General features: G+C 42.3%; 2 protein-coding genes and 1 long non-coding RNA gene across 5 annotated transcripts; 1 reads left to right on the forward strand and 2 right to left on the reverse strand.

Annotated features, from left to right (window-relative positions):
• Nucleotides 1–45328: 45328 nt before the first annotated feature.
• On the reverse strand, nucleotides 45329–55349 carry LOC124722978. Its single transcript, XR_007006471.1, has 3 exons — nucleotides 55157–55349; nucleotides 53061–53170; nucleotides 45329–47299 (listed from the first exon to the last, which is right to left on the reverse strand). It is a non-coding gene; the product is annotated as an uncharacterized LOC124722978 (long non-coding RNA).
• Nucleotides 55350–55609: 260 nt separating this feature from the next.
• Nucleotides 55610–127325, forward strand: LOC124722078 (H/ACA ribonucleoprotein complex subunit 1). 2 transcript variants are annotated; one of them, XM_047247274.1, is made up of 5 exons: nucleotides 55610–55816; nucleotides 55900–56014; nucleotides 80708–80787; nucleotides 113946–114161; nucleotides 126757–127325. In XM_047247274.1, exons 2-5 carry the CDS (start codon nucleotides 55939–55941, stop codon nucleotides 127084–127086), a joined length of 702 nt encoding a protein of 233 aa, XP_047103230.1. In that variant the 5' UTR covers nucleotides 55610–55816; nucleotides 55900–55938; the 3' UTR covers nucleotides 127087–127325. The 2 variants fall into 2 exon arrangements, with proteins under 2 accessions (XP_047103230.1, XP_047103229.1); XM_047247273.1 differs by having other exon boundaries at nucleotides 55612–55787.
• A 13872-nt stretch (nucleotides 127326–141197) lies between these two features.
• On the reverse strand, nucleotides 141198–148944 carry LOC124721916 (proteoglycan 4-like). Of its 2 annotated transcripts, none has more exons than XM_047247069.1 (3): nucleotides 148827–148944; nucleotides 145456–146856; nucleotides 141198–144343 (listed from the first exon to the last, which is right to left on the reverse strand). In XM_047247069.1, the coding sequence occupies exon 2, from the start codon at nucleotides 146816–146818 to the stop codon at nucleotides 145598–145600; it is 1221 nt and encodes a 406-aa protein (XP_047103025.1). In that variant the 5' UTR covers nucleotides 146819–146856; nucleotides 148827–148944; the 3' UTR covers nucleotides 141198–144343; nucleotides 145456–145597. The 2 variants fall into 2 exon arrangements, with proteins under 2 accessions (XP_047103025.1, XP_047103026.1); XM_047247070.1 differs by lacking the exon at nucleotides 148827–148944 and adding an exon at nucleotides 148331–148462.
• Between the last annotated feature and the right edge of the window lie 139414 nt (nucleotides 148945–288358).

Consider the following 288358-nt stretch of genomic DNA (forward strand, 5'->3'; position numbering starts at 1 on the left):
TGATTTCAACGTCAGCTCCAATGCACTCCAGGTAAAAGAATCTTAAAACTAACTAAATTTAGTGGAAGGGGTTCAAGGCTTTCCTATTTTTAGTCAGCTGGTAAAATAACGTCGGAAAAGCAGTTAAGTTTACCATTGGAAATTTTGTTCTACTCACAAAACATTGTTTATAAATTGCACTATTGATAAAAGGAAATGTTTTAATACAGGATGGTAAAAACCAACTGCGTTCAACAAGAATGTTGACGAATATTCCCTGAATGGGTTTCCAAGTTCTACAATGGATCGAAGGATGACCTATGCCATATCACGTCTATAATCTAGGTTTAAATTAAGTTTCAAAAAAGAGAAAACTATCAAAATGGTCTACAGTGACCCTCAATTACCTTTAATTACTTATCTAACATGTCGTAAATTACAGTGGCTGATGTGGCTTCTCAATAATTATATAACAGAAAAATCATCGCGTTTCAGATTTTTACTTCAAGTGGCAAATGTGAACACCATGAGCTTTAATTGACGATCGACACTAGTATTAAGCAAAAAGGGGGTGTAACAGATGAGGCTTCTGCAGTTCTGAGTGAAGCTTTATGCGCTGTTATGCGGCATCGCGTGTGTTCATTACCTTGTCGGTGTTCGTCAGGGGGCGGCAGGCAGCACAGCTCCGCTCACCTCGCCGTCTCGGAAGCAACTCTCTCCTAACTTCTCCTTACTACAATTTACCGAAGTTGGTTTAAAAAAACTATCTGGCTGTGTTTTCATCTGACCAATCAGGGTCTCAATGTTAACCTTAAGCTCCGCCTACTAACATTCTGTCTATCCAATGAGAAACGTTATACTTTTCGTGGTGGGGCAATGTTTTTAAAGTTTGCAACGTAACGGAAATGCGGAAAAGTCTCACGCTAAAACTTTGCAGCTGGTGTGGTCCTTTTAGTGTTATCGTAAGATCTATACTGTTCTTCTGGAGGGCTCTATGTTTTAACATGGGCTGGTGGGTGGTCCTACCGGTTAGCTGGCGACGTGGGTGTCCGTCCCTTATCGTAGGGCCTTCCAGCTTAACATGGTTCTGCTCTCGGCTTCTGTTCTCTTTTCTCCCCTCGGAACTGCGTCTGTCTCACGGTAGGAAGGTATGATATGCATTTAGGCATTCTTGTGTTAGTCTGTGGTATTCCATTTGGTCACTCGTTAGTCATATTACTTTGGTTAATTTAATGTCACGATTTATTCGGAGCTATGTGACATACTACTGGATTTGCTTATCATGTCAGGGTTTTCAGAGAAGGTGTTGGATTTGTCTGACACCTCACATATCACCACCCTTCGAACTTAATTTTTGTACTGAAGTTAGGCAATGATTGAATTGTTGTCGAAACCAGGCAAAAATTATTCCATTATCTAAATTTTGTTGCCTACTGTTCAGCCACGTTATTCTGTTCTGTGCTAGTTTGTATTACTAATTTATATTTTTATATTCTTCCGCATTATTTTCAAAAATATGTTTATATTGACAAGGGAACAATATTTTTATTCTATTATAATTATTATTTTTTAATTATTTGCTTTCTTTATTTAATTGTGAAGTTTCTTTTTTAAGGAGTTTGTTATCGAAAGTGAGGAGTCTCTCACATCGATTTTCTTAGAAATATTGTTTTTATAAATGCAGTAATTAAGTAAAATCTATTCCTAACACATTTTCTAAATATCATGTACAAGTAAAATGTTTTTGTTTCTAGACACTCATTTCAACATTGTTAGACTAACAAATAAGAATTATTTCCAAGAATTGCTTTCACAAAGAAATATACATACACAAGTATTGAGATATTATCATAACAAATGGCACAAATGTTAAAAAAAAGGAAAACATCCAACAAGATAATATTTTATTCTTTGTTTCTATAAGGAGAAAATAAGTAAAATATAGTTATTCTTTTATTTTTATGAGGAGAAAATAAGTGGCATATAGTTTAGTGTTTATTATGCCTTAATTTTGTTCTTTATATACTGTCGATTTCAGAACTAATGACTTATTTTTATCGATAGTCTATTTTTTACTTAAGTCCGTAGTCAATGACTGTTATTTTGTAGTTTATTAGCTGTCTGGTGTGCTTAACTTATTTAGTTTTTCACACATTTCTTTTGCACAATTCCTACATCACATAATTTGATTTCACACATTCACACAGTCCTATGAATGTTTAAGCATGAGGTTGGCGAATGTTTTTTGCACGAAGGTGATGGACTTGAGCGAGATGGATGTGGGCAAGTATTTGATGTACAGCTTCGTTCGTCGTTCCTTGTTGGCTTTGCAAGTGTGTTGCTGTTGTGGAGGTCCCATAATGGAATGGAGCTGTGAGTGCAGAATCTCGTGATTTACTGGCTTTGTATGCGTGAAAGTCATTGTTATGTGTCGCTGAAAGCGGTCGTTTTTCGTTGTAATACTTCGCAGACGACTAGTTTACAATAGGATGGGGAATTGGGAAGGTATGTTGTCTATTCTTCACCCATCTTCTTTCTTGGTCTCAATCTTGCGAATCTTCAACTCCTGTTCTTCCTGCTTTTTCTCTGCTTCTTACTTGCTTCTTGGTTCTTCTCTGGGCAGGATATGGAAATATTTATTGATAACTAGTCGCTTTGAAGTTCTCCTCTTAGTAACAGTTTGATAAATTCTTTGGGCATGTCATTTTTACTTTGCGGAAGTTTTCTTCAGTTTTGTGCAACAGTGTGTTGTTTAATAGCAGTAGTGTGACTTTTACACATATTTTTTGCCAGTGGTGCCTTGCCCAAGCCGTCTTCTCGTCGGGGCGTTTTTTGCTCGGTCTGCTGAGTCGGGGGTGGTTCCATGTTCTGTCCCAGCAGGGTTCCGCCACCCTGTGGTTCAGCAGATTTACTGCCCACTTCAGTTACAAGGGCCTTCTGTTGGTCTCACTGTCCTTTCCCTTCTCTCGATGCTTCTGCCTTGTAGGAATCGTGTCTTGCTAATTACGTTATTTTCTTTCTTGATACATCTCTCGTTGCAACTTGTGGGTCGTTGCATCTCGTCCTTGCTGGAGTTTTTACAATGGTTCTTACAAAAAGTTTTACTTACAATCATCTAACATATGTCTAGTACCTACATTGTTTTACGCCTTTTTAAAAAGCTTTACAAATTTCGGCGTCCTTTCCATGTTACACTCCTAAGATATTTTGAGTCTTAACTTCAAGAATCCTCAAATACGTTTCTATTTTTGTGTAATGTCATGGTGTATAGCATTTTAGTATTTCATGCTGTTAGACTATCTATGCTTTATCCCGTCACCTTAATCTATGGTACTATTGGTGTTATTTTTGTTTTTGTTTTTATTGAAACTACTTTCTTTTTCCCACCTTCCTCTCTCTTCATTCTTCTTTCTCCTGCCGATCTTATCTGCAACATAATCTCGAAATATTGTGCTGATTATTTACCAGTAATAAAATTAATCTTCAAACTTGTACTGAAAGTGTTTAACACTGCCAGTCTTAGGTAAAAATACCTCTGCTTTATCTCGTAAAATACCCTCTATTTCTCTTTTACTGTGTTCTGAAATACCTTGAACTTCTTGCAATTTTTCGTCGATTTCTTTATGGACTTCTAACATGAGTTGAAGCGATTCCCCCTTTTGTGCATACCATTCTAATTCTTCATCCTCTTTATCTCGCATCATTCTTAATTGTTTGTTTATAACTGGTATTTCTTCTAATTTTAGCTTTTGCTCAAAGAGAAGTGTGACATTCCTGAATGTTATGCTACCTTTCCCCATATCTATTATCGCTCATCTCTCATTTAAAAAATCTGCACCTACAATCAAATCTACAGTTAGTTTAGGTATAATCATGAAGTTGGCTTCGATCTTTTGACCTTGACACGAAAGAGTTCACCTTGTCTGTCTCGTAACTTCCGCAGCATTGTTTCTAATAGGACCTCTTACTTTAATCTTACGTGTTTTCAGAACTGGCAATTCCTCATTGGCATTACACTGCATGAATAAATTTTCTGATATCGCAGTCAGTTCACTTCCGCTATCAATTACAATATTGACTGGGATATGCTTTACCATGGCCTTCACAATTGGTTGAATTTGAAAGGGTTGGTTCTGTTCTTCTTCTTCTTCTTCTTGCATCAACGAATCATCCACTGAATCATACATGAGTCTTTTTAGGAATTTCCCTTGTGAACTCGAACTTTCTGTAGGATAAGCTTCGACTGCTACTTCTCTCTCTTTTATTTCCTCTTCTCTATTTCTTCCTTCATTTACACTTTCTTCAACATCCTCTACTTTTTCCTCATCCTCGTCTATCTTCTCCTTCTTCGTTGCTACTTCCACATAATCGAATCTAAATGCTCTAATTATCGCTTCATAACTTCCTTCATTATATACGTTGGGTTGTGTGCCCACTCGTAACTTATTTTCAACTTCTGTTGACTGCGCATTATCCTCATTGAATTAGCTTTCCCTGGTTTCCATCTCAAATAGCTCTGCAATACTCATTACTTCGTCCTTTCCTCCTACATTCCTTGTGCATGCCTCTGGTAATTCATCTTCCTCGTCAATATTCTCCCAATTAATTTCGTCCCAACATGATATTGTTATTTTCTTGTCTTCGTTTTCATCTGGTCCCTGCGGATTTGTTTCTTCCTTCTTCCCTTCTCGTGATAAAATTTTTACTTCTCTGTTCAAGGTGCTGCAATTGTCCTGGGTCGGTGTGTCATTCTCTTTGGCATGGGCGCTTAGCTGTCAATTCGAACGTTTATTGGGGTTTGGTGGTCTTACCTCCACCTCTTCTATCTGTATTCTCTTTTCTTGTTCAGCTTGTCGATAGTGGTTCCTTTGTTGATAATTTGTCGGTCTATTGGTTCTCCAGTACCTGTTCCGGTTGTCGTTATTCCCTCTGTAATAGTTGTTGCCGTTCCTGGGTGAATTATAGTTATTGCCATATTCTCTTCTAAATCCATAACCGGTTCTTTGTTGAAATCTATTGTCGTTTCTTGGTGCGAAGTTATCACATGGTTCGTAATTATTGTTTCTTCGTACTGTGTCTTGTGGATTCCATTGCTTTTTGCTTTCGTTTTCACGTGCGCTTCGTCTTTTTCTTGCGTCATCTTCCGAAAATATGAACTCTAGTTCCCTTAGAATACCTTTAAATGCTTCGACGTCATTGCCTCCGCGACCTACTAATGATTGCTAGTATTTCAATGGTAGCTTCATCGCGCATAATTTAATCAACTCTCAGTCACTGTATGGTACATCTAAGCATTGATTTTTCTTTGCCATTAATTCGAAAAATTTCACGGGACTTTTCTCTCCTGGATTTTCAAAATATGGGTTCTGTAATAATTCGTACTTCACTCTGTTCTGTGCTTCGCTGGACCAATATCGTGAGAGAAACTTCTCTCTGAAATCTTCGTATATGATCGGCATGTCGCTGCAACATTCTGCATGGTTTCTGCGACTGTTCCTGACATGTGTGCACATATAAAGTCTAATTTGTGTGCTAGTTTCCAGTGTTCTGGTAATCCTACTCGGAATTGATCAGTAAAAGTTCGTGGATGTAATGAGTTTCCTTCTCGAAAGTGTTGAAATTTTCTGACTGTTAGGAAATGATCGTTGTCGTACTTCGTCATAGTTCCATATGAAATTCGCGATTCTTCGCCACTTTTGTTTCTGATCATTTCTCCCGTCGTTCTTTCCGATTGTGGTAGATCCATTGGATATTGTCCACTGTAACTTTCGCCTACCCTTGCGTAGTATCGTTGGAGTGGTACGCAATAATTTTCTTCCATCGGTTGTGAACGTGTAGCTGAATGCATTCCACTGTACTCTTCGCGACCTGGCTTTCCATTGTCTGGTATTGGTTCGGTATCTTGTCTGGCTAACCTTGCTGCGTGATTGCACGATCCAAACAGTCTTGAAACATACATTTGTGGTTCCACATGTGTTTGTGATGACGTTTGTTCATCAATAATTTCGAAACGTGTTTGTTGCTATGCAGGCTGTCTGATTTCACGTATGTTACTTTCCGCCTGTGATTGGAATCACAAATGCGTAATATCTTCGTTAATTGCTTGTTTTTCCGGTGCTGTTACAGATACGGATGTGGTTGCAGACTCTGTGCTTGTTCGATCCTGTTCACTACGCTCTTCAGTGGTTTGCAACAACTCTGTTCGCAATTTCTGAAATTGTCGCTTCCTTTGCGCTTCTATTTTGACTATGCGGTTATCATATCTTTTCAGCGCTGCTTTTGTGATACGTTTGTGTAACACACTGTTTTCAACAACTTCACGCGCTGTACCTGCTGCTTGTCTAGTAATTTCGTTTATCTGTTTCTCTAGTTTCTTGGCTTCTCCCTGGGTGTTGTTACGTAATCTTTTGATCTCGTCCTGAATGTCACTACGCAATGTTTGTACGTCCGCTTGTACCTTGTCATTGTCTGTTCTCAATTGATTGTGACCTGTTATTAAGTTTCCTATCACTTCTCGAGATTCTTTTGCCTCGTCTTCAATATGACTTAGGTGTAACTGAATTTTTTTGTTTTGTTCTTTAATCTCACGCATTTGTCTCGTGATTTCTGCATTCTGAATTTGAATTTGGTTCGCTATGTCTTAATTTTGCCTTGTCATGGTTTCCGTCATTCGTTGTAATAATTCTGCCCGATTGGTGGGTCCTATTGCGTTTTCTTCCGACGTCCTACGCTCTGTGTTTTCCCCCAAGCGTTGGTTCGCAACCGATTGCATTGAACTGTGCTGTGACACGTTTCTGCTGGCGTTCCTTGTACTCTGTGGTGAGGGAGCTCTGATTACTTGTACTATGGGTTCTACGTATTCAAGACGCAAGTTAGAATCCTCATCGACTGTCTCTCTACTTTCCTGCTCCTCTGTCGTATGCTGACTTATGTTTTCTATGCCTTGACGTACATTATCCTCGTTATGGTGCGTTATATGTCCTATTTCTCGCGATACTGCATCGTCTGTTGTACTGTCCTCTATTCTCTGTCCATTTTCTTGCTGGGTCTCTACCTCAATTCGGTCAAGGTCTCGATTTACCAGTGCTAATCTTTCCGATTCCCTTATTTTCTGTTTTAAAAGCAATTCACGCGCCCTACTTCGAGTCAACATGCGCTCATACGATCTCACGCGTTTCATAAACTTTTTGCACACACGACTTGACAATCAATTCACTTACTTGTTGGGTCAGAACCAACTTGTCAACGATGTATCCGCCACCTGTGCGCTTGCATTGAGGAGAAAACTTAATACTAACAATTTTTAAAATTCATAACTTAATTATGCTATTGTCCCTGCTAGAATGTTTCACTTTTTATTGAATACTTTCTTACTATCTATCGCTGCAGCTACTGTTTTCAACTATTTATACCTTTCAAAAAAAAATTTTTTATTTCGAAAATTTTTAACAGGATATTTTGCTGACCTAGTTAAGCATGTGGTCGACCTTCAATCATGGTATTTTACCATCCTGGCAGGGTCGCCATTTTCTAACATTCTGCATGGTGTCTGTTTGTTCTATATCATGTCTCCCTACCACTTTCACGCAACGACACTCTGAGCGTGTTTTTTAGGGAATTGACTAGTTTGAACCTGGGATCTGTTGCTGGTAAGGAGACGCCAGACCACACATGACATGTAGAGTTCAGAAGAGTTCAGTGAGACTAGCGATGATATAGTCAAATACTTAATGATTTCAGTGTCAGCTCCACTGCACTCCCTGTAAAAGAATCTTAAAACTAACTAAATTTAGTGGAAGGGGTTCAAGGCTTTCCTATTTTTAGTTAGCTGGTAAAATAACGTCGAAAAAGCAGTTAAGTTTACCATTGGAAATTTTGTTCTACTCACAAAACATTGTTTATAAATTGCACTATTGATAAAAGGAAATGTTTTAATACAGGATGGTAAAAACCAACTGCGTTCAACAAGAATGTTGACGAATATTCCCTGAATGGGTTTCCAAGTTCTACAATGGATCAAAGGATGACCTATGCCATATCACGTCTATAATCTAGGTTTAAATTAAGTTTCAAAAAAGAGAAAACTATCAAAATGGTCTACAGTGACCCTCAATTATCTTTAATTACTTATCTAACTTGTCGTAAATTACAGTGGCTGATGTGGCTTCTCAATAATTATATAACAGAAAAATCATCGCGTTTCAGATTTTTACTTCAAGTGGCAAATGTGAACACCATGAGCTTTAATTGACGATCGACACTAATATTACGCAAAAAGGGGGTGTAACAGATGAGACTTCTGCAGTTCTGAGTGAAGCTTTATGCGCTGTTATGCGGCATCGCGTGCGTTCATTACCTTGTCGGTGTTTGTCAGGGGGCGGCGGGCAGCACAGCTCCGCTCCCCTCGCCGTCTCGGAAGCAACTCTCTCCTAACTTCTCCTTACTACAATTTACCGAAGTTGGTTTAAAAAAACTATCTGGCTGTGTTTTCATCTGACCAATCAGGGTCTCAATGTTAACCTTAAGCTCCGCCTACAAAATTCTGTCTATCCAATGAGAAACGTTATACTTTTCGTGGTGGGGAAATGTTTTTAAAGTTTGCAACGTAACAGAGACGCGAAAAAGTCTCACGCTAAAAGTTTGCAGCTGGTGTGGTCCTTTTAGTGTTATCGTAAGATCTATACTGTTCTTCTGAAGGGCTCTATCTTTTAACATGGGCTGGTGGGTGGTCCTACCGGTTAGCTGGCGACGTGGGTGTCTGTCCCTTATCGTAGGGCCTTCCAGCTTAACACGGTTCTGCTCTCGGCTTCTGTTGTCGTTTCTCCCCTCGGAACTGCGTCTGTCTCACGGTGAGAAGGTATGACATGCATTTAGGCATTCTTGTGTTAGTCTGTGGTATTCCATTTGGTCACTCGTTACTCGTATTACTTTGGTTAATTTAATGTCACGATTTATTCGGAGCTATGTGACATACTACTGGATTTGCTTATCATGTCAGGGTTTTCATGGAAGGTGTTGGATTTGCCTGACACCTTACAACACTTCCGGATGGAGTCGACTTTGAGCATGTGTGTGTATTTTGAAAAACACTGTTTCAGTGCAAATACCCAAATATTACAGGAGATATTGCAGGGTATAGATGGTGTGACATAAATGGTTCAAGTGTCTCTAAGCACTATGGGACTTATCATTTGAGGTCATCAGTCCCCTAGACTTAGAACTACTTAAACCTAACTAAGCTAAGGACATCACACACATCCATGCCCGAGGTAGGGTTCGAACCTGCGACCGTAGCAGCAGAGCAGTTCCGGACTGAAGTGCCTAGAACCGCTCGGCTTCAGAGGCCGGCGCCGATGATGTGACAAACACGACATTCAGAGTGAGCAGTGCTATCTCTTCAATGGAAAAAGTAAAGCCCAACAAGGTGTTCATATTTGACGAGGTTGGTATGGAAAACCAGGATCAAATTCGGCGATATTTCTGTTTCGGTCGCCATATGGTTGTTTATGTGTTTTATCTGAGTCAGGCATATTCCAGAATCTCAAAACAGCTGATGAGGAATAATGCAAACCTAATTATAGCTTTCAAATAGGAAAATGTGTAATTAAAACACATTTACCAGGCTCATGTAGGAACCAATATGTCGTTCAATGATTTTGAAATGGTATGTACAGATTGCTGGAATCACTCACAGTATGGGTTTCTCGTTATTGATAAAACAAAAAATCTTAATGATGGCATGTGTAAACGGAACTTCCAGGAGCTCCTATACACTTAGTTATGAAAAGAGGTGAGCACATCAGTATATGCATCACCATGCATAAATTCGCATGCTTGCCGGGAGCTCAGTTTGATAGGATGGGTGTGTACAGTCAGAACGTTCGCGTGTACATGGACGCGAAAATTCAAATTCTCTAATGTAAAGTTGGAGACATACGCAAGGAACTGGAGACATAGTGTCATACCCTTCAGAGACTGAACAATACACTGAATGATCGGATTGATGAAATCGAGAAGAGTGTAAACGACTTTACTGAAGGGGAAATGCCTGTTTTTGAGAAGGAGACATTGTATGAATGTGTTAACGCAATTGAAAAGAAACTAGGTGACTTAACTGAAGATAAAATAGCTGTTGCTGAGAAGGGGGAGCAGCGTAAGAAGAAGAAGAGCAGATATATAAAACGTCACGCCGCGCGGAAACCCGATTAGTATACAACGATATGTCGACTAACTATAAAGTCATCGAGGCAAGGAAAGCAGTTCACGAAAGGCTATGGTTGCTGAGATTACGGCATTTGAAGCGGGAGCAGACACTGTGAGAATCCTTTAAAACAGTATCTGAATCTCTCGATGAACTCTCAGCGAAATTCCACAACGACGAGGATGACGCTGTTGCAGATTTCATTAACCGTCACAGCGACGCTAGGATAGAAAAAACATTTGGTGTCAGTGGTGATAAACCATACATGTTAGGGACGCAGCCTACATCTTCAAAACGGAACACAATACAGATCGGCGATAAACAGTTTCAAAGAACACCCAGTCTACTGAACATTGTCTTTCTAAGACCCACAAAAAATGAAAACTATTCGCCCAAAGATCTGGAAAGGTATCGTGTAACATTGCTTTTGACTTATCTGAATAAGAACGCAAAAATTCGAAGCAATGTGAAATAGAAAGCCATTACAAAACCTATATTAGATGGGGAAAATAATAGCAGTGGTGATGATATTGACATTCAGCATAAAAGAGAGAGTAATCCACTTCCGCAATATATATGCACACATAAAAAAAAAATTTCCATCACCTCGGTTGCGAGAGCTAAGGAACCTGTACAGAAAATTGGGTTAGAGATCAACATAAACAACATTTCCGCCCTTTTTATTGCTCTTGAAAACCACACATTGCATGTTGTACCACCATACAGCGAGACCTTCAGAGGTGGTTGGCCACGATGCTGCACACGCCGGTACCCAGTAGCACGTCCTCTTCCATTGATGCGAGCATGTATTCGTCGAGGCATACTAACCACAAGTTCATTAATGCACTGTTGGCCCACATTGTCCCACTCCTCAACGGCGATTCGGCATAGATACCTCAGAGTGATTGGTGCGTCACGTAGTCCATGAATAGCCCTTTTCAATCCATCCTAGTGATGTACGACAGGGTTCATGTCTGGAGAACATGTTGGCCACTCAAGTCGAGCGATGTCGTTATCATGAAGGAAGTCATTCACAAGATGTGCGCGATGGGGCGCGAATTGTCATCCTTGAAGGCGAATGCCTCGCCAACATGCTGCCGATGTGGTTGTGTAACAAAATGTTCAAATGTGTGTGAAATCTTAAGGGACTTAACTGCTAAGGTCATCAGTCCCTAAGCTTACACACTACTTAACCTAAATTATCCTAAGGACAAGCACACACACACATGCCCGAGGGAGGACTCGAACCTCCACAGGAACCAGCCGGACAGTCCATGACTGCAGCTCCCCTGACCGCTCGGCTAATCCCGCGCGGCTGGTTGTGTAACACTCATATCGATTAGGAGTAGGCTTATTTTATGTAATTGTGTATCTGCAATTTATAAAGTGTGTATTCCGTGATGTTGAAACTCCTTCATCTATGGCAGGAAATTTAGAGTTTTGTAATGTATATATCAAAAAAGCAAAAGAATATGTTGAAATGGTAAATTATAATACAATGAAATGAATACCCTTAGATGCATACAGGTGTTGATATAAGTCAACGGTGATAGTTGAAAATGTTTGTTCCCTGACCGGGACTCGAACCCGGGATCTCCTGCTTACATGGCAGACGCTCTATCCATCTTTTTTTCCCTTCATTTTTGTTCGGTATTTTTCGTTGCGCTTGGTCTGGGCGGACGTCACAAGACATTCGTTCAAGGTTCGGACATGTCCGAAAGAACAGATACCATCGGTCACCATGCAGCTCGTTAGAATGAAATTACAATCAAATGAATACAAGTCTGAAGGCACAGATACCATCTTCATACATGAAAATTATATAATATGAATATTTTTATAAAAAGAAAAGGTTTGTTAAAACCTGGTTCATGTTTAGGGCGCTTGTATTTGTAACATGTAAACGCTGTAGGGACGTTCCTCAGCAACGGCAGTGGCATGGCGCAAGGTAAAAAGTGGGTTTGGCGGTCGAACTGAGCCGTTCCTTCGTGTGAACTGCACACAGTGTGTGACTAGCCTTAGCACGGTACACTTCGACGGTGCTAAGAGAGACAATTGGATGCTGAATTATAAGGGATTTGTCTCGGATGTGGATCTGGCTATTATCTGGTATTCACAGCATAACGGAATGGCTCTAATATGTTGAAAATCTGACGCCAACAAGAGATTTTATAGAGCATTCGTACATCAAGAGCCGTGAGTACAGTTAGCGCCATGTAGCCTGCCGCATATCTTCGTCACTGCTTCACAAACTTTCTACATTCATTTAAGTAACGTATATGGGCCTGGCCCAATTAATTTGTGTGTTGCATCAATAATAATAATAATATAAGACCTAAATTCGTGTCCGGAACCATATTTTCAATCCTGATCACGAGCCTATGCAGGGTCCTCACCTAAGTGCCACTAAAACCGAGTATCCTGATTTAAAAGAAAAATTCTTGCATTCATGTGTTCAAAAGTGATTTTTTGCCTAAAGTAAAAGGAGTAGTAAAAGTGAAAGCTAAAACCACAGAAGTGAGGTTTGATAGACTTTTGCTAAACTATCCTTAGTTTATTATAAACTATAGTTTTGTAGGATTACGGTGCAAGATTGTGTAAATATTATTGCAAAGAATACCTGCTTCCCCGGTAATTAAAGCTCAAGTACATATAAATCTTTAATGAACAGATTTACGCTGTTATTGTTAGAAGGAAAATTATGCTCTACTTTAAAGGAGTTGTATTGTTGGTACCCATCACGAAATGTTCATTTTTTGAAGTTAAATAAACCCGGTGTTCTATTTTCTTGTCTTGCAAAGTAATTTATGAACTACTCCAAGTAAAGTGAATGATTAGCTTTTACAGTTAGCCTTTGCTATTGTAATAATCAAAGACCGTTGACTAGTGAAACTATACTAGCTTATGGGTCCCCATCATATTTTCCACTTATTAGGAAAAAATTGAAATATTGCTATTGCTAAGGAAAACTGATATATGTAGAGGAGCTTAAACAGTGTATTTACGATATTATTCATCTTTATTTGTGATTTTCATGTCAGTCAAGATAGAAGCCCCTCACGTCCAAATTTAGTCCTGCACTTCAAGCAGTGACATTTCAGTATTTGATTAAGTAATGCTCTTGAGTGTGGCTGTCATTAGTATGAGCTTGGTGCAAATTTGTTCCCCATAACTTATTGGTGTGTGTGTGTTATTGGTAACTGCTGCTACACACAGTACAGAGTGCACTGTATCAGTTTGAATCCTGTTTGCCATTCAAAGGGAAATCGCAAAAAAAGTATCTTGAATAATCAATTCTTAATTTTCTCAAATATATATTTCCAAATTCATGTGTCTAATTGGGCTGGCGACCGTTCAGTTTTTTTTCATTCATTCATGGTTTTACCACTTCCGTTAACCCCCTAGGTTAAAACCCATTTGGTTTTTCTGTTAATTTCATCAACTTCGAAATTATAGTCCGATGCCCTTGTCTATTAGACACACGCGGGGTCAAACTTCGAAATTCTCTCGGAGAGTAACAACTGCGTCTTTCACGGCACGTTAGTGTTATAGTTGCACTATCGGTCGGAGGATGGCATTAACGTATCGTACAGCCGTCTTCCATGACCATGTCCCACATAATGCCACCCCAAAACATCAGGGAACCTCTACCTTGCTGCACTAGCTGGACAGTGTGTCTAAGGCGTTCAGCCCAACCGGGTTGCCTCTAAACACGTCTCTGACGATTGTCTGGCAGAAAGCATATGCGACACTCATCGGTGAAGAGAACGTGTTGCCAATCCTGAGCGGTCCATTCGGCATGTTGTTGGGCTCATCGGCACAGCGCTCATGGTGTCATAGTTGCAAGGATGGTCCTCACCGTGGACGTCGGGAGCCAAGTTGCGCATCATGCAGCCTATTGCACACAGTTTGCGTCGTAACACGACGTCATGTGACTGCACGAAAAGCATTATCCAATATGGTGGCGTTACTCTCAGCGTTTCTCCGAGCCATAGTCCGTAGGTACGGTCATCCACTGCAGTAGTAGCCCTTGGGCAGCCTGAGCGAGGCATGTCATCGACAGTTCCTGTCTCTCTGTATCTCCATGTCCGAACAACATCGCATTAGTACACTCAGAGACGCCTGGACTCTTCCCTTTTTGAGATCCCTTCCTGGCACAAAGTAACAATGCGGACGCGATCGAACGCAGTATTGACTGTCTAGGCATGGCTGAACTACAGACAACACGAGCCGCGTACATCCTTCCTAGTGGAATGACTGATCGGCTGTCGGAACCCCTCTGTCTAATAGGTGCTGCCCATGCATGGTTGTTTACATCTTTGGGCGGGTCTAGTGACATCTCTTAACAGTCAAAGGGACTTTGTCTGTGATACTGTATCCACAGTCAACGTCTATCTACAGGAGTTCTGGGAAACGGGGTGATGGAAAACTTTTTTTGATGTGTGTGTATTACGACAGCCCCAATGAGCTAATACACCGGCTACGACTGCTCATGGCATCACCTGCCGCCGGTAATATAGCTCATTCGAGTTTGAATAATTTCTGAGCTTAGACAGAGATGTATCGTCGAGTAACTATAGAGACTGTCGTTCGGGAACTGCACAAGCCAGCACACAAAACATACCCTAGAAGATATGTTATGATTAAAGGTTTGGGCGACCTATGATAGGCGGATCTAGTTAACATGAGGGAATATTGATGTGTGAATAACGGATTCAAGTACATTTTAATAGTTATTGATACTTATTCCAAATATGGCTGAGCATTACCCGTGAAAGGGAAAACGGGGAAGGATCCCACGCATGTGTCTGACGGACTGCTACAGACAGGAATGAATCGAAACCCAGACAACCTTACAACAGATCACGGAGGTGAGTTTTACAATAGAAATGTCAAGACTGTGATGGAGTGGTATGGAATACATGAATACATCGCTACTCGACGTTTACCTGTCTGAAAGCGAGTATCGTGGAATGTCAGAACAGAACAGTGAAAACCCAAATATGGATGAGATTCAATCTTCGTGGCTCACTCAAATGGACCCATATCCTCCCACAAATAATTGCACAGTATAATCGAACCGAACATTGCACAATAAAAATGACACCAATCGATGTTCGTAATAATTGACTACTAGATACAGTATACAATCGTATTAAAATGTTAGATCCATGCAAACAGTAATTTGATGTAGGTGATTTAGTACGTATTTCAAAACACAAAACAGCATTTGAGAAGTCATACATGCCAAACTGCTCAACCGAGATATTCAGTTTCTGAACTACAAAGAACGAATCCTAAAACCTAACTCTTAAAGGATAGTAGTGGTACTGAAATTACAGGATTCTTTTACACAGAAGAGTTACACAAGAGCTCGGAACCAGATGTGTATCTTGTAGAGACGGTCATACGGCGTCGAGGGAATAGAACGTTAGCTGAATGGCTTGATTTCCGTGCATCACGAAACGAATGGATTGACACTGACGATTTGCTATATAACAGGGTGTACAGACCACAACCACCTCAGTAGCATAACATGCGTGGTAGAAGACGCATTAGAGGAGGAGGCGGTATTCTCGACCAACTACCAGTCGAATTACACATTCCTGGATATAACTGCTGTGGACCTGGACCAAAACTTCAAAAACGATTGGTACGCAGTCACAAGGGGATAAATCTGCTTAACAAAGCGTGTGTGGAACACAACATCGCATACACAGCAAATAAAGATCGTCACACCGCAGATCGAATTTTAGCTGTTAAAGCTAAGGCAATACGACGTGCGAGAAGGGATACTGGTATAGGTCAACGCATTGTAGCATTTGCAGTTAAAAAAACCACAAATGGTTAAGTTAATTTGGGCTTTGGTGTGAAGAAGTTCAGCCAAGTTATGGGCGCTGCACGCAGGGCGCTAAAGAAGAAGATGACAACCAAAGGATGCATGAAAAACTGTATTCTGGCAGCGCTGTATGCTGCTAAAAGAGCCCTGAAGCAGAAAGGAGCGAGAAAAAAAGATCTGTTAAACTACCTGGTGTTCTACCAGTACCCAGGACTTCCGGTGGAATTATTCCTTTCCTTATTCCTCCTACCCTAGCCGGTCTCTAAGCGTTGGGTTCACCGGCTAGGGGTGCTGCACCTATTGTCAGGACAGTCAAGAATTCACAAAACTCTCAGAAACAACTGCAGAAGATATGAAGACATAACAGCATGATGGAGGCAGCAGCTATCGGAAAAGGGCTATACCTGAAATCATACAAGAAAGGACTTGGTCTCTTAATAAACAAAAAGAGAGCCCCGTAGCAGTCCTACCAGACAGGGCCCTTACAAATACAGATCTGCAGAAGTTTCTTAAGAAGATATTCAACTTCCGAGATTTCGAGGTGTGTTTATGCGGAATGCATTACCGAAGATTATGTGGAAATCAAAATGCGGAACTGTGAATCTGGATGTAGCAGGAGGACCTGCAACTCACTAGGTAGCATAAGTTAAAAAAAGAAACACAAATAACGCCTACTATTTAGACTCATTCGGCGGCCTGCAACCCCAGAAGAAATACAACGATACTTCACAGGCAGAAGACATGAGTTATACGATTTTCGACGCTACCAAGACTTAAATACATTCTTGCGTGGTCATTTATGGCTCATGTTCCTCCTGACATTCACGAATGGTATCTAAGAACGGGTATTAAGCACCCATTCACCAGTTGATGTTTAGGTGCAATATCATACACTCTGACTTTAAAAGAACGATCGTCTGTATTACGTGCGAATTACTTCCCACCAATTGATTTAAGCATTGGAGATTGGAATATCGCACTGATTGGTCTGGAGACACTCAACACCATCCCAAATAACACAAAGGCTAACATCAAACTGTATCTGAAAATTAAAGGCAAAAACGAAATTGTGGAAATCTAACGTGGTGCATACGATATAGACGGTTTAAACGAAGTTTTAAAACAGCATGGAAACATGAACTCCGTGAAAACATCAGTACACTTAAATCTGAAATACGTACGGTGAATGAATCGACTGACTTTAAGTAGGAAGATCCTATAGGCCCACGACTGTGTTTCATAAAAGGACAGGTTTTGAAGACGGATCCCAGTACATTTTACAAATCTGATCAGACAGTGGATATTCTTCTTGTCAGAACAATCCGTGCAGAGTGTAACATTGTAACGAACTCATATCTCGACGATAGATTGGTTCAATCAATTTACAGTTTCTTCCCTGTCAGTTGGAACAGTGTATATGATTATTGAGACTCTTGCCAACGCTATATACCTTCCAGTGACAGTTCAGTCATTGGACTATCTGGAGCTGCGTATTGTAGATCAGAATAACCAACTTGTTGACTTTTGTGGTGAGGAAATCATTGTACGATTACATCTAAGACAAGATGGCCGTAAGGCGTAGAACCAGCGCACACATCGCGCAGCACAGCACTTCGCAGCAGAACCGCAAGGTAATAGAAAACACGTGCGAACTACGAGTTTCTTAAGTGAGTAGGCTTGAAACCTCGTAATGATGTCGTCGCTCTATATGCAACGTACGAGGATATAATGAATATGAAACTTCTTGTTTCATTACTGCTACCTGACCTCGGCTCTGTTTCAGTGCACGAATATACCCGCAGTATCGTTTGCATCGAATTAATATGATAATATATTTTATTAATAAAACTCTTATTCTATCAGTAGTTTGCAACCTACAGAAATGATACTGCTTTGATTATGGTCTGTTATTAAATCTTACATTTATTCATTAAGAACAGGATGAGCAATATTCCTAACCTAAAACATTACAATCAAATGAATTGCCTAAACTAATTATCCTACCATTGGCACAATGGAGACTCTATCCCTAACCGTCCCTTCTTCTCTAACTTACGTAGGTTAATACTGGTCACGCAAGTGGTTTTACTGAAGTTCCACCTAGATGGACACAGAATCGGAGAGCTCAAGCAAAGAGCTAATGGAACGCGTACGCAGTTTCACTTACAGTGCCCTACTTTGCCAGCTTTTTGCTCTAATATCACCAAAATTCAGCACGTAGATTGCGACAATCGTCCCAGGTACCAGCGTGATTTCGCCTTTCCCCTGTGAGAGCTCTTGCGGAGCAGCCCCTCAGCGTCCGCCTAGCACCACCGCCAAACTGTGCCGTTCCTCGCACATGTGTCCATACGCGTTTTTTGACCAATCAGGACTCTAAAATTTCGAGCGGATCTCCCACTTTCCATGGGCGCGCCGTATTTGCGTCCCGTTAGCCACAACGGCGGGAAATAGTCTCTCTCTGTCTCGCACGTACGCCATCTCTCTCTTCTTCCACCTGTGAGTTCTCAGGCTCCTCCAGTACCTCGTGCGGTCACAAGTGCCACAAAGCAGCCTCCGTGTGAAGCACCGGCCAGCTGCCGGCCACCTCGCTTGTTCGACCCTTGATATGTTGATACTACTATCGTTCTGTCAAATCTCTATCCACGTGATATTTGTCATATATTATTTTCTGAATAAGTATCATGTAAGGTGCTAAAATCTGCCACATTACCTAGTGGAATATGATGAGCGAATCATACGCCACGAACACTTCTCGCATAAACCTTGTGCTTCAACGACAGGTAATAAGAACAATGAAATTAGGATTGTCATCCAGCGCCAAGACGCATTAACTCTTCCAGGCAAGAATTTCATAAATCTGGATGGATCATTTAAGAAAAAGGATGGTAGTCATACAGTGGGATCAAAGCTTACATGTAATGCTTTGGCTTTCCTGTTCCAGGAAATACGATATGAACTTAATGGGGCAGAGATTGATCGTAAATGTAATGCTCACACAGCATCAACACTCAAAACATATGTCTCATCACCACCCTCGGGATGGTTCATAAACGGGCCTGTGGGCAGAACAGCAGAAGAGTACCGCCGATTTACTGCATGCATACCTATAAAAATGATTATGGGGTACTTTGAGGACATGCAGTGAATTATTATGAATGCTAAACAGGAGCATATTCTGGTACGGAGAGCAATGGATAGCAGCTCATACATTCAAGGAGCTCAAGAGCAGAATCAGATCATCACCAATAAAATTAGATGGAAAATACCACACATTATTGTGGCAGACTAGAAGCCTTTGAAGCTTTTAAAAGTTCTGAATATCGTTACATATCCGCCATTAGCTTTCCGCACATGGGAGATTTTTGCGTACCCAGTGCTACTGACCGAGAGCAGACAAATGTGGGCTATTAAAACCTCACTGTAGCTGGAAACACTGAGATTCATCATACTTGCATTTCAGACCAATAGAAGGGAGAACGTAGCAAACGATTCTACCGTATTTGACAACTATTACTTAACTAATGCCAGAGTCTGCTTGAATTCCGAATTCTATCCGTATGACAATTTACTGCTACAGTGGGATCAGAATGTATACAGTCCAGCATTTGACACGTATGCAAGGTTCCGTGCCTCTTACTATGAAGATGTTGAAGAGGAAGGATTCCTACTCAGTCCATGGAAATTCGAGGAGCTGGCACCAATAACAAGAATGAGATAATTAAATCAGGACCAACAGATGTACGAATTGAATTTGAATCTTCATCATACCTCCCTGAACACACTGCAGCCTATGCTCTTGTTATACATGACCATGTGATTAACTATTGCCCACTTACTAGTGTTGTGCAGTATTCTGTATAAATGTCCAAGTGCTGTGGCATACCCAGAGCATTTCACAATGACAACTTGCAGTGTGAATGTCGTTGACGACGTTCAAGGTTTCTATGATAATGAGTACAGACTATTCATATTTAAGGATGTTGCACTCATAGCATACACAGAAGACTCTATTATAATAGAGACATTCTCAGAAAGAATTTCACTATCAAGGCCTTTCAAGGATGTGAGCTGTGCTAAAACATGGAGACGTGCAAAGTGGCTAACACATTTCTTTCATAGACTTCACAGTGATGATCCTGATATACCTTTAAAGAAATGATGAAGTCACTTCGAATATTCGATCACCCTGAGACCACCAGTAGTAGGACAAAGTTTGTTTCAGTGCATTTTGTTAGTGCAGGTTGCCTGCATCAAGGGCAGGTATGCACTCAGAGGCAAATCAAGTGCTCTCCTTTGAGTGACAGGTCATTGACCTGTTGTTCTTCTAAGTGGATTAAGACCCCCTTTAATGGACAGGTCCTCAACCTATTGTACCCCACCCCTCCCACTCATTTCCCCCATCCCTAAGGAAACCACTAACCCTCCCATCCTCCCTCGCAGCGGTACAACCATACCTTTGACATAAATTAGATTGGCTACTTAATTAAATTGATTAATTCATTAACCCCTTTCCCTCTGCTAACCAACTTCCCCTCCCCCCCCCCCCACTCGGAAATTGGGGGGGAAAAGACTCAGTTGATTGGTCATTTGGAGGGAATTTGTTTGCATTGTATGTAATGTTGTTTAGACACTTTAGAGACTGAATGGAACATTATTTAATTATTTATGGCAATGTATAGAATATACTTTATTTATTTATTTAAAGAATTTATCGGGAAAGCGACTGCTGTGTGCGGAATATTGTATAAACAATTTAGATAATGTGTGGATTTAAGCAATTTACGGGATTCAAGGCAGTGTATGGAATATAGTTTATTTATTTAAAGAAATTTTGAGGAAATCGATCCCGAGCCCCCAACCGCTCCTTCTACTCTATGGTACAGGTGCAGGTACATGACCAGGTCTGAGTTATTTGAGCAGCCTCTCTCACTCTTATCAGTTTGACTGAATTCTTAATTAAATTGCTTGAACAGTCCATGGGTGTACTGCAGGTCCATAGTGTCCAACAGTCACAATATTTTGGCGGTCAAACATGTCGCCATCGTTAGGTGCGCTGACAAACTAAGCTCTTGAGGGCAGGCGGCCATATTAAATCCCCTTCCCTCACGGGGCATTCTCCCGCGGTCCGCAGCCATGTGTCAGTGGTCGGACCTCTGTGGTGGCGTCGGTGTAATTGCCTCGTCCGCCCTAGTCGCCCGTTCATTTCCTATGCTGAGCATCCTTTTAATTAGACTCAATGCCAGTTTCCATGCCCTGCTGATATTGTAGCCGAAATCTCGGTTGATGAGTCTGTCCCTGCTATGAATTTCGATAGCCTCTCTAATGACGCTGTCCCAGTATTTAGTAGTCTGTGCCAAGACCCTGGTATGTTGCTAGTACATTTCATGATTTTCGGACAAACAGTGCTCTGCGACCACCAACTTGTTGGGGTACCCAAATCGAGTGTGCCTCTGATGTTCTCGGGAAAGATCTTCGATGGTGCGCACTGTCTGTCCAATATAAGTCTTCTCACATTGACATGGAATCTGGTATATGCCGGCCTTCAGAAAACCGAGATAGTCTTTTACACTTCCCAATAATGCTCGTGTTTTATTTTGTGGGCAAAAGACAGTTCCTACTAGGTGTTTCATCAATATTCGTCCTATTTTCCCCAATAGTGCGCCAGTATACGGTACATAGCAGTGACTATCTCGTTCTCTGTGACTTATGCCGTCTCCACACACTCTGCTGTAGAGGTGGGATGGAGAGCGCGTCTGATCTGCCATTCCGAGTACACGTTTTTATGGAATACAGTTTTGAGGTGTTTCAGCTCTTGGGGCAGACTCTCTGCGTCATAGATGGTGCGCGCCCTGTGCACCAGTGTTTTTAGCACCCCATTCCTCTGCGCAGGGTGGTGGCAGCTATCCACATGCACATACAGGTCGGTGTGCGTTTTCTTCCTGTATATCCCGTGGCCCAGGGTGCCATCCGCTCTTCTTTTGACTATGACGTCCAGGAATAGTAATCTTCATTCTGCTTCGGTCTCCATAGTGAATTTGATGTTTGTATGTATTGAGTTCAGGTGTGTAAAGAAGTCTAGGATCTTGTCCCTTCCATGGGGCCAGATCACGAACGTGTCATCCACATAATGTAGAAAAGAAGTAGGTTTCCATTTGAATGACACTAAAGCTGCCTCCTCGAAGTACTCCATATAGAAATTCGCGATCACAGGTGAGAGTGGGCTCCCCATTGCGACTACTGTTTGTTCATAGTATTCTCCATTAAACAGAAAATACATGGAGGTCAGAACGTGCTTGAAAAGGTCGGTCGTCTTCTCGTAAAATTTTTGTGCAATAAGTTCAACTGACTCTCGAATAAGCACCCTGGAGAAAAATGAAACAACGTCAAAACTCACCAGGATATCTGAGTCTTCCAGCTTGAAGTTGTCGAGATGTTTTACGCAATCCACGGAATTAATAACGTGATCAGAGCACTTACCCACTTAAGGACTTAGTTATTCTATCAGGTATTTGGCCGTCAAATATATAGGTGCCCTAATGTTGCTGACAATTGGGCATAACGGCACCCCTTCTTTGTGGACTTTAGGGAGTCCCTAAAGTCTTAGCGGTACAGGTCGTCGATGTGTCAATTTGTTGGCGACACCCTCTGCTAAATCTGCGTCCATGAGAAGAGCTCTAGTCTTGTTCTAAACCTTCTTTGTGGGGTCAACTATGACCTTCCTGCAAGATTCGTCATTAGAAGGCTCTGCGTCTTCTAAATGTAGCCTTTATGGGAAAGAACAACCGTGGCATTGCCTTTGTCAGCCGGTAAGACAACAGTCTCATGGTTCTGTCTCAGGTCTCGAATGGCTGCCCTCTCCCTGCTGGTAATATTCGACTTGATCGGTTTAGTTCTCATCAGAGTATGGCAGGTTTCCTAGCATACTTCTTCAGCTGTTTCAGGTGGTTGTCGCGCAGCAATCTATTAATTGCAGTGAAAATGTCCGCTACCGGCGTGAACCTAGGTGTGGCAGCAAAATTAAGTCCCTTCTCCAGAACAGAAACTGCATCCCCAGTCTGCTCAATGTTCGTCAAATTGATGAACGTCTTGCGTGTGGCCTCCAGCGATGGTTTGTCAGAGTGGCGAGAGAATTTAGATATCTGACGTCCCAAGGTCTTCTTAGGTACAGAATCGGCGGTCACCCAGGTAACACCATCAATCCAGTCCCAGGACCCGGAGTTAAAATAATTGGCTAATTGTAGATGTAGCTTAAGTAGTTCCTGGGAGTTGTACTCAAGGTTGCATCTGGTCTACCCTCTCACGAACCAAGGAGAGGCTAGCACGCTTCATTATTCTCTTAGCTGCTGCAGAATCAATGTGATGTGTGACCTTAGCAAAGTTTGGCACAACCTGATTCGCACATCTCTTCAGAATAGCAAGAGCACTCAGCAAACGGCTCCTTCGGTGGCGCAGCTTGTCGAATTTCTTCATGCTGTGATACATCTCCTCCCCACAGAGGTATATGATGTGATTCTTCAATTTCTCCCTGCGTATTTCTTGCTCAAACAGTCCACGGGTGTACTGCCGGTCCATAGTGTCCAACAGTCACAATATTTCGGCGATCAGACATGTCGCCATCGTCAGGTGTGCTGACTAACTGAGCTCTTGAGGGCGGGCGGCCGTATTAAATCCCCTTCCCTCTACAGTACAGATGTCGTGCCGATCAGGTTGTGCCAAACTTTGCTAAGGTTATGCATCACATCAATTCTGCAGCAGCTAAGAGAATAATGAAGCGTGATAGCCTCGCCTTGGTTCGTGAGAAGGTACACTTTACCAGATGCAGCCTTGAGTACAACTTCCAGGAACTACTTAAACTACATCTACAACCAGCCAATCATATCAACTCCGGGACCTGGGACTGGATTGATTCTGCACATAAGAAGACCTCGGGACGTCATCTATCTAAATTCTCTAGTCTCTCTGACAAACCATTGCTGGAGGCCACACGCAAGATGGTCATCAATCTCACGGACAATGAGCAGACTGGGAATGCAGTTTCTGTTCTGGAGAAGGTGTAACCTCCCCCTCACTTATCGACCTTAATGACAGTGAAAAATTAAACCGCGTGTACCTAATGGAAATTTGGGAAAAGCAATTGTCACCGAAGTTAATCTGTCGGTAAAGAGGGAGGAAAGGGTTACATCTAAATGAAAGGAAAAATGCAAATGAAATTGGTGGAAATTAATTTTGAGAAGAGGGTAAAATTAATAAAGAAAGTAAATGTGCAGTCGTCACGTTAACAACTAATTGGCGTTAATTAGATATTTGAGGTTTGGGGAAAATTATGGTCGCCAGTCCTATGGACAACTACTATAATAACCGAAAAAGAAAGGTTATAGCACATATAATTAGCACTAAAAGCGTGGCAACTGAAGGTTGACACGTGTTGTGTGAAAACTGAAAGTTTGTCAGAAGTAATAAATTTCGCTACACTCTGACTTAATTTAGCAAAAGAATTAATAAAACCGGAAAATTGAAAGTTAATTTAGTAACTGAAATTAATAGTGAGATTTGTTTCTGAAGCACTACGAAATTCAGTAAAATAAGGTTAGCCTTGGGCTACCTCAACAATCATTTCAAAAGCTACTTGAATCTATGCAATTTAGAAACAAGAGATTTAACTTTGAACTTGAATTAAATGATTCTGAACAATTAACAATAGTAACATTTAGTATGTACCAAGCTGAGCTGCAGTCACAGGTAAGCTAAAATATGCTAACAAAACTCGCACTCTTAATTTGTGCTTGTGTAATCTAAATATTGTAGCCAGCTATCAATACCTTAACTGAACTTTGAAATTAAAGCAGTGAAATGGAATGATATTACTTTAATGCTGGCGTCTGAATTTCAACGACACTCGGGTTCATTTCGGAAAAGGAAGGGACGCTGCTTGGTAATGCAATTGGGACAATGAGCAACAAAGGTTCATGCTAAGTTGCTGTAATTTTGTGATGCAACAATTTTAAAAGCTGAGGTCTGCCATACAGTTCTAAAACTTAACGTGCTTCCAGTCTTCCTTGTTGGTTGATTGAAGGTTTGAAGTCGTCGGTCGAGGGAGTGGCGACAGTCACTCATTGTCGGCCGTCGCTGTTGCAGAAGCTGGATGTTGGCGCGCCTTCTTCTCGACACTGTCACCAGGCGAAACGGGCTCTTGATGTGCGCCGCTAATGCTTCCCGTCCACGACACCGTGTCAGAATCTATCATAGCAAGTCGAGCGCAATTACATGCTGCCAAACCCCGAAAGAGCGGCAACTCGCGGGAGCGTCACACAACACACCTGCTCCACCGCACTACTCCAGCCAGACTCTGCTCTGCCCGCGCTCCACGCGGCCGAGTTCACACTACCAAAGATCCTAAACTCTTTGGTTCTCCACATAACCTATCGATGTAATCGTTCGATAGCATACTTTTCCCTAGGCCAGACTCAGGGTAAAATTATAATTAATATTTACAAAACAAACCAATTATACATCGACATAAATGCGTAAATAAATATATATATACAAATAGTAAAACAATTACAATATATAAAGACACACAAATGTCATATATTCAGGTAACAAAATAAGGAAAAAAATTTATAGTACAATAGATGGAAATAGGAGGATATGCATTTCCGGCGTTACAAAGGGACTTAATTTTGCTCCCTCACCTAGATTCACCCCGGTAGTGGACATTTTCACTGCAGTTGAACAGATTACTGTGCGACAACCACCTGAAGCAGCTGAAGAAGTATGCTTGGAAACCTGCCGTACTCTGATGAGAACTAAACCGATCAAGTCGAATATTACCAGCAGGGAGAGGGCAGCCATTCGAGACCTGAGACAGAGCCCTGAGATTGTTGTCTTACTGGCTGACAAAGACAATGCCACGGTTGTTCTTTTCCATAAGGACTACATTGAGAAGACGCAGAGCCTTCTAATGACGAATCTTGCAGGAAGATCATCGTTGACCCCACAAAGAAGGTTTAGAACAAGACTAGAGCTCTTCTCATGGACGCAGATTTAGCAGAGGGTGTCGCCAACAAATTCACACCTCGAGGACCTGTACCGCTAAGACTTTATGGACTTCCTAAAGTCCACAAAGAAGGGGTGCCGTTATGCCCAATTGTCAGAAACATCAGGGCACCTACATATTTGCTGGCCAAATACCACGAAGAATTACTAAGCCCTTATGTCTGTAAATGCCCTCATCACGTTCGTAATTCTGTGGATTTCGTAAGACGTCTCGACAACATCAATCTGAAAAACTCAGATATCCTGCTGAGTTTTGACATTGTTTCATTATTCTCCAGGGTGCTTCTTCGAGAGACAGTTGAGCTTATTGCACAGAAATTTGGCGAGAAGACGACCGACCTTTTCAAGTACGTTCGGACCTCCATGTATTTTCTCTTTAATGGACAATACTATGAACAAATAGGGTTCATCCAAATGGAAACGTACTTGTTTTCTACATTATGTAGATGACATGTTCGTTATCTGGCCCCATGGAAGGGACAAGCTCGTAGACTTCCTTACACACCTAAACTCCATACATAAGAACATCAAATTCACTATGGAGACTGAAGCAGAAGGAAGATTACTATTCCTGGACGTCATAGTTAAAAGAAGAGCGGATGGCACCCTGGGCCATGGGATATACAGGAAGAAAACGCACACCGACCTGTATGTGCATGTGGATAGCTGCCACCACCCTGCGCATAGAATGGGGTGCTAAAAACACTGGTGCACAGGGTTCGCACCATCTATGACGCAGAGAGTCTGCCCCAAAAGCTGAAACACCTCAAAACTGTATCCCAGAAAAACGAGTACTCGGAATGGCAGACCAGACGCGCTCTCCATCCCACCTCTACAATAGAGCGTGTGGAGACGGCATAAGTCACGGAGAAAGAGATAGCCACTGCCTATATACCGTATACTGGTGAACTATTGGGGAAAATAGGACGAATAGTAAGGAAAAACCGAGTAGGAACTGTCTTTTGCCCACAAAATAAAGCATGAGCATTACTGGGAAGTGTCAAAGACGATCTCAGTTTGCGGAAGGCTAGCATATAACAGATTCCGTGTCAATGTGAGAAGACTTATATTGGAAAGACAGTGCGCACCACTGAAGATGGTTGTCGAGGACATCAGAGGCATAATCGATTTGGGTACCCCAACAAGTCGGCGGTCGCAGAGCACTTTTTGTCCGAAAATCACGAAATGGACTACCAACATACCAGGGTCTTGGCACAGACATCTAAATACTGGAACAGCCAACCGAGTTTGTGGTTACAGCCACATCAGCACATTGGAAGCAGCATTGAGCTTCATTAAAAAGACGCTTAGCAAAGGCAGGGAATGGGCGACTAGGGCGGACGAGGCAATTACACCGACGCCACCACAGACGCCGACGCCAGCGTCTCAGCGACCGCTAATGCGCGGGCGCGGACCATGGAGAAAACGCCTTGCAAGGGGAGGGGATTTAATATGGCTGCCTGCCCTCAGGAGCTCAGTTCTTCAGCGCACCTGACGATGCGGACATGTCTGATCTCCAAAATACTGTGCCCATTGGACGCTATGGACCATCAGTACACCCGTGGACTGTTCGAGCAAGAAATATGCCAGGAGAAACTGAAGATTTTTATTAATTAAATTGATTAATTAAATAAATTGATTAGTTAAATTGATCAATTAATTAACCCCTGCCCTCTAGTAACCCCCTCTCACCTGCCCCCTCCCCCTCTCCTACTCTACTTGGAAAGTGGCGACTCTGTGGTGCAGGGGAAGGATCTTATGACAGGGACACAACGCCATAATGTTCATTTATAAAAAAATTCAGTTTTGGGGTTTTAATTTCTCTTGCTCATCATTCTCTACTTTTTGGGAAGATGCAGGTTTTGTAAGAAGCAATTAAATCGATCGCTTTTATTTTCAGTCCAGTCGTGCAAGGAATACCATCATGAAACACCTATCACACATAATTACACAGTAAAAAATCTTTCAGTCACGAAGCCTGCACCATCCACTGCACTACACAGAATACTACCGCACATGCTGCCAGGAGTGAGGGTGTGCCGCTGGCACCCGCAAAGTGACGACATGACTCTCAGCTGCCCAGCCATGCACAGGTGTCTGTTCTGGTCCCGCAAGCATGATGTGGCAGCATCCCTTTCATGCTTGACACTTGTGAAATTCCTGTCGAAACATGTGTTTATCTAGGCATCATTGCTGATGTATATGTTTGTACCTGTGGTCCATCGAGATGTCTGCATGGTGACTCACCCCCGCAGGCACTTCTAAAGGCTTGTCAGTGTTATACTGGCGTCACATGTCTATTTAAATAACAACCAAGTCTCCCTCTGGATGCGCTATAGAAATCTATTGCAATACTTTTAGAAACTGTTTACGATAATATCTCAGAATAACACAGGATGCGTTCTTCCTAGTGATCCTAATGGGATAGACTGTCCATTAGGTATCAACCCTTCCTGGAAATCGTAAAGAGCCACAGAAATAGTTAACAGTCGTTTTTGATGTTGTAGGACCTTTTGTGATGTCTCAGCTTGTCAGTATGCAAATTCTTGTCCTAACAGGAACTGTTTACGGAAAATCGCCCAGAATAACACCGAATGCATTCTTTCTGATGGTCCTAAGGAGGCACCCCGTCCATTGTGTGCTATCCTTCCCAGAAATTGTAACGTCCTGCTTTCAACATACGTCTCAGAAGTGGCAAATGTTATCACCGCTAAAAGCCTTCATCATGTCTGTGCATACTTGTAAAAACACCATTAATCACAAAAGCGTTCTTGTAGTTTGGAGAGAGAACATTGTCTAAGCGCAGACGGGAAAATCAGAACAATTACACAAACTGAATTGGAAGCATTGTCCCGCAGAAGAGTAAAATGGCTGAAATTTTCAGTATCCTACAGCTGCTGGACTGTAGATGTCCTAATGCAACAATGTCAGATGAGTATGAAGGCTTTCACGACCGGATGACATATCTTCTGGTAAACCTTGCGGGATGTAAGGTTTACCAGAAGAAATGTCAGATGAGGCCATGAGGTACAGCATCCTGCCAGAGATGGATGGTCTGCTTCAACTTTGAACACTTGAACAAACAAGGCATCATGTCACTATCAAAACTTTCCATAGATACATTGTCCCATCTTGTTCGAACCAGTCTGTAGAGTCTCCTATGTCCCAGCACAAAGGATATCTTGTGAATAAAAGGAGGTTTCTGATTGCCTCTTACATAAATTAACCGCCAAATTACTGACGCTGCTGGTGTGGGAGCACAGTCCGTCATTTTTTCTACAGGCGAGACATTCAGCAATAAAACTATCTTGCACAGATCGCCATAGTGCACTGGCAGTTAAACCCTGCAAAAGTGGTCTACAGATCGTCAAACACAGAAAGACACTTCCTCAATTACACTGCTCTGCCACTGACGACGGAAGATAGAATATTTCAGCGTAAAACCGATCTCCAACCTGCCTATATATCACCACATACTCTATCGATGTAGTAAACACAATTCGCATCCTGCATATAGCTATCGACCATCAGACGCTCGTACATATAGCGTGAAGGAAGACAGCAGATGGACTGTACAGGGTTATTGATGCGATTTCACAGCTGTACAATAACTTTATTATTTGAGATACTTTCACAATGCTTTGCACACACATACAAAAACTCAAAAAGTTTTTTTAGGCATTCACAAATGTTCGATATGTGCCCCTTTAGTGATTCGGTAGACATCAAGCCGATAATCAAGTTCCTCCCACAGTCAGCGCAGCATGTCCCCATCAATGAGTTCGAAAGCATCGTTGATGCGAGCTCGCAGTTCTGGCACGTTTCTTGGTAGAGGAGGTTTAAACACTGAATCTTTCACATAACCCCATAGAAAGAAATCGCATGGGGTTAAGTCGGGAGAGCATGGAGGCCATGACATGAATTGCTGATCATGATCTCCACCACGACCGATCCATCGGTTTTCCAATCTCCTGTTTAAGAAATGCCGAACATCATGATGGAAGTGCGATGGAGCACCATCCTGTTGAAAGATGAAGTCGGTGCTGTTGGTCTCCAGTTGTGGCATGAGCCAATTTTCCAGCATGTCCAGATACACGTGTCCTGTAACGTTTTTTTCGCAGAAGAAAAAGGGACCGTAAACTTTAAACCGTGAGATTGCACAAAACACGTTAACTTTTGGTGAACTGCGAATTTCCTGCACGAATGCGTGAGGATTCTCTACCGCTCAGATTCGCACATTGTGTCTGTTCACTTCACCATTAAGAAAAAATGTTGCTTCATCACTGAAAACAAGTTTCCCACTGAACGCATCCTCTTCCATGAGCTGTTGCAACCGGGCCGGAATTCAAAGCATTTGACTTTGTCATCGGGCGTCAGGGCTTGTAGCAATTGTAAACGGTAAGGCTTCTGCTTTAGCCTTTTCCGTAAGATTTTCCAAACCGTCGGATGTGGTATGTTTAGCTCCCTGCTTACTTTATTCGTCGACTTCCGCGGGCTATGCGTGAAACTTGCCCGCACGCGTTCAACCGTTTCTTCGCTCACTGCAGACCGACCCTTTGATTTCCCCTTACAGAGGCATCCAGAAGCTTTAAACTGCGCATACCATCGCCGAATGGAGTTAGCAGTTGGTGGATCTTTGTTGAACTTCGTCCTGAAGTGTCGTTGCACTGTTATGACTGACTGATGTGAGTGCATTTCAAGCACGACATACGGTTTCTCGGCTCCTGTCGCCATTTTCTCACTGCGCTCTCGAGCGCTCTGGCTTCAGCCGAACAAAACTTTATGAGTTTTTCTACGCATCTGTAGTGTGTCGTGACCATATGTCAATGAATGGAGCTACAGTGAATTTATGAAATCGCTTCAATCATTTATAATAGCCCTGTATATAGTTCTTGCTGCACTAGATATTCCTCGTGAGCTTTGTAGATCATCGACCGCACCTGACAGACACAAGTCATCTGCTGCTGCACACACACTGGCCTGATGCATGACCAGAGCGCCCTCAGCGGACCGACGTCACCCTCTGTACTGTTGTACAAAGGCTGGGTCTGCTGCTACGGTCGCAGGTTCGAATCTTGCCTGGGGCATGGATGTGTGTGATGTCCTTGGGTTAGTTAGGTTTAAGTAGTTCTAAGTCTAGGGGACTGATGACATTAGATGTTAAGTCCCATAGTGCTTAGAGCCATTTGAACCATTTTTTTGAAAGGCTGGGTTGGTTCCCTTCGGCACCAAGACGTCACTGTTTCTGGCGCCGACCTGCTTGCTTGTTTGTTTTCAGTACCCATCTCCAAACTCTGGGATTACAAGAACATATGTATTTTCACATGGTTTGCCAGAATATCTTACTGTTTATGCGATATTTCTCGATCTCAAACACATACCAGTATGCTACCTATAGCTCGAGCAACATAGTACCAAAGATATAGGATGGAAATTATTTCTCTAGAAATATGAAACCTATGGAAGGTGGAGCGTACTATAAACCATGGAGTAACTAGAAACTTATCCCATCTGCGAAGACCTTTACGTGATAACTCGAAAAAAATAGGGGAAACTGATATTTCCACTCGCGAATACCGATGTCGGTAATGTAACAGATTCCAAATCATGCCCATAATTTACAAAGTCAACTAAGATGTTTCTCATGTCCAGAGAACCAGCAATCGTGTCTTCCGCCCGTCTTTCACCTGCTAGATGCACACACTACAATCGATGTTCTCTCAATCAAATAATGATGGGAAATGTGTAGAAGCAGTCAACTGGAAAATTTACACGGGAGGGTTGGGCTGGGTTGTTTGTTTGAAGAGACCAAACTGCGAGGTCATCGGTCTCATCGGATGAGGGAAGGACGGGGAAGAAAGTCGGCCGTGCCCTTTCAGAGGAACCATCCCAGCATTTGCCTGGAGCGATTTAGGGAAATCACGGAAAACCTAAATCAGGATGGCCGGACGCGGGATTGAACCGTCGTCCTCCCGAATGCTAGTCCAGTGTGCTAATACACGGGAGGGAATAATGGTCCAGCGCAAACACACGTCCATATTGTATCTTCTCAAATTTTCACAGAGAACACATGCGATCATGAACACTGTCCAACACTTTCTGAGTATTAGTTCGCTATTCAGCCGTCTAGAGGGCGAAACAGTTAGGTCAGCTACATTCCTGTACCCCAACCGGCCTTCCGATTTGGCTGGTCCTGCCGCAAGCTGGAAGCGTAAATCGTTCCCGCCACAGTCACTATGTACTCTTCGCACACAGGACGGAATCGTCCTAGGAAACTGGCCACATATATATTTGATTGCTGTACTTACAATTAAATATTACGATTGCGGTCTCAGTTGGACGACATTCAACAATGAGAAAAGTATCGGAAATACCCCCTGCTGATGGCTGTGGCCCAGGAAATAGAAATATCTGTACCGTTCTCATTACTTGACATAATTTTCCAAGTAAAAAAAAGTCTTTCATTCTCTTTGTGGCGTTTGCAGTATTCCAACTCAAATCCACACCTTACTTACGACTGGACAAAGTCATTTTCTTTGGACATCTTGGAACACACACACATACTTTATAAGCCTGATGCTCAGGGCGAACCTATCATGCATCCCCTACTAGTAAGTATAATACTTCGCCAATATCTGAATGTTGGCGACACGAAACAATACTGAGCAAAAATTGGCGATGGGTGGACATGTCTCATAAGTTTTTCTTGCGAGTGCTCCCACAGTATCTTAGAAATAGAGGCGTAATCGTCTTACAAGCCGCCAGATATTAAAATCACTATCGCAATTATCATGCTATTGCTACCAGCGGTCTTGGTTCTACAGGTGCTCGTAAATATCGTTAACTATATCCATGTTAAAAACCATACAAACCTTATAAATCGAGGTATGGCATTACCTCCGAATGAAGTGGTTTTTCCACACAAATACTGTAATACTAAATATAGCTTCTTAAGTCCTGAGAAAATTTGTATTTAAATTGTTTATATTTTCTTCAATGATTTGATTAATTCGCAATACTAGACACACAAGAGAAATATTTAAAAGATCATTTATGATCCTAGTCCTACAAAGGGATGTCCTCATCAGAGGACGTTAGATCTCGAAGTGTAACGGAGTTCTACAAATCATATTTCATTAAGAACATTATTTGTAGTTTTATCGATGCATTATTTATTTAAAGTACTACAAAAATACATTTTATTGTTACAAAATTGTACGTGGGTGTATATACTGAACAAAAGAAAGGTAGATTAGAAAAATTTCAGAATACAGATGGTCCATCATAACCATTTACTTCTGATGACAAATTTAATTCATTTAGTCTTCACAGCTAATGATAAAGCTGGAAGCAATTGTGTGTATCTTGCAGGTAGAGGGGAACTTTGCAGGTGGAACATTTTATGCATTCCTTATTAGCTGAACACCCTGGAAATCGACAGCGATTTTGGTAGCCAGTTGAGGAAATTCTGGTTGATTTAAAACATTTTTGGTTGGAAGGGCTTCAGGAGGGTGCTCAACTCTATATTTTGAATGCTTCGGTGCTGGATTTTCGAAGTCAGAATCATCATCAGATATCACTTCAGGTTCTTGTGTGTGCCACAGATATTCTTCATACTTTTCTCTAAACTGGAGACAGTCTAGAATGTCATTCTTCAATGTACCCAACACAGCTCGCTCACGTCTGTATTCTAGCCATGAAAGAGAAATAGCGAAATCATAATTACTCTTACAGTTCACTTCTTAGTTCTGGCACTTATTCTATAATGGCTGATCAACCTATTGGGAAAGTCAACACCTCCCATATTTGAATTGTAGGTGCTTACAATTGTGGAACGGTCCACTTGAATGTACTTTTTTTCTTTCCTGCACCAGCAGGGACCTTTATCAACTAGATTTACTCCTTCTCTACTGGATATGAAGAGAACAGGGCAATTTTCGAACCACTTCACTACACAAACTTGGCCGTCGCTTCTCACTGGCTGATCAGTGGATCCCAGATCCCATATCCTTGTCCAATGATAATTTGGGAGCTTTTGGAATTCTGGACTACTGTAATGTTCCAGTAGCTTGACACTCAACTTCACTGTGCAATTTGTCTAAAAGCGACTCCGATGTGAAGTAACAGTCCATGTATATGGTCACTCCAGCAGAAAGAGTGGCTGTCAGTTTTATAACAGCTTTTCGACCTACATCCAAATATTCATACTGAGTGTCAGTCACTAAAGTATCACCTTTCCCTTGGTAAAAGAAGAAATCTAAATGAAGGCCATCAGTTGCAGCCATCACAAAATTCTGTAGTCCACAAGGGTTAAGTTTCGATTTTATGACTTGTCTTGCTGGACTGTTATCCCAAAATGGAATCTTTTTTCATCAACAGAAACGTTAGTGGGCCTGGTTTTCAATCTGCAACCATTCGATACACTTTCAAGAATAGCTTGTATTTTTCTAAATTTATTATTTTGTTTTACTTCGAGGGACACTTCATCATCATCAACAAGTTGCAGATGTTTCCTAATTGTAAAATATCTGTCATACCAAATTTTTTTAGCAATATGTTACACTCTAGTCTTTTTGGCCCAATACATCGTAATCCTAGGATAGCACAAGTATGACATCATCACTGTTCCAGAGATAAACCTTTTCATTTCATCTACAATACATTTTAGCTCTCTCCCAGTTTTTTAAAGATACCTTCTGTTTGTATATTCGGTAAGGCTGTTAAAAATATTTCCTGGCAGATATTTACTCACATAGTCATGAGGTGGTAAGTTCTATCTGACTGCCACTTGTTCTTCGTGTTCAGGTGGAGGTGGTAAGGGGGAAAATTCCAAAGATTCTTCCAAAATGTCCTGTCTGTGGTAGATTGACTAGAGCAGATTCTTTCAGATCTGCTACTGTTCCTGTCTTCAGCTTCGCCTTCATCTTCATTAGCTATATCTATTTCCTGTTCATTACTATCATAATAATCTGGATCTGTACAGATATCATCATGATCACTATCATCACCATCGCCATCATCAGAGAGTTTCAATTCACTAACACCCCCAGCAAATAATTCAGTTACAAAATCTTCAAATGCCTTTCAGTCTGAAAATAAATTCGAAATTAGGCCTAAAAATTGAAAAATTGTTCACTTGTAGATTATAGTTTCCTGAAACATAATTAATATTAATCTAACATTCACCACAGACTATAAAATGAACAATTAAAATATTATTTTTCTAAAAAAAATTAATTTTGTTGACAAATCGTTTTATACATAACACTAAGTCCTGACGTCCTCTAGAGGGTACACTCGAATTTCAGTACATTTTTCAAAGACAATTGTTAAGTTATTAAAATTAAAATTTGAAATAATTATTCTCTGACTATGCACTTGCATTATCCCATATAATTTAAATTGATTAAAAGAAAATAAAATAATATTAAAACACACACATCCAAAAAATGGTGCGCTGACTGACGTTTTAAGAAATGTACACTAGCTTTTCAGATCTCTAGTGTTACATTTTCGGGTAGAAATCCTGTCAGTGATATGGACTCAAGTCTTTCCATTCAACCACATACATGCATACATGCATGGGATCCTGTGGACAAGACCTTTAATGATTACAGCCACAAGTGTATAATATTCGTGGGACTCTCATATCTCGAAATGAATCACCTTTTTCGAATCTACCTGTAACAGTAAAACTTCAGCGTGGTTTTAGATAGTCCTCATGCATCTTGTAACTGCTCCTCAGACCCTGCCCTGAAATCCCTACAGCTTTGCACATGTGATCGTTCCAATTTAAGTATGAACTGAGCAGAAGTTAGAGAGAGCTATATCTACCACATTCCGCAACCTGCGTAGAAACAGGCTAAGCTGAGTTAATATGACAGAACCATGATTTGACCATTCGGTAAAAATTGGATCATGTTTTTGTAGCTCTGCCATCCATGTACGACGTGTAAGGTCAGCGCCAAAGGTGGTAGTAAAGACAGTATGAACAGTTATGGTGGTGTTTTTTAACGGTAAATTTAGGAAGACTCAACACCATGCAGGTAGCACAGTCCAAAGAAAATACAAGTCCCTCAGGGTCCATTTATGTGTATCATACCAACATTCTCTCATCATTATTCTGTACCATCCAACAGAGAAAGATGATGAACTATAAAAGCTCCGCTAACTTCACTGGATAGAGAACTCAATAAGATTTTTACCGCATCCCTTTCTTCTTATACATCGAAAACATATACCATTTGCATGAGCACATGAGACCATCCTATTACCCGGGTACTGATCCACTGAAGCAGGCAGCCAGTGATCGAAGTCGCTTGCACAGACCAGTGTAAACTTTCATTGCCCGTACTGTAGGAGAATGACCATATCCCACAGACCATACTATCAGTCGCAAGAGAGGCTCTCTCTGACCCAGTGTCGTTGTTTGAAACATTGTTCATTTTTTCTGCTGTAACTTGTCCAAGCAAAGTATGACATAGCTTTGTACACGGCCATACATTTCATACATTTTGTTGTTTATCGCCACGTCTTCGAGGTCTGTCAGGTTCTAAACTGATGTTAACACATTCTGACTCATTGCCTCTCACAGAAAACTAGACGTAAATCATGTTGTTGCTGCTCCTACCACTACACACACAAACGCACAGGATGGTTTTAAATTAAAGACAGTCACAACATATTTAAACTGGCCTCTACGTTTAAACACATCCGTCACAGTGACGGGAAAGCTGGTGGCTCTGTGTTCTGTTTCGATTAATTCTTCATATTGCAGTCATGTACGTGATCACTGTTTCAGTGATAGCCATCCCTAGAAGGTGTTGTCCCTCCATCTCAAACAAGCGATCTCAGTCAATCATTATATGCTAATCAACAGTGTACCAGTGGACGGATTGGATGGAAAATACTCAGTCAACATACTGTAATAACAAGTATCAGTTCATAGTCCGAACAGATGTAGCAATTTTACAGTAATTTCAGCACCGACCAATGATGCAACAGCATGCTTCCCAATTTCAGTATCCTCTGCTTTGCGAGTACCATTGTCAATGTACATAGATGACAGTGCAGTATGTCCATTCAGTGTTAATTCTCGAACATACACATTATCAAAATATACCAAATAGCGATCTACGTATTCCTAGCACTTGTAGCATATTGCGTAATTAACGTTCTCTCTCTATGCGGATGGGTGTCACAGGGCATTCTCGCATTCTTAGGATAAAATTAGAGACTGAAAGATCCCCTCGCACGGTCTTTGACCAACAGACCCTGGAGCACTGTCAACAATTTAATCTGCAGCTGACCAGAAGTAGACAGCTACATTCCGCGTCTCTTGATTGAATGGAGCGTGCCGAGCCGTTAACTGCTGTTCTGCATCCATCCAAGTGCACAAGATTTCTCCAGATGCACGCATCTCAAGGAGGTTAGCACCCCTTATCGGTGTATAGTAGAAGATGTGACAGTGTGTGATGTAATAGCAGACGGTTAAGAAGAACATGAAACAGGTGGTTTTTATGCATGATGGAGCTCCAGACCGACGGAGTTCGAAGCATTTTCCATAAATCAACTACGCTGTAAATTCTAAAGTATTGTTCTAGTGTCTGGGGTCAGTATCAGGAAGGTATAGGTAAGAGAGAACGTAAACGCACCCACTCCTAAGGCTAGACAGATCTGTACTTAAAACAGGCTATAATGTTAGCAGTTTCCGACCTATTAGCCATGTGGAATGCAACGCTTTTAGTATTCCAATGTAAGAAATATATTTCCAGTACATGACATACATCCTTCTTGCTGATTTCTCTACAATACGCTATGGTGGCAAGTTGTAAAATGGAAAAACCCATTTCCTTAAAATATCGATTGTGTGTGATGCAAGCACAATATAGCTTTCCAGAGATGTATAACGTCCACTGTTCACATCCGATCACGGTTCAGAAACTATATTATGCATCATTCCTACAGAAAATGATCGTTAGTAACGGAGAATACCTTTACAAAAAACTGACTAACACACAGCAGCAGTGTTTGACATGTGAAATTACACGTCATGCCACCTCTAACTCTGTAAACAGGACATCTATCAAGCAGATGTATCCATGGGGATTGCAGTGCCTCACAAAAACCTGTCGCTAATTTAGAAGAATCTTAGCTATGAAACTTAAGGCTCGATTTTATACCCCAGATGCGCCAGAGGAATGGAGCATGTCGCATAAATCTTCGTTTCTTTAAAGGAATGTGTCGAAACAGGATGGTCACGTTTCACCACATATGAGACTGAAGTCCTCTGATGACTGAGAGGTTTGCTGTTAACAGAATGGTTCAAATGGCTCTGAGGACTGCGGACTGAGGTCATCAGTCCCCTAGAACTTAGAACTACTTAAATCTAACTAACCTAAGGACATCACACACATCCATGCCCGAGGCGGGATTCGAACCTGCGACCGTAGCGGTCGCGCGGTTCCAGACTGAACCGCCTAGAACCACTCGGCCACACCGGCCGGCTTGCTGTTAACGATCGCAAGTAGACAGTGCTCTAAGTCACAGACAGAGCACGCGGTTGTATACGAGTCGAACGCAGGCTGTGTCACACAACTGATGCATCCTGACAGAACAATGGAAAAGAATGGTCAAACGACCCCATAGCAACATCCCACTCTATCTCTAAAATGCATCGTCAGTCTATCATTAAATCGTGCTTCGTTACAACTCCATCTCAACCGTCACTGCATCCACTCTGTCTCATCCTTTGATGCAGCTGCAAGTACATTTAGAGGTAGATGGTTCCAGGAAAGCATCAAAGTCAGAAGAAAACTCGTGTGTATCTCTGTTACCTCAATAGACATACACACAGTAGAATGCTGACTCAACGGAAAAAATGACTGTTCCCCTGGTTCAAGTGCTTCCATGTCAATGATTTTTCGTTTTCCTCTTGCTGTCACAGACTATTTCCCATGTACAAGAATTGTTGTGCGCCAACCAGAAGACACGCAAGTACTTCCTCTATTTCCCCGCATTTTGGTGTATTTACCCTCAGTTTATACGTATTTTCGGTCATTTACAGGTCAGACCGCATAGTACAGCACTGTACTCGAATCCATCCAGTCACCTCACCCACATATTCTACTGTTGCAGTGCGTTTGCTCTGTTTTCTGTGTGTCTGTGTCTATGCATGTGTTGCGGATGGCCAGAGCCAATATTTCTCCATTTAATTCCTCTACTTTGTTTTCGGTCACCCATTGATGCCCTCCAACAGCCAGTGGCTGCATCATAGCGTGCCTGTATAAGACATTCACATTCAAATATAGAATATAACATAAATCGAGGGATACGATCAACCCCGCACCCATACATGGATTATTTGCTTTGATGTTTCTATGGACACACTGGCAAAGTCCCCCACAGATCCCTCGCTCAAAGAAAACAGGCATATCAGCATCAGTCAAAAGTTCGATGCTGCGCCTCGTTTTCTTGAACATTGTGTCCCAGGACATTCCAGGTGCCATATAATAAAAGGCGGGGCTCAAAGAATTCGTGGCCATGCATACACTCTGCAACTTTTAGAAAACGCTCGCAAGCAAGCGCATGTCGGTACAGTCTTGCGTATTCATCCAAATTTGGGACGTGAATTCCCGCCAGACATTCATGGCATGCTTATAATCTGCATTAGTTATGGCATCGCATGTGAGAGTAATGGTAAGTGCAAATATGACGGATAACCTGGTGTCGTCGAGTTTGCCTTACTATCCAGATGCTCAAAAGGGAAAACTCATTTTCTAGTCACAAACTGAAACTTTTTCTCATCGGGGTATGCAGATCGGGTGATACGCACATCCTCCCAAGGTAGAGTTTCAACGAGTTTCTGGAGTGGCACCTGCATTATCCATAGTGCGTCAAGGAAGGGAAGTTTAATTTTAGGCGTCATTCCTTTGGAGAATGAAATATACTTCTCAACAATCTCAGTGAGGATACTGACCTGATTTTTCTCAAAGTCGAAATTAACAAATTGCTGAACTAGAATGTGAGCGTCATACCCACTTAAATTATGGAAGAAAACTGGTATGTGTCGTGGTAGCTGATACTTGAAATTGCAAGCATTGTGAGCAGCACCGTGGTACTTCCCTGTAAGATGACAGTGGTCCCTACGGGGAGTTCCAGTTTTTCTGTCTAATGGCGGCCCACAAATATGACAGTTAACAGCATCACTGCATAATTTTTTATCCTCCTCTGACTCAGTCATGGCCTATCAACATCCTACGAAAGTTTTTCAAGCTCAGTGGGCAACCAAACCGCAGGATTATCCCCGACATAAGATTCATAGCAGTTAAGACTTGAATCACATGAATATGCAATTTGATACGCTGCCACATATTGTACGTGCTTTTGCCAGAAGGTGGTATGTGAGGCTAAGGGTTTCCCTTCACAGTGGGTGACAGGGGGCAGGGAAAAATTCGAAGTCTGCGTATACAGCAAATGGACATTTCTCCTGGTGGTGAGCATTCTTGAATTTAATGAACTTGTTTTGTTCTGTGGGCATAACAACGGTTCCTTGGATTCACTGTCCTCCAGATGCCTTTTTTAATACTTTTCTTCTGGTTACTTATTTAGACACCTGAAGCAAATGTGTGTTTTATGTTCATGGACTGTAAAGGAGGTGGGACATGTCTTTGATCAATACATAATGCTGACTGTCGCCGTCAGAGAAGAGCAGCATATTTACATGAAGATCACGTTCACCTGCGTATTTTGAAAAATGGAGTGGTCAGTATGGCTTGCTTTTCTGCTTCTTCTTCATGCTAAAAACGTGAACCGATATTCCGGGATTATGCCCCTCAAATTTTGGTATGTCCTGAATCTTTATGGGGAACTCGATACCGTCAAACTTATAACGTCCACGAATGTTAAGACCTATTCCGTATCAAGATGTGCACTTCAGATTTTTTGTGTAATGTCTTTTGCAAGCCACAATTGACCATGTAAAACAAGCGTTATCCTTTTCATTTTGAACGTTAACAAAATCCTGCTTGTTCTTAGTATCCTGAGGGAGTTTGATATAACTGGACCCTCCATTTAGCGGATCATAGACGTGAATATTTATGTCGAAGTGTGGTATTTGGCTGAGTGCCTTAGCTGACCCTTTTGCTCCCGTCTCGGAAAACTGAGCCAATATAACACCCAAAGTGGATTCACAATACCACTCGGTGATTTATGTACCCCGAGATACAATGCCATTATCACCCCAGATGTAGTGCAGGCTTTTCTCCTCAGCAGCACCCTGCTGTTTGGGGGGGGGGGGGGGGGGAGGGGTCTCAGCAGAGTACTTCGCTACACTTAATGGCATTATATCTCACATCATCTAGGGCTTTCAGGAACTCTGCCTCCAACACTGGGACATATGCTTCTGGAAACCTGACTGGCTTGCGAATTGTTGTCATTGTGGAGCCACCGATCCATCTCGCGGACGTCGCCTACAACAGGATGTTTATTGTAAGAAACAAAAACAACAACAACAACTAATTTGTACTGAATTTGCCTACATATTTATCATACATAACTACAAAAAAATATGAAGTTCATACCAGATGGATGTGATGACTACTGGTCATCATTCTTCATCCTCCTCTTGATCTATAGCAACATCTACAACAATGAATAATAGATGCCTCGTACAATTGTATACTATGAAAAAAAGGTCTAATGGCAATATATTACAAATGTAATTACGTTTTTGCTGCATCTTGGCCTCCAGCAGCAGTTCAATGCCCATCAGCTGTTGCTCTAATGCTGTAAATTTTGTAAGCACATGTTACGATCTGAATACGTCAAGATCTGTTTTCTGAACATGTAAACTATCACACAGAATTTGGAGATGTACTTACATGATGATAGCACAAGATCTTAGACTTGCTGACGACTTTCAGCTTCCAGCTGCTGCTGCTGCTCTAACAACAGCAGAAATGTTACAAACACTTGTTACGTTTTGAATACTTTAAGAGACTTTCTCTGAACATGTAAACTTTCACAAACAGAATTTTAAGATGTACTTACGTGATAGTAGCAAAACCTCTTTGGCTTGCTGGCGACTTTCAGTTTCCAGCTAGCGTTCTAACTCAGCCAACACTTCCAGAATGAATGCTGCAGTACCAAGAAAATGGAGCTTTTACCACCACTTGTAACGAAAATGTATCACAATCTCGAAAAATTTGAATACTTTGCTATGAAATTTTATAAATGTCGCAGTATGAACTCATATATTTTTTTTAGAAAGACTTACATGGAAATTACCCCAAGTTTTGCCATTTCCCACCACCAATACCGCTGGCATTACTGCTGGGTGACCATTTCATATTGCAGGAATCATACAGACAGAACTAGGCACTGTCATAAATTGATGATGATTGTGGTGGGTGTTAGGGGTTATATGCCTTCAGACTTCCCCCTCTATTTTGCAGAGGACCAACAGCAAATCAGAATGACTTACAAGCAAGTTATAACTTGCCGTCTTTTTCTCTTCAAGCAGGCTTGGTGCAGGTGTCTGAGAAACAGCATATGGCTATGAAGGAGAAAAAATTCCAAGAAAAACATCCTTTGTTTGCTGGCAAGTGGCTGGAAAACCAAATGTGGCTGCTACCTTCAGAAAAACACTGTCTGTTCATTCTGAGGCAAATAGATAGCTTGATACTTCTGACATCAGCTGCATCCCTCGAAATACATGTTGTTGTTAGTAAGGGCACAGCTGTGGAATGAGGACGCTAACTTCGCGACCAAAAAAATTCTGTGAAACATATAGAGGCCCCTTCTGAAACCATTCTTTACTTGCCAGCAAGTGGATAGAAAATTGGACACACGTGCTATCTTTAGAAAAACACCATTTGTTCATTCTGGGACAGATAGATAGTTTGGCATGCCCAGTGGCAGCTGCCTCCCTCGAAATATATGTTGTTCTTTTCGTTAGGACACAGATGTGGGAAGAAAATGATAACCTTTGAAAATAAATCTATTGTTAGTGGTAGATGCCCAACAAAGAGCTCCTTGAGAATGGCTTTGTACATTACAATGATCTGCTGATTTCCAACTGCTGGTTGCCGCACCCCTGTGGCATGCAAGCCAAGGGGCCCCGCACATGTGGGTGGTCACTGTGGAGATCGCTGGACACTGAGCCAGGCAGCGCATGTGGCGCAGGTTGTGTCATCTCAGGCCACCTGTGAGTTGCGAACGCACATTGCGTGCCATCCTTTTGTCTCAAGCAGGAGGCAGAACAGGAAGCATCAGATGGGTCCTGTCAGGACCTGTGAGGTGAGGCGGCTGTGGCAGCCATCATGAATGTGGTCCGGTGGGGAATGGGCGGAACCTCCCCCCCCCCCCAACCACCAAGGTCACGTGAGGTGGCGTGATGCAGAAGGTGGGGAAGGGATGAAACCTGGTACACCACTATTGCACTCACACCCAGCATCACACTGTGGAGCGTCTTAACAACTGCAATATACGAAGTGATTGGAAGTTAAACAAGAGTATCCCTGTCCTACGAAATGCAAATTATGTCCTTCTCAGAGCATAATTCAATGACTTGCCATCCTCTGAATTTTTTCCTATTTCTACCACTTATTCCCATTTCATAAACAATTTCCATCAATTGTTGCCGTTAATATTACATCCTCTGAATTCACAATTGAATTGTACATCGAAAATTCGGAATTGCGGCCAAAATTCGAAGTTCCCGCCAATAGGGTAGTTGGGGGGGGGGGGGGGGGAGGAAGGGCGAGGGGGGGGAGGAAGGGCGAGGGATGGGGAGGGGAAAGGGTACGGGGGCCCATGTGCAGGCTGAGGACAACACATCACGTCATCTAGTGATGGGGCTGGGCGTGGGGGTTATTAATTCATTAATTTTCATATCAATTTGATATCAAAATTGCGCTTGTGCCGCCATCTACCTACTGCTGTAGTAACTGTGGAAAAATATATTCTGTCTTTACGTTTCTTTTAACGATTGTGATGTAGTTAAGATTACTTAGCATAACGAAACAGAGCTCATCTCACGTCGCCTGCAGTATAGGGACGAGGGCAGCTGACGTTCTCACGGACGTCGCGAAAACTGGCAAAGAAATAATATAACTTCATTATGTTTTGGATTCGCTCGCCTCTGATGTCCTATGTGTATTATCAAAAACTATTGACATCGTAATTAAGAACATTGTATTATCATCTAATGATGTTTTGTTATTTGTAACACCCTTCTGCTTATGTGAATAATCTGTTAGCTCTTTCCTCCACACAGCAGTGATACTGTGTGCAATCAGTCGCCTTCCTTGATCCTATAATACACGAGCGATTTAGCACTTAATTTCAACCATTAGTTCGAATGTCACTGTTTCTGTAAGTACTGCCATGGAAAATAAACTACCATGTTTAGGAGCGGTGACATTGATCCATGCATGTTTACAAACACTTGTAAATCATAATGATAAACGGAATGAAAATTATTGAATTTGTTATGTAACGCTTTTACAGGGAACTGTAGGCTATCTTACAGAATACATTACATTTTTCATTTTGTACATCTTTCCAATCTGTATTTCGCAAACCCATTTTGATGTCTGAAAGCCCCCAACGCCTTTTTGAACTCAACTGTGTTCATAACTGATATGACCTCAGTGAAAATATTCAGACAATATTTCTTTCATTACCCTAGCTTTTGACCCAAGAATGATTATTACGTCATTTGACTTCGATTTGACGGATATACACTGATAAGCCAAAACATTATGACCACCTGCTTAATAGTTTGTCTGTCCATCTTTGGAATGAAATACATTACTGATTCTGTGTATCGGGCATCTGACAGTTTGTTGTGAGGTATGTGGCACTAGATGTCTACTTTGATGTCTATTTTGATTTCTCTGTGAGCATTATAGTATGTTAAAAATATGTACACACTACTATAATTGTCTAATTTCCTTTCTACAGCAGTTTAATGTTAGCACTGATTTTCTTATTTGGAGGACGCTAGAGCTTTGGGGTTGCAATATTGAAGTATTTCACATGGCAGTGGAGCAGTAAGTAACATTACATATAACATTAAATTAAAGTCTGTGCATTAAAACACATTTCATTTTATCCATTTCTGTGATTTTATCGGTTTCTGTTAGTGTTTATTCCGTGACTGTATTACTTTTGTTAAAATAAAAAACAACCGCTTTCAGTGACAATCGTGATTTTATTTCGATGCACGATGTATTTTGAGTCCTGGGGGCTCATCTTCATGTGTTTTGACAATCTATATCGATTATTTTTATAGATTTAGGTTAATTTGGGTCCTGGTGAGATTGTAATGGTATATATAAAGTGGGTACACAGCAAATGCAAGTTTATAAAACCAATAGAAATCAAAAAATAACTTAAATGTTTTCAGTGGTGAATACATGGTTTTTGTAAGCACAGAATGGGTAAACCTGTTTTGTATACATATTTTTCATGTTACAGTACATTTTGTAAACATGCTGCATTTCCACAAATACACAGATAGTGTATTTCAAAGGAGATACAAAGCTATTATATTATTAGTTATACAGTATATCATTTACAAAACAATTACTTGTGTATACATCAAATACGGATTTTATTATCACATGGTTGCACTATTAAATATTTGTTTCTTTAGAAAAAATCAACTTTCAAAATTACTGAAATAACTGTAGCTACTAAACACTGTTCAACATGTTTTCAGAAGATTTTACTTAGTGTAACATTATTTCTAATTGTTACAGCAGATCAATTTTTTTACCATTGTTTCCTGTGTGGAATACAGTTAGGCTGTTGGTCTATAGCCTGTTACTGCTAAGGTACATGTGGTAGGCTATTAAGGATTTGTTGAAGTGGTTAAGTCTGGGAGGACTGCAACCTACATCCCTCCCTCCCCCTTACATCGAAAATCTATTTATGCTCTTGTAAAGCTATAACAACTGAAGCCCGCAATGCCACACAAATCTTTAAATATGCATGTATTCATGAACTATCAAATGAAAAACATGCAATGTCAGAATTCAGTGTTTTGTTGTGATGCACTTTATTTTACTTCAAAACAATGTACAACAACCAGTTTTACCAAATTCTCCACTGACTTGGGGTATTTCTGTGTGATGAGGTAGCAAAACCTGGATTTGGGAGACGAGGTGCTTTGAATCCACCTTCTGGCAACCTCAAAAATAATTTTCTATGGTTTCCCATTCTCAATTTAAGCAAACATCACAGTTGGTCTCTTACCACAGGCCGCAGTCAATTCCTTCCTGACAGATTCCAGTTCCCTTGCAGATTCAACCCATCTGCTTAAATGAAAAAGAGCTGCATCGAGGGTATATGATAAATAAATAACAATCTAAATTCTCCTATTTTAGGCTCATGCATTCATCTGCCAGGACATTCCTTAATGCATAACATGATCTTTCTTATGTTGCACAAAGTAACAGATGCATACTTAAATGATGAAATCAGGGAAAGTGTTAAGGCTGAATAATTCTAGATCCTTTGCAATTTCGCCACCAAAAATTGTTCTAGCTCCTGTCAATCACAGATCTCTCTATTCCAAGAGTCCTGTCGATAATGTTCATGGTAACTCCGAAATCACTGTTGAATAAAATGGTTTATCGTTCTTTACAGACATTTTAATAATAAATGAAAAACATGAGTTTTTTAAGTTATAATCAGAATCACCTTTGACAAAATCCTGGCTATATCCTTGCCTTCAGGACTACAGAACAATTCAAGGTACACACCAATAGAAGACAGGCAAACATAACTTAAGCTGTACACTATATTAACAATAAACTATCACAATACTACTTAGGCCAGTATTATACCATCACATTTCTTTGTCAAAGTAGATTTGTCAAATATTTATGTCTAAGAAATTTGATGGTGTAATAGGGAACTTTGTCAAATCTCGCCTGTTGTCAAATAAATATGATCAAATCTAGCGCCTCGCCATAGATTTGACCATAAAAGTCGTTCGTCTTCTGTTCACTGCAATGTGTAATGTAAAAGCTTGAACCACTGGCATCGCTACAGCTATCTGACGTCTCTGTAGTGCGTTGGTAAACATGGCTTCGAAGCTGATGTGTTCCACTGAGGTACAGTGCATGCTTTTAATTGTGTGTTGATGGGCAGATGGAACATGCTGCAGGCAACTTCATGTCCATATTCAATGCTACAGCCATCTATCTCTACATCTGGAAACATCCAAGCAGCTTTTCAGCAAGTAGAGGATATGGTCACATACTAAAATAAATTCTTTCTTAGCTTTCCATTCTTCTTTGTCTATTTTTGAACTATAGATGCCACACATTGAAGAGCGTTTCATCTGTTTCGTATTTTTTTATGAATTTTTTAATTGTTGGAACACTAATTCCATTAATTAAATTATTAAAAAATAAAAACAGTTCTTATTGCCTATACAGTATGCTAAACATTTATTTACCTTCACATATTCCCCCTTCAGTACTTTATAAATCGCATCACAAGTTTCTGGAATTATTTTGGTTAATGTGCACCCCCACGAACAATGGATCTTGCCATTGGTGGGGAGGCTTGCGTGCCTCAGCGATACAGATGGCCGTACCGTAGGTGCAACCACAACGGAGGGGTATCTGTTGAGAGGCCAGACAAACATGTGGTTCCTGAAGAGGGGCAGCAGCCTTTTCAGTAGTTGCAGGGGCAACAGTCTGGATGATTGACTGATCTGGCCTTGTAACATTAACCAAAACGGCCTTGCTGTGCTGGTATTGCGAACGGCTGAAAGCAAGGGGAAACTAGGAAACTACAGCCGTAATTTTTACCGAGGACATGCAGCTTTACTGTATGATTTAATGATGATGGCGTCCTCTTGGGTAAAATATTCCGGAGGTAAAATAGTCCCCCATTCGGATCTCCGGGCAGGGACTACTCAAGAGGACGTCGTTATCAGGAGAAAGAAAACTGGCATTCTACGGATCGGAGCGTGGAATGTCAGAACCCTTAATCGGGCAGGTAGGTTAGAAAATTTAAAAAGGGAAATGGATAGGTTAAAGTTAGATATAGTGGGAATTAGTGAAGTTCGGTGGCAGGAGGAACAAGACTTTTGGTCAGGTGATTACAGGGTTATAAATACAAAATCAAATAGGGGTAATGCAGGAGTAGGTTTAATAATGAATAAAAAAATAGGAGTGTGGGTTAGCTACTACAAACAGCATAGTGAATGCATTATTGTGGCCAAGATAGACGCAAAGCCCATGCCTACTACAGTAGTACAAGTTTATATGCCAACTAGCTCTGCAGATGATGAAGAAATTGATGAAATGTATGACGAGATAAAAGAAATTATTCAGGTAGTGAAGGGAGACGAAAATTTAATAGTCATGGGTGACTGGAATTCGTCAGTAGGAAAAGGGAGAGAAGGAAACATAGTAGGTGAATATGGATTGGGGGGAAGAAATGAAAGAGGAAGCCACCTTGTAGAATTTTGCACAGAGCATAACTTAATCATAGCTAACACTTGGTTCAAGAATCATAAAAGAAGGTTGTACACCTGGAAGAATCCTGGAGATACTAAAAGGTATCAGATAGATTATATAATGGTAAGACAGAGATTTAGGAACCAGATTTTAAATTGTAAGACATTTCCAGGGGCAGCTGTGGATTCTGACCACCATCTATTGGTTATGAACTGCAGACTGGGAGAGCCAGTCATGACAAAACTCTACCATTTGGTGAGCAAGATGTATGAGACAGGCGAAATACCCACAGACTTCAAGAAGAATATAATAATTCCAATCCTAAAGAAAGCAGGTGTTGACAGATGTGAAAATTAGCGAACTATCAGTTTAATAAGTCACAGCTGCAAAATACTAACGCGAATTCTTTACAGATGAATGGAAAAACTGGTAGAAGCGGACCTCGGGGAAGATCAGTTTGGATTCCGTAGAATTGTGGAACACGTGAGGCAACACTAACCTTACGACTTATCTTAGAAGAAAGATTAAGAAAAGGCAAACCTACGTTTCTAGCATTTGTAGACTTAGAGAAAGCTTTTGACAACGTTAACTGGTATACTCTCTTTCAAATTCTGAAGGTGGCAGGGGTAAAATACAAGGAGCGAAAGGCTATTTACAATTTGTACAGAAACCAGATGGCAGTTATAACAGTCGAGGGGCATGAAAGGGAAGCAGTGGTTGGGAAAGGAGTGAGACAGGGTTGTAGCCTCTCCCCGATGTTATTCAATCTGTATATTGAGCAAGCAGTAAAGGAAACAAAAGAAAAATTCGGAGTAGGTATTAAAATTCATGGAGAAGAAGTAAAAACTTTGAGGTTCGCCGATGACATTATAATTCTGTCAGAGACAGCAAAGGACTTGGAAGAGCAGTTGAACGGAATGGACAGTGTCTTGAAAGGAGGATATAAGATGAACATCAACAAAAGCAAAACGAGGATAATGGAATGTAGTCAAATTAAATCGGGTGATGCTGAGGGGATTAGATTAGGAAACGAGACACTTAAAGTAGTAAAGGAGTTTTGCTATTTAGGGAGTAAAATAACTGATGATGGTCGAAGTAGAGAGGATATAAAATGTAGACTGGCAATGGCAAGGAAATCGTTTCTGAAGAAGAGAAATTTGTTAACATCGAGTATAGATTTAAGTGTCAGGAAGTCGTTTCTGAAAGTATTTGTATGGAGTGTAGCCATTTATGGAAGTGAAACACGGACGATAACCAGTTTGGACAAGAAGAGAATAGAAGCTTTCGAAATGTGGTGCTACAGAAGAATGCTGAAGATAAGGTGGGTAGATCATGTAACTAATGAGGAGGTATTGAATAGGATTGGGGAGAAGAGAAGTTTGTGGCACAACTTGATTAGAAGAAGGGATCGGTTGGTAGGACATGTTTTGACGCATCAAGGGGTCACAAATTTAGCATTGGAGGGCACCGTGGAGGGTAAAAATCGTAGAGGGAGACCAAGAGATCAATACACTAAGCAGATTCAGAAGGATGTAGGTTGCAGTAGGTACTGGGAGATGAAGAAGCTTGCACAGGATAGAGTAGCATGGAGAGCTGCATCAAACCAGTCTCAGGACTGAAGACCACAACAACAACAACAATGTGCAATGCGGTATTCGATTGCTATGTTGCAATCTAGAGTACCTATCTCCTGTATCAAGAAATACACTCTCATCCATTCAATAGTAATTTAAGACTTGAAGTCCTCCACTTGCAGCTCTCTTAACAAATTTTATTGAATGCTTCTATGGTCTCGACATAATACCTATGACTTTATCCAAGTATGTTTCCTTTTCTTCCAAATACGCACACAATGCAATTGTGGTAGTAGCAACTGCAGTGCATGATAACAAGTTGTTGTCTGCCATCTTGAAAATTGACGAAAAATATGATGACAGCGTAATACCCCTTTCAACCGCCATGTCAAAAATCTTTCTCTAAGAAATCTGACAAACATTTGAACATATTTCCTTGTCAAAGAAATATTCTCACGTAATACTAGCCTTAACACTGGTTCTGTTTATGCCAGTGACATGTTATTAGTGAATTAGAAGGAGAGATGAAAATTGTCTTTTATTGGTAACTTAATATTTAGTTGATTAATTTGGTATTTTAAAAAGCTGTAATGTAAGTATGTAATTACAGAGGACAGTTTACAACACACTGCTTGTTATGCAGCTAAATGGAAATTTAAATCATTGCACAAAGATAATTAGTGGAAGGAGTTTCTAATGAGGTTTTTTTTTAAATTTTCTTCTGAATTGGCAGAGATCAATTACTTGATTTATGTTAGATGGGAGCTCATCGAATACCTCTACACCACAGTACATAACTCGGCTGTAAATCAGAAACAAAGATGTGAAGTTTACACAAAAATAATATTTGTGTCTTGTATTAGGGTAGTGCAAATCACAGTTCAGCTTGAATTGATTTTTCGTAAGCAAACTAGGCACTGAGTAAAACAAATCTGTAGTTGACTTTCTGCTGCATCAAGTGGCAGCAGCTTTGAACTCAGCCAACTGCAGTTCTTTCTTAGCACCCATGTGCCCACTATATTGACTAATTTTTAGGCACCACAGAGCTTTCCCAGGCAAAGCCTATTGTGCTCTCTCCATGTAGCTAAATGCTTGGGAGAAGGGTGGGCGGCGGAGGAAGGGAGGAAGGCCAACTATTACCTTAATGGTCACCCTCTCTAATGTACTTCCCGCTGCTGCTAAAGACAACTACAATCTGGAAGTACATTTTGCTCCATTTGCAGTGTGTGTGCACAGCTATTGCTCGCTGAAGTATGTGGAATACTGTGGACAACCAACAATCCTGTCCCCACTATAGATGTAAGTCACAAAGTTATTTTAGTTGAGATTTAGAAGAAAACATAATAACCACTTATCACTAAGCCAACAGTTCAGAAAATGTTCAACAATAGCCACAAAAATTTTCTGCTGTTTGCCCATTAATAATGTGACAGGTAGCAACACAAAATTTAAATCTGAAATCAAATTGCTTCTTTGGGACAACAGCTCTCTATAGAAATATTTGACTAAAATCTTGTAGCATGAAAGACTAAAATGATTGCTTCTTTTATTAGGATGTAGATAAAATATTTCTTAATTGTGTCATGAAGAATGAGAGAGACTAATATGTTCATTATTACTTTTAAGCCACCAAGCTGATTGGTACCCTGTAAATGGCTTATATGTTCCCATAAAGATAAAAAAAGACACATATGCAGTATACATAATTTTGATAAAAATAGCCTAAAGATCCTTGAAACATGAATCTATTTGTAATCAATTAAATGACACACAAAATATATCACACGAATAAAATCAGAGTAAAAGGGACTCAATGCTCAAACTATTATAGAACGTATATTGACAAAAGTTGTGATGGCTGCTGCCTGGTTTGACCAGTGATGTCATCAAGGTGGGGGGGAGGAGACACCTATTTCAAGTGCATAGAATATGGTGACCATGATATCACTAGTTACACCTGCTGACAAACATAAATAACATGTGAAATATTGAACTCCACCAACAGAATGAAACTAGAGGGCAACCACAGGAAGAAGGTTGTTTCAGGCTGAGAAAACCTATAACACCACCACACCCAAACAAAAGTAAAGCTTATAAAATTCTCAACATTTAACAAAACATTGGTATCACAATGTTTGCTCGACCTATATAGTTAAAATGAAGACCAAAATACCAATAACCCACACACTACTGTAAAACATGGTATTGCAAATTTAGCTTGACCTGCATAGCAGCAAAAATGAAACCCACAATACCGAAAACCAACACACCCAAATTGTCAAATCCACTATCCAAACCTCCACTTTATCTTAAATGAAGCCCACAGTGTAACAAAGCAAAACACAGTAACATAGTTAATATGAAACTGTAACCTAACCAAAGATGGTAAACCAGTACACAGGATACCTAATAGTAACAACCCAACACAATTTCCAAACACCAACAAGAAAAACTCCGGAATTCGTGAAATATTGCCCACCATGCGTGCTTTTAGTTCTTAATCCAGGTGTTAAAATCCTAGTCATCCAGGATAACAAAATGAGGTGGCACCACCAAGCGAAAAAGGTACCCCAAAAGGTCAGTACTGAATGGTTTGTGCTTGAAAATCTTCCTCTCTGTATTGACCCATAAACATATCTGCTAGCACACTTTTATTCAATCTGTTCTACAGTGTGATCTTTTTAAGCAATGCAGCTCAGGTCTAAAAACTATTTATTCTACAAAAGCATACTGTAAGAATATTTTATAAATCTGATAAATGAACACCTTGCAGAAGCCTCTTCAGGGGCACATTCTTACATTTAATGTACCAATCTGTTTATTCCTTAATGTTAATTATGGTTATTAATAATGTGTGTCTTCTGTAGGTGCAGATTTGATGTATTAATTTTCTTAATGCCAGCTGTTACATTAAAATAAACCCTCACCTTGTATTTCAGCTTCTTGTATTGCAATTGCAAATTTACAATAGTATCTCCATTTCTGTTGCTCGCCTCTCTTTGCATTTCTTGGGTTCCACCATTAATCATTTCAGTGGCTGAAAATAAAGTTGAAAAGCTCCATCAAAATTTTAAAATGATATATTTGAAAAAAAAAAAAACATTCCAGTAATCATTATAGTAATACTAAGTTGCATGCAGTACAGCCTTTCACGTCACAGTTACATTCAAAGTAATCACTGATTTGCTCACAGCTTTGAAATTAATTTGTGGTTTATAATATTCCTCAGTACAACACTGCATTTGCAGTTTAAATACATGTCACAGTATTGGTCACAGTTGTTGGAATGATTGTACCTTTGAGCTTTTACATATTATATGGGACTGTCACGAATTAAAAATTCCTTATACTAAACATGTAACCGTAACAAACGATCACACAACACAACACTACGTCAAGGGTCAAAAACAAGGAATTGGACGCTTCCCATGACCCCAATATCCATCATCTCCATTCATTAAAAATGACGAGTCCACAAAATGAAGCTTAAATGAATCACGTGCAATTATGTTCTAAAGAAGAACACTATATTCTAGGCACAATCATTTAGCTACTTTAAATGTAGATTTCCAGCAATTTTGCAATCATTTCCCCTACCGGTTTTTATCTCTTAGAATTTAGAATAGCTTGATGTCTTCTACTGTGTTGCTACTACAGTTCGTTTCAAATAGCTGGAAAGGAAAGTTAATCCAACTGCTCAACAGCACAAGGTCGACAATATAAAAGTCAGTTTGTAGTAAAAATATTTCTGTTACTGAAAAGTCAGGTATATATACAGTATTAAACAATCATTTTCTGAGCATTGCTGGTGAATTAAATAAAAATTTAGTTTCTACAGGGAATCATATAACTTTCTTGGCTTTTCCGAGATTGATGTCTGAAATACTCCTCTGAGATACAGACAAGAGGGAGATTGATTCAATAATTAAATCACTGAAGACTAAGGACTCTCATGGTTATGATGGAGTTCATAGCAGAATATTAAAATACTGTGCTGCACATGTTAGCCCTGTAGTTAGCCATATTTGTAATTTTCCCTTTTGGAATGGTCAGTTTCCTGAACGATTAAAGAACTCAGTAGTAAAGCCACTTTATAAAAAGGGAGAAAGGGCTAATGTAGATAATTTTCGACCTATTTCTATGCAATCAGTGTCTGCTAAAGTTATTGAAAAGGCTGTGTATGTAAGGATAATTGATCATTTTATATCACACGATTTGCTGTTAAATGTGCAGTTCGGCTTTAGAAGTCGTTTAACAACTGAAAATGCTAGATTTATTTTCTCTGTGAGGCACTAGATGGATTAAACAACAGGTTTCAAACTCTAGCCATATTTTTTTTTATTTAACTAAGGCGTTTGATTGTGTTGATCACAAAATATTGCTCCAGAAGTTGGATTATTACGGAATACGGAGAGCAGCTCGCAACTGGTTCACCTCTTACTTTAGCAACAGACAGCTAAAGGTCATTACTCACAATGTTGAGAATGGCTGTGATGTGGGGTCTGAGTGGGGTACAGTCAAGGGAGGGTGCCCCAGGAATGAGTGTTGGGGCACAGACAAGTATGTATATTTTTGTGTATATATATATATATATATATATATATATATATATATATATATATATATATATATTCCTATTGCGATTTCTTGTTAACAGTATTAGTTTATTCCGAAGAATAACCAGATTTCACTCAGTTAATACTCGGGAGAAATCAAAACTGCATTTTGATCGGACTTCCTTAACTCTTGTGAAAGGTGTGCAATATACTGTCGCATGCATTTTCAATAAGCTAACGCTCGAGTTCACAAATCTTAGCAGTAATCCAAGCGCCTTCAAATCGAAACTTAATAGTTTTCTCATGAGTCACTCCTCGTATTCTGTCGAGAAGTTCCTTGAAACATTAAGCTGATTCTTATTGTATTGTTGATTGCGTTTACATAAACTTATGGATTGACTTTTTCGGGTTCATAAACATTTATTTTTATCTGTTATTCCTTTTATGTTATTATTTCATGTACTGACACGTTCCATGACCTCGGAGATTTGCTCCTCAGTTTGATCCTACGGAACTTGACGTGTAAATAAATAAATAAACGCATCACATCTTGCATCCCACCACATATTTCGTCTTCAACGATAAAACGCAAAACATATTCCGTTGAATGTGCGAACTGCTGTGGATAACGTGTGTGTCGGGATAGTCTTGTTCTCAGAACCAGAGCTCAGCATTAACTGTATCCATTGATATTACTATTAAACGCCTTCTGCCAGAATCCTAAAATGGATATTTAAATTAGCTTTAAGATATAAGCCTAATATATTTTGGCAATTTTATGTAATAAATGTGTGTGTGTGTTTTCAAAAACAGTAGAGAAATCAGCGACCTATATAAACTGTTTATATACCTCATTGAGAGAAATCTAAAATAAAACCAAAGATGTTCAAACGCTCAGCAAATCGTTAGAATATTATATCTTTACTAATGGTTATGTTTGTGTTTGTTTGTGGAGTACGCGTGGTGCTGATTTGAATGGTGCATGTGCGTGTGTGAGCGAGTTGATGACAATATTATCGTCCCATAATTTTTTAAGTGGTGTTAATTTCGTGGAATGATTTGGTAAATTTTTGTAGACGTGAACCAATACGTGTCAGCGTAAGTGTGAAAAACGTAACAAGTGCAAGGTATACGAATTGACCTCATCACGAGGTAGTTGGAAAAACGTTGATGTACGTGTGAGAAGGTATGTTCTTTGTTTCATTTGCAGATTAACTATCGACGCGGATGTGAGTGTAGTGAAATAACAATGTCTTTCCGTGGAAGAGGCGGCGGTGGCGGTTATGGACGTGGTGGCGGCGGAGGTGGCTTCCGAGGAAGCAGAGGTATCGTATGCGCAACATATTTGTAGAAATACGCGTGTGTTTCAAGGAAATCTCCGAATCATTAGGAACGTTATGAGAGCAGCTTAGTTTCTTGCCCTCTCTGCCCTGATTAGTGAATAATGAAGTTGGAAATGAAATACAAAATAATGCAACATACTGGCACCAAAATAATTTACTTAAATTTGGAAATAAATAGTGTGAATGCTCTCCGTGGATAAGTATTACCAAGGATTCATTCCATGTCATTCAACTAGGGGCTTCAGCTCATAGTCTCAGATTTGGCTGAAGTAAGCACAGCAATGCTACTATTTGCAGAACGTTCATGTACAAAGTATTAGTCTGCCCCGGGAATTTGTTCCAGAATTAAAGCTCGCGAAAGAAGGTGGTACGCCCGGAAAAATGCAATGCGCGTTTGCCTATCAATCTTTAGAGCCGGCTTCGGGGCATAATAATTTTAGAAACTATTCCTCACGGTCCAGTGAAATTTTTACCACCTAATAACATCTACTTGGCAACCACATGACAATGAAACGTGTTAAAAAAGATACATATTGTAGGTGCCCACCATGCCAAATATAATTCACTCAGGAAGGAGATAATATTTTTTTTTGTAAGCTGTGGGATAAACAAACACACAACACATCATGTCCACATCTTTCACTCACACTGAGTGACATGCACAAGAAATTACAAAAAAATGAAAAATCGCTCGAAAAATGTGGACTCTCAAAGTGTGGTGGCACAAAAGGGACAAGTGATATCTATATCCATACTCCGCAAGCCACCTGACGGTATGTGGCGGAGGGTACTTTGTGTACCTCTATCGGTTCTTTCTATCCCAGTCTCGTATTGTTCGTGGAAAGAAAGATTGTCGGTATGCCTCTGTGTGGGCTCTATTCTCTCTGATTTTATCCTCATGGTCTCTTGGCGAGATATGCGTAGGAAGGAGCAATATACTGCTTGACTCCTCGGTGAACTTCGACAAAAGCCCGTACCGAGCTACTGAGTGTCTCTCCTGCAAAGTCTTCCACTGGAGTTTATCTATCATATCCAAGTCAAAATGTAATACACTGCATAAGTATACCACAATGTAACTCTCAAAATTTCAAAGTTTTATTCCAAAGTATTTGTGTACAACAAAAGTTGACATGGATGTATTTGATGATGTAACAATTGTTGCAGAAGACAATTTTGAAAAAAAGTATCATAAAAACTTGTGCTTCTTACCTCCCTCCCCCCCCCCTCAATGGTTTAATTATTAAGTATCAACATATAGGTAGATTAACACAACATAACCTGTCATTAATGTACCTTAACTGCCAAAAATCAATCACTTGTCCTTAGATCAGAAGTTTTCCCAAGTTGTAGCTACTGTACTCTGCAACATATGTCTGTCAAATACGGTCAGGGAAACGATCTTGCTTGTAGCATGAAGTTCACTAATACGTGACCTCTTGCTCCGCAGCAGACTGCGACACATCCCAAGTTCCATTTTGTCATCATAAATAGCAGCAACCTGGATGTATGTTGCCACTTTTGCTTTTTGAATCCAGACACAGATACACTGTGAAGGCACATGGTGGGCATGAACCTATAATTATAGCCACACAATCTGCTCACCTGCACATTGTCAGAGTCCACCATAGAAGAGTGATGATGGCTCACCGTGCCTGGAATAATTCTAATGCCATGTGGGGTAGCAGAGCAGTGAGCGGTCTGTGAGGCACCTTGTCACTGTTAACTGTTTACGAGCCGCCCCCCCCCCCCCTCCCTCCATTGCAGGTTTGAGTCCTCCATCTGGCATGGGTGTGTGTTGTCTTTAGTGTAAGTTTGCTTAAATAGTGTGTACTCCTATGCAGTTTTCACCTCATTTATAGAAACATAATTGATTGTATGCCAGAGTATATTGTACCCAGGTCAATAATGAAAGAGGTGTTAGATTGTAGCCTTCTGTAGGCTGCTGCAGACTAGCTTGTGATGCCATGCACTTATGGTAGCTCCAATACCATCACATACATTTTTACCATGACTTGTTGCAAAAAATTCCACTCTCTGTGAATCTGAAAATCATGGTAATGCATGCATAAATTTTTGGAGTTAACGGAAACGTCCGATTCCATCCGTCTTCTTTGACCAATGACATCACTAATATGGCAGAAACAACCATTCACAACTACTCCCATATCGCGACTATGACATCATTACGTAGGCATGGCATCAAACACAAAAATAAATTGACAAACCATCACACACATATTCCTCCAAAAATATAATTAAACTAACGGGACAAGTGGGGGGAAATTGGGGATTTTTGGGTGGGGACAAAATAAAAATAAATACACACCACTAAATCAAACGACAAAAACGATGAAATAAAACGACCACAACCTTCCCAAAATCAGCTAAAGACAATATCCAGCCGAATCGAACACTTACCTTGACCTATATAGGTCAACAGAAACTACAGATACCAAATCATAAAACCCAAAACTACCACCACGTCCAGAATCATCACTACCTCAAAAACCACAAAAAATCAACAAAATTGGAATCGAACACTTCCCATGACCTATATAGGTCAACAGCAACTACCGATACCACACTATAAAACTCAAACTTTTCACTACACTTAAAAAAAAAAAAAAAAAAAAAAACGTAGAATATCAAAATTGGAATCGAACTCTTCCCTTGACTTTTTATCCGTACATCTCCACATATAGCCCTCCCTGGTCCGAGACGCCGGAACTTTAGTAAGCCTCATTTCTCCATGACACACTGAACACTTCGTGACTTCATCCAAAAATCCAAATAGTTAATGAAATTCTATTAGAGACAATGAAAGACAAAAAAAGCAATTTACCAAAATTCTCACACAATGAAAAGAAAAAACCACAATAACGTCTATATAACAAAACCAAAATCGTTAACTCACTGAAAAATATTCTGCTGAAAGAACAATCACTACCGATACCACACACGTACAATGCTACTACGCAAATGAACCCTATATGCCACATAACACACTACCCATAAGCACACCACCAGAGAGAACCACCGACCGCAACAATACGCCACCTATAAACACACCACACACACAAACTAAACCAAAAACATCACCTAACACACAACACATAAACACACCGCCAGAGAGCACCACCAATCACATCAAAACTACACCTACAAACACGCCACACTCACAAACTAAATCCCGCACTGTCGTGACGTCACACACCACAACAGCCTTACGTCACGGGTCAAAGCTGACGGGTGGAATCGGACGCTTCCGTTGACCCCATTTTTGAGATTTTTTTTCAATTCTTCTACTGGCTAGCTGCTCCATGCAGAATGTATGTGATGCAGCTTGTTTTCAACCTATGCTGTGCCAATGCGTGTGTGAACATGAACTGCAGTTGCACTGTGAATTAAGCAGTCTCTAAAAACACAAAAGTTCATGACAAACACACCACCTGATTCGTCTCTATAGTAAGTCACAAATGGTTGAAGAGTTGCTTGCAATTGCTCTAGTGATATCCTTGAGTAGCATCTTGCGTTATAAATCTGTAATTTTCAGAAAAATCAAGTTGTACTAAAATTTCATCTCGTTTCAAATTATTCTTTTGAAACTGGAGATAGGAAGATGGCAGTGTTGCCATGAAGCTGTGTGTGGGCAGTTTGTCTGTTGTTGTCCCACTCCCTTCCCTCCCACTCCACGCAACACAGTTCATCAAAATCTTCCAGTGAACTGTGCCTTTTTTTTTTTTTTTTTTTTTCAAGAGCTGTGCAAATCTATGTCTGTCCATTGTTTATAAGTAATAAGTTCGTCGACGTCCATAAGGAGCTCATCATTCAGTTCATTATTCATGTGTTCTGCAAGTTTTGCCTAGCAGCTCCATTGCATCTTTGTAATCCACTCCAGAATCCTTTATAGCAGAAAATATCAGCATTTTGACGGATCTCACATACACATACATTGTGTGTGCTCCTTGCACATATGGCCACAACCCATTTTGGCCAAAGACTGAAAAGAGACAATAAACTCACTTTCGCATTAGAATACTTTTCATGGAATTCTACATATTATTCAGAAATGTTACATAGCAAGAGTCTTTCTTGCATCTGCACACACGTTTCCCATTTTTACTATGACACATTCTTTCTTGCTAGGCATTTTTCTGCTGCAGTCATCATTTTCATAAAACACTGACACCAGCATCTTTATTTCTGAACTCCATTATTTACCTTGAGCCTGTCAAAGTTCTGGAAGCACTCCTTGGGTTGCTTTAATTTCCCTGTCTTGCTTTAACATATATGTCCATTCACTATCCCATCCATGACAAAGTTTTAAAGAAGATTAACAGCATACTTAAGAAACTTCTGATACTCTAATTTGAAGGGAAGGTAAAAAACTGTGATCATCAATAAATCTTTAATTTATTTCTGTTTATGGTTTTTGTTATATTAATTTCTGACTGTTGGAAAATGTATTGCAACTCTCCCTCCTGTGACAATGGAATCCCTTTTAGTGTCCATTGTTTTTAAATGTTATTTTGATATAGAATTAAATTTTTCGTTAATGATTTTCCTTAGTTTGAAGTGACAGTTTCCAGTCACACTGATATCCATACAATGAGCAGTTCTATTTAATGTGTCGGCTCTTTAGTTTCATAATGTCACCGCTTGCATGTGACGTTTGCGGGTCTAAAAACTGTCACAACATGTTTATCATCCCAAACAACTTAATCTGCTATGTAACTCCAACATGATCCTCACAAATTTAGCATCCGCATCTGGATGATGATCTCAAAACCTGTCATTGCACTGCCCAAAATATATGATAGGAAGCGTTTATAATTGGTCTTTGACTATTAAAATGTGGTGAATTCGTCAGACATAGCTCTGTGTTAATTACTAACTATTTTTTTCTTCTCATGTTTTGTCGACACACACTCACCTCTACCGTATGGCCATCTAATTTGTTGCATTGGACAAATGTTACTTTTAATTGGATCAAAAAGAGAATTCACTCATGAAAACTATAAGGTTACAGGGAAGTAGAATGACTGGCAAGTAGGCCTACTTGCTCTCAGTGGGCATAATTGTGAGAACTGCCTTGTTACAATTGTGAATGTAACTGTAATTAAACTTAAACATGCCATAATTACAGATTTTGCAGATAAATTTACAAAATTTTTATTGTGATTTCATTTGCAGCGATTGCTGAATACCACAAAATAAGTACAGTTGAATCAAATGTTTTAGTCTGCTACACATTGTGTATCAGTGCCCCAAAACAAATGTACAAATTTGTGAGACTTTGACAAATGTTGCAGTACTGGGTAAACTCTTGAGAAATTCTGGATACGCTATCAAAATTGAGATTTTGAATTTCTGTGCAGTACGCAATAGTGTACTGTAATCTGTGTTCCATGTGCATCTCATTTCATTATTCTTACTAAGACTACATGCATTAGCTGCACTAATCAGTAAGATCTGAGGCAGCCTGTGGAAAAATCCTCATTGACCAATCCTGCTGAAAACAAAGTGGAATTTGGATTTTGTAGCTAGGTATCTTCTCAGAACTGAGAGTGTAGTAAAATTATTGCAGATAATCCAAACAGTGTCGTTGAAAAGAATTTTTAATATTGAGCAGACTACATCCTGAACTGTGATTCTGGAAAACGCCTTGGAAAGGGTAAGGTTGATCACACTGCATTAATTCTCTTGGTAATTAATTTCCATCTGATTTAAAATGAATGTTTGCTTTCCTCATGTTGGTAAAACATTAATGTAGCCTACTTAACTGTTCTGCTACCAAGATTATTTTAAACTTTCAGGTTACCAAGATGGCTGACCTAATTGCTCCTGGTAAATATTGTAAAAAATTGTCAGTCATGGTCATACAAAAAATTCATTATGACAATTATAACATACATAATTTAAAATCCATGGCATGTAGTAATTTTGCTGTCAGATTTCAAAATTAAAATTTTAAATAACAAATAAATTTAGCCTCGTTAGATAGCTTCTCCTAACGTTGTAAACATTTTGCCACAACTATGACTGTTCTGTAGTTTTTGGCACACTGATTGTTTGCACTTTATGCACGAGTCTTGCAACTTCTGTATGTAGTTCCGTTTTATTTCTTGCTCATTATTCCTTTGCTAATTCTGTGAAAAGTTCCTGAAGGAAATGCTTCTGTGTTGTTGAATCTTTCTGCCTGGCTGGATATTTTTGTGGCCACAGTGTATATATATATATATATATATATATATATATATATATATATATATATATATATATATATATATATATATATATATATATAGAGAGAGAGAGAGAGAGAGAGAGAGAGAGAGAGAGAGAGCAGTGATGTCCATCAACTCCGTCATCATTCAGTACGGTCAACAATTTGTTGTATGTATGCAGTTTTATTGTTTTGCCATCATATCACTCGTGCCAACTGTCCATGTAATCTTATTATAATGGGCAATTATGTTTTTCTGCTTCAACAGTGTCATTGTGGTGCTGTGTTGAAAGCAGAATAACACACTTCTTTTTCTTTGGAACATATGAGATGTCATCTTTTGTGAATTCAAGTAATGAAGATTTTTCCTTTTTTGTTGCATTTGGCAAAACCCTTGAGATATTTCTCTTTTACTGGGTCTTAGAGTACCAACTAATGTAAAGTTCCACTCCCATAATTTTTCGCACAGCAGTGTGGAAACAAACAAATTATCTGTTTTGATCCACTACTAGGCTGAAAATATGGTTCAACCATATCCGGCACTACATGTTGCCCAGACATACTTCTCTCTGGTTGTCCTTCATGTCAGTATGTATTTGAAGATTGCAAGAGTATCCATTTGTAGCAAATGTACATACCCATATTTTTATTCTGCACTTCCCTGGTTTTGATTTCATGCATACATGTGTACTCAAACTGAGCAGTTTCCACAGAAAGTTATCAGTCTTTCATTAACAGTTTGGCATTAGGGCTGTGATTTTTTTAATGCATATATTCACAAAGATGTAACTTCTTGAAGATTTTCATTTGCTTCAGCATTTCTGATGTGAGTTCTTGTGTTGTGCAAGAGACCAATATCTCTATAGAGCCTATAAAGGGCATTTTACTTATCTTACCAGTACATTCTATTGACAAATGTGATTGTTTCATGTATGTGTTTCCAAAGTGTATTGAAGTTGAGGAACATGAAACATTTGTAGATGTAAATATTTCAATTTTTCTCATTATTAATTTTGATGCTGATTATTCAACATAATTGAAATAAAAATTCTAGGGTGATTTCTTGTTCCAATTAATTGCACTTCACGTAATGTTCCACTCATTATCTCAAAAATTACTGAAACAAAATTCATGAGGTTTTGTGGAATCGTTTCTTGTTGCCTGCGCTATGCATATATAACTAAATATAGGTTTGATCAATTTCACCCCAAAACAAGTATGAGGCTCATTGTTTATGTATCCATGGATCAACTTACAATGATATGGGATTTGTCACCAGAATACAATGAAAATAAATAACTCAAAAATACACATACACACAGAATATGTAAGTGTGCTGTTATGACGTTTGGGCAGGTGGTTAGTCGTGGCCTTTACAAATCAGTTGATCTCTCACGTTTCACCCCAAAACAAATATGAGATCACTCATGTTTTATTTCTTTTCTGGTCCTCTGATAAGAAGTAAGAGCATAGCAACCCATTTTCTTATGCCTTTACTTTTCATCTATGCTCTCCATATGCTAATTTTTGATTGCCTATGACTGAGCATCATTATTGAACGGAAGAAAAAATCTTCAAGGAAAAGGAAAAAAATCACTTTCCCTATTCCATGCTACCAATCTACAGCTATTATAGCCTCTTCATTTGACTTGTAATGTTTTCGAGACAGAAGTTTTCTTTGATGTGTGAATAACTTCGAGTCAGGATGTCAAATATAGTGGATGTATGAATAGTTAAGGTTATTAAAATGTATGTTTCTGAAAGCCTATTACTTTTTTACGAGTGGTTAAGGATGTGCTCACAGTACAGAGTGTTTCAAAAAGGACTTTACAACTTTGAAAATTCATATAAATTAATTTATAGTACCTACAGAGGTGATTGTAGTGTCAATTTGTAGAGAAATACATCAAGTTTTGACTCATGTAGTTTGCTAGTGCCGCATTGCACGGTAAGGAGCACTAGCAGCAGTTGCATTAAAGATGGTTGCCTTCACTGGACCCGAGCATGCTAGCTGTGTGTTTTGGTATGAAGAATCGAAGTCGGCGACAACAGTTCAGCATAATTTCGATACCTCCTGGTAGACCTACAATTTATGAGTGGCATAAATGTTTCGTAGAAACAGGGTGCTTGATAAGACATGGGAAATTGTCAGCTCGTCCAAGCACATTTGATGATGTCATTGAGCAAGTGAGACAGTTTTGCCAACAGTTCTACGAAATCAACCTGGCGTGCATCTCGCGAACTGCAAATCCCACATATGACTGTTTGGTGTGTGTTGAGAAACCGTTTGCATTGGAAAGCGTACAGATTGACGATGGTACAAGCAATAAAGAACACTGGTAAAATTGCTCACTAGAACATTTTTGTGGATATGTTAAATCAATTACATGAGGATGAACATTTCTTGAACAAAATCATCTTTTCTGACGAGTCGACTTTTCAGTTAAGTGGCAAGGTTAACACACAACTTTAGGATTTGAAGCAGTGAAAATCCACATTGAACATTGCAACATGTTCGTTATAGCCCTAAACTGAACAATTTTTGTGCATCGAGCTAAAACAAAGCTCCCCGTTTTTCCATGAGAGAACCATCAATGGAATAGTGTACCTGAATATGTTACAACAATTATTGATATCGCAGATCGAAGAGGATGACAAAGAATGAAATGTTTACTTCATGCAAGATGGTGCACCACCCCGCTACCTGACTGACATCTGAAATTTTCTCAGTGACTTCTTTCCAGATCAATGGATGATGCACCAATTGCACGCCCCCCACATTCCCCAGGCCTGACACCATTTGATTTTTTTAATCGGGATTCATCAAGGATATTGTGTTTGTACCTTTTGTGACTCCCCGTGTGGGTTAGAATAGGGAGGTGACTAAAAGGAGTCTCCCACTTTTCGGCCCTGTAAGTTCAGGTCCCATTTTATGGTTTGACCTTCCACTTTCAAAATTCACAGAAGTGCGGTCCATTTGGGGAAGGATGCCTTACATGGTGCACCAGTTATCCACAGTGCCATTAGATTTGATTGCCTGCATCTTTTCTTGTCATAGCTTTGCATCTCCACCTGCGGTTCAAATATTTTTGTGAGGACAGCTTCTGGGGTATGTCATCTTCTTCTGCTGTCTACTGTCCTCTTTCGCCCCCTTGAAAATATCGGATTTCTCTGCGCCTGATATCCAGCATGGTAGCTAGTCAGTTGTGGTGGGGCCGCCATGTACCCATTTGGTAGTAACCCCCTGGCAACACAGGGATTGCACTGCTGATGCCTGCGCTGTTAACTCGTCGTGTATGCCAAGGAGTAGATGCCCATCTATTTGGGACATCAGGACTCCCAGCAATGGCCATCCTGCCAGGTGGCCTTTGTTGTGGCTGGGTGGTGCCCGTGGAGAGAGCCCCTGTTCACAGTGGGTGGCATCAGGGCCGGATGACCCGCAATGAAGCGGATCAAGCCGTCTCTTGCTGGTGACTGAATGGGGCGAGCAGTCTCTAAGAAGAGGAAGATCAAATACAATGCTGACAGGTATGACCCTAAATCATTTCCCTCACTTGCTACACCGTGGGTAGAACATAAGGCTACAGAAAGAAGAGAGCCATATTCACCTCAGTGTTACGTCTGTAGCAGAACAGATAGGGACCCCTTTCTAGGTATGAAGCCTCAGTTTTTTTTAATATCTCAAGGATAAGTCTGGGGAAGTGAAAGTGCTGTCCAAAATAAGAAATGGCTCAGTCTTGATTCAGACAGCATCCCCAACCCAGTCCTGGGCGTTACTCGCCTGTGACCAGCTGGGTAATATTCATCCTGTTTTCGTCACTCCCTGTAAACGCCTCAACACAGTCCAGGAGATTATATTCCATCGCGACCTCCTCTTGCAGTCTGATGATGAGCTCCTCGCCAATTTAGAATGGCGGGGTGTTCATTTCATCCGGCGCATCTACAGGGGATCCAAAGACAATAGGGTTGCTACTGGTGCCTTCATCTTGGCCTTTGAGGGTGATTCATTGCTTGAAAAAGGTCAAGGTGATGGTTTACCACTGCGATGTCAAACCATACATCCCTCCCCCTATGTGGAGCTTTAAGTGCTGGAAATTTGGACACGTCTTCCCGCTACAATTTCAGCGCCACACATCAAGGCTGCGGACACCCACTACATCCAAATACTCCATGTGTGTCTCCTCCCACATGTCATATGTGGAGAGCACCACTCGCCCTGCTCGCAAGACTGCACAGTACTCCAAAAGGAACAGATAATTATGGAGTACAAGACCCTGGACTGGCTGACTTACCAAAGGCTAAATGCAAATTTGAATGATTGCATCCTATTTGGTTGATATCCACATATGCTGCAGCTAAGTTGGCGTTACCCTCTCAAGCGAAAGTAGTTACGCAATCTCTGCCATATACAGCAGGTCCTCTGGGCCACCAGAATACATCCACCCCCATGTTAGTAGGGGACTCATCTTCTTCTGTTGCTCCCAAAGTACCTGCTTCAAGAGCAGTACCCTCCTAAACATCGGGGACGTCTGTCCTCTACCATCAACCGGAAAAACAACAGCCTCCTCTGGCTCCTCTCATGCGGCAGGGGCCCCTCGGTGGTCTCACTTCCGAGGTATCCACTAATGCCACAGCAGACACTCGCCAGTGGCTAAAGAAGCCACAAGCTGTTGGACGAAGAGCTTCAGTCTTCCTCTGTGCCTGAAGCTACTTCAGAGAAATCCTCCCAGCGGGTCCCTAAAGAGAGGCGAGAGGGCAATCAAACTGAGAAGTAATCTGCTAAGAAACAGGACCCTCTGGTGGCCCCAGCACCATCACTTTGTACCGGTTCTGCGTCTGATGATGAGGTGCAGATTTTTGCGTCCCCTGAGGTCCTATTCCAGAAAGCGTGTTTAACTGTGGTAGTTTTTTGTCCCACTTGGCTGAGTTACGGCAACTCCTAAGTGTTACTCATGCTTTTTGCATTCTTCTTCAGGAAATGTAGATTCCCACAATGCGGACACTCGCTCACTGTGGTTATTGGGGTACTACAAAAACCATACTGCCTGTGACAGACCATCAGGCAGAGTTGGTATTTTTGTCCTTACCTCTGTCTGTAGTGAACTTGTGCCCCTTCAAACACCTTTAGAAGCTGTGGCTGTCAGGGTGAGGACAACACAGGAAATTACCATCTGTAACATTTACCTCCCTCCAGATAATGCAGTGGCGCCCCATATATTGGCTGCACTAATTTCCCAACTGCCCCCATCTTTTCTACTTCTGTATGATCTTAATGCCAATAATCCTTTGTGGGGTGGAACCAAGGTTACTGGCCGTGGTAAAGATGTCGAGGACCTATTAACTGCCCCCTGCAGGTTCAGGGGTAACAATAGGCCCACAGTATTCCTGCCTGTCGTAAGAGGCGACTAAGTCTCAAATGTTTCGGTGCTTATGTTATGGTCCCCTCTTAGGGTTGACCACCATGTTTCAAAATTATTCCAAAGAGTGAGCCAATTGGGGAAGGGTGCCTTACTTGGTGCGTTGTGTCCATCGTGCATTGAGACCTTTAGCCAGCTTATTCATCATTGCATTGCAGTCCTGTTCGCTCTCCATCTCTTGGGCGAGGATACATTCCTGGGTGCGATTTCCACCATGTACTCTGCAGTATCGCTTTCTGCACTGACAACCACCATGGGCCACTTGTCACCTAATATCCAGCACGGTAGCCAGTCCGTTGTGGTGGGGCCGCCATGTACCCTGTTGGTTGCAGCCCCCTGACAACACGGTGGTCACCGATGCCTGCACTGTTAACTCCCCACATATGCCATGGAGTAGACGCCTATCTCCCTGGGGCATCGGGACTCCCAGCAATGGCCATCCTGCCAGGTGGCGTTTGCTGTGGCTGGGTGGCACCCGTGGGGAGGGCCCTAGGTTGGAGTAGGTGGCATCAGGGTGGATGACACGCAATGAAGCATGACACATCTTCTCTTGCCGGTGCCCAACCACCAGCTGTCTCTAAGCGTTCAAGGGCTCACTTTAATGCAAACATGTATGACCCCAAATCGTTCCCCTCCCTGGCCACACCATGGGAGGAACGAAAGGCTATGAATGACAGAGAGACATATTCACCGTGATATCTAGTCTGTACGAGAGCTGATGGGGAATCCATTCTGTCCATGAAGCCTCAGTTCTTTGTAGAGCACCTAGAGGACAAGTTCAGAGAGGTGGAGGGCTTGTCAAAAATGCAGTCCAGATCAGTCTTGATAAAAACAGCATCCTCTGCCCAGTCACAGGCATTACTCGCTTGTAAGAAGCTGGGGGATGTTTCTGTTACTATCACACACCATAAAACCTTAAATATGGTCCAGGGATCTTCCACAGGGACCTTCTTTCACAGTCCGATGATGAGCTGCGCGCCAACTTAGGGCGATGAAGTGTCCCTTTAGTCCGGCACGTCCACCAGGGTCCGAGGGGTAAGCAGGTTGCCACCAGTGCCTTCATCTTGGCCTTCGAGGGTGACACATTACCCAAGAAGGTGAAGGTGATGGTCTACCGCTGTGACGTCAAGCCATATATTCCTCCCCCGATGCGGTGCTTCAAGTGCTGGAAGTTCGACCATGTGTCTTCCTGCTGTGCTACCAGCCTCATATGTCGCGATTGTGATCATCCATCCCATCCCGATACTCCATGTGCCCTGCCTCCCATCTGTGTCAACTGCGGAGACCACCATCCCCCTTGCTCGCCGGACTGTAAGATTATACAGAAGGAACAGAAAATAATGGAATACAAGACCCTGGACCGAGTGACCTACACTAAGGCTAAACGGAAATTTGAACCGCTTCATCCCGTACACATAACGTCATCTTATGCCACCACTGTCACTCCTGTTACAGTACCATCCGTTGCACCACATACAGTCAGCTCTCAGAGCCAAAGGACCACATCTGCCCCCTTTATGGTGGGGGGGCACTTCCCTCCCTACCTCGGGAGCAACACCCCTCCCCACTTCTAAGCCAGAGCAGCGTAAGTCTTCTTTGGCTTCTCTCGCTAGGAAGGGTAGCTTTGGGTCACTCCCTTCCCAGGTTCCTACCAGTGGCAAACCAGACACCCCCCAGGGGCTGAAGAAGCCCCAGGTAGCTGGCCGTAGACTAAGGAAATTGCGGTGGCACCCACTCCACCGCTACCTACAAGCTCTGCATCTTAGGATGCGGTGGAGATTCTGGCATCCGCTGAGGACTTAGATCTCGTCGGTCCCTCAGACATGATGGATGTCGCTCCCGTTGGTACTCAGTCGGTGGCAGCAGGTGACCCAGCGGTGTAATCTGCCTCCTCGGTCCCTTCACACCTTTCTCGGCCATAGACAATGTCATCCTCCAGTGGAACTGCAGTGGTTTTTTCCACCATCTTGCTGAGCTCTGACAACTTCTCAGCCTTCACCCTTTCCAATGCATTGCTCTTCAGGAAACTTGGTTTCCGGCAATGCGAATCCCTGCCCTCCGTGGCTATAGGGGTTCTTATAAGAACCGGACAGCTAATGAGAGGGTATCTGTTGGCGTCTGCATCTACGTGCTTCATACTGTTTACAGTGAATCTATCCCTCTACAAACACCTTTAGAGGCTGTTGCTGTTCGGGTGTGGATGCCCCAGGCTGTTACTGTCTGCAGTCTCTATCTTCCACAGGACGGTGATGTCCCGCAGCATGTCCTGGCTGCGCTGATAGCCCAATTGCCGTCACCTTTCCTGTTACTGGGTGACTTCAATGCTCATAACCCTCTGTGGGGTGGATCAGTGGCAACAGGCCGAGACAGCATTGTTGAGCAAGTATTGGCACAGCTCGACCTTTCTCTTTTAAATACTGGTGCCTTCACACATTTCAGTGTGGCGCATGGCACGTACTCAGCCATCGACCCTTCACTCTGCAGCCCTAGCCTATTACCACCTGTCCAATGGAGTGTACATGATGACTTGTGTGGTAGTGACCACTTTCTGTCACTGCCAGAGCGTCACTCTTCTGGGCGCTTCTGCAGATGGGCTATGAATAAAGCTGACTGGGACTTGTTCACCTCCAGTGCCACTATTGAGCCTATTTCCAGTGACGCCATTGATGCGGTGGTTCACTCGGTCGCCACCGGCATTGTTACTGCCGCAGAATCTGCCATTCCCTGTTCTTCTGGGTCCCCTCGATGGAGGACTGTGCCTTGGCAGTTGCCCAAGCTCGCAGAGGCGATTAAAGATCACAGGCGGGCACTCCAGTGTCACAAGTGGCATCTTTCATTGCCCCACCTCATTGCCTTTAAACGGCTCCGAGCGCGAGCCCGCCACCTCATTCCCCAATGCAAGTAGGAGTGCTGGGAAAGGTATGTCTCCACCATTGGCCTCCGTACCTCTCCATCACAGGTTTGGGCCTAGATTAGGCGACTGTATGGCTATCGGACCCCTGTCAGTGTACCTGCGCTTTCACTGAATGGAGCAGTCTGTTCTGACTCTGACACAATTGCAAACTGCTTAGTGGAGCATTTTGCTCAGAGTTCTGCTTCAGCGAATTACCCACTGGCCTTCCGCTCCCTGAAAGAGCAGTTGGAATGTCGGAGCCTTTCATTTCGCACGCACAACCCTGAATCGTAGAATGCTCCATTCAGTGAGTGGGAATTCCATAGTGCCCTAGCCACTTGCTCTGATATGGCTTCCGGGCCAAATTGCATCCACTGTCAGGTGCTCAAATACCTCTCGGTGGACTGCCAGCAACGGCTCCTAGACCTTTTCAACCGCATCTGGGTTGAGGGTGAGTTCCCGTCGCAATGGCGGGAAAGTATCGTAATCCCCATGTTGAAACCTGGCAAGAACCCACTGGAGGTGGACAGCTACCGCCCCATTAGCCTCACCAACGTTCTTTGGATGTAGCTCGAACGCATGGTGAGCCGGAGGTTGAGTTGGCTACTTGAGTCTCGAGGCCTTCTGACTCCATCTCGGGGTGGGTTCCGTAAGGCCGCTCTGCCGCCGATAATCTGGTGTGCCTGGAGTCTGCCATCCGTATGGCCTTTGCCTGCCATCAGCATCTGGTCGCTGTCTTTCTTGACATGCGGAAGGCATACGGTACGACATGACGTCATCACATCCTCTCTACACTGCTGAACGGCAGCTGCAGGGCGCTATCTGCGAGGTGCAGTCTTGGGCTGTTGCATATGGCTTCCAGTTTTTGGCTGCCAAGACCTGCGTTATGCATTTCTGCCAGCGATGCACTGTTCACCATGAGCCACAGCTTTATCATGATGGCGAACCTCTTGCTGTGGTGGAGACACATCGGTTTTTGATACCTGGTTGACTTGGCTCCCTCACATTCGGCAGCTTAAACAGATGTGCTGGCGGTATCTTAACGCTCTTCATTGCTTGAGTCACACCAGCTAGGGTGCCGATCGGTCTACCTTTCTATGGCTGTACCAGCCGTTTATTCGGTCCTGTCTAGATTATAGGAGCCTGGCTTACAGTTCAGCATCCCCCTCCGCATTGCGGTTGCTGGACCCCATCCTTCGCAGCGGGATCCAGCTTGCCACTGGAGCTTTCCAGACAACTCCTGTCAACAGCTTACTTGTGGAGGCAGGTGTCCCTCCGTTGCGGTTCCGGTGCCAATAATTACTGGCCGCTTATGCCACACACGTTTGTAGCTTTCCCAGCCATCCCAATTATCGTCTCCTGTTCCCTCAGTCGGTTGTCCATCCTCTGGAACGGCGGCCCCGGTCAGGGTGTACGATCGCAGTTCACGTCAGAGTTATTCTCTCTGGGCTTGAAGTTTTCCCAATTCCACCTCTTTTCCGGGACCCTCTGCGTATACCCCAATGGTGTGTGCCCCGCCCATGCCTTCGGCTATATTTGGCACATGGCCCAAAGGACTCAGTCCCTCCTGAGGACCTTTGCCGCTGCTTTCTTTCAATCCTTGCTGTGTTTCAAGGCTCTGACATTGTCTATACTGACAGTTCGATGCTTGCTGGTCGTGTCAGTTATGCTCTTACTGTAGTGGATCATTATGAACAACACTAATTGCCAGCTGGCTGCAGTGCTTTCACTGCCGAGCTGGTTGCCATCTCTTGCGCCCTAGAGTATATCCGCTCCTGCTCAGGTGAGTCCTTCATTATCTGTAGTGACTCCCTGAGCGGTTCACGAGCTATCGACCAGTGTTTCCCTCGCTCTCGTCCGGTGATGCCTATCCAGGAGTCCCTCCATACTCTTGCCTGTTGCGGCCGTTCTGTGGTCTTTGTGTGGACCCCGGGTCATGTCGGCATCCCAGGAAATGAACGTGTTGACACACTGACCAAACAAGCTGTCAGTGCACCAACCTTGGAGGTTGGCCTTCCAGAGAGTGACCTCAGGTCAGTTTTGCCGCAGAAGGTACTTCTCACCTCGGGTGAAGAATGGCGCACCCTTCCTTCACCCTACAAACTTCGGGTCATCAAGGAGGCTACTGGTGTGTGGCACTCCTCCTTGCGGGTCTCTCATAAGGACTCTGTTTTCCTCTGCTGGCTGTGCATTGGCCACACCTGGATGACACACAACTATTTATTGCGCCACGAGGACCCACATTTATGTCACTGCAGGTCAGCTTTGACAGTGCTCCACATCTTGTTGGACTGCCTGCTTTTAACTCCGCTTTGGCAGACATTTGTGCTGCCTGATACGCTTCCTGCACTTTTATCAGATGACATTGCGATGGGAGATTTAATTTTGAGTTTTACTCGTGCAAGGGGGTTTTATCACTTGATGTAAGTGTTTGTCCTTTTTTTGTGTTGAGTGTGGCCTTTGGCCTACGATTTTAGGCTGGGGTTTTTAGTGCGCTTCTTGGTGGTTGGCTTTTCCTTTTTTGTTTCTATGGTTGGCCAACCACTCAGTGTGATTTTAATTCCTTTTTTCTGGTCTCTGTCTGTGTCTTTCTTGTCCTGTGTTGTCTCTTGTCATCCCCATTGTTTGTTTTTATTCTTTGTGGGTGTTTCAAGTTCATGGAAAAAGGGACCGATGGCCCTAGTAGTCTGGTCCCTTCAATCCCACAAACCAACCTATTAACGAAACTCGACCTTTGCCTCCAAAATACAGGTGCCCCCACCCGTCGTTTCAGTGTGATACATGGCACATACTCGGCCATTGATCTCTTGGTTTGCAGTCCTGGCCTTCTTCCATCTATCCGCTGGAGAGCTCGACGATTACTTGTGTGGTAGTGACCACCTTCCACTCTTCCTCTCCCTACCCCACAGTTCTTCATCTTGACGTTTGGCCAGGTGTACTCTTCCCAAGGCTGACTGGGACACTTTCACCTCCACTACCACCATTGAATCTCTGTTGCATGCCACTATCGATTAGGTGATCCACACCATCATTATCACCACCCTTCCCTGGAGAACCTCTGTGCCCAGGTCCACATACTGATCAAACAACGAAAGCAGGAGTGTTGGGAATGCTTTGTCTCCACGACTGGAACACGAACCTCTCATTCCCAGGTTTGGTCCAAGCTCCGGTGACTTTACTGCTATCAGACCCATGCAGGTGTACCTGGAATTACCACAAATGGAGTTGTATCTGCTGATCCCAATGTAATTGCAAAGTGTCTTCCTGAGCATTATGCTTGCACCTCTGCATCTGAGAATTACCATCCCACCTTTCGTCTCCTTGAACGGTGGGTGGAATGACAACACCTCTCCTTTGCTCCACGCCACCCTGAGCCATATAATGCTCCCTTCAGTGGGTGGGAATTTCTCAGTGACCTTGCCGATTGTCCTGACACATCTCCTGACCCAGACCGCATCCGTTTTCAAATGCTGAAACATCTGTCAGTGGATTCCCAGCACCTCCACCTTGCCATCTTCAACCACATCTGGAGCAATGGCGAATTCCCATTGCAGTGGCGGGAAAGTATCATTGTTCCAGTGCTAAAACCTGGTAGGATCCCACTAGATGTTGATAGCTATTGTCCTATCAGCCTCACCAATGTTCTGTGCAAGCTCCTCGAACGTATTGGGGGCTGGCGGTTATGTTGGCTCTTTGAGACTGGGGGCCTTCTGGTTCTGTCTCAGGGCTGTTTTCACCAAGGACGCTCCTCCATCGACAACTTCGAGCATCTGGAGCCTGCCATTCGATTGGACTTTTCCCAGCGACAGCACCTTATTGCCGTCTTTTTCAACCTGACGGAGGCCTACATTACCACTTGGCGACACCACGTCCTAGCTACTCAGCATGAGTGTGGTCTCTGGGGCCCGCTCCTGATTTTTATACAGAACTTTTTGTCGCTCCACACTTTGAGAGTTAGCATTGGTGCTTCCCACAGTGCATCCATAAACAAGAGAATTGCAGTCCTGCAGGGCTCTGTCCTGGAGTGTCCCACTCATTTTAATTGCTGTCATTGGTCTCGAATTTGCAGTGGGTCGTCAGTATCTCCCCTCCCATATGCTGACGATTTTTGTATTTTCTTCTGCTCCTCTTCTGTTGTTGTGGCTGAACGTTGGCTGCAGGGAGCTATAAGGAAGCCGCAGTCATGGACCCTCACTCACAGCTTTCAGTTTTTGGCCACCAAGACTTGTCATGCACTTCTGTCATCATCATACTGTCCATCCCTATCCCGAACTTTACCTCAATGACCAACTACTAGATGTAGTTTGGACTTACCGCTTTTTGGGACTGGTATTCGACGCCCGCTTTACTTGGCTTCCCCATCTTTTTCAGCTTAAGGACAGGTGCTGATGGCACCTTAATATTATTTGATGCCTGAGCCACACCGACAAAGGTGCTGATCGTCCTACACTGCTGCAGCTATACAAAGCCCTTATACCTTCCCATACTGACTATGGGAGCCTGGTGTATGGTTCAGCATCGCTCTCTGCACTGTGTGTGCTGGACCCTATGCACCACTGTGGAGTTCGGCTCGTGACAGGAGCCTTCTGAATGAGCCCCATGAACAGCCTCCTTGTGGAAGCTGCTGTTCCTCCATTGCTACTCTGGTGGCAACTACTGCTTGAAAATTACACTGTCCACATTCATGGTTCGCCTCACACAGCAGTCCATCTCCTGAAATGGTGGCCCAGAAGCAGGAATACCCTCACTGACTGTGTCTGGTCACTTCTTAATGAACTCGACACTTCCCCCCTACCACATTTCCTGCGGGTCCACGTACGTACGCCTCTGTGGCCCATACCTCAGCCATGGCTTCGGCTGGACCTATTGTGAGGCCCCAAAGGCTCCGCTGGCAATTTATCTCTCTCCTCAGCAAGTTCAAGGACTTAGAAATAGTCTACACAGATGGTTCAATGGTTGACAGTATTGTTGGCTTTGCTTGCTCTCAAGTTGACCATACTGATCAGCGCCCTTTGTCGGATGGTTGCAGTGTTTTCAGTGCAGAGTTGGTAGCCATCTATCTCACCCTTGAGCATATCCGCTTCTGCTCCATTGAGTCCTTCATCATCTGTAGTGACTCCTTAAGCAGCCTACAAGCTCTTGATCAGTGCTTCCCTCGACATCCTTCGGTAATAACTATCCAGGAGTCTCTTTATGCCCTCAGGAACAGTGGATGTTCAGTGACTTTAATTTGGACCCCAGGAACAGGATACCGGGCGATGAACTTGGTGACAGCCTGGCCAAACAGGCTTCTGGTAAACACTCTGTGGATCAGACTGCTGGTGACCAATCTTCGATTGATCTTCTGCCACAAAGTTTTCGCGTTCTGGGATACTGAATCGCGCACTCAAAGTACCCCAAACTAACTCCGCATTATCAAGGAGACAACGAATGTGTGGCAGTCATCCATGCAACCCACTCAGAGGGACTCTGTTGTCCTCTGCGGGTCCGCATTGGCCATACTTAGCTAACACATCGTCATGTCCTCTGTCGCGAGGACCCACATTGGTGTCACTGTGTCTCCTGTGTAACTGTTGTCCAATTCTTCTTGGACTGTCCAGTTTTAGGTGCTCTATGGCGGACTTTTAACCTTCCCAGCACCCTACGTATGGTGTTGGGTGACAACGGCTCAATGGCCGATTTAGTTTTACGTTTAATTTGTGAGGGATGTTTTTATCGTACCATCTGAGAGTGATGTTTTTATCGTACCATCTGAGATTGGGTGTCTTGCCTTCTCTCCCAGGCATCCACCCTCCCTCCCTGTTACCTCATTGTCACTCTTGCTTTGAATTTTGTTTGCCTTGTTGTTCATGTTTTCCTCTATGTGTGTTCTTCTCACCTTGTCTTTTAGCCTGGTGGTTTTAGTATGTTACAGAGTGACTGGATCATCCTTTTTTATCCTTGTGATCAACCAGTGCAAGCCTTCTGCTATCCTGTTGGTTTTACTCTCTTTACTTCCCTCAACGCCTTTGTTTTTAATTGTTTTACCTTGAGACTTGTTTTCTTGAGGAAAAAGGGACTGATGACCCTGTAGTTTGACCCCTCTATACCCCAAACCAACCAACCAACCTTCTGTGCCAGCTTCTGTACCTGAACGTAGAGCAAGAATTTACGCCACCACTGAGCAAGTTACACCTGGAATGCTACAGCAAGTTTGGGAAGAAATTGACTTCTATTGGGATGTGTGCAGGATAACCAACAGAAGCCACATACAACACCTTTAGTCCAAGGTAAAAAAAAACTTGATGTGTTTCCCTACGAAATAACACTAAAAACAGCTCTGTATCTTATTTCAATAAATTTGTATGAATTTTTAAAGTTGTAAAGCCCTTTTTGAAACACCCTGTATATAGATTGTTCCTCTATTTTGTATGATCTGGCAGGATACCAGTTCTTTTACTAAGCATTAATCTCATCTAGGATGTGGTCCACTGTACTCAGGATTTGGCAGTTTAATATTATGTAACTATATGGCTAGATGCCTATCATGTCACTGCAGCCATCAGTTACCCAACGGAGGGAAGTCGAATGTGTTGCCTGACTGTGGTACATGTAAACTTTGTTCTGTGTGTGATTGTATTTTAACTGTTTGGGAATCCTACATTCTGGGAGATAAATCCAGCATTTGCCATAACTTGTGTGGGAAACCATCTAAAAACCACGTTCTGACTGACCAGTGCACCAGCTGTGGACAGTAATCTCGATTCTGATCTTGCTCATGTTCCTCTTGTGCAAGCTGCTGTGCAGCACATTATGCTATATGAGGAGGTTCTCTGGCTGCATACTGCTGTTTCTCCAACAAAAGTTCATCTGTTTATGGTCCTGGAATCAGTTATCCAGGCACGACAGGGGCATAGCAGCGTGTCTGTGATTCTGGAGTCATCAATAAAGGTGTGTAATGTGTCCAGTGATAATGTAGAGAGATACAAAGAAACAGTGCAAAACATTTTTTTATATTGTAGGTTATCTTATACAAATTGTGTATGAACAAAATGCATTTTACAGTAGGTGCCAACTGAATGAGGAAGTACAGTTTTTAAGATATTCAGGAAGATGGACTTAGTTCTGTCCAGTCATTCTGATTAAGGTATTCTCTGGTGTTCATAAATGATTCCTTCAACAAGGCCATGGTCAACCACTTGCCCAATGCTTGTTAACAACATATATTTTGTGCGTCTGTATATTTGAGCTTTTTAGTTTCATTATATTGTGACAACAAATCCTATATCATTATCAGATTATCCCTGGACAAATAAACAAATAAATAAAGCCACAAGTCTCATGCAAAAGTAGATGTTGTGCACTGTCAGTGTAAGAGTCCCCAGCTCTAAAGACCTTTATGGATGTCACTCACTTGTTCCTAGCTCTAGACTTTTATGGACATAAGGCACTTGCTACTTTGTCAAAAACTGACATTCTGAGGCCGTGGCTGTGTACAAAATCCTGGCGCCACCACTCCAAGAAAATTTCATCTCATTTGGGAAAACAAAAAGTGAAAGCTAATGTAAAATGTATCTTAACGTGAACGACCTGTCAGAAGATGAACCTGTCGGTTCGAAACTGGTAATAGTGCTATTTCAATAAATAAATAGCATGATGAAAATTGGCTGAGTGCTGTTATCTCCTCTGTAAGAGTCAACTGATACAAGTCACTTGAGCTAAAAATACTGTTTCTACTTGAACTGAGTTGCCCTAAAATTTAAATTTGTTGTGTGAGACATTAACACGCAGACTAAATATACAGTAGCAGTCTCTTCTGTTGTTTTTGATTTTATCAGCTTCCCAGAAGGTTCTTGTTCATGGTGGGATCAACAGGACATGGTATTGGGATTAGTTTGTGGATGAATCTATTGCATAGATCAGCTGTTCTCAAATGTTTTTGGTGATGGAACCCTATTGAAATACTCAGTATTTTACGGAACCCTAAAATAAGGAAAACCTGAGTTTACATTCATACTCTAATTATAATCATTAAATGAAAATCATACAAAAATAGGTACATTGTGCACTACTGACTTCAACAATATCCAAAACAACGCAAAGTTTAATAAGTCACAGCTGCAAAATACTAACACGAATTCCTTACAGGCGAATGGAAAAACTGGCAGAAGCCGACCTCGGGGAAGATCAGTTTGGATTCCATAGAAATATTGGAACACGTGAGGCAATACTGACCTTACGACTTATCTTAGAAGAAAGATTAAGGAAAGGCACACCTATGTTTCTGGCATTTGTAGACTTAGAGAAAGCTTTTGACAATGTTGACTGGAGTACTCTCTTTCAAATTCTAAAAGTGGCAGGGGTAAAATACAGGGAGCGAAAGGCTATTTACAATTTGTACAGAAACCAGATGGCAGTTGTAAGAGACGAGGGGCATGAAAGAGAAGCAGTGGGTGGGAAAGGAGTGAGACAGGGTTGTAGCCTCTCCCCGATGTTATTCAATCTGTATATTGAGCAAGCAGTAAAGGAAACAAAAGAAAAATTCGGAGTAGGTATTAAAATCCATGAAGAAGAAATAAAAAATTTGAGGTTCACCGATGACATTGTGATTGTGTCAGACACAACAAAGGACTTGGAGGAGCAGTTGAACGGAATGGACAATGTCTTGAAAGGAGGATATAAGATGAACATCAACAAAAGCAAAACGAGGGTAATGGAATGTAGTCGAATTAAGTCAGGTGATGCTGAGGGAATTAGATTAGGGAATGAGACACTTAAAGTAGTAAAGGAGTTTTGCTATTTGGGGAGCAAAATAACTGATGATGGTCGAAGTAGAGAATATATAAAATGTAGACTAGCAATGGCAAGGAAAGCGTTTTTGAAGAAGATAAATTTGTTAACATCGAGTATAGATTTAAGTGTCAGGAAGTCGTTTCTGAAAGTATTTGTATGGAGTGTAGCCATGTATGGAAGTGAAACATGGACGATAAATAGTTTGGACAAGAAGAGAATAGAAGCTTTCGAAATGTGGTGCTACAGAAGAATGCTGAAGATTAGATGGGTAGATCACATAATTAATGAGGAGGCATTGAATAGAATTGGGGAGAAGAGAGTTTGTGGCACAACTTGACAAGAAGAAGGGACCGGTTGGTAGGACATGTTTTGAGGCATCAAGGGATCACAAATTTAGCATTGGAGGGCACCGTGGAGGGTAAAAATCGTAGAGGGAGACCAAGAGATGAATACACTAAGCAGATTTAGAAGGATGTAGGATGCAGTAAGTACTGGAAGATGAAGAAGCTTGCACAAGATAGAGTAGCATAGAGAGCTGCATCAAACCAGTCTCAGGACTGAAGACAACAACAACAACAACAACAACAACATGTTGTTTTATACATTACATTATTACACTATTATGAACTAGGCCATGTTGTTCCTATGCATTCAAAACATATTACTAGATTTTAAATGATTTTCTTCTTTTATGCATTTGTAATCCCTCAGAGGCACACATAGATATAATAATTACTGAACATGCTTATATCCAAACATTTGACAACAACAGGAGGCAATCATCTTAATCCAGTTATTTGAACTTCTCAAGCTTTCTGTTCTACCTGAGTAATTTGGAGTCTCAAAATGAAATGATGTCAAAGCTCCAGCTCCAGAAAATCTACTTTGTAACCAGCACTACCACGCACCCAAGTGGTGGCTGCATATGCCTATATCCATCCTTCTCAAACGGCAGACCTTCTTTGGGAGTACCATGTACACAGTCACTAGCTTAACCGCAAAAACTTGTGTGTACGATGGTCGTGCATGGGCCTTTATGAGATGGTATTTTACAGAACAAAGGAATTGTGGACCTGCATAGAAATAAAAGTATACTAATTGTAGGTCATCACCTATGAGTCTCCTTTAATTTCCTTGTTTGATTATTGCAGTGCCACTCAGTCTCCTGCAACATTTATGTGTATTTTAATCTTAGTTGACTAGCTGCAACATTTATGTGTATTTTAATCTTAGTTGACTAGCTGTGTAATGTAGTATTTTTGTGCATAAGGGATATTGCAAGACATATGTTGATTGCAGAAAAACAATTAGCGGAAGTTTGTAATGGAAAAAAAAAACGTTTAATACAATACATCTACAAATTCCAGGTGGAGGTTTTCGAGGTGGTGCCAGTGGTGGAAATTTTGGTGGTAGACAGAGCTTCCATGATCAAGGCCCCCCTGAGCAGGTAAGGCAGCTCAGTTCAAGAAAAAGATTCAGAAATTTTAATTGGTACTTCAGCTAAAATGTTTAGTAAATACTGTAAAACCAAAAAAGATAACATAGAAGCAAAATACCTTTAGTCACCCTCAAAGTAATCTCCATTTGCCACAGTACCATTTTGTACTATTTCTAAAGCTGCCAGGGAGCTATGAGGGAAGGGTTTCTTTGTCATTTTGAATAAAGTCATTCCACTTATAGGCTGTTAACATATTATTTATTGTGACTGAAATCTCAACATGTGGTCATTGTCATGCATTCTGAAAACAGTCAGTCACCAAATAAAATACACGTAGTTATGAAATTGACAAACATTGAAAAATGAAATTTCAAAGTTACTCAATAACATAAAACTGCCACATGTTGGAACATAGTTCCTAGTTGTGTAAAAGGAAATGCATGTGGTGTGAGCAAAGATGCTAATACACAGAGTTCATGTGCTTATCAAACGTATGCACAGAAAGGAGGAAAGTGACAAATATTTGTTAAATAAAAGCAGTATCAAGATCTTATACTGAGAATGAGAATTAAATTAGGTAACAAGATGAAGTGACTATCAAGTCACAATAATACAATACTCATAAAATTCGAGTATATAAGAGGGTCTTAAATCTCAGATATGGACGAAAGCAGCAGTCCACACATGCAAAATGAGCAAAGTGATAAAATGCAAGTAATATACAAATGTGGGAAAGAAGCAGGTGCTACTTAGTAGTAAGTGTAGCATGGTCTAGAATATTTGCCAGAATTAACACCGCTAAAGTAAACCATATGGAAAAATTCTAGATTGTAAGATGTTCCTGAAGTAGTATAGGAATCTCCTATTTTTAAGCTCAGTCTTATTCAAATTCAAAATGTATTCTGGCTGGTCTCTAAATGCCGTATAAATTTCAATCTGTTTTAAATAATCAAGCTCTTCCTTTTCCAATTCTATGGAGAATTTCTAAAGAGTAGTTTTCAGTGTTATATAACTTGTGTTTAGTCATCTGAATATGATTCACAGATGTAAATCTAAAATTACTAGTTTTACTGTGCTCTCTAGAACAAATGTTACAAATTCTACCATTTTTTTCCTGCATAAAAGTTATTGCATTCTGCAGAGTTAATTTTATAAACCTCCAGACAGCATGTAAGGTTTATTGTGTTCAGTACTGTGACATATAGTCAGACTTAATGTGTAGTCAATTATGCCACCATTTGCATTTGCTTTTACACTGTGAGGAACTATGTTTCTACATATGACAACTTTATTTTGTTGAGTGGGCTGCAACATCCCGCATTAGTGGTTTTGAAATTTTCATTTTTCAGCATTTGTCAATTTTTTAACCATGTGTATTTTATTTGGTGACTGCTTTCAGAATGCTTGACGATGACCATGTGTCGAAATTGCAATCACAATAAATAATATTTTAATGGCTTAAAGCAGAATGACTTCATTAAAAACTTTCATGTAGACTGTAGACCAAGTCATCATCAGAATTCTGGCTTTTTTGTAATCAGTTGAAACATTGACATGCCATGTCCTCAGTTGTCTGTTGAAATGTAGTGCAGTTGTCTGTACACAAGGAGCAAACTGATACCATCAGGGTATGAGTTCTGATGTTTTGCAGAAAAGACCAACCTTGATCACTTGTCAGTGCCTTCTCCACTTGGTTCTATATATGTATTGTCTTGTACTCATTAGTCAGTTGGTGCAGCATGAATTGAAAGTAAATGAAAGTGGACAAATTCATGAACACTGTCCTGGCCAATCCTGAACTTCTCTAATGGCAGTCTCATGCATAGTTTCTCATTATGCGCTGTTATCTTTCATACTAACTTGTTGTTGTTGCTGTTGTTGCACACCAATCTATCAGAAGTTCCATTTCCATTTTGAATGTGTTTGAACCAGTTATTAAATACAGCTTTCAATCCATGCATCTGCACTGTTACCAAATTTGCTGGCATGACAGTGTTTCAAAGTCTGAAAGAGAGTTTGCCATTTACAAGTCCACATCCATAGCTGAATTGTCAGTGTGTCTGACTGCTGTGTGGAGGAGCTGGGATCAAATTTCAGTATTGCCAGCAGAGTTTCCTTGGTTTGAGAATTTGAACAGAGTCCACGCAGCCTCATGATGTCAAATGAGGAGCTAATTGATGGCTTCAAGGTTTCTATAGCGAACAACAACTGGGTCAATCCACATGAAGTGAAGTGGTCCAGTGATGGCTGCGTGACCATTTTTAAATATTTTAATTTTTTGTATGTGATTGCCCTATATTTGAGAAGTTCAAAACAGTTTTTTTTTATAATTTATCTTGCATCTTTACTGGATGGTGGTCATTTTTATTTGTAGGCACGCGACGATTTTTCATTCTGGAGAGATTAGCGAAAATTTGAATATCTCTGCACTGGGTTAAGTTACAACATTGCAATTGACATTATTGTTTTTAAAAAAATTGTCCTCTACAAATTGTCTATTACACAAAATACCCTAAATTCAAAAATAACCAGTCAAAATGACCTCCAAAGTTTGGTATCCAAATTTTCAAAAATCCCTTTTTTAGGCTCAACAGTAACAAACAAGGAGTGATTTATGAGAGTCTATTTTTTTCCTATAGTTAGATATCATACACACAAATTTTTGAAATTTGAAAATTTTTATTATTTGTTAAGTTTGGGGTTTGTTATCTCAGGTGGGACTGAATATAAAAATATGATTTTTGCACAGTTTGTACACCTATATGATAGCAGTGTACTTTAAAAATTTCAACATAGATATCTGACTGTGAACAAAGCTATGAATTTTTTAAGATGAGGAAATTACAACTGATCTTATGGCTGTTGCCTATTTAAATGGTATATTGTTTCATTGTAATAAAATTTAATTGTGACATATGTTTAGTTAACACATTCACCCAATATTCATTTAGTTTATTTATTTTTAATGATGCAATATTAAAGAATAGGAGCTTTCGCTTTTGTTATGTGCTAATAAAAACGCCCATTTACATTTAGGTTTATTGTCAATAAAGAAGTACATTATGGCTGGGTGTGGCATTGTAGAAGTACATTATTGTTGGGTGTGGCATTGTTGTAGTCAGTCTGTTCTGAAACCTCTGTTAGAGTGGATGTACATACTTCATCAAGAGTGTAGAATGTGTTACGTGCTTTGTTCTGTGTGTAATTTGTAATTAATTTTGAGAGATTAACTGGAATGCTTTAACATGGATGAACAGTGCTCTGTTGGACAGATAGCAAGTGAAGTGTGTCACAAAACAGTTTACAGTTCAGTTTCAAAAAACTTGAAAAATGTCAATGACTTTGAAGATGTTAGACAAACTTTGTTTATATTTTGAGTAAGTTCTTCTGTCACATCAGTGTGTGAGCATCATGAGAAGACATATGTTCTGAAGTACAACCACATTTTTGGAAGAAAGTGCTGTGATCCACTTAAAGTTCATAAAAAGCCTATTACTAAAGGTTTGAGGAAAGTAAAAATTGAACATTTGTCCTTGTTATGTGACAGTGAAACAGCTTCCCAAGTGAAACGTAATGCGATTCCTGGAAATTCCCTGTGCCCAAATTGTTATTAAAAATATTTGTTGTGAATCCAGAACCAGAATCGTGTAACCTCCTTAATGACATTTATATTCCTAATAAGGAAGCTGTTAGCATATTGGATTTTGCTTGTTCTATGTTAAATATATCTCCTGCTTCGAAAATAATAAAATTAAGTAGCCGAAAAAGAAAAGCAGCTATTGAAAATAAGGTACAACAAATTTCAGACAAAATAGAAAATACTTGGAATCGTGTTTTAATAATACAGATACCAACATTATTTATAAAGAAGAAGAAAACCTACCACCAGCATCATCTGACACTGAATATTTGAGCTTAATAGAGGGAATAAAAATTAAATGTTCAGTGACATCTAAAGAGGATTAATTTAAAACTTTAAGTTTGCTCCCTGACTCATGGTCAAGAGAAAAAAATAGTTCTTGAATTAAACGTTTCTCATCGTTTGGTTAAACTAATCCGAAAATTAGTGAAAGAGCAAGGCTTTTTTCCACTTTTAGGAAAGAAGAAAGGAGTAGGTGTGGTTGAAGAAACAATTAAAAAGATCCAGCAGTTTTTTTGAAGATGATGAAAACAGTAGAATGTGCCCAGGTTGCAAAGATAGCAAAAGAGTTGTTATAAATGGAGTTAAAGTAACAAAGCAGAAACGACTAGTGCTGTCAAATTTAAATGAACTTTATGTAGCTTTCAAAAATTCTCATCATGATTGCAAAATTGGAAGGTCAAAATATTCTGACCTCCGCCTTAAGTGGTGTATTTTGGTTGGATTCTCAGGGACACATTCCGTGTGTGTTTGTTTATATCATCAAAATGTCAGACTGATGATTGCGGGTGCAAAACTCAGTGATCTTAACTACAAAGAGTTACTAGATTTAATGGTCTGTGACACTAACAGTTATGACTACATGATGAGTTTGTGTAATAAATGCCCTGGTAAGGAAACCATTATTGAATTGTTTCACAAATATGATGAGGAAATGCCAGTTAGTATTACCTTCAAACAGTGTGTCACAGCTGCCAGGGCAGAAATGATAATAGTGGTTAAATATCGCGAAGAGTACCCGTGAATTGATAACTTACAAAAACTCAAAAGTCCCCACTATGTTTCTAAAATCCAAAGTAAGTTTTTGAAGGACAAAAAAAATCAGAACTTCACGAAACTGACTGCATAGTGCTAGCTGATTTTGCAGAAAATTTTACATTTTTGATTCAGGATGCAATACAAGGGTACCACTGGGTCAATGACCAGGCAACAGTGCATCCATTTATTTTCTACTTTAAAAATGAGAAAGATGAAGTTTGCAGTTCTTCAATATGCATTCTGAGTGACTACTTGGAGCACAACACTTTGGCTGTACATGTGTTTCAAAAGTATGTAATAAATTACATAAAAGAAAATTTTCCCAAGGTTGAGAAGCTGATGTACTTTTCAGATGGAAGTGGTTGTCAGTATGAGAACAGAAAGAATGTTTCAAATCTGTGCAACCATAAAGTAGACTTTGGGTTGGAGACTGAATGGCACTTTTTTGCATCTTGCCATGGTAAAAATGCATGTGATGTGGTAGGAGGTACAACAAAATGTGAAGTAAGTATAGGCAGCCTACAAAGACCAACCACAGACCAAATTCTCACAGCACAGGACATGTATGTATTTTGCAAGGATAATATTAAAGGCATTACCTATTTTCTGATCAAGAAAGAAGTGGTTCTGCATATGAAAACAACACTTCAAACCAGATTTGAAAACTGTATAGCAATAAAAGGAACAAGGCATTTCCACAAATTCCTTGGCATTGCTGAAAACTTAGTTCGATGCTATGTAACATCAGAAACTGAAATTTATGGGTATCATTGTGTCAGTAAAATTATGTCTCTGTCTTGAAAGTTGAATGACATAGTGGCATGTGTGTATGTTGGACAGTGGTGGCTTGCAGAGGTTGAAAGAATAATTTTGGAAACCAATGATGTTTTTTAGAATTTTTACCACGCTGCTGGCCCAAGAACATCATTCAAGAAATCTACTAGTGACAAAGTTTGGATACCAATGAAAAATGTTTTAAGGAAACTTTCAGTGCTTGAACTTACCACAGCAACTGGGAGGTCTTATTCTGTATCACAGGAGCTGCCTGAAAAAATAAGTGTTCTTAACATTCACCACCAGGTTTAGAAACAGTCACATCGCGAAGGATGTTAATTGAAAATATTTATTTTAAGTATGTCAAAATAATATAAATGTTAATTTCAGTTATGTTTCCACTTTTTGTATATAATTCAGTACCTTACTTCAATAATAATTGATTATATCCTGCCAATATCACACATGAATAGGCAACAACCATAAGATTAGTTGTAGAGTAATGTGAATTATTTCCTCATTTTCAAAAATTTATGGCTTTGTTCACAGTCAGATATCAGTGTTGAAATTTTTACAGTATGTTGCTATCATATAGGTGTACAAACTGTGTAAAAATCATATTTTTATATTCAGTCCTACCTGAGAACTAACAAAAAACGAAAATTTTCAAATTTCAAAAATTCATAAAAAATTAAGGAAACATTTGTAAGTGTTCTTGCTCTATATGTGGCTAGCAGTGTATGATATCTAACTATAGGAAAAAATAGACTCTCATAAATCACTCCTTGTTTGCTATTTTTGAGCCAAAAAGTGGATTTTTGAAAATTTGGATACCAAACTTTGGAGGTCATTTTGACTGGTTATTTTTGAATTTAGGGTATTTTGTATAATAGACAATGTTGTAGAGGACACTTTTTAAAAACAATCGTGTCAATTGCAATGTTGTAACTTAACCCAGTGCAGAGATATTCATATCTTTGCTAACATCTCTAAACTGAAACATCGTCGCGCACTTACAAACAAAAATGGCCGCCATTCAGTAAAGGTGAAAGATAATTTTTTTAAAAAACTGTTTTGAGCTTCTCAGTTATAGGGTAATCACATATTTAAAAAATTAAAATATTAAAAAATGGTCAAGCAACCAACTTAATTTTATTGGACCACTTCATTTGGATTGACCCAACTGGGAGAGTGGAGTGCTGACCCCATGCACCTCTGTACTGCATCCACGCTCCATATGGAAGAGGTAGACATCACACAATCCTCTGTTCATGATTGCAAAGTAACTTTTTACCTTGCTTGCCATTTATAAAGCACTTATTTCTAATATTATACATGTCTACACATGACTGGCCACGCCAGGTAAATCCGCTTCAATTTAATGGCTGTAGCACTCCTTGAGGTATCTGTACATGTTTCTCCGCGTGCTCCTACACATTTTTACCATTTATAAGTTAGCTAATGTTCAGCTCACTGAAGCTTTTAGTTACATGTTGTACATTAATGTTGGTAATAGCTCATTGTATTTAAAAAATCAGTAACCCAGTACAGGGAAATAGGTTAAAGTAGTCAGCTGGGGTTCAAAAGAAGTGAGATTCAAATTCACAATCCAGTTGCGACCAGTTTTGGGGTGGTGCAGTTGAAAAGGACATGACAAATTTCCTTCTTCACCATTGTCTTATTAGAGCTTGCACTCTAATGACTTCAACTTCCATTTTGTTAAATGTGTATAATAAATAAAAACTCTAGTTAGCTATCTGTCAAAGCTCTGCCTTCAGTAGATTTACTTAACATTTCCTCCCCCCCCCTCCCCCTCGTCCTGCTAAATACAATGACTAGTGTCACTTTAATGGACATTAATGTCAGACAGTTATCATCTCCTAATCCATTCCATTTTGAATTTAGTATGGTATAATACAGTATACTATGTAAGAGGTGATCAAAAAGTTTCGAGTCGAAGACCGTACAGCCCAGAATCAGTTTGACAGTCAGGCATGAGCACTGAGTTAATCATCCCACCAGTGCACCAGGTTGAAGATACCTGATTGTACTATAATAATTTGTTCATCCAAGGGCCACTTTGCAACGATGAGGGCATATCATCCAAATAACAGGAAAAACATGTCAAAATGGGTGTGTAAATCTACAGTGTGAAGAAAAACCTACACAATTTGACTGAACAGTGATTCCTTTCCTACTAATGGTACATAAATGTATATAACAAAATTTTGTCCGAGTAGGAAACTGACTTCGGAGATTGGTAGTGTGACAGACTAGAATCACATGTGTGACAAATATCTTCTTTTATTACAATGTAACAGTGCTACTCAGTTAGCACAGTGTTTACAGTTTTGCATTAGAATACTAGAAATGGAGAGAGAGTTAGTCTGTGTCTAGGTGTTACATTGTTTTTATTTGATTATTTTGTTCTATCCAATATTGACTGTTACACACCCTAACAACTTAAGAATTTTTTAACAGAGAATATAAAAACCATTATTCAATCATGTCAGAAATATTCATGAAGAGCAATAGTCAGTTAAACAAAATTTGAGAGTCATAGGACAGAAATAACTACAAAACTTACATCTGTGCAAATAGTAATAATACCTAATATATTTGGTATGAGAGGCTAGGCGTAAAACATCTGCAACTTGTTGCTGTTGCTTGGTTTTTTTCCCCTCTTCATTCATCAAGTACCTGCACATTGGTAGCCCCCTTACCAGACAGGGATCACACTGTTTGTATCTTAGCTGGAAATTCCCTATGCTAGCTGATGGGTGTGTGTACATCATGCCTGGGGCACAGGGACTCCAGCCAATGGCTTACTGGCCTGGTAACTGTTGCTGTGGCAACTTTAGGGGGAGCCCTTGTTTGGATTGGATGGTACTGTGGCAGAAAATTCGCACATAAAGCAATTTAAACTTTCGTGTGCAGGTGGCCGCATGGCCCCAGCAGTGTTCCCTGAAGCTAAGACATACACAGTGTGACCAAAAGTATCCGAACACCCCAAAAAACATAAGATTTTTATAGTAGGTACATTTTGCTGCCAGGTACTCCATATCAACGACCTCAGTAGTGATTGGACATCGTAAGAGAGCAGAATGGGGCGCTCTGCGGAACTCATGGAGTTCGAACATGGTCAGGTGATTGGGTGTCACTTGTGTCTTATGTCTTTACACGAGATTTCCACACTCCTAAACATCCCTAGGTCCACTGTTTCCGATGTGACAGTGAAGTGGAAACTTGAAGGGACAAGTACAGCACAAAAGCATACAGGCTGACCTCGTCTGTTGACTGACAGTTGAAGAGGGTCATACTGTGTAATAGGCAGACATCTATCCAGACCATCACACAGGAATTCCAAACTGCATCAGGATCCTCTGCAAGTACTATGACAGTTAGGCGGGAGGTGAGAAAACTTGGATTCCATGGTCGAGCAGCTGCTCGTAAGCCATACATCACGCCGTTAAATGCCAAACGAAGCTTCACTTGGTGTAAGGAGCGTAAACACCTTCTCGCTTCCCACTGTTGAAGAGCAATTTGGGGATGGTGATTGCATCTTTCAACACGATCGAGCACCTGTTCATAATGCACGGCCGGAGGTGGAGTGGTTACATGACAATAACATTCCTGTAATGGACTGGCCTGCACGGAGTCCTGACCTGAATCCTGTAGAACACCTTTGGGATGTTTTGGAATGCTGACTTCATGCCAGGGATCTCCTCAGTGCAGCACTCCATGAAGAATGGGCTGCCATTCCCCAAAAAACCTTCCACCAACTGATTTAACATATGCCTGCTAGAGTGGAAGCTGTCATAAAGGCTGTGGGTGGGCCAACACCATGTTGAATTACAGCATTACCGATGGAGGGCACCTTGAACTTGTAAGTCATTTTCAGCCAGGTGTCTGTATACTTTTGATCACATAGTGTATTACATTGTGGAGAGGTATGACCCCAAAATGTTCCCTTCCTTGGTTACGCCATTGGAGGAAAATAGGGCTCAGAGACAAAGTGAAAGAGAACACCCACCAAATACTTGATTGGTTCTAGGTATGGAAGGGGATTCCTATTTCACTACAAAGTCCTTGTTCTTCGTAGAACATCTTGAGGACAGGTTTGAGGAACTGGCAGCGATTTCAGAAATGAAAATAGGCTCGGCACTGCCTAAGACTGCCTCCCTCACTCAGTCATGGGTGCTTCTCACATGCGACAAGCTGGGTCATATTCCCATTGATATAACCCCCCATAAGTCCAAATATGGTACAGGGTAGCATTTTCCACTTAGATCTACTTTTACAGACTGATGACAAGTTGCATGCAAATTTGGAACGATGTGATGTGCATTTTGTCCATTGTGTCCCATGGGGACCAAAAGACATCAGAATGGATACTGACATCTTCATGTTGGCCTTTGAAGGTGACTCATTGCATGAGAAGGTAAGGTTGGTGATGTCTAGTTGTGTTGTCAAGCTGTATATTCCTCCTTTCATGTGGTGCTACAAATGCATGTGATGTGGACACATGTCTTCGCATTGCAACATCAGTCCAATCTGCGCCTGATTGTTGCCATGATTACACACACATGCCCCTCTGCGGGTCCGGGCGTTAGAATAGGCCTGAGGTATCTCTGCCTGTCGTAAGAAGCGACTAAAAGGAGTCTCTCACATTTCGGCCTTTGTGATGGTCACCTGTAGGTTTTGACCTCCATTTTTCAAAATTTTCCTGAAGAGTGAGCCAATTGTGGAAGGGCATCTTACATGGTGCATCGTGTCCATCGTGCATTGAGATCTTTAGCCCACTTTCTGGTCATTGCATTTCAGTCCCTCCCATTCTCCATCTTTTGGGCGAGTACACCTTCCTGGGTGCGTTTTCCACCATGCACTATGCAGTGTTGCGTTCTGCGTCGACGGTGGCCATGGACTTCTTTGCACCTGATATCCAGCATGGTAGCCAGTCCATTGTGGTGGGGCCGCCATGTGCATCTACATCTACATGATTACTCTGCAATTCACATTTAAGAGCTTGGCAGAGGGTTCATCGAACCACAATCATACTATCTCTCTACCATTCCACTCCCGATCAGCGCGCAAGAAAAACGAACGCCTAAACCTTTCTGTTCAAGCTCTTATTTCTCTTATTTTATTTTGATGATCATTCCTACGTATGTAGGTTGGGCTCCACAAAATATTTTTGCATTCGGAAGAGAAAGTTGGCGACTGAAGTTTCGTTAATAGATCTTGCCGCGACGAAAAAGTCTTTGCTTTAATGACTTCCATCCCAACTTGCGTATCATATCTGCCACACTCTCCCCCCTATTACGTCATAATACAAAACGAGCTGCCCTTTTCTTGCACCCTTTCGATGTCCTCCGTCAATCCCACCTGGTAAGGATCCCACACCGCGCAGCAATATTTGAAAAGAGGACGAACGAGTGTAGTGTAAGCTGTCTCTTTAGTGGACTTGTTGCATGTTCAAAGTGTCCTGCCAATGAAACGCAACCTTTGGCTCGCCTTCCCCACAATATTATCTGTGTGGTCTTTCCAACTGAAGTTGTTCGTAATTTTAACACTCAGGTACTTAGTTGAATTGACAGCCTTGAGAATTTCTTTTGGAACTCATGTGGATCGCCTCACACTTTTCATTATTTAGTGTCAACTGCCACCTGCCACACCATACAGCAATCTATTCTAAATCGCTTTGCAACTAATACTGGTCTTCGGATGACCTTACTAGATGGTAAACTACAGCATCATCTGTGAACAACCTAAGAGAACTGCTCAGATTGTCACCCAGGTCATTTATATAGATCAGGAACAGCAGAGGTCCCAGGACGCTTCCCTGGGGAACACCTGATACACTTCAGTTTTACTCGACGATTTGCCGTCTATTACTACGAACTGCGACCTTCCTGACAGGAAATCACGAATCCAGTCACACAACTGAGACGATACCCCATAGGCCCGCAGCTTGATTAGAAGTCGCTTGTGAGGAACGGTGTCAAAAGCTTTCCGGAAATCTAGAAATACGGAATCAACTTGAGATCCTCTGTCAATAGCGGCCATTACTTTGTGCGAATAAAGAGCTAGCTGCATTGCACAAGAACGATGTTTTCTGAAACCATGCTGATTACGTATCAATAGATCGTTCCCTTCAACGTGATTCATAATGTTTGAATACAGTATATGCTCCAAAACCCTGCTGCAAACCGACATCAATGATATAGGTCTGTAGTTCGATGGATTACTCCTACTAGCCTTCTTAAACACTGGTGCGACCTGGGCAATTTTCCAATCTGTAGGCACAGATCTATCGGTGAGTGAGTGGTTGTATATGATTGCTAAGTAGGGAGCTATTGTATCAGAGTAATCTGAAAGGAACCTAATCACTATACAATCTGGACCTGAAGACTTGCCCATATCAAGCGATTTGAGTTGCTTCGCAACCCCTAAGGTATCTACTTCTAAGAAACTCATGCTAGCAGCTGTTTGTGTTTCAAATTCTGGAATATTCCATTCATCTTCCCTGGTGAAGGAATTTCAGAAAACTGCGTTCAGTAACTCCGCTTTAGCGGCACAGTCATCGATCGGTAACAGTACCATCGGCAGCGAAGGTATTGACTGCGTCTTTCCGCCTGTGTACTTTACATACGACCAGAATTTCTTCGGATTTTCTACCAAATTTCGAGACAATGTTTCGTTGTGGAACCTATTAAAGCCATCTCACATTGAAGTCCATGCCAAATTTCGCGCGTCTGTAAATTTTAGCCAATCTTCGGGATTTCGTGTTCTTCTGAACTTTGCATGCTTTTTCTGTTGCCTCTGCAACAGTGTTCGGACCTGTTTTGTGTACCATGGGGGATCAGTTCCTCCTCTTACCAATTTATGAGGTATGAATCTCTCAATTGCTGTTGCTACTATATCTTTGAATTTGAGCCACATCTCATCTACATTTGCATAGTCAGTTCGGAAGGAATGGAGATTGTCTCTTAGGAAGGCTTATAGTGACACTTTATCCACTTTTTTAAATAAAATTATTTTGCGTTTGTTTCTGGTGGATTTGGAAGAAATGGTATTGAGCCTAGCTACAACGACCTTGTGATCACTAATCCTTATATCAGTCATGATGCTCTCTATTAGCTCTGGATTGTTTGTGGCTAAGAGGTCAAGTGTGTTTTCGCAACCATTTACAATTCGCATGGGTTCGTGGACTAACTGCTCGAAATAATTTTCGGAGAAAGCATTTAGGACAATCTCGGAAGATGTTTTCTGCCTACCACCGGCTATGAACAAGTATTTTTGCCAACATATTGAGGGAAGGTTGAAGTCCCCTTCTGATATTCACATGAGAAAGACAGGGCAAAATCATAATTTGATTCTGGTATTCACATAAGAAAGACATGGCAAAATCAATCTGCAAAATGTGAATACCACTGGTTTTTAGTTTATCAATCTCAAATGCTGCAAACTGTATTTGTTTGATACTTATATGGCCTTTAAAGCTTGGCAGGTCTTGTAGTGTGGCTTCAAATTGGTCTACAACGTGCCCTTCCTGGGTAGAAAGTTTTAATCCTTGATCTTTGTTTTCCCAGCCTTTCCAAAAAACTTCATCATCGCTGTTTTCTGGCACAAGCAAAAGTTTGCCATTACAGCAGACTTCACACCTGTTTTGCCAGCAAGCAGAATTGATTTTCATATCACACAGTATTTTTTTTTCCCAGAAAGAGTTTGAATAGCTGTATTGAAAGGCTTTAAGTTGGAAATGAAAGTTCTCGTGTACTCTGCACTTGCACTTATCGGATGGAGTACTTTTCAGAAGTGGAACAGTCTTTGGTTGCAAGATGCAAAATTTGCGGAAACCAATAACAAGATCTGGATTTTCGTCTTTTAAAAACTGAGAACACTTCTTTCAAGAAAATTGTTATGTAGTGTTTGTGTAACTTTTTCTTGATTCCATTCTCCGAGATAGTGATAAGAGTCCTTAATTACCGGGCATGTATATACAATATTGGCCTGAAGTAGAAATCTCTCACTTTTTAATAATCAACTTTGGATTTTGCATGAGAATGATGCACTTCTGTGGTTGGTGGTGACAAATCAGCAAGTTCTGTTAAGCATTCAAAACTGCCTTTTTCTTCCTTGATGATTTGGGCAATGCTCATGTTGTTCTCTGTATGGCTTTTCGCAGTGACTGCTGACATCAGTATGGACCCACAGAGCCTTGTGAGAACGTGCCTTGCTTCTCTATCTTCCTTAATTGCGAGATCCGCTTGTTTTCCTATTTTTGAAAATCTGGGTTTTCATGTTTTAGTCTTTCACGCATCTTTTGCATCTGCCCTGCACTTGTACTAGCTGTCTTTGTTATTGTATATCCCTATAAAGAGAGTAAATATTGTAGCCTTAAATAATAATATAGATGATGATCCAGATGTCATTTTCAAGAAAGTGTCAGCTTCTTTAAAGACAAAGCCTTCAAAACAAAAATAGACTAAAATAATAACAACAGTAAAAAAATTAAATAACAAATGCATAAACACACACAAAGATCTGTACAAAAAAGCGTAACATAAAAAAATCCAGTTATCACATATGGAACACACTTTAATACCCAATGTAACCTATGATAGAAATGTGGTAAAACCATTAAAATTATGGGAGTTTCAGAACATACAACTAGCTTGTAATATAAATAAAAGAAATTAAATTATTGAAGGATATGCACAAGAGGCAAAAAATGTTATTTTCCATCACGAGTGAGACAAAGAAATTCTTAACTAGTTATGGCATAGTTACTGTTCATAATTATAAAAATCACTGAATTGAATACTTGTAAATGTGTTGTCAAGTGCTTGATTTCCACAAAGTATGTGGTACGAATTCCTAAAGATCCTTACTGTCTGCTGACGAAGCCTGCAAAATTGGTCACGTTTTGCTTGTTTCAGAAAATTCTACAGTTAGTCATCTTGATTCAGTACTACCAACTCAAAACTGCAAATTTCACCAAAATTACGTTCAATATGTTGAGTTTAAAGTTTAAAGACACAGTATTGGCACTTTTTTAAAAAGGAAAATGACCTGTTTTCTATGGAATGCTTCATTATCAGCCTGCATTTCACGTCCTCAAACAGCAGATACAGCGACTTCCTTTATCACTTACTACACGTCACCTGGAACCTTATAACCCTCCATTCAGTGAGTGGGAACTCCTCTGTGCCATAGCCCTTTGCCGTGACACGGCTCCAGGCCCAAACTGCATCAACAGCCAAATGCTCAAACATTTATCAGTGGATTGCCAACATCACATTCTTGCTGTTTTCAACTGTTTCTGGAGTAAGGGTGAGTTCGCATCACAGTGGCAATAAAGCTTAATCATCGTAGTACTGAAACAGTGTAAGCATCCCATTGAGATGGGCAGCAATTGCTCAATTAGCCTCACTAATGTTCTCTGCAAGTTGTTTGTAGATGTGTTGAACCAACGACTTTGTTGGTAAGTTGAGTTTGGGGGTATTTTGGCTCTATCCCAGGATGGTTTTCACCAAGGCCAATCTGTTGACAGTTTAGTCTGCCTGGAGTCTGCTATTTGCTAAGGTTTTCTTTGACTTGCATAAGGCTTAGCACCGCGTGGCATCATGACATTCGTGCTACCCTCCATGAGTGGGGTCTCTGGGGTCAACTCCTGCCTTTTATCCAGAACTTCTTGTCTTACCATACTTTCCAGGTTTAAGTTGGTTCTTCCCACAATACACCCCAAGTATGAGAGATCAGGGTTCCACAGAGCTCTGTATTGAGTGTGCCCCTTTTTCTAGTGGCTATCAATTGTCTAGCTGCAACTGTGGGATCTACAGTGTGGGCATTGCGGAACACCGACTGCAGAGTGCTATACGAAAGGCGCAATCCTGTGTTCTTGCCCATGGCTTCCAGTTTTCTGCTGCCAAGACATGTGTCATGCATTTCCGTCACCAGCGTACTGTCCAGCATCAACCAAAACTCTACCTTGAGGACAAAATGTTCAATGTGGTGGAGTCTTATCACTTTTTGGGATTGGCCTATGATGTCCGATTGATGTGACTCCCCTGTCTTCACCAACTTAAGCAGACATGCTGGTCACACCTAAACTCTTTGCTGTCTCAGTAACACCAGATGAGGTGCAGACTGCTCTACACTTTTGTGGGTCTACAAAGCTCTGATTCTGTCGCATCTTGATATGGGAGCCTGGTGTATGGGTCAGCACCACCTTTAGCATTGCGGATGCTGGGCCTGATACATCATTGTGGGAGCTGACTTGAGACAACTGTCTTTCAGACCAGCCCTGTGAACAGCGTATTCGCCGAGCACATTCACTGCTCCCCTAAGCATCTTAACTACCATGTCCTTTTTCCTGGTAGGGATATCTACTTCCTACAACAGATGATAAGGTTTGGCATCATGCTCACAATTTGCATACATATTCTCTGCTCTGAATGCCACCTTTCCTCACTGTCACCTGTTGTCAGGAAGAAATTGCGTGCACACCATCCTCGGAACTGCATCGACCACGTCCTCGGACCAAAAGACTCAATACTCTGTATGGTTTTTTGCAGCATGTTTCTGAATGTCCTTGATGCATTTCCAGGCTTACACATGGTATGCACTGATGGCTTTTCAGTCGACGGACAAACCAGTTTTGCCTACACGCGCAGGATGCAGTGAACTATGCTTCCTGCTGAATGGATGCATTGTATTCACTGCAGAATTGGTGGCCACTGTTTGAGCCCTATATCACCATTGTTCTAACACTGGCAAGTTGATCTTAATCGGCAGTCTTCATGGTGTTGACCAGTGCTGCTCTCGACACCTGTTGATTGTGACTATCCAGGATCTCCTTTGTGGCCATCCTTCACCCTGTATGGTGGACAGTCGATCGCCTTTGTATAAACGCGTGATCACTTTTGGATCCCAAGGAATGAACATACTGACTAGTTGGCCATATTGGCTACCAGGAGATGGGGGTACTGGAACCGGACCTCCAGTTGACTACACTGGCAATTGTTGCAGGCTTGGAATGCGAATTGTTGTGGTGTGCTTTCTCCAAAGAAACTGTTAACCGTAAAGGAGACCATAACCATGTGTCAGTCAGTCTTTGATTCATGCATCTTGCAGAGAATCTTCTGCCCTCTGTCCTCATCACATTGTCCACACTTGGCTGACACATGGCCACATCCTCTGTTATGAAAGTGCATCCCACTGCCAGTGTCGTGCTCATCTCACAGTGGCTTAAATTCTGCTTGACTGGTGTAATTTGGCCATCTTATGGCAAAGCCTTAAACTTGCTGACACGCTACCTCTGGTGTTAGCAGACATTGCCGAAGTGGCTGATTTGGTTTTCTGTGAAAGTGGTTTTTACTTCTTGCTTTGACATAGGGCACATTTGCCTCATCAGCTGCTCTGACCTGAGGGGCCCGTGGCTGCCCTTACTCAGTGATCCAGCTTGGCTCCTGCCCTTCCCATCTTCTTAATTTTTATTATTTGTTTTCATCTGTCACTGATTGACAGACTCCTTGTCATTGTCGCATATTGTGTCCCAGGGCTCTCCAGCTGCTTTCTGGATGGGACAACTGTAGCACCTTCTCCTTTTCCCCTCTCTCACTTCTACTTGCTTCTGTCTCTTGGCTGTCTTGATTCTCAGATACAGTAGAGCCAGTTGGGATTTTCTTGTGTGCATGTCCTCTCTGGTGACTGTTTCCGGCTTGACATACAAAGGATTAAGGGACTGATGACCTCATAGTTCGATCCCCCTAACCCCATCAATCCATTCATCTATTTCCAGTCTCTTGGCTTCACTGCATTGGTCACTACATGACAATCTTCGTGTGACAATGACCTATTTCTGGTGATCTTATCGCTTCCTTGCCATCACCAGGCTTCAAAGAGCCAACTGGCAATTGTATGCCTCTGCTGTTACCTTTGCCCGTGCCACCAGAATTGCTACTCCCCTTTCTACAGGTCTCCTCCACCACATGCTGGTGCTGTGATGGACCAAAGACATTACAGTAGTTGTTCAGGATTGCCGAAGAGTTCTGCTACATTTCAAGCAACATCCATTGCAGACCAACCTAATGACTTTGAAGCAGCTTCGTGCTAGGCCTCACTATCTGATTGAATGCAGGAACCTGTACGTCTCTTCCCTGGGAACACATGTCTCTTCATGCCAGGTATGGGTCGACCTCAGTAGTTTTCTGGGCTGTCAGTGATCATGTTGTTCCTCAAACTGGTCTTTGTACCAATGTGTCGGTTCTTGCTGAACAGCGGCTGCCTTTCTACTGCAAAAACGACAGGCTGAAGACATCATCCTACATTTCACTTCAGCTGAGCCGAATCAAGCACTGACTGAGAAGTGCTTCGGGCTCTTGCCTCATTTCACAATACAGCCTCAGGCCCAGAATCAATTTAAAATGAGCTGATGCAACACCTTAATGCTACTCAAAGGCTACATCTACTCAGGATCTACAATCATATTTGGCTCAAAGGTGAGTTAGTATAGTCTGCATCTACATTTATACTCCGCAAGCCACCCAACGGTGTGTGGCGGAGGGCACTTTATGTGCCACTGTCATTACCTCCCTTTCCTGTTCCAGTCGCGTATGGTTTGTGGGAAGGACGACTGCCGGAAAGCCTCCGTGTGCGCTCGAATCTCTGTAATTTTACATTCGTGATCTCCTCGGGGGGTATAAGTAGGGGGAAGCAATATATTCAATACCTCATCCAGAAATGCACCCTCTCGAAACCTGGACAGCAAGCTACACCACGATGTAGAGCACCTCTCTTGCAGAGTCTGCCACTAGAGTTTGCTAAACATCTCCGTCACGCTATCACGCTTAACATATAACCCTGTGACGAAACGCGCCGCTCTTCTATGGTTCTTCTCTATCTATGTCAACCCGACCTGGTACGGATCCCACACTAATTAGCAATACACAAGTATAGGTCGAACGAGTGTTTTGTAAGCCACCTTCTTTGTTGATGGACTACATTTTCTACGGACTCTCCCAATGAATCTCAACCTGGCACCCGCCTTACCAACAATTAATTTTATATGATCATTCCACTTCAAATCGTTCCGTACGCATACTCCCAGATATTTTACAGAAGTAGCTGCTACCAGTGTTTGTTCTGCTATCATATAATCATACAATAAAGGATCCTTCTTTCTATGTATTTGCAACACATTACATTCGTCTATGTTAAGGGTCAGTTGCCACTCCCTGCACCAAGTGCCTATCTGCTGCAGATCTTCCTGCATTTCGCTGCGGTTTTCTAATGCTGCAGCTTCTCTGTATACTACAGCACCATCCGCGAAAAACCGCATGGAACTTCCAACACTATCTACTAGGTCATTTATATATATTGTGAAAAGCAATGGTCTGATAACACTCCCCTGTGGCATGCCAGAGGTTACCTTAATGTCTGTAGATGTCTCTCCATTGAGAACATGCTGTGTTCTGTTTGCTAAAAACTCTTCAATCCAGTCACACAGCTGGTCTGATATTCCATAGGCTCTTACTTTATCAGGCGGCAGTGCGGAACTGTATCGAACACCTTCCAGAAGTCAAGGAAATGGCATCTACCTGGGAGCCTGTATCTAATATTTTCTGGGTCTCATGAACAAATAAAGCGAGTTGGGTCTCACACGATCGCTGTTTCCGGAATCCATGTTGATTCCTACAGAGTAGATTCTGGGTTTCCAAAAACGGCATGATACGCAAGCAAAAAACATGTTCTAAAATTCTACAACAGATCGATGTCAGAGATATAGGCCTATAGTTTTGCGCATCTGCTCGATGACCCTTCTTGAATACTGGAACTACCTGTGCTCTTTTCCAATCATTTGGAACCTTCCGTTCCTCTAGCGACTTGCGGCACACAGCTGTTAGAAGGGGGGCAAGTTCTTTCGCGTACTCTGTAGAATTGAATTGGTATCCCGTCAGGTCCAGTGGACTTTCCTCTGTTGAGTGATTCCAGTTGCTTTTCTATTCCTTGGACACTTATTTCGATGTCGGCCATTTTTTCATTCGTGCAAGGGTTTAGAGAAGGAACTGCAGTGCGGTCTTCCTCTGTGAAACAGCTTTGGAAAAAGGTGCTTAGTATTTCAGCTTTATGCGTGTCATCCTCTGTTTCAATGCCATTATCATCCCAGAGTGTCTGGATATGCTGTTTCGAGCCACTTACTGATTTAACGTAAGACCAGAACTTCCTATGATTTTCTGTCAAGTTGGTGCATAGAATTTTACTTTTGAATTCACTGAACGCTTCACGCATGGCCCTCCTTACACTAACATCGACATAGTTTAGCTTCTGTTTGTCTGAGAGGTTTTGGCTGCGTTTAAATTTGCAGTGAAGCTCTCTTTGCTTTTGTAGTAGTTTCCTAACTTGGTTGTTGAACCACGGTGGGTTTTTTCCGTCCCTCACAGTTTTACTTGGCTCGTACCTGTTTAAAACACATTTTACGATTGCCTTGAACTTTTGTCCATAAACACTCAACATTGTCAGTGTCAGAACAGAAATTTTCGTTTTGATCTGTTAGATAGTCTGAAATCTGCCTTCTATTATTCTTGCTAAACAGATGAACCTTCCTCCCTTTTTTTATATTCCAATTTACTTCCATATTCAGGGATGCTGCAACGGCTTTATGATCACTGATTCCCTGTTTTGCACTTACAGAGTCGAAAAGTTCGGATATGTTTGTTATCAGTAGGTCCAAGATGTTATCTCCACAGTCCTTAAGCCAAGCAAAAACCCAACATCTCTTTGACAGTTACTCACCAATTAGCCTCACCAGCATTCTCTGCAAACTGCTTGAAAGTATGTTTACCTACAGATTATGCTGAGTTCTTGAGTCTGAGGGCATTTCGTTCCCATATCGGTATGGTTTCTGGGAGGGACATCTACAAACAACCATTTGGTCTAGTTGGAATAAGCAGTGTGACAGGCATTTTCCTAAATGCCAACACCTTATTGTAGTCTTTTTTGACCTACATAAGGCATACAGTACCACTTGGCGCAATCTCATTTTACTTATCCTCCATTACTGGGGCTTTCAAGGCTCCCTACCGATTTTTGTTCATCAGTTTTTATCCCATCAATTGTTCTGTGTGCGAGTTTGTACTACACTGAGCTCTTGATGAGTTCAAGAGAACAATGCCCAGTAGGGCTCTGTCCTGAGTGTCCCATTCTTCATCGCCATCTATGGTTTAGTGATCTTCATTAGACCACTAGTTGTCCCTGTGCTGTACGTCAATGACTTTTGCATTTGCTACAGCTCCCATTCAGTAGGCTCGGTTGAACCCCATCTCCGAGGCACCATTTAATGGGCTTCTGTGTGGTGGACGGTTTCCTGTAGTTTCCAGTTCTCTCGTGGAAAATATGTGGTCCGGGCATTTCTGTCGTTGCACCACACTCCATCCTGACCTAGAATTCGGCCTGAGTAATCATCACTTGGAAGCTGTTACACACTCATTTTTTGGGCCTTTTTGATAAAAAGCTGATTTGGCTGCCCCATATTCATCAACTAAAGGCTAGTAGAATGTGGAAGCTTAACATTGTCTGCTTCCTTGTCCACACCTCTTGGGGTGGAGTGTTGCCAACTCGTATCCATGGAAAGATGCTAAATGAAAGATAAAAAGAAGCCAAAAAGTAACTAATTAGTAGCTCAAAATAGTTAAATTAAAAGCTCGACATTATATACACACTCACTCACCTATAAGTTTTCAAAATATGTTTTTTCTTCATCCTCCTCCATATTAATTTCCACTGAGGAAGTAGAAGTAGCTGCTATTCAGTAATTAGTGTGCATGCGGGTCATTTGAAGTGCATTTCTGGGAGCTTATACAATTAGCAGCGATCTAGATATAATTTTTCCATGGCTATGACTGAAGTACTGTATAACTACTGTTAAAAGTTTAATCATTGTGATGTCAGTTGATTAACCTGTTGTTATACTAAATGTTTGATCACTAATATCTTTAACTAGGTCATGGAGGAAGTAAGTGCTAGCACTTCTTTTCCTTAATTGTTTTAGCACGCTTGGAACAATGTAAGTGAATACCAGAATGTTTACTTTCTGTGAAAGCACTTTTGTAGAGTTCAGATGAATGGTACACGATAGTAGGGCACAGTGTTTAGCTTCCGTTTCATGTATTCCTAATGAAGTGAATGCAGAAATGAAAACTATTACTGTCTGACATTTACTAAAAAAAGGAATGCACAAATTTTTTATGTTTATTTCTTTTAGTGTGAGCTTTACAGTCACTAACTTTGGAATTAATTTCACATTTGCAATATTTGCAAGATGCTCATGTTTTGTTATCAGCAACTGGCTGAAGCCAACCCATAAAACTGCATGAACTTTCAGCAACTGAAAGCATCAAGGCAACTATATATCCAGTGATCTGATCATGACAAACAAGAACAGTCTTACTGAATTACCAAGAAAAGAATTCTAGTTTAGATACACTACACTGTTAGAGCAAGACATGGTGATCAGTTGCGTGTGTAGAGCAAGGGACTTTCCCTAGAGTTTTGATCTTGACACGTGACATTATAGCAGCTTGGGCACTGAGGCTCGAAGGGGACTAATCTGTAGGTATGATGAAATAACAAGTGATTATGTGGTATCCTATAAATGTTTTCTTTCTTTCTAACAACTCTATAAACTGTAATTAAATATTTGAGTCTATCATTGCAGTGTACCTATTATTCATTATACTGTAAAGAAACTATAAAAGCTAAACTCTAAATTTTCATAGTAAAAAATGTAGGTAAAAGCTAAAACCAAAGTTTTGTAGCATTCAATGTTTTAAAAATGTTTGATTTAGCTACAGAGCCTGTCCATCATTGTCGACATTGTTTGGCCTTAGGCACCCTCCGGACTAGGCTTGTAGACGGTTTTGTTGCCGAAGTGGGTATCTTCCCTCTTCAAATTCCAATGGTGCCAATTCTTGGTCTCCTATATAATCACCCTGATCATCCAGTGTTTCACATTCTTTTTGGATACTAGGGCTATCAACTTCCTAATTTCCATCCTTGGGTGTGATTACCAGCTGGAATGTCCCCCACAGCCCGCTGCCATGATCTCTTGCTCTCCTCCCTGGAAGGTGCTCCTCATGTTTTCTCACGCACCTCCCCTTCGGTGGAGCCCAAGCCACAAATTTGGACCAATCTGTTCCAAGGTCCTAAAGTCTCAGTTGCCCCTCAGCATCTTTCGGCATCTGTTACGTTCAGTTCTTCAGTAGTTCTGGATGCTACCCTCTTCTACCCTGACAGCTCTAAAACTGTGGATAAGACTGGATATGCTTTTATATCTCCTGGTGATCCGGCACACCATTTGTTGGCAGGAATATGTAGGATTTTTGCAGCAGAGCTGATAACCATTAACATGACCTTCCATGTTACTCTTTTGTCACCCTGTGGTGTGTGCTATTCATGACCTTTCCACTGAACTTAGTCATACTGACTGCACAGTTGTCTTTCTCAGAGTCCCAAGTAATGTAGGTAACCCAGAGAATGAACTGGCTCACTCTTTGGCTAGAGGAGCAGTTACTTGACCCCCATTCACCTTGCCGGCCCCAGGTGCAGGTTTGTGAGTGCAAATAAGGCCTCTCCCCACTCGGAGATGGAATGAAATCTGGTTGGCTACTGCCCCCTCTAATGAACTTTGCATTATCAGGGGTACTACCGCCGCATGCCACTCTTCATTCCATTCCTCCCAGAAGGAATCCACCATTTTCTGTAGCCTCTGAATTGGTCATACCAGGCTAACCCATAGTTTTGTTCTCATAATGAGCCACCCTTACATTGTTCATGTGGAACCTTACGGACAGTAGTTCATATCATGGAGGAATGGCCCCTTCTCCTGGCCCTCCGCGCTAAGCATGGCCTTTTGAATTCTCTGCCTCCGATACTGGTAGACGATTCACAGACAGTTGAAATGGGTCTCAGTTTTCTCGGTGATTGGGGTGTCTCCTGTGGAATGCTGTGTCTAGGGGACCTTTGACCCTACCTCTTTGACCAACTCACTCTTTCACCCCTCTCTTACTGTGTTTTAATTTCTTTTAGATGTGGTTTGTCTCCTTTTCTGCCACGCCCTATTTTGTATTTTAGAGGCAGCACTCTGGTGAATAGTGGGTGCTCTTTAATGCCTTGACTACACCAGGACAGGAGGGGGACAGCTATGGGTTGAACGACTCTCCCGCATGTGGAACCCCAGGGTGCCCATCTGCTGCCACACCTACTGGTATTTGTCTCCTCTTGTTTTTGTTATTGATGGTCCAGCTGATGTTGATCATATTTTTAGCCATCTCGCTTTTACTGTTCTGGTTCTACTAACTAGAAGATATTGTTTCTCTGTAACTATCTTTGCCCTTTATTGGGCTGTCAGATGTTGGATGCGCTCTGAGGCTTTTCTCATCATATGATGAGCCCTGGGAGACCCCTCATCTGCTCAGACCTACTTATCAGCCCAATACATACACTTCTTCATAAATTCTTTCTCAACTCTGGCATCAGTATTGGCTTCAATGCCTCGATCTTACTACTCCTCTGTACCTTCATCAGTACATGTACTTTGCAGGCATCTCTAATTTTGGATGAACTACTCCTGGATCAAAGGACATTTGAACTTGCTTTTTAGCCCCTTAACCCTCAACCAACCAACCATCAACTACATTCCATCACCTTTGTTTTAATTTTGTTGATATTCTTCTTACCTTTTTAAGATGCTATCAAATCCGTTCAACTGATTTTCCAATTTCTTTGTCATCTCTGACACAGTTGCAAATTCATTGGTAAACCTCAGCATTTTTATTTCTTCTCCTTCTTTCTGAACTTCTTGTTGGTTTGCCTCACTGCTCACTCAGCATACAGATTGAATAACAGCAGGGAGAGGCTATAACTCTGCCTCAATCCTTCCTCAACTACTGCTTCCCTTTCATGTCTGTTGACATTTCAGACTGCAGTCTATTTCTGTATAAGTTGTAGATAACATTTAGCTGTCCCATTTTCTCACTGCTACATTCAGAACTTGGAAGAGTGTTTTCCAGTAAACACTGCCAAGACCTTTATTTATATCTACAAATAGTATAAACATATGTTTGCTTTCTTCACCCTGTCTTCTAATTTATGTCATAGGTTCAGTATTGCCTACATTTCTTCAGAAACCAAAGGATCTTTCCCAATATTCATGTTGTTATATCATCTTGGATTTCTTTGGTTAAATTCAGTATCTCGTGTTATCCAGGGATATCTACTGGGCCTTGTCTTATTGCCTATTTGATCCTCTGCTGCCTTCTCTGTTTCATCTCTTGAATTTGTCCATTTGTTTTCTGTTGTATCTGTTGCCCATGTTTCAGTCAAATGTTGCCTGTTTGCCTAATGCTCCCTTTGAAACTCAACAACCTATGCTTCTGACAATTTATCTAGGTTCTTAATTTGTTACCTTTCTGCAATTTCTTCAGTTTTAATGTACAATTGATAACTAATGAATTATGATCTGAATCTACATCTGCCCCATGATTGTTTAGCAGTATAGCAACCTGCTAAAATATGATAGAGATGAGTGGCGAACCTGATTTACTTAAGTTGTTGAGGTGTAGGGCATCTTCGGAACTGATTTTTGTTCACTGTGTGAAACTGGGTCACATATGAATGTTGATCATAGTGTGTTGTACCCTAAAAATTGAAATGATACTTTTTTAAACTAATAATCAGTGAATTATACAGTATGTATGTACATAAATACATACATACATAGTGCATGACTTGTGAAATTTTAAAAACATACAAAGAAATATTCAACAAATGAGGATCACTCAAGAAGATCCACCACAAAAGTTTTTGCCAGTTATTTAGTAATTAACTTTTGAGAACATTTTCTGTATGATTCCTCAAATAGCAAATGGTTTTTTCTTTTATATATATATATATATGTTGAGTTTTAAACCTTTTATTGCAGAAATAGTTTATGATGAGAAAGCAATGATTTGTCAAATAAAAGCTAGTAAGAGCCATCTGACAATGGATTTTTTAAAAATCTGTAATTGGTGATGGCTAAATGTAAATAAACTGTTTATGCCCTGGTTGGTTCCTATGCTTAAGCTATAATACCTATAATTCTACTACACCCACATTTCTCAAGATGTCTGTTTTCGGCGAGATAATGACTGTCTCCCCATATTCTCACCCATATAGTGATGTTAAAGTTGACCTGATATTCATGGTCATGGGAGATATGATGTGGTGGGTGTTGGGCATATTGAAGATACCCTCACAAGTGGATACGGCTTCATCGGAGCGTCTAAAAATGTTTATGAAGTTGTCATTGGCTTCCTGTTGTTCTTTGAGATATTTACGAAACTACAACTGCAGTGGTCTTCAGGACATTGGTTTAGAATTAACAAACAATAATGGGGCTACAGCTAGCCCGGGGATAATGTCTGTTCAGTTTTAGTTGCAGAGAACCTCTGTCAGAAGTGAATTTGAGACAATGAACACTTTTTTTCTGCAGTATATTGGCCAGATTACGTAGGTGCATATTCAGAAGCAGTAACTCCAGTCCTTTTATCAGATCTATCACAGTCCAAACGCCTGTTGATCTATTCAATATTTGTGTATACCATGCAACTGATTAGACTGTTTCATGAGAAACACAAGGTGAAAGTACAGCACAAGAAGTACTTTGCTCAGAACTAATCCCCATGTGCAAATACTACTTTTGCCAAGTGGGCTGTTCTCCCTAACATGCATCAATGCCCTTCTATACTGAATTTAGTGATATTCCTACATACAGAGTTACATATATAAATTTTGAGTTTTTAAATTGAAATTTGTGTAACAACCCACTCCTTGATAAATATCATGAGATAAAATTTTTCAGAACACTTTCAGAAAAAGATTCCAGTTACACTGTTTCCATAGCAGAAAAAGACTTTTTTTTCAGATTTCCAGATGTTTAACTTCAACAACAACGGTAATGAGGGTATGACAGAAATTGGGTTTGAATGTAGTAAATGGAGCATCATGAAACAGTAACTTAAATAGTGTGATTCACGGGATTAAAGGAAAGTACCCAGGATAATTCAATAGCTGAGGATAAGAAAATCTGGGATGACAGTGAGCAGTGCGTGTTGTAGCTACCCTCATATAACTGTATACTTTACCTACATCAAAAATTGTAAGCCTGTAATGAATTCCCATAATCTGGTAAAATGTTTTGTGGCGGTGTTCGTAGCGACAAACAATTCGCGGTAGAAACGGCTTATGAAGTCACCGCCACACTTTTAATAGTGGGCCGACCGGTCCGCTGGAACAGTGAACAGAAAGATGAAAACCCAAACACGCTGATTAAATAAAAGTCGGTACTTATCTTTATTAACGAAGATACAGAAACACAGTGGTGAACTCCGTGTCTACAGAGATCTGTCTAGTTCGAGTCGGAGCGGCTAGGTCAGCGTCGGCTGACGACAAACAACAACTCTGCTGCGATGAACACACAACTGACTAGCAAGTACACAATTCGGTGGTGAGTATACAACTGAGCGGCGAATACAGAACTGTCCTAGCGCTCGCGACTCCAGCGCTTAAGAACCCAGAAGCCAGCGGTGGCGCGCACAGACTTGTGGCGATTTCCTGTCTCGCTGGCGCTGCTTATGCGGACGGCGTCCGGACTTTGATGCTGCCAACCTTTTGGCAGCGGGCTCGGGTGGCATTACTGGCTAGGATATAACAAAATGTATTTGTTAAAAGTGCCAGAAAATCTCCATCTAACAATATCTTCATGTGGCTGAAGGACAGAGTTAAAGATATTATTGTGTTGATATAAATATTAGTTATTTTACATTATGCCTTTCATACATTGGATTCCACAGACTAACATTGCACATTAGGTAGTAAACATTCATACGTACAAGGAAGTGCTGGAAAGTAATGCATCAGAATTTTTTGTGTGCAAAGTCTTAAAGCTATTTAAATAAAACAAGTGTTGTTAACATTCTTCATCTTTGTTTTTCATGTCTACACATTTATTTCTCAAAATAGTCACCCTGACTAAAAACACATTTCTCCCGACAAGAGATCAGTTTGCCAGTATCATCACAGTAGAATGTTTGCTTTTGTTGTTGGAGCCACAGCTTCACCTCTGCTTGCACGCTTCACCATTACCAAAGTAAAATTCTCGAAGGTGTTCTTTAAGTTTTGGATACATTTGAAAATCCGGTGGGGCCAAGTTGAGACTGTATAGAGGATGATTGATGTTAGTGAACTCAAGGCACTGGGTTGTTGCCGATGTCGCAGCACTCGTGTGGGGTCTGGCATTGTCATGCTAAAGGAGAGGCTGCTCCATGTATGGACAAACTCTTAAAATAAGAACCCCAATTACAGCACGCTGTTTCTCACGTACAGGCATAATTGTGTTATGCACTACAATGTTACATGCTTCAATTCGGAGCCCTCTAGCACAAGCAGCCTGCAAAATATGTAGACATGAAGAGTAAAGATGTAGAATGGTAGTAACATTAGTTTTATTTAAAAAGCCGTAAGGGTTTTCACATAAAAAATTCAGAGGTGTTACTTTTTGGCACGCCCTAATACTTAGTTCTAAGAACATTGGTTAAGCCAAGGGGCATGCCTGGAACAGTTTTTCGAGTTTAGACCCACTATTGTTGGGTTTCTAAGCAAAAAAGGAAAGCAAGAACAAAAATTAGAACATCCAGAGTGGATTGCAGATCTCTCACTTTCAGTGGGCTGGCTGCACTATTTTGTGTGCAGTAGGAAGTGATCAATTTGTAATGTAGTTCGCATTTTGAAGACTAATTCTTTTACATTAGAACTATCCAAGAGTTCTACATTGTTTTCCTTGAGAAGAGTTTCCACATCTCCCTAATGAGGTTGACAAACATGATACGATGTTTCAATCAGCATGTGTGTGCGAGAGGCTTTTTTGGATTGTGGAACTAATTCGGCCATGAATACATGACAATGCAAGTGACAAAAACCTGTGGAATTGTCTATGTCTTCATGTATGCCAACAGTTTGTACCAGATATAAATAATATTATGTCTTCAGTGCTCCAAAAATAATTAAATAATACAGAAAACTGTTTTGTTTATGATTTTTGTTGTTATGAAGTACAAAACTGAGCTGCCTACAAGACATTTAGTGTTCCTTTCATTATTGCATTGCCATCTAAAAATGTTACATTCAGTTTACTCCTCTGCCCCCCTCAGAGAGCATGGCTGTGATAGTGGGAGAAGTGTGCAGTCAGGTGACAGAACTCCACAAGTTAGTGAGAGCATTGCACATGTGACTGTCCCTGATGTAACCTAGCATCCAGCACCATTTTCAGTCATTTCAATGCTTTGCTGTTGATGCTCTCATTGTGTGGCACCTGTTCTTGTAGCAATTCCAGGAACATTAATATTTTCACTTGTACTGTCAAACATTTTTGGCAGAATCTTTATTTTTTACGAGATTGTTGCTGTGTTCTTACAATATTTGCAAAAAATTCATGTTACTCATTTGCAAGATAGCAAGCAAATGAGCTCCATAGCAGTAGCTAGCATTGTCTCCACTAGCCATTGGGCCGACACTACCTGCTCCGAAAACTTATTGCTCAGATGCAGCTGCCAAGGGCTGCTCGAAGGTCAAAATGAAACTAATTGAATATGAAGTTCTGTATGCTTTAACTGCAATCCCTTCTCGGAAATTTATTTGCAATCCCAAATCTTCCTTCACCCTTTCTGGTCACACCTCTAATGAAAATGTTAATAAATAAAATACATAGTGCAGTATTTTGATTTATTTGCAGTGCAGGCAATGTAAAAACTTAAAATGGGGGAAAAGTTTCTGTGTATGGACTCAACCCCATGACCCATGGATTACTGTTCTGTACTGTCTCCGCTGCACCAACCACTGCCTGAAAACTACACCAACATAAACAGCTTGTGCTTCGCACGACATGTGCCAAAAATGACACATTTTCTAAATGCTTGGCCATCTGGAGCTGACACTTCTGTCACTTTTGTTTCTGACGAAGCCTTGCATATGCCATAAATATGGATGAAATGAGTGGTGATTAGTAACAGTGGTCTCCTTGAAAGTAATATTTAGTTATGTAGTATGCATATGATTTAAAGGGTAGATTTTGACTGCCTTTTTAAATAAATGTATTTTAGTTGTCTTTCTCATCTCATTGGGAAAATATTATGCAATTTTAATCTCTGGTAGAAAAGCTTTTTTTCCACAAATGATAGCTGTATGGACTCATTTGGTGCAGTGATACTATCCATATTCTTAAATATTGCCTTACAGTCGGCCATGACTTTTACTTCTTGATTTTGTGACTCTCTTTTGTAGGTTGAAAACAGTGTCCACATTTTGTGCATTCAGTCTCCAGAAAAGGATCTCATAGCTAAGAATTGTGTGTTCAGAGGAATAATACAAGGTGATTATAATTAAACTTCGAAACTGCTGTAGAAATAACACCACTGATGGGGTCAAATTGCAACGGAATATTATCGGAGAAGGGGGAAAAGTATGGCAGCAGAAAAATAAATAGTTACAAAATGTAGCAATAGATTGTGCTGTAAGCATCATAATTTAATAGTGGTGGACTACAAATGACAAATGAATCATACAACAATGCCTACGGTGTACGTTTGACATTAAACAAGCTGTACTACTCAGTGTGCATGGGTGTACAGATGTGATACTGTTAGTTATGTAAGCCCATCCACCACGGTAAGGTCATATCACATCAGATGGGGAAGATTGGTTTTTAATTATCCTGAGGCCAAACACCGCATAAAAAGCTTCATTCAGAATCGAATCGGATTAATAATTTCATTGTGACTGGTGCAAAACATGTTCAGTATGCTGTCCAGCATTTTCTGCAACAAGCTGAAATCGAGAAACAGCATGTTCCACAACTCTGATTGAAGTGTTTCTGGGGTCACGTTCAGAACATGTTGCTCAATGCGTGCCTTCATTGCAGCTAAGTTTGGTGTTGGAACACTGTACACATCATCTTTCAGATAGCCCCACAGCCAGTCACATGGATTAAGATCAGATGATCGGGACAGCCAGGCTGTAGGGAAATGGCAGCTGATAATTCTAGCATTTCCGAAATGGCGCTTCAGCAGCTGCTTAACTGGATTTACAGTGTGCAGAGGTGCACCATATTGCATAAAAATGATCACATCCATGCTGTTGGAGAGGTGGAATGACCTGGTTGCGCAAAAGATACTCATAGCGTTTACCAGTAACAGTACAGGTAACAGGACCGGAAGCACCTGTCTCTTCGAAAACATATGGCCCTATGATAAATGATGCTGTAAACCTGCACCACACAGTGATGTTTTCAGGGTGAAGTGGTACTGGTTGATTTGCGTGTGGGTTTTCCGTTGCCCGTATTCGACAATTCTGTGTATTGACATATCCTGTGAGATGGAAGTGGACTTTGTCTGTCCACAAAATCTTCCACAGCCACGCTTCCATGCGAGCAAGAAATTCTAAAGCAAAGGTCTGTCTTCCTGACAGATCAACAGGAAGCAAGTTGTGCACATGGGTGATTTTGAATAGATGCCAAAGGAGGTTGTTCCGTAGAATTTTATGCACTGTGCTCATGGGTATGCCCAATGTTCGGGCAATTCTCCATGCACTACACTTTTGCACACCACCATTTGTCCCCTCCTTCATTGCTGTGGCCACTGCTCCCACTGACGTCGAGTCAATTTGTTTCCTCCCTCTACCAGGTTGCACTCCAAAAGAACTGTTTTTTTGAATTTCCGAATCATTTTCTCCAGACCCATGGCAGTCGTTGGACCAACGCCTTTTTTCAAACCCTTCAGTGTCCGGAACATCTGCAGAGTGTTGTATGCACAGTCATCATTCTTGTAATACAGCTTTACAAGCAGAGCGTGATCGTGCATTGAGAGAGTCATGACAAATATCGCAGACGCGCAAAGGAGGAAAAGCCATGTACCCAGCATGTTTATACCAACTTCAGTGGGTTGTGCACATGACAGGCGTTTTCATTTATATATTCTGACACATACAGCATCATCTATTGATCAAGTTTCACACAGTTTTCTTTTTCTTCTGCAATATATTTCCTCCCTTCTCCGATAATATTCCATTGCAATTTGACGGAATTCTGTCCAGTGGTATTCTTTCTGCAGCGGTTTTAAAGTTTAACTTTAATTATAATCACCCTATCTGTCACCACAAGACACTGGCTGTTGCACAATGATAGTAGAATGCTGAGGACTAACATGCTGATAATACTGTTTTGTCGGTAACTTCATGTGTACATTCCGTAACAGTTGACAACCTTTTTGTGTGTGTTGCACAGTCCATATAGATTTGTCATTTATGTTTAATATGACTGCTGTTATCCCTCATCAACCTGAAATTCATACCATTTGTTTTCTTTAAATTCAGTGTTAATTACAAGCCGCTCAGTTATAAACATTCTTCAGGGTTTCAATTGGTACCTCAACTAGGAGAGCAGTCACCAGTAGTGTTTTTCTCCATATCTTAGATTGTCTGGAAAGCCTTAGATATATATTAAGAACATAATTGGCTCCAATATACTCCCCTGAGGAGTACCTGTATTAATGTTTCTGGTGTGGTAATTGTTTCACTGCCGATCGACGACAAAGGCTGGAATTGTTTCACTGCCCATTGACGACAAAGGCTGGAATTTGCATGGCAGTACTGTAACTGGATGTCCACTGAGTTGTGACAGGTGGCATGTTCAAATGATCTCATTTTATCTTCTAGCTAGCAGATGGTTGCTGGTGTATATGGCATGAAACATCTGAAAGAAAGCACCCCGCAACAATTATTGGAAGGATCCAGGCCAGAGGAGGAAGTGCTGAGGTCTGGGAAAGGTTTTTTTGTGGCATTCCCTGGGTGATATCGTCAGTCTCAAATGAACAATATATCAACACAAGTATGCATCTATCCTTTGGGAGTCTGCCCCTTTTTGCTGTTTGTTTTTGCTTGGCACGATGGCATCTACCAGCAAGACAACACAATGTTTTGCACAGCTCACTGTGTGTGTGTGTGTGTGTGTGTGTGTGTGTGTGTGTGTGTGTGTGTGTGTGTGTGTGTGTGTTTTCAAAGAGACCAGGATGCGTGTGTACTGTACTCCCTAGCCACCAAAATCTCTGGATTTAAACCCAATCAAGAATCTGTGGGTCATCTTGATTGGGATGTTTGCGTCATGGATCCTCAGTTGAGAAACTTCGTGCACCTGACCACGTCAGCATGGCTCCACATCCTTGTCAGTACCTTTCATAATCTCTCTTCCTGCAAGTCTTGCAGCTGCCCATACTGGAAAAGGTAGTTATTCAGGCTTTTGACAGGTGGTCACATTAATGTGAGTGGGCAGGGTAGCTAATAGCAGAACCAGATGTGGACCTTGGAAATGTAAACCAAGTTGTACCTGCCTTCTCACTGTCACTTATATCTTCTACAATATCGTTGTAATAGAAACTATGATGTTATAATGATGGAAAGTACAAGAATCCAGCTGTATCCTATAGTCCTCTTGCTTTGTCAGTATGATGTAAATCAAACATTGATAAGTTGTGTGTTAATCTAATATTCATACTATTCTTAAATGAGAATGTCTTCACCCTTGCTATTTTTAAATGTTTTTGACAATATCACAAATCTTTTTCAGGTTATTCCACTTGGGGACTTCGCCCACACTTGCCAAGATGACATAGTTTGCAAATCAGAGATTGAAGATGTACCATATTTTAATGCACCAATATATTTGGAGAACAAGGAGCAAATTGGTAAAATTGATGAAATATTTGGAAGTATTCGTGATTATTATGTATCCATAAAAGTTACAGAAGGGATTAATGCTCACTCTTTCAAGAAAGGTCATAAGGTAAGGAGAGCAGATTTCTTGGTTTTGTTTGCACTATATTCTCTCTCTCTCTCTCTCTCTCTCTCTCTCTCTCTCTCTCTCTCTCTCTCTCTCTCATTCCTTATAATGATGTTGCTTTGGCATATCACCATAATCAAAGATGTTACTTACTAATCAAAAAATAATTAAGTTCGTTTTCTTAATAGTTCAAATTCTATCGTGATTTTATAAAGTTTTATATTTAATGTAAAACTGCATGACAATTTTTTCATGACACTTTGAAAAAATATGTGGCATTAAAAGGATAAAGAGTGGCTTTGAGTTATGGTGGGAGAAATAAGCTTGGTGTCACTAATTTCGTGAACTGATAAGGAAGTGCAAAGTAGTTATTATGCAACCCTTCACCAAAGCTTTTTGAGTGTTGAGGCACACATAGCAGAATTGTTAACTGAGCAGAAACCACTCCCTAAATGGCAAAAATACGTTAACGTTATGTCTTACTACCTCTAATAGGCAGTATGTTCCTCAGTCAAAAACATTAAAAAAATGTAGCAATTACCATTTAACATCAGATGTTTTTTTGGAGTGAATGTTGTAAACAACTTGCAAATTTTTACCAATAGTTGTGGGTGCTCCTGTGCAAAATAATTCTGTCACCTACACAGTAGTTTGCTGAACAAGGAGCCACTGGTGTCAGCTCTCATGTTTCCCAAAAATCCCTGATGATGTTTGACCATTAACTGAAACAAAACTTGATAGTGGCATGTTCAGTTTTCGTACGGGGATGGAGCCCATGAACAGTAAACATTTATGCCTCCCTAGAAGTGAACTCAAACTGAAGAAAATTTCACCCTGACAACTTCTTGTTCACAGTATCCATTTTGATTAAGAAAGAATGCTGCTACTAAAACCTGTAAAAGTAATGACATGAAATTATGTGGCATACTAGTGTACATTTACAGTGTGTGTGTGTGAGGTTGAGTACCTTTGTATGCTACCTTGTTTGTTGATTATCGTTTGATAATGAGGCAGTAAATTCTAATTGCATGCATTTTTTACTGTCTTATGATTTTTTTTTGTAAATGCTTAGAATGATTCTAATTTGGCTTTTTATCTTCCATTTGTTTTTACCATAAAACTAGGGTTGTTTCCTATCCTACTGCCATTCTTGAAAATAGAACAAACTTTTTCTACATACAAGATACGCAGGAAATGAGATGAAATATCAGTTTTTGCGTACACCTGTTTTCTGGGGAGGGTTTTACAAAATTGAAAAAAAGTAGAAACCTGTTTTAAGTGCATTCCATGATCTGGCTTCCGTGAGAAAAGGGTTCATCACCAGCAAACTCACTTGCCAATTTTCTAGGCACTGAATGAAATAGCCATGATTCCTGTTTTTCCCAAACTGCCTATGTGGCATTTAGATTATGAGTACATGGTGATAGATGTTTAGTGTGCTGTCAAGACATGACTGAAGGAGCTTAAAGTAAAGTTCTTTTATAAAGGTAATCAATCCTGAATGTTCTGATGGGGTGATGTTGTAATAATAATAATAATAATAATAATAATAATAATAAGTTATAAACATTCAGCATACAAATTTACTTCATTTAGGACACCCAATTAATGACAAAGGAAATGAGAAGACATTTTCCATGACTGTTTCACTGAGTTGATTCGTGAGAGCAGATTTTTCTTTCAACAAACATAATTTTGTGTTTATTTTGTTATGCTGTGCTCAGAATATAGTGATTCATCTAAAGCACAATTGTTTAGTGAGTCATCTAAACCAATTTTTTTTTAAATGTGCAATCAGTGTTCTATACATTTGGAAACTGTATAGGTTAATCGATTCTGTGGCTTTTGCACTGACATGGAGTGTCAAAAATTCCAATGACCCTGAAGGTAAGATTGTTCTTAAATGAGTGCAGCATCTATTTTTGTCTTTGTGCGTGGTTGAAAAATACTTCTTACACCTTGTCTGCTACCTGTTTAGCTAGCTGTGGCCCTGTGAGAAACAGGGAGTGTAATAGAAGAAACATCTCAAAATCCAAATGGTCCTTATCAGAAATTGTTGTAGCTTTATGTATCAGCATATTTAAAACCTCCATTTTGTGACCTGGTTGGGGAAAGCTTTACACACTGAGAAATAAGTCAGTGTATGTTGCCTTGAGGTATACAGAATGGGCAGCTGCGCATCTGATGTATGGTTTACTAAAACATCCAAAAATGGCAACTTTCCTTCTGTTTCCAACTCAACAGTGAATTGAGTGTTAATGTGCATGCTGCTAATATGAATGAAATACTGCGGAAGAACTATAATGTGTTACCAGATCATAAATATGTCATCAATATAATGATAAAATGAAGATGAATAAAAGTGTGTCAGAATCAGCCTTTTAAAGGGCAAAACTTTTTTTTTAAAAAAAAAGGGCGTGCATTGAAACGTAATTTGTTAGATTATTTATCATATGAGCACAAAAAATATTTAAGATTTGAAAAATATTGTAGTACTATTACTATTAGTTTTTATGTTCAACAAAATATCAACCACAGTCCATTCTGTGGAAGTGCTGCATTTGTGGTTCATGATTTAAGCACTTTGTGATAAGGATTTTTATTAAAATAGCAGTAAATAGAAGAAACCAAATCTTTGTTTTCATCTTTTGCTATTGCATACACATACATAAAATGCATACAAAATATACATACATAAAATCATATATCGTATTTGTTCTGTTGTGTAGTTCTGCTGGTGGAAGGGCTCAAAGCATTGTCTGCACAAAACTACATTACAAATAATGCATGCTAACTTTCTACATGTAGGTTCGCTTCATGTGCTGCAAATGCACACCACTTTGATGTACCGGCTGTAGACGTACGCTCAGTCACATTACTGAACTGCATCCCATGGAATCCTGTAGTTCATTTATGAAATTTTGATCTACTAATCACTATTTTTGGGCTGGATGTTGGCCCCTTTTTGATTTTGAGCAGAAATTTCTAGTTAGTTCATTGGCTAGAATATTTCTAAATTGTATACATGACAAAGGTGTAGTATTCCCAGCGAGAAAGTTAATGTCTTTATAAAGTGTACATACATTTGCTGTTGCTGCCACTGAAGTAATTGGAAATTTTCATCCATCCGCTCCTAGACATGCAAGAGAAAATGGTGAATGCTGCTGGTCAAATTTATCCACCCCTCCCATGTAGCTGCTGTATTCTGCAATTGATGTAGGACAAGAAACACATTCTTTTTTTCCCCTTTCTTGTTTTGTCTGCTTACAAACATTGTTTCCTCTGGATTATGCATATTACTACAAAGTATAACACGTTTCTTTCCTGTCTCTCCACATGGAAAGAGAAATGTCACTTGCCATAGCAAATCTAACTCCCCAAGTTTCAAATTTTTATCTGCTGTTGCTATTTCTTTTGGAAAAAAAATTTTGTGAGGAAAATGGTTCCACATCCCATTCATAGCAGTTTGACAAAAGTGGTAAATTAGCAAAAAACTATTAAAAAACAAACAGTATCCTCCATTGTGAAAAGACGTAGAGAAGATGAAAGAATAACATTTTTTCCAAGTGGTACACTATCAGCTTTAGTTTTTCTTTAATAAATTTGAGTGTTAACATATAACATATAAAAACACTCCATATTATAAACATTATGAAACCCCATTTTATAGGTTTAAGTGGCATGTATGGCTTCAAAGAACTTCATCCCTTGGAAGCTACCATGCTTTTTGTCAGTTGATAAATATCTGCTGGGATTGAAGAATTACCGTGAAAACTTTATTCAAATGCAATAGCAGAAGTCTTACATTGTATAATCTGACATAGTTAGATTCATTTCTTTTTGGCGTGTTACTGTTGCCATTTAAATGAACGTGCCTCAGGATTTTCAATAACCTTCTCAGAGTCATCACATAAGCAATTCTAGAAATGTGGAAGTTGGTGTCTGATGACCAGTAAAGGCTTCTACTAGCTAGGCTATGAAAATCCATTACTGCTAGCATCTCTAATAAAGCTTTCAGCACTGTTTTTAGGTTTAGTGAAGTTCCACCCTATGATGCACACTCATGTGATTCTAAAACCATCATATCAAGAAATTCCTCTGCGAAAAATTGCAAGAAAGTGTCTAGAGGGTAATGCAAATTCACAGGAACTCCTGGACTGAATGCTAGGAAAAATGTTTTGAGTGTTATATTGACATGGATTCATTCCCTGCTTAGAAAACTTCAGACGATACAGCAAAACTACAGCCATATATTAGAAATTTCAGAATCTGATTCTGAACTAGAAATATGTACCAATACTTCATTGTTTGACTGAACTTTGTCAAAACTCAGTTGTGTTTGGTGGTCACTGGTGTGCCTCTGGAAGATCCCAGTAGAGCATCCTCCACATATGAATTTCCTCGTTGCTCAGACTTGGAACTGATGTCATGGAACACATCTTCCAAGAGAAGCTGTTCTATCTCAGAAGGGCTAAGACCTGTTTTTCCCCATGACATTATTACCTAAATAGTAAACAAATATTATTTATACACTGAGGTGACAAAAGTCATGGGATACCTCCTGATATCATGTCGGACCTTCTTTTGCTGGCGTAGTGCAGAAATACTGAGCCAGACTGTCTCTTTAGCCATCCACAGTTGTGAAAGTGTTGCCAGTGCAGAATTTTGTGCACAAACTTACCTCTAGATTATGTCCCATAACTGTTTTATGGGATTCGTGTCGGGTGACAGAGGTGGTAAAGTCATTCGCTTGAATTGTCCAGAAAGTTCTAACAAATCGTGAACAGTTGTGGCCTGATAACAATTTCATCATAGTTTGGGAACATGAAGTCATGAATGGTTGCAAATGGTTTCCAAGTAGCCGAACATAACCATTTACAGTCAGTGATAGTTTCAGTTGGACCAGATAACCCAATCCGTTCTGTGTAAACATACTCACACCATTATGGAACCACCACCAGCTTACACAGTGTCTTGTTGACAGCCTGGGTCCTTGGCTTCATGGGGTCTGTACCACACTCAAATCTTACCGTCAGGTTTTACCAACTGAAATTGGAACTCATCTGACCAGACGATCCCATATGGTCAGGGGCCCAGAAGAGGCACTGCAGGTTATGCCTTGCTGTTCTGTAAGGGACTTTGCAGAACTGTCCTAAAACATATATTCATCATATCTCCCACATTGATTTCTGCAGTTATTTCACACAGTGTTACTTGTCTGTTTGCAGTGACAACCCTATGCAAACACTACTGCTCTCGGTCATTGAGTGAAGGCCATTGGCCACTGTGTTGTCCATGGTGAGAAATAATAGCTGAAATTTGGTATTCTCTGCATGCCTTTGACACTGTGGATCTCTGAATATTGAAATCCCTAACAATTTCCGAAATGGAATGCCCCATGCTTCTAGCTTCAACAATCATTCCATATTCAAAGTCTGATAATTGTTGTCATGTGGCCATAATCACATCAGAAACCTTTAACGATGACTCACCTGAGTACAAATGACAGCTCCGCCAATGCACTGCCCTTCTATATCCTGTGTACGCGATACTAGCGCCATCTGTGTATGTGCATATTGCTGTCCTATGACTTTGGTCACCTCAGTGCATCACAACGTTGCAATGGTTATACAAGCATGTAAAAATATGATACAGAAGCAAGAATGGCGATTAAAACTATTTACTGAATTCAATAAAAAAATTTTGAAACTATTTGCTAGAAGTGTCAAGTAAATACTGAAGTACCATACCTCATTTCACAGTGATTAACAGTAAATACAGTTAAACTGGAGGCAGATTATTGTTAATTATCTATACTTCACTACAATATAATAAAGTGATTTAATTTTATAAATATAAAGACCTACAAGCAAAATTGGGACACAATCAGTGAACTGAAAACTGAGACTGCTTTGAAGCTACTTTATCAGCCACAAAGTACAAGTGATAGTATCTGTTGGCAAAACATTGTAAGCTCATTAAGGTTGCTTTGTTGGCCACAGGCTGTTCCCGTGCAGGAATTTATAAAAAGTTTTCCAGATGATGCCAGAATGACATGTTAACTGATAATAGACTGATTGTTGCGCATTGTGTGAGGTCATCACAGCAGCAGTTATGTTAATCAGTTGCTGATGATGAAGACAGTTGAGATTATCATCAAAAGCTGGAGTTCTTACTTTGACACTGCAAGATGAACAAAACCTATTTTATACAAATATGCTGTCATGAAACACTTTTGTTTCCATTTTTCTTCTTGGTCCAGATCAGGATGCCTGAATCATTGAAATAAGTCTGTAGACTCTTTGCATGGACAGTTTTTCATACTTTTCAATTAATTTTAGTTTGTAATAATTATATCAGCACAAGTGTACGTGAAATACTGTTGTGTTGCAGTGTTGTCGAATATTCTATTAATTTAAAGGAATTTCATTCCTGTAATGGGATGGCATATTTTTAAAGCATTCCCACAGGGAATAGGAGTTTACCAGGAGGAATTCCTTCAGCCAGGTTTTAAAATGTAGTTTTCTCATTAACTAAATTCAATTCTTGTAAGTACTTACTGAAAATGCACATAACAGGCTGCTGCACACTTTCAACAGCTGATTTTAAGGGACCAATGACTGAACTGCAGCCAGCCATGCATTTTGCAGCCTTGAATTTAAACTTGTGTGCTAACCTAACCACAACCTCATGATGTGCAATGTATCCGAAAAACGGTGATCAACATTTTGCAGCAGAACTAAAATCAGGATACTTTGTTTATGACGTTAAGGGTTAACCTGTATGAGCTAACTCAAGATAGAAATATTTCAGTTACAGCACTAAAAGCAAACTGTAATTTCTCACTGTTACTGGCCACACAGGCTGCTGTGTTACCAACTGATGAGCAGTCCTGGTTGTCTCTTGGTTGCAGATTATAGGTGACACAACCAGATTCCACACAAAAAATGAATGATAGGAAGAAAGTCAGAACAAATAGAAAGGTCAATACGGTGACGAAAATAATATGACAGAGTATTGCTAATAAAAAAAATTACAATTAATTGAATAAAAATAATAGTGTGTTCTAATTAGATTTACAGAAATAAAAGAAATTCTTTGCATTTAATGAGATTCAAATGTATGACCTTCCACATGTCAGCTTTATCGCTAACCACTGCACTACGCCATTACACTGTGGGAGGTTGTTGCATTTGTGATTATGGTGCCAGTCACAATGATTAATTCCAGCCTTCAAACATTTGGCTTCATACTATGTGCTGTGAAGCCTGTAAAATGTAGTTGCTCTCTGTGATTATAATTACTGTATATGTGACGGGGGATCATGTCTTATGCAGAAGAATTAAGTAGTGGTTGGTTACTGTTGTGTATGAAACATCAGCATCTGTGTGTGTGGAGGGGATAATCTTGTGTGATGAAATACGAAATAATAGGGCCAGACCCAGGATTCGGAATCCAGACGCGTCAAGAAAGAAAGATGTACAAGGAATTGGAAGTGAACTGACTAATTGTGGCAATTTGGCAACAGCGAATGGTTCGGGCGCGATGTTGAGTGCTCTGATAGGAGGAAACCAGCTACAGTGCGTGGAATGTCAGCTATCGGACTATAATAAGCATTTCCTTTATTCGTGTATACCCTGGATAGACGCTATTGTCTCTCATAAACAGATTCATGTTATTCTGCTGTTTGTCAAACAGATTCATGTTGTCAACCGCAGTTATCATAAGCTAGTGTATGTACTGGGATGTCAATGTAAGAATCCAGAGCTTACTAAATAGAGATCCAGGTGAATTTTATGAGTTAATTCTGTGCATTATTCAGTTGTCTCCCAGCTACCCTCAGTGTCACAAATCTGTGTTTACCTTAACTAAGCGTACCCCCATTGCAGGAGAGTGGAATATCATTACAGATTTTATTGCAATTATGCCACTAAACAGTAGCCATAAGCCACATGTCGTTTCTCTGGAGAACATTGGTTTGCTGTATAATTTGGTTCCTAACCTGAATATGTAACATTTTCACTTGGATTAGTCATTAACTAAACAGCGTCTGGTTATCTACTACAGTTTAAATCAAGACAGGAATGGTCATGTGACAATTTTGAAACCAAAATAAACTTTGCACATGATTAGGATTACATAATTATACATGATCTCTGACTGTGATAGTTCAGTATTGTATGAATCCTCCACATTGTGAAATAGAGCTTCAACCTTTCTTGGCTTGGGACTGGGATATGTTTCTGAAAAATTTCCTTCCGATCAGTTTGATGAGACTGGGGGTCAATGAGGAACAAGTTCCTGACAAACAATATTCAAAATGTAATTAATGACTGAAGTAAAAGTTACAACTCATTGTGTAGTTGACACACTGGCTGGTTGATAGGCATGCAATCAGGGACCAAAACATTGCTAAGCTTTTGCACAATGTTCTCAAACGGAGTTGACTACACATGTAAGGGCAATAAAAAGTTTTCATTTGAGAGTATTGCTGCAGCATATAAGAACATAGTGCAACTCCAATGCGGGTATATAAGCTCCAACATGTAGGCAAGGGATTAGTGTGGTGTTTATGTCTTTCCAACTTGCAAGCAGTAAATATAGAATCGTGAACTGTGGGAACGTTACTACCAAAGTGTTAAAGCAGGATGAACGTGCTGTTAGTCTTTTCTTGGCTGCCAAAGGACAAAAACTGATAGACATCCATCGGAGGATGACGAATGTGTATGAGGCACCATGTATGTTTTAAACCACTGTTGTGGGTGGGGTTCAGCTGCTTCATGATTACGCACGTCCCCATATTGTAGATGTTGTAATACAGAAGTTACACTACCTGAAGTGGGTGACAACATGAGCACGCGCCTTATAGTTCTCATTTCTCCCCATGCAATTATCATGTATTCAGTTCTTTAAAAAAAGGTGTTGAAAGGTTGACAGTTCCTGTCAGTTGAGGATGTGCAGCAAGCAGTTATGGACTTCTTCACACAGCCGGACACATTGTTTTACCATATGTGTATCTTCAACCTTGTTTTTCGATGCGATGATCGCCTTAATGCTCTCGGTGATTTTGGCTTATTGGCATACTGATTCTGGACTCAGATTTGAATGGAAACTATTTATTGCCCCTTATATAACCTGTCACCACCTCCCCAACCCACTTCTAACATGTGACACATGTGTACAGTTTTAATAATAATAACAATAAAATATATACAATGCTTTAATATAATAGCAATAAATTGTTTAAATTTCATAAAAATCCAAAATATTTCAATGTATTGTTATTAATTTGCTTGCTGCAATAAACAGTAAATTGCTGTAACATAGTGTCCAAGAAATTGCAATTCAGAAAAATACAGTCTATGAAAAGGATACATATGAAAATTTGAGATTTACTTGTGTCACACAATTAATTTAAAAATTACAGTAGCAACTCACTCAGAACTTTATCATAATTTATGCAATATGAAATCAAAGTGTGTATTCACGGCTATAATTATTTCAGTAAGCACTTCACTTTCACATTTTCTTATGTGGGTACCTCACCACATGATATTTAAGTCTGTGAGAACAGCTAAATGGTTGATAAGGTTTAAGAGAAACCATAAGAGGCAAATTTTTAGAAATTGTTTTACAATTTATGGTAAAGTGATAAGTATCACATTCATAATAATGACCCACTACTTATAATCCAGTATGTGAACACACAGTGCTGTTGCCGCATTCACTCGTACAGACCACGGGAGTCTATACTCACATGTGCATTTCAGCTATATAGGTGCTTAGTGGAGATGAACCGTGTTTGGGTACTAGTCAATTATTACTGAGAACACTGGGATTCCATCACAAATTGCGCTTCTTGATTTTCACTGAGAAGCTGTTTGAGAGTTAACAAATGCAGAAAGGTAATTGTAGCAGAAATAATTGTTGTATCATATATGAATACTGTAAACAGTGCTTTGCCTGGAAATCAAAATCTGGCAGCAGCATATGAAGTGTCAGAAAGTTCAGACAATCCAGGCAAAGGACTGAAGAGCAAATGATTGCAAGGAGTACCTATTTCTTGGAACAATGCGGCCTATGGTAAAACGATTATGTAATAGTTTCTGATTTCCATCTGTTTTTGTTGCAATCTCCAGTCTGAAGACTGGTTTTATTCAACTATCCATGCTATGCTATCCTGCATAAGCATCTGTCTTCATCTCTGCATAACTTTCACAACCTACATCCATTTAACCTGCTTACTGCAGTGTAATGTTGGGTCTCCATCTACAATTTTTACCTCATAGAGTTCCCTCCATTAACAAATCGACAATTTGTTGGTCACTCAGGATTTCCTAAGTACCTTGCATTTGATGGTAGCACATTTCACTTTCATAAATGCTTTTCTTCATACTGCCAGTCAGCATTTTATATCCTCTCTACTTTGTGACCATTTTCAGTCTTTTGCTGCCAAAATAGCAAAACTCATTTACTGCTTTCAGTGTGTAAATTTTTTGAGGTTTCCAATGTGATTATGACTGCACAATGGGAATTAACAGACGCCGAATGCAGAATGGTAGTTGGAGCTAGATGCAGGGAACACTCCATTTTGGAAATGGCCACATATCCATTAGTACATTGTAGCGAAATTTGACACTAATGGGTTGTGACAGCAGACCCCTGATGCAAATGCCTTTGGTAACAGCGCAATATCGCCTGCAGTGCCTCTCCTAGGTTCATGACCATATCGGTTGGACCTTAGATGACCAGAAAACCATGATCTGATTGGATGCGTCCTGATTTCAATTGGTAAGAGCTGATGGTAGGGTTAGTGTGTGGCACAGATCCCATGAAGCCATAGACCCATTTTGTCAACAAGTCACTGTACAAGCTGGTGGTGATTCCAAAATGGTTCGGGCTGTGTTAATGTGGAATGCACTGAGTCTTCAGGTCCAACTGAATCGATCATTGAGTGGAAATGATTATGTTCAGCTACTTGTAGACCACTTACAGCAAACAACGATGGAATTTTTATGGATGACAGTGTGCCATGTCAGTGGGCCACAATTGTTCATGATTAGTTTCAAGAACATTCTGGATTATTCAGGTGAATGATTTGATCACCCAGGTTACTCCTCATGAATCTCATTGAACATTTATAGGACATAGTCGAGAGGTCAGTTCATGCAAAAAATCCTGCACAGGCAATAATTTTGCTATTATGGAAGGCTATAGAGGCAGCATGGCTCAATATTTCTCCTGGTGGCTTCAAACAACTTGTTGAGTCCATGCCGAGTTGCTGCACTACACCAGGCAGGAGGTGGTCCGACACGATATTAATAGGTATTCTGTGACTTTCGTCATCTCAGTGTATGACATCTTTTCAAGAAACTTCATTACACTTAGTTGATCTTCCAAGTAATTTGCTGTCTGTGACAGAGCTACAATTTCATTTATAAACAAAAAAGTTTTAATTTTTTCTTCTTAAATGTTAATTTCCTTTCCGAGTTTCTCTTTGATTTTCTGTACTTCTTGCTCATTGTGTAGATTAAATAACATTGGAGATAGACTACAACCCTTTCCAACTCCTGCTTCCCTTGTGTCCCCTTAGATGCTAAAAAGTCCTTCATTTGCTGCATTTTTGTATTTTCTTCTTCTGTCACCTAAATTCGATATCACGTGTGTTATGCAAGGATTTCAACTGGACCTTGTAAGTTTTGCTTATTTGATCCTCTGTGGCATTCACCACATCTCTCAAAGCTACGAAGTTTTTGTACTGAAAACTCTGTATGCATCTGACCAGAAGTCTATTCTTCCTGTCATCACACTTACTGGATCTCACAATATCTAACGTGTATTTCTCTTTTGAAGTTCTCTAACCTACCTACACAATTAAGGAAATAACATTCCATGTTCCATTCAGTAGAATGCGAGCTTTGTTTCTCTTAATGACGTCCAATTGATTAGACCTGCTTGGAGGTGTGAATGGGGGACTATTTTACCTTCAAAATATATTACTCAAGAGGATGTTATCATTAAGCTATACAGTAGAGCTGTAGGTCCTCAATACATTCAGCAGCTCTAGTTTCCCTTTGCTTTCAGCCAATTGCAGCACCAAAAAGCACAGCCATGTCGGCCAATGTTAAAAGACCAGTTCAGTCAATCATCCAGTCTGTTGCCTCTGAAGGTACTAAAAATGCTACTGCTCCTCTTCAGGAACCACGTATTAGTCTCGCCTCTTGACAGATATCTCTTTGATGCTCTTGTACCTACCATAAGATAGAAATTGCTGAAGCAGTCAGGTCATTCTGCAAGCTTCAAGAGTTTCACAGATTTCTATTTATTAAATAATAAAAATCCTGTATAATATGGCGAATATCTTTCCATTCAAAACTACTCTCCACACTAAGTTAATAATTCCAGTAAATTGCTTTGCAAAATTGTTTATCCTTAATGTAAATATTTTGTCATCTTGTCTCTTGAATCTTTCATTCGGTTTTGTCAAATTATTGCAGTGGATGCAACTTCCGTTGAAAATGATGGGCATTATTTTTCACTTCTCCAGTGAAAAGTATTGGACTTTGCATAAAATTTTGTTTTCTGTGTTTGTCTACAGTTCTACATTGACCCGGCAAAGCTGCTTCCTTTGCGAAGGTTCCTGCCACAACCTCCAGGTGCTCCTAATCCTAGGGGAGGTAGAGGTGGCAGCAGAGGAGGCCGAGGTGGAAGAGGAAGTGGACGCGGTGGTTTTGGAGGTCGTGGTGGTTTTGGAGGACGTGGTGGAGGTCGTGGAGGTGGTGGTGGTCGTGGTGGTCGTGGTTGGGGTGGAGGTGGTGGACGTGGAGGGGGTGGATGGGGTGGAGGTGGTGGACGTGGAGGGGGTGGTTGGGGTGGAGGTGGTGGTCGTGGCGGTGGTGGTCGTGGGGGAGGTGGTTGGGGTCGGTAAGATTCTGTGTCTTTGACAAAGGAAACCCTTTTACAAATGTGATTAACTGGAGACCATAAAGAATTCTCATATAAAATGGACTTATAAATCATCTTTCCATTGACCATCAAAATGTAGACTTCACTGACCTATATCTTCAAGAAAAGAAAAGGTAATCAGTTGTGGAACTGAAGATATTCTACAATGAAATGCTGCTTATTGTGAAAACTGATAATTAAATATTTTAATTACATGTTAAACAAGTGTGTACTTTTTTTCTGTGGCCATTTTGTGTTACCTTTCATGCAAGGTACCTTTGTGATAAGAGCAAATACTTATTGCTAGGAAACTTTTATATTCTTTATTTATATCATCTGTGTCTGTATCCCAAAGGTTAATAAGAGAAATAGGTCTCTATAAGATACAGGATTTCACTGTTGCAAAAATCTAACTTGCACACTGGATTCCACACGTCATCGGAGAAGTATTTCTACCACAAAAATTCAGTAGATAAATACTGAGAACAAAAACATTGGTGTCTGTCAGACAAAAGGAAACAGATGTTGATAAATTAACATAAGCAGTCATGTTGTTACTTAGCAGTGGTTAAGTGTAACTCAGTCCCTGAAGTGAAAAGCTAGAAGTGGTGAAAACTAATAAGCAGCTGTTGTATTATTGTAAATTGTTTGGATGAAATTTCAGCCTACTGTGTAGGATACAGCATAACAATAGACATGCCCTGGATTGTGATGCCTAGTGAAGTGTTGAGAACATCGAACTAACACCCTTCTCACTCTGTTTTCTAGTATATGTATGAGAATGACCAGTGATTTTCTTTTGTTAACTGATCCGGTTGTGAAATGAATTTACTCATTCTAATCACTTTCACCTCATAACTTGCATTGAAACTTACTGTATGTTAGTATGTGTTCTGCTGTAAGTTTTATGACATATTATGGAGATGTTGAGGCACAGGCAGGCACAACAAAAAGACTGCTAAACAAGTAGCTTTTGGCCAAAAGGCCTTCTTCTAAAGTAGGCAAAACAGACACAAATTCATACAAGCACAACTCTCATACATGTGACTACAATCTCTGGCCACCGAGGCTGGACTTGGCAGTGAGAGACAATGGTCGTGTGTGTGAGACTTATTCATATTGTAATTTTCCCCTTGTACTGTAACATTTTTGAGACACCAATATACCTGTTAACTATATGGTGTTGTCAGTGCATATGTTGTTGTTATAACAAATCTACTGTATCTAAAGTCACTATGTCTAGGGGTATGACAGCACACAAGTTTGTGGGAAACTGGTATCTACTAAGCAAAATACTGAAAGTATAGCTAATTTCAGTGATAGAAATGAAGGAGAGTGAGAAGTACAGCCTGTGGAATCTGCTGCATACCTGTTTTATCATTTATGGTAAGAGATAATACTCAGAAGCCTTCACTAGACAAGTATGAATCTGTTGGCGATAAATCATACAAAAAAGAACTTTCATGAAAGTATGGCATTTCATTTTTTCAATTTGAGGGAAACACAACATGACAGCTTTAAAAAACCGCATAAACAAATTGACACTTAATGTAACTTTGTTGTACAACATGAAAAAGCATAGTAGAAATGAAAATCTGTTGATATAGTTGTACTATGCTGAGAACATTTCACCTTGCCCTTGCGTACACTAGTAATTTTATGGGTAAGCCTTTATGTGACGTGTCTCTCTTGTAGTGTCTCTCTCTCTGGGTATTGCTCACCTTTCATCATACACTCTTATTGACTTTCTGGATGATATTAAAGAACCCTTTACTCGTAAATCACACTTAAAACAATAACAGCCTAAAAAGAATCATATCCGTTTTCCTATTAGTGCTCAGTGACATGTTTCAAATTCTTATCCGTAGTAATATAAGCTTCATTCTGAAACTGAAAATTTGTCTCTAACAAGATCCTGTATTGCTGCTTTGGCTCATATTTGAAGTGGCTAGCTTATGAGGAAAGGGCAACACTTCACATAAACCTCTGAGCACCGTAGGTTGATGAGTGAAGACAAAATCGCAAGAGTAAAAACCCCCAATACCTGGTACAGTTGCATGTACCCTCTGCCACGCACTTCACCATGGTTCGTAGAGTATAGACGTAGATGTACATTAAAGCAAAGAATAATTTATTTTGTTTTATGATGGAAAGTTTTGTTAATTTTTGGGGGTGGTTGTCAGTGACATACTTTCAACAAAGTCACCAAAGAACAATCTTGGTTCATTTACAATCCATCCATCTGGCTATTGTCTTGCCCACCTCTATTTTAGCTTAGTTACTTTTTTAACTATACCTTACACTCCAGTCTGTTCCCTGATCCATTTGCTCACTCTCCTGTGTACTAATTCCCTGCAATGCTTGTCTGTTGCTCGCCGATCAACCCAGTTATTGGATAGTTTCTACATAAAAACAAAAAAGTCTGGCAATGCCAGTTGTCCGTTCATACATTTAGCCAATGGTGGGCATAAAAGAACTGTCTTCCCTGTGAACATTCAGTATCCAGTTGTTCAACATTTGATCTCTCCCCCCCCCCCCCCTCCCCACTTCTCTCTGTGTGTGTGGGGGGGGGGGTTTCACGTGACTGATGCTGGTACAGTGCTTACCAATGCAATGTATAACTTCCTACTCTCTCTGATGCTGTACCTCCTTCCATTTTTGCCTCCTCTCATACTCACAGCAGGTGGGTCCCTCTCAATCTGGGGTTTGAGAGACCTGCTGCCCCCCCCCCCCCCCCTCCCCCTTTTTTCCACCGCTAAGCTATCTCTCTTTACTCCCTAAGGAAGGAACTATTACTTTTACATACGTCTTTCAGCAGCACTGGAATTTTGCCTTCTGAAGGTAAACACAGATCAGGAATTCTGTTTCTTAACATTGTTTGGAAAGGTACAATTTCATAAGTAATAGGCCATCCCCTTGGATCTGAAACCATTCCCTGAATATTCTCGGTCAACTGTTCTGATAATTCTTTCACCTGGGACAGAGTAACAACATAATAAACACAGTCTAGACTGTCTAGAGGGTTGCAGTTGTAGACTCACCACACTGTCTATAGTGCATGTGGGTGAGCAGCTGAGCTATACTTGTTCCCTATAAAGCAATCCATCATTGACAGTGTTACCTTTTTGGTGCTGACAGCTGTGTCACTTGAATGTCTGGATCAAACATTGAAATCCACATTCACTGGTCCCCTTACCCTGACTAACAAGTAATGAAGCCACCAGCCCCCTCCAATGTTCGTAATAGAGATCTTCTGAATCCATGCAGAGTATTATGGAATGGTGAGGGGAATATGAAGTCATTTCATGTAGTATTACTATAAATCATATCAGTTCTCAATTTTTTCAAGAAGGGGAAGAACTGTAGAGGCTCAATATTCTGTTTCCAAGACAAATTCAGTTTACTGCAAACTGGGCTGCTCAACAGCCAACTGCAAAGCTACAGCCCAAGCAGTGCAGTGACATGTTTGTATCATGTGACTGTGGCATAATAAACAATTGCATGCAACTTGAACACTGAGATGGAGTACTGATCATTAGCTGCTCTTTACATGTGATGGTTGAGAAATTCTCAGTACACTTAACCCTTTCCAATTCAGCTTTCCTACTCACTGCATTCTCACCAACTCTTATTTATTTTGCATGAAGGGAAATGTGTCAGCCATAGTCCAACAGTGGGTCTGAGAGGGTTAAGGCTTCATGCCATAGCTTTTAATCCCTAATGACAGAAGTGAATATTCATTGCAGCAGAAATTCATGGGAAGCACCGTTTAGCCATTGTTGTTTCTCCCCAGTTGTTGTATTACTATTACTGAAACGCAGTGGTAGACTGGTGCACTTTCTTTTCTATACTGGCAACAATCAAACTTAAAATCTTCTCCTTTTTGATAAAGAAACCAATAATTTTTGATCCGTGTAGCTTGTTGGCTGAGTGGTTAAGTACCAGACTACAGGTCTGAAGGTTGGGGGTTGATGCCTGGTCAGTCCTAGAATAGCTTCTTTCACCTCTGGAAATGTTTGTTTACATAAAAAATACTGAGTTGCATTGCAGTTCAGAGTCCATGTTAAAACTATATGTTCCCCTGTAAGTGGCTGTATTAGTCAGTTCAAAGGTTGGAAGGAGGTAGGGGTATACCACTTCCAAGTAAAGCACTATAGTGTTCAAACCAGATTTAGGATTGATGACAGAGTTACCTTAATTTTAGTTCAAAAGATTAAAAAAAAAGGGAGAGAGGCATTGATATTTTTAGGAGACACCCTGGAATCCGACCATAGTGACTCAGAAATAATGTTTAACAGTTCCAGCAGTGAAAGTTCGCTTTGTACAATAGTAGTGTGTTGGTACAACTTCAACATGAAAACAGCTTCAGTTCACTGACACAAATTTTACTAGTCCTTGGTATGATACATAAACAGAATTTGGTACCTACACACAGATCTTGCAGTTTGTGTGGAACCAGTTCACCAATTGTTATTACTCATACTGCTCGAGCTGGTGTGCTCTAAAATACTCATACCTTCCCAAACATTGTGCTCAGCTCTTAGGTGTGTCACAGATGACTTATCTACTCTACTTTACAGAGAAGGCAACTGTTAAGTTTACAATCTTGAACAAGATGTGGACGTAGAGTAACTTGTAATTATTAATTATTAGTCAACCACTAATACGCGTAGAGTAACTTGTAATTATTAATTATTAGTCAACCACTAATACGGTATGCTACGAGCTGTTTGTATTATATCACCCACAGATGTCACGCAGCCATAATCTTTGTCACAAGTAACTCACATGAGCCAGCTTTGCTCATTGTTTGTACACCAAATTGAATGAATGCTTTCTGTATATGCTTAACACCAGTGCCAAATTAGCTACGTAGCAAAAGTTAGGAAATGCTGCAGTCCCCTGGGTGCAAAAAAAATCTATAAAGTTAGGTATGAATGGTATTCTATGTGCCATCCAGTGGAAAGATGGTGGTGTCCAAACCTACCATGAGTAGTAACAATTTTAGCTCATTGCTAAAAGTAAACCCTGGGCACACCATACATTATCTGTCGTAAGTTGACAACATCACAAAACTTGCAAGGAAATTCCCTAATGTTGTATGAACTTGTCAACCCAGTCAATTAGAATAGGATTCTGTTGATTACCAGTAAGACAGTAATTAATGGAAACCATTTATTTTTGGAGGTGTACTATTACACCTGTTAATTCCCTTTGTAGTGTATTTACTATTCACACAGTACTTTTGGTATGAGCTGTCTAGAGTGGAAGTTGCTTTCTTGTTGGTCGACTATTATATAACATGTTGAAGTTTCACAGTTCTTGCGTGTCTTTTGTGTTGTCCTTTGCCTATCACTGTGGGTTAATAGGGTGCAGTACTGCTGTTCAACAACAGCAAAAGATATTAAGAGAGTGCTGCAAAATTTGCTGACAGGAAAATGAGCAGCACTGAAGAATAAGGTAAGCTTATTTGTTTTGTTTTTATATACACAAAATTTTGTTGTATATACAATGTATATAGCAATGTAGGTATAATTATCAGTGTTTGATCTGATGAAAAAATGTTAACATTATAATTCATTTACTGTCACACACAAAAGACTTTTTTGCTACTCAGACACCAGGGGTGGGATTGAGTTTTTGAAACCACTCGGAGAGAGGTGTAGGGCTGGGTGCCAGGTTTCACCCCTTTTGTGAAAATGTGGTGAAAATAATTTCTCATGAGACACTAAACCATTAGAAATAACAAGAGTTTAACCACTAGCTCTGTAGCATAATGGCTAAGGCTGTAGGTGCGTAAGCTAAATGTAATATGCTCAATATTTGCAGAACAGTTTTTTTAATCCTTATCAAAATGATTGTGGTCTTTATTTTTCTTCATTTAATTTGGTTGTAAATGTCAAATTTCCCCTCTTTGAATGCCTCATTCCAGTAATTGTAGGAAGTTTATTGTTTTGTTCAAACTTGATGAAGTGAATTCGTATAAAAAAAAAAGTGGTTGCAGTAAGGTAGCATTTTTCATGTGGTGCAAAAAGAATTGTGTTTTAAATGTTTGTTTGACAGTAACCACCCAAGAAAATGTACATATTGTTTCAGGACTATTGCATTGCAGATATACAGTCTATAAAACTTTCAGTGAGCCTAGCCACTGTAGTTCAGCTTGGTAGACGTTGGAAGAATTCGATAGATGGTGTGTCACTTTTCACTGCTGTTGGTCATTGCGGAGTTGAATTGTAAACATTTCTTCAATTTTGTTTAATATTTGTTACTGCACATGTATGAACTTGAGCATCTTTATAATGAGCTTTCACCAAACTTTGCACTTCTATAACATTTCTAACATAGCAGATGATCATCGCAGAACATATGATATCAGCCCTGGTGCAACTACTTCCTCCCTGCTGCAGCCATCACCCCACTGAAGCTTATGTACTCCTCCTCCTTTCCCTGCATATCCCTCTGGGCAAGGCTTACTAAAAATTTGTACAGACTGTAAACAGAAATTTTCATCAGTAGATGTAATTTTTAAAAATTTTAAATATTATGGTAGAGTAATAAAAACACTGTTATTGTAATGACATAAGCCAAAAATTTCAAACAAAAAAGAATAAAAGGAAGAAAAATTATCAATATGATGATTAAAATGATGATGAGGGCAGTGATACAAAAGGAAATAAAAAATTATTATATTTAAAACCAAATTATACAGATAAAAATAGACACCACAGTCATTTCCATTACAATTGTTAAAACAAATTAGCACACTAGTGGAATTCCAGTAGGAACCTAAGACCAACTGTTTATGATCCTAGTGCATTGGACACTTTTTGATGTGAAACATCTTGGGAATGTGTAAAATTTGAAGGTTTTGACATTTTGCGACACTTGTGTTAGATGTGAGGTGGCTCATGTAACTGCCAAACTGAAAAATCGTGGTTCGGTGCGAACTGCACAAGATAAATATATGCTGTCATAGACTGTTGTACAGATCTTTTTGCTATCTGCAATTTAGTATATAATTTAGTCACAAAGGGAACACAGTGAACAAGTCGTCAATGTAAACAAATGAATTCTGAGAAAATTTTACTGACTGTGTACAGTTTTACACTATGCTGGCTAAACCATAACAGTCACATCAAAATGATGTAATACTGCAATGTAGGTCTCAAAATACACAGATAAAACACCGTGATGACCCATGTTTGTCTTATACAGTTCACCCACAATCACCAGCTAAAGTGCTTTGTTCTCCTGTCGAGAACTTTGTTGATATTTGTACCTGTTAGTGACTGGGTATATCTACTTTCTTTGCAAGGAAATTTTTCAACAAATTTAATTTTCTGGTAGTTTTGACACAGTACATTGACAGTTCACAATAAAATAGTGCAGATGTCTGTGCATCTGTCACTGTATCCATGTTTGACTGGGTCTGGCCATTGTCCTCTCCTGCTGGCAGTGCATTCAAGTTGTTCAGTAACGTTACTGCTTGTGTTAAGTGAAAGTGTGGCAGTACCCATGCAATTAATGATATTTCTTTAGGTCTGCTGTACCACACAAAATTGTTTTTTGTACGTTTTTCACAAATGAGGTCCCACCAGGGTGAACTGCTGAAGGCTGTGAAACCTGGGACTCAGCCTTACTCCATAGTGCAGGTAGTTTCAGAAAGTTGATTTCATTGCTTTATTCCTCCCTTGTGAGAATTTATTGGCTCTTACACCTGATGGAGCCAACCAGCACTGGCTTCAGTACAAAATGGTTGTAAATTATAATTATAATATACGATGAACTAGTAGAATTCCATTTTATTTTGTAATTTATTTTCCCTTCTATGGTTCTGTGCAGATCAAGGTAGCCACCATGAGCAGCAGGCCTACAGATAAAAACCAGCCCTATGCACCTAGAAGTGCAAAGAATAAAGCAAAATATTAAATGGAAAAAAAAACTATTACATCAAAAAACGTGAGCCCTTTGTGTTATGAATGATGTTACTGATTCTAAAGCAATTGAAGCAGAAAATATAGAAGTTATGCTTCATTGTATAGATGATGGCAGTAGACCCATTATAACATACAGCATTTATAAGGATCTGCAACTCTTCCCAATGTTGCCAAATTTTCTAAAAATGATTCTGTAACTCGTACAGATAGCAAGTCTTCCCATCCCAGCCATGTTACGTCCAATCAAAGAGAAGTTAAAAAGCATGGCAAGCTGTCTAGCCCCTGAGACATCTTCAGGCCAAAGAGAGATGGAAAGTATCATGTGTCTGAGGATGTTACATATTCTATAAGTCAAAAGCAAAACAACAATAACTGATGAATGGCCATGCAGCTTTGATTGTGATTATTGGATTGCAAATGGAAATAGTGAAGTGTAACATATTAACAGTAATCCTTTGTGTTCAATGAAAATGTACAATAATTTCGCCAAAAGTCATTTTCCACACATAGGCATAATGTAACAAAGAAAATGCACATGAGAGATTGTGTTATTCAGAATCTGAAGGGGACATTTGTTTCATTTGCGAAGTTAAGATTCAGATGGTTTGTTAGGTTCTATGAAACATGGATTAGGTGACTGAAAGAAAATATTTTGTTGGAAAAGCACGAAGAAAGCACTTTACAAAAAAAGTGATAATTTTGTTGTTAGTTCGCAAAAACAAGGATGTACATGTCTATTCTCAACCTGTGAGTCAAACTGAGACTCAACTAAAGTATTGGCAGACTCTCTTAGAATGAATTATTGCAGTTATAACTTGTGTAGCAGAATGGGGTTTTGCATTTTGGTATAAAATTGTTGGATCACCTTATAGTGAAAATTATTTAGCTTTAATGGAATTAAAAGCCAAATATGATGTTTTTCTTGACAAAAATATACATGGAAATGAAAGCGAAGGAACATACTTCATATTTGTTAAAAACAATATGCAAGGAATTTATCCATGTCATTGCATCAAGCATGTGGGATCATATTACTTGTGGAATTATGGGATGCAGATATGATTCTGTATCAGTGTATTTCACTCCAGATATATTGCACACAGACTTGCTGGCTCTGATGGTGTGCTCTGTCCTGTCATCGGAACCAGTCAAAAGATTTGTAAGGTTCTTGGGCATCGAAGGCCATACTGCTGAGCAACTCACCCAAAGCTTACTTGATTTTTAAAATGAAAATGACATTGATATCAAAGATTGTTATGGGCAAAGCTATGACAATACCACTAACATGAGTGGGAAATATAGTGGCGTAGAAGCACGAATTAAGAAGGTAAATAAATACACAGAACACATTCCATGCTTTGCACATCCATTAAATTTTGTTGGCATGTGCACTGCAGGATGCTGTACAGAAACATTCTTTTTCTTCGATTTTGTTGAAAGCCTCTGCACATCTTATCCACCTCTATCAGTCAGTGGGGGTCTTCTTTTGAAAGCATTGAAATAAACTAACTCAAAAATTTCTAATTTGAAAAGGTTCGGTAATGAGGTGGTTGGTCTGAGCAGATGCTATGAAGTTCCTTTTGGGTGACATCTAATAACATGGATCAAAAGGTAGTGTGTCATAATCAGGCTTACAGACTAGTTTCAAGGCTAGAGAATTTAGAAGTGGGAATAATGACTGTTGCTTGGAATGAAATCCTAGAACACTTGCAAGCACTTTGCTGCAGTTGTCTGATCCGGATGTTAACATGGGATACACTCTTCATAAATTGTTACATAGGTATGTCCAGGCAATGTGGTCCACATTTTCAGATATTTAAGCTGACCAGTTATGAAGAATGTAGGTAACAGACTGGAAGACAGCATAACTGAAATACGAAGTACGGCCATTTCAGTGGCTGTGCTGCACTTGAAGTTGGAGAAAATCAAACGCCTGGTCAACATTTTCAAATTCAGGTGTTTATGGTCAAAATTGATAGTGTGCCATGGGCATTAGGTGAACACATCGAAGTGTATAATCATGTGGCTAGTGTATTTGGAATACTTCAGGATTTTACATCTTTTAGCAGCAGAAGAGATCTTAAAAGGAATTCCAATTATCATCAGTGCTTACCCAGATTATTTGGAAGAAATTCTAGGTGACAGACTGGCGCAGTTTGCTGAGCTGCACAAAACAAGTGTGGCTGCTGCTAATGACAGCAAAAAGCATGAGCCCTTGGGACTGCAGTTCTATGAACTTTTAATGGAAAATTGATCATAATCATGTTTCCCAACTGTAGAAATAGTCTTACATATTTACTGATCACCAGCTGAACTGGAGAACATTCTTTTTCAATGTTAAAGTACATTAAAAATGAGTGAAGGAATACCATGGGAAACGAATGTCTTAATGACCTTACCATAGTGAACATATAATTTGATTTTCTTATAGAGATTGGTTTGACTAGTGTTACCTCTAAATTTGCCCAAATTTAATTAAGGAACCTTTTTTTGTAAAGTATTGTTCTATTTTGCACTTTCCACAGGGCCCAACTACATCCATTCCCACAGATGAGGGTGTTTATATTTTGACAGATCAGCAAAGAGCATGATTGTTGCCAGGTACCAACCATTCTTTAATCATTAAAATTGCAATGCCATGAAGAAGACGGCATGCAACAAATGTCGAAATACCGTGAAAAGTACTTACATACATTGGATATAGAAATGATTGACAATTTAGCACAATTGCAATAAGTATTTAAGACTAATGTCATCTTAATACTGTATATAATGAATCTAGGCCTTTATAGTTCATGGTTTATTGTTCTATGATATTGCTGCTCATGTTGATTGAGATCCCCCAAACTGTCATGCAAATATGAAATTGATGGGTTTGCGAGGAACGTACTTGATGTCGTGCAGGATCTCATTAGCCCCAACACAACTAGTGCCCAAGAGGGCACACATATTGTTTGCTAGGCTGTGTTGCAGAATATAGCCACATCACATACTTTGAGCCTGGAAATGGGCTAGACTGCAACAAGTCAAGCATGCTCACAGTCCTCGTGACATCTGTAACACCAGACTGTCAGCACAGCAGCCACTGTTACGGTTTTTCTTGTTGTGTCACCAGAGAGAGAGACATGCTAATAGTAGTGCACCAATCCACAACACTGGATACAGATGTGGCATTGCTTCATGTTTTCAGATGAGTCCTGGTTCTGCGTACTGAAATGGTGTGGATGTATCTATTTCTGGAGGCTCCGAAGAGAACGGTTGTTACCAAATTGCATTTGAATCACATTGTGTAATTTTGTGAGGTGCTGTTGGGTACACACCACAATCATATCTGGTTTGGTAAGCCGGTAATGTGGCATTACATTTCTAACATGTTAAGGCCGGTGACTATGTCTTATCATTGAGGTCTCCATGACAGACCTTGACATGGAAGGTGTTAGATTGCTATCCACAACTGCACATTCTCCAGATCTCTCACCCATAGGAAACATCTGGACATGGGCTGCTGAGAAATGGCTACACCACCACTCTCCAGCCACTACAAGTGATGATCTCTGGCATAGAGCTGAAACAGCAAGGAAGTACTGATTTGCGATCCAAACTCAGTTTGACTTTTATGCCTTGCTGGGTTAGAGCCAATGTTGCTGTCAGATGTGGCAGCTCTGTGTAGTTAAGTTTCACATCCTGTATACTGTCAGATCACTTACAAATTTATTCACTTTTTTTGCACTATATTGTTTATTCGAAATAAGTAAAATTTCATTATTTACTATCCTTTCTTGTGCTGCAGTTTCAAATGCCTCATATTTGGAAGTCAATTTTCTCAATGAGCTTTTGCACTTGCTACGACAAGGTATATCTTTCTTCCATCTGCTTATACTCTGATAATTCGTTCTTTGAATAATGGCATTGTTGATTTCAGGTAAGTCCAGCAAAAACTGGATGGTCGTATTCCATCACAGATATCTTACAGTATATGCAGTATCGAGTAATGGAGTGAAATGCAATGCAGTTATCTCATTTCCAGCTGATATATGCCACCAGATACTACATTCCTCCTCTCTTTACCTTCTCAAGCAATATTTACGTTTCAGTTGTGTTATCTTGAGAGCTGTTCTCTATAACTGATACGAGGCCACTACTTTTGGAAGTGAAAATGGTATTTGAACACAGCTTGAATGTCTGTTTCATGTAAGTATTATAGTATCACAGTAAAAAATGCATTCTTTGAAGTATCACAAATAAAATAGCATTTTCACAAGATTTGCAGGTGTGCAGTCATGTCACAGTCGCCATAACATATAGAAGTCACCTTCAGATGATAAATTGTATTAATCATGCACCATAGATACGAAAAATAGTCTGGGCACAGGATTATCATCACTCAGTGCTTTAAACAAGAAAGAAAGCTATTTTGACTCATAAATTCTGCGACATTTTGGTATGTAACCATGGCAGTGTGGGAGCATCAGAATCTCATTGGTGAGTTGATACCTCATACTATGTTTGCCATCAGTTTTCACAGAATATCCATATAGACATTTGCCTGCAGATCATGAGCATCATTTTCCTTCCCTACATCATTCCTTTGGAGACTGGAACAGTCAGCAAGCCAATGCAGCAACTAAAATGTTTCAAATTTCCAGACTTTTGTCAATTTCATTACTAGTTCCCCAGTAAAATCCCTCAGAATTGCTGTGTTCTCAAGGCCATCTAACCTTGGTGCTATTGAGCATGTATTGTACATTTACAAGAATACTGTGCATACTTTTGGACTGTGCTGTTAACCTCTCTCTGGGAATTTTGCAGTTTCAATGTGAGTTCATGGACCATTGGGGGGACCTCTACACACCCCACATTTTGCAGAATCCAGAGAGAGAGCATGGATACAGGAAGACTGTCACATCATCAATCTCTCAGCAATACAAACCCTGAATCATAGTTGAGGAATCCAAAGTTTTTAATGTATTAAGAATAACCGATTTGTATTTATGCTGCTTACTGTTCAACAGCCTGGTAATGTGGAGCTATGACACAAGAATCTGCTCTTGTGATTTGTATTTCATCTGACACATCCACTTTTTTGGTTCTGTCTACTGTCCCACATGATCAGTGGAAACGTCCATATATTCAAGAAAATAATTCCACTTAACAAAGTGCAGTATCATGTATGTTACAGGTGCAATGTCTGAATTGAAACACAACATGATAATTTGCCGTCCTCATATTGTCACAACTACTATATTTTTATGTAACAATTCAGTCTTTCCACGCATTTCACAGTCTGTGTCACTGATTTGAGCCCCGTGGTTACCTCATTGTCCTCAGAAAACAATGACCCAACTGCCAGGCCTGACATTTCACTTAACCACCCACTACTTCCAGTAAACTGCATTGGATTTGGTGTAAGAAAGGTCCTGGGATCATATATGTGGAAGAGCCAGTCACCAAAATGCAAACACTTCAATATCCACAACTTCATAACCATCTCAATAATCCTAGTCAGGTCCATTTCCATGCCTATTTCATATTACTGTTAGGAATACAATTTAACTTACAAGCAGTCACTGACAAGTAACTTCTCATTTTGCCACCAACAAAGTACTGACCCCCTTGCAAACAATTAATCCTTCCCTGCCATTACCTTCCTCCATATGGGAGCAACAGTGACAGCTACTTCCTCTTCAGACTTAAAATTCAAACTCTGCCAGACCCTCTCACCTTCAAAATAGAACTCCCTATATGCTTGTTTTATCACCAGCCATCCCTGTTGTTTCTTGAGGAAACTGCTGTTGCATTCTGTATTAAATGAGGAGAATATCAATTTGTTGCCAAATATATATGCGCATACCAGTTGTTGATGCATTCACAATGGCAGAATGTAACTTTGTCTTCTGTAGAAAAAGAAATGGACTTCTTTTTAACAATATCTTTATCATTTGTGTCGCAATCATTTTCTTACCCAGGGCCTTTCCATTAAAACTTCAAATCACAATTGTTTGTTGTTCTCCCGTACATACATTATTGACTTGTAATCAACATCTTCAACAATGGTAATGACTCTACTTTCACGATAAATTAATATGCTGAATTTATATACAGCCTCTATAAGATAATTGTAGTGAATTAAAACCAAGAAAATTAACACACACAGAAATTACATTTATAGTTTATTTCACATATATCAAAATTATGAACATAGGAATAGCATACATCAATTTTGTAAGCAACTTAAATGGTATTTATCTTAAACATTTAACACCGAGACAGACCATTTCTGCTACGAGACAAAACACACAGTCAATATGTGATACATACAGGTTATAGTGGTTGCTTGCTGTGCTTGTTCTACCTGGAAAGTTATGTATCGAGTATCACCTTTTGAAAGAGTTTCAGCTGGCATCTCCATCACTGACACATTGTAATGAGTAATTTATAATCTATTTCTGCCGTAAAAAAATATACAATTAAACTCTAATTTTAAGACTTGTGAAATAAAGTGAAATTGGTATTCAAAGCAATTAAAGAAAAGTAAGTAGAGAAAATCATCATATATAAATGTTTCACAATAGTTACTCCATGAATTAGCTTGCTTTCAGTGTACAGTTAGAATTATTTTTTAAAAAAATAGCTTTACAATTCAAATTTGTATTTTCTTTCTGCTAATAACTTTCTGTATTTGCACAGTCTGACATCAGCCAAGGACTGTGTAGCAAATGTGTTGTTTTTTTTTATAATGATTATCATTTCACCACCCACATTCTTGCATCTTCTCAATCATCATTTCAATGAAAGCAGATTCTTTTGCTTCAAATACAACTAATGAATTCACAATGAATGCATGGTTTTATCTTCTCAAACAACTGTTAGTTCTTCAAAACCTTCAATGCCCATTTAATAAAACACAGTCATTGTTTACAAAACGATTTTAGTTGTTCTCTGAAGCACCTTTGACATTAACACCACCAATCAATCATGACAGAAATAATGAATATCTTCTAAAAGCTACTTTTTGAACACAGAATACAATAAACAATGAATTGGTCATTCACTACAGTAGACATCTGAGAAACCTGTAAAATCTTCACTTTGCTGTAATTAAAATGAAATCAGGTGAGAATTTATAAATGAAAATACTACTCCCTTGCTTTGTTGTACCACACCAGTTGCTTAAGGTTCCACCTACCAGCCCATAAGTGACATCACATTTGGCAGAGCTCTACAACATGATGTGGTCTTAAAGTGAATCAGATGCCATACGAATAAATAAATCAGTGAGATTAAGTAGTTCAGGGGAAGCAAAGTACATATAACGTCCTGAAGTACAAAGTTCCAACACAAAACAGTTTTCATGGGATATTCACCATCAGATTAGTACCAAGCCTTTCCCTTACAGAGAAATCCAAAATTGAGAGGACAAATCTGATACTTCAGTAAACGTCATTTGGCCACACAAATAATTTTAATAACTAAATCACAATTGGTAACACTTTACTTATTAGGAATTTGGAATTGGCTGCCAGCCACTAAACGGAGAGGGGGGGGGGGTGTTTACAGTCACCCATCCAGGTACTGACAGGGGCCAACGTTGCTTGCTGGTCACTGGGGCAGGAACCAGTCGCGCCAGCAAAGCAATGCCGTTGGTTACTAAACAAATAAATGCTTCACCTTGAATTTCTGTTGCATCATATTTGTCCATCTCTAGCGATCAACTTCATCACCTGGTGATTACATTTCAGCAGGCCAAATTATATCCTGCTGCTGCGAAAAACTATACTCTTAAAGTAATATTTCATTTCCTTACTGTCTTGAACTCAAATGATGGCTGCATTATTACGTTAGTCACAGCTGACAGCAAATTTCTTACCCACAGATATTATGTACATTTTTGTACAACTGTAAGACATTCAATTCTTCAATGCTGTTACACTGAAATGGTGATTTTCATATATGTCACAATAATGCATGGCTATGTAACTAAACTTGATGCTCTTATAGAACAGTAAAACAGTCTTTCAAAAGTGACACAAACAAATGTGCAGAAACAGCTGGAGTTTTGACTACTTCACAGTTACATTCTCACAAAATTCACATTAAAACATTTAAATACATGGAGTGGCTGCTATACTTGTCAGCATTATACACACAGAAATAATTTCTTTATATTTTGCACATATATCTTCACAATTTTCCAATTACAACATTCAATATATTGATAAATTAGCTGTAGTTCTTAACAGCATTACAGATACATCAATAATGTTCGTCTTCCGTAAATCTATTGTTAGTGAAATCAAATGAAAACATTCAACTATATAAACATGATCCAAATTTATACGTACCAGGTGACAGATGACTTGACTGCCCAATGAAATGGAGGGCTGTAGCTCAGCTATTCAAAAGTTAGGCAATTAAGTCATTGATGACTATGGGCCAAATGAGATATAGCAAGACAAATAAAAGATGAGGGGTAAAAATATACAGGGTGTAACTAAATTCCCTTTACAGTCCTCGAGGGCAGGTTCCTTATACCAAAATAATAAAGTCGAGTAAACATGGGCTCTATCATGCCTATTAAGAGCTCTGGGCACTTGTTCAATAGAAGAAATGTGTCACAGTAGTGAAGATGAAAAAGTGTGCACATAGCTCTTACGGTATGCATTTTACAATCTATGTTTGCTGAAATTGTTTTCTAATGTTCTGGTCCATTCTACCTCGTCTTAAAATATGAAAAGCAAAGACCTTGCAGTATCAGAGACATTTTTCATAGTATTGAAAATGAAAAAGTGTTCATAGCTTCTAAAGTATGCACCTTAGAGCCCATGCATACTAGACTTTTTAGTGTAAAGAACCTGTCCTCAAAGTCTGTAAAGGGAACTTAGTTACGCCCTGTACACAGTTTACTGCCACCTAGGAAGTATAGTAAATATTTGCATGTAAGAAGTTATCACCGAATGTATCTACCTGTCATCATCACCGACTCTCTATACCTGTCATCTTCAGACAGAAAAAATATTATTTAACTTTCATAAAATTCAAACAAAAATGTGGAACCTCTGGCTAAAGTGTCACCAGCCATCTTCAGACACAACTTTCTTCACAGTACACAAATAAATCTTCAGAACATTGAAATGTAAATACTAAAGACATGGTTTGATACTCTGCTTTCTTCAGAAGCTTCCTTTGTGGCTTCAGTTCAGTTTCACTTTTTAGTCCCGCCATACCCATTCATATTGGTTCACCACTTACTCATTGCCAATTACAACATCCACATCTTTATCAGCCATCTGACACAGTTGCAACCTGGAAAAAAAATTGTTTGTAACCTGATCTTCAGGAAGATGCTCTTTCATTTATTAATTTTAAGTCTTGTATTATGAGGAAATGGTACGATTAATTCAAACATGCTTCTTAAATAATAAATGTTAAAAGTATAACTGCTTGCAGTAGGTCAAAATACATCAAAATAAATGAAAAATGCCATGGGACCCTTATCTTTTCCACGGTGAGTTAAGACATCTCTTCATTGTCACAGAAAATAACTGTCTGCCAGGGCAAATTGGTGGCTCTCCTAGAAAGGCAGGATGAATTTTTATAGGTAGGTGTCACCTGTGTGTGTGTGTGTGTGTGTGTGTGGGGGGGGGGGGGGGGGGGGGTGATCTGCAGTTACATATTCAGGAAAGCACAACCTCCTCATCCTGCATACTTGGTAAATGGTTTGACGTACTATAAAAGAATGAAGAAAAGAACAGCTATGTCCACAGTAACACTGATATTGTAATATAAAAAAACGTCATGGCAACGGGAAGAGGAGGACCATGAGAAACGTGATATACCTCAAAAAGTTGAGGGACCTGTAACATGTTAAGACAGGCTTACATAATAATAGTGCTGGTAACAATGCTCCATTCTGAGACCAAGTGTCACATGACATAGCAAAAAAACAGAATTAAAAGATCTAATTGTCATTAGCAGTGGACAGCAGCTTTTTGAGCAGTTGGTTTAGCAGTTTACGTTCTTGAAGATGTCAATAATTGCTACCAATGATGCTTTCTCTTCCACTAGCAAAATCCAATTAAAGAACATGAAAAGTTGTAAACACCAATTAATTTGGAAAATTAATTTTTCTACAACACTGTTGAACTGCCATATCCACAATGGGGAACCAACAAACATCCCACATAGTTCTCGCACTGCACAGTTATAAATCGTCAAACCTTAATCATTGTTGTTATAAAAGTACAAACTTACATAGCTACCAACTCACAAATGGGAATATATGGCAATACTTGCTTCCAGGAGACAAACAGAAATGAAATTATACAAACTAAGAGTTGACTGTGTATTTCACGAAGAGAATACATTCACGAACCTGAGTATTAATCTGAATACTTTTTGGAACACAACTGCCTTACCTAAAATTTAGTACATCCAGTGCTCTCACAAGGTTTTCTGAGAAGTGCCAGTCATTGATACATCTGAGGTTGTTTCAGTGTCCTTTTCACTGTCAGTCGGCTCACTGTCATCCGATGCGTGAGCACTCGACTCCTCCACATATCATTGATCTCTAAGAGATCTGGTTTTGCGCTTTGCTCCCCAGCCGTGGACCTTCCTGCGTTTGCTGCGCCTTGTCGGTTGTGCACGTTGTTCTTCTGGTGCCTTTCGCTTTTTAGATGATGGCTGTGCAGTTTCCTTCTTAGCTGGTTGTGTTCGTGTAGATTTTGTTTCAGCAGACGATGTAGATGGTTCGGGTGTATCATCTGGTACTGCTCTCTTTGGAGTCCCTTTGCGTCTGCCTTTACCTTTCGAAGCAACACCATTTGGAATTTTAGGTACTAGGGGTTCTTCTGGCTCTGCATCAGGCTCCTTGCCAGGTTCATTCTTGTCCTCTTTTGTCTGTTCAGTGGCTTCTTTATTATCAGCTGCAGATGTGTCATCGCTTTTCTTTGCACACACCTCATCTTTGTCATCTGCCATACCCACAACATTATCAGCTCCCTTATTCTCTGGATTTTCCGTGATTTGACTTTCAGTTCCTACAGCTACCCCTGCATCTTTGCTAACTGTGTCTTCATCTGCAGCAACATTCTGTATGTCACTCTTTATTCCATCATCTTTACTAGGTGCAGTATCCTCTCCCCCTTTATCTCCTGGGGTTTCAGAACTCTTTTCTGCACCAACAGTTCTCTCTGTCTTACCATCTGAAATCCCTGCTGGGCTGTCTTTGGGATCCTCGCCCACCTCCTTTTCTGAATGTTTGTCATCTGGAATCTTCTTTGTATCATCCTCTGTCTCCTTGCTTTCTATATTCCTTGCTGACACAGATGCTTCCTCACTGTCATCCTTTGTGGTCTCTAAGCTGAGGGCTGTCTTACTTTCTGAACTTTCAGCTTCTTTTATAGTTTCACCACCTCCAACTGATTTTGTTTTGCTACGGTTATCACCTACTAACTTTCTGTCATCACTGTCAAGATCTGTACTGGCTTTCGTATCATGAACTTCTGATAGTGACTTAGATTCCATTTCACCTAACTTGGTAGTCTCCTTATTATCTTCACTGGTCAATTTTTCTTCTAGCCCAGTTTCTTTGTTTTCCGGTGTATTGACATTCTTTGACTCCTGGTTAGGGTTTTCGTGATATGTAGATTCTGAGCCATGCTCTTTTGTTTCAGCACTTTGAGTGTGTGTTTTCTGATCTTCCTTAGCCTCATTATCCTCAGATTGATCAGTTTTTGCTGTTGATACACTTGCAGACAAACCTGTCTGTGAGGCTGCCATCTTATTGTGGCAGGGTTAATTGCCTCTGTTATTGCAACCTGGAATAAAATTATGGAGACCATGAGACACATTTAACAGACTACATAACATAAATCTAATACTGCATTATTGGCTTGAATGAGTAATTATTAACAAATTCAGAATTAGCATTCCACTACTAATTTTCTGGGCATAGTTTAATATATCTAAAATAGCAGTCACATCCACACTAACCTACTGCATCACACGTACTCTGAAATACTGGTACCAAATAAAGAATCGATAACATTGAAGAAACTAGTGCTTGATAGTTATGATGATTGTAGCGCATCATTTCACACACTAAAACACTCTTACCAGGGGTATAATATCAATGTGCTAGTACTTTATTGGCCCGTTTTGCGTGTCAAGTTCGAGTTTTGTTTCAAATAACATGTTTACCTGTTCCCCAGTTAACTGAAGAAAAACTGACCACGTCATAGACTGAACAACGCTTACTGCGCGCATATAGCAACACTAGCTTTATGGACGCACAGAAGAAAGAAAAATGCCGCGCGCGCGCCCACACACACACACACACACACACACACACACACACACACACACACACAGAGAGAGAGAGAGAGAGAGAGAGAGAGAGAGAGAGAGAGAGACTAATTTTGTCGTACATCGAAATGTAAACTTACCGTGCAGCAACAAAACAGTAGTATCATCCGGTGCAGCAACAACTTACAGTTGACAAAGAAAGTGAAGCTATATTTATATGACATAAATGACACAATATATACATAGATCTGAAAATATGGTTTCCAAATCTATACATTTTCTCACATACAATGACTGATGACTAATAAATAGGCATTCATTATAAATGACAATGACTAGTGTACCATGAGCGTAATGAAGTGCCCTAACGATCATCTGGGAGCTATATACACGTACGTCATTTGGAATTTTTGTCAAGAGAGTTTTAAATTATCAGCGTTGAACTGTTAAGTTTCGAAAAAATTCACATTTTCTAAAATTTAATAAGGAGCACTGTACTACAAGAAACAGATTACTTAAGTTACTGTTGACGCAGTTTCAGTAGCAACAAATCAGTGGTTCGGTTCAGTGTGGCTCACTCAGGATATCTCAACACAACCGTCCACTTCAGCGGGGAAAAAAAAAAAATCTCTACCATCCCACTTATTGCAAAGCCACCGCACATTTACACAAATGGTGGAAAAGGAAAGATGATACTACGAGGTATTGATTTAAATACCCGTTCCTTACGACAAAAGAGGGTAAAACCGTATATACATAATAACTCTCGTACGATTTCAACTGTAAACTCTCGGCACATCGTAATAGAACCGTCCAGACGGAGAAAAACTAACAGGTGGAAAACAAACATTTATGCGAAAGCGGTCTAGGATCAAAGCGCGTTATGTGTAGCAACACGGACAATTAGATATCTTTGTTCTGGCCATATTAAAAGCTGCAAATCTTAAAAATATAAGATTCTCAAGAGCAAACTATATGCGTTCTTACCTTAAGTAGCTTTGCACTCTCGAATCGACGGGTTTCCTGTAAACATTATTCTAAGCGGACACTTGGTGATTAAAGCTAACTAAATTAACGCTATCCTTAAGAAAAAGTGAATGCTATCCTTGTGCAATTAAAAATTACACATTGTTATGTGAAAATGCGCATGTACGCGCCAAAATACCGGTACATCTGCGACGATAAATTACGCCAGAAATTAACAGTTGAAGTAGTAGTTAACAAAAAAGAAAGTGTTTAAGCTACTTTCGTGTTGTTCTTTACTTTATCAGTGGCAATACAATTATCGTATTCATACATGGGCAAATGTATAACCCTACAATCAAAATTGGTTCAGCACATCCAAGTTCACATCCTAACAATCCCTAAAAGAAGAAAATTATGTTGTACGGATAGGAAAACTGAAAATAAACAGTGTTCACCCCGCCACAACAAAACGAAATTAAAAAAAAAAAAAACACAACACCACACCTCACTGACGTACCTGCACTTGCCCTCAGCATACATCAGCTTCCAACGTCCACCGCCTACTGATCGATGGAAGCGACAACAGGTACTTTTAAACACTGTAGTTCGGCGGTGGGCGGGGAGAGCAAGAGGAATTCTCAAAGATAACAGTAGAAAGATATAGTACTTCCCATTGTGAACCTCGACAGAAGTGCACAAGCTGTCGTCGATCATAAATGTTTTATATTTGTTTATACATTCAGGCGATTGTATGACGTACAAATATATATCGTGCGGAGAAATGCGTTATTTTAATAGTACAGTGTGTATGACTATAATATAATTTGTTGCTTGTACAATTACATATAACAAATATACTGCATATGTAAAATAACTGAAGTGCAAGACTTTAATGCGAGAAAGTACAAGAAATATGTCTTATGATCGGTAAAGGTGCGGTTGTAAGTCTAAATTTTACTACAGGTAACTCAAATGAACTCGGCCCATGGCCCGTCCAAAGGCAGTGATATATCTGCGCAAATGTCTGTGCATGCCGTAAATCGACTACTCGCACGCCATCTATCGGTCAAGATATGAAATTTCAGCGGCAAGCAACTAGGCTCTCCAACCTCAAAGTTTATCCAATTTATTACGAAATTCGTGATGGAGGAAATTCTGTAATGGTCTCTGTTCGCAACTTGAGCTGCAAAAAACAAATAAATAAAATATAAAATGCAAGAAACAAAGTCCGATCAGAATGGTTACTTCGCGAGTTGCATGGCGAACCCGATGATTGGCGTGATTATTTGCAGATGGGCACACATACTTATGTTTGACGCTCATAGTCCATCGTATAATACGGATAAAATTTATGTGGGGAGAGCAATTATTCCATGTGAGCGCCAGACGCTGACGTTAAGGCTCATGGCAACAGGAAGAAGCTCCAGGGAGCTAGAATTCTCACTAGGAGTTTCGATACAAGCATTGTGTGTTGTTACACTCAATTATGTGAAACTATTCGCGCTGTCCTGAAGAACGATTTCACGAAGACAAAACACCTCATTTCTGTAATATATCACTTCTGACAAATACAGGTAATATTTTTACAGTTTTAAAAGCGTTTGAAACTTCATTTTTCTTACAAATAATAGGTGTGGCTCATAAGCTATAGTTTGGCTTGTTTCTGAGTCGGAATTTTCAATTCGCTGCCTGAAGTTTACCAACAACCTGTTACAGACTTTTGCACCAGAATATAAAATTCAATTCTGAACTGTGCACTCGGATTTATGTATGGTGTATCTCAAAAGTTTTACTCTAGTATTGTGGTAGTTAACTCTACAGTTCACCACGAATGCACTCTTTTTTTTTACTAACCACATATTATTTTAGGAAGTAAAACCATTATAAGGAGATTACTTTTGAATACATTATGGGAGTGACAGTGATCAATATGTTACAAATATTTACTATTAAAAACAGTCTTGATCACAATTTTTTATTTATTTATAAGTTGTGATCAAGACCGTTTTTAATAGTAAACATGATAAGAAGCCCTATGTCCCTAAAGTCACTGCTGCAGGATATTCCATTATCATTCTTAACATTCGTAACACAATGTTCTGACTGCACTTTTCTTTAAACAGGGCCTACTTTTTTTCTTTTTTTACTCTGTCACGTAATATTTTAGTAAAGGACACTACTGAATGAAAGTGTACTAGCAATATGGTTTGCAGTTCAATATAATTAGAGAGATTTCAAAGTGCAAAGCAAGCAGGACTGGGAATTCTGTTAAGTTATCCATATGCTGGTGCCTCCGCAGATTGATGATATGATTTCTATCAGTAGCATCTACAAGAGGAATCGGATGAAGCTGTGCTAATATATGCAGTCACATCCCTTAGTAGTTGTTGTACGCTATTTGTCATGTAGACAAGTGAATAGAGTTGGAAAACGTAAGTAATAGTTACTGTTATTTGCAACATAAACATTAAACTGTGTTCCGTCGCTACGAAAGCAGGGGATGTCGAAATGCCACAAACTTAGATTTTATGTTTTGTCGTCCCAGGCGCCAGATGGGATGGGTTTCATTACTTTACTTGGCACTTTGCGGTAATATAATTGATATCAGGTAATGGGAAGTATCAGTGTCAGACAGCACTGTATTCCATATTTTCCCAACCTTTTTTGACATGTATTTCCGAAACTTCCACCAGAAAATCTAAAATCTTTGTCCCGATTTTAGATATTAATTTAACGCGCACACGTTACAAACAAGCATCGTTTATTCTTCCTTAATGACATAAAGTAGCACATTTAAAGTTCTGTTGTGCAGCAGTTCTAAACCAATAATTTAGTGAAAACAGTGGCAGCTTTATTCTTTATGTACTTATTTATTGGCCTGTAGACAGCTTTCAAGCAGCATAGTTCGTCGGCGGCAGCTACATTTATTGTACCTGTTTAAATTCAGGCTGCATTTGTCAGTTTGTGACTGCGTAGTTACGTACTGATATACAGAAAGACTTATCAATTAAACATCACCAACAAGGAGTTATGCGACATAAAAGAAAGTTGGTAGGCGTGTTTCTACATCTGAAAGAAAATATATATCCAAATTTCGTGCCAGTTGCATAGGACTGACCCTAGTAGTGCCACTAAGTGGAAGCAGATGATTTTTGCTTTAAATACACGCTGTAACGGTCGTGAGCATTCGTTACCTTTAAGACTGGACATGGTGAGTTGATGTTAATCAAGAATTTCTTGAGACAATAAAGACGCCATTATCAACACCTCACTGAGTTTGAACGAGGTCGTGTAATAGTATTACGAGAAGCTGGATGTTCCTTCCGCCATTTTGCAGGACGACTTGGCAAAAATGTAGACACTGTACCTGACTGCCAGCAGCTGTGGTCACGAGAATATACAGTCGCAAGAAGGATCGGGCTCTGGACGTCCACGTGGCAAGGGAAGAGTATCGTGTTCGGCGTATAGCTCTGGCGCATCGTACTGCATCTGCATCAGCAATTTGAGCAGAAGTTGGCACCACAGTGACACATCAAACTGTTACAAGTTACTTCAAGGACAGCTCTGATCCAAACTCCCTGCAGTGTACATTCCACTGGCCCCAAACCACCACCACTTGGACTTCAGTGGTGGCAAGCGAGAGCTCATTACAGAGCAGGGTGGAGGTCTGTTGTGTTTTGTGATGGAGAACTGGTTTTGCCTCAGTGCCAGTGATGGCCATGTGTTGGTTAGTAGGAGGCCAGTTCAGGGCCTGCAACCAACCTGTCTGTGTGACAGACACACTGGATCTATGCCGTGTGTTATGGCCTGGAGTGTGATTTCATGTGACGGAAGGAGAACTGTCGTTGTTATCCCATTCACTCTGACTGCAGATTTGTATGTCAATCTGGTGATTTGATGTGTTGTGTTGCCATTCGAGAACAGCATTTGAGGGGATATTTTCCAACAGGATAATGCTCACCCACACTGCTGTTGTAGCCAAATATGCTGTTTGCTCTACAGAGTGGCGACATGTTGCTTTGGTTTGCTCAATCATCAGCTCTGTCTCCAGTTGAGTTCATATGGGACATCATTGGCCACTGCCCCAGCGTCATCTACAAACACCATTATCTGTCCCTGTATTGAACAAGTGCCACAGACATGGTACTGTGTGACACAGTGCATGTTAGCTTGCATGCAACATTCTGGCGGTTACACCAGTTATTAATGTAGCAGCATTTTGCATATGCAATGGCTTAATCATGCTTACATTAACCTGTTGTCTTGCAGTGTTAATCACTTATATATGTTACCTAAACGAATGCTTTCCCAAAATTTAATTATTTTACATTAACTATTTTTTAGTGTTGCGATTTTGTTCCATCATTGTATGATACATAGGCTGAATTTGTTTATAGGCACATTCTTAGAAATTATGAGAACTGAAGCTGTTCGCTTATAACTGAACTTATAGATCACTTACACCACTATTTACAATGTCTTAGGATCGTAAGGAATGAGATTTGTTGCGAGTTGTGTAATAAACACACTGTCCAGTCACATTAATGTGACCATCTGTCAAACAATCGGTGTCAGCTGTGGGAATGGGGTGAGCAGCCACATTGTGGTTCCCCTCATGATGGTGAATGGTGAACAGATTCTTGGCCCCACTAGTGAAGCCTCCAGTAGACCAGCAGATTGATGGTGATCGCTACACCACATCAGTGATGACCCAGAAGTAGGTGCTGCAGCATGCTGTGACAGTCTCTCCAACGAGACTTGGGACTCCATAGAGAATCATAGATGACTAGGTGCACTGAGGATCGACTGACATAGCCTCCCGCATCGACAGGACAGTTGCAACAGAGATCATTGATTAAGAAATGTGTAGTGTTTATGACGGCCCTTCCTGAGTGATCTGCTGCTGTGGGGGATGGTAATGACATCACGTTTACTAGTTTTCACATTTGGTCATTTCTCCTGGTGGCTTCAGACTTTCGTAACTTCGTCTTTCACACCATCGTTCCTGTTATGTCATTGGCTGAATAGTCACTGTTGCGTTGTAGATGGGCTTTCTTGTGACTGCTCTGTCACCAGTATGATGGCATCTTTCTGTGGCCTTGATGTCATTGTGCTACATCCACAGACTTGGGCGCTTGCTAGTCAGTGGTAAGAGGAATGACGACTCTACAGGTGCTCCTTGATGTTTTATCTTGCCGGGCAGGTTAGCAGATGGCGTGACTTCTCGTTATATCGTGGTGTGACCACTGCAGCCTGCAGCTCTGGCCAGAGTAGTTCCAGTGCCCTTTTAACGTGGTCTGACTACAGCGCTTGTTGTGACCGATTTGCTAATAAAGTAATCCTAACTGCCCCTTTCTTTCCATAATGCACCTGGTGGTACACTGCAACTGGATATACCTGCACTAATTGTAACTGTAGTAATGTCTCATGAGTGATTTGTAGTGGAGTTGTTTTATAGTGTTTTGCATATATTATAGTGGACTTTTATGTCCAATGAGAGAAATAAATTAATAATTACATCTTACTTTTCTCCTTATTCTGCCTGGGGTTGTGGCTGATCTCTGTTGCTGTCACTTCATTACGGTGTACAGAGCATGAGTGAGGAGTGAATGAGATGATTAGTAAGTTCAGGAGAGTTGTGGAGTAACTCGTTTTTGGACTGACGGGGATTCTTATTTTTGGATAATAGATCTTTATAACTGGGTGATAAATAATGGAGATCATACATTAAGATGTGGCTGAAGTGTTGCTTATACCACATGGCATAACTTAGAATTTATAGAGGCCATCAGGTGTTATGAAGCTGTATTTCCCTGCTCAGCTGCATCAACTTGGGTCTATCAGTAGGCAATAAGAATATCTAAAGTAAAGAAATAAGTCTCTCTCACCAGACACTCAAAGATGTCATCAGTTTGTGGCAATGATTATACATTATTTCTGGAGATTTTGTTCAGATCTCAGTAATCGACACAGAAACACCTTCTTTGCAGCGATCACAGGGAAGGAGAAAGGACACTCTGAGAGCTGAACGAGCCATTTATTCTGAATTATATGTCGTTCAGCTGTATATAATGTGTATGTTCATTGACTGATGGGAGAATGATCCCTACTGTTTATATGGTATTTCACATTACATCATCTGGTCTGTATTGTCTCCACCCTGGATATGAATTCATCTGAAAATTGACACAGAATTGTTGTTCCTTGGTCAAAGCAGAACCTATTAGCAGCTAGATAGTAGATACCTCCAGTGGGTAGATGGTATAGGCAGCCTAGCATGATTTTCCATCAGTAACAGTGAGCTGACCTTCTTTGACAGGTCTGGCTGTCTCTGTGCATGTACCTTTAAGGATGAGCTGCAACTGTTTGTCAGTCTGTTGTCCACTTGGGATGATTATGATCACAGCATATAGATTTGCTTTGTTAGCTCAGAACTTTTTTCTGTTCGACTAGAGCTTCACAGTTAGACTGAATATCTAAATTATTGACTTGAACTCGGCTAGTTAAGAATGGTGGGATAAATGTGTCTTCAATAATGGAGAACTATGTAAGCAATCATTGCATGAACTTGTTAGAATAGCTTCGTCATTCTGGAGCTCCAGTCTTCCATAGCCTGGCTGCTCATGATGCCCGCCAGAAGTCCCACCCAAGAATAACATTATGGCTGCATTCTGGTAAAATAATAGATTTGAAGAGGTGTGTTCTGTCACTGATAGTTACTAGGATAACGAAGGTTCTTGTCAGATGGACGCTTTAGCGCATCAAATAGCTTCACACAGTACCAAGTAAATCTTGGAACATAATCTTCATCAGCTGGCGAGATAAGCACCCACATCAAAGATAATTATACCAAAGAGTTGGCAAGTGCCTAAAGAAGTTGATCATCGATTATGACATCGATGTGATTTCTCAACATCTTGGCAACTGTAGTCCATGGAAGATTTTCATCTGTAGCTGCATCACCTCCATAAATAGTTGCTCATTTACTTTGCCTTATTTCACTGGGTGAGAGTGTGGCTGAAATCTTCGTATGGTGATGGGGAGAGACTGCGGCATGAAGTGAAGTGTCCTCGAACAGGCATTGAGAATGGACTTCATCCCGTATATCAGCTGTAGACATGTACAGGTACTTGTTGTGCATAGAACTGCTCTGTTGTTTCATGTCTTGAACTCTTTCTCTCTATAGAGTATCGTGTAACCCCCAGCTTATGTAATCTGGGGTGCAATACGTCCAGAGCGTCCACAATGGAAGAAGCTGGTGTGTTGTCCTTCACTCTCCAAATGCCCGTTTTTTGGCATGGAGTTCAAATTGGCAAGGGAGCCCATTGTAAATGTGTTGGCAAGGACTTGCAGCACAACTGGCGTTTGTGACTCCATTCCACTATGGTGTCGACATCAGTGCCAATGATTTAACAACAATTCTTGAATTAATGATATTATGTCGTCCTGCATAGGTTTAATATTCAATGCTGTTACTTCCGGCCATCTGGGTTCGACATTAATGGATGTCATAAACCCCCACATCTATTCACTTCCTATTATTTTTGGTGTATTATCAAGCAAGGTCCCTATGGTCTCTCGTGACTGTTATTGGTGTGGGATTTTGAAGTTTGACGAATGTCTTTTGGAGAACCTTCTTTGGTGGCACCAACTGATGAAGCCCTCTGTTGTGATGACAACCATCAAACCAGTACTTGATAGGCGTCTTCTGCCAAACAATTCTTTAGGCGTGAAAATTTGTCATTACCATCATGTTCAATGTGTGTCACAGCGCCAATACGCTCTTTATATACAACTGGGTCATCTCCCCCTGACACTGGGCACTCTTCTTCAGCTATTCGTCGACTATGCAGACCTCTTGCCTGTTGTCGCCAAATGTTTTCTTAATTTCCAATTGAAATTTGTCCCAGATCTTGAACTATACCCCATGGTCCTAAAATTATTGCTGGGCTCTACTGTCGAAGTAAAAGCAGACATCGGAAAAATACATGTCAGGCCACCAGTTGTATTGAGCGGCATTGCCAAATTCCTGTAGCCATTTCGTCGGATCTTGGTAAATATCACTCTAAAATGCTGCTGAATACCTGATGTGCATCTGATGCACCGATGCTTTTGTCTCCATTGGTACGCTGACAATGCAGACTGTAGGATGAATATGCTGTTTAAATTCAGGTTACTGCCTGGAACTGAGCTCCCTGCTTTAGCAGATAGTGCTCTTATTTATAGATGCTAGAATGCCGATAAGTTTTATTTTAGCACCGTATGAACAGTTGTGGTACAGTAGTTAGAAATAAAAAGAACAAATAGAAATATTGTCACGGTATTTGTGGATCTAGAGTAAACCTCCAACAATGTAAGGTGGAATAAGGTGTTCAGATTGTTGAGATGAAAGGGATGAACATAGAACATGCCACACGTTTTCCACATTCCTCGCACCTTTGAACAGAAGAGCTATATTATTTGTAATCCATAGCATTGGTATCGGTTTCATTTACGATTTTCCCTCTTCAGATTTTTCATTGATTTTCTTCATTATTTCTTCGACGTACACACAAATGAAATAAGATACAGTCGAACCTTGCAGCTCTCGTAAAGCAGACTTTTCCTTCTTTTCCTTTTATGTTTACTACTCCCACTTCTTAATTACTAGAAAATGTAGTATAAATTTTATGTTTTGTAATAACAAATTGATAAAGCGACAATGAAATGACATGACTGTGTGGCATTAGTGGTTGAAAGAGGTGGTGTTTGCCCACGTGGTTCAAGTAATTCTGTTTGATCCCACTTCAGAAACATACTCGTCTTAATGATGAAGGTGGGATGAAATGATTAGAACAACACAAACATCCAGTCCCTGAGCAAAGAAATTTTGGGGGATCCAGCTGGGTACCCCAGAATATAGAGGCAGCAGTGCTAACCGCTAAACCATGAGCTAAAGACATAAAGTAACAATAAAAACACTCGTAAGATTTATTTATATTACCTGAGAAGAGTACCCTGTTTTACTTTGAAACGCTTATCATTGATAACAATGTATCATAAGTGTCAGTAACTTCAGTTCTTAGAATTAATAATAATTAACTGTGACAGAACTTTCCAATTAGAATATATAGTGAAAGTGCACAATGAGTCAAATCTTGATTACCATAGGGAAAATCTGTTAATATCTGGGATATGAAGCTTAAAATGGCTAGGCACTTTCAGAAACAGTAAGCTTAACTCAACTGCTTGTGTATGATATGGCTGCTCCTGATAGTAATTATTTTGTGCTGTGACTTATATTTTTAAGTTTGTTGGATATATAACAGCGGGACCTCTCCCAATTATTAAAGCCAATAATCAATGCATTATTGCAATAACTGAATTTTTAAGATTGTGATATTGTTTAATTTTTCCAGAACAAACTGTCTTGTTTTATATGAACGTAGCCACAGTAACTTTCACGAGAAAGTGGATTTAACAGTGACATAAAAGGTGATAGGCGAAATTTACTAATATTTTATGATTTTAATTTACATTTGTTAATTACACTGAAAGACACTATAGTCGAAGTTAATTTGTCACAAAAAGAATTATTGCTAGAGAAATCTGTCGACTTTGTTATGGAAGCTTTATACAGAAAGGTTAGTGTCACTAAGGCTGTATAAGATGTATGATTGATCCCATATAGATCAACGATATTCACATAACAAAGTGTTACACACCCTTATGCAAATGATTATGACGATTATACAGCTAGATAATTTTGTTGTCACATTGTAATCGGAATAAAGTATAAATCCAAAAATAGGGTCGTCAATACGGTACAATATTTAGCACTGAGAGCTCGTTTATTACGAAAACGACAGAACTGCAGCTGTTTGTACAGACTTCCAATATTCCAGAATATACGACGGCGTGCTGTAGAGTAATGCCTCAGAATTATTTTTGTGAAAACTCTTAAAGCTTTTTAAATGAAACAAACGTTATTAATAATCTACATCTTTATTCTTCTTGTCTAACATATTTGCAACTCTCTGCCGCTAGAGGGCTCTGAATTACAGTGTGTAACGTAAGTACGTCGGTACGTGAGAAACAGCGCACTGTAATCGGGTTTCGAATTCAAAGAGCTCGTCCGCACATGTAACACCCTCTCATTCTGCATGACAATGTCAGACCACACACAAGTGTTGTCATCTGCAACAATCCGACGTCTTAGGTGCACTGTCATTGATCATCCTCCATACATTCCTGACCTGACCCCACCCGATTTTTGTTTCCAGAACTCAAAGAACAACTTCGAAGACTTCTCTTTGATAGTGATCAAGCGGTGCAAACAGGGTGAGATTGTGGCTCTGAAAACAAAGTCAAACATTCTACAGTGACGATATGAAGCAACTGGTCTCTCGCCGGGAGAAATGTATTCGCCACCATGGGGACTGTGTTGAGAAACAAATATGTAGACATGAAGAATAAATATGAAGAATGTTAATAACATTTGTTTTTTTTTAAATCTTAAGGAGTTTTTCCGTAAAAATTTCGGAGGCATTGCTTCTCAGCACGCCTTCTTAAAAATATTACTAAAATTAAATAGTCCGAAAACCTTCCAGAACTGACAAATGCTAACAAGAGAACCTCCCAATCGCACCCCACTCAGATTTAGTTATAAGTTGGCACAGTAGATAGGCCTTGAAAAACTGAACACAGATCAATCGAGAGAACAGGAAGAAGTTGTGTGGAACTATGAAAAAAATAAGCAAAATATATAAACTGAGTAGTCCATGCCCAAGATAGGCGACATCAAGGACAGTATGGGCTCAGGAACGCCGTGGTCCCGTGGTCAGCGTGAGCAGCTGTGAAACGAGAGGTCCTTGGTTCAAGTCGTTCCTCGAGTGAAAAGTTTAATTTTTTATTTTCAGACAATTATTATCTGTCCGTCCGTCAGTCCGATGCGAGGTAACTGCGCCGTAGTATGGGAACGCTACACCTAAACAAACATCGAAACACACGATGTCAGTCGACTACAGCGCACGGAAGAGAGAGAATTCCTGCTAACGAGGCTCCCTCGCTCGCAGCTGACTGTTCGCTACTTTGGACGAGAGTGCATTAAATACGTGAGATGTATTCCGTGGGCAATATGAATCCAGCAAATATAGCTCGCACGGTTTTGCGGTGCGGTCGCAAAACACAGACACTAAACTTATTACGGTGAACAGAGACGTCAATGAACGAACGGACAGATCATAACTTTGCGAAAATAAAGTAAACTTCTCACTCGAGGTAAGACTTGAACCAAGAACCTCTCGTTCCGCAGCTTCTCACGCTAACCACGGGACCACGGCGCTGCTGACCTCATACTGTCCTTGATGTTGCATATCTTGCGCATGGACTACTCAGTTTGTATATTTTGCTTATTTTTTTCATAGTTACACACAACTTCTTCCTGTTTTCTCTATTGATCTGTGTTCAGTTTTCAAGGCCTACCCACTGTGCCAGCTTATAACTATATCTGAGGGGAGTGCGATGGGGAGGTTCCCTTGTAAGTACCAAATAACTGCAGTTTGTCGGGTTCGAACTGGTGGCCCAGAACACACCAGTCAGCAACAGCATGCAGCACGGTTCACGCCATTGCTCCTTCTCCTGGACAAACGGCTACCTGCTGCTTCAGAATTTTCCATCAGAGCCGACTACAGTATCCTCGATCTAGATCTTGTTAATGGTCCTCAGTATAGCAGTACTGGCGAATCCTCATCGTCTGGTTGCATTCTCACATTCTCTTCACTATGACAAGCATCGCAGGTAGTCCCTCACATCGAATCTTCGCGATCATCGAAGATGTCTCCTGTTTCCTTGAAAAAGAAGTCCTCATCCTCGATCTGCACCTCATGCCTGTAGTAAGGCTTCCTACAGAGAAATTTGTCGACGTATCTGCACTTTTGTCTCCTTAATGAAGGGTCATAATACTCGACTTCGTATGTAACGTCCGAGAAGCGAGGAAGGATAAGATACCGCTCAATGTAACATGTTAGTGACTATCCTGAGAGCGTCACTTTCCACACAGACGTAAAAATTCATATCAAGTCTCCAGGGCTGTATTTCACTGGCTGGTGTTGGCTTTATAGCGCTCTCGGTCTTTCTCCTGGGCGTTGAGGGTTCATTTGTGAGCCAGCTAACTTGCTTCTTTGGTACTGGTGATGTTTCATGTAGTCGTCATTAATATCATCTAGTTGAAACAGGAGTAGTGTATACACTGTCGTTTCGGCCTCATGGCAATGGAGGCGTGGTGGTTAGCACTTGCATTCGGAAGGACAATGGTCCAACCCGTATCCGGCCATCCTAATTTAGGTTTTTCGTGATTTCCCTAAATCACTTCAGGCGAATGCTGGGATGGTTCCTTTGAAAAGCCACGGCCGACTTCCTACCCTAATCCGATGGGACCAATGACCTCGCTGTTTGGTCCCTCACCCCTCAAACAAACCAACCAACCAACAATGGCGTAAAACGAACAGTGTGAAGCCTGTAGCGTCTGGATTTGCTGTGTTATATGTAAATGTCGTAATGGAAAGTATTATATTCTAATCTCACTTCAACATCAATGTTCATCGAGAGCATATCTGCCAATCTCTTATTGAAGTGTTCTGTGAAGCCATGAGTCTGTGGATGGTAGGCAGTTTCATCCTGTGAGTAATATTGCAATGTGAGATTATTTCTGATACTAGTTTCTAGTGGAAAACATTTTTAAGATCAGAGGTCACACACATCATGCTCCATGCTATAAAATTATTTCTTCTACAAGGAACCTTCCAATTCCTGGAGCTTCAACAGTCGGCACAGCTTTGGTGGCAAGTTAATGGGTGAGTTAGTCATTGCAAATCCATCTATTCCCGTTTATGGACTTTGAGAACCTCCACATGAGGTCGATTCGAAATTGATAAAGTGGTGCAGCTGCATGCCCTAGATGTAGCTGAGCCACGTGATTCTGTCACTGGCGTTTCTTACAGTGGCTCTCGTAGTGTATAAAGAATTGGTAGAGACCTGGCCAGTGATAACTTCGTCTGATTCTGTCTAGAATCTTCAAGAATCCCAGATGACTAGATGTTGTAGCATAGTGGAAAACCTTAAGGATAGCTGGTCAAGGATGAGCTGGGATAACGAGCAGTCATTTTCGCCATATTTCATCGTAGTTCCTCTTACACAATGTGCTGCTTATTAACTGGAATTCTCCTTTGGTCGATTACTCATTCTTGAAGGTTTCTATGGTTTTTTGAGATGTTGGATCTTTCCTCTTTCCAGTAACAATGTCATATAATGCAGAGATGAGTGAGAAATTGTCCAAGCTGCTGTGTATGGCCACATGATTCCTTGAAAGGCAGTTAGCGTCCTTGTGTTTACACCGTTTTCATACGCCACTGTGATGACGTATTCTTGAAGCCTCAGTGCCCATCTCGCCAGTCAAACTGATGGAACCTTCAGGCTATTCAGTCAGCATAGAGTATGGTGTCTGCCACAACAGTGAATGGTTTTCTAAACAAATATGATCAGAACTTGTTGACGATTCAAAAAATTGGAAGGTACTCTTTCTCAGGTTGTAGAGTAGTTACTCTTGGACTTGCAGAGTACTCAGAAGCCGGTCGCTGTGACTGAGCGGTTCTAGGCGCTTCAGTCCGGAATCGCGCTGCTGCTACAGTCGCAGGTTCGAATCCTGCCTCGGGCATGGATGTGTGTGATGTCCTTAGGTTACTTAAGTTTAAGTAGTTCTAAGTCTAGGCGACTGATGACCTCAGAAGTTAAGTCCCATAGTGCTTAGAGCCATTTTAACCATTTGAGTACTCAGGAAACATGAACTTCCACATTTTCAGCACTCTCTTGGGTTTTTAATAAAAGTGCACCTAGCCTATAACCGCTAGCAACAGTGTGAAATTCTTTCTCAGCATTCTCGTCATACAATGCTAGGACTCTAGATGGCTGGAATTTTACATAGTCCAAGTGGCGTAACTTTGAATGTCTATAGAGGCACTGGGGAGTCATGAAGGCAGTCTCTTCCTCTTAAGTATCCTCTCTGCATGTCCACAACTGAGATATACTTTGCTCTTCTGAAGCGATCTACCGTGTCTTCAATGCAAATCAATGGGTAGATATCTTTTTTCGTGATTTCCTTGGTCATCAGCAGTCGATGCAGAAACGTCATGTGCCGTCTTTCTTCTTCACAAGGACTATAAAAGAGAACCAAGGACTCTCTGGAGATTCAAAGAAGTCATCTTGCAGCCTCTGCTCCATTTCCTCTCAGATTATGCATTGTTCAGCCAGTGACACCCTATATAAGGGCTGGCTAAATGGTGAACGATCTCCATTGTTGATACAGTGTTTTACCTAGGGCCGTTGGATGTGTCTTCGATCTAGTCCCATTTGTAAGCATCTGAAAAGTGGCGCAGAAGGCTAACATTACCCTACATTGTTCCTTGGTCAGCCCACATCTTATTGCCCGTTAGTAGCTTCTTCCCCTTTGTTCCCTGTAGTGGTAGTTGAAAACTGTTCTTTGTAAATGGCATTAAGCTGCCGTTCCTGAACTGCTTGAGCTGTCTCTATGCACGTACCTATATGGAAGGGTTGTGGCTGCTCGTCACTTAGCAATCCACAAAGGTCCCTCTGATCACCTAAAATGCTTGTGATTGTCACTGGCATCTAGATTTCTGTTGTCAGCCTGAGTAGGCTTTTACAACCGTCAAAAGCTTTACAGACGAACTGGGCATCTCAATTGACGACTGGATATTGTCTCATTGATGATGGCAGGATAACATCAGCTTCAATGGCAAAGATCTGACTAGAGCAATCGTTGTTTATGTTCTTACTGAAATAGCTTCATCAGTATGGAACTATGATCTTCCACAATCTGTGACTGACTTTGATCCCTGCAGAAAGTCTCATCTGAGAACAACATTATGACTACTTTCTGATAAAACGATAGATTCGAAGGACTGTATTTTGTCATTGAAAGGTTATTCTTGCAATACATGTTCCTATTTGCCGGATGTATTTCCCATTTGCGACTTACAGAACAATCACTTTCACATTACGGAACATAGACTTCTTTAGCTGGCAACGATATGCATTCAACATTACAGTAAAGTTAGCCCCTGAGTCAACTAGTTTTCGAACAGGTCGGCTGTCGATGATGACGTTAGTGACATTTCCTGACATTTTGGTGACTGTCGTTCATAGAGGATTTTCATTTGTGATAGCCTCACCTCCATAGTTGGTGGCCTTGCTTAGTTTTCCCAAATTCGGTGGCTAGGCAAGCAGCTGGTACCTACTTCTGTATGGCGACAGTGAACGTCCACGGCGAGTTGGGGAGCGACCTCGTCCAGTGTACAGCAATGGACTTCATCATACAAGTCGACTACAATCGTCTGCAGTTGACTAGCATTAATGGAACTGTTCTGATGGTTGACGTCTTGCAGTGTAATCGTCGTCGAACACTCGTCTCCTCTCTCTGCAGGAGCTTACAATATGTCGATGACACCCACAGTGAAAACATAATGGCATGCTGTTCTCCATCCTCCAAACGTATGTTCTCCTGTGGAGAGTTATACTTGACGGAGTATTTGGTTGTACTTTCGTTGATCGGATAGTAGGTTGTCATTTAATGGCTGCAGCGTAAGTCCAATTTGGCTGAGCCGATTCGTCCTTGCGCATTTGACTAGCAGTGGAGATTGGTGCTAAAGATCGATATACTCTTCTTGAACATTCTCTATTACCTCCTGCCATTTAGGGTTGGCGTTCATGGCTGCTTACTCGGTCTAACAGGGTCCGACAGTCCTGGCTGCCAACAAATACTGGATCTCTTCCCTTACTATCTGGCATATGACAGAGTCGAGGTCATATTGGACTTCCACGACTGTCATAGGGATCACATTTAGGAGTCAGTCACACCTCTTCCGTCAAATTATTTTTTTTTTCTCTTCCATTTCCTTGATCTGTTGGCACCACTTGATGAATTGGCATAGGGCTAAAATATTCTGTATGTGGGTCTGTGTCGTTTTCTTAAGACATTGTGCCCTGCTCTTCAATTTAGAGCCATCTACATTTTCATCCATACTCTGCAAACCACTCTGGAGTGCATGGCATGGGCTACTTCTCATTATACCATATATTAGGGTTTCTCTTGTACCATATAGAGCATGGGAAGATTTGTTGAACTGGTATTGCTTGAATGAATGATCACCTGGGTGCAATGTCGGCCGGCAGCTATGGTTATTTACTAAAACTGCTCGCAGCTGGTATTTGGATCCATCAATTATTTAGAGGCGTGAGAGCTTTGTTCCAAAATATGTTCCAAAATATGAAAACAGAGAAAAGGGAGCACCAGGAGAGTGGTTTCAGAAAACTAACATACGAGTAATACGACACCAGACATGTAGAAAATAACACTGTTGTATTCTTCAACAAACGATGAGATTTATACAGAAAAGAAATAAACGACAGATAACACTCCTGTTCACTGTACAAAAGAGGTACTACATCATAATGATTCATGGGAGTAGTTAATAAATATTTTAATAAACAATTTAAAACAGATTTTCCCTGTTGCAGGCAAGGTAGTGAGCACAACAATATTTTCTTCTGACCCTAGACTACTTCTGACTTGAAGTACACAATCTAAGACTAATACCCAAGACCAAAGTATTTATAAATTCTTGGAAAGAGCAAGAACGCATAACAAGAATGTGAACTCTTGTGGAGAAATTAACTCCAGACATAGGTTTTTACCTGGCTGGGCTGCTGGGTCTGGAGAGGAAGCAGCATCTGGTATTTTGGCAGCTATGGCGATGGTGAACTACCAACACTTAAATCTACTAAGATTTTAAATTTGGCTGTGCTTCAGCAACTTTGCATACAAAACCTTCAATGGATTGGATATAACTGCCAACCAGTTGCAACATATAGGTTTATTATTAAACCTTGACCATGGTATTGACAGTTTTAAACTGTCTTCTTCATGAGGTATTGTACCTATTAACAAAGAATACAACACTGTGTGTGGAACAGAGATGGTATCATCACAATGATCAAAATTACAGGAAAAGTTTACAAATAATTTTAGCGAAGCATACCCAGATAGAATCAGATATCTGTACCTGATGTGAGAGTAGCTGACTCAGTGTAGTACATGAGCATGTCATTCAGTTAATCACCATTTTAAACACAGAATTAAAAGTAGCAGCTCTCTACTGTAGGACTTCGTCTTAAAACGTTTTAAAATACCACACTTTTGAGAATGTATCCAACAATGTGTAGTGTGCCACTACAAAGGTCTGTGTATGTATATATGACATTTAAATGTAAAATGCATCGGATCCTACAGAGCATGAGTATGCCATGTACAGAGCTAGTGATACGCGCTGACTGGCTGAAAAGTGGAGGCACAGTCTTTAGTTCGCTTCTGGTAGGTGGCATCCTTTATGTGTGTAGCAGCAGTGAGCCGCATGTATAGTTTCACAAGTACATATTCCTTACAAGAATTGACATATTAATTAAAAAGATGAAAAGAGGGAGAGGAGGGGTTAGAAAAAGTGTGCCATTAAAGTCATGTGGCTTATAAAGAGCCTGCAGGTGCAGGTGAGCATAGCAAACTCTTTACAATATGCGCAAAAAATACATCAGATGCATCTGTGTGTGAATACGCAACTATAATGCATGAGAGTCAAAGCAAAAACGCTTCAAGGAAATATCAAAGTATAAGAGGCCCAATACTTAACATATTGAGTTGACCACTATCATGAAGAGAGTCTGCAAAAGAACACATTGTGACAGAGAAACTGCAAATATTAAACGACAAATGCTAATTAGGGAAAAAGAAAGTGGGAAGAGGGTGATAGATCATAACTTTTGAAGAATCATCCCAAGGGAAGAGATCATACAGATAAAGAATGCGGTATGAAAAAATGTACTAGAAAGGGGAAGGTGTTATAAAATACCCTGTAAAATAATGAAAAAACGAAGCTTCACAAAGCAATGTATATATGCCTAGAAATCACGATGTTATAGGCATAATAAAACACACTAAAAATAAAAAAATGTGGGAGTTGGATTTGAGGCGGTTCATTATTGAAACGTTAAACAGCAGTTTCACTGTAGATGACGAAGTGTACGTTGTAAGCTAACAAAGGCTTCCAGAATATGTCTACTTGCAAGTTGAAACTGATTATTTAAAATGAAGCCATCGGTTTTCCCTGAGAATTGAAAATTCAAGCTCTTTCAATAAATCTATCCTACCCCATTCGACTTCTTTGTGTAAGATCACGGTATCTTCTAAGTCCTTCAGAATATGACCAGCAATAAACAAACTTTCTGCAAAGATGGAATTGTGTACATTACTACCTTTCTTTCTCAGCAGATATTCTTTATATCTCACCTCAATTGCCCTACCAGTTTATCCAATATGGTAACAGGAACAATTACTGCAGATCACTTTGTAAATGCCTGATTTTGAGAATGGATCCTCAACATTTTTGATAGTATGCCCAAGATTTTCCTTTAGGTTGTTACTATTAGAAAAAGTTACCTTGCATTTATATTTATTCACTAAAAGGCGTCTTATCCTATAGAAAAAATTTCCTGAACATGATATATACATGAATTTATTATTGTCCTCTTTACTGTATGTGGATCTCTTACCTTGTAAAGTTGAAAATTTTTTAGTAGTTTCGTTACTGATGATGTGGTCTACTATAAACTTATACCCGTTGTTAGCAGCAATGGAAGAAGTGGGGCAAGGGGGCCCTGAGGACACTGTTGATGTCAAATTGATATGCAAATTAATTAAATTGATCAATTAATTGCTCCCACCCCAACTTACATCTGTGGATGACGTCATGGGGTTCCCCCCATCTGGCACGTGGGTCGCTTCTCTCTCCTCTCTCCTCTCCCAATCTCCTCTCTCCAATCCCTCTCCCCCTCCCCCCTCCCCCTCCCCCCAATCCTCCCTATTGGTAGGAATTTTTATAGGAATTTCGAATTTTGGCGGGAAATGAAAGAAAAGGTGGTAATTTCAAAAATGCTGGGAGTTTCTTTGTCCCAAGGCTTTGGTGACGTCCCACCCCATCTCCCATCTGGGAATTGGCGGGAAATTAAAAATGGCGTTGCCCTTCCAGGACTCCAGCCCTGGTCCTTCTGGGTAGAAGGCCTAAGTGCACCCCCCAACACATGGAAACTGTCCAGATGCAGTAGAGGACGTTTAGGTTAGGGTACTTTATGTATTTTGGCTGAGTAACTGAAGTAACGATCGGTCCTAACTATGTAATTAACCATAAAAACAGTCATAATTACACAATTATATCTATTGCGCGATACAAGGAGCGCCTAAAGTCGCAATACAGCTCAAAAATTGTTGATGTCATACAACTGGTGTTATTCTGCTGAAAAAAAAAAATCGCAATACCACTCGAAACTAGTGACAGACTTACACAAACTCTACATAGAATGATCTCTTCACCTATAAGTTGACAGGAAAAACGATAGAGTGGAAGGTGCTATCTTTATTTTCAGGAGGAAATATGTACAACTGAAGAGATGTTGGCATTTGACAGAGATGAGTTTAGTAAGTCTATTACCTGTAAGCATGCATCTGAGGACTGTGTGTATCGCTGTTGGACGTTGTAGTTCACTACAGATACCATCCGCTCCATTGCTCAAAAAACACCCTGCAGCCCAGGTGCTCGAAAGTCAGGAAGGCCAATACATGCTACCACAACCTATGGAATCGCTTCACTGTTCTAACTACACGTCGAAATAGTCGCGAAAAAAAACCAGCACTTGTAAAGAAAGGGTCATAATGGAAATGATCGTATGGCGTCAGTGGTCAGAAGTTCCCAGGTGGGAAGTTCGCTCGCCAAGTGCAAGTTTTATTGAGTGCGACGCCACATTGGGTGACTTGCGCGTCGACAATGGGGATGAAATGATGATGACAACAACACAACACCCAGTCCCTGAGGGGAGAAAATCTCCCACCCCAGCCGGGAATCGAACCCAGGCCCCCCATACGTGGCATTCCAACGCGCTGACCGTTTAGCTACTGGGGCGGACAGGGTCATAATGCAACATATGTACTGGGAATTTGAAAAAAAAATCATTGTAATACACACAATTACCACAAAAACCGACCCCAAAATATCGTACGAGGAGAGAGGGGAGGCGGCAGATGCATGTGTATTCTCCTCAATGTCCGGACACGAAGTTACCAGCTTAGAGCCAGTCTTACCTCTCCCCCTACCGTCCCTCATCCCCCCCCCCCCCTCCTCACCATCGGTAGGAATACAGGCGTCTTCTATCCTGTCGCCGATGGACCAAAAGACATCCACCTGGTGGCAGTGATATACTGTCTCCAGTCTGCAAAATTCGGAGAACTCGCCAAAACGTTTTTCTAACCTCTGCTGGTTGGAAAACAGGCACCCTCCACTCCCGCTGCTGGCCCTGTCAATCTGGGAGCATAGTTTTCAGTCAACTGCCAATTCAGCCGAGCTGATGGTGTGGGCAGTTGGCACTCTTGATGCCAACAAAAGCTACCTATACACAATCGGCCGCTACCTTGGCAGCCCACTGAACCATGCGACACAAATGGTGGCTATCCTGACTGCATGTTGTTTGTCTTCAAGTGACACTGCAGCAGCACTCTGCCTGCTGCGAGTGAATGTTTGCACTGGTGCACGCCATTTTAGATAGAGACCACTTCTGTGTAACAACTGTATTTAACGTCCTATGCACTTCTTACAAGCGAGCATCTGTTAAAAAAGAAAAAACAGCCGTGAAAATTAAAAAAACAGTCTCGTTTCCATGAAAATAGGTGCAGTCCATTTTCTTTTTGTTTTATGAGCAAAATGGAGTATAGTTTGAGAGCATTTCTGATGTTCAAATTCTGAATGGTCATGTATGACGGCTTTACATTCTCTTCAGATGATTGAATTATCAACTTAGAAAGGTATCTATACATCATTCGCTTATATTCCACTGCAGAATACAGTTTGCCTCTTTCTCTCCCTCCCTCCCTCCCTCCCCAGCCACCTGTTATTTTGTGATATCCAATGACGTGAAAAAAAAACCTGCAGCACTGTCGTCTATTGCATATCAGCAAACTGCAGAGGCCGGAGCTCTATAGTGATATATCTGGCAGATGTACTAACTTATTTTCCATCTCCTATACATGTCCACCCTGCGTAAACTCGAAAAAGCTTCCATTATTGTGCTGCGAAAACTACCGATCATTGTAGAATGTCCTCGTTGTTTTGAAACTATCATTGGAGTAAAGAACAGGCGAGAATTCAAATTCCGAAGGAAAAAAAGTCTATGTTAAGCGATTTCTTTCAGTTTGATGGACAAAATTACATGGTTTGAGAGTGTCCCTGGCGTTCAAATCAGCGTCTGTAAATATATTGTCATGCACATGTGTACTAAAAATGTTTCAGACACATGAAACAACATTACAGAATACAAGCTTTCATGTCATTTCATCGTGTCGGAGAAAACACAATCATTTTGCGTTCGTCAACAACGAGCTATAATTGAAGAGGATGTTGTTTTGTACACTGTGGCAGGTCCCGTTTTAACAGTGTAGTGGTATACCCCACTGGCGTTTATGAAATGTAAAAAACAAATGTAACAATATACTTTGTAATAGAACCTCCTAATATCACCTAGTAGGGAACCGTATAAGATTCCTCTGATTGATCGGAAACAAATACCATCTGTGTGCTGACATCTGACATTTTTGCTCCATAACTCGCCTCTACCGACCTGTGTTTAAAGTTTCTGTCACTGGGACTTGAAGTAGTAGCCCACGTCCAGCAGACTATCATTCACAATAGCAGCAGATACTTGTGTTGTAGTTTCATAAGCAATTTGGCCTTCATGCAGCAGCCTGTTTCACACAATCTACTCACATGTCAGGAATAACAAGATCATTTCTAGGGTCCACAGTGAGCTATAATTCTAGTAGTGTCTACTTCATAATTAGAGATTATGAAGTATGAAATAATATAGGACTTACAGTAATAGTGGCCGAGCGGTTCTAGCGCTACAGTCTGGAACCGCGCGACCGCTACGGTCGCAGGTTCGAATCCTGCCTCGGGCATGGATGTGTGTGATGTCCTTAGGTTAGTTAGGTTTAAGTAGTTCTAAGTTCTAGGGGACTGATGACCTCAGAAGTTAAGTCCCATAGTACTCAGAGCCATTTGAACCATTTTGAACTTCCAGTAATACATAGTTTTAAACTCACAATTGTGACAATAATAAAAACAGTCATGATTCCACGAGAATAGATACAGTAGATTTCTATTAATCACTTGAAGAATATCGGTGCAGTTTGAGAGCATTCTGCGTGTTCCAGTTACTAATTGTCATGCACCAGGGCATCACATTCATTTCAGATGTATGAAATATCGATACACATCATTATCTATACAGTCATTTATTACACTGAAGGTAAATCCTCATCGTTATTTTGTAAAATCCAGACTAGGCAAAAAAGCTACACACTATATGCATCCAAACTTTAACCAGTCGCACCACTCCTTGTAATACAACCTCCTAACATCACCCTAAGACTTACCACATCTGTCTTTTCCGATTTATCAAAAAACAAATACAATCTGCATGTTGACACTGAGCATATTACATTTACACGTATTGGCCCACTGGAGCAGGTGGCCAGTGATCGAAGTCACTTGCAAAGACCTGGGTAACGTTTTGTCACCTGTGCTGGAAGAATCCCATATCCCACAGACTATCAATCTCATGTGAGAGTTCGTTCATAAGCAGTTTGACTCTTGTATCAATGAACGAAAATATTCATGTCGTTTTTCCTCGCTCTATTTCCTACTGTGGAGGATCGCATCCATCAAAACTTCTACCACTAATAAGCACAACTGACATGGGGAATGTGATTGAGGGTATGTATATTTCCGACATAGAAAGACGTATAAAATCCGCCAATTTCCTAAGAGACAGAACAGAAGTCTCGTGACTTCGTTGTAGTTGGTTAATAATCAGTTCTTGTGCCATGTATAAACCGACGATAATTTCATAGTGAGGAACAGCTCAGTCACTTCCTAAGACATCACAATAGTGTAGAAGGCAGTAGTTTTATCATCTTAATGTCGCCATAGTGAAAAGGTAGAAAACTTGCAGGGTGGTTGTATTAGAGTATTAAGAGGGTTGCATTCCACAAGACTAATACTTCAGAAATCACATGGCGTTTTTGGTACTGACTCCAGACACTGGAATAATACTCCAGAATCGATAGCACAGTTAATTTACATGTTTCAAGCTCCGTCCATCTGGTGTATAAGACTACCACTCTCATGTCTACTATATACACTGATAAGGGATGCTAACCTTCTTGACACGCACACATCAGCAGATATCTTTTGCACTTGGGTGGGTGCCATGGGTAAGACTGGTGCAGAACAGTCTTCACTGAATAGCAGTTACAGACTCAGCTCCCTCTGTTCCACTGAGCGGGGTGGCGCATCCGGGAGGACGATGGTTCAAACCTGTCTCCAGTCATTCTGATTTAGGTTTTCCGTGATTTCCCTAAATCGTTTCAGGCAGACGCTGCGATGGTTCCTTTGAAAGGGCACAGCAGATTTCCTTCCTAATCCTTCCCTAATCCAAGCTTGTGCTCCGTCTCTAATGACCTCGTTGTCGACTGTACATTAAACACTAATCTCCTCCTCTTCACTCTGTTCCTTCATGAGGTGTGGAATGTAGTGGGTATAGTACCCTCCTACTTCTAGTCAGTTGCAAATTAAATCACCGACTGTATTGCAGGGAGGGTTGGTCAAGGACAATGCAGGGAGATATTTCAATCTCTGACTTTATTCTGTGAATGTGAGAATACTATTTGACTTCTATCCACATAGGGAAAGATGGCCAGTCATAATCATAAATTCAGCACTGTGATTGATGTGCTAGAAATACATAGATAAGTTAAATGCGTCAGTGTAGGATTCTGTCTGGTATAGTCTGGTGTGTATGACCAAATGGCCGTAATGTAAAGTCATCTATCTGCATTCACAGTCTAGTATATGGTACTGGAAAAGTAGTGTTGGGGTGGTTTAGCGATGATACAGAAATTGACAAGCATTCAGTTGTGTCATTGGCTGGCGTTGAAAGTACAAAACAACTGGTGAAATTTGCAAAAATTGATCACACTATTAACTGTGGTGCTTTTCATAGTACGTCATCCCATGTCAATGGTATCTTATCCATCCCACCAGTCGACTTGTACACTGTTGATTACCACATAATAATTGATTGACACCACTTGTTTGAGATGGAGAGAGCCTTGGCAAAACACTGGACATCAGCTACTTGTCACTGTGGAACATGTGATTAAATGTATAGGTCATCACTTTCATACAGTTGTTTAGAGACATTCCACAAGGGCCGCCAGGGTTGCCGAGCGGTTCTAGGCGCTACAGTCTGGAACCGCGCGACCGCTACGGTCGCAGGTTCGAATCCTGCCTCGGGCATAGATGTGTGTGATGTCCTTAGGTTAGTTAGGTTTAAGTAGTTCTAAGTTCTAGGGGACTGATGACCTCAGAAGTTAAGTCCCATAGTGCTCAGAGCCATTTGAACATTCCACAAGGCTGCAGACTCGTTCTGTTTCCATATGCTGTGATGTGGTCCACATTTTTTTTCACCAGTAAGATAACAGCACCTCTTTTTATTTGTACTACCCTGTGGTTGTGAACAACAATTTCTGGGGCTGGTCAACACTGAAACAGTACTCATGTACATGACTGCAAAATGAGGAAACAATCCTCTTGGTCTCTTTGAAACAGAACACTGAGACATCTACTACGCCGTCACTGTGGAAGCCCAGATTAAATATATAGGTTATCACCTTCAGACATGTTTGGAAATGCTCCACAATGACACAGACTTTCCCAGTTTCCGTATATTGTGATGTCATCTGCACTTTTCAATAAGAAACATCGCATCTGTGTCTTACATCCACCATCCTCTGTGTTGTGGAGGATTACAGTTAATACCATGCAATATCCAGCTTTCTGTAAGAGGCAATGGATCGAAACATGTTAATGTCGGTTTAGCACCTGACACATACCACAAAGTCATCTTAGAAAAACAAAATGTATGGCGATGTACAAATTTGTAGTCATACACTGCTTGGATATGTTACAGCTGAGAAACAATGTGTCAAACTGATTATGAAAGAACCGTTGCTTGTGATTGATAGCCTGTGTGATATGGTCTGCCTCCAGTACAGGTGACAAAAACTTTACACAGGTCTGCGCAAGCAACTTCGATCACTGGCCACCTACTCTAGTGGACCAATACGTGTATATGCAATATGCTGAATGTCAGCATGCAGACTTTTTTTTTCGATATATCGGAAGAAAGAGATGTGGTAAAATCTTAAGGGTGAATTTAGGAGGTTCTATTACAAGGAGTGTTATGACTGGTTAAAGTTTGGATGCATATAGTTCACAATTTTTTTTACCCACCTTCCATGTTAGAAAATATCGGTGAAGAGTACTCCTCAATGTAATAAATGACTTTGTAGATGCTGATGTGTATCGATATTTGGTACGTCTGAAACGAATGTAATGTCCTTATGAATGACAATTAGTAATTTCAACTCCAGGAATGCTCTCAAACTGCACTGGTTTTGCTCATGAAACAAACAGAAATCGACAGTATCTATTATCGTGGAATCATAACTTTCTTTATTATTATTGTCACAATTGTGTGCTTCAAAATGTATTACTGGAAGTCCTACATTACTTCGTACTTCATAACCTCTAATTATAAAGTAGACGCTACTTGAATTGTAGCGCACTGTGGAACCTAGAAATAATAGTGTTATTCCCGACATGTGAGCACGTTTTATGAAACAGGCTGTTCCATTATGACCAAATTGCTTACGAAACTACATCACAAGAAGCTGCTGTTATTACAAATGATAGCATGCTGGATGTGGACTACTTCTTCAAGTCTAAATGATAGAAACTTTAAACAGAGGTCGGTAGAGACGAACTATGGAGCAAAAATGTCAGATGTCAGCACACAGATGGTAATTGTTTCCGATCAATCAGGGGAATCGTATAGGGTTCTCTACTAGACGAGGTTAGGAGGTTCTATTACATGGCACGCTGTGATATTTGTTTCTTACATTTCATAAACTCCTGTGGGATATACCATTGCACTGTTAAAACTGGACCTGCCATAGTGTACAAAACATCATCATCCTCTTCAATTATAGCTTGTTGTTGCCGAAAGTAAAATGATTGTGTTTTTTCCGATATGTGAACTAATTGCGTGAAAGGCTGTATTCTGTAATGATATTTCACGAGTCAAATGGTTCAAATGGCTCTGAGCACTATGGGACTCTACATCTTAGGTCATAAGTCCCCTAGAACTTAGAACTACTTAAACCTAACTATCCTAAGGACATCACACACACCCATGCCCGAGGCAGGATTCGAACCTGCGACCGTAGCAGTCCCGTGGTTCCAGACTGCAGCGCCAGAACCGCTAGACCACCGCGGCCGGCTTTTCACGTGTCTGAACCTTTGTAGTACACATGTAGATGACAATTTATTTACAGACGCTGATTTGAACACCGGGGACGTCTCAAAGCATGTAACTTTGTACATAAAACTGAAAGAAATCGCTTAACATAGACTTTTTTCTTCGAAATTTAAATTCTCACTTCTTTACTCCGATGAAAGGTTTTTTTTTAATAGATAAGTCATTCTATAGTAATCGGTAGTTTTTGCAGCAGAATGGAAGAATTTTTTCGATTTTACACTGGGTGGACACGTATAGGAGATGTGAGATAAGTTAATAGATCTGGCAGATGTATTGCTATAGAGCTTGAGCGTCTTCAGTTTGCTCATATGTAATCGGCTGCAGTTCTATGGTTTTTTCCGTAAATATCACAAAATAACAGGAGGCAGGCAGAGGGATAGAGAGAGATGCGAACTATATCCTGCAATCGAATGTAAAAGAGTGACTGTATACATAGATGCCTTTCTACAGGGCGTTTCTGTAAGAGCATACTTTACTTCTCCATAACGTGGCTCTGTTGTATGTACTGTCTTAGACAATAAAACTGACCACCGCCCGGCCGCCACAGAGACTAAGTCCGAGTCGTTCACTTACGGTGGCCAATAAAACTGACCGCCCCTGACAACTCTAAGTCCGGCCATATGCACAATCTGGCAACACTGTAAGATGCAAGAGTGTTAGGAGGAAGTGTTGTCTACTTCCGAGACGTTGTTGGACAATGTGGCAAGCGTCGTGCTTTGTAAACTTATAGTCGCCTGTTCGCGTCCAACTCTACTTTTTTTTTACCACACTCGGTCTAAAGTTATGAGTCTGACTGAACATCGAAGATAATTCGCTTAACATTCTACCCACCAGCAATAACAAGTATTCCAGAAACAATTCCGCAGGACAGCTCGTGGCTGCGCCGCGATCATAACAGCTTACGCTCGAGCGTTTCCTCGCGCTGCACGGCTACCGGCCACCGGCCAGACGCCACCCGCCGCCTGAAATCCGGCGCCGCCCGTGTGAACGTGGCGCCACGCTGTCAGTGTATGTGTCAATTGTCATTTTCGAATTTGAAGTTCTAGCTATCATCTTGCAGTTAAGCATTGTAAAATTGAGTCGCAAGTGGAAATAGGTGTAACATCTGCAACACAACGTTTACTTTTGGTATAACAGAGGGGTGAATGCAGAGGAGGCAGCTAGAAAGATTTGAATTGTGTGTGGAGCGAGTGCTTTTGGGGAAAATATGCCAGAAAAAGATATTCTTGTTTCAACAGAGATCGTTCTGGCATGAATGATTTTCCTCATTAAGGAAGTCTCGACTACTGATATATGTGATAGATTACCATTTTACCGTCATGCGACATTTGCATTCAACAGGCAAAGTTCAGAAGTCTGGTGTAGGAGTACTGAATGCTCTAATTCGAAACAACAAAAATCAACGGAGTGACTATTATTGAACGTCATCAGGTCGCTCATTGAGCATTCGTATGCAGTACTGTTACTGGTGACGTGTTATGATGCCTTTATCGTTAACTTCCTAAGAAGAAATGAAAGGCTGAGCCCCTCCAAAAGACATAAACTCGAGCAAAGAGTAGTGTGAACATAATATTTTACATATGATAGCTCCAAAAGTGTGTTTTGGGCTACGAATTCTGCCCCAAAGGCTGTGTGCAACACAGCTGGAATTTGTTGCCAACAGCTGAGACCCCTTTCGGTCTCAGCGTAAGGAAATCGAGCAACACAACTACATCACATGTGCTACTGCATGATAACGCACTTCATGATTTGAGAAACGAAACTATCCAGGAGATTGAAATTAAAGTCGTCTCCCAGGCACTTGTATTGATAGAGAAGTCCTCTCTCAAGCACTTGTCCCTCTCGTCATATATTCGTAAAGCTTTACCTTTCCCGCTCTCGATCGATCAACCGTCAACGCAATTCATTTCTAGACGTAAATACTCTTAAAACTACTCTGGTATAATGATATCGTTGGAACCAGTAGGTTTCTACTGGCGTAGAATTTGTAAACAACTTTAGCATTGTCAGATCGTTTTAGATATCGTGAAAGAAAATTCTTTTGCTGATTACTGTTGCGTTTAGTAAACTAATGGAAAATCCAATTAAAATATTCACTGTACTAATACAAATTAAATTCAGCTTACTACAGAAACATCACGACGGCAGACTATCTTAATAAAGCATTAAGTATCTGTGAAACGATTGAGCCTATTTTAACACGAATTAGTAGGACATTACCGACTTTTGACTTCGAAAAGATCTGTATTTACTTCATTTCCTGTATCATTCGCAATTATTATGAAAATGTGGCATTTCATAGATATAATTATGTATTCACAACAATAACAAAATATGTCGTCATTATAAATTTGGCAGTACCGTAAGGTTTTCGCTCTGACACTACGGGTTACTGAAAGTAGCAAGGCGCATTTTGCTCGAGCGTTGTCTTACGATTCCCTTATTGCGTTTGTATCTGCCTGCTTGTAGCTCTGCTACAAAAGAATTAAAAATCTGGCTTTCAGCGAGTCTCGAAAGGCGAACGAAAGCAGCTTGTACCTGATAGCCAAACATGTTTCTCGGGAACAGGCTACTTCCTAAAGTGGGAAGCCATTCTTTTGTGGTTGAATTGTTGGCAAATGTCAGTCAGACGTGTGCCGTTGGTCTAAGCGTTTCGGTGTGTTGAATTTGTACCAATGATTTTTCTACAGGTTTTTTCTGTCCCAAATAGAGAGTTGAAGTCTCCCATTAGTATTTTCACGTCATCTTGGTGAATTTTGCTCATAGTATTTTCGAGTGTATATCTTTTATAGGGGCTCTGAATGAGCATAGTCATAAGTCGATTGTTGATGGATGCGATTTCTTTGACAGAGTTGATGATAGATCTGTGTTCGAGAAATGCAGTGCCGAAGATTGGTACGCCTTTCGCTACCTTTTGTTGTATTTTGCTCTTGAAGATGCCATGGTTTCCGTAATGCAAGTTTTAATTGTCAATCAGTCGTGGTTCTTGAAGAGCAAGGATGAGAATTTTTTGGCGGTCGTTTTCTTTTGTGAGATTATTGAGGTTTCTTGTTTGGATCAATGTATCGATGTTTAGTTTTTAAATGAATGTTTCCTGCTTGTAGGGAAATTTACCAGAGATCTTCGATATTCTCTGCCGTGCTAACCTGGACTTCCCAGAGTGCAAAAATCCAACTGCCGAATATCGGTGGCCAGGTTGTGTACCACCTGGGGTAAAGTTACCTTTGCTTGCATAGTTCATGTTTTCTTGTGTTTCATTGGTTTGGCCTGGGTGATACCGGGACCAGACAGGACCAGAGGGTGTTGAAGCCTTTGGAAGCAAATATTTTCAGCCCAGCTCATTGAGCTAACAGACGGTGACCAGAGTAGCGGTGATTTTCACTCAGATGTGTCTGGATTTTGGGTTCTACGGATTGAATAGCCGTCCAGGATTGTGTTAGTATTTGGTTCATCCCAAGTATTCGATTTCCTCGGTACCATCCATATGGGGGAGGGTTTTCCCTATCGGCCACACGGGATTTTTATTATTATTATTGTCATTATGTCATCAGCAAATCCGATATGGTGTATCTTCCCTCCACTGAAATAGATGTGTATTGTTCGATTCAGTATTTCCATCACATAAATATGGGTTATAATTACGTTACATTGCTGCTAGTAGACATATTTCTCACTTTTTCTTAGACAGTAGCTAGCTGTTACTCCATCATAGGAATTTATGTGCGCAGCATTGTTGCAATACAGGCGTTCAAATTATCCGAGTTCTGTAATTTCATTTCGATACAAGATCGTCCTAATCGGATTCAGCCAGTCAGTCTTAATGTGGATATCCGACTACGACTCTCATCATATGATAGACTGGGTGAACCACATTCTTAATCGGACTGTTGAATCCAGATCACTTATCTATGACAGGGAATGAATTCTTAAACACAGTGGAAAATAATAATCCAATATGCTTATTACAAATACGTTATTTAAATATACATATATGAACTAACGAGATAAAAATGTATTTACAGGAGCGGAGACCCACCCATCATAGTAGAGTAGTGCGAGATTGGTTTCAGGGCCAAGAGAGGATAAAGCTGTTGCCGTTTGTTCCACGATCACCGAACATCAACCAGATAGAGAATATGTGGGCAGCCATGTGTCCCTACAAATGCAAGCGACCTTTGGACGAATATAGAAAACGTATGGTGGGAAGTAAACCATCACGCTACACTGTCGACGACTTAATGAAATCAATTCCCCTACGCCCTCGAGAAATCTTACGTAATGACCGTGGGTGGGTTGGTTACTAAAAGTATACTCGTCCACAAAGCCCATATGGACTATTATCTGATAATCGGTCAAGCCTTGCTTTGTCGCAGCTCTTTAGCATACAACAAGTCCATTTACTTTCAGTCCCCTCCTTACAATTCTTGCAATGGAAGGTAATTGAAAAATCTCATCCGCTCGACGCCAACTGAGGAACTGACTGGTGCATGTGTTGTTCAACACACAGTAGTTGTCACCCTCACTGGAATCAATGACTATGTGTGTGTGTGTGTGTGTGTGTGTGTGTGTGTTTTCGTGTTAACGCACGCTCTGAATCAATACTATTAACATTAGAGAGACAACCAACAATAAATATTGCATCAAATATGACTGTAAAGTATTTTAATGCGATGGGAAGTTACAAACTGAATTTTTACCCATCCCACGTCCTGCGTATTACGTTAAGTAAGATGTATTAACTCCATAGTATCGTTAGCAGAGACAGTGCGCTCTTGTTGCCGAGGCTCGCGACAAGTGCAGCGATTAGCAGTGCCCAATGCCGCCGCGATTTGTTTATGTTGGCTGAGCGTGGACACTGCAGCAGACGCTTCGCCCTAAACAGAAAGAAATCACCTTGGCTCTGACTGCAGTAAGCGGATATCACTGCCTGCGTGTTCTTATAGTAGCCAACGTGAGACTTTACTCACACTGCCATGGAGCAATTTCAGCGGGTATCATGTCATTAGTCATCAAAATATTAACCAGTGATGAAATGTCCACTCTATTTGAATCCCAAGAAAATAGGAACCTTCTCACAAAGGAATGTGAGGTGATATCAAAATTTATCCAACATACAAAAATTAGTTGCAGGGCTTTCATGTATGCAGTAATAGCACACAAGGAAATATTATGTCTTGGAAGCGTATACATATTTCATTTCCTCTTCTCATATTAACGCCCTTGTTTCAATATGAAGTGAGAAAATAAACACGAAAAACTAAAATTCCTGAGAAGCATGTAAGTCATTTCCTCTTCTCATATCACAACTTTTGTTTTAGTATGAAGTAAAAAAATAAACAGTTTAGAGTTCTGAAGCATAATATGACACAAGATTCTTATCGTAGGCGCTATCGGAAACGCCAAAAGGAGGGAGCTGTCCATTCTTTTGTCCAACAGTCTGTTTCCTTTCATGTATTATTCCCGCTAGGAGATTCTTATTTAAGGACTTCTGGGCATCAAGTTCTTCAGCAGAACAAGCCTTATGTTATTGTGCTAATTGCGGTATGGAAAAAATGCAACAAAGACGAGTTCCGCTAGAGCAGTGAGGATATTTGCACATGTGTGTATTCAGCAATGACTGCAGCTGCCACAACACTTCACAGAATCCTTGCGGCAGGCAACACAACTGTGCATGCACTTCAGACATCATTCAGTAAGACGTCAGGAGATGGATGAAAACGTCAAATTAACGTCGCTTTCCGAGTCGTATTCAATCCAGAATGAGGTGTTATTAATGTAGTTGAGCGTTCTAGCAATTACACTTTTATGATTCCCATATGAGTATTTCGATAGCCAAAAGAACCCGTTAGTGTGAAACTATCGGGAACTGCATTAATATCAAACTGTAAGAACTTGAGACAATACGTGGACTCTTCTCGTCGCTGGGTGACCTATTACTGTTATTTAGCATTCTCTCCGTCCTAGTCGTAATGCAAATCGAACTTCAGAGGCGCTTTCCGCTATTCTTGACAAACATCAGCAACCTGTAATCACGGAGAGTCACAACTGCGTGATGATAATGGTTCAGATTGTCAGTAGCTGTGGTGGTGTTATGCTGTCAAACTGCTTACAGTAACATTAATGGTGGCGCACATAATTTAGCGCTGACTACCTACTTAAGTAAAGATAGTGTTGTGGCGTCATCGCTTGTCTTTATTTGGCCTCAGCTTGAGCAGTATGACTGCAGAGATTATCGTGCGAATATTACACTAATTCTGCAATGAAATGCTTAACAAATCTTACCCTCAGCTATGCAGCTGGAATGACTCATTACACAGGTACTCCATGTTGCAGTTGGTTAAGTGATCAGCTCGTTGCAATCCTGCTTGTACTGTTAGTAAACACTCGTATACGTCAGAAATGGTTCAAATGGCTCTGAGCACTGTGGGACTTAACTTCTGAGGTTATCAGTCCGCTAGAACTTAGAACTACTTAAACCTAACTAGCCTAAGGACCTCAGACACATCCATGTCCGGGACAGGATTCGAACCTGTGACCGTAGCGGTCCCGCGGTTCCATACTGTAGCGCCTGGAACCGCTCGGCCACCCCGGCCGGCATACTTGTATACTGACCATTCGTTATTTGACTAAATATCAACTACAATCTGATTCGCATATATATGACATCGGCTAGCGTTGGCACAAAGGTATGACTTAGGGTTGGATGCCGTTGAAGTCCTGTTGCATTGATGACAAGACAAATGTTCGCAAATCACCTCTATTGACTCAAAAAACAATTACATCTTAAATATCAAAGGACCGACGCCCACACTGTCGCAGCGCGTTGAAATACAGCAACGACGGCAGATGAAAATTTGTGACCGACTGGGCTTCGAACGCAGACCTCCTGCTTACTAGACAGACGTTCTGATCACTGGACTATTTTTTTTTTTTTAATGTTTGAGAAGACTTTCAGCACCAGGTAGGCGGAGGCAAAGAGGGCAGGGGTCGAAGATCCGGTCCTGTCATGGGCCTTCAACAACGTTCGGATGACATTCCGCTCCCAGTTGTTAGTGGCCATGCGCTTGGGATTCGCCTTTAACCACAGTCGGAGTTGGAGATTCTCTTCAGTTACATCTAACCAGTGCGCATCTATTGCACTATTGTAAGAACCGAGATGCAGTATTTTGGTATTAAAATTTTGTAAATTTGTGGTAAGAAGTTATGAGACCAAGCTGCTTAGGTCAGCCGGCCGGAGTGGCCGAGCGCTTCCAGGCGCTTCAGTCTGGAACCGCGCGACCACTACGGTCGCAGTTTCGAATCCTGCCTCGGGCATGGATGTGTGTGATGTCCTTAGGTTAGTTAGGTTTACTAAGTTCTTGGGGACTGATGACCACGGATGTTGAGTCCCATAGTGCTCAGAGCCATTTGAACCATTTTATTGCTTAGGTCATCGGTCCCTAAGCTTACACATTACTTAATCTAACTTAAACTAACTTACGCTATGGACAACACACACACCCATGCCGGAAAGAGGATTCGAACCTCCGACGGTGGACACTATGGTGTCACAGCAGTCAACCTCTCTGCAGCACCTATCTACACACGCTCCTCGTCAGACGCGAATTCCCATTTTTGCCGCATACCACATGCGCGGTACCCCCCGGCCATTGTTCCACTAGCTTGCTTCCACACTGTATTCCCGCGAGGGTCGGACGATGTCGTGCGTCTAACACTGAAAACTTTCGATGACCCGTGGAGACCCAAATAATTATACAGGATGTTTCAGGAGGAAATGTAAATATTCTAGGAGATGGTAGTGTAGACAAATTGTTGAAATAATGACATATAACATAGGTACAATTTTTATTGAAAATATGGATAGCTGGGTTCAATGCATTTTCGTTTCGTATGTTGGTCCTTACAGGACCCAGTTGACTACACTTCCTTGAAAATGAGCTTCCAGCGTCATTGGAAGAGGTTCATTTGGCTACAAGAATGCGTATGTTCCTCCAGCATGACGGGACTCCTGCACATTCTAGTCGTCAGGTGACACATTATTCAAACCTAACATTTCCTGGTAGATGGATCATTAGATATGGGCACTTTGCTTGGCCTTCAAGCTCCCCAGACCTTATCTCTTTCGATTTTTGCCTGCGGGGATGGTTAAAGGCGAAGTCTACAAAGAAAAAGTAAACCCAAGAGCCGATTTGATCGTTCGGATTATGAATAGTGCAGCCCTCATAAAAGAACGCAAAGACGACCTAGACGTGGTGTTATCAAGAGAAGTCAAATGTGCATTGAAGTTGGTGGGGGAATTTTTGAAAATCAACTTTGAATGTCCTCGTTGCCTTTGCTTTGAGTTTGTTAGGGTTACGTACTAACAGCTGTATCTCTGTACACAATAAAAAGTGGACGCATTTATATGGAATTTTTTTATGCAATTCGTCTGTACTACCACCTGCTAAAATATCTAATATTCCTCCTGAAACACTCTGTATATGGATATATGTGTGGTGTCTGTTCTTTCGGACATGTCCGAAAGAAAATGCTTCATGGCATTCTGCAACGACCTTCGGTCGCAGGGGCTGATAGAGATTTCAGAGCTGCTTGGCTGTCTGAATAAAAGTAGATGCTACGATTTTTGTAGGGTCTACTCTAATTCTCCTCCGTGCACATGCTAATAGAAGATACTATGTAATACTGTGGCCATCTTCCCTAAAGAGGCATTACACCAGACCCGGTGGTTTCATCTGTTTTCGACCTGTCAGTATACCACTATATTATGTCTCCTGAACGGTGTAGTGGTTCGTTCTCCCACTGCTCCCTGCTTCCAACTGTTACATGGCAAGGTTTATTGAAACATCTAGAAGTTATTGTATAGTTAGTCGGCATTTCCCCAGCCATCGCCATACTGATTTGAGATTCCGTATATTCTAACTATATCCAGTTATTTACAATTTTTAGCCTTTATGTCCCTGCTGCGGCCTCCATTTTAAGCCACAGGTGTAAGGCGGGCATGTCTAGCCTAATATCCATCCCAAGAGTGGATGTCCTGCTAATGCCGTCCGTTTGTGAAAGCAGGCCAGTCTCTGCACTTTGCCAGACTCCCTAGCAGCCACCTTCTGTTCGACTTTGTTCATATTATATGACAATAAATTATCATTGGTATTTTTGCAGAGGTGTATATCCAGTACGTACTGGGTTTAGACCCCAGTTTACCCTACAGCAGCTTCTAGTGCTTATAAGATTATCTTTCGCAGTGGAATATATTCTTTATGTGAGGTGTTCATAATAGTTTTCCATCCAGGGCTAACTCTAGATACACTACAACCCTCTCTAAAGTTTCATCGAGAAACATAATTTTTCAGTATATGTGCTGGACATGCTTCCCCATAAATAATACTACACCAATTCTCGTGCGGCTTGTCTTTAAGTACTTTTTCACAATGTTCAGTGCACATAGGTTTACCGAGCGAGGTGGCGCAGTGGTTAGCACACTGGACTCGCATTCGGGAGGACGACGGTTCAATCCCGTCTCCGGCCATCTTGATTTCGGTTTTCCGTGATTTCCCTAAATCGTTTCAGGCAAATGCCAGGATGGTTCCTTTGAAAGGGCACGGCCGATTTCCTTCCCAATCCTTCCCTAACCCGAGCTTCCGCTCCGTCTCTAATGACCTCGTTATCGACGGGACGTTAAACACTATCCACCACCACCACCGCACATAGGTTTAACAATACTATCAAATTTTCTAAGTCTTACTGTGAATAAATCGTCTACTTATTCTTTTCAAGAGTAGTCTCTCGCATTCAGCTCATCTATGAGTTCATTCACCGCTAGGTTCTTCGTCTCTAACCATTTACTCGAAGGTCGTACTACTAGAACCCCCTCGACATCCAGGAAGATACAGAGAGCATCCAGAAAGGGTAGTGCTTCTTCCACCTTCCCGACAAGTTGGTGAAGTGTTACCTCACATGATTTGCTTCGTAAGTATTATGAAAATGTGGCAGTTCAACAACAAAAAAGTATGTCGGCAGAAAATAAAAGTGGCATTATGAATGTGGCAGTACCGTAAGGTTTTTCGCTTTGACACTAAGGGTTACTAAAAGTAGCAAGACGAATTTTGCTAGAGCGTTGTCTTACCATTCCCTCATTGAATTTGTATCTGCCTGCTTGTAGTTCTGCTACAAAAGAATTAAAAATCTTGCATTCAGCGAGTCTCGAAAGGCGAACAAAGGCAGCGTGCACCTGACATTCAAGCACGTTACCTAGGAGCTAGCGAACAGGTGGGGGGTCTTTGACGTACTTACTGGCTCAGCAGCCGCTATGGCAAATAAATCGCAACATAGGAGACGAGAGTAGTTGTATTTCCCGTGTGGAACCACTTTCGTTGACTTAAAAGCATTAACTGATATCCTTATGTCACGTCTCAAGAGAAAATCATTTACAATATTCAATTGAAATGACGCGATAATATCAAGCGAATTTAGCAGGATAGTTCTGTACCATCAAGGAAGTAGCTCGTCGGTCACAGAGTTGCCAAACATATTCTGCGCTGTTGCCAAGTTTCAGTTATAGTGCCAGGAAGGATGCCAGTTGATGTGTTCTGTGAGTGACCTCGGAAGGGACTATAGCTTGATCTCAAAGTTGCGGGTGGCAAGGGCCGCAAGATCCTCATTATATGCCCATGAGTCTTATTCGCGTTTCTGTAACTAGGTTTAGAGGCTAGAGTGCAATTACTTGTAATACATCGATGCACTGAATGCAAACTAAATGTCATATATTAATAACTGCGACAATTATTTGTGTTTTACTGTCTTAATCGGATCGAAACCTTGAAAGGGTATTCACCAGACGCGATTCACAATTTTGAAGCTTCTCCAGTGGTTGAGTTGGCAATGCATCTTTGCTGTACAATATTGTTATTGAGATCACTGTCATTGGCACATCCGCCAGAAGACAGGCATCGCCAGGCTTATTGTTGTCAGCTTTCCTGACGGATATTCCGCCTTTGCTCGAAACGTGAAGACTGAACGTGTATTTGAACATTCCATATGGCGAAAATTTGATGTTACTATTCTTCCAGCTCTAACATACAAATAAGTTACAATAAGCGGCAGAAAAGCGCCTGTGAACCAACAGTTGATGATGCAATCATTATTAGTGGAATGTGACAAATTCCATCTGTCATCTGATAATTGTGAAAACTACTTTTTCATCTTCACAGCACCGCAGTATGAACTCAAGGGTTTCATAGAATACCTATACTTAATTTTGTTGTGATCGTTTTCAATGACAGTAGGGGAGGAGCAAAACCATCTGACTTGAAACATACTTTTCCAGTGGGATTTGAATCTTTGGCTACAGTTGCAGTAGCACGTCCAGTGAGGTATCAAGAATGTGAGCAATCACTCATTGCTATAGTATAGCCTAGGGCAGAAAGAAGCAGGTTTCCGACAAAGTAAACAATGAGAGACACTGTCGCTGTCACTTATTAAACAGGAATTGTTCAGAAAATTACAACAATATCTAGTGAAATGAGTAGGTTGATACAGCTCCAGTCTGGCACTATCACTGAGTTGCCAAACGTTTTCCGAATAGCACTTATGATATAAATATGTGTGTGTGTGTGTGTGTGTGTGTGTGTGTGTGTGTGTGTGTGTGTGTCTGTTCTTAGGACATTTCCGAAAGAGCAGACACTACGAATCGAAATAGACACACTTCTTAGTCAATTAAAATATTGAAGGACAGATGTCCAGGCTGTCATGGGCATTAAAATAGAACAACAGCGTCAGATGAAAATTTGTGCCTGACCAGATTCGAACCCGGATTTACAAAATTTTAATACCAAAATACTGCATCTCGGTTCTTACAATAGTGCAATAGGTGCGCACTGGTTAGATGTAACTGAAGAGAGACTCCAACTCGGATTGTCGTTAAGGGCGAATCCCAAGCGCATGGCCACGAACAATTGGGAGCGGAAACTTAATGTCATTAGAACCTTGTTGAAGGACCATGATATGCGATCGTTAGACCGACTGCACAAAGTGCAGATCATAAATACATACATACTTAGAAAAATATATTACGCCGGAGCAGTCTTACCGATACTGCAGGTCACTGCACATAAAAATATAAGCTGTAACCTCTTGGTATGTGTGGAAACAAAATATCATCAAAGTATCCTTCGACACGGCGACTTCGCAGAGGCAAAACGGAGGACTTGGAATTAAAGACGTGCTTTTAAACTAATACACGCCACTAAGACAGGCATCACAAAACTTCTGTTCCTCTCGTTAGATCCTGTGGATAGGAACGCTCCTGTTAATGTAGCACGCCAGCCTAGATTGCATCCGAAAGTACTATGGTGATTGGAGCTGTATAAGACTTCCACGAGCACAAACCAACACTAGAACCGCTTATGATTATATTACCAGACATCGTCTTCACAAACCAATTCCGGTAACTTAACCTACAAAAACCTGGAGGAACGTCTGGAAAAATCTCAACAATAAAATTATACCAACTAGAGTAAGTGCCGTATGGTGCGACTTTGTAAACGAAACCATACCCACAGCGGAACGATTATGGAAAATCAAATTGAGACCATCTCCATACGGCGACAAATGACGGCTTGTAGAAACTGTAGTGCTCATCTTCTCATGTGAAAATAGAATCAGAATTTGGAACTGGACTAGGAAGAAATTAGCACTGTCAATAGAACAGCAGAAAGTCAAATACCGATAACTGAAGCTTTACAACCCGACTGGAAATGTTACCCGTCCGCAAAGAATAACAGTTATTCGTGGCTTCTGGGACAGTCTGTGTTTAACGTCATAACAAACAAAACTTAGAACTTAGTAGAGTACATGTTCTATATTGCAGTAGAACATTTTAAGCTGAAGAAGAATAACAAATATAAGGAATGGTTTTAAATTTTTTATCTATTGCTTTATGTGGGCTACAAAGAGGTGGGCAGTTTTAATCATTAGAAGAGGAATACTATTCTTTCACTTTTTTTATTCCTGGAATATTCTTTTACGTTGGATCTAAAATCAGAACTGTTCTAATTTGGCAAAACCCCACCGGCTCCGAAATTTCTTTTATTTGTTGAAAAATATATGGTTTCCTTACAGACCCCCGGGTTCCCGGGTTCGATTCCCGGCGGGGTCAGGGATTTTCTCTGCCTCGTGATGGCTGGGTGTTGTGTGATGTCCTTAGGTTAGTTAGGTTTAAGTAGTTCTAAGTTCTAGGGGACTGATGACCATAGATGTTAAGTCCCATAGTGCTCAGAGCCATTAGAGCCATTAGAGCCTTACAGACCTCATATGCACCCAGTGCATAATAAATTAAAATGTGAATATATTTCTGAATGAATGTTTGTTAGCCGGCCGTGGTGGCCAAGCGGTTAAAGGCGCTACAGTCTGGAACCGCGCGACCGCTACGGTCGCAGGTTCGAATCCTGCCTCGGACATGGATGTGTGTGATGTCCTTAGGTTAGTTAGGTTTAATTAGTTCTAAGTTCTAGGCGACTGATAACCTTAGAAGTTAAGTCGCATAGTGCTCAGAGCCATTTGAACCATTTGAATGTTTGTTATGTATTTTTCCGTCAACCTTTCCATTATAAATTATGTTCTACAAGGAACGCACGCCATTGGAGGCGGCAATCTGTAATTTATTTTACCTAAATTACTACTTCAATTTTGTTCTACAATTTAAAAGAATATACTGTTGCAAACATGGAATACATGGGAATAATGCAGCTGCTCAGTGCCAGGTATGGGAGAGGCATTGTGGCCAGGCCTCGGTTCTTCGACCCCTGCCCTCTTTGCCTCCGCCTACCTGGTGCTGAAAGTCTTCTCAAACATTTAAAAAAAAATAATAGTGTAGTGATCAGAACGTCTCTCTAGTAAGCAAGAGGTCTGGGTTCGAAGCCCAGTCGGTCACAAATTTTCATCTGCCGTCGTTGCTGTATTTCAACGCGCTGTGAGAGTGTGGACGTCGGTACTTCGATATTTAAGGTAGAATTGTTTTTTGAGGCAATAGAGGTGATTTTCGAACATTTTTCTTGCCATCAATGTAACAGGACTACAACGGCATCCAACCCTTAGTCATACCTTTGTGCCGGCGCTAGCCGATGTCATATATATGCGAATCAGATTGTAGTTGATATTTAGTCAAATAACGAATGGTCAGTATACAAGTATGCAGGCCGGGGTTGCCGAGCGGTTCCAGACGCTACAGTCTGGAATCGCGCGACTGCTACGGTCACAGGTTCGAATCCTGCCTCGGGCATGGATGTGTCTAATGTCCTTATGTTAGTTAGGTTTAAGTAGTTCTAAGTTCTAGCGGACTGATAACCTCAGAAGTTAAGTCCCATAGTGCTCAGAGCCATTTGAACCATTTCTGACGTATACGAGTGTTTACTAACAGTACAAGCAGGATTGCAGCGAGCTGATCACTTAACCAACTGCAACATGGAGTACCTGTGTAATGAGTCATTCCAGCTGCATAGCTGAGGGAAAGATTTGTTAAGCATTTCATTGCAGAATTAATGTAATATCCGCACGATAATCTCTGCAGTCATACAGCTTAAGCTGAGGCCAAATAAAGACAAGCGATGACGCCACAACACTATCTTTACTTAAGTAGGTAGTCAGCGCTAAATTTTGTACGCCACCATTAACGTTACTGTAAGCAGTTTGACAGCATAACACCACCCCAGCTACTGACAATCTGAACCATTATCATCACGCAGTTGTGACTCTCCGTGATTACAGGTTGCTGATGTTTGTCAAGAATAGCGGAAAGCGCCTCTGAAGTTCGATTTGCATTACGACTGGGACGGAGAGAATGCTAAATAACAGTAATAGGTCACCCAGCGACGAGAAGAGTCCACGTATTGTCTCAAGTTCTTACAGTTTGATATTAATGCAGTTCCCGATAGTTTCACACTAACGGGTTCTTTTGGCTATCGAAATACTCATATGGGAATCATAAAAGTGTAATTGCTAGAACGCTCAACTACATTAATAACACCTCATTCTGGATTGAATACGACTCGGAAAGCAACGTTAATTTGACGTTTTCATCCATTTCCTGACGTCTTACTGAATGATGTCTGAAGTGCACGCACAGTTGTGTTGCCTGCCGCAAGGATTCTGTGAAGTGTTGTGGCAGCTGCAGTCATTGCTGAATACACACATGTGCAAATATCCTCACTGCTCTAGCGGAACTCGTCTTTGTTGCATTTTTTCCATACCGTAATTAGCACAATAACATAAGGCTTGTTCTGCTGAAGAACTTGATGCCCAGAAGTCCTTAAATAAGAATCTCCTAGCGGGAATAATACATGAAAGGAAACAGACTGTTGGACAAAAGAATGGACAGCTCCCTCCTTTTGGCGTTTCCGATAGCGCCTACGATAAGAATCTGGTGTCATATTATGCTTCAGAACTCTAAACTGTTTATTTTTTTACTTCATACTAAAACAAAAGTTGTGATATGAGAAGAGGAAATGACTTACATGCTTCTCAGGAATTTTAGTTTTTCGTGTTTATTTTCTCACTTCATATTGAAACAAGGGCGTTAATATGAGAAGAGGAAATGAAATATGTATACGCTTCCAAGACATAATATTTCCTTGTGTGCTATTACTGCATACATGAAAGCCCTGCAATTAATTTTTGTATGTTGGATAAATTTTGATATCACCTCACATTCCTTTGTGAGAAGGTTCCTATTTTCTTGGGATTCAAATAGAGTGGACATTTCATCACTGGTTAATATTTTGATGACTAAAGACATGATACCCGCTGAAATTGCTCCATGGCAGTGTGAGTAAAGTCTCACGTTGGTTACTATAAGAACACGCAGGCAGTGATATCCGCTTACTGCAGTCAGAGCCAAGGTGATTTCTTTCTGTTTAGGGCGAAGCGTCTGCTGCAGTGTCCACGCTCAGCCAACATAAACAAATCGCGGCGGCATTGGGCACTGTTAATCGCTGCACTTGTCGCGAGCCTCGGCAACAAGAGCGCACTGTCTCTGCTAACGATACTATGGAGTTAATACATCTTACTTAACGTAATACGCAGGACGTGAGATGGGTAAAAATTCAGTTTGTAACTTCCCATCGCATTAAAATACTTTACAGTCATATTTGATGCAATATTTATTGTTGGTTGTCTCTCTAATGTTAATAGTATTGATTCAGATTGTGCGTTAACACGAAAACACACACACACACACACACACACACACACACACACATAGTCATTGATTCCAGTGAGGGTGACAACTACTGTGTGTTGAACAACACATGCACCAGTCAGTTCCTCAGTTGGCGTCGAGCGGATGAGATTTTTCAATCACCTTCCATTGCAAGAATTGTAAGGAGGGGACTGAAAGTAAATGGACTTGTTGTATGCTAAAGAGCTGCGACAAAGCAAAGCTTGACCGATTATCAGATAATAGTCCATATGGGCTTTGTGGACGAGTATACTTTTAGTAACCAACCCACCCACGATCATTACGTAAGATTTCTCGAGGGCGTATTGGAATTGATTTCATTAAGTCGTCGACAGTGTAGCGTGATGGTTTACTTCCCACCATACGTTTTCTATATTCGTCCAAAGGTCGCTTGCATTTGGAGGGACACATGGCTGCCCACATATTCTCTATCTGGTTGATGTTCGGTGATCGTGGAACAAACGGCAACAGCTTTATCCTCTCTTGGCCCTGAAACCAATCTCGCACTACTCTACTATGATGGGTGGGTCTCCGCTCCTGTAAATACATTTTTATCTCGTTAGTTCATATATGTATATTTAAATAACGTATTTGTAATAAGCATATTGGATTATTATTTTCCACTGTGTTTAAGAATTCATTCCCTGTCATAGATAAGTGATCTGGATTCAACAGTCCGATTAAGAATGTGGTTCACCCAGTCTATCATATGATGAGAGTCGTAGTCGGATATCCACATTAAGACTGACTGGCTGAATCCGATTAGGACGATCTTGTATCGAAATGAAATTACAGAACTCGGATAATTTGAACGCCTGTATTGCAACAATGCTGCGCACATAAATTCCTATGATGGAGTAACAGCTAGCTACTGTCTAAGAAAAAGTGAGAAATATGTCTACTAGCAGCAATGTAACGTAATTATAACCCATATTTATGTGATGGAAATACTGAATCGAACAATACACATCTATTTCAGTGGAGGGCGGATACACCATATCGGATTTGCTGATGACATAATGACAATAATAATAATAAAAATCCCGTGTGGCCGATAGGGAAAACCTCCCCCATATGGGTGGTACCGAGGAAATCAAATACTTGGGATGAACCAAATACTAACACAATCCTGGACGGCTATTCAATCCGTAGAACCCAAAATCCAGACACATCTGAGTGAAAATCACCGCTACTCTGGTCACCGTCTGTTAGCTCAATGAGCTGGGCTGAAAATATTTGCTTCCAAAGGCTTCAACACCCTCTGGTCCTGTCTGGTCCCGGTATCACCCAGGCCAAACCAATGAAACACAAGAAAACATGAACTATGCAAGCAAAGGTAATTTTACCCCAGGTGGTACACAACCTGGCCACCGATATTCGGCAGTTGGATTTTCGCACTCTGGGAAGTCCAGGTTAGCACGGCAGAGAATATCGAAGATCTCTGGTAAATTTCCCTACAAGCAGAAAACATTCATTTAAAAACTAAACATCGATACATTGATCCAAACAAGAAACCTCAATAATCTCGCAAAAGAAAGCGACCGCCAAAAAATTCTCATCCTTGCTCTTCAAGAACCACGACTAATTGACAATTAAAACTTGCATTACGGAAACCATGGCATCTTCAAGAGCAAAATACAACAAAAGGTAGCGAAATGCGTACCAATCTTCGGCACTGCATTTCTCGAACACAGATCTATCATCAACTCTGTCAAAGAAATCGCATCCATCAACAATCGACTTATGACTATGCTCATTCAGAGCCCCTATAAAAGATATACACTCGAAAATACTATGAGCAAAATTCACCAATATGACGTGAAAATACTAATGGGAGACTTCAACTCTCTATTTGGGACAGAAAAAACCTGTAGAAAAATCATTGGTACAAATTCAACACACCGAAACGCTTAGACCAGCGGCACACGTCTGACTGACATTTGCCAACAATTCAACCACAAAAGAATGGCTTCCCACTTTAGGAAGTAGCCTGTTCCCAAGAAACATGTTTGGCTATCAGGTGCAAGCTGCTTTCGTTCGCCTTTCGAGACTCGCTGAAAGCCAGATTTTTAATTCTTTTGTAGCAGAGCTACAAGCAGGCAGATACAAACGCAATAAGGGAATCGTAAGACAACGCTCGAGCAAAATGCGCCTTGCTACTTTCAGTAACCCGTAGTGTCAGAGCGAAATCCTTAAGGTACTGCCAAATTTATAATGACGACATATTTTGTTATTGTTGTGAATACATAATTATATCTATGACATGCCACATTTTCATAATAATTGCGAATGATACAGGAAATGAAGTAAATACAGATCTTTTCGAAGTCAAAAGTCGGTAATGTCCTACTAATTCGTGTTAAAATAGGCTCAATCGTCTTACAGATACTTAATGCTTTATTAAGATAGTCTGCCGTCGTGATGTTCCTGTAGTAAGCTGAATTTAATTTGTATTAGTACAGTGAATATTTTAATTGGATTTTCCATTAGTTTACTAAACGCAACAGTAATCAGCAAAAGAATTTTCTTTCACGATATCTAAAACGATCTGACAATGCTAAAGTTGTTTACAAATTCTACGCCAGTAGAAACCTACTGGTTCCAACGATATCATTATACCAGAGTAGTTTTAAGAGTATTTACGTCTAGAAATGAATTGCGTTGACGGTTGATCGATCAAGAGCGGGAAAGGTAAAGCTTTACGAATATATGACGAGAGGGACAAGTGCTTGAGAGAGGACTTCTCTATCAATACAAGTGCCTGGGAGACGACTTTAATTTCAATCTCCTGGATAGTTTCGTTTCTCAAATCATGAAGTGCGTTATCATGCAGTAGCACATGTGATGTAGTTGTGTTGCTCGATTTTCTTACGCTGAGACCGAAAGGTGTCTCAGCTGTTGGCAACAAATTCCAGCTGTGTTGCACACAGCCCTTGGGGCAGAATTCGTAGCCCAAAACACACTTTTGGAGCTATCAGATGTAAAATATTATGTTCACACTACTCTTTGCTCGAGTTTATGTCTTTTGGAGGGGCTCAGCCTTTCATTTCTTCTTAGGAAGTTAACGATAAAGGCATCATAACACGTCACCAGTAACAGTACTGCATACGAATGCTCAATGAGCGATCTGATGACGTTCAATAATAGTCACCCCGTTGATTTTTGTTGTTTCGAATTAGAGCATTCAGTACTCCTACACCAGACTTCTGAACTTTGCCTGTTGAATGCAAATGTCGCATGACGGTAAAATGGTAATCTATCACATATATCAGTAGTCGAGACTTCCTTAATGTGGAAAATCATTCATGCCAGAACGATCTCTGTTGAAATAAGAATATCTTTTTCTGGCGTATTTTTCCCAAAAGCACTCGCTCCACACACAATTCAAATCTTTCTAGCTGCCTCCTCTGCATTCACCCCTCTGTTATACCAAAAGTAAACGTTGTGTTGCAGATGTTACACCTATTTCCACTTGCGACTCAATTTTACAATGCTTAACTGCAAGATGATAGCTAGAACTTCAAATTCGAAAATGACAATTGACACATACACTGACAGCGTGGCGCCACGTTCACATGGGCGGCGCCGGATTTCAGGCGGCGGGTGGCGTCTGGCCGGTGGCCGGTAGCCGTGCAGCGCGAGGAAACGCTCGAGCGTAAGCTGTTATGATCGCGGCGCAGCCACGAGCTGTCTTGCGGAATTGTTTCTGGAATACTTGTTATTACTGGTGGGTAGAATGTTAAGCGAATTATCTTCGATGTTCAGTCAGACTCATAACTTTAGACCAAGTGTGGTAAAAAAAAAAGTACAGTTGGACGCGAACAGGCGACTATAAGTTTACAACGCACGACGCTTGCCACTTTTTTTTTCTTTTCCATCTTTTTTTATCTTTTTTTAACAGTAAAAAAAGGACTGTGTTGAAAATAAAGAAATAAAAAAAAACAGCCGAACGGTACTCGATCCAGTGATTACGGGGCTTGAACGCTAACCATTTTTTACCACTTTTTTATTTTTTTAGATTTATTTTTTAATTGTTCTATCAACCTTTTTGTTGGTGCCTAAAACCAGTGCCTTTTTTTTCCCCCAATGTCAGGCTTACCACCTTTGCTGACATACATTTTTTTGTACTACCGCATAAATAGTGTCTACAATGTCCATATGTTGACAAATAGTGGCTAATTAGAAAATTAATTAATTAAGGAAATGAATAAAATTGAAAATGCCCAAATGAAAGACATGAAGACTTTGCGGATAGTACAAATACAAAAGAAACATGCTCCTCTAGCAATGAAATGAAATTCCTGTCGGGGGCGACACCTGCTCACGACCCGACGTTCGATAGAGCAAGAGAGCCATCTATCGACTCGTTCTCCAGACGTTGGTGTAAGACTGGGTCGTCGTCTCGAAATTAACTAAGGGTCCGTAAGTGTGATCGATGTCTATCTCGGCTTCTTCGTCTATCTCATCTCTCACCCGTCACATCCCATCTGGCCGGCGGGTCGTTAAATGTAAGTCGCAAGTAATTAGCGAAGTCTTGCCCATATTTCTTATGCTGTTGCAGCTTCGTGTGTCCATCCAGGAGAAAATGCCAAAAATCAATTTTGTCCTTTTCCGATTCGTTAAACACGTAGCCCACCACCATTCCCCGTACCCATGTCACTGCATTGGTTTTTTGGACTGGAAAATAAGATTCTTGGGGGAAAAAAAGTGTGTCTGATGAAATTGTGTGAGGGGCGGAGCGTAACAGGAACGCCAATATCTGTTGTGCCAAGTGCCACACCGGAGCCGTCCCACTACATGCTAAACGATGTTCATCAGTGTCCACTCTTGCGCAGCCTAAACATGTGGAGTGTCTGCCAAATGAATCGCGTGCCGTCGTTGATTCGTTGCGAACTTCCTATTTACCACCACATACCATGTTGAGCGTACCGACGTTGGGAGGTAAACGTTCCGTATAGCGCGCCATATCTGTCGCCAGTTCTTGTCTGGGTACTTCTTTTCCAGGGTATTCCTGGGGCACCGGCGCAGTAAGAGTTGGTATACATCTCGCGTCGTCGGTAGTCGTGTTGTTGGGAAGGAATCTCTGAATAGCTAAGCTCAAAAAAAAAAAAAAAAAAAAAAAAAAAAAAAAAAAAAAAAAAAAAAAAAAAAAAAAACTTGAAATGTGACAGCTTCTGTGAAATATGGCCCACATTGACTGGGGGCAGCATTGAAGTGGGCACTAGTACATCGGCCAACGCACCCGAGATATTGCGGAATTGACCGCGCCACTGTCGGAAAATCGTACTGACGAATAACGCCCGTGCCTTTTCATATACGTTCACTAGACCAAGTCCGCCCTCTCCAGGTGGTAGCGTAAGCGTTGTGTATTGGATCTTAAACAGGTGTCCCACACTCACGTAGGTTCCGAAAGTTGCTTGTATCCGTGATGCCATTGTGCGCGTTAAAGGCAGGACATGCGCTACGTGAGTGAGTCTCGGTGCTAGGTATACGTTAACATACACTCCTGGAAACTGAAATAAGAACACCGTGAATTCATTGTCCCAGGAAGGGGAAACTTTATTGACACATTCCTGGGGTCAGATACATCACATGATCACACTGACAGAACAACAGGCACATAGACACAGGCAACAGAGCATGCACAATGTCGGCACTAGTACAGTGTATATCCACCTTTCGCAGCAATGCAGGCTGCCATTCTCCCATGGAGACGATCGTAGAGATGCTGGATGTAGTCCTGTGGAACGGCTTGCCATGCCATTTCCACCTGGCGCCTCAGTTGGACCAGCGTTCGTGCTGGACGTGCAGACCGCGTGAGACGACGCTTCATCCAGTCCCAAACATGCTCAATGGGGGACAGATCCGAAGATCTTGCTGGCCAGGGTAGTTGACTTACACCTTCTAGAGCACGTTGGGTGGCACGGGATACATGCGGACGTGCATCGTCCTGTTGGAACAGCAAGTTCCCTTGCCGGTCTAGGAATGGTAGAACGATGGGTTCGATGACGGTTTGGATGTACCGTGCACTATTCAGTGTCCCCTCGACGATCACCAGTGGTGTACGGCCAGTGTAGGAGATCGCTCCCCACACCATGATGCCGGGTGTTGGCCCTGTGTGCCTCGGTCGTATGCAGTCCTGATTGTGGCGCTCACCTGCACGGCGCCAAACACGCATACGACCATCATTGGCACCAAGGCAGAAGCGACTCTCATCGCTGAAGACGACACGTCTCCATTCGTCCCTCCATTCACGCCTGTCGCGACACCACTGGAGGCGGGCTGCACGATGTTGGGGCGTGAGCGGAAGACGGCCTGACGGTGTGCGGGACCGTAGCCCAGCTTCATGGAGACGGTTGCGAATGGTCCTCGCCGATACCCCAGGAGCAACAGTGTCCCTAATTTGCTGGGAAGTGGCGGTGCGGTCCCCTACGGCACTGCGTAGGGTCCTACGGTCTTGGCGTGCATCCGTGCGTCGCTGCGGTCCGGTCCCAGGTCGACGGGCACGTGCACCTTCCGCCGACCACCGGCGACAACATCGATGTACTGTGGAGACCTCACGCCCCACGTGTTGAGCAATTCGGCGGTACGTCCACCCGGCCTCCCGCATGCCCACTATACGCCCTCGCTCAAAGTCCGTCAACTGCACATACGGTTCACGTCCACGCTGTCGCGGCATGCTACCAGTGTTAAAGACTGCGATGGAGCTCCGTATGCCACGGCAAACTGGCTGACACTGACGGCGGCGGTGCACAAATGCTGCGCAGCTAGCGCCATTCGACGGCCAACACCGCGGTTCCTGGTGTGTCCGCTGTGCCGTGCGTGTGATCATTGCTTGTACAGCCCTCTCGCAGTGTCCGGAGCAAGTATGGTGGGTCTGACACACCGGTGTCAATGTGTTCTTTTTTCCATTTCCAGGAGTGTAGGTCACCCTCTGAATCATATCCAACGCTCTTAATTTCTGTAACAGCAGCATTGTCCGCATCAGCTTCAATATGCGTCGGTAGTTATCCGCTGCTGTCCGCTGCACGTCCGTGTGGAACGTAACACCTAGACATTTTATGGTCTTAACTAACGTGAGCGGCCCTTCCTCCCCCGGTTGTAATCCTCGACCGACATTCATGCAGCGTGATTTCTGTAGATTAAGCACGCTTCTTGCCGCCATCCCGTATCGCTGTATCCATGCCAACGCCGTACGTACTTCGTCGCCTGTCCTTGCCACCAGCATCACATCGTCAGCATAAGCGCGGCAATGAAAGGTCAGTTGTGGCAACGGCACTCCCTCCAACCGTCTTCGGAGACCATATAGACAGGGTTCCAAAGCCATTGCATACAAAAATATCGAAAGGGAGCAACCTTGACGAACTGACCTTGAAATAACAATGTAGTCAGTGCCCCGCCCATTCACCGAGACCTTTGATCGCACGCCGTGTGACAGTCGCATGATCACTAGAATGAAGGCCTGTGGGATTCCCAATCTGCCCATCACCGCATGTAAAAAGGTATGATCCACTCTGACGAACGCATGATCGAAGTCAATAGCGACGATTGCCCCACGCACTCGGCATGCCGCTGCTAATGCGATGATATCTCGGTAGTCACCGAGCGCCGTATGTACGTTACTCTTACCGCCGAGGCAAGTTTGATCTATGAGGAGTCTATCAGAAATTGAAGACCGCAGGCGAGCCCCAAGGATGCGCGCGAAAATCTTATAGTCGCAGTTCAAGAGAGTGAGTGGTCTATAATCTCCTGGCCTTCTGCCACCGCGTGGTTTGGGTATTGGAATTATGATACCCTCCGTGAATTCGGCAGGTATCTCAGTCTGCGGTAACAGGAAGTTCGTTGTACATCTGAATCCAGGTCCGTCCCATGAGGTACGCAAATGCGCGGTAAAATTCAATTGGGAGGCCGTCCTGCCTAGGGGACTTGTTCGGAGCCCCTCTGGCAATTTAATCTGTCAGCTCGTCCTCTGTTATCGCTGTGATGAAAGTCTCTGCATCCAGTGGTGGTCCTCTATCTGGCATTTCCGAGATGACATCATGTAGTGTCTCGTGGTTCACTTGTACAGGTCCATATAACTTGCGGAAATAGTCAGTAAACACATGCGCAATATCACGCTGGTTCACAACTTGCTGGCCATTTTCAGAGATTAGTTCCCTGATCAATGTCCTGCGTCGTCGTTGGCGTTCACGTACTACGTGGTGCATGGAGGGGGTTTCGGCAGCAACTGTGTCCGCCAATCTCGCCCGGACCATTATACCTTCCATTCTTAGTCTCGTCAGCTGCAATAACTTGGCTTTTATCCTGCGCATGGCCGTGTGCCTTTCCGGCGATGGTTGTTGGGTCATCAGCTCCCTCAGGGCTGTAAAATAAAAATCAGCCGTCGTGCGGTTCCACTGCGATTTGTCCTGCCCGTATCGTATCAACGTTCTCCGTAACGTTGGTTTTGCGCATTTGATCCACCACTGGAGAACCGAGGTGTATGCTCATTGGCGGCGAACGCAGATCTCCCAGACCGTTTCTATCGACCGGCAACACGCAGTGTCACGTAAAAGTGCACAATTCATTTTCCAGTGACCCTTACTCCGCCATATCTTCTGACGCGTTAGTGAAGTCGTACAGACGTACGCCATATGATCCGTAAAAGCCGCTGGCCAGATTTCGGCATCCAGTATCGCCGTCCGTAGAGCTCGTGTCACATACACTCTATCAAGTCTACTCGCCGAGTGTCCCGTTACAAACGTATAACCCGGTCTGTCGCCATGCTGCAGTTCCCAGGTATCCAGAAGCGCAATTTCGGTAATCATCGCACGCAGTTCCATGCATGGCACATAATGAGGTACTTGGCCCTTTTTGTCGACGACACAATTAAAGTCGCCGTCCACTATATAGTTATCATAGCGTCCAGCGAACAACGGTGCTATCTCTTCGGTGTAAAAGGTCGCCCTTTCTCTTCGTTTTGTGGAGCCAGATGGCGCGTATAAATTGATGAAACGACGCCGTCGACAGTGATCGCTATGCCACGTGCCGAAGGGAGAGACATGACGTCCTCCAGTCCTATTCCTTCCCTGGTGCGAATCGCCACACCGCATCCACTTTCATCGTGCACTGAATAATGTGCCCCGTAGCCATAGATCTCTGGCGGCGATGTGAAACGCACTTCTTGTAGGAGTACAATATCCACGTCCGCAGCGCGTAACATATCTTTCAGCATTTGAATTTTGAGCGGTGTCCGAATGCCATTAATGTTTATCGTTGCAATGCGGTACGCCTGGCGTGTGTTCATCAGTTGTAGGGCGGTGTCATTAAGCGTCTATCTGCACCCCCGGCTCTCCTCACCACACCGAGTTGTTCAACATTTCCCGACCCCTCCCGGCCTCTGGCCAGGACTATCCTCAATCGTCGCGTTCGTATTTTCATTCTGTTCATGTTGGTCTATTTCTTGTGCCCAGTCCCCCAGCATATTTCCGGAACTGGTCGAAGGATGGGAGGCAACGTTGTCACCGCTCTGATGTTGGACAATTGTCATCTCCACTTCTGCCTTCCGGTCACCAGAAGGAGGGTTCAAGTTATCGCCGCTGTGCAATTCCTTCATCGTCATCTCGGTATCTGTTGAATCCTGTGGTCTCAGGTCGATACTGTCGTTGTCGTCCACTGTCCCCTCGGGACTATGGGTATCGTCAGCAGAAGTCAGTCGACGCTTCTTTCTTCTCTTCGGCGAACGCTGTTTCCGTTGCCTTGCTTCCGCTTCGGCTGTTTGGGTTGCGTATCCTCCGTCTTGGGTCTGGCCTATCACGCTCTCGGTGGAAGCACTGGCAGCCACCACGGATGAGCCTGGAGCGGCCGTCAGCTGCATCTCTTGTGTGGTGTCCTGTGTCTGTTGTGGTGGAACCGGTGGTCGGAGTTCCAGTTCGTTGGTGTCCATGTTCTCTATAGGGGGCAGCTGCTGGTGCCCATCGGAAATCTCTCTCACGTCGCCTCTCAGGGCTTCCACAAAGGTCAACGGTAAGACAGTCATCTGTTGTGGCGCCGGAACGTCATCCCGTGGAGTTTGCACTAAACGTCGCTGGAGGCATTCCGAGCGGACGTGACCTTCTTTCCCGCACCCCGAGCAAGTGCGAGGTTGCCCATCATAGATTATAATCGCTCGACAACCTCCTATGTACAAATAAGAGGGATGTGCTTTCGCAATTCTATCCGTGTTTGTCTCACCCCATTTAAAACGGGGTACGTGGTAAAACTCGTCCTATTTTCGGCCACGTGGGATAGAACTGTACCGTATGGTCGAAAGGCGTTGATAACAAGTTCAGACGGGACCTCAAAAGGAAGTTCGAAGACTCATATAGTGCGGATCCCCACTCCCGCATAATCGACTGTAACCACACCAACATTCTCGTCGGCATGACAGAAACGATACCCGTTCGGTGATCGTTGTAGAAGTCTTTCGCAAGCAGCCTCGTCAACAAGCTTGACATAGACTACACTTGAAACGATCGATAAATTGATTCCCACGATTTCCTGTGGATCGATTTTTACCTCTTCTCTTAAGAAACGTTCAATCTCGTGTGCCTTTGGTCGTGTATAGTCGTTCGCAAAACTGAACTTCAAAGTCGTTTTTCTGTACGAGTGTGCCATCTCGTTCTAGACTCACAACGCCGCACACGCGAAGCTGCTCCGGCGTAAACAAACACGCGCGCTCACCACAGCGCGGCCGGCAGGCAACACGGTCCGCACTGTGTCACTGCCGTAGGCAGACTGGCCACTAGACCACGGGCTCACATTGTCCAACAACGTCTCGGAAGTAGACAACACTTCCTCCTAACACTCTTGCATCTTACAGTGTTGCCAGATTGTGCATATGGCCGGACTTAGAGTTGTCAGGGGCGGTCAGTTTTATTGGCCACCTTAAGTGAATGACTCGGACTTAGTCTCAGTGGCGGCCGGCCGGCGGTTAGTTTTATTGTCTAAGACTGTACATTGTCACATGACAGAACTTGCTATGAATCGAAGATAGACTCATTAATCAAACAGTTCTATTCAGAGATGCAGTACAATACCATGGAGCAGTACCGGTACAGTTCTGCAGAACTCAGTGACATGCACCTTGTATACAGGGAAGTATGTTGCAATGCTCTCGTTGCTGAAAGGCGGTAAAGGGAATGATTTCGTTACAGGCATCTCCCATGATGATGGGTGTTTCTCTCTTTCGATCGACAAATGTGGGAGACTGGTTTATTGGAAAGAAGAAACAAGGGACTTAGCAGCATAAGGACCACTCACACGCCTGATTTTGAAGAAGAGGTGCTGGAACGCGTGGTAGCAGACCCCGCTACACGTACTCATTGTATTGCACGTGAAATGGGCGCTGCACATACTAGTGTGTGGCGAGTACTCTATGAACAACAATTACACCCAAATCACCCCTAACGAGTCCATGCAGTTCCTGTGAATGACTTTGCACCAAGTGTCGCATTGCGTCAGTGGTTGCTCCACACTGGATTGATCAACCAGATTCCCTCTAAACCGTGCGGTTTGTGACGACGCCTTATTTGATCATGATGATATTTCAGACAGCAGGAATAGCCATGGTGGGATTAGGAAAACCCTCACATTATAGTAGAGTCACACCATCAAGTACGTTTTGCTGTGAATATCTGGGCAGGCGTTGTAGGCAACAATCTCATTGTGCCATATCTCCTATCTACCCCTCTGAATGGCACTTGTACTTGAGATTCGTGCAAAGAGTTTTATCTTTGTTGGAGAACGTACTCTTAGCTATTCGTAAGAGGATGAGGCTGCAGCATGATGGTGCACCATCTCACTTCAGTGTGGATGTCTACAACGATCTTAATGCTGTATTTCTGGGTCGCTGGATTGGAAGAGGAGGTCCTATGCCATGGCCTGTGAGGTCACCTGACCTGAGATTTGTAGCTGCCTGTGATGTAATGCGAAACACACCAGGGTTATTTGTCAGGGTGTGTCAGAATCTTGTCCGCTGATGACATGCATTCATTGAGGTTGATGGCTGTTAGTTTCATCACATTTTGTAAGATACTGTACAAATGGTACATTCATTGTGTCAATGATGGCATTTGCAGTTAACTATAACTAACATAAATTAAAAAGTACATAAAAATTGTTCAAATGGCTCTGAGCACTATGCGACTTAACTTCTGAGGTCATCAGTCGCCTAGAACTTAGAACTAATTAAACCTAACTAACCTAAGGACATCACACACATCCATGCCCGAGGCAGGATTCGAACCTGCGACCGTAGCGGTCGCTCGGCTCCAGACTGTAGCGCCTAGAACCGTACGGCCACTCCGGCTGGCAAAAAGTACATTGTAATGGCATGTTATTCCTATTATCTCCTTAATCACGCTTCTCCGACCTCAGGTTCCCTACTTCAAATTGTTCAATGGATCATCCTCTATGTCCTGTTTAATTTCTGCATCTTAAGGAAACACCCTGTATACCGATAATTCAGTTGTCTGAAAAGAATGTAATGCCCTCGTGCATGACAATTTATAATTTGAACACGAGGAATGCTCTCACACCATACGAATTTTGCTCATAAATCAGAAAGAATATGTACTGCACCTATTTTCATGGAAACAATACTGTTTTTTAATTTTCGTTGTTTTTTTTAACAGATGCTCTCTTATAAGAAGTGCATTGACGTTAAATAGTTTTGTTACATGGAAGTGATTTCTCGTGCACCAACAAAAGCAATGTCTCGTGGTAGGAGGAGTACTGCCGCAGCTGCACTTACAGACAAACAACATGCAGTCAGGATAACCACTATTTATCTCACTTTGTTCTGTGGGCCGCCAGGATCGCGGCGTATTGTTTATGTGTAGCTGTCGTCAGCATCAATAGCACTGACCGCCCAGACCACCTGCTCGGGTGAAGAGGCAGTGGACTGACTACTGTGCTCCGCCGGCCGCGGTGGCCGAGCGGTTCTAGGCGCTGCAGTCCGGAACCGCGCAACTGCTACGGTCGCAGGTTCGAATCCTGCCTCGGGCATGGATGTGTGTGATGTCCTTAGGTTAGTTAGGTTTAAGTAGTTCTAAGTTCTAGGGGACTGATGACCTCCGATGTTAAGTCCCATAGTGCTCAGAGCCACTTGAACCATTCTGAACTGTGCTCCAAGATATGGCAGGGCCAGCAGAGGCAGTGGGAGCTGCCCGCTTCCCAACCAGTGGGGGTTAGAAAACGTTTTGGAGAGTTCGGAATTTTGCAGACTGGAGACAGTATCTCGCTGCCACCAGGTAAATGTCTGCGTGGAGCATCAGCAACAGGATAGAACAGCCCTATATCCCTACCTATGGTGAGGAGGGGGGGATGAGGAGTGGTAGGGGGATATGACTGGCTCTAACTTGGTTAGTTCGCGACCGCACATTGAGGAGAATACATGTGCATCTGCCTCCTCTCTCTCGTAATGCGATCTTTTTTGGTCGGTTTTTGTGGTAATTGTGTTATTACAATGATTTTTCCAAATTTTTAGTATATCTGTTGCATTATGACCCATTGTTTATGAGTGCAGTTTTTTTCACAATTTCAATTGCAAATTAAACAGTGAAGCAATTTCCACAAGTTGTGTTAGCATGTATTGGCCTTCGTGAAATTCGAGCACGTGAGCTGCAGGGTGTTTGTCGAACAAAACAGCGGGAAGTGTCTGTAGCAAACTTCAACGTCCAACAGCGATAGACACAGTCCTCAGATGTATGTTTATAGGTAATATACTTACTAAACGCCTCTCTATCGAACACCAAAATCTCGTCAGCTGAACGTATTTCCCGCTGAAAATAAAGATAGTACCTAGCACTCCACCGTTTTTCCCATCACCTTGTAGGTGAAGGAATCATTCTATGTAGAGTTTGAGAACGTCTGCCACTAGTTTTCAGTGGTGCTGTGAACTGTTTTCTCCGCAGTATAACACCAGTTGTACGAGGTGTGGCTAGAAAAAAACCGGACTAGTACTGGTGAAACAATAAAACGAATGCAATAAGGCTGAAAGTCGCGTGGCCTGTCACGTGACTCTCGCTCCGCCTACTGCTCGAGTGTCATCTGCCTTCTGCACTCAGTCTGCCCGTGGCGTCTGTTTTAAGTAGTTGACGTTTTGTCTGTGCGTCGGAAAATGTTGAGTGTACAGAAAGAACAGCGTGTTAACATAAAATTTTGTTTCAAACTAGGAAAATCTGCAAGTGAAACGTTTGTAATGTTACAACAAGTGTACGGCGATGATTGTTTATCGCGAACACAAGTGTTTGAGTGGTTTAAACGATTTAAAGATGGCCGCGAAGACACCAGTGATGACACTCGCACTGGCAGACCATTGTCAGCAAAAACTGATGCAAACATTGAAAAAATCGGTAAACTTGTTCGACAAGATCGCCGTTTAACAATCAGAGCAGTGTCTGAGTTAACAGGAGTTGACAAGGAAAGTGTTAGGCAGATTCTTCATGAAAGTTTCAACATGAACAAAGTGTGTTCAAAAATGGTTTCAAAGTGTCTCACAATTGAACAGAAGGAACGCCGAAGAATGATTTGTTCTGACGTCCTGGAAAACATTGAAAGTGATCCCACCTTCTTACAAAATGTTATTACTTGCAATGAATCGTGGTTGTTTACTTACGATCCCGAAACTAAACGCCAATCGATGCATTGGAAAACTCCTGGTTCTCCACGACAAAAAAAAAGCACGAATGTCAAAATCGAAATTCAAGGCAATGATGATTGTTTTTTTTGACATCAAAGGGATTGTGCACATTGATTGGATACCAGAGGGACAAACAGTGAATCAGCATTACTACATTAGCGTCCTGGCTACCCTACGTGAGCGAGTACGGAGAAAACGGAACGATTTGTGGAGAAAAAAGGCATGGATCCTTCACCAAGACAATGCCCCAGCTCACAGTGCGTTGTCAGTGAAGACGTTTTTGGCAAAACACAACATTCCCATCTTAGATCATCCACCCTACTCACCTGATTTGGCCCCCTGTGACTTTTTTCTTTTCCCTAAAGTCAAGTCAGCTTTGAAAGGAACTAGATTTGAGACTGTTGAAGCAGTAAAAGAAAAAGCGACGGAAGTAATGTATGGACTTACCGAAAATGATCTGCAGCATTGCTATGAACAGTGGAAAATTCGTATGGAGCGGTGTAGAAACCGAGGAGGAGAGTACATTGAAGGAGATAACATGAAATTGTAAATAATTGTAAATAAATGTTTTTCCAGCATCAGTCCGGTTTTTTTCTAGTCGCACCTCGTATGACACCGTCAATTTTTGAGTTGTATTGAGATTTCAGGCGCTCCTTGCCTAGCGTTATGCATATATTTGTGTAATTTAGACCGTTTTTATGGTTAATTACATAATTAGGACCGATCTTTGCTTCAGTTTCTCACCCAAAATAAACAAAGTACACTAAACTAAACTTCTTCTTCTGCATCTGGACAGTTTTCCTGTGTTGGGACCCTTAGGCTTTCTATTCAGAAAGACCAGGGTTCGAGTTCCATAAAGGGCTCCGCCATTTTGGATTTCCCGCCAATTCCCGGATGGGGGTGGGATGGGACGTCAGAAAAGCCTTGGGACAAAGAAATTCCCCCCATTTTTGAAATTTCAATTTCTTTTTGAATTTCTCACCAAAATTCGAAATACCTGTCAAAATTCAAAATCTCTGCCAATAGGGCAGGTGGGAGAGGGAGAGAGCGAGGGGGCAGGGAACCACGTGCCAACCATGGAAAACCCATGATGTCAACTGGGTGAGGGTGGGGTGAAATGGGATGGGGGTAGTTAATTGACAAATTTAATTACCTTGCATATCGATTTGATATCCTCAGAACCCCGTTATCTCACTACTAGTGGATGTTATTACGTTAATTTCATTTTGTTGTTTACTAGGAGAAAGAGGCGTCATTATGGCACGATTGATAGGGGAATCAAAAATCCTATTTTGTGTGCTTGTCGATGAGAAGTATCATCTGCGATAATATTATCCGAATATGGTGGTTTATGATAAACATTAAAGCTGATGCTGTTATCTGCTATAGATATTTTAACATCGAGGAAGTTAAGCTGCTCGTTACCATACTGGATTTCTTCTGTAAATCACGTTCGAATTCTTGGTTATTGCCATCAAGGGCAATAATTATGTCACGTACATAACGAGCATAAATGAGTATATTTCTTTGTAATACTAAGTTAGAACTGACGAAAGCACTTTCCTGTATGTACAGTCATATGTCCTAGTAATGGGTAGCCTTCTTTCCGGAATCCTAGCCGACATCATCATCAATTCTCTGAAAAGTACTTTTTTCAATTCTAACTCAGAGTCACAGAGAAAAAATGCTTTTATAATGGTTATGTAGACTATATAATGTTTGCCTTTGATGCCAACTACCAAGAATTAGAACAGTTGTTCAGTAGGTCCAATAGTTTTCATGAGAAAAAATGCTCTACAGAATAAATCCAGAATGATGATGAGTCCTGGAAATATCTGTAGTAGATAACAGCATCAGCTTCAACGTTTTCCGTAAGCTTTTTCGGATAATATTATCCCTGATGAGTCTCCTCATTCACAAACACACAAATTACCCTTTTTTTCATTCCACTATCAGTCGTGCCATAACAACATCTCATTCTCCTAGTAACCTACAAAATGGAATTAATGTAGTAATACGCATTCCTACTAACAATGGATATAAGCAAGTTATTGTAGATCGTATCCTCAGTAACAAAAGTACCACAAAATGTCCTACTCTGCAAGGTAACAGATCCACCTACAGTAAAGTCTACAGTATTTTATGTCATCTCATTGTCTCTGTAGAGCTGTGCCTTGGGAAACAAGGAGAGCATGTTGTTTGGTGGCCGGTATCCTCTTTCTATAACACAAACTGCAGGCATAGATTAAATGGGTCCTTTATTCATAAGAATGGAAAGTTTACTTAACCCAAGATATTCGTTGCGGTACAAGCTCTTCTGTTGTAGTCCACGGTAGCCTCACTGCTGGTGAAGTACAAAGTCCGCTAAGTTCACAGTTATGGTTGCTATGTACTGCCTGTCTCTAAGTTAGCGGCGGAGCTAACTGCTACTGTGATTTCCGCAGGGCTGCGACTGATGACACTGGAACTTCTCGGTGTGACACACTCGAACTAACTGGCCCTCCAATCCCCAGCTGCCAACTAAATACTGGCGGCCGAGAGGGCATTGGCGGCGCGTTTCCTGTGAGTCTGTTTTTGCCCTCTGTCGATCTTTGCCCAATCTCTATGCCACATGGTATGCTGGCGGCACCTTATGGCAGCACGTTCCTCCCCCCAAAGTGCCACACTGTTATCCTGTAGTGAGGCTGCAAATGACAACAGGGATGGAGACAGGACACTGGACGTAGAAATGGGCCAGGAGCTGTCACTGTGGAGGATGGCGTACTCCCGACTGTACTCTGCCATCTGGCTTGTGAGACAACAGTAACACCCTCCAGAAAACTGCTGCCAGGGCGCACGTCCACGTCTGAGGGCGTGTGTGGGGGCGCTGATGGCGATGGCAACGACGATGGCGAGTCCGTGTCCATGGGGTTGGCGAGTGGGGACGGCTGGGGTGAGGGCGCATCGTCCTTCCGTTCCTCCTGGGGTGCCCTGGTGGCACCGGTGGGCGACTGCAAAGGCCACGAGGTCCTGTGAGGCTGTGAATCTGGAGGAAGAAAAGATGCAGAATCCCAGGGCAAGTGACACACACGATAATTTGGTTCTGGTGGCGGCGCTGCAAAACATTGGGAGCTGCAATTACATACATAGAAGAGCCAATGCGTTCCTGGATCATGCCTCTGTCCCAGCGCCCACGGTTGCCATAAACCCTGAAAAGAACAAGATCGCGTGGCACAAAGCGGTAATTTCGGACCATTGGCGGCGCCGGATGCTGCGATGGATGTAGCAAGTGTAGCAGCGTCCGACAGCGGTGGCCATGCAGAAGTTCCACCGGTGATGGTCCGTGGGAGCGATGGGAGGTTAGGGAGAGTTGCAGCGTCTGTTCCCGTGTGTGGGTGGTGCGAAGCTTGGTCATCTGTTGCTTGAAAGTGTGTACGAAGCGTTCTGCTCCTCCATTGGACTGTGGGTGATCCGGAGCACTTGTTAGATGACGAATGCCATTTCGTTCACAAAACTGTTCAAAATCACGTGAAGTGAACTGTGGTCCGTTGTCCCACACAAGTACTTCTGGCAAACCTTCTATGCAAAATATGGATGATGACACTTGAATGGTGCTATGTGATGTAGAAGCCATAGGCACCCCAAATGGAAACTTGCTAAAAGAGTCTACCACAATGAGCCAATGAGTGTTTCAAAATGGTCCTGCAAAGTCTATGTTCACTCGTTGCCATGGCTATTGAGTCTTAGGGCAAGCTGAGAATGTGTGTGAAGGAGGTGACTGGTTTTCTGCGCACGCGCGACCCTGTGACGTCATCTGTTCGATGTCGTCGTTCATGCCCTGCCAAGTACAGTGCCGTCGCGCTAACTGTTTAGTGCGAATAATTCCCCAATGTCTTTGGCGGAACAACCGCAACACATCCTTTTGGAACACTTTGGGAATAAGCACACAGGATTGTCCATTGTCATTTTGATTAGAATCACACCATGTCGAACTGAAATGCTACGCCGACGTACAAAATATCGGCGCACAACTGGATACTGCTCAATGAACGAGGCCAAGACGTGCGAATATAATGTAACAAGATCTTGAGAGCTGGGTTTGCTTTTGTGGCCTGTGCAGATTTTCTGTAGTGCAAGGGATATGATTCCAACAATTCAGAGTCCTGCACATCGATTTGGCAAGATGAGGCAGATGCATCAAAATCAGAGTCTGGATCAATCGGAAGGTGAGATAGGGCGTCTGCATTGTCATGCTTTGCCGTAGGTCTGTGCACAATTTGATATTGATACTACGAAAGCAACAAAGCCCAGCGTTGCAATTTATGAGCAGTGTTTGTAGAAACTGGCTTTGAAGGATGAAACAAGAACTACAAAGGATTGTGATCTGTCACTAAACAGAACTTGCGACCATACAAATACTGATGGAATCTAGTCACACCTTACACAATAGCGAGAGCCTCTTTTTCTGTTTGAGAATAATTACGCTGTATTTGAGTTAACAACTTTGAGGCAAAAGCAATAGGTCTATCTTGTGCTCCAGTTCTGTGAGACAGCACAGCGCCGACTCCGTAGGAAGAAGCGTCAACTTGCAAAACCACCGACTTGGTAGGGTCAACATGTACTAAACATCTGTCACTAAGGAAGGCATTTTTGAGTTTCTGAAATGCGTTTTGATACTCTTGAGTCCATGCAAAAGCTAAATTTTTGCGACGCAATGGATTCGCGATCTGAGCGGCATTCGGTATGAACCGAATGTAGTACGTCATCTTGCCTGGTGCTGACTGCAGTTCAGATACATTGCGAGGAACAGCTAGGTCACGGATTGCAAGCAAATGAGATTGGAGGGGGTGCACGCCCTGATTGTTTATCACATGACGTAAGTACTGTAGTTCAGTTTGAAACAGTCACACTTTTCGAGACGACTCTTGAGTCCTGCATCTGACAACACTCGAAAAAGAGTACGCAAATTGGCAATGTGTTCCTCTGGTGTACGACCTGAGACGACAATATCGTCAAGGCAGTTTGAACAAAATGGCACTTTTGCAGTCAGCTGTTCCAAGTAACGTTGAAAAATGGCGGGTGCGAAAGTACTGCCGAAGGCAGATTAAAACTGTTTTAATCTGCCAGGAAGCTTCATATCAGCGCACACTCCGCTGCAGAGTGAAAATCTCATTCTGGAAACACCCCCCAGGCTGTGGCTAAGCCATGTCTCCGCTATATCCTTCCTTTCAGGAGTGCTAGTTGTGCAAGGTTCGCAGGAGAGCTTGTGTAAAGTTTGGAAAGTAGGAGACGAGGTACTGGCAGAAGTAAAGCTGTGAGGACGGGGCGTGAGTCGTGCTTGGGTAGCTCATATGGTAGAGCACTTGCCCGCGAAAGGCAAAGGTCCCGAGTTCGAGTCTCGGTCCGGCACACAGTTTTAATCTGCCGGGAAGTTTCACTGCTAAGTGTGTATTTACAACAAACACATTTGTTATTCTTCATCCAATTGAATTAGCAAATAGGCATCCCGCAAATCTGTCTTAGAAAAGTAATGTCCTGCACCAAGCTTGTCCATGAATTCCTCGGGGCAAGGTAACGGATAAGTGTCAACTATTGTCTGTGGGTTGACTGTAGACTTGAAGTCAACACAAATGCGAATGCGACCGGAAGGCTTAGAGCTTGAATGGGAGCAATTACACCATTATCTTGCAATTCTTTCAATTCACTGGCTACTTTGTCGCTTAAAGCAATTGGAATGGGACGGGCCCGGAAAAACTTAAGCTGTGTATTACCTTTCAATGTAACATGCGCTACAAAGTTATGAGCTTTTCCCATTCCTTCTGGAAATAGTTCAGGGAATTCTTTAAGCAAGCAATCTACACTGTCTTGTACAAATGTAGAGACCGATATATATTGCCGTGGATGCTAAGGCCAAACAAATTAAAGGCATCTAAACCGAAAATGTTCTCACTGTTTCTTGACTTCAACACAGTAAAATTCACTGTGCTAGTGTGAGATTTGTAAGGGGCAGACAGACTACGCCGTCCAAGCACTGGAATTCCCTGTCTGTTGTAAGCAGTGAGGTGCTTATTAGATTTAGAAAGTCATGGGAAGCCTAACTGTTCGTACTTGGCACGATTAAGCAAAGTTACTGAGGCACCTGTGTCTAACTGAAAGTTCACTCGACGGCCAGCAATGCGTAATGAGACAAATAGTTTGTTAGAACATCGTTGCACAGCACTAGGGCTAGGAGGAGACACTACCTTACTTTTGTCACAACCTGTTGTTGGTTTAGGAAACCTATCATTCACTGCATGTGGACAAGCCTGGCTTCTTTTTTTTTTTTTGTACCGGACAAAAGTGGCGTTTTTGTGCCGTTGCAAACAAACTGCTTGGACTTGGCCTTTTTTTCCACGCGTGTACCATGTTGCGTTACGTGATGGGCAATCTTATCTTCTATGGGGACCAAAACATCTTGGACAACACTTCACTAAGTTCACAGGTCTGTTTACGTATTTACGTGGCTGTCCACGCGGCTGTGCACGCGCTCGCTGTTGTGGCTGCTTGTGAGCAAGGGGTGACTCGACCCGACAAATCGGGGCCTGGTCAAACCTATCTGCCGCTGTGGCACCCGAATCATGTTGCTCTAAGATTTGCAACACTTAAGGAGGCCGGCCGGTGTGGCCGAGCGGTTCTAGGCGCTTCAGTCTGGATCCGTGCGACCGCTATGGTCACAGGTTCGAATCCTGCCTCGGGTATGGATGTGTGTGATGTCCTTAGGTTAGTTAGGTTTAAGTAGTTCTAAGTCTAGGGGACTGATGACCTCAGATGTTAAGTCCCATAGCACTCAGAGCCATTTGAACCATATTAACACTTCAGGGCCGGCCGGAGTGGCCGAGCGGTTCTAGGCGCTACAGTCTGGAACCGCGCGACCGCTACGGTTGCAGGTTCGAATCCTGCCTCGGGAATGGGTGTGTGTGATGTCCTTAGGTTAGTTAGGTTTAAGTAGTTCGAAGTTCTAGGGGACTGATGACCTCAGATGTTAAGTCCCATAGTGCTCAGAGCCATTTGAACCATTTTTTGAACACTCAAGGAAGTGAGGGATCAGAGTACTTGAGGATTTGTTTCCGTATTCTACTATCAGGGACGTTGAATGTTACAGCATCCCCAGTCATTAAGTCACTGTAAAAGTTGCCACAAATACACTTAAATTTACACTTCCTAGTCATGCCCGTTAATTCTGTATACCACTGGCGGTATTTCTCCTCCGGCTTTTTCTACAAACGAGAAAACTGAGATCTGGCAGCAGCTACGTGAACTTGCTGATCATGGTACTGAGTTAATGCAGCGATTATTTAGTCATAACTGAGTTCGTCGGGAGACGTAGTTGGGAAGATTTTGTATGTTAACCTGAACACTGGGGACCCCACAATCGAAAGAAAGTATTGGAGTTTCACAGTACCTTGAACCCTTGAACTTCAACTCCACATTGAGATTGGAACTGTGTCAGGTATTCGTGCCATTCCTCTTCTGTGTCGTTAAATTTCTGGAACGGTAGTATGCTGGTTGGCAGCACTTGTGTGTGTCAGTCGGTTGGCTTCTGTTCTACGGTCGAAGTTGTTGTACCGTCATCAGTAAGGCAGCAGTTCGTTGGTTCTGAAACTGAAAAGCTTGTGTTAGATCCATCACATTGGCCATCTGCAGCTGAGGCACGGTGGCAGGGGATGGAGGAGGTGGGGTGGTCATGATTTACACAAATAAATTATAGCAAAAAAAAAAAAAAAAAAAAAAAAGCAAGCAAAGCCTCTGAAAAGAGAAATTTGATTACTTCTGCGGCACCCCTCATGGAGTTCATGCAAGAACACAACAAAAAATCTGTAAACACTTGAATATGATCATCCCTGCAATCTGAAACACAAGAGAAGCAAGCAAGTTCTTCTTCACTGAAGTTTTCTCGTCGCCTTCGTTTATGGCTCTGAGCACTAGGCGACTTAACTTCTGAGGTCATCAGTCGCCTAGAACTTAGAACTAATGAAACCTAACTAACCTTAGGACATCACACACATCCATGCCTGAGGCAGGATTCGAACCTGCGACCGTAGCGGTCGCTCGGTTCCAGACTGCAGCGCCTAGAACCACACGGCCACTCCGGCCGGCGCCTTTTTTTATGTCGTCTCATTGTCTCTGTAGAGCTGTACCATGGGAAGCAAGGAGAGGACGTTGGTTGGTGGCTGGTATCCCGCCTCTATAACACAAACTGCAGGCACAGATTAACTGGGTCCTTTATTCATAATAATGGAAAGTTTAATTAACTCAAAATATTCGCTATGGCACAAGCTCTTCTGTCATAGTCCAAGGTAGTCTCACTGCTGGTGAAGTACAAAGTCCGCTAAGTTCACAGTTATGGTTGCTACGTGCTGCCTGTCTCCAAGTTAGCAGCAGAGCTAACTGGCACTGCAGTTCCCGCTGGGCTGCGACTGATGGCACTGGAACTTATCGGTGTGACATGCTGTGACAGACTCGAACTAACTGGCCCTCCGGTCCGCGGCTGTTATCTAAATACTGGCGGCCTAGAGGGCGTTGGCGGCGTGTTTCCTGTAAGTCTGTTTTTGGCCTCTGTCGATCTTCACGCAACCTCTATGCCACATGGTGTGCTGGCACCAGCTTACGCCAGCACACAATAATAAATTCATTTCAATCCCGTGTTTATGCATTGCATCCTATAGGATTAAATGCTTCTTGGTGAATCAATATAAATGCAAGGTAACACTTTCTAATAAAAACAACTTAAATAAATATCTTGTGCATACTATCAAAAATCTGAGTATCTGTTCTCAAATTAAGGCATTTACAAAGTGATCTGTAGTAATTTTTCCAGTTACTATACGGGACAAAGTGGTAGAGTATTCAAAGTGAGATAAGAACAACATCCAATGGGAAAGAAGGGTAGTGATGTACACAATTCCACCTTTGCAGATCATTTATTTATTGCTGGACATACTCTGAATGATTTAGAGGACACCATAATCTTACAAAGAGAAGTAAAATGGGGTAGGTTAGATTTATGGGAAGATCTTGAAATTTTCAAACATGATGGCTACATTTTAAATGATAAGCTTCAGATTGCGGGTAGATATTTCCTGGCAGACTACAAGCCTCTACTTCTGGCCTAATAGCCAAGTTTACCTCTTGGTGCTGGCCTCTGCACTTTTTTTTTGTTTTTCTCAAAAGTCTGTGTTTAGTAAGAATACATCTTCTATTTTGTTATTTTACAATGTATTTCGTCATCTACAGTTAAGTTGCTGTTCAACATTTTAGTAACGAGCCACCTTAGACCCATCCCCATTTTTATTTTTAGTGTGTTTTATCTGCCTGTAACATCATGATTTCTAGGCATATATACACTGCTTAGTGAGACTTCGTTTATTCATTATTTTACTTGGTATTTTATAACATTGCTACCCCCTTCTTGTATATTTGTTCATACAATGATGAGCCAAAACATTATGACCACCTGCATAATAAGTTGTATGTCCGTCTTTGGAACGAAATGCATCATTGATTCTGCAAATTAGGGATCCGACAGTTATTTTATGGTGGACCTTCACCATCCCTTAAAAACTTATTCGAATTTTTTCCATTTGTTCTCCACATCTTCGTCCTCATCACCAAATTATCAATTTGTATCCTGCCACCCCTGCTCAGCGAATGTATCTTCCTACCTTTCTTAACAATCCTTGTAGGGCCCGGCGTCATAGATGCTGTCACATCCTTATGATCACTGATACCTTCCTCTACGTTAACTGATTCGATAAGTTCAGGCCTGTTTGTTGCCAGGAGGTCTAAGACGTTACCCTCAAGAGTTGGTTCTCTAATTATCTGCTCAAGGTAATTTTCGAACAAGACATCCAGAACAATGCCACACGATTCCCTGCCTCTGGTACCAGTTTTGATGGCATAACACTCGCTATCTATACCTGCCAAGTTGAAGTCACCCCCTATTACAACGGGAGAAATCCGAGGTTTATGGTCAACATCATTGCCTCGAAATGGGTATAGTTGATTTTTTAAACTGGTGGGCCTATGTCAGGGTGGCATTGTTTAGAACTACTGCATACATCCAAGCTGCAGGTGCTTGTTTCACAGTGCACTGTGGCTGGCTGCAGCAGCGGTCACGAGGAGTCGGGAACCGGAAGTAACGGGCTAGCTCAGTCTGGGCCGGGTACAAAGAATGTGCATACCTGTCTGATTTTGTCCATGGCAGCAAGTGCTGGCGAAGTGACCAGTGTTTTGGGTGAGCGCGACAGAGGTGTGTGTGTGTGTGTGTGTGTGTGTGTGTGTGTGTGATGCGTAAGATAAGATTCAAGATGTGGGTGTTTGCACTGGACGTATTGATAGCATTTGAACTCCTACACCCCAATCATCCCTGGATACCCTCCATGGACGGGGCTGGTGCACTCTGGGATACACGCGCGTCCACGACTGCAGCTGTAGTTTCCTCGGGTCCCTGAACGTCGGCGGTGGCGGTGTGCGAGTAGTGCTTCTCAGTACATCGCAGTGGATTCTGTCTTGCAGTAGTATCTGCTGTCGTCTTTATTCTGACCAAGTTGAGGATTTTCTCTGCTCAGTGACTGGGTATTTGTGTTGTCCACTTCATTTCATCAACATTCGTGAAAGTGGCGAGTCTGGACTGTGTAAAGATAGGGAATTTGTACGGGCGCTGATAATCGCGCAGTTGAGCGCCCCCACAAACCAAATATCATCATCATCATTATTATCATCATCATCTATTCTGTCACGCAGTAGAACCTTCTTCCCCCTTCCGAATGTAGCGGAGAGGATCAATTTAGGAAGTCTATAGTACCTTTAATAACCCATTCCCGACGCCAAACTCCCGATTGATCAGTTTATTGTTTTCGATAGTTGTACTGCGTGCACGTATGAGTTCGATACAGGCGGGTATGGCCGGCGCAGGTGCGTTCCCCCTGTCCCAACCGGCGCGGACTGGGCTTCCCTGCAGTCGGCAGATGGCGCGCTTCGTGGTCGCGAGTTTATGAACGTATCTTTTTTTTTTTTTTTTTTTTTTTGCACCAGATATGTTTAGTGGAAACATTGTGGTGGAGGAGGGTGTTTACGCTCTCAAACGTCTGAACGTACTAGACCTCGGATATACCTATTTAGCGCTACAATATATTTGTGACGGAAATTTCATTGCTTGATTTGCAGAATGTTTGCGCGTCATAAACAAACGTCGAAAATATGATTTATTGTGAAGAAGGATCATCGTAAGGTGGAAGTGAGTGTTTTAAGTGATCTTTTTGACTCCTGTAAACTATTTAACAATTAAGTTGACAGGGTGGTGCAAATGGATTATTTCACTCTATTTTTGATATCGACATTGTGATATGTCTCCAGCATTAGCCAATAGGAATTCAGTGTTCTGAGGAGAGATGAAAACCTCCATCTTCGCGTTCTGAGACGGTGGCTCACACAGACAAGCAAGAAATGGCCTCTTGAGAGTGACAAAGACAGGAAGCGCGTCTGGAATTTGCCGATCAACAGAATGTCGCCGCTTGATGCTTTGTTTGGGGGCCACGAGATCAAAGGACGCTGATGTTCAGTCCGTGGTCGTTGGTATTTAGTGACGTGATCTTTTATTAGGAAATTGGGCTGTTATAACCTATGTGGAGGCGCCCTGATGATAGACACACATCCAAAAGACTCCAAACGGTGGCTAGTATACCGCACCTCATACCGTTCCCTGGTGATTACAGTTATTATGTCATGGAGAGCAAGGTGGGGGGATGCAGTCATGATGTCTGCTCAAGGGGGTGAATCCTGTCTCCCACAAACTGATTAAATAATGAATATGTATCACTATGTTATTGACTTTGATTTGAATTTCGTGTCACGAGATCCTTCCTCTCGAGCACAGAGTGAGTCTTTTGCATACCAATTTTTTTATGGGATGTGTGGGGAGGTGGGGGTGAGGGGTAGGGGGTGGGACGTCCTCTGGTGGTGGCACTGTGCACCAACTCAGTCGATTCCTGCATGTCAAGATGAGCGCACACATGAAAATTTTCCAATAAGACAACCCCTCGAATATGCAGCCGTGTAATTACGTAATTAGGACATGTAGTTGCTGGATGTGAGCTTTTGCCACCAAAAGAATAGTGAAATCTAGCCCCTGCGAACTGAATTTTAGAAGGAAACAGTATACCCTATACTATATAATTGAATTTCCTGTCGTGAGGTCCTTCCTCTCCAGCACAGATGGTAGCTTAGAGCCCATGGAGGAATCCATTCACAGTAGGGCATTTGCCCTGGAAGGAGTTCTCCCATGAATCGGTATTCCACAGGGGTTTGCCAGGTAAACATTGCTCGGCTCGGTGGCTGCCACTATACTAATGTGTGTCTTTTAATATTTGCAGTTTCTGCATCACAGTGTGTCCTTTTACAATATCCCTCCAGCTCAGGGGTCAACTTAATATGTTAAGTTTTGGGCCTTTCCTTGAAGCATTTTTGCTTTGACTCTCATGCTTATTACAGTTGCGTATTCATGCGTAAGTGCTTCTCATGTGTTTCTGCACACAGTGTAAAGAATTTGCTATGTTTACCTGAGTAGGGGGACAAAGCAGGCATGAGTGCAATTTGTTAGAGCAGGTTGCCTGCATCAGGGGTAAATATACTTTCAGGGGCAAACCTATTGTTCTCTTTTGATTGACAGGTCCTTAACTTGTTGTTCTGCTAAGAGGATTATGTGCCACTGGGGATAATCCTTCCTTTTGATTGACAGGTTATTAACCTGTTGTTCCTCCACTCCCCCTCCTCCTTTCCCTCCCAACCCCTCAGGAAACCTCCAACCCTCCCCCTCTCCCTCGCTGATACAGGTACACTTTCAGGCCTGAATTATTCAAATAGTCTCGTCTCGTTCTGCCAATTTGATTGACAACTAAATTAAATTCATCAGTTAATTAACCCTCTCTCTCAGGTAAACACCCTCCCTCCCCTCCCTCCCCTCGCCTCTCCTCCCCTCCCCTTCCCTCCCAGAAATTAGCTGCTCTATGCTGGAGAGGAAGGATCTCACGACAGGATATCGTTACATAGCAGAGGGTATATATTTTGTTTATAAAAAAAATTCAGTTTGCAGGGTTGAATTTCTCTTGCCCATTATTCTCTGCTGTTTGCAAAGATGCAGGTCTTGTAAAATACATCAAAAAGAAGTAATTAAATCTATAGTATTTTCTTTACTCCGATCACACAAGGAATACCATCATGAAACACCCGTCACACGTCATTACACTATTAAAGATCTTTCGATCGCAAAGCATGCACTGTCAGCTGGCTCGCATCCAGTGCCAGCTCATGCCACCCGTGCAGACTGCCTGGAGTTGGGATGCACCAGGAGCCCCACAAAGTGACTTATCCATCAGCAGCTGTGCCATGCCAGGATGTGCAGCAGAGCAGCAGCAGCACTTGTGTGATAAACTGTAAATTAATTTAGTCTTTGTTTCTTGTTCACCTGCTTCTGCAAGGAAGTGAACCATACGTGTGTATTTTGCTGTGTAGACTTCTGGTTAGAAAATTAATCTTCGTCTTTGTTTTTGCATAAGTTTTGCGAATATCCTTGTGTAGGGTGGTTTCCCACTGTAAATTTTCCGTGTAGAGAAATTAATTTCTGTTTAATAGCTTGCGGTCTCAGAGTTCAGTGAGAAATCTGCACACCAACTTTTAGTGTTACTTTGTTCTCCTTTGGTATATTTTCAAACTCAGTAGCGCCATTTGAGACATTATATCTATTTTATACACAGTACGATCTGGCTAGGGACTGTGCTTCTTGTGAGCGGACACAAAGAGAGTTGGCTGCTGTACGTAAACAGGTGGAAGCTGCGTTGGCTACCGTCGACAAGCTTCTAGCTAATGCTCGAAGTTGCAGTGACGTCGGGTCGCCAGTGACAAGACCTGCGACACCTTTGGTGTCACTGGAATTCCCTGGTGGCCCGGACGTCACTGCGGCTTACGATATGCAACATCTGACCGGTCCGTTCTCACTGCAGAGTAGGTGGCAGACAGTGGTGGGTTCGCGTGTCACTAGGCGGATGGCTAAAGAGGGAGCAGGTCGTGCGGCTGGCTCCCTACGTCTTAGTAACAGGTACGAGGTGCTTCCTGGTGTTGATGATAACTCTGAGCCAGCACAGGATGCCTCTCCTGTTAGGCCAGCAGTCGATTTTCCTGCACAGTCCAGACAAGTATAGAGGGTGGGTACACTAGTCATTGGGAGCTCCAATGTTATGCGGGTGATAGAGCCCCTCAGGGAGATAGCAGGCAAGGGAAGAAAGAATTCCAGTGTGCATTCGGTATGTTTGCTGGGAGGTCTCATGCGTTATGTGGAGGAGACCCTGCCGGTGGCTGTCGCGCGCACTGGGTGCAACCGGTTGCATGTAGTGGCACTTGTCGGCACGCCTGACGCCTGCCGCTTGGGTTCTGAGGCCATCCTCGGCTCCTTTCGGCGGCTGGCTGATTTGGTGAAGGCGATTAGCAATGCACGCAGGGTGCAGGCTAAGCTGTCGGTTTGTAGCATCGTTCCCAGGGTTGATCGCAGTCCTCTGGTTTGGAGCAGAGTGGAATCCAGAGGCTCACACGGCTCTGCGACGGTATTGGATGCAGAATTGTAGGGTTCCCTTTAATAGGTCAGGCGTGCACTACACGTAAGAAGCGGCTACTAGGGTAGCGGAGTACGTGTCGCGGGCACATGGGGCTTTTTTAGGTTAGAGGACTCCTCCCTTGGTAGCAAACACGACTTGCCTGTTAAATCAGCCACAGTGACATCAGAGAATCTTGGTCCTCGCAGATCAGAAATAGAAAAGATTAACATGATTTTAGTAAACTGCAGGATCATCCAAGGAAAGGTCCCAGAATTAGTATCGCTTATTGAAGGTTATAATGTACAGATAGCATTGGGAACAGATAGCTGGTTAAAGCCAGGCGTCAATGACAACGAAATCCTAAGTTCAGACTGGAATATTTATCGTAAGGATAGGTTAGACGCCAATGGTGACGGCGTATTTATTGCAGTAAAAAATTCGATTAAATCTAGCGAGGTTATCACGGATTCCGAATGTGTATTAATCTGGGTGACACTGAGTATCAAAGAACGGTCAAAAATGGTGACCAGATGCTTTCATAGACCACCTGGGTCAGGATCTGTAGTTGTATATCGCTTCAGATAGACCTTGCAGAATATCATTAGTAATTTTCCTGATCATGCCGTTGTAGCAGGGGGAGACTTCAACTTGACAGGTATAGATAGCGAGTGTTATGCCATCAAAACTGATGTGGATGTGGAGAACAAATGGAAAAAATTCAAAGGCATCGTTCAATATGCCCTAGACAAGTATGTTCCGAGTAAGGTTTTAAGGGATCGGAAAGATCCGCCGTGGTTTAATAGCCGTATTAGAAAAGCGCTACGTAAACAAAGAGCACTTCATCTCAGATTCAAGAGAAGTAAAAACCTAGCTGACAAACAGAGGCTGGAGGAAGCGAAAAAGAGCGTAAGGAGAGCTATGAGAGAAGCGGTCAATGGTTTCGAAAGTAAGACGTTGTCAACCGACCTGAGTAAAAACCCTATGAGATTTTAGTCGTATGTAAAATCAGTAAGTGGGTCAAAGTAATCCATTCATTCTCTCAGCGACCACTGCGGCGCCGAAACGGAAGATAACAGAGAGAAGGCCGAAATACTGAATTCAGTCTTCCGAAGTTATTTTACCGCGGAAGATCGTAACACTGTCCCTCCTTTAAGTCGTCGTGCGAACGTCGAAATGGCAGATTTGGAGATAACCGATTGCGGAACTGAAAAGCAGCTACAGTCGCTTAGGAGTGGAAAGACTTCAGGACCAGATGAGGTACCTATAAGGTTCTGTAAAGATTATGCGAAAGAACTTCCTCCCCTTCTAGCAGTAATTTATTGTAGATCGCTTGAGCAACGAAAGGTACCTAACGACTGGAAGAAAGAGCAGATCATTCGCGTTTTTAAGAAAGGTCGTAAGACAGATCCACACACCTATAACGTTGACGTCACTCTGTTGTAGAAATATGGTACATGTTTTATGCTCAAGAATTATGACGTTCTTGGAAAATGAACGTCTTCTCCATAAAAATCAACATGGATTCCGCAAACAGAGATCCTGTGAAACTCAGCTTGCTCTGTTCCTCTATCAGATCCACAGAGCTGTGGAAAATGGCGTTCAGGTTGATGCCGTGTTTCTTGATTTCAGTAAGGCATTTGACACCGTCCCGCATTGCCGTTTAATGAAAAAAATACGAGCTTGCGGAGTATCGTATAAGACCTGGGATTAGATTCAAAACTTTCTTGCATATAGAACTCAACACGTCGCTCTTAACGGAACTAAATCGACAAATGTAAAGGTAATATCCGGAGTACACAGGGAAGTGTAATTGGACCGTTGCTGTTCACAACATATAAAAATGATGAAGTAGAAAGCATCGGATGCTCTTTAAGACTATTCGCAGACGATGCAGTTGTTTATACCAAAGTAGCAACCCTACATTATTGATGACAAACAGCTGGAGACAGTGTCAGCCGTAAAATATCTAGGCGTAACTATCCAGAGCGACCTTAAGTGGAGTGACAATATGAAACAGATAGTGGGAAAAGAAGAAACCAGACTCAGATTCGTCGAAAGAATCTTAAGGAAATGTAACTCATCCACGTAACAAGTGGCTTATAAGGCGCTTGTTCGCCTGATTCTTGAGTATTGTTCATCTATCTGGGATCCCTATCAGGTAGGACTGATAGAGAAGATAGAGAAGATTCAACGAAGAGCGGCACGGTTTCGTTACGGGGTCGTTTAGCTGGCCTAAGAGCGTTACGGAGATGCTGAACAAGCTCCACTGGCAGACGTTACAAGAGAGGCGCTGTGCATCAAAGAGAGATTTACTATTGAAATTTCGAGAAAGCACTTTTCAGGAGGAGTCAGACAACATATTAATTCCCCGCACATACATCTCGCGTGTTGACCACGATGAGGAAATTCGATAAATTAGAGCCAATACAGAGGCTTACCGACAATCATTGTTCCTACGCTCTATTCGCGAGTGGAACAGGGGTAGAAGGATCAGATAGTGGCACCGAAAGTACCCTCCGCCACACATCATTAGGTGGCTTGCGGAGTATGATGTAGATGCAGATGATATAAGAGTTTATTTCGAAGATAGAAGATATTAGACCATACACACGTTTTCACATCGCTAAAGTATCGTACTTATTTTGAAAATCCTGTAAAAAACTATGGCATAGGCTATATGCCCTTTAAGTATTCTATCATCAGGTAAAAAAATATCTTTCCTTAAATGTCATGTCCTGCATCTAGGACTAGAATATTAAACTCTTTTTATTTATTTATTTATTTATTTATTTTCATGATGGAGTGCTAAGATCTACCTCTCTCACAGGACGCCTCTTCACTTTCAGACACTTTCTTAAGGTAACAGCACAGAGAAATTGTAAATATAAGATTTATACTACGTCTCACTTCATAAATTCGGTAAAACATCTGATTTTATTACGATGGTCGTCTCTCCCTGTGTAGGAGTGAGATTCAAATATCGTTAAAACATGTCGTCCTAATGAAAAAAAAAGCCAAGCAAGAATCATGTCCATGGTGCCGTACCCATGGCCTCCAGCCGCCAGGCGTCATGTCGCTAATATCAATGATAGACTAATTAATTAAACTGATAATGAGAGCCACTTCGCATGGCGAGAAATTTTTCTTTTTCAGTAGTCAGATTATACTCACCAGGTAGTTGAAATGAGAATTCCTGGGAGGAAGACGATGTTCTTTTCGAGGAACACTATTGAGAACCGACATTTAAAACTGACCACAGAAGGATCCTACCGCCGGGAACATACACTTCGCGTAAGGATTGCGCTATTAAAAACATGATCACAACGACCATGTTACTGTTACTCTGTATAAAAAACGGTCTTGGTTCTACTGGTAGAAATGATGTCTGCGATTTGAAATCAAGTCTCTCCATTCAACCACACACCTGCGTTGGATCCTATGGAGGTGTTTTTTAAAAATTTTTTTTAATGATTACAGCCACTAGTGAAACATATTCGTGCCACAATTTTCGAACCTATCTCCTACAGTAGAACTCCAACGTGGTTTTTTAGGCTGCCCCTACGCATCTTATTACTGTTCCTCAGTCTCTGCCCCACATGCATTCCTAAGGCTATACGGTTTTGCACTTAAAACACGCTGTAACGCCAGAGTGGTGCGGTTTCTGACCTACTAGTCGTATGGAACGCAATGCTGCTAATACTTCAATATATCCCCAGCGCATGACACACATTTTCCATGCACGTTTCTCTACGATAAACTATGGCGCTAAACTGTAAATTGATAAAACTACTACCTTGCACATCAAAGAAAACACCGATTCTTTGTAACACAAACACTACATGGGTTTCCAGAGGTGCATGACTTGCCCTCTCCCCGATGACCTGCATGCATGCATTTAGGATAGGACGAACATGAAAAGTATAGTAACAGTCGTTTAGTATCTACGGGGTGTTCAAAAAGTCTCTCCACAGTGCCGTATAATTATTAGCCGCGCGTGCCGAATGAGTGGACGAATTGAATTGTGTATTCAACAGCAGGGGAGACACTTTCAACATTTAATGTGAAAATTTGTAAGTAACAATGAATATTCAATAAATTAATAACTTGTATTTCACTGAGTTTCATTTCGGAATATTCAGTGCGGCATACGGCACGCGCGGCTAACAATCATACGGCACTGCGGAGAGACTTTTTGAACACCCCGTATATGAAACTGAACACTGGATTTACGTCCAAGGTGTGGCAAAGAAGAAGAGAAATGGGCTACTTCGCGGACATCTTCCTTCATCTAGACGAGGGTACCGAAACAGCCCCTCGCTGAGAGCAGTGGATTTGACACTCTCAAGGCTTTTGGGACCATGTAACACGAGGATGAACGCTGCACTGCATTTCCATCATCCAGACTAAGTTTTCTTGTGACTGCAATTCTTTTTAACAGGTTGAGCTTTGAAACTAAAATTCAAATTCTAAACAGTATAAATGTGAAAGGCTGCCACTTAACAACGAGCAACTCTTCATTCCTCCGGAATCTGCAATGTACATTATATTTGTCTCTTGTCAGGTCAGGCTGTCGATCAGCATGTCAACAGCAAAATGTGGGAGCAGTCCATCTTTGCTAATGCGGGAATGTTCTGATCTCTTTATCACGAGGCTGAATACTTGAATCCAAATCAGCCAAAAGGAATGCTAGGTGCACAGGGCAGCCGAGAGCCCGGACTGGCCCAAGGGCAGGATGCGAGATTGTGTCCCATCTCCAAATATAGCAATCCAAATTTATTATTGTTTTAAAGAAGGTCTGACGTGATTTAAACATAACGTAATGCTCAGAATATTGAAAAACACACAAAATTTGCATTGGAATCAGATATACACTCCTGGAAATGGAAAAAAGAACACATTGACACCGGTGTGTCAGACCCACCATACTTGCTCCGGACACTGCGAGAGGGCTGTACAGGCAATGATCACACGCACGGCGCAGCGGACACACCAGGAACCGCGGTGTTGGCAGTCGAATGGCGCTAGCTGCGCAGCATTTGTGCACCGCCGCCGTCAGTGTCAGCCAGTTTGCCGTGGCATACGGAGCTCCATCGCAGTCTTTAACACTGGTAGCATGCCGCGACAGCGTGGACGTGAACCGTATGTGCAGTTGACGGACTTTGAGCGAAGGCGTATAGTGGGCATGCGGGAGGGCGGGTGGACGTACCGCCGAATTGCTCAACACGTGGGGCGTGAGGTCTCCACAGTACATCGATGTTGTCGCCAGTGGTCGGCGGAAGGTGCACGTGCCCGTCGACCTGGGACCGGACCGCAGCGACGCACGGATGCACGCCAAGACCGTAGGATCCTACGCAGTGCCGTAGGGGACCGCACCGCCACTTCCCAGCAAATTAGGGACACTGTTGCTCCTGGGGTATCGGCGAGGACCATTCGCAACCGTCTCCATGAAGCTGGGCTACGGTCCCGCGCACCGTTAGGCCGTCTTCCGCTCACGCCCCAACATCGTGCAGCCCGCCTCCAGTGGTGTCGCGACAGGCGTGAATGGAGGGACGAATGGAGACGTGTCGTCTTCAGCGATGAGAGTCGCTTCTGCCTTGGTGCCAATGATGGTCGTATGCGTGTTTGGCGCCGTGCAGGTGAGCGCCACAATCAGGACTGCATACGACCGAGGCACACAGGGCCAACACCCGGCATCATGGTGTGGGGAGCGATCTCCTACACTGGCCGTACACCACTGGTGATCGTCGAGGGGACACTGAATAGTGCACGGTACATCCAAACCGTCATCGAACCCATCGTTCTACCATTCCTAGACCGGCAAGGGAACTTGCTGTTCCAACAGGACAATGCACGTCCGCATGTATCCCGTGCCACCCAACGTGCTCTAGAAGGTGTAAGTCAACTACCCTGGCCAGCAAGATCTCCGGATCTGTCCCCCATTGAGCATGTTTGGGACTGGATGAAGCGTCGTCTCACGCGGTCTGCACGTCCAGCACGAACGCTGGTCTAACTGAGGCGCCAGGTGGAAATGGCATGGCAAGCCGTTCCACAGGACTACATCCAGCATCTCTACGATCGTCTCCATGGGAGAATAGCAGCCTTCATTGCTGCGAAAGGTGAATATACACTGTACTAGTGCCGACATTGTGCATGCTCTGTTGCCTGTGTCTATGTGCCTGTGGTTCTGTCAGTGTGATCATCTGATGTATCTGACCCCAGGAATGTGTCAATAAAGTTTCCCCTTCCTGGGACAATGAATTCACGGTGTTCTTATTTCAATTTCCAGGAGTGTAGAATAAACATAATGTCTTGTGAAACTCTAAACATACACTCCTGGAAATGGAAAAAAGAACACATTGACACCGGTGTGTCAGACCCACCATACTTGCTCCGGACACTGCGAGAGGGCTGTAAAAGCAATGATCACACGCACGACACAGCGGACACACCAGGAACCGCGGTGTTGGCCGTCGAATGGCGCTAGCTGCGCAGCATTTGTGCACCGCCGCCGTCAGTGTTAGCCAGTTTGCCGTGGCATACGGAGCTCCATCGCAGTCTTTAACACTGGTAGCATGCCACGACAGCGTGGACGTGAACCGTATGTGCAGTTGACGGACTTTGAGCGAGGGTGTATAGTGGGCATGCGGGAGGCCGGGTGGACGTACCGCCGAATTGCTCAACACGTGGGGCGTGAGGTCTCCACAGTACATCGATGTTGTCGCCAGTGGTCGGCGGAAGGTGCACGTGCCCGTCGACCTGGGACCGGACCGCAGCGACGCACGGATGCACGCCAAGACCGTAGGATCCTACGCAGTGCCGTAGGGGACCGCACCGCCACTTCCCAGCAAATTAGGGACACTGTTGCTCCTGGGGTATCGGCGAGGACCATTCGCAACCGTCTCCATGAAGCTGGGCTACGGTCCCGCACACAGTTAAGCCGTCTTCCGCTCACGCCCCAACATCGTGCAGCCCGCCTCCAGTGGTGTCGCGACAGGCGTGAATGGAGGGACGAATGGAGACGTGTCGTCTTCAGCGATGAGAGTCGCTTCTGCCTTGGTGCCAATGATGGTCGTATGCGTGTTTGGCGCCTTGGAGGTGAGCGCCACAATCAGGACTGCATACGACCAAGGCACACAGGGCCAACACCCGGCATCGTGGTGTGGGGAGCGATCTCCTACACTGGCCGTACACCACTGGTGATCGTCGAGGGGACACTGAATAGTGCACGGTACATCCAAACCGTCATCGAACCCATCGTTCTACCATTCCTAAACCGGCAAGGGAACTTGCTGTTCCAACAGGACAATGCACGTCCGCATGTATCCCGTGCCACCCAACGTGCTCTAGAAGGTGTAAGTCAACTACCCTGGCCAGCAAGATCTCCGGATCTGTCCCCCATTGAGCATGTTTGGGACTGGATGAAGCGTCGTCTCACGCGGTCTGCACGTCCAGCACGAACGCTGGTCCAACTGAGGCGCCAGGTGGAAATGGCATGGCAAGCCGTTCCACAGGACTACATCCAGCATCTCTACGATCGTCTCCATGGGAGAATAGCTGCCTGCATTGCTGCGAAAGGTGGATATACACTGTACTAGTGCCGACATTGTGCATGCTCTGTTGCCTGTGTCTATGTGCCTGTGGTTCTGTCAGTGTGATCATGTGATGTATCTGACCCCAGGAATGTGTCAATAAAGTTTCCCCTTCCTGGGACAATGAATTCACGGTGTTCTTATTTCAATTTCCAGGAGTGTATATTCACAAATCCAGATTATGTTATGGTATTATACGTTGCACGAGATGTTGCCGGCGGAATTCGAACAAACCAACTGTTGCTTATGGCGCAATAGGCTGAACTAGAGTGCGCAGTAGTATACTCACATGTATCGTCGAGCCACTATTAATATCACAAAGTTCGGTTGCGTGTTGGATACACTCTTATCCTGTATTACAGAGCCTGTAAACATTACAGCAAGTTATACAGTCTGTGAGATGTCATTGCACTGTATTTAGAAAGAAGATGCCTTCGAAGAAATCGCGCGAAGTGTTTCGATGCAGAGTAGAAAGTTTATATACAGGTGTATCGAAGTAACTTCCTAATTTTCTAATGTCACAGAAGACATGAAATAAACATTACTTATCAATAGTACAGTGTCTACAAATGCTTCGTTTTCTACACAAAAGCAGTGCTCATCACTCAGATTGTAGGTGCTTTTATTTCAGCTGTTATTCTTACTGTGGAAACAATGGACTTCTGAAGTTAGTTTGTTGTTATACAACACAGAATATCTTGTGCGAGATTTTTTTTTAATTAGTTTCGGATGTTGAAATTTGTAACATTATTTTTCTACGAAAATGCGGAAACAAAATCTTTCTAATTACAAATTTGACACTGGATGTTAAATTTCCTGCCTCCAGTACGTAATGTTCTTCCAAGCACATTTTCTGCATTCACATTTCTGATTTCCACATACATTTGCAACCAGAATTAACATGGAGCGCGATAGCTACCAATTTAAATAACATTTATAAATATATTTGCAGTTTTCACTATATTTGCCTGCCTCATATCCCTGATGTGATCGGATGCTACATTCGTATTGGCTACTGCCAATTTCAGGCGCCTCTGGTGGTATAATTGTGCTACGGGGGGTGCCCTTGGGCTTTCCGTTCATAAGGACCAGGGTTCGAGTCCTGGAAAGGGCACTGCCAATTATAATTTCCCACCAATTCGTGGGTGGGGGTGGGGTGCGATTTCTGCACTGCCCTGGGACAAAGAAACTCCCACTAAAATTCGAAATTCTCGCCACTATTCGAAATTCCAGCCTGTAGGGTACGTGGGGAGGGGGAGGAGGCGAGGGGACTGGGGCCCAGGTGCGGGTTGGGAAAAACAGATGCCGTCATCCGAGGGTGGGGGTGGGGGCTCCGGGTTGGGGAGGTGGAATTAATTGATCAATTTAATTAATTTGAAATCAAAATTGCACTGATGCTGCCACTACCGTACTACTAACAACAGCTGAGGTAGCATTAACTCCGTAGTGCCAAGATCCTGTCTTTGGTCAGAAAATGATTAGTCTTTAACAAAAGAAGTTAAAGCAACACTGAAGCACCGTCGAGTGTAATTTTGACAGCTTCAGGTCGGTAGCCACGTGTTCAAAAATGGTTCAAATGGCTCTGAGCACTATGGGACTTAACATCTGAGGTCATCAGTCCCCTATAACTTATAACTACTTAAACCTAACTAACCTAAGGACATCACACACATCCATGCCCGAGGCAGGATTCGAACCTGCGACCGTAGCAGTCCAGCGGTTCTGGACAGCAGCGCCTAGAACCGCACGGCCACCGCGACCGGCCAGCCACAAGTGTGCTGACATGTGAGTTATAATAATAGTCACATCAGCGGATTGTGCAACAAGGATGGCCGAGCTCAGTGGTAAACAGCGCTGCATAGCCGTAACTGTGTAGGAAGTGTGGCGGTGTCACCACACCATGGCAAGTCTCTTGTTTTGGCAACCTAATTAGGCGCCAGGTTTTAGTGAAACAAATGGGCACAGGAAGAATACAAATAAGTCTGGATTTGAAGGCAGGGGTCCATGGTCATCACCGGAAGCCAGCAGTTCTACCATGACGCCAGAGCGACGCCGCCAACAAGATGACTGAGCTCGATCAGATGCAGCCATGGGTCTGAGACCAGACTCTACCTGTCGTCTGCACTAATTCCTTCGCAGGACTTGGTGTCTCAACCCTGCCGATCTGCTGTCCATGCCTGCCGACTTTGACATTGAATTCGTAAGGGGTTCCTACCATAATACGAGCTGCCAGCCGGCTACTGTCAGAGGTCAGCAAAAAATACTCTGCACACAACTGTTTTCGCATTTCATGTGTTAATGCATGTGGAGCGAGGTGCCACTGGACCTCTAGGACTCTGAGGGAAGCAGCACACATCAGTCTCCTCCCACCTCAACCACAGTCACGTGGCTTCAGCAGCACGAGGTGTCATTCCAGCAGCACCAGGCGGAAGCCGCCGCCTGTTCACTGGCCCCAGCGAAGGTCAGTGTGGAGAGGCGTGCGTGTCTCACTACACCATGTACCAACATCAATAAAGTTCTTTGTAATTGTCAACAGTGTTTCCACAGCTGCCCTCGTCTCTGTCACCACCACTCTGACACTACAGAGTGGTGTCAGGAGGGCTGACGTTGCTGCAGTCATCAATGGAGGGATGCCACCCATACAGCGCATTGCCCAAGGCAAAGTCGGCAGTATCGTTTTAGGGTGATATTAATGTGGTCGAAGTTTAGAGGATGTTATTATGTAAGAGTTATCTTTACAAGACTGGAGGAACCAGCTGACATATCATAGTTTAAGGAGAATTCTAGAGATGAGTATTTGTTGTCTGTCAGTCGTACTCACTGTAATTTATGTTATATATATAAGTTATGTTATATATATATAAGTGTAATTTATGTTTTATATATATATATGTGTGTGTGTGTGTGTGTGTTTTATAGAAAAATCGTGAAGGAATTTGCGGATATTGCCATGCCGCTTACACAGTTGCTTAAGAAGTGAATTAAGTTTCTATGCTTTCAGAATGGCAGGAAACATTTTTCGCGTTGAAGAGCATCAATGTTTCCAGACTTCCAGAAAGAGTTCATATTATCATGTGACGTGGCGAATCATGCTCTGGTGTGTGTTTAGAGCCAGGAGGTCGATCGGCGACAACATCCTGTTGCTTATGCGTCACGACAGTTGAACAAAACGGAGAAGAATTATTATATAACGGAAAGGGAAATGCTTTGCTCGATATGAGGAGTAACCTACTTCCAGTGTTGACTGTATGGAAGTAAGTTAAAGGTAGTGACAGACCATTCTGCTCTGAAGTGGTTACTTGGTCTGAAGGACCCATTCAGTAGATTGATGAAATGGACATTAAAATCAGTGAATCCCAATAGAAAGTAATTCACAAACCAGGAAAGAAACACAGAAATGCAAATTGGCCACGCAGGAAAATAGCTCTAATACATGCACTAAGTCACGACCTTGGGAAATTGCGAACAGTAGAGAGCGCCGACGAAGACTCTAAGCAGTATGGAAAGCAACAGTGGTTCCGTATACACAACAGGTTATTATGTAGAGAGACGAAACTGGGACCACGAGTGGAACTGCCAGCCGAGCTGAAACTAGAAGTGTTATGCAGGATGCATGATCACATTTTGCCAGGCTTTGGATGACGCTTGGCAACGAATTGGAGAGTGCTGGAGAAGTATTGGTGGAAGGAAAGGAAAGATGATGTCGATTGATACTTCAGGAATGATGTGGATTGTGCTCGGTGAGAGCAAGTACTGTTACAGGGGCTTCCAGAAGCAAAGGAACCGTCCAGTTTCATTGGGGTGAACGTGTTAGGCCCATTCAACTGAACACCAGCAGGCAATCGTTTTGTGCTGACCATAGTAGACCATTTTTCTCGTTACATCGAGACGATGCCGATGCCGGACACGATAATTACGAACCAGGGGACAAACTTAATGTCAGACCCGATAAAAGAGTTGTGTCAGTCACTAAAACGGAAAAAACTGAGAGCCAGTCCATTTTGCCCGCAAGCTAACTGAAGAATAGATCGAGTTCATTGAACAACTGGAAATATTCTTAGTGATTACATGAACTCACTCCATTCCAATTGGGATACGTGTGTATCCTTGGCGGTGAGTGTGTAGAACTCCATAGTGTACAATAGTACAGGGTTGTCACCATTCGAGTAGGTTTACAGAAAGAAAATGCTGTCACCATTCGATATGTTTAACCTGAAAGGTGTAAGAAAGGAGAGGCAGTACGGGAGGTTGCTATAACAGTAAGAGAAATGTGGAGAGAGGTGCAGTGCGTGAATAGTAAGGCGACAGAGAAGCAGGAAGAAGTGTTGAAACGAGTAGGGACATTAACTCAGTATAATATTAGTCAATGAGTGATCTTAGGAAAAGACAAAGAAGTTTGTAACATGGTACCAGGGTCTGTGTAAATACATCACTGGTAAATGTGAAGCTGCAGCTGCCAATGAGGACAACAGTTATGTTGGGAGTCTATGACCATTCAAGGGTGTGCCAGATGCGATTCCATGAGAAGTATTGGTGAAAGCGAGGAGAGAGATGAAAAAGAAGAAGTGGAAGGATGAGCGACAGGAGAGAGAAGTCCAGAAACGTCAGGTTACTGAATATTTTTCTTTTGTGTGTAATATAGGGTATTAACGTTGCTTTGGGTGAAGTTATACGTTTGTGTAGGGTACGTTTTATCATTGGTGTATCGAGATGTGCTGTTTAGAGGTAGCAGGCTTCTGGAGGACGTGGGGAGGGGGGGGGGGGGGGAGGGAAAGTGACGTTAGTCCCTTCCCTCAGGTTGCCATCCAGGAGAAAGGCCGAAGGAGAAGGATGCTAGTTTTGGCAGTGTTGTACCTCTTCACCGTAGGTGGAGTGAGGGCACTGCAGGCTCCTCCCCTGGACGGAGGAGATGTGTTTCCCAGGCAACCAGATGTGCTATTATTCAGCCACATGTGATCATTAGCTTTAGTGTTTAGTGTGTGGCAGTTGCAGAATGAAATTGGAAGGTTGGAGGAAATGTTTACTGGGATACAGCAATTATCAGTTAGTAGTGGGAGACCAAGAGAGGTCTCGAAGGAGCACGAGAATTTGCTTGAGGCATGTGGACGACTAAAGCAGCAGATGCAAGAGGTGATTGAAGCGATTCCGCGTGAATCTGGGAGAGAAAAAAGGGGATAGATAGACTCTGGGTTGGAGTCCTCCGTCGGGCATGGGTGTGTGTGTTGTCCTTAGCGTAAGTTAGTTTAAGTTAGTTTAATTAGTGTATAAGCCTAGGGACCGATGACCTCAGCAGTTTGGTCCCATAAGACCTTACCACAAATTTTCAATTAGGCGCTGGGGATAGAATATTAAAGACCATCTTCAGGATGGCAGATGTGAGCAATCTAAGCAATTTGAACGAAATGGCACAGTCCGCAAGGGAGTTCATAGAGGCAAACAAAGTAACTATGAAGTGACATTCAACGCAGATCATAAACTTGGAGAGCGGCGTGCTAAACAACACATGCATGCACTGGAAACTGACCAAGGAATTTGTGGATTATGCCATGGCCCCGGCCAGCAGTCTGAGTCAGGATTTGGGAGCTCGAATGCAGGTACTGGATGGAAGACTAACGTTAACGAGGCTGTTGCAGACCCTAGGAGATAGTATACGGGACGGCAGGGTGCAATTAACGAGTCTGCAGGAAGTCATCCATCAAGTGCTACATGGGCAGTTAAGTCCTGTGTTCTACATCTACATAGATACTCCGCAAGCCACGGTAGGGTGCTTTGGCAGAGTCATTACCTTTCCTGTTCCGCTCGCAAATAGAGCGAGGAAAAACGATAATCTGTATGCCTCCGTATGGGCCTTAATTTCTCGTATCTTATCTTCGTGGTCCTTATGCATGATATACGTCGGCGGCAGTAGAATCTTTTGGCAGTCAGTTTAAGATGCCGGTTCTTTATATTTTCTCAACAGCGTTTCTGGAAAAGAAAATCGCCTTCCCTCCAGGGATTCCCATTTTAGTTCCCGAAGCATATGCTTAGCCCGCCTCTGAATTGCTTCGATGTGTTCCTTCAATCCGACCTTGTACGGATCCCAAACACTCGAGCAGTACTCAAGAAAAGGTCGCACCAGCGTTCTATATGCGGTTCCTTTACAGGTGAACCACTCTTTCCTAAAATTCTCCTAATAAACCGAAGTCGCCTAGTCGCCTTCCCTACCACAGAACTCCCATGCTCGTTCCATCTCGTATCGCATTGCAACGTTACGCCCAGATATTTAAACGACTTGACTGTGTCAAGGAGACTAGTAATACTGTATCCAAACATTACAGTCTTGTTCTTCCTACTCATCCGCATTAACTTACATTTTTCCATATTTAGGGCTAGCTGTCATTCATCACACAAACTGGAAATTTTGTCAAGTCGTCTTGTATCTTTCTGCAGCCACTCAACTTCGACACCTTACCATACTCCACAACATCATCAGCAAACAACCGCAGATTGCTGCTCACCCTGTCCATCAAATCATTTATCCATATAAAGAACAACACCGGACCTATCACACTTTCCTGTGCCACTCCTGACGATATCCTTGTCTCCGATGAACACTCGCCATCGAGGACAAGATACTGGGTTTCACCACTTAAGAAGTCCTTGAACCACTCACATATCTGTGAGCTTATTCCATATGCTCATAACTTCGTTAACTGCCTGCAATGGAGCACCGTGTCAAATGCTTTCCAGAAATATAGAAGTATGGAATCTGTCTGTTGGCTTTCATCCATAGTTCGCAGTATATCATGTGAGAAAAGGACAAGCTTAGTTTCGCACGAGCGATGCCTTCTAAAACCATGCAGATTACATTCGAACTGAGAAAATATTCAAGGATTCTGCAGCAAATAAAAGTTAGGGATCTAGGCCTGTAATTTTGCTGGTCCATCCTTTTACCCTTCTAATACACTAGAGTCACATGCGTCTTTTTCCATTCGCTTGGGACTTTGTGCTGAGCGAGATATTCGCGGTAAATGCAAGCTAGGTCTGCGACAGCTAGTAGTGGAGTCCAGCAGCCCGAATTTGGTATTCTACTTACATGTCGCAGCTATGGGTGTAACAACAGATAGTGTACGACTGTACATATCAGTGGAGGTACTGGTAGCGGGCAAGCACGTGGTGCTACGGCGTTATGCAGAACACACTTATATAGTGGAGCTAGCGGAACTTGCAAAATCTGTGCAAGTAAGAGAGGAAGTGGAGCTGTTATTAGCGGAAGATGGGGATCAAGACGTGATGATGAACGGGGCTGAGCTCCAGCAATGCTAGCGTGGGGTAGTCACTAAATGCTTAACCTGAGGAGTTGTGACAAGTAGGAGTACATACATCATGCAACTCTTCAGGGGTGAAAAAGATACGCGTTCTTGCCAAAAAGATGTGATTGAACCAGAACTGTATTTTCGGAAGACAGGTTTGAATTGTACACACTCGGTGTACAACGTTGTAGTGGTAGTTACTAGCTGCTATGAGCAGGGAAGACTAATGGGGTATTATGAGGTAGTGGATTATTGATCAATGGGACTTTATGGGATATTTTACACCGAAGTTTAATTTGCCAGCTATTATGATGGGAGTTACTCTATTAGATGTGATACAGCCACAGTTGTACTGGCCAGACGGACCTTTAGGGATGTCTGCATAAAACCTTATCATCCTTAACAATATCTTGGTACCTGTCCTAGACCTTTCACTAAGCAGAATGATAGCAGCCCAAGAGTGGCGAATCACTGCAGAGCAGTTGTTGCAGCATGTGAAACAGTACTGGGATGATAGGCATCAAGTAACGGTGACTTTGATCATCGCAATTCCTAGTGCCACATTACTCTGATTTTGTTCTCCATAGCTCTCATATAAATGAAACGACGAACCCCACACGAAACTCACGAGCCACAGAAGGTTGCCCTAGTGCTAATCCAAGTTCCTGTAGACTGGATACCACAAGCAAGAGATGAAAGATTTGCGTAGTCAGCGATGAACACAGCAACTGTGTACTAGTCAAGAATGGCCAATTTAGTGTTAGGTACTAGTTTTACAAATTTAAGGTAGAAATAACTGCAATAGAGTCGTGGGCCCAGGGTAAAACCCAAGGGGACGGGGTCCCTTCTACAGTGGAGGGCAGTGTAGTGCCGTGTCCCAGTCTTTGGTCAAAGAATTACTAGTCTTCAGAATGAGATTTTCACTCTGCAGCGGAGTGTGCGCTGATATGAAACTTCCTGGCAGATTAAAACTGTGTGCCCGACCGAGACTCGAACTCGGGGCCTTTGCCTTTCGCGGGCAAGTGCTCTACTTGCACGCGAAAGGCAAAGGTTCCGAGTTCGAGTCTCGGTCGGGCACACAGTTTTAATGTGCCAGGAAATTTCATTACTAGTCTTTATTACAAGTAGGGTGAAGTAACACTGAAGCACCATGGAGCATTGCACTAACAGTGACGGGCCGGTATCTGTAAGTGTGACGACAAATGGGTTACAATAACAGACACGTCACTGGATTGAACAATAAGAGTAGCTGAGTTCAGCTGTATCTGTGCAGCAAGTGGAGCAGGGTCACCACACCAGGGCAAGACTTCTGTCTTGGCAACATGATGATATATCGAGTTTTTGGTTTTGTGAAGAAAAAAAAAATCAGACGAGTCCAGCTCTTCAATGATATGGTCTCGAGATAGAATGCGTTGCAAAAACTAATGAATTATGTAGCTGGGTGCGGTGTGATGGAGTCGCAAATAGCGCTTGCATATGACGTTCTTTAGCCGAATGACTTTCAAAGTTCATTGAGTTTATCGCGAGGTTGCATCGTTGGCTGTTAATGCGCACATTTCTACGATCACAGTCACGGTATCTGTCCAGAAAACACCACCCCATTCAGAGGGAATGTCGTACCTCGATTCGTAAAGCAGTTATAGGTTTTAACATGGATACTTTGGGTGCACCCGTAGAACGAAGCCGCGTGGGATTAGCCGAGCGGTCTAAAGGCGCTGCAGTCATTGACTGTGCGGCTGGTCCCGGCGGAGGTTCGACTTCTCCCTCGGGCATGGGTGTGTGTTTGTCCTTAGGATAATTTAGGTTAAGTAGTGTGTAAGCTTAGGGACTGATGACCTTAGCAGTTAAGTCCCATAAGATTTCACACACATTTCAACATTTTTTTGTAGAACGAAGAGCGCTTGTGATAGAAATATGCAGTAGTTGTTGGGATCGGGATTTTTTCTTTAACATCTGCTCGATTACGTCTATGACATGGTGGTATGACTCGCAGGAAGAACATAAGAGACATGCAGATCACTCATTGATTTTCGGTCACAATTATTGGTGTTGTATGCATACAGTTATTGATGAGGTAATATTATACTTAGCATTAGTGCTGGGTGTGTGATATGTTTGCATTTGAGCATCAGGTTTGTAAAGTATATGTGTTTGTGTAAAGGAAATGTCTATATGCTGTTGTAGGGAGGGTATGATTTGAGTTAGAGTACTGTGATAGCGAAGGGAAGAGTATGTCTAATCGTAAGGAAGGTGCAGGTATTTCCAGAGCCACAACGGTCAACAGAGTGTATTTCCAATACTTCGATCATTCCCTAATACTGTTCAGTTGAGACGGCGTTCATAAGATTTAATTGTAAGTATAATGATAGAAGATATATTTGAGGGGTTTTCTAGAATGTGTTGGTATGTACAAAGTTCCCATGTTAATGGTAGCAGCCTTCCGAATGCAGAGGCCTGTTGGTGTGTAGGAATGTATCAGAGTTAACTTTACCATCTTCTAGACGACCAAATAGCGAACTAATTCTTAGTACCATACTGGCGTATCACCCGGCGTGATGGTATGGGGTCCATTGGTTACATGTCTCGGTTACCTCTTGTTCGCAGTGACGGCACTTTGAACAGTGGACGTTACATTTCAGATGTGTTACGACCCGTGGCTCTACCCTTAATTCGATCCCTGCGAAACCCTACATTTCAGCAGAATAATGCACGACCGCATGTTGCAGGTCCTGTACGGGTCTTTCTGGATACAGAAAATGTTCGACTGCTGCCCTGGCAAGCACATTCTCCAGATCTCTCACCAATTGAAAACGTCTGGTCAATGGTGGCCGAGCAACTGGCTCGTCAGAATACGCCAGTCACTACTCTTGATGAACTGTGGTATCGTGTTGAAGCTGCATGGGCAGCTGTACCTTTACACGCCATCCAAGCTCTGTTTGACTCAATTCCCAGGTGTATCAAGGCCGTTATTACGGCCAGAGGTGGTTGTTCTAGGTTCTGATTTCTCAGGATCTATGCACCCAAATTGCGTAAAAATGTAATCACATGTCAGTTCTAGTATAATACATGTGTCCAATGAATACCCGCTTATCATCTGCATTTCTTCTTGGTGTAGCAATTTTAATGGCCAGTAGTGTATTTATCTTGACCGCAGAAAGCCAAATATGAAAAGAAAATTTAAAAATGTTTATTACATATTAAACAACAAAAATGGGCATATTGGTGTTTCACTTATCAGATACACATTAAATTCTACAATCCTTCTACACTCAATATACATTTTCATGTCTCATGTTTGGCATCGAGTCAGCTCGTGTTACAATAATTAAATCCCAATAACGTTTATTATGTGAGTTATTAAGGTCAAAACAGCATAAAATTAGAGTGTGTATGTATATAATTTCACGAAAAAAAAACGCACATATGTCTTTGGATACTCTGATGGCAACATCAATCAAGCAAAAAGGGCCTCAAACGATGATAGCGAAGTCTGGACCACAGACCAAGCCAAAGACCGCATTGCGTCGCTCGTTTCTGACCAACGAGAGTAAAGAGGTTGTGGTCTTTTTTCGATCGGTCCGTGGTGTGTGGTTTTGTGCGCTGGTCAGCATCATCTAATCTCATCCTCAACAGGCGCTTTAGGTAGCAAAACAGATTACTCTACCAAAACGAAAATAAGCCCGTAACGCCAGCAGTCCATTTATCATTAATACATAATTAGTTCTTATTTTAATGGCATACAAAATAACACGAAAACCCACAGAGCCAACTCAGTATAAATAAAAACACAAACCAGTAACCAACGCTCAACCTTCCATATTTCAACGCTCTACTAAGTACTCACTGATCTCACTTAATAAGCAGCATCGGAATGGTACGATATCTAACAGCTTCATTTCGTCATAATTACATTTATTCTAAAAATGAAACGAAAATGGCTTATTTGTAGCTTTTTAGGCAAGATTGAAACTCCAGTTTGCATCAAGTGAGGTACCTAGAAATCGTTGAAATTCAGAAACTTACCAGAAAATTTTGGTTCGACTTCTCATGCAGGTCGATATCTTCAATGGTAAATAGTTTAGGTAATAGATAGCTACTTCCTCTCTTTCAGTTAATATTTCCTAAAAATCACAACATCAGCAAACACAACAACAAATAAAACACCTATAAAACCACTACCATGTACTTCTAAACCCGCATCTTTCGGCAGCTGTGTTCGGAGTAAATTTTCTTTGGTGAATGGAAGAAAGAGCCAGACATATGCTGCAATGAGGACTCCGGATTGTTGTACTTAAGTCTGGAGAAATGACAACCACTTGTCAAATGTCGGTCGAAATCATTACTTGCTACCATTCGCACCTATAAAACTGTAAATTATAATCATAATTCTATCTTTATTTCAGCCGGCCGGTGTGGCCGTGCGGTTCTAAGCGCTTCAGTTTGGAACCGTGTGACCGCTACGGTCGCAGGTCGAATCCTGCCTCGGGCATGGATGTGTGTCATGTCCTTAGTTTAGTTAGGTTTAAGTAGTTCTAAGTTCTAGGGGACTGATGACCTTAGAAGTTAAGTCCCATAGTGCTCAGAGCCATTTTTCTATCTTTATTTCCTTAAGGGAGAAATAAAAATTTGTATCAGGCATTACATGGGCTGGTAGCTTCGGCTAACAATTTTTGACACGCCATGGCGTCGATATGTACTACGCAGGTATCATTATCTTTCAGCCATCGATATGAAGCTAACACCAAACACCAGAGACGAAAAACGGAAAGGTGTATCGATTGATTTGGGGAGAGAAAGAGAGAGAGAGAGGGGGGGGGGAGTGAGACCTGTAAAACCCAATATGTATTATTTGAACTAAAATATCAGAAATTGCATTTGTAGTATGGTTACGCAGAAAAAATACTTCCCCAGTTTCTCCGCTGTCGAAATTTTTTTCCCCCAAAGTTTTCGTTTCCCCAAGGGTTCCCCCCAAAAAATATTTTTTCCCAAAATTGTGAAACAAAAACAATCTGGATACCCTGCTAAATATTTTGTTGTCAGAGAAGGTTTACATCTATTTAAATCCTCGATCGAACCAGTAGAATGACCGTCTTAAGGTGGCCAACTGGCTCATCTAAATTCTTTCACAGTTAATTCATAGCCCGTAATGTTACCCAATCCGCGTTGTCCAGAGAAACACAGAACATATTCAGTTATGAGTGCATAATAAACGAGACAAAAAGCAAATATTGTGTTTAATAATCAATAATACTGTTTAATCGAAATCAGACAACAGAGTTATTTGGTTATCTTATTTATATACAGACGGCCACTGCCGAGTACGCCAGCTAGTTAAGGCATAAAAATACAACATACGTTTTCAGGGACGATAACACGACTAATAAGAATGTTCCATTCCTATTAAAACACTTCTTCAAAGACAGCAAAAATGCTCTTGGAACCGAGATAACTGCATCTGCAGTTTGCAGATAGTGTTCGAAAAATTAAAAAGACGTTTTTATGCTGCAACAAACTTTTTGAATCATTAAAAGGTAAGTTAAAAGGGTAATTTGTTATATTTTATAGTACCAAAAGTAATTTCGATCTCAAAACCAAGTATCCAATAATAAAATAATAACCTGCTTACTAATAGTAGTAGCCAGCCGCTGTGGCCGAGCGGTTCTAGGCGCTTCAGTCCGGAACCGCGCTGCTGCTACTGTCGCAGGTTCGAATCGTGCCTCGGGCATGGATGGGTGTGCTGTCCTAAGGTTAGTTAGGTTTAAGTAGTTCTAAGTCTAGGGGACTGATGACCTCAGATGTTAAGGCCCATAGTGCTTAGAGCCATTTGAACCAACTAATAGTAATACACTGCCAAAGTCTGAATAACCTTCTTTTGCACTTTTATAGCGGGGGCCGCTGTGAGACATGCAGGAAGAGAATCAGTGAGATTCTGGAAGGTACCGAAATGGATATGGAGCCATGACGACACCAGGGCAGTGGCCAGCTGCGCTAGGTCTCTCGTTTGAGGCTCTATGGAGCGAAGGGCCCGATCGAGGTGGTCACACAGATTTTTGATTGGGTTTAAATCTTAGGAGTTTGGTGGGCAGGGGAGTACTGTAACCTCATCCTGATGCTCTTCAAACCAAGCACGTATACTGCAAGGTGTGTGTCACGTTGCATTGATCTGCTGGTAGATGCCATCGTGCCGGGGAAAAACAAACTGCACGTAGAGGTAGACATTGTCCCCGAGGATAGATGCATACTTTCGTTGATCCATCGTGCCCTACAGAATGACGAGATCACCCAGAGAATGCCGTGAAAACGTTCCCCAGACAATAACGCTCTCTCCTCCGGCCCGGACCCTTCCGACGATGGTGGCATGGCGTCTCATTTCAGATGTTTCATGCCGATGAAGCATAAAGCTTGATTCATCTGAAAATGCCACCTTTCACCACTCAGTGGACGTCTAGTTACTGTATTGGCGCGCAAATTCCAGCTTCGTCGCTGATAAATAGCAGTCAGCATGGGCGCATGAACCAGGTGCCTGCTGCGGAGGCAACGTTTACTGAACGGTCGTTGAGGGAACACTGTTGGTAGCCTGTTGGCTCATCTGTTCGGTCAGCTGCTCAATAGTTGTTTGCTGTTCGTCCGTACACATCTCTGCAGCCGTCGTTCGCCCCTATCATCTACGGCCCTTAGTGCACAACAGTTGCCGTTTTGCCATGCACAGTATCCTTTAACCACCGCAGCATGCAAACAGTTTACAAACTTAGCCATTTCGGAAATGATTCCACTCTTGACCCGAAAGCCACTGATCGTGCCCCTTTGGACGCATCAGATAAATCGCTCTGTTTCAGCATTACGAGAACGACTGCGCTGTTTTCCGCGTACCCCCGACACGCTTTTAGCTTCCACTGCTAGTGCTGCCACGTGCCGTCTATGAGTGGTTATTGTACATTAGCGTCGAACATAGACGGTGGTTACCTTAATGTGACTGGACTATGTAATTTCAGCCATTCTTTACGTCCAGTAATAAACCATTTTTTTACTCTTGCAGAGAAAAGGGCGTGCTCACCAACTAGAGGAATGTGAGAAACTCAAAACTCAGTATGCACAGGCGAGGAAATGTGTTTATGATTCTGGTCACGGGCCAAACTCATCTAAACTAATGATAATGAAACAAAAATCACTTCCAGCCATCTTACGAAGGTCAGTTAATTTTGACAAATTACTTATGAATTTTTAGTGGATACCATATCACCTACATCAATTGCAGCAAATGAATCCTATAAGGCTGTTATTGAAGGTACACAGCCGTTATCTGTCCCACCAAAAATTAAGTACCAGAAAATATGTAGTAAAAAAAATTGCAGAACAAGACAGAAAACGCAGAGAATACAAGAGGATCCTTGTGAAAAGTTGGTTTTGTGTGCACCACTGCTGATATTTGGTCATCATCCAAAAGAAATTATTTGGCTGTCACGGCTCATTAGACTGACTGTGAAACATTTGAACTAAAAAGTATAGCACTGGCTTGTAGGAAGTTTATGGGAACACACAATTACGATTAAGTAGCTGAACAGTTTGTGGACATTCATTCTGAATTTAATTTAAAGCTGACAGTAAACGTGAACATTATTACCGATAATGGATCAAATGTTGTCAAAGCCTTTAAAATACACACATCAAAAAAAGTTTTGCATTGCCCTGGTTCCCATAACTCCTGAAGATAGACATTGACTGTGGATATTGTGTCACAGGCACACTCCCTTTGACTGTTCAGAGATGTCACTCCGCCCAAAGATGTAAATAACCATGCATGAGCTGGATTTCCGACAGCTGATCAGTTCCAGTTATTCCACCAGGAAGGAGGTACACAGCTTGTGTTGTCTGAAGTTCAACCACACCTAGACGGATTATAGCTCGAAGGAACCCTGACAGCAACGCGACCATGTTGACTAATGCTTTTTGTGCAGTCACAGGACGTCGTGTTACGACTCAAACTGTGCGTAATAGGCTGCATGATGCGCAACTTTAGTCCCAACGTCCATGGCGAGGTCCATCTTTGCAACCATGACACCATGCAGCGCGGTACAGATGGGCCCAACAACATGCCGAATGGACCGCTCAGGATTGGCATCACGTTCTCTTCACCGACGAGTGCCGCATATGCCATCAACCAGACAATCGTCAGAGACGTGTTTGGAGGCAACCCGGTCAGGCTGAACGCCTTAGACACACCATACAGCGAGTGCAGCAAGGTGGAGGTTCCCTCGTGTTTTGGGGTAGCATTATGTGGGACCGACGTACGCCGCTGGTGGCCATGTAAGACGTAACGGCTGTACGATACGCGAATGCCATTCTCCGACAGATAGTACAACCATATTGGCAGCATGTTGGCGAGGCATTCGTCTTTATGGACGACAATTCGCTCCCCCATCGTGCATATCTTGTGAATGACTTCCTTCAGGACAACGACATCTCTCGACTAGAGTGGCCAGCATGATCTCCAGACATGGACCCTATCGAACATGCCTGGGATAGATTGACAAGGGCTGTTTATGGACGACGTGACCCACTAACCACCAAATCGCCATTGATGAGTGGGACAATCTGGACCAACAGCCTTGATGAACTTGTAGGTAGTGTACCACGACGAATACAGGCATGCATCAATGCAAGAGGATACCGGTGTGTGCAGCAATCTGGACCACCACCTCTGAAGGTCTCGCTGTATGGTCGTACAACTTGCGATGTATGATTTTCATGAGCAATAAAAAGGGCGGAAATGATGTTTACGTTGATCTCTATTCCAATTTTCTATACAGGTTCCGGAACTCTCGGAACAGAGGTGATGCAATACTTTTTTTGATGTGTGTGTATTGAAAAGATTCGGATACAGAAACAAGTGAAAGAGGTTCAGCTCATATTCATAATATTGAAGTTATGCGTTATCATTTTTATGATGATGTGATGATGATGAGGTTGAAGATAATTATGTGTTAATACTAACACAGTTTCCAGGGACATGTGAAAATTTCAAAGATTTGCAACTGCTTAATCATGAGATGTGTGACACACACACACACACACACACACACACACACACATTTAACAGCATCAAAAGATATGGATAAAGCCAGATCTCAAAGTAATTCATACAAAAACTTTATGATGCAGCCATGTCAAAATATTATGCACTTTGAAATCTGTGTTCAAGGTCTACTGAAGCTTGAAAAACCGATTTAGAATCAACTGGCAAATTCCTTACTTATACATGTCCAACAAAATTATATTCATATTATAATTCTATTCAAGATCTACTCGCAGTCATGGATACTCTAAATGAAACTTTGAGAAATCTCAGATTAGCACCCTTTAAAAAAACTGAAATCCGATTTCTTAATGAATTCATAAGCTGTCCAAAACCTACAGCTGATGTCATCAGAAGTTTGGAAGGGTACAAAGGTATGTTCTATGGAAATGTTCTGCCAGAACCAACAAGATTACAAAGAATTCTAAGCAGCTTACAAATTGATAATCCTACGTACTGTACTGCGATGATAGAAATTATTAAAGAATGTCTTAATAGGTGTTTTGAGAGACTCTATAAATTATCAGAAACAAAATCAACGGATAACATATTAGTATCCATACGTTATCCTTTCTTCGAAATGAAATAGGGAGTACTGAAGTCTGACAGAGCATATGTTAAAGAACTGTTTATTTCACAAGTGTGGAAGATAAAACGAGAAGAAGAACATGCAACGTTCTGATAAAAAAAAAAAGAAGAGGTTGAATCTTATTATATGTTTTTTGAGAACCCTGGGTCTTTTGTAGCCAATGATAGCGCCAAAATTACAATAGATCTGTAAACACTATAATGACAGTAGTACAGACTTCTTGAACAGATATCCATCTATAAGTAAACTTTTTTTAAATATAATACCTGTTTACCAAGTTCTGTCGCTGTTGAACTATACTTTTCATTTGGGGGGATTGAAACTGTGATCACATAAGCGAAATATAAAAGATGAAATATTTAAACAATTATTGGCGCTGTCAGTGAAATAAATGCCATCTAAAATGTTCACTGATTAAAGGTATTCTGTTTGAATAAAGAATTTTGAAAATTGTATTTTGCATTTTGTACTTATATATGTTTGTATAAAACCATTTTTTTTACATCTGAAACAGAAAAAATAAAGAAGTATTTAAGTTAAATTTGTGCATACAGACAAGTGAAAATGGATAGTATAAAATGTCCCCATCTGTATGGCCCCTTACTGACGATAATAAGGTGTTGATGGACTTATTTAAAGAAAATTTAGTACTCTTTTAGTAAAATTTCAGAAAAATAGTTTGGAGAGAGTGGACTGGATGTGCGATCCATACATGGTTTCGAAATGTCTTCTGGAAAATTTAATTTTAGACATACAAGAGGAAATGGCAGACAGAACATTGAAATCAAAATTTCTCAAAGTGTGTTTGAATACATTTTGCTTGTCAGTAAGTAGTGAACACATGGCTATCTCCGAGATGACGGTTAGTGTGTTATTACCATTTTTAACTACATGTTTGTATGAACCTGGCTTCTCGAGGCTGGCAGAAATTAAAACATCGAAGAGAGAGATGCTCAAATCCATCAATAAAGAAATGAGGCTTGTTTTGTCAACGATTCTGCGACCAGTCAACTATCTGTGTGCAGCTAAGCAGGCTTAGGTATCACATTGAAGATATGAGTAGAGTTATTTACACACAGTAAGGAAAGTTTTGCATCATCTCGATTCCGAGAGTGTCAGAACCTGTACAGAAAATTGGAATAGAGATCAACATAAACATCAATTTCCGCCCCTTTTATTACTCATGAAAACCACACATTGCATGTTGTACCACCATACAGCATGACCTTCAGAGTTGGTGGTCCAGACTGCTGTACACACTAGTACCTCTAATACCCAGTAGCACTTCCTTTTGCATTGATGCATGCCTGTATTCGTCATGGCACCCTATCTACATGTTCATCAAGGCACTGTTGGCCCAGATTGTCCCACTCCTCAACGGCTATTCGGCCTAGGTCCCTCAGAGTGGAAGGTGGGTCACTTCGTCCATAAACAGTCCTTTTCAATCTATCCCAGGCATGTTCGATAGGGTCCATGTCTGGAGAACATGCTGGCCACTCTAGTCGAGAGATGTCGTTGTCCTGAAGGAAGTCATTCACAAGATATACACGATGGGGGAGCCAATTGTCGTCCATGAAGACGAATGCCTCGCCAACATGCTGCCAATATGGTTGTACTATCTGTCGGAGGATGGCATTCGCGTATCGTACAGCCGTTACGGCGGCTTCCATGGCCACCAGCGGCGTACGGTGGCCCCACATAACGCCACCCCAAAACAGCAGGGAACCTCCACCTTGCTGCACTCGCTGTACAGTGTGTCTAAGGCGTTCAGCTTGACCGGGTTGCCTCCAAACACGTCTCCGACGATTGTCTGGTGGAAGGCAAATGCGGCACTCATCGGTGAAGAGAAGGAGATGCCAATGCTGAGCGGTCCATTCGGCATGTTGTTGGGCCCATCTGTACCGCGCTGCATGGTGTCGTGGTTGCAAAGATGGACCTCGCCATGGACGTTGGGACTAAAGTTGCGCATCATGCAGCCTATTACGCACAGTTTGAGTCGTAACACGACGTCCTGTGACTGCACAAAAAGCATTAGTCATCATGGTCGCGTTGCTGCCAGGGTTCCTCCGAGACATAATCCATAGGTAGCGGTCATTCACTGCAGTAGTAGCCCTTGGACGGCCTGATCGAGGCATTTTATCGACAGTTCCTGTCTCTCTGTATCTCCTCCATGTCCGAACAACATCGCTTTGGTTCACTCCGAGACGCCTGGACACTTCCCTTGTTGAGAGCCCTTCTTGGTACAAAGTAAAAATGTGGACGCGATCGAACCGCGGTATTGACCATATAGGCATGGTTGAACTACAGACAACACGATCTGTGTACCTCCTTCCTGGTGGAATAACTGGAACTGATCGGCTGTGGGACCACCTCCATCTAACAGGCGCTGCTCATGCATGGTTGTTTACATCTTTGGGCGGTTTTAGTGACATCTCTGAGCAGTCAGAGGAACTGTGTCTGTGATACAATATCTACAGTCAACGTCTATCATCAGGAATTCTGGAAACCAGGGTGATGCAAAACTTTTTTTGATGTGTGTATTTTAAAATTCGTTTCAGAAATGTATATTTTTACATTGAATTAAAGTTCATTAGTAATTAATAAATGCATTGCTCTATTGCTGTTTTTATAATAATAATAATAATAATAATAATAATAATAATAATAATAATAATAATAATAATAACTGATCGTATAACGACATAATAGCTTGTAACTATGTTGAAATTCACACGATTTTGAGGCGACAGACATTGTGGTGGCCTGCCTTGAGTCTAGCCCCGATTGGATATACCGTGAGTAATAAAAGGTACCGGAACACTAGGTTAGAGTGTAAAGAATGTACGTCGATGTCATGAGGCGAATTAATCCCATGAGTGTTGCCAAAATGTCAGAGACAAAGTTGTAACGTGCTGCGTATCACCAGTGAAGTTACATGATCGTCATTTCATCATCAGACTTAACTCAGCGCTAAATAGTAAACTGTCGGCACTAAAGCACAACTCTGTGTTACAACATGCTCGGGAAAAGTCATGTTTTGACGTCGACCTAGTAGTATCGTTATTTGGAAATGTAATTATTGTGACGTTTGATGCTGGACTAGTGGAGACAGAAGTGATGATGAATGTGAAAAAGTTAGACAGATGTGCGTATTATTCTGTCCCACTTTGCTTTGTCCACGCCATTTGTATCCCACACCTGCACTTTGAAGACTGAATAGTTGCGGAACACTCTCAGGCGAGTCCAAAAATTTCTTATTCGAATAGCGTACTTATTTTAAGTAAAGGGACATACAGTAATAAGTCACGACTCTGAAATGCCTGTACGTGTGTACTTAGTCCTATTATACCGATGTTTTGTCTCTTCGAGTAATCAAAATTGCTTCAAATGGTTCAAATGTCTCTGAGCACTATGGGACTTAACATCTACGGTCATCAGTCCCCTATAACTTAGAACTACTTAAACCTAACTAACCTAAGAACATCACACACATCCATGCCCGAGGCAGGATTCGAACCTGCGACCGTAGCAGTCGCGCGGCTCCGGACTGAGCGCCTAGAACCGCTAGACCACCGCGGCCGGCTCAAAATTGCTCTCATAGATCTCGTACAGGTGATCATTGAACCGTCTCTTGTATAAGAATGCGAATGGCTCATATCACACTTTTCAGGATGAGTGATGTAAATTCTAAGCACATTTTAGTGCGGTTCTGTGCGTTAGAGGTTACGCACTTTCCTGGTGAGGAGTAGGGATCAGGAGGTTGCTTTTCACTGCCATGTAACACGAAATGAGCTACCACACGAATGGACGACAGTAATTTAGGGTGTTCGCAGTTGCTCACTAGTGCTGCCACTTTTCTTTATATACGTTACTGACCTGCCTTTACCTATAGCAATTGCAGACGGTATAAGCATAATTGGTACAGATACTAGCCAGGAATTGAATAATATAGTGTATTATATTCTGGAGAGAAATTGTTCTTGATACACCAATAATTGTATGAGTCTTAATTGCAGTAAGAAACAGTAATTCCGGTTTCTTGCACGCAATCCTGTTCGCACTGACATTCAGTTTTCTTGCAATGGTAGCACGATTAGTGAAAGGAAAAGGCACCAGATTTCTGTAGTGGACCGCACGTGGTGAGTTCTCGTGGAAGGCATATATTCACGATCTCATGCAGATGCTGAATGCATGCTACCTTAATGTTTAAAATATTTTTTCCTGGCGAGAACAGTGATGTAATGAAATTTGGTTACTTTGCATGATTTCGTTTCTTCTAGTCATTGTAATTGTCTTATAGCACAGTATGTACACTATCAAGAGTAACAGAATCATTATCAGAATTTTGTTCGTTAAACGACTAATACTTTGGATAAAAGACCATGCAGTTAGCGACGTGATATGTACACTGGTGTCCAAAATTAAAGAAACAAATCACTATTTCCCCGTCCTGCGTCTAATTCAGGAGATAATCATAAAAACTGTCGACAGATGTCCGTACGATTGTGGTCTGCTCAGAAGATGGCATTTCGGTCAACAGAAAACCACGGCACCTGTCAAACGAAGCAGTGTTTTCCGAGTAGCCCCACACCCACACTCACTGTGTACACAGTCACAGACAGTGCAGTATGGCACAGAAAAGACGACGCCTACCAGACGCTCTGCGTTCGAGGGCCATAGGAGTAATGGAAGAAGGATGTCGCAAACTCAAGTGGCCTGATGGCTTAACGTGAATCGTTCTGTTGTTTCTCGGATGTGGCGAAAGTTTATAGACTCCGATACTGTATCACGAAGACCAGTGCAGGGCCGACCTCTTGTGACATCAGTACTGCGCAGCAGTTGGCATCTAACCTCGCAGCATCCACTGAACGTGTTGCATCGCGGTGGTGTAGAGAAGGCTTCGACGGAATGGCCTTCATTGTCGGAGACCTGCTGTATGTGTGCCTGACGCGTCTTCACAGAAGGGAACGTCTAGAGTGTAGTCATCAACATGCCAACTGGCAATCGAACAGTGGGGCAATGCTCTTTCCACAGATGAGCCCGGATTTGGTCTGGAGAGTGATTCTCGACGGATTTGCATCTTAAGGGAATGTGGAACATGATTTCGAGGCCCGAACATTGTGGAAAGAGACAGATATCGAGGAGGATGGGTTCAATGGTTCAAATGGCTCTGAGCACTATGGGACTTAACATCTTAGGTCATCAGTCCCCTAGAACTTAGAACTACTTAAACCTAACTAACCTAAGGACATCACACAACACCCAGCCATCACGAGGCAGAGAAAATCCCTGACCCCGCCGGGAATCGAACCCGGGAACCCGGGCGTGGGAAGCGAGAATGCTACCGCACGACCACGAGATGCGGGCAGGATGGGCTAATGGTGTGGGCATTGATTACGTTGATCACTCGAACACCTCTTCATGAAATTGTACGGGTGAATCGGCAAGGTTTAATTGCTGCCAGGTATTGTGATGAGGTCTTGGGACCTCATGTACGGTTGTTGCGAGGTACTGTGCGCTCAGGTTTCATATTGATGGAAGATAATGCTCGACCTCATAGAGCACGAGTGGCTGATGTTTTCCTGGAAACGAAAGATACTGCACACGTGGCATGGCCTGCTCGCTCTCCTGATTTCAGTCCCATAGAGCATGTGTGGGATGCACCAGGGAGACGGGTTGCATAACGTCAGCATCCACCAACCGATCTCCAAGACTTGCGAGCAACTCCGCAGAAAGAATGGACGTTTTGTCTCAACATGACACTGATGACGATATTCACAGCATGCTCCGTCGTTGTCAGATCTGTATTACTGCCAGAGGTGCCCGCACCCCACAGTGAGCACATTAAACAGTTGTCGAAATGTGTGTGCAGATCTGTTATGTTGGAAAAAAATGAGGAACATTTTCTTCTACTGTATGAATGTTGCAGTTGTTTACTTTCTCTATTCTTTACATTGTTTCTACTCTTCTATTACCTGTTGGTACTGTTTTGTGGCAAAATAAAGGCAATCTTGCAAAATTTCTGTTTGTTGCTTTAATTTTGGACATCAGTGTATTTGGTGTAACTACATCAAGAAGTAAAAGGGTAAATGCTCAGACTGAAAAGGCATTCGACGATGTCCAGCAAAATATATTGAACCTAATGGAGTGGATTCTGATAAATTATCAGCATTTCGCCGCCGTCGTTTGCAGAACGAGTTATTGGCCGCCATCCTCTGGCATTACTTCTTCGCAACGTTTCACTAGGGCGTGTGGCTACTATTTTCAGTTCTTTCCCAACACTGACTGCCTTGCTGGTCTAGACCTCAATTTATGTTTACGTTTCCAAGCCATAGCTTGCGTGGCTGGTGTGACATTTCCTTCAACCTCTGTGCTGGAGTGTCTTACACGCTGCCCGTTACTGACCAGTTTTGAATTTTAGTCGCTGTTGTGTTCACCTGCGGTGAGGTCCATACATCGTTAATCCATAGTGTTTCCTCTGTGCTCTTCAGTTAGTTGTTATGCTCATGTATCTCAGCGACTTTTCAAGTTTGATGTGCATCGTGTCTCTTTGTGTTTGCTAGAGCTTTGCCGGCCGAAGTGGTCGTGCGGTTCTAGGCGCTGCAGTCTGGAACCGCGAGACCGCTACGGTCGCAGGTTCGAATCCTGCCTCGGGCATGGATGTGTGTGATGTCCTTAGGTTAGTTAGGTTTAACTAGTTATAAGTTCTAGGGGACTAATGACCTGAGAAGTTGAGTCCCATAGTGCTCAGAGCGATTTGAACCATTTTTTTTTTTTTTTTTTTTTGCTAGAGCTTTAGCCTCATACAACGTTACTGTGTGGTCAATATAATTGACAATTTGTTCCGCAGCAAGTGATTTTTCAGGTTGTTTCTCAATGTATTAGTCGTGCGGTCTGGGCAGCATGTAACCTATTCTGTGCACAGAAAGACGATACTTTCGACTGTACTTGGACAGACGTGCATAAAAAAAAAAAAAAAAAAGGAAGTGAGCCCTCAATGTATGTAGTTTGTTGCACGTTCCACAGATCATTTGAACGACTTTTTCATCGAAATGTTGTGAAATGAGTCAATTTTAGGTTATGTATACGTGATTGGTTTTAGTTAGGGGTGGCAAAGAGCGGCTCGCCAGCCGCATGCTGCCCGCTAATGGTTTCTGTGCTGCCCGACAAGACTTTCAGAAAAGTTCGTCTTAAACCGGGATTTTCTTCCCTTGCACGATCGAAGATTTCCACCAGGACGGCCACTTCAATAAGCATGCGCAATGTAGATACTATTCCCGCAGTTCAAATGGTTCAAATGGCTCTGCGCACTAAGGGACTTAACATCTGAGGTCATCAGTCCCCTAGAACTTAGAACTACTTAAACCTAACTAACATGCCCGAGGCAGGATTCGAACCTGCGACCGTAGCAGTCGCGCGGTTCCGGACTGAAGCGCCTAGAACTGCTCGGCCACCGCGGCCGGCATTTCCTGCAGTGCTTTATCGGTTGATCTGATTTATTTCTGCCGAGCGGTTCTAGGCGCTACAGTCTGGAACCGCGCGATCGCAACGGTCGCAGGTTCGAAACCTGCCTCGGGCATGGATGTGTGTAATGTCCTTAGGTTAGTTAGGTTTAAGTAGTTCTAAGTTCTATGGGACTGATGACCTCATAAGTTACGTCTCATAGTGCTCAGAGCCATTTGAACCATTTGATTTATTTCCAGTTTGTGTGTGCAACAGAAATATATCCAACTTGCGTGAAACCATGAACCCACCGAAATACGTAAAACAAGTGATGAATATTGCGTGTTTAATGAAGAATGGACAAATATATATTTCTTTATTGGTACGGGAAATAAAGCAATGTGTTTATTGTGTCATGAAACGATAGCTGAAAGAACATTACGAAACAAAAGAGCGAATTTGGCTGCAAACTTTTCAAGGAAGAACATAAAATAAAAGCTGCGTGGTTTGTGAAACGGCTGAAGAAGCAACAAGCATCACTTACAAAGGAATCAATACTTCAAAATAGGGCTACAGAAGAAAGTTTCAGGATAGCCTATAACCCTGCTAGACGCCTTTAGCCTTTTCGGACGGCGAAGTTATTAAACAGTCTAAGGTGGAGTGTGCCAGCGTATTGGGTCCTTATGTTAGAAACAAACGGGAGCCGCGCGGGATTAGCCGAGCGGTCTCAGGCGCTGCAGTCATGGACTGTGAGGCAGATCCCGGCGGAGGTTCGAGTCCTCCCACGGGCATGGGTGTGTGTGTTTGTCCTTAGGATAATTTAGGTTAAGTAGTGTATAAGCTTAGGGACTGATGACCTTAGCAGCTAAGCCCCATCAAGATTTCACACACATTTGAACATTTTTGAACAAACGGGAAACGTTGCGGCGCATTCACTTCATTAGCGACAAACTCACAGAACCACTGAAGACTGCGAGTAAAGATTTTGTTTCGTTTCCCTTGATAGTGGATGAGAGCACAGATAACGAAGACACTGCGACACTACTAATCCTTGTCTGTGGAATTAATGCAAATATCGTCATCATAGAAGAATTACTTGGCCTAGAATCAACTAAAATGGTCAGGACTTGCTTGAGTGTGCTGTGAATTGTGTGGAGAAAAGTGGCCTGTCCAGGAACAAAATGGTAAGCATTACAACAGATAGATACAGAGTTTTCAGAGGGAAAAATGTAGGTATGCTAAAGGCTTTAAAAAACAAGTTACAATCACAAGAGACATGTAGTGACATCTTGCGTTTCCTTCGTGAAGTTGTAATTGAGTTGGAGCACATGGTAGATTCTGCTATTGGTGTTGCAAACAAAATCAGAACAAAGGCATTCCCCAGTCAACAGTTCAGATCAGCCCTTCACGACGTAGGGGCAGAGTATGAAGATGTAATTTAGCAAAGCTGTGTAAGGTGGTTGGGCCTGGGCAAAGTAAAAAAAGAGTCGGGGCATGGCAGAGTGAAATTCTCATTTTTGTGGACACGAAGGAGATATCTCATGATTTTGTTATAAACACAGGATGTGAGGAGTGAAGATATAAGATGATGTTCGCAACTGATAGATTTGAGAAACTGAATGAACAGAATGTGACATTGTAGGGAAAGGGATTGTTTGCACATGAAATCTGGACGAACGTAAAACCATTCAAAGCAAAACTAGGTCTATTTGCAAGGCAAGCAGGTGAAGACAATTTCTGTCATTTCCGTTTATCAGGAAAATAGAAAGAGTTTGAAAGAGTTTCTGCTAAAATTAGGAGTCATCTGCAGAGATTGGAGGACAAGTTCATAATAAGACTTCAGGACTTTCAAGAAAATCGAGCCTCAATTCAATTTGCTATATTTTCCCATCTCTACAGATATTGACACAGCACCTAAACTGCAGCAGCTTGAACTTACTTGCATGCAGTCAGATCACATAGTGAAAGAAATGTTTTATGCTCTGACATTAGTAGACTGTTACAAATCTTCATCAGCTGAAAAATTTCAGTGTATGAAGATATTTGCGTCTACATGCTGTATATTTGTGAGCAAAGTTTTTTTTGTTCGAAGATCAACATGAGCAAATACTGACGTTCTTTGACGGGCATTAACTTGCAGACTTCCATGAGAGTCTTAACAAGGAATCTCACTCCTGATACAAAAAAACTGTAAAAAAGTGTGATAGGATACATTTGACTCATTAAACTGATTCTAAAACAAATGTGCTTCCAGATGTAGATGTTATGAAATTAACAACATAAATAAATTGACTAATACTACGACTTTTTTATCTGTGTTTATTGATTTTTATGTTACAGTTTGTACATTTTCTAAAATGCAAAGTTAACTAATGAATATCATCCTTTTAGAAGGCGCGGCCCTCCGCTAACTGCTTCCACAAAGCGGCAACCGAGCCAAAACAATTGCCTACGCTTGGTTTTAGCGGACGGCTACTTGCTGGTCATTTGCAATTTCTTACATGGCACACTGGCCTAAATTTAACATCAATGAATATATGTGACAATATCATTAACGTCGGTATGCAACAGGAGTTTGGAGCATATTTCGTTTTCGAACATTATGAATTACCTCGACGACAGCGATCTATTGACACATAGTCAACACGGATTTAGGAAACGTTCTTGTGAAACACGAGTACCTCTTTACACACAGGAAGCGTTGAGTGCTATTGACAAGGGATTTCAGATTGATTCCGTACTTCTAGATTTCCAGAAGGCTTTTGGCACTGTACCACACGAGCGAAATATAGTGAAATTGCGTGTTTATGGAATATCGTCTTAGTTATGTGACTGGATTCGTGATTACCTGTCAGAGAGGTCACAGTTCGTAGTAACTGATGGAAAGTCATCGAGTGAAACAGAAGTGATTTCTGTAGTGTTATAGGACCTCTGCTGTTCCTTATGTATATAAATGATTTGTGAGACAATATTAGCAGACGTCTTAAGTTCTTTGCAGATGATGCTGTCGTTTATCGTCTAGTAAAGTCATCAGAAGATCAAAACAAATTACAAAACGATTTAGAAAAGATATCTGTATGCTGCGTAAATTAGAAATTAATTCTAAATAATAAAAAGTGTGAGGTCATCCACATGAGAGCTAAGAGGAACGCGTTAAACTTCGGTTACACGATATAAATCAGTCAAATTTAAAGGCAGTAAATTCAATGAAATACCTAGGAATTACAGTTACGATCAACTTAAATTGTAAAGAACACATAGATAATGTAGTGGGGAAGCCAAACCAAAGACTGCGTTTTATTGGTAGAAGACAGAAAATGCAACAGATCTACTTAAGAGACTTACAGCACTACTGTTTCCGTTCTCTTTTCGAGTACTGCTGCGCGGTCTGTTATCCTTACTAGATAGGATTAACGAAGTGAATCGAGAAAATTCAAAGAAGAGCAGCACGTTTTGTATTATCGCGAAATAGAAGAGAGAGTGTCACTTACATGTACAGAATCTGGCGTGGATATCATTAAAACAAAGGAGTTTTTCGTTGCTGCCGCAAATTCTCACGAAATCTCAATCACTCGCTTTCTCCTCCGAATGTGAAAATATTTTGATGTCGCTGACTTAAATAGGGAGAAATGAACATCATAACAAAATAAAGGAAATCAGAGCTCGCACGGAAAAATATAGGTGTTCGTTTTTCCGCGATCTGTTCGAGATTGGAATAATAGAGAACTTTTCTGAATGTGGTTCTATGAACTCTCTATCAGGCACTTAAATGTGACATTACAATGAAATGAACATCCTTAGCTGCTTACAGGCGTTGACATACGTCAACGGGGACAGATGAAAATGTGTACCCCGACCGGGACTCGAACCCGTGGCCTCCTGCTTACATGGCAGACGCTCTATCTATCTGAGCCACCGAGGACATAGGGGAGAGCGCGACTGCAGGGATTTATCTCTGGCACGCCTCTTGCGAAACCCGCATTCTCAACGTATTGTCCCGCCCATTATACTCATTACTCGCGCCGCGTTGCCGATTCCCATAAGAGTTCGGGCACTGTTTGTGCGTTCGCACAGAAGAAGAAGATGGTCAAGTGGCCAGTGAGCCTTAACTATATTTATATATTAAGATGGTATCTGTTCTTTCGGACATCTCCGAAAGAACAGATACCATCGGTGACCATGAATGTGGGTTTCGCAGGAGGCGTGGCAGAGATAAATCCCTGCAGTCGTGCTATCCTCTGTGTCCTCTGTGTCGCAGATGGAGAGAGCGTCTGTCATGTAAGCAGGAGATCCTGGGTTCGAGTCCCGGTCGGGGCACACATTTTCATCTGTCCCCCTTGACGTATGTCAACGCCTGTAAGCAGCTAAAGATGTTCATTTGATTGTATTTTCATTCTAACGAGCTCCATGGTCACCGATGATTTGCAGAGTATCCATGTAGATGGAGATTTTCGGACCTACTTATTTAACTACACTTAAGGCTAGATTCTTTTTACAGGCTATCATTTTTTAAACAAAAATACGTCAAAGTAATAGAAACTGATGTCCAGAAGAAATGATTTTATGTTAGATTTAAAACTTTACTTTATTACCTATCAACCTTTTAAGTTACTTGGCACATGGTCAAAATTATTTTATGCATATTGAATTCCTTTTTGAGACACTAATATCTTTGCTAATGAGTAGTAATTTTTTCTTCTACTGTTGTAATTATAGACATCGCTGCTGTACACAAGTTGTGACTGATTATTAATGTCGAATTTCAATAGGGCTTATACAGAAGCTAAGAAAATTACGCACACAAAATTTTCGAGTGTTTACAAGAGATAAAAAACCAAATTTTTTATATGACAAAATCGTCACACGTGTACTGTTACCGGCTAGGGGACCATGTCAGCTAACTCGGTTGGAGTGTAATCAGCCATCAATCACCTGTACACATAAATAACAACTTTCGTTTAAACACAACATGACATAAACTATAGTAATCTAATTGCTTATCCACAGACGTGAACACTACTAGCAGTGATGAAAACTTACCCTACCTAGCAGTAAGATGTAACTGTGTTGCAAATCAGATTCGAGTGTCGACGTGTCGCATACCAAGCAGTAAAAATAACTGTGAACATTGGTCTAAGGGAAGTTCAGCGTCAAATCCTTCAAGTACCCCAAGCGGGGGAACGGTGTACCAGTGACACTTGCGCCACATAAAAAAGTATTTCTTTTTACAGCACAGTTTCGTTTCAACACAAAGAACTTATTATTTCATCTCCTCTAATAACACCACAAATATGTATACGTGGTTTTTTAAAATCCTATTTATATTGAGATGCTGTTAAAACGAAAACCTTAGCCAAAGTAAAAGTTGACCATAGTAAAATACATCTACATTCCACGTACCACTGGTCAGTAGAAGCAGAGAAGCAGTGAGGATTGCTTACCAGTTTAGCCATTTTCACCTTCTTCTGCTCACTAAAAGAGGAGTGGAAAAATTACTGCCTCCATGTCACCAAACATGCCCTAACCTGTCTCATGCTATTCTCGTGGTTGCTAAACGAGGTAGATATTTAATGGGTTCTCTAAATTAACCTTAGAGAATTTATCGCAAATAACGTCACTTATATTCCAGAGATTTCCATTTTAAGTTCACTGTCCATTAATATTACACTTTCACGTGGGCTACATGACGTGTTATTATTCTAGCAGCGCATCTGTGAATTCCCTCGACGTATTGTAGAGAACTTAAGAGTGTTTACTTTCTGTGAATCAGAGTAAAACCAAGTCTAGCAAAGTACTGTATAAATTTGTGTACGTAGCTTAATAATGTACGTTATAGGAAGAGCTCTGATTTGGATACCACAAGGTAGTGCACTCAGCACCAGCACTGCATCTAGCTACAGTTGGTCCACAACATAATGTTGTTGTAATGCCTCCATCCGACGATGAGCCTGCAGTGGCTCGAAAACATGTTCATGGTTGAATAAATCGTAAAGAAGATACTGGTTGCATATTTATTACCAGATAAATCACCAATTTACATCACAACTACAGTTCATCATCCACAGTGGATGTACTGAAAATATTAGAACGACTGAAACACATTATGACTATGGTAGATGTACCGAGCGAAATGAGGAGCTTTCATCATATATTTGTACCAGTTAATAGATATTAAAAAATGAAAGAGGAAAATTTTTTGTGCAGGTGATACATACAAAAACAAGAAAACAGAATTTCGGTGTAATTAACCCCTACAGAGAAAGACTGCCAATCAGATTACACAGAATGGACAGAAATCGTGGGAAGACACTGGATGTAGTGTCTGTCGGTCATCGATTGGTGAAACCTATGCGGTGGATTTCTCTCCGTACAAACCTGGTATAACTGGGTTCCTGACGCTCTACATTCAAATCGCACCAGGACAATCGTTCTCGCTACTTTTGCCCACTCACTCCATAATAGTTTGAATCAATGAAGAAGAAGAAATGTAAGTAGACTGCGTAAAAGATGAGTACCATAAATAGCTTAGGAGGGGAACTACAGGGCTAGGAAGAAGAATTAAAGAAGAGTAAATAAGCCTAAAGAAAACGTAAACTTAGCTTAGAGGAAATAAGACATGTTCAGATATTTTTACAGATTATAAACTGCATACTCAAATTACGTTCGTAAACAAAAAATTATGAGCATTTTATAACAGATTCGTCCAGCCGTAACAGATACAGTGTGTATACTTTTTGTGAGCCTACGCATAATATAAGTTTGACGATTATTTATGCAGATGTTGCTTCGAAAAACTGGTAAATTTTTTAAACGGTAGATAGACGTGTAATTCTCGCATATTTGTGCGATACCGGAGGTGAGGATACGAGTCACGTCAGGTTGGGTCTCCAGCATCCCGATTTTTGAGGGCGGCTGCTGCGTCGCTATTGATTTGGTGCCCGTTGCTCGGTTCGGCGATGACGTATAGGTTTCCGTGGAAACGGTAATGCTAGTAATCAGCCCGCGGCGCTGCTACCCTCCGGATAGCAAGGCGCCAAGACCAGATTTCATCCTGTGCTCATGACTGGCGAAAAATGCAACGCTTTCAACAAATTCATTGCACGGTACCATTCCGTCTTCGTAATATTTCTGTAGAGGCATCTGCAGATAATGTCTTCTTCATCTGTTTCTTAGTATTATTTGATCTTCTATGCTGTTGCAACATGCAAACATCTCAGAATATATCGCAGCACGGCAAGAAAAGTGACATAAGTCGAAACACGGCATCTTCTGTTTACGTCATTGAAAAATGCATGTGAAGTGCCACAACGTACACGAAAAATATAATGGAATTTGCTGCAACCAATATTTACTTGAAATTTAAAGGAAACTTATACTATTTCTATGTAAGTTTTATACAATTAATTCTTGAAGTCGAGTTTTCTGAAGTATTGCATTTTTTAGTTGTATCATTGCTCTTGAAGGGGCGCGATATGTGCACAGTTTTGAGTCACACACACATTTAAAGCAATGCACAATTATAAAGTATGCAGAAAATTGACCGCTCTAGGTTTCTTGTTTTAGTTTTGCACTTGTCCCGGTACTTAAGGTTTGCTAAAGAATGACCACCAGCCATTCATAACATTGCAATTACTTTATTGTAACCTTGTGTCTGGATGCAAAAGTTGGTTCGTAGTCTGTCTGTGAGTCGTGTAACTTCGTCCTTTGTGTACTCGTATTTTAAGGGGGTAGGACGTCAAACGGGCCGACTTGGAGCAGGAGAGGCACCATAGGACATTTTAATTTCCACTGTCTATACTTTTACAAATAAATTCATAAAACTTTGTCAGCATGACGAGGAAGGATTCAGAATTCACACTCATAGCAGTGGAAGCTCGAAAACATAACGCAGTAATTTTTTTTACATGTGAAATTTCATCATTTTTTTCGCTTACTAATGGCAGCATTTGTTGCTATAGGTACACTTTTCTTCATAAGTAAGAGAGATGGTTCGATGAATTTTGCACGAAACTCAATAATTTTCGAAATCTACTAAAAACTGTGGTAAAAATTGAGGTAATTAACTACAAAATTTATGTTTTTTCTAAACCTGAAGTTTAAAATACAACAGATTATTCGTATTTTCATAAATTAAATTCTAGAGTTTCATACACCTGTAAGTATAGTATGTATGCTGTGCAAAATTCATCGAAGAATCTCTCTAACTTATGAAGAAAAGTGTACCTATAGCAACAAATGCAGCCATTAGCAAGTGAAAAAATGATGAAATTTTACACGTAAAAATAATTTATTTTGTTATGTTTTCGAACTCCCACCGCAATGAGTGTGAATCCTGAATCCTTCCTTGTGATGCTGACAAAGTTTTATGAATTTATTTGTAAAAGTATAGACACTGGAAATTAAAATGTCCTGTGATGCCTCTCCTGCTCCGAGTCGGCTTTTGACGTCCTACCCCCCTTAACTGTTTGTGTGTTGTGACGCTGAGGCGTGTAATCGCCCAGAGTCCACAGGCATACTAGTCGTTGTGCCAGACTAACGGTCTTATTTTGGTGTGTGGATCAATCTGGGTCTGGATCTGACTCGCCACCCTGTTGCGCAAGCTATTAGTCATCACGTTACACGGTAAGAGAGAATCCAGAAATCGGTAAGTCTGCATTATAATAAAGAATAAAAAATGCAGTCAAGTCGGGATATTAGCAGTGGTTAGAACACTAGACTCGCATTCGAGAAGACGACGGTTCAAATTCGCGTCCGATCATCCATATATAGGTTTCCTATGGTTTCCCTAAATCGCTTACGACAAATGCCGAGTTTGTTTCTTTGAAAGGTGAAGGCCGATTTCCTTCCCCAACATTAACCAGTCCTTTCGTGAAATCTTCTCGGGTGATCAGCCGAGTAAAGGCGTCGTCTTCTCGCAACGTTTCGAAGGGTTTCGTACCCATCATCTTCAAGCGAAGTGTCGAGATGCTGCGCCTGCTGCTCACATCTACTACTTTCCCCTCTTTGGGGAAGTGTGAGGGGGAGTTTGTAGCCTTTCGGCTTTTACTCCCCTGTGTACTTGTGTGTGTGATTATTTCTGTACTTTTTTGATGTCTGTGAGATGTGATGTTTGTTCTGTGTGAGTCTGGTACTTGCCTGAGGTTTGGCGAGATAGTTGTAGCATTTTGGGTAGGAGTAGGATTTGGGAATGGGTATTGGGATTTCTCTCTTCGACTTAGTCGTCGAAGATCGTCATGGGGCGATTGTGTTTATCGCGGGACATGTCGTACCGACCTAGGGAGTGGATGAGGGCGTTTCCCGACCTGGAAGTACCTTCATAGAAGGCCCTTGCCAGGTCTTGAAAACGCTCTCTCAGGAGTGGGATTTCCGCAGCGGCATGCAAATCGTCGATAGGGAATCCAAGGGGTAAACGCAGTGCCCTCCTGAGGGCGCGGTTCTGCAGCCTCTGGAGTTTGTCCAGGTGCTGCTTCGCCGCGTATTCCCAGACAGGACACGCGTATTCCATGACTGGCCGGATCAGGGCCTGGTACACGTTCACTCCTACTGAGCAGGAAAGGGAGCTGGATGAGTTGAGGATTGGGTACAGGATGGACATTCTGGCGCAGACTTTCCTATGGACCTCGTCTATGTGGGGTTTCCACGTAAGACGAGAGTCCAAGGTTACGCCAAGATACTTGGCGGTTCTGCGCCAGGGGAGTTGGGTTCCGTTTAGGTGAAGGTGGAGGGGGGGCCGTTGAGGAGGTTCGCGCCTTCCGAGCCTACGGGTGATCAGCATCGCCTGCGTCTTTTCAGAATTGATGGTGATTCGCCAGCGACGGGCCCAAGTTTCTGTGTCATCTAAAACCCTTTGTAGCCTACGGATGACCAGGTCCTTGTTCGCGTTTCTTGTGTAGAAGGCTGTATCGTCAGCGTACTGTGCAGTGTGCACCAGGGGGGCCGTTGGTGTGTCCGCAGTGTACAGACTGTACAAAACGGGCCCCAGGACCGATCCCTGTGGCACCCCAGCACGAACACGCCTTCTGGTGGAGGTGGCCGTTTCTACTTTGACAGAGAAAGTTCTGTTCGAGAGATAGCTTTTAATCTGTTTAACTATACTCCCGGGGAACCCTTGGGTGTACAACTTGTAGAGTAGCCCTCTATGCCATACTGAGTCAAAGGCCTTGGCTACGTCAAGTAGCACTATCCCGCAGTAGCCTCTGTGGTTGAAGCCCTCTGTGGCTGCTTCAACCACTCTCATGATCTGTTGTGGGGCAGAGTGGTTCTGCCGGAATCCGAATTGGAAATCCGGCAGAATTTGCTCTCTGGTGATGTGTTCTTGTATGGGTCTTAGCAGGAGGCGCTCGTAGATCTTGCTGAGAGTTGGCAAGAGGCTGATCGGCCTGTAGTGCTGCGGGAACAGAGGGTCTTTCCCTGGTTTGTGTATTGCGACCACTTCCGCGTGTTTCCAGCAAGCTGGGAACTCGCGGGTACGAGTAATCTCGTTGAAGACGTTCGCGAGGTGTTCGATCGCCGTGGGTGGGAGGTTTATGACCAACTGGTTGGTGACATTGTCATGTCCTGGCGCCTTTTTGGAGTGGAGGTACCTAATTACTTTTGCCACGTCTTCGGGGGCAAAAACTGTGGGTTCGTCTTCTGGGTCCTCCTCAGCATTGAGGAAGACAGCCAGTTGACGACGGACCACTCTTTCATGCTCATCATCCTGGGGTTCAGCCGCTTGGAACTGCTTCTCGAAAGTGTCGGCGAGGGCGTTGGCCTTTTCAGCATGGCTGTAGGCCATACCCCGCTCGCCATGCAGTGGCGGCATCCTAGCGCGTCTTCTTGTGAATTGTTTGGTTGCTTGCCAAAGTGTGTGATCGTCTACTTTGAGGGCTGAGAGGCGGTTTTGCCATTGCTGGTTTCTGTGCTCATTGAGCGCTACCTTCAATTCTCTCTGTAGACGATTGAGCAGCCTCCTTGTGGCCTGGTTTCTGGTTATCTTCCACTCTTTTGCCACTCTGTTCTTATGTCGAATTTGAGCTAGCAAGTGTTCCGGGAGCTGTATTTGCGGCGGCGGGCCATCCCTTTGTGGAGGGGTGGCTTCTTCCGCTGCCTGCAAGATGGTGCCTGTTAGGTCTTGTAGCGCTTGTTCTACTGTTTCGGCAGTAGGTGGCGGGGCGCGAGCGATATCAGAGGCGACAGTTTCTCGGTATCGCTCCCAGTTTGTACGTTTGTAAGACGTCTGGTACCGTGGGAGTGCTACCCATTCTCCCACGTCGACCTCTAGGATCACTGGGTTGTGGTCGGAGGACATTCTGTTGATCGTCCTCGCGGTCACAAACCCCGTAATCCTCCTAGTGAGAGCTATGTCCAACACGTCGGGCCTGCTTCCATTTTTTGGAAAATGTGTGGGCTCGACTGGACCCCAGGTTTCGAAGTGGTGGTTGCGCGCTAGTTGTTGCAATCTGGCGCCTGCTCTGGAGGTTACTCTAGAATTCCAATCAGGATGTTTGGCATTGAAGTCGCCCCCTATTATGAGTTTGCCTTCAATTTGCCCTAGAGCTGCTATGTCTCCCTCATCTATCTGGTCTTGTGGGGGTCGGTAGATTGCAACGATTGTTAGGGGTCCAGTGGCAGTGGCTACTTCAACCGCCACTGCTTCGATTTTATTGGTAGCTGGTAAGAATACCTGGTGGTGGGGAATCCCTCTTTTTATGTATATGGCCACTCCTCCGCCTTGGGTTGGCCTGTCTTTGCGATAGCTAACATAGTTGGGGACTGTCGCTTTTATACCCGGTTTTAAGTGGGTTTCCCCCATCATGCATATGTCGATGGAGAACTCCTTCATGAGTTCTCTGAACTCGACCTCTTGGTTAACAATGCCGTCTGCGTTAAAGACGCACATTGTCAGGCCATGGATGTTTGGTCGTCTATCCATGATGGGGTTTTGAAACTACTGAGGAAGTCGCAGAGGGGAGCGACTGCTGGACTGTTGCCTGGAGGGCAACGAGGATCTGTGTGTTCTGCTTCTGGGCTTCCCTGAATTCCTTCATCATTTCCATGACGAGGTTCATGGTCTGCACCATTACGCCTAATAACTGATCCATGGGGGGGGAGTGTGTGTGGGGTTCCCTAGAGCTTCCTCCGTCGTGGTGGACCTGGTCGTTGGTGCTGTGTATATCCCGGTGTTGTTCTCTTCGTAGTGTCTGATGTTGTGATGATTGGGCCGCGCTTTCATGGTTCCTCGGGGGAGAAACCACTTCCGCATATGTCGCCCTCGGTGTGTCCGGCCTTGGTTTTACCCAGGCCTTGTCTGTGTGTGTTGTTGTATTTTGTTTTCTTGTGTGAGTGGTTGGCTTTGTCGTGTTCTGTTTGCGTGTGTGGGGGCGGCCTTTGCGCCCTTTGCCTGCTGTGAGTGTCTTTTGTGGACCTCACAACCTTGGTAACCCGCTGTGTGGTTTTTGCCACACAGCACGCACCTTATTTGTGGGTCCGTGTGCTGGAGTGTGCATGTCCTGGTGTCGTGGGCCTCGGCGCACTTCCTGCATCTCACTGGCATGTTGCAGTGCGCAGCGATGTGGTTCAGGCCCTGACACCTGAAGCACTGCACCGTCTTGTTTTTACGGCGCAGCGGCTCCGTGGTGACAGGGACTGCCAGGACCATCGTGATCTCCCTCTTGTTTTGAGGTATGTCAGGGAGTGTTACCTGGTACAGCGGCCACTTACTGTTTATGCTGCCCATTTGCTGTACTACCTTGACGACATACCCCCGGGCAGTCAAGTCTGTTTTGATTGCCTGGGGGGATACTCGTCTTGGTAGGTCTCTGATGACTATGTTTCTGTTTCGTGTCTTTGTTGTTGGGAAGGTGTAGTGAGGTATGCTTCTTGTGTTGAACAGTGCTTTGACTGTGTTGTAGTGTTCGAGTGTGTGTACTGTGACTTTTATTTTGTCTCCACCGGCGGGTTTTGCCTGGAAACTGCCTCCCCCGATTTCTGTCTTGAGCAACTCAAAGAGCTCCTCGTAGTTTTGAGGAAACTCTGCGACAATCGGGGGGAGGTGGTGGGCGACTTGGTTCTGTGTTTGTGTTGTGTTTTGTGTTAACGCTGGCTCCTCAGCAATCACCTGGAATCTGTTTGGGGTGGGTTCCACTCCCCGGGCTGGCGGAAGCCTCGGCTGGCGAAACGTTTTCTTCGCCAGCACAAAACCGTCCGAATCCTGTCCAGTTACACGGTTCCCTTCCAGTTCCGGTGTTTCCTGGTCCCCTCCCAGAACGACGACAGGTGCTGTCGGGGGCGCAGGCTCCTCGGAGGGTGTGGACGTGGTTAGGGTGGGGGTGGTGGATTGCTTCTTCCCCTTGGAGTGCTTCTCCTTCCTATCCTTCTTTACACGCCGCTGCTTTGTTGTGGTGGACTTGTGTGGGGGGGATTTAAGGTATTTGGAACGGGTGGAAGACTGGGACGAGGGGGTGGGTTTGGGGAGGATTTTGGTCGGCAGACGGGGCATCTGCTTGCCATTCTTCATGGACGTGAGAAATTCGGGAAGTGTGCCGGTGGCGTGGGCAAGCAGGAGCGGAGATAGGACGAGGTTAGGAGGGGCAGGATTGCAAGTACTGACAATGTATTTCGTTGTCGGCGTACTGTGTGAGACTGCGTTTTTAGGTGTGTTTCTATCCATGTCCGGAGCGGAAAGTGGGGTTGCTGCCAAGGGGGTGCCAGTTACAGCCATCTTTGACACCGTTAGGTGGCCCGGCTGCATTGCTGGCCCTATTCTCCTGATGGACGCGGAGGTCTGATCGGCGGCGGCGGAAACCTTCTCTGCGGTTCCGCGGCCGGCTGCCAGGTCCTGGCCCACATTTTCCCTAACCTTGGGGGGGGCAGAGCCTAGCTCTGCGGCAGCCGAAGTACTCGAGACGGCCGACGACGCGGCCCGCGGCAACAACAAGACGCGCTTTTTGTCGACAGCGGTTGACCGCTTCGACCCCAAAGCACCACTGGAGCTCGACATCCCGCAGTTGAAGAGGAAACACGACAATTCTGCTGTCGGGCGTCTCCAAAAATATCCTGCCCGCCGTAAGTCCTTACTGCAGACCTTGACTGGGTCCCGCCGATGCTTTAATAAAAGCAAAGCCGTGGATTCCCCTGGTGTGTCACCCGTACAAGCGGGGGCCTATGACTGACAGTGCGCGAGTCAGAGGAGCAAGCTCAACCCTTGACTGCCACTCAGCGAGTGTCGAGATGCTGCTGCTGCTTACATCTAATACTTTCCCCTCTTTGGGGAAGTGTGAGGGGGAGTTTGTAGCCTTTCGGCTTTTACTCCCCTGTGTACTTGTGTGTGTGATTATTTCTGTACTTTTTTGATGTCTGTGATTTGTGATGTTTGTTCTGTGTGGGTCTGGTACTTGCCTGAGGTTTGGCGAGATAATTGTAGCATTTTGGGTAGGAGTAGGATTTGGGAATGGGTATTGGGATTTTTCTCTTCGACTTAGTCGTCGAAGATCGTCATGGGGCGATTGTGTTTATCGCGGGACATGTCATACCGACCTAGGGAGTGGATGAGAGCATTTCCCGACCTGGAAGTACCTTCATAGAAGGCCCTTGCCAGGTCTTGAAAACGCTCTCTCAGTAGTGGGATTTCCGCAGCGGCATGCAAATCGTCGATAGGGAATCCAAGGGGTAAACGCAGTGCCCTCCTGAGGGCGCGGTTCTGCAGCCTCTGGAGTTTGTCCAGGTGCTGCTTCGCCGCGTATCCCCAGACAGGACACGCGTATTCCATGACTGGCCGGATCAGGGCCTGGTACACGTTCACTCCTACTGAGCAGGAAAGGGAGCTGGATGAGTTGAGGATTGGGTAAAGGATGGACATTCTGGCACAGACCTTCCTATGGACCTCATCTATGTGGGGTTTCCACGTAAGACGAGAGTCCAAGGTTACGCCAAGGTACTTGGCGGTTCTGCGCCAGGGGAGTTGGGTTCCGTTTAGGTGAAGGTGGAGGGGGGGCCGTTGAGGAGGTTCGCGCCTTCCGAGCCTACGGGTGATCAGCATCGCCTGCGTCTTTTCAGAATTGATGGTGATTCGCCAGCGACGGGCCCAAGTTTCTGTGTCATCTAATACCCTTTGTAGCCTACGGATGACCAGGTCCTTGTTCGCGTTTCTTGTGTAGAAGGCTGTATCGTCAGCGTACTGTGCAGTGTGCACCAGGGGGGTCGTTGGAGTGTCCGCAGTGTACAGACTGTACAAAACGGGCCCCAGGACCGATCCCTGTGGCACCCCAGCACGAATACGCCTTCTGGTGGAGGTGGACGTTTCTACTTTGACAGAGAAAGTCCTGTTCGAGAGATAGCTTTTAATCTGTTTAACTATACTCCCGGGGAACCCTTGGGTGTACAACTTGTAGAGTAGCCCTCTATGCCATACTGAGTCAAAGGCCTTGGCTACGTCAAGTAGCACTATCCCGCAGTAGCCTCTGTGGTTGAAGCCCTCTGTGGCTGCTTCAACCACTCTCATGATCTGTTGTGGGGCAGAGTGGTTCTGCCGGAATCCGAATTGGAAATCCGGCAGAATTTGCTCTCTGGTGATGTGTTCTTGTATGGGTCTTAGCAGGAGGCGCTCGTAGATCTTGCTGAGAGTTGGCAAGAGGCTAATCGGCCTGTAGTGCTGCGGGAACAGAGGGTCTTTCCCTGGTTTGTGTATTGCGACCACTTCCGCGTGTTTCCAGCAAGCTGGGAACTCGCGGGTACGAGTAATCTCGTTGAAGACGTTCGCGAGGTGTTCGATCGCCGTGGGTGGGAGGTTTATGACCAACTGGTTGGTGACATTGTCATGTCCTGGCGCCTTTTTGGAGTGGAGGTACCTAATTACTTTTGCCACGTCTTCGGGGGCAAAAACTGTGGGTTCGTCTTCTGGGTCCTCCTCAGCATTGAGGAAGACAGCCAGTTGACGACGGACCACTCTTTCATGCTCATCATCCTGGGGTTCAGCCGCTTGGAACTGCTTCTCGAAAGTGTCGGCGAGGGCGTTGGCCTTTTCAGCATGGCTGTAGGCCATACCCCGCTCGCCATGCAGTGGCGGCATCCTAGCGCGTCTTCTTGTGAATTGTTTGGTTGCTTGCCAAAGTGTGTGATCGTCTACTTTGAGGGCTGAGAGGCGGTTTTGCCATTGCTGGTTTCTGTGCTCATTGAGCGCTACCTTCAATTCTCTCTGTAGACGATTGAGCAGCCTCCTTGTGGCCTGGTTTCTGGTTATCTTCCACTCTTTTGCCACTCTGTTCTCATGTCGAATTTGAGCTAGCAAGTGTTCCGGGAGCTGTATTTGCGGCGGCGGGCCATCCCTTTGTGGAGGGGTGGCTTCTTCCGCTGCCTGCAAGATGGTGCCTGTTAGGTCTTGTAGCGCTTGTTCTACTGTTTCGGCAGTAGGTGGCGGGGCGCGAGCGATATCAGAGGCGACAGTTTCTCGGTATCGCTCCCAGTTTGTACGTTTGTAAGACGTCTGGTACCGTGGGAGTGCTACCCATTCTCCCACGTCGACCTCTAGGATCACTGGGTTGTGGTCGGAGGACATTCTGTTGATCGTCCTCGCGGTCACAAACCCCGTAATCCTCCTAGTGAGAGCTATGTCCAACACGTCGGGCCTGCTTCCATTTTTTGGAAAATGTGTGGGCTCGACTGGACCCCAGGTTTCGAAGTGGTGGTTGCGCGCTAGTTGTTGCAATCTGGCGCCTGCTCTGGAGGTTACTCTAGAATTCCAATCAGGATGTTTGGCATTGAAGTCGCCCCCTATTATGAGTTTGCCTTCAATTTGCCCTAGAGTAGCTATGTCTCCCTCATCTATCTGGTCTTGTGGGGGTCGGTAGATTGCAACGATTGTTAGGGGTCCAGTGGCAGTGGCTACTTCCACCGCCACTGCTTCGATTTTATTGGTAGCTGGTAAGAATACCTGGTGGTGGGGGATCCCTCTTTTTATGTATATGGCCACTCCTCCGCCTTGGGTTGGCCTGTCTTTGCGATAGCTAACATAGTTGGGGACTGTCGCTTTTATTCCCGGTTTTAAGTGGGTTTCCCCCATCATGCATATGTCGATGGAGAACTCCTTCATGAGTTCTCTGAACTCGACCTCTTGGTTAACAATGCCGTCTGCGTTAAAGACGCACATTGTCAGGCCATGGATGTTTGGTCGTCTATCCATGATGGGGTTTTGAAACTACTGAGGAAGTCGCAGAGGGGATCGACTGCTGGACTGTTGCCTGGAAGGCAACGAGGATCTGTGTGTTCTGCTTCTGGGCTTCCCTGAATTCCTTCATCATTTCCATGACGAGGTTCATGGTCTGCACCATTACGCCTAACAACTGATCCATGGGGGGGGAGTGTGTGTGGGGTTCCCTAGAGCTTCCTCCGTCGTGGTGGACCTGGCCGTTGGTGCTGTGTATATCCCGGTGTTGTTCTGTTTGTTGTGTCTGGTGTTGTGGTGATTGGGCCACGCTTTCATGGTTCCTCAGGGGAGAAACCACTTCCGCATATGTCGCCCTCGGTGTGTCCGGCCTTGGTTTTACCCAGGCCTTGTCTGTGTGTGTTGTTGTATTTTGTTTTCTTGTGTGAGTGGTTTGGTTTGTGGTGTTCTGTTTGCGTGTGTGGGGGGCGGCCTTTGCGCCCTTTGCCTGCTGTGAGTGTCTTTTGTGGACCTCACAACCTTGGTAACCCGCTGTGTGGTTTTTGCCACACAGCGCGCACCTTATTTGTGGGTCCGTGTGCTGGAGTGTGCATGTCCTGGTGTCGTGGGCCTCGGCGCACTTCCTGCATCTCACTGGCATGTTGCAGTGCGCAGCGATGTGGTTCAGGCCCTGACACCTGAAGCACTGCACCGTCTTGTTTTTACGGCGCAGCGGCTCCGTGGTGACAGGGACCGCCAGGACCATCGTGATCTCCCTCTTGTTTTGAGGTATGTCAGGGAGTGTTACCTGGTACAGCGGCCACTTACTGTTTATGCTGCCCATTTGCTGTACTACCTTGACGACATACCCCCGGGCAGTCAAGTCTGTTTTGATTGCCTGGGGGGATACTCGTCTTGGTAGGTCTCTGATAACTATGTTTCTGTTTCGTGTCTTTGTTGTTGGGAAGGTGTAGTGAGGTATGCTTCTTGTGCTGAACAGTGCTTTGACTGTGTTGTAGTGTTCGAGTGTGTGTACTGTGACTTTTATTTTGTCTCCTCCGGCGGGTTTTGCCTGGAAACTGCCTCCCCCGATTTCTGCCTTGAGCAACTCAAAGAGCTCCTCGTAGTTTTGAGGAAACTCTGCGACAATCGGGGGGAGGTGGTGGGCGACTTGATTCTGTGTTTGCGTTGTGTTTTCTGTTAACGCTGGCTCCTCAGCAATCACCTGGAATCTGTTTGGGGTGGGTTTCACTCCCCGGGCTGGCGGAAGCCTCGGCTGGCGAAACGTTTTCTTCGCCAGCACGAAACCATCCGAATCCTGCCCAGTTACACGGTTCTCTTCCAGTTCCGGTGTTTCCTGGTCCCCTCCCAGAACGACGACAGGTGCTGTCGGGGGCGCAGGCTCCTCGGAGGGTGTGGACGTGGTTAGGGTGGGGGTGGTGGATTGCTTCTTCCCCTTGGAGTGCTTCTCCTTCCTATCCTTCTTAACACGCCGCTGCTTTGTTGTGGTGGACTTGTGTGGGGGGGATTTAAGGTATTTGGAACGGGTGGAGGACTGAGACGAGGGGGTGGGTTTGGGGAGGATTTTGGTCGGCAGACGGGGCATCTGCTTGCCATTCTTCATGGATGTGAGGAATTCGGGAAGTGTGCCGGTGGCGTGGGCAAGCAGGAGCGGAGATAGGACGAGGTTAGGAGGGGCAGGATTGCAAGTACTGTCTATATATTTTGATGTTGGTGTGTTGTGTATGACTGCTGTGTTTCTTGCCATGTCCGGGGCGGGAAGTGGGGCTGCTGCCAGGGGGGTGCCAGTTACAGCCTTCGTTGACACCGTTAGGTGGCCCGGCTGCATTGCTGGCCCTACTTTCCTGGTGGACGCGGAGGTCTGATCGGCGGCGGCGGAAACCTTCTCTGCGGTTCCGCGGCCGGCTGCCAGGTCCTGGCCCACGTTTTCCCTAACCTTGGGGGGGGCAGAGCATGGCTCTGCGGCAGCTGGGGCGCTCGAAACGGCCGGAGACGCGGCCCGCGGCAACAACAAGACGCGCCTTTTGTCGACAGCGGAAGACCGCTTCGACCCCAAGGCATCACCTGCACCAGACATATCCGCAGCGGCGAAAAGCACGACAATGCTGCTCTAATTACTACCTGAGGTTGCTTTGCCCTCAGATGATGTTGAGCGCCAAACTGTGTTTTAACAAAAACTCAGTTGGCCACTCCTGCGTCCTTGGTATGCGTAAGTTTCAAAGCTTTACGCACCCTCGAGACGTAACCCGCAAGCAGGTCCCTATGGCTCGGTGTAGTATCGTATGCGCTCCTGCAGCTCCGCACGCGATCACTGCACAGTATGACTGTCACCGAGCGACTCCGAGATGCTGTGCTGCACTCATCTAATACTTTCCCCTCTTTGGGGAAGTGTGAGGGGGAGTTTATAGCCTTTTGGCTTTTACTCCCCTGTGTACATGTGTGTGTGATTTTTCTATATATTTTTGGTGTCTGTGATATGTGATGAATTGTTGTGTGTATCTGGGACTTGCCTGAGGTAGGCGAGATGATTGGTGATATATGGGAAGGAACTGGATTAGGGATTGGGTATTGGGATTTTTCTCTTCGACTTAATCGTCGAAGATCGTCATAGGGCGCTTGTGTTTATCGCGGGACATGTCATACCGACCAAGGGAGTGGATGAGTGCATTTCCGGATCTGGAAGTACCTTCATAGAAGGCCCTTGCCAGATCCTGGAAACGCTCTCTCAGGAGTGGGATATCGGCTGCGGCGTGCAGGTCGTCTGTGGGGAATCCGAGAGGTAGATGCAGTGCCCTTCTGAGGGCGCGGTTTTGCAGCCTCTGGAGTTTGTCCAGGTGCTGCTTCGCCGCGTATCCCCAGACAGGGCACGCATACTCCATTACTGGCCGGATCAGGGCCTGATAAACGTTTACTGCTACTGGGCAGGGAAGGGAGCTGTTTGGGTTCAGGATAGGGTATAGACGAGAGTCCAAGGTTACGCCAAGGTACTTGGCGGTTCTGCGCCAGGGGAGTTGGGTTCCATTTAGGTGGAGGTGGAGGGGGGGACGTTGAGGAGGTTCGCGCCTTCCGAGCCTGCGGGTAATCAGCATTGCCTGCGTCTTCTCCGAGTTGATGGTGATGCGCCAGCGACGGGCCCAGGTTTCTGTGTCATCTAAAACCCTTTGTAGCCTACGAATGACCAGGTCCTTGTTCGCATTTCTCGTGTAAAAGGCTGTGTCATCGGCGTACTGCGCGGTGTGCACCAGGGGGGCCGTTGGAGTGTCCGCAGTGTACAAGCTGTACAATACGGGCCCCAGGACCGATCCCTGTGGCACCCCAGCACGAATGCGCCTTCTGGTGGAGGTGGCAGTTTCTACTTTGACGGAGAAAGTCCTATTCGTGAGGTAGCTCTTGATTAGCTGAACTATGCTCCCTGGAAACCCTTGTGAGTACAACTTGTAGAGTAGCCCTCTATGCCATACTGAATCAAAGGCTTTGGCTACGTCTAGTAGCACTATCCCGCAGTAGCCTCTGTGGTTGAAGCCCTCTGTGGCTGCTTCAACCATTCTCATGACCTGTTGTGGGGCAGAGTGGTTCTGCCGGAATCCAAATTGGAAATCCGGCAGAATTTGCTCTCTGGTAATATGTTCTTGCATGGGTTTTAGCAGGAGGCGCTCATAGATCTTGCTGAGAGTTGGCAAGAGGCTAATCGGCCTGTAGTGCTGCGGGAATAGAGGGTCTTTTCCTGGTTTGTGTATCGCGACCACTTCCGCATGTTTCCAGCAAGCTGGGAACTCACGGGAACGAGTAATCTCGTTGAGGACGTTCGCGAGGTGTGTGATCGCTGTGGGTGGGAGTTTTTTGACTAACTGGTTTGTGACACTGTCGTGCCCTGGCGCCTTTTTTGTAGGGAGGGACCTGATTACTCTTGCCACGTCCTCGGGGGCAAAAAGTATGGGTTCGTCCTCTGGGTCCTCCTCAGCATTGAGGAAGACAGTCAGTTGACGACTGACTACCTCTTCATGCTCTTCATCCTCGGGTTCTGCCGTTTGGAACTGCTTCTCGAAGGAGTCGGCGAGGGCGTTGGCCTTATCAGCATTGCTGTAGACCAATCCCCGCTCGCCGTGCAGTGGCGGCATCCTAGCGCGTCTTTTTGTGAATTGTTTGGTTGCTTGCCAAAGTGTATGATCGTCTACTTTGAGAGCTGTGAGGCGGTTTTGCCATTGCTGGTTTCTGTGCTCATTGAGCGCTACCTTCAGTTCTCTCTGTAGACGATTGAGCAGCCTCCTGGTGGCCTGATTTCTGGTGATCTTCCACTCTTTTGCCACTCTGTTCTTATGACGGATTTGAGCTAGTAAGTGTTCCGGGGGCTGTATTTGCGGTGGAGGGCCATCCCTTTGTGGTGGGGTGGCCTCTTCCGCTGCCTGCAAGATGGTGCCTGTCAAGTCTAGTAGCGCTTGATCTACTGTTTCGGCAGTAGGTGGCGGAGCGCGAGCGATATCAGAGGCGACAGTTTCTTGGTATCGCTCCCAGTCTGTTCGTTTGTAAGACGTCTGGTACCGTGGGAGTGCTACCCATTCTCCCACATCGACTTCTAGAATCACTGGGTTGTGGTCGGAGGACATTCTGTTGATTGTCCTTGCGGTCACAAATCCTGCGATCCTCCTAGTGAGAGCTATGTCTAACACATCGGGCCTGCTTCCGTTTTTCGGAAAATGTGTGGGCTCGACTGGACCCCATGTTTCGAAGTGGTGGGCGCGCGCTAGTTGTTGCAGCTTGGCGCCTGCTCTGGAGGTTACTCTAGAATTCCAGTCAGGGTGTTTGGCATTGAAGTCTCCCCCTATTACGAGTTTGCCTTCAATTTGCCCTAGAGCAGCTATGTCTCCCTCATCTATCTGGTCATGTGGGGGTCGGTAGACTGCAACAATTGTTAGGGGTCCAGTGGCAGTGGTTACTTCCACCGCCACTGCTTCGATTTTGTTGGTAGCTGGTAAGAATACCTGGTGGTGGGGGATCCCTCTTTTTACATATATGGCCACTCCTCCGCCTTGGGTTGGCCTGTCTTTACGGTAGCTAATGTAGTTGGGAACTGTCGCTTTTACTCCCGGTTTCAGGTGGGTTTCCCCCATCATGCATATGTCGATGGAGAACTCCTTCATGAGTTCTCTGAACTCGACCTCTTGATTAACAATGCCGTCTGCGTTAAAGACGCACATTGTCAGGCCTTGAATATTCGGGCGTCTATTCATGATGGGGTGTTGATACTACTGGGGAAGTCGCAGAGGGGAGCGACTGCTGGACTGTTGCCTGAAGGGCGACGAGGATCTGTGTGTTTTGCTTTTGGGCTTCCCTGAATTCCTTCATCATTTCCATGACGAGGTTCATGGTCTGCGCCATCACGCCTAACAACTGATCCATGGGGGGGGAGTGTGTGTGGGGTTCCCTAGAGCTTCCTCCGTTATGGAGGACCTGGTCGTTGTTGCTGTGTGTTTCCCGGTGTTGTTGTTGTGATAGTGTCTGGTGTTGCGATGATTGGGCCACGCTTTCATGGTTTTTCGGAGGAGAAACCACTTCCGCGTAAGTCGCCCTCAGTGTGTCCGGCCTTGGTTTTACCCAGGCCTTGTCTGTGTGTGTTGTCATGTTTTGGTGTCTTGTGTGTCTGGATGGGTTCGTGGTGTTTCCTTTTCGTGTGTGGGGGGCGGCCTTTGCGCCCTTTGCCTGCTGTGTGTGTTTTTTATGGACCTCGCAACCTTGGTAGCCCGCTGTGTGGTTTTTGCCACACAGCGCGCACCTTATTTGCGGGTCCGTGTGTTTTACGTCACAGGTTCTTGTGTCATGGGCCTCGGCGCATTTTCTGCACCTCACTGCCATGGAGCAGTGTGCCGCAATGTGGTTGAGGCCCTGACATCTGAAGCACTGCACCGTCTTGTTTTTGCGGCGCAGTGGTTCAGTGGTCACAGGGACCGCCAGGATCGTCTTAATGTCCCTTTTGTTCTGTGGGACGTCCGGCAGTGTGACCTGGTACAGGGGCCATTTGCTCCCTATGTTTCCCATTTGATGGACCGCCTTGACAATGTACCCCTGGGCAGTCAGGTCTGTTTTGATCGCCTGGGGGGCCACTCGTCTTGGTAGGTCCCTGATGACTATGTTTTTATTACGTGTTTTTGTTGTGGGGAAAGTGTAGTGGGGTATGTTTTTGCTGTTCAGAAGTGTTTTTATTGTGGTGTAGTGCTCGAGTGTGATTAATGTAATTTTTATTTTGTCACCACCAGCAGGTTTCGCTTTGAAATTGCCTCCCCCGATTGCTGTTTTTAACATTTCGTAGAGTTCCTCGTAGTTCTCAGTGAACTCTGCGACGATCGGAGGGAGGTGGTGGGTGACATGATTTTGTGTTTGTGTTGTAGTGTCTTGTGGTGCCTCTGGCTCATCGGCCACCGCCTGGAACCTGTTCGGGGTGGGTTCCACTCCCCGGGCCGGCGGGAGCCTCGGCTGGCGAAAGGTTTTCCTCGCCAGCACGAAACCATCCGAATCCTGCCCGTTTATGCGGTTCCCTTCCAGTTCCGGTGTTTCCTGGTCCCCTCCTAGGACGACGACAGGTGCTGTCGGGGGCGCGGGCTCCTCAGAGGAAGTGGAAGTGTTTGGGATGGGGGTGGTGGATTGCTTTTTCCCCTTGGAGTGCTTCTCCTGCTTGTTCTTCCTTACACGCCTTTGTCGGGATGTGGTGGACTTGAGTGGGGGGGATTTTAGGAACTGGGATCGGGTAGGGGGTTGGGTGGCAGTTACGGGTTTGGGGAGGATCTTAGTCGCTTGACTGGGCTTCTGCTTGCCATTTAGGCTGCGGATATGTTCAGCAAGGAGGCCACAGCCGTTGGCAAGCAGGAGAGGGCTGAGGAGAGTGGAGGGAGGGGCGGGATCGCAAGTCCTGACGATGTATTTATCTGTCTGCGTTTTATGTAGTTTTGCCATGTCGGTAGCGGAAAGGGGGCTTGCTGCCAGGTTATTGTCAGTTGCAACCTTTGTTGGCACCGTTAGGTTTTCCGGTTGCAGAGCTGACCCTAGTAACACGATGGCAGACGCGGAATTCTGGACGGGGGCGGCGGAAAACCTCTCTGTGGTTCCGCGGCCCGCTTCCAGGTCCTGGCCTACTTTTTCCCTATTCTTGGGGGGGGCAGAGACTGACTCTGCGGCAGCTGAGGTGCTCGAGATGGCCGGCCGCGCGGCCCGCGGCAACAAGAAAGCGCGCCTCGTGTCGTCGGCGGAAAGAGACCGCCGCGACCCCAAGGCGCCACCCAAGCTCGACATTCCACAACGGCGAGAAGACACGACAACTCTGCCAGGCGACGCCATGCAAAATTTTCTCCAAGTGCCGTCCGTGCTAAGACCTAGGCGCAAGTGCCCGTCAATGTTTTAATAAAAACAGAGCCGGAGAACACTTCTGTTTGTACTCCCGTACTAGCGGGGGCCTATGGCTGACAGTACGCGAGTGAGAGGAGCGGTGCTCAACCCTCGACTGCTACTCACTGATATATCAGTGCTGTCGAGAGGACTTAACTTTGCTCCAGTACCCAGGACACTACCTAAGCGAGACATTATCAGCAGCATCGAGCAAGCCGTGCGCGGCCTCCCTACGGAGGCAGCTGAGGAAGTTAGGAGAGAGACGTGCAGGGTCCTGGAGAAGGCAAAAATGCCCAAGAACAACATAACGTCTGCTGAATGGAAGGCTCTTAAGGCCCTACGTGAGGATGAGGACACTGTCGTTCTAGCTGCTGACAACGGCAATGCCACGGTGATACTGAGGAAAGAAGATTATTGGCAGAAGATAAACTCACTGCTACAAGATACTGCCTACAAGCAACTGGACAAGGACACGACAGCTTCCGTGACTCGCAAGACCATCGCCTTGCTCAATGACTCTGGACTGGAAAAGGACGTCATCAGGAAGCTGTACCCCAGAGCACCGGCACCACCATGGCTATATGGGCTCCCTAAGATCCACAAAGACGGAGTTCCATTGCGACCCATAGTGAGCACCATCAGCTCACCGACATATGGTTTAGCCAAGTACCTAGCACAACTGCTCAAACCGATCGTGGGTCACTGTGAGCACCATGTCAAGAACTCGGCGGAGTTTGTGAAGGTACTACAAGGCTTTCGCCTGGATAAAGAAGATCTTCTTGTCAGCTTTGACGTCACCTCACTCTTCACACGAGTACCGCTGGAAGACTCCCTAGCGCTGCTCGAAACACGCTTTAGTGAGGACACAATAAAGCTGTTCCGGCATGTGTTAACAAACACCTACTTCAAGTGTGGAGGCAAATTTTATGAACAAGTGGATGGTGTAGCCATGGGGTCCCCCTTAGCTCCAGGCATCGCTAATCTTTACATGGAGCACTTTGAAGACATAGCCCTGGACACCGCCCCATTGAAACCTAAAGCCTTTTACAGATATGTGGATGACACTTTTGTCGTGTGGCCACATGGCAGAGAGAACCTGCAAGACTTCCTGCGACATCTCAACAGCATACACAGCAACATACAATTCACCATGGAGGTGGAAGAAAACGGAAGCTTGCCCTTCCTTGACATTCTAATCAAGAGGCACCCTGATGGCACCTTGGGTCACGCTGTGTATAGGAAGAAGACACATACGGATTTATACCTTCATGCACAGAGTTGCCACCACCCAGCACAACGCAACTCAGTGCTTAACACACTTGTGCACAGGGCCAAGTCTATCTGTGATGATGACAGCCTACCTGCAGAGTTACAACACCTAAGGAAGACCTTCCGCAGCAACGGTTATAATGAGACGCAAATCTCGCGCGCCCTACACAAGAGCAGGAAGGTAGACACACCAGAAGAAGAAGATGAGACCAGATGCCTGGCATTTCTACCATACGCGGGACCGCCAACAGCCAAGATTGCCCGCATTCTGGAGAAACACAACATCAAGACAATTTTTCATGCCCCAAGTAAAATTAAGGACATACTTGGCTCAGTCAAAGACCACCTAGGACTGCAGACTCCGGGCGTATACAGTATTGAATGTGAATGTGGTACGAAATACATCGGACAAACGCAGCGCTGCATCACGCAGAGGCGCTCGGAACGCATTAGAAATGTACGCCTTGGTCAGACACAAAAATCGGCGGTAGCGGAACATAGCCTTAACGAAGGACACACCTTCCTCTTTGAGGGTACGAAGAAGCTGTGTGACGCTAAAGGATTTTGGGATTCAGTTTTCAAAGAGGCTGTAGAAATTCGGTTGAACAGCAACCTGATCAATCGAGACACTGGTTTCCAACTTAGTACAGCTTGGAATCCCGCAATAACTAAAATTAGAAGAGAACGCTCCGGCACGAAGACGGTAGCGGCCACAGACGTATTAGGAACCGGCAGGGACTCGACGCCCGGTCCGCGCCGCGAACCCCCTACCACTGGCGCGGCGGCCGATTCCGCAGGTACCTGATTGGTCGGCGCCCGGAATCAGTCACTGGTCCAGGAGCCTTTATAGGACCACGCAACACAGCATCTCGACACTTCGCTTGAAGATGATGGGTACGAAACCCTTCGAAACGTTGCGAGAAGACGACGCCTTTACTCGGCTGATCACCCGAGAAGATTTCACGAATGGAATACGCCGAGAAAGTCTCAAATCACATTAACCAGTCCTAGCTTCTGCTCCGTTTCTAATGATCTAGTTATCGACGGGATATTAAACCCGTATCTTCCTCCCCTCTTCCTTCGAGAGACGAAATATTTGTTGTTGTTGTTGTTGGGGTCTTCAGTCCTGAGACAGGTCTGATGCAGCTCTCCATGCTACTCTACCCCGTGTGAGCCGGCCGGTGTGGCCGTGCGGTTAAAGGCGCTTCAGTCTGGAACCGCGTGACCGCTACGGTCGCAGGTTCGAATCCTGCCTCGGGCATGGATGTGTGTGATGTCCTTAGGTTAGTTAGGTTTAATTAGATCTAAGTTCTAGGCGACTGATGACCTCAGAAGTTGAGTCGCATAGTGCTCAGAGCCATTTGAACCACTTGAGTCACTCTATCCTGTGCAAGCTGCTTCATCTCCCAGTACGGTACTGCAGGCTACATCCTTCTGAATCTGCTTAGTGTATTCGTCTCTTGGCCTCCCTCTACGATTTTTACCTTCCACGCTACCCATCAATAGTAAATTGGTGATCCCTTGATGCCTCAGAATATGTCCTACCGACCGATCCCTTCTTCTAGTCAAGTTCTGCCACAAACTCCTCTTTCAGCATTATTCTGTAGCACCACATTTCGAAAGCTTCTATTCTCTTCTTGTCCAAACTATTTATCGTCCATGTTTCACTTCCATACATGGCTACACTCCATACAAATACTTTCAGAAACGACTTCCTGACACTTAAATCTATACTTGATGTTAACAAATTTCTCTTCTTCGAAAACGCTTTCCTTGCCATTGCCAGTCTACATTTTATATCCTCTCTACTTCGATCATCATCAGTTATTTTGCTCCCCAAATAGCAAAACTTCTTTACTACTTTAAGTTTCTCATTCCCCAATCTAATTCCCTCAGCATCACCCGAGTTAACTCGACTACATTCCATTATCCTCGTTTTGCTTTTGTTGATGTTCATGTTATATCCCCCTTTCAAGACACTGTCCATTCCGTTCAATTGCTCCTCCAAGTCCTTTGCTGTCTCTGACAGAATTACAATGTCATCGGCGAACCACAAAGTTTTTATTTCTTCTCCGTGGATTTTAATACCTACCCCGAATTCTTCTTTTGTTTTCTTTACTGCTTGCTCAATATACAGATTGAATAACATCGGGGATAGGCTACAACCCTGTCTCACTCCTTTCCCAACCACTGCTTCCCTTTCATGCCCCACGTCTCTTATAACTGCCATCTGGTTTCTGTACAAATTGTAAATAGCCTTTCTCTCCCTGTATTTTAATAAATCAAGGGGTCAGTATTGCCTCACGTGTTCCCATATTTCTACGGAATACAAACTGATGTTCCCCGAGGTCGGCTTCTATCAGTTTTTGCATTTGTCTGTAAGGAATTCGCGTCAGTATTTTGCAGCCGTGACTTATTAAACTGATAGTTCGGTAATTTTCACATCTGTAAGCACCTGCTTTTTTTGGGATTGGAATTATTATATTCTTCTTGAAGTCTGAGGGAATTTCTCCTGCCTCATACATCTTGCTCACCAGATGGTAGAGTTTTGTCAGGACTGGCCCTCCCAAGGCTGTCAGTAGTTCTAATGGAATGTTGTCTACTCCCGGGGCCTTGTTTCGACTTAGGTCTTTCAGTGCTCTGTCAAACTCTTCACGCAGTATCATATCACCCATTTCATCTTCATCTACATCCTCTTCCATTTCCATAATATTGTCCTCAAGAACATCGCCCCTGTATAGACCCTCTATATACTCCTTCCACCTTTCTGCTTTCCCTTATTTGCTTAGAACTGGGTTTCCATCTGAGCTCTTGCTATTCATGCAAGTGGTTCTCTTTTCTCCAAGGTCTCTTTAATTTTACTGTAGGCAGTATCTATCTTACCCCTCGTGAGATAAGCCTCTACATCCTTACATTTGTCCTCTAGCTATCCCTGCTTAGTCGTTTTGCACTTCCTGTCGATCTCATTTTTGACACGTTTGTATTCCTTTTTGCCTGCTTCACTTACTGCATTTTTGTACTTTCTCCTTTCATCAATTAAATTCAGTATCTCTTCTGTTACCCAAGGATTTCTACTAGCCCTCGTCTTTTTACCTACTTGATCCTCTGCTGCCTTCACTACTTCATACCTCAGAGCTACCCATTCTTCTTCTACTGTATTTCTTTCCCCCATTCCTGTCAATTGTTCCCTAACGCTGTCCCTGAAACTCTGTACAACCTCTGGTTAGTCAGTTTATCCAGGTCCCATCTCCTTAAATTCCCAACTTTTTGCAGTTTCTTCAGTGTTAATCTACAGTTCATAACCAATAGATTGTGGTCAGAGTCCACATCTGCCCCTGGAAATGTCTTACAATTTAAAATCTGGTTCCTAAATCTCTGTCTTACCATTATATAATCTATCTGAAACCTTCTAGTATCTCCAGGGTTCTTCCATGTATACAACCTTCTTTCATGATTCTTGAACCAAGTGTTAGCTATGATTAAGTTATACTCTGTGCAGAATTCTACCAGGCGGCTTCCTCTTGCATTCCTTAGACCCAATCCATATTCACCTACTACGTTTCCTTCTCTTCCTTTTCCTACTATCGAATTCCAGTCACCCATGACTATTACATTTTCGTCTCCCTTCACTACCTAAATAATTTCTTTTATCTCATCATACATTTCATCAATTTCTTCATCATCTGCAGAGCTAGTTGGCATATAAACTTGTACTACTGTAGTAGGCGTGGGCTTCGTGTCTATCTTGGCCACAATAAGGCGTTCACTATGCTGTTTGTAGTAGCTTACCCGCGCTCCTATATTTTTATTCATTATTAAACCTACTCCTGCATTACCTGTATTTGATTTTGTATTTATAACCCTGTATTCACCTGACCAAAAGTCTTGTTCCTCATGCCACCGAACTTCACTAATTCGCACTATATCTAACTTTAACCTATTCATTTCCCTTTTTAAATTTTCTAACCTACCTGCCCGATTAAGGGATCTGACATTCCACGCTCCGATCCGTAGAACGCCAGTTTTCTTTCTCCTGATAACGACGTCCTCTTGAATTGTCCCCGCCTGGAGATCCGAATGGGGGACTATTTTACCTCCGGAATATTTTACCCAAGAGGACGCCATCATCATTTAACCACACAGTAAAGCTGCATGCCCTCGGGAAAAATTAAGGCCGTAGTTTCCCCTTGCTTTCAGCCGTTCGCAGTACCAGCACAGCAAGGCCGTTTTGGTTAGTGTTACAGGGCCAGATCAGTCAATCATCCAGACTGTTGCCCCTGCAACTATTCAGGAACCACACGTTTGTCTGGCCTCTCAACACATACCCCTCCGTTGTGGTTGCACCTACGGTACGGCTATCTGTGTCGCTGAGGCACGCAAGCCTCCCCACCAACGGCAAGGTCTATGGTTCATCGGGGGGGATATTTTTTTATGTTAAAGAAAACGTGTTCTGAACGCATAATTTTGAACCATTTTCAACAACAAATCTCATTTAATATTTCTAAAAAATTTTCGCACAGTAAGGAAACCAACAGTCAGTTGCGATTCAGTTTGTAGTCTACTACAAATCTAGATTTCAGCTACAATATAGCTATCATCAGTGCGAGAAAATGTAAGATATATAAAAGAATCAGACAATGAATCGCGTAAAACGAGGTCTTACCATAGTACAGTAGTACGGTAGTAGAGAACTGGAGACTCCATAGTAAGTGAATCATGTAGACTCAACAAGCTCAAATTTCTCAAACGACTTGGATACGAAAGAAAAGAAATAAATTTTAAGCGCTGTTGTTTGAAAACAATTCCGAATAAGATTGCTGCGAAGACGAGCATTCGATGCTCGTCATCGCATATGGGAGAAAAACGAATCCTTCTCACAGTTGGTAGTACCCAAAAAAAGAAAAAAAACGCAATCGTATACGGCGCATTATTCCATCGCAGTGTCTGAAAGACGAGGCTAAATTTTTCCCGTGCTTATAATAAACTAATGATTAATTTGGTCCTAGGGGTATAGAAAACGTCAGTAGTTTAAATGACTCGCTAAAATTGTTTATGTCACTTGCTGCAGAAAAATTTATAAACGCAGTTTACAGAACACATCTCAAGATGTGCCCCAGGGCACCAATATCATACAAGCTTGCTCCTTCCCCACCTTTCGAGCAATCTTAATTTTTATAGTTCGATTCTGTGTGCACTGACATTTACGTATCAAGTATAAAGTGCCGCCAGCAGCAGCAGCAACAGCTATCAGCTGGGAAGAAGAAGAATACCAGTGAGTAATTGTCAGTTATTTTTGGTATAACAATATGATTTTTACTAGCAAAAATTCGGCAGTATGATGCACATACCACAGCACTCCAAAGTGGCAGATAACGTTTTGCTACTTCCACGCATGAGTATTTTACAGATGTGCTGACGTACTGTGATAAATTAATAACGTTTAAACTTAAATTTTTGTTGTTATTGTTACAGACGAGTACATGCAGAAGGTCCTCCTTGAACCACAGTTGCAGCAACAGTCACTGCCTACAGGATCTCTTCCCAACCTTTTTACCTGACACTGTTCGACTGTGTCAGAGCAAGGCCAAAGCAGCAGCAGTCACTGTCCAAAGGATGTCTTCCCGACCCTTCGGACCTGGTGTTCAACTATTCAACGCCACAGCCACAGTTGGAACAACCGCAACTCACCCAGCCGCAAGCAAAGCTGTACAAGGGTACTGCTTTTCGCCAACGCATATAATGTGAGTGTAAGTGGATATAGGACTGTGAACGTAGGTGTAGTACACCACAGTGACTTTGATGTGGTGACTGAGAGAGAGAAAGTTTATTGTCTTGGTACCAGAGTACAGTATTCACGGTGCGAATTTGATTGTCGTGTAGTACGATAAAATTCATAGAGAGAAAGATGATACCTGAGTACAACCCATCGCAGACTCATATTAACATTAGCAAGTTAAAGGGTGAGGCATGTCGACATGTGTGGAAAGAAAATGCTTGAGTAAAAATCTGAAGATTCAGCCATATACATTAAACATTAACGTGCGATGAATTTAAAGAACTCGTGTGGTGGTTTACTGATTGCGGCAGAGAGACTGAGTCAGTGGCGTCCTTTTATTACAGCTGCGTATTGTGATTTTATTGACTCTTCTCACGTGCACTGTGTAAATATAATTCAATTAGAACAGTGTAAAAATGACTGTGTTCATCCAACACCAAGATATTCATCTGAGAAACTTACAAGCATCAAATCTGAGGAGGATAAATATACCTAGCCAATCAGGTCGTTGTGTGTGCAAAGTCAAGCACTTTCCAGCGCTAAAATGTGGTAATGTACAGACATCTGTGTGCCTGTGAATTACTATTTGTTCAAAATATGCTCATTATCAGTTAAAATGTGCCGTTTTCGAAAACAGTAAATGTAAGGTAGGTGAGAAAATGCTTCGTTTGTTCAGTTTGAGGAAACCAAACAAAGAACAGTGATGGTGACACTATCTCTGGATAGGTGGCTTGAATTGGCGTACACAACGACCTGATTGGCTAACTTCAGTGAAGTCCTACAGGGAAAAATTATTCTTATTTGTCTCCACCCTGCAATAATTCTCATAATGAAAGGATTAGGGCCTTTTATAAATAATAACACATATATGACAAATTAACTTTCGGTTTATTATCATTAACAATACGTTTTTATCAATTTTCAAAGAAATAGATTGCTTATATGCAGGGAGAGGTAGTATACTAATATAATTCATTGTCATATACATGATTAATAGCATCTTATTCCTTTTACACAGAGATACATCATACTAACGCTAAGAGAGAGGAATAGAATGATTTTTTAAATTATTCTATTCATTGTCTTACGATATTGCAGTGCCTGCATTGAATAAGAATGATACAATGTTCCTTTGGACATGCATACATGTATTAAAGAACAGGTGCTATAGCGACTACAGCCATCATGAAATACATGAAATGTATTCACAGCTGTATAAGGGAATTATGAGAATTTGAGGTCCGGTCCAGCACGGATTTTCACTGTCGTCATTCCCTTACACAGCTATTGACTGTTCCTATTCACAACTGTGAATACATTTCACGTTCATAGTTTTATAAATTACTAGCAACTGTTTTTTATTCATAACTAACATCATCTGATTGCTTATATGCAGCGATAAATCATGCTAAAGCATTTCATTGTTTTATACGCGGCTAGCAGCATGTGATTGCAGAAGTACATCACACTAATAATAAGAGAAGAGGAGACTGATCCTGTATACAATATTTACTTAAGAGCAGCTGATTGCTGAGATACATCCTACTAATACTGCTGCTACTGATTTCTGTATACATTATTTACAGTGTGCTGACTAGCAGCCACAGGTGAAGAAGAAACAGACACACATGCATGCATTCACACACACATATATATAAGCACACATCGTATGCAAGAAAAAAAAACATGTACATGATGTATACAATCTGCAAGCACACTAGTGTGCAGTCATTCACATGCATAAAGACATACACACAACTATGACAAATGTTTCATGTGTCTGTTCCACATACACAAAGACACACACTCATACACATGTCCACACCCACTTATGCTCGAGCGAATAGTTTGGGAATGGGAGAGTCCCAATCCATCTGCACATGCAGAACATTTATTGTCATAGCGCGACAGAGCGATTTCAGTCACAGTGCAGTACGCACCTCACGGTGTTACGACTGTAAGACTAATTGGCGCACCATATACAGGGATACATCGCCACCGTGCTGACACTCTTTATAATGCGTAGCACATCTTTGGGAGGCACCTGCAATTACAGTGATGGAAAAAATCCCAACACCAAGAAGGAGTTGTACAACATAAATGGAAGTTGGTAGGTGTGTTTCCACATCTGAACGATGACATCTATTCATATTTCGCGCCAGTTACATAAAAGTGGTTCTAGTAGTGCCACAATGAGGATGCGAATCAGGTTTGCTTTAAATACGCATTGTAACTGTCTTGAGCGTTAGTTATCTTAGAGATTGGACATATTGAGTTGACGTTAGTCCAGAATGCTTATAAGACAATGACGACGCCATTGTCTACAGCTCACTGAGTTTGAACGAAATAGTGCAAGAGGGCTACAAAAAGCTTGATGTCCCCTCCATGATACTGCAGAAAGACTCGGCAAGAATGTAGCCATTGTACATGACTGCTGGCAGTGGTGGTCAAGAGAAGGTATGGTCGCAAGAAGACTGGACTCTGGATGGCCAAGTGGTATTACCGAGACAAAAGACCACTGTGCTCAGCGTATGGCTGTGGCGTGTTTTACCACGTCTGCACCAGCAATTCGAGCACCAGTTGGCACCACAGTGACACAACAAACTGTTATAAATCGGTTACTTCAAGGACAGTTCCGAGCCAAACGCCCTGTAGCGCGCATTCCACTGACCCCAAACAACCGCCGTTTGCGACTTCAGTGGGGTCAAGCGACAGCTCATTGGAGGTCATGGTGGAGGTCTGTTGTGTTTTCTGATGAAAGCTGGTTCTGCATCGGTATCAATTACGGTCGTGTGTTGGTTAGAGAGAGACCTGCAACCTACCTGTCTGCGGCCTAGACACACTGGAACTACTCCTGGAGTTATGGCCTGAGATGCCATTTCGTTTGACAGCAGAAGCACCCTCGTAGATGTACCATTTAAGCTGACTGCAAATTTCTATGTCAGTCTGCTGATTCGACCTGTTGTGCTACCATTCAGGAACATAATTCCAGGGGGTGTTTTCCAGCAGGATAACACTAGCCTACATATTTCTGTTGTAACTCAACATGCTCTATAGGGTGTTGATATGTTGCCTTAGCCCGCTCGATCACCGTATCTGTCTTTAATCGATTATGTATGGGACATCATTGGACAACTCCACTGTCATCCAGGACCAGCATTAAAGTCCCGGTATTGACTGACCAAGCGCAACAGGCCTGGAAATCCGTCACCTTTACGACGCATGCACGTTTGCACGCTAGCATTCAACAGTTTGGCGGCAACACCGGTTATTAATGTACCAGTATTTCACAGTTGCCATGGCTTTTCGCATCGCGCTTACATTAACCTGCGACCTTGCAACATTCATCATTTAAATACGTTACGTACGCAAATGTAGTCCCGAAATTTCAGTTATTCCTTGGTGTTGGGATTCTTTTCTGTCAGTGTATACAGTAGTCATACACCTTTAATCGAAGCCCTACAATAGCCACAATCTGAGAGCCATTCGTCTCGTCTTTCATCAGGTCGACAATCTTCTTTTTTTGAGGTGTCATGCTGTAAGCATTATTGGCTACATATCCAGACGCGTCGAATTACTCAGAATTGTATCTATGTGGGTTGCAACCTGTCACTCAGTAGATGAAACTGTCTGTAACCATATAAAGTAACCTGATCTCAGCCAAGTTTTGTTTTGCAAACTTGTAGTGTGGTCGGTACATGTGGAGTTTGGAGATGCCCAGAATACAAGTGCCGATATAGACAGGCTTCGTGAACTCGACTGAAACCTTAGCCATCGCAACAGCGACCAGTCCTTCATTGAATATTATTGCCCAGTTAAAATTTTCCTTGGCGATGTAAACCTTTGCGCCATAACGCACATTCCAGTGGTCACTGTTTCGCCAAAAACTGAATTATTCGTTAATCTGTAAAAATATTTTTCAAAATCACACATCGTGAGAGCCCTCTGTTCGGTATTAACGTTAATGTACTCCTTCAGACAAGGACATTGCTTGAACGAGATGTCGTGGTAGATTCTTACAAGCCGGCCGCTGTGGTCGAGAGGTTCTAGGCGCTTCAGTCCGGAACCACGCGGCTGCTACGGTCGCAGGTTCGAATCCTGCCTCGGGCATGGATGTGTGTGATGTCCTTAGGTTAGTTAGGTTTAAGTAGTTCTAAGTCTAGGGGACATGACCTCAGATGTTAAGACCCATAGTGATTCGAACCATTTGAACCAATTTGATTCTTACAAGTTTTACTCCCAACCTGAGGCATTCCTGGAGGTTTCTGTAGTGTAGAACGTATCTCTGCTTACCCCTCAGCGTTGTCATCAGCTTTAGGAGCGAACCATTTCATGGGACTAGGTGCTCGGGAAACAGTGGCAAGTTGCTGTGCACATCATGCAAATTGGTGGGATATTCCAAGTCTACCTCCAGGAGATATCCCT

This window comes from Schistocerca piceifrons, chromosome X, assembly GCF_021461385.2.
Source record: "Schistocerca piceifrons isolate TAMUIC-IGC-003096 chromosome X, iqSchPice1.1, whole genome shotgun sequence".
In the NCBI taxonomy this organism is placed as follows: domain Eukaryota; kingdom Metazoa; phylum Arthropoda; class Insecta; order Orthoptera; family Acrididae; genus Schistocerca; species Schistocerca piceifrons.

Excerpts from the sequence above, each read along its gene's own strand:
- LOC124721916 (XM_047247069.1), bottom strand. The coding sequence starts at position 146,818 with ATGGCAGCCTCACAGACAGGTTTGTCTGCAAGTGTATCAACAGCAAAA.
- LOC124722078 (XM_047247274.1), top strand. The coding sequence starts at position 55,939 with ATGTCTTTCCGTGGAAGAGGCGGCGGTGGCGGTTATGGACGTGGTGGC. Across the intron at positions 80,788-113,945 it reads ATCAAGGCCCCCCTGAGCAG|GTTATTCCACTTGGGGACTT; the intron begins GTAAGGCAGCTC and ends AATCTTTTTCAG. Across the intron at positions 114,162-126,756 it reads CTTTCAAGAAAGGTCATAAG|TTCTACATTGACCCGGCAAA; the intron begins GTAAGGAGAGCA and ends GTTTGTCTACAG.